A 288,358-nucleotide genomic window follows, 5' to 3' on the forward strand; every position below is an offset into this window, starting at 1 on the left:
ATGCAGGGGCTCTAGAAGAGGTAAAAAACCAACAAAGCCTCATTAACAAGGCAATGGTCTTTAAAAGACCTGTGAAGTACTCGGGCGGCTGTGTGCGCGCCCGGGAAGCTGTTTCAGCCCGGGCTGCCACACACGAGGGGGGAAAGGGGAGATTTGGTGTATGCACTGCCAGCAACCTGCCAGGCCAGTGCACAACACTTGCATCACCCTCTCTCTGCCTGCCATTGCGCTCCGTGCTTCTGAAAGGTAAGAAAAAACGTGCATTTGCGTTTCAAATGTCCGATCCTGCAGCAGCACACTTCCAAAGCCCATACATGACAGTAACCCGATTAAAGGCCCCATTCTCCCGATTTTTCTAAAAAAATCTCCCACTTTGCTCTTCTGAAATGTTGGCATGTATGCTGTACTTCCGTGAGTTCCACGAAATTCATGTTACTATTGAGCAACATGGCAGACTCATGATTTCAAAACTATAACGTTCATCTTCAACAGGTACGCACTCAATCGGACATAGTATCGCCATTGGCACCCCTCAGTCCCCCCTCCAACAAAATACATTACCCAATAATAACACACACTCAGACTGTTTGATTGGGTACAAAATGCTGCAGGTTTATTACATACACCGTTATGTAATAGGTGGGTTATCTTACGGGCGATCCAAGGGCAGGCAACCAACTGGGCCGCCTGATGAGCCGGGCAGCACTGGGGCGAACCCCGCCTTTGCTGCCGTCCAAGTGATTCTCTTCCAGGATCACGTGACCGTTGGTAACTTCTACTCACGCCCCTTCCCGGGGCGGAGCGTAGCATAGCAAACCCCCGGTTGTTCAGGCCCACAACCGACCGAAGGACTAGCGGGGCACCGACACGGCTTCCGGGACCCTCCCATGAGGCTCCTCGGATTTGGCTCTGGCACCCCCTATGGTGCCGCGCAGAGGTACCCTTGGTACCGGCCTGCTCCCAGATCGCCCTGTAACTCCGCCTGCAACGAAAAAAGGAAATATTAGAAAATTCTCACCCGTACCTGCCAACCACGCCGGGTAAGCGGTAGGGAGGGATGAGGCGTGCGAGGCGCCAAGAGGTCGCCGGCATGGTGGGGGAGGGCAATATAGCCTTCCCCCACGCCCAGAGGAGCCCCGGAAGTAACGCCCGTCGCTTCACTTCCGGGCAGGAGAGAGAGGAAGGGGACACCGGCCGGAGTCCCTGCCCCCCAGGAGAGGGCGGGGAGGGGTGACCGGTGCCCCGGCGACACTAGGGCGCCGACCGCTCTAGTGGCCCCCTGCGGGGGCCGCGGTCAGCGGCATAATATCGCCATTGGCACCCCTCAGTCCCCCCTCCAACAAAATACATTACCCAATAATACCACACACTCAGACTGTTTGATTGGGTAGAAAATGCTGCAGGTTTATTACATACACCGTTATGTAATAGGTGCGTTATCTTACGGGCGATCTAAGGGCAGGCAACCAACTGGGCCGCCTGCCCGCCTGATGAGCCGGGCAGCACTGGGGCGAACCCCGTCTTTGCTGCCGTCCAAGTGATTCTCTTCCAGGATCACGTGACCGTTGGTAACTTCTACTCACGCCCCTTCCCGGGGCGGAGCGTAGCATAGCAAACTCCCGGTTGTTCAGGCCCACAACCGCCCGAAGGACTAGCGGGGCGCCGACACGGCTTCCGGAACCCTCCCATGAGGCTCCTCGGATTTGGCTCTGGCACCCCCTATGGTGCCGCGCAGAGGTACCCTTGGTACCGGCCTGCTTCCAGATCGCCCTGTAACTCCGCCACAGCTCTGGAGGCAGCCACCGTCGCCGCCAGAGCCCCCCACCCAAGCAGCTATAGTTTCACCTGCCACCTCTCCTGTCTGGAGCTTCCTGCAGTCCAGATAAAAGAGAACCGTCCCTGCTGGTTATGGTTATAGGTGGCCCCATCTACATCCCAAGCCCTTGACGCTATCCTGGGTCAGATAGTGTCTGCTGAAACAAGAGGCCTGTCCGGCCTGGGGAGTTGTGCCAAGGGCACTTCACCCCCATGCGTGAAAGTTCCACTGAGAATAATCCACATTTGTAAAGCGCGAACAATCACCCGTAAGGGTCTGTAGGCGCTCGGGCCCGCCGGAAAGATTAAGCAAGCTATTGCCCAGAGTCACTTGGTGCTAAGCAAATCTGCCGCAGGCGCAGGGACGCAGACCTTGATCCCCAGATTCTGGGGCCAGTTGCCCTGGCCACGGCACCACACCTCTTCCCGCTTCACTTGCCTCAGCCCCGAGCCAGCTCTGGGAGGGGTGGCCGCCGACCCCCAGGCTCGCAAGGCCCCGTCTATGTGCTGATCTCCCCTAGCTGCCATTCTCCTAGCACCAGGTGCGCCTGAAACCTGCGTGCCCAACATGGGACAGCAGCCCGCTCGCTAGGTGACCAGTCCCCCACCCGCCTGTCTGCTCTGATTACTCTTGCGAGAGGGATTCTATTTAACCTTTGTCGGTCACTTTGTTTGATACATCCTGCCGCGCAGGAGTGTTTATGACTGAAGGGGGTGGCCCTGGGCAAGGGACCCTCATGCCCTACCATGTATCCCTTATTCCTTATGGGAATTGTGCCCGTTCAGCTCCTTCCGTGGTGACAAAACCCCCCGAGCATACTGGCTTATCTAATCTGTCTGATTCCAGCCGGCGCATTGCCTGCGGCATGGCCTAAGCATTCCGGATTGGCTAAGTCCTACTTTACCCGTACTAGAATGCCCCCAGCTAGGAGGGTGTCCAAGGGGGGGGGGGTACCTCCCGCCCGCCCAGGGCATCCCAAGCGGTGACAAATTTCCTGCTCCGTTGAAGTTCCACCTGGGCGTGCCAAATGTTCTATTGACATAATGTCCCCTTGTGTCTGACCCGCAGATACCCCAGTTGCTGGGACGGCAGCACAATATGTTGGCTGACCGCATCCCGCCAAGCGAGGTAAAAGTGTCTGTATCCCAGGTTCCCAGTTTCCTGCAGCTGCAGTACATGACCAGTGGCTCCGCTGGGGGATGCCACAAACCGCAATGGTCATCTGGACATTGAGGGAAGCCCCATTCTCACCTGGGCCTACCTCTGAATGATAGTGATTTAACACAGCTATAAGGCCAGGGGCCCGCCTATTAAACCTATTTACTTGTTTTTTGCTACTCGGCCCCTTTATGGTTGGAGCTCTGGATTTGCGCAGCGCGCATGCTCCCAGGGCACGGAGTTGCTTGAGAGCTGGTGTCTGTTACCCGCCCGCTGATACTTATCTCTCGCTAACCGTCCTACTGCTGGATGCTTCCCAAGCACTGTAGACTTCGTGGTCCCACCTAGATTGATCCCCTCGCCTGGGGGAAACCCGGTAGTAGTCAGGACCTTCATGGTACCTCCACCCCAGCGTGGACTATCGACATATTTGGGAACCCGGAGCAGGAGATGCCCCTTCAGGTCTCAGGTTCTAACCCATAGAAGGATAACCCTGGGGGCAGGCAAGTCTGTGGGAACCAGCAGGAACCTGCAGTGCAAATACCGGCCCTATCCTGAATGTAGTGAATGCTGAAGGTCAATATGCCCTGTTGCCATGAGGCTCTAACGTAGTGTTTACCAAACTTTTTGAAACACTGCACACTTGTTATATGACAGCTACACCACCCACATGCCGCCCTAGCCAAAGCGCGGGTGGATATGTCTTATGTGAAGCAACCCGAAACTAAACCTGCCTTTGTTTGCAGGGGAATACCCCCCCCCAGTGTACATCTGACCTGTTTCTATATGGTGCCAGCAGATGTTCCTCATAGAGGCCTAACCATTGGTTTGGTGCTAAGCTCAGTGGGCTGCCGGCAGGTGTTTTGCGACTTCTTACCTGGCCTCCAAACGTATATTACAAGACCGCACTACACCTACAATCCCCAGTACCAATGGCTCAACAAGGCTTGTTAGTTGTAGAAGATGACCGGAGCCACAATTCTGGCATCGCTGCGTAGCATTTCGAAAATGCTTCTGTTCTGAAATGGTGGGACTGTCACCTTTCTGTATTGAATAAGCCTTAAGTGTCTCCCTTCGCTGAATAGCAAGCTCGCCCATGGCTTGTGCAGCAGGCACTGCGTCGCCATGCAACCGACGTTATACTGAAAACGTGGCATGTAGGTAGTACCATGTTACTGTTCTCTGTCTGACACCCCACAGAGCGTTGTGTGAACAGCCTACACTGTGCAATGCTGTGCCTCCTAAAATTCCAGGCCGCATTCTAGACAGAAGTTAGTCACGCAGTGCCCACTGCTCCTCACCGCGAGACCCCTCTTCGCATGCAGTGATACTTGGATTCCCGTTTAATCTAGTGTTCGGTCGATTCCGCTTACACTACCAAGTGTGGGAATGGGGGCCCTCTTATGATGACGAGGCAGTAGCCAAATTTGTTGCCCACGCAAGCCGGACACCGCCGTGCGACATCCAAGGAGAACCCGCTATGGTTTAAGGCCCCCTACTGGGAGATGTACAGTCCCTGCCTTCTTTGGAACCCACACAACTAAAGAGGAGGTGTACCTCTCTGGAGGCCACTCTTGTTCACACTGACCTGCTCGGATGCAGGAGTTCTGGGAAACAATGACCAACTGAGTGATCACTTGCGACCCGATCGGGTTGATTGCCCAGACAGAACTGGTATTGAACAATTGAAACCTACATGGTCCATGATTTAACTCGGGCGCCATGAGGCGCTCTTGAACAAGGACCGGTGGACAGCAATTCTTTGGATTAACAATAAACTATTGGTGGGTTGGAGACAGGGGTACCCTCCAAAACACTGAAATAACATCGGTGAGGATAGTTCTATGAAGAAAAGCATTGAATGAATCGCTCCTCAAAGTCAAAGGACAAATACCCTGTCCGGTTGCCACCCAGGCAGACGTACCGCAATGCCAACTGTAGGCAGAGTACACGCACTCACCGACCGAGAGCTATTTACGGCAAATGTACCCCAATTGCGCCAAACTGGGAATTGGCATACGCGTGCGCTTCCTTACGGCAAGGCAGTTCTACTGAACAGCTGACAATTGTGCGACTACATGCCAGGCTCGTGGCAGGCAGCCACTTCCTATCGCACCACACCTTGCTCCTGCCGTGCTGTCCATCATAGTAACACAACCAACCCTGATACTCTTGCAGGCATGATACTTGCGCCTATTCCAAGCCCTCCAAAACTATACGAATGGCTTGTTCAGCTGGCAACAGTGATTTTAATGCAAAATGCATTGGTCCATGCCTGTTGGGTCATCTCTACAATAGACAGACAACACCAACTCGTGGCAGACTGTCCCCAGCGCAAGTTTGCAAGTCGCTCGCGTGCGGCGCACCAGCAACCACTTGGTCAAATCCCCCCGGTAAACTTTGTGCTGTGATTTTTGCCTTAGTGGGCGCTATGTAGTGGCCACTTAGTCTTTTGCCGCTATGTCAATGCCTCCCTGTATTCAAAGCAATTGGGGCACTAAGCTACACCCATCTTTCGGCTTAATCAATGCTTCTATTTGCATTAGATAATAAACCACCATTCTAGCTCGGTTGCGTTGCCCTCCAAGAGCTAGCCACCCCCTGGGTGGTGGAGGTCGTAAGGTGGTGGCAAATCGGGGCCGAGGAGCCCCCTAACAGCGGAGCCCCATGAGACACACACCGGAGGCGAACTATGCTCCAAACATCAGCCGGGCCCACTCCCCCCCCCTTGGGGGGTCAGAAGAAAACCAAATCACTCGGGCCACTGTAGCGTGGCCGGGGCCTGGGAACTACACCCCCGCCCTCACCGCGGAACAGGTAAACCCGGTATGGGCTCAAGTGCGGGAAACCGCAGGGCACCAATGCGCCCCCGCAACTATAACCCCAAGCACACACAGGGCGTCCGAAACACTCGCAGCCTGCGTGGGTGCAGGGGGTGGGTGGCATCCTACGCAGTACCTCCTGCAAACCCGACCCACACAAACTGCCAGGCCCAACAGGAGTCCTGTGCTGGCCGGCTGCACAGCAGTACCAGAGGCGTGAGGAGCAGGGCGCGCACTGCACGGACTCAGGGCAGCTAGCAGTTCCCGACAGAAAACGCTGTCCGAACGCGGCATTTATACTCAGGAAATACATTATTTCCCACTAGCTTGGTCTCTGCCGGTGGTGCCGCCGGGAATGAAGCCGGACTTCACCACCAGCCAAATTAAACTCTTGCGCCAACATCGCCCGGACAAACTTCGGCGGTCAGGCCAAGGAGTTTATCTCCCTGGGAGCCGCCACGGCACACCCCACACATAGCCGTCAGGGAGGGTGAGGGCGGGGGAATCGATGATCAACCCCCAGGCCATGGCCTTGTGGTTGGGCGGGGGTGACTACCACTAACCTCCTTCGCGTCGCAGACCAGGACGATGACCCAACCGCAGAACGGACCCGCGTGACCTCTCATGAGGCGTGCGAGGCGCCAAGAGGTCGCCGACATGGTGGGGGAGGGCAATATAGCCTGCCCCCACGCCCAGAGGAGCCCCGGAAGTGACGCCCGTCGCGTCACTTCCGGGCAGTTGAGAGAGGAAGGGGACACCGGTAGGAGTCCCTGCCCCCGAGGAGGGGGCGGGGAGGGGTGACCGGTGCACCGGCGACACTAGGGCGCCGACCGCTCTAGTGGCCCGCTGCGGGGGCCGCGGTCAGCGGCATTGTACGGGAGATAAGTCATATCCTGGAGCTTTTGCCTACACTGCCCAAAGTGCATGTATACCGGGTGTCAATGCTTGTAAAATACAAAAGCCCCGGCAAAATGTGTGACGCAGTCAACCCAGCATGCCTCCTTGCGTACATTGTCAACTGTCATTTCCTGTAGGTCCAGCTATGCAGCTAGGGACTACGTTACCCAGGCTGCCCTTGTCGCGTTCCATATCTGTTCCATGCCTAACCAGGCGGCAGTGCGCCCTGTCTGTCCTCTGTCGCGTCTCGATTTGCCGGTTTGTTGACGTCATCGGATCGCGTCCCTCCAGCGGTGAGGCGGCGATTTTCCTGTTTCAGACTAAGTGTGTGAGGCAAAGACGAAATCGGAACTGTTCTACCGTTTTCTAACGGCTTAAGGACATCCCATCACCGGCCTTCACAAGGCCAGACAGCGCCGCTTCACCTCAGCACTCACCCCGGACTCGCCATGGAGTACCTGATCGGTATGAAGGGAAAGGACTTCGTTCTCGTGTCCGCTGACACCGTGAGCGCCAGCAGCATTATCAAAATGAAGGAAGGTGCGTACCTCCCCAGACACAGATTCTAACACACATGGTGGACCTCATCTGCTCCATGATCAAAGGACAGAGGGTATCCTCTTACATAGAGCCCATAACAGTATCCGGGCCCCAATATCCTCATTGGGGTGAAGGGAAGTACATGCAGCAAGAGAGAATGTCCAGTTACTGATCTGACGACGGGGATAGGCGGGCGGTCCTGTGGCCCTTGCTTAATTTGTAAAATCATGCTGTGGTACCAAGGAACTTTCAGTGTAAGGCTGTACAGCGGTTCGGTTGAGATAGGCTGATGGGGTAGATCGCCCCGTAAGCTTGGGCTTTAGAGTTCGGACATCAGGTCTGTCATTCAAGATACATAACCTTCAGGCTTAAGCGCCCTGGGATTAAGTAGAATTTACACTTTCATATCTCAAAGGAGAGCTAACCATCACGTGAGCGTTCTTTTAGATGCAAAACTATATATCAAATTTCATAAACTTTTGTCGGATGTTTCCTACATCATATTTATCCCTGATGCGATATGGAATGCACAAACGTTGTCTTCGGACTGGTGAGTGTTCTCACATATACTGATGGGTTTGCTTTACACCCAAGACCTATCCCATAGATGTCCTCAGAATTATATATACTCTCAACAAACAGCAGAGTCCTTCTTTACGCAATTCAGATTTTAGATGACCTCAGAATTATATGTACTCACAACAAACAGCAGAGTCCTGCTTCACGCTATTCAGATTTTAAAGAGCAGGGCATAGCATAGCGCAGGGCTGCCGCTTAAGTGACAATTTACAAGGTCTTTCCTTTGGAAGAATAGCTGGCTCACCGGCTTATGCCTTAGATATGAGAGCTGGCCCCAACGTTATGCTGCTTCTATTGCACGACTGATTAAATCTAATTAAGATCAACTGAGTGTGTTTTCCAGGATCACATAGATAAATCCAGATGCTGGGAAATCTGGAATCCTGCTTCCTTTTCTCTCTCAAATCAAATTAGTTTTGTTGGTTTAGACCTCATCAGAGATCAGCAATATACATTCATAATCAGTCCAAAAAACACATCTTAAAACATAGCAAGCTTGATAGATTCCTTCTGTTAATACAATGATAAAGCACTTTAAAAAACTTAAACAGCTTGTATTACACAAATTCATCAGGAGGTGACTTTACGGAAGCGATCAAGTCAGTCACAGTCAATTCACTTTATTCAATCCTTCTATTATAAGATCATAAAAGTACAAATGTACAAAATTAAAAACATCCGTCCAAATACATTTTTTAAAAAGATCAAATAAGAACATCCATACAGAACGTTCACGATAGCTAAGCGATCGGCTATGAGTAATTACTAAAAACAACATATAATTAATTCTTGGATATTATGTAGTCTCCTATTTTCCCATGATGAAGATAGATAGGGCCCACGCCATGGTGTAACAAACTAAGGGATCAGGCAGTGAGTGTAAAAAATACATTCCTATGCGACATTGTATCAAACTATATTTACGCATGAGAGACATTATGAATCTTTTGCGGTGTGTCACATAAAATTTGCAAAAGGAAAAAAATGTGCAAGTTTGATTGAACGGACACACCGGCACAGGGACAGAACGGGAGGTCATGAATAGATTATTTTTTTTTCCCGATGGATGGGCGAACATAAAAGGGATAAGATTCAGTCGAAACCCAAGTAAGAGAAATCTGTGACGTAAATTTGTCACAATAGGTAAATATGAGGATTTGCCTTCCTGGATAGTCGGCCACTCTAAGTAAGATTTTACTGATACTTTTAAACAGTTGGTTTTTAATCTTTGTTTGCCCTTAGTATGAGAAAACGAGTTATAATCTCCTGTTTTGAAATATTGGAGCAATCACTTGGCAAAATAAATAAGTGCTCTAAACCAAGGGTGGAGAGACTATTTGTAATATATGTTATCCATTGAAACCTGTGGGCATTTTCCAGAGATAGACAGTCTTATATTAAGTCCTGAGTAATTGGAACCTATTTTCTTCTCCAAATAGAATGCCATAATAGTGATTGGAGCCAGGCTAGTTATATCATTAATATATGGAACCTTGATTTCTGCGTGACATATGAAATTTGAGCAACTTATGGGGAGGCCTACTAGTTTTTTTCAGAAAGTATCCTCTATAATCTGGAGAGCTGAGGAGTTGGAATAACCCCAGGTTCCTGCCCCATAAGTTGCTACCGAAACAGATTTGGCGGTGTAGACTGGTTTCACCATATCAATAGGTTTCGCCCCAAGTTTTTTAAAATAAAAGAAAGTAGGGCAATTATGCTTTTTTTTTTTATAGCAATAAACCCCTTGTAATAATCATATTGGACCAAGTTAGTTGTCTATCAAAGGTCACCTCTAGGTAAGAAAAGGCATCAGTTTGGGCTACCTTCTGGCCAGCTATATAAAAACGTTGAACCTTCTTGTCCTTTCGTCTGGTAATTAAAATGAAGGACTTGGCCTCGTTGGTTTTTAAATCCAAATTGCGCATATATTTCACATAAACCTCTAATAGCTGTTGTGGGGCTACGCCTGTGCGGGCAATTAACACTGCATCATCTGCTTAGAGAAGGATTGGGGTGCGTACATTGTTAATCTTGGGAACTTCTGGTGTTGAGTCTGATAAGGGAGCATCCACCCCATTAGTATAGACGGAGAAGAGAAATGGAGCGAATACTCAGCCCTGTCGGATGCCCCTGTTGATTGGAAACGCCCTAGTGCACTCACCCTGCCTCCCGTATCGGACACAGGCCGAGGCCAGAGAATAAAGCTGTCTAATAAAGAGGGTAATTGCCTCATTGATATCCATTTCTTTCATTATCCTCCATAGATGGTGATGTGCCACGCAGTCAAATGCTGGAGATAAGTCCATGAAGGCCAAGTATAACTTGCCGTGCTTGGCTTGGGTGTACTTGGCAATTAACAGACTTAAATTGAGGCACTAATCATGAGTGCCCATCCTTTGTTTAAAACTATATTGGACCGGGATCAAAACATTATTACTGGTAGCCCATTCCTCAAGTCTGTTCGGTGGAACCCGACCCATAAGCTTAGCAGGGCTGTCCAGGAGAAAAAGTGGTCTGTAATTTTTAGGCTCGGATTTATCTCCTTTCTTGTGTATGGGGATTAAGATAGATTTTGTCCATGAGTCAGGTGGACCCACTCTAGTGACTACGTTGAAAACGTTTGTCAACACCGGTCCCCATAAATCCAGCTGCTCAGTAAAAAAAATCTATCAGAGTACCATGCGGGCCTGGGGCACTATTGCTGGAGCACTTTATAAGGGCCTCTCTAATCTCATGATGGTTAAAAGTGAGGGGAGGTTTAATGGGGGGAGAAGTAGCTGCCCGCTGGGTGGTCACTCCCTGGGCTTTAGGGTCAAATATTGAGGAAAAGTATACAACCCAAGATTCCTCATCCATATGACAATCCAGACTCTGGGCTTTAGAAGGTTTGAGAAAAGGAGCGTTGATAACTCTCCAGAAGTCCCTGGCATTATTAGAGATGGTGGCTAGGTGCAATTGTTCCCTTGCTTCTTCCTTTAGGGTGTTAATTCTGGTCTTCCTGGCCTCTTTATACCGGAGACGGGGAAATTTGACTAATTCTACATCTCTAGGCGTAGCTCTAAGAGCCTGATGTAAAAACTGATAGGGACTAGATACATGCTTGGTCAAACCATCTAGGGCCTGGAATTTTGGCAGTAGGATTATTTCTAATTAGGAGGTTTTTAATCTCCGATAGTATCAGTTCAAAGGCCATGCTTACCTGGGTAGGATCAAATTCCGCTTCTACGCAGGTCATAATATCGTTTTGCCTATTTGCAACAAAGGCAGGAACAATGTATGCTTTGTCTATTGTGGCCCATTTAAGGATAATACCATTATTCCTTGCTATCGTGGGTTTGACATGTTTAGAATGCTCTGGATGGATTCCTACCCATTCTAACTTACCAGTATTAGCAGCGTGATCACTAAAGTTAAAGTACTTAATTTCTACATTACAAATAGATTTTTTAGGGAGTCCAAAATTAATAATCAATAGTTGAACGTAACATACCTGAACTTAAGTCTATAGGATTCTGCATCTCTAGATTGTTAATCACAACGAATCTGTTCAGAGTGTCCCCATAGTGGTTATGTGTGAAAGAATAAAGGCTCACCTGACTCATCGATTAAGCCACAAGCTGTTAAGTTTGAGAAATGACAACAATGCACATTAAAATCACCCACCCATAGTATGTTCGGTATCTGTTTTGGAGTGTTAAAAAGTACATTCATTTCCCCTTCCAACTGGTCAACAACCTTCCTCATATCGCTGGTGAAGTTATTGTAAAAATTGATTAGTACCACTGTGCTACCACCTGGGCCTTTTAGATGTAGTAGTTGATAATAAGGGGAAACATTATGATATGACAGGACTACCAACTTAGGGTATTTTTCAGCAGTGTCAGGATCCCTCCCCTGGCACGACCTGATTTAGACAGAAGGGCGGCGGTGTAAAAAGAACGATAACCATCTAAATTAATTGACCCAGTTTCCCACGTTTCTTTAAGACAGATCAAGTCATAAATGGTGACAATTCTTAACCAATCAGGGACGGATAGTTTGGAGCTCAAACCGTCAATATTGCAGGTAATTAATTTAACGTGATCCATCTGATCACAGAATGCAGTCGGTGGCTTGGGGGTTTCTAATCATGATATAATGCGACTTTGAACAGGAGTGGGGATCCTCCTGTTCGTCCTCTGTCAATCACAACCCTTTAAGTTTATTAATACATTGAATCAGTTGTGGGTGGGAAAAGAGATAAAGGGTTATCCCGACAGAAGGGATTGGGGCTCAGGCTGGGAAATCTTGAATCCTGCTTCCTGAGCTGCCTTACCACTCTCAAAGCAAATGATTTTTATTGGTAAGACCTCATCAGAGATCAACAATATACATTCATAACCAGTAAAAAAAAATCTTAAAACATAGCAGGCTTAATATATTCCTACTGTTAATACAATAATAAAACGCTTAAAAAAGTTTAAACAGCTTATTGCACACACATTCATAAGGAGGTGACCTTACTAAAGCGATCAAAAGTCATTTATTCTGATTATATTATATTTAAGACACATAGGTTTTAAAAAAACGATTCCTACCTTCGGCCACGTCTTTACAGGGGCAGACTTTTACGACATGCACAATCCACTCTCCACTTGATCCATTCTCTACCTGATCCATTCTCTCATGGATACTACATAAGCAATTTTCAGTATTTAGGGTTAAAATGTCTTATTTTGGTTTCATTTAGACAGTCTCACTGTCGTAATACTTTTTGATTTTACATTAGACGCCCCCTCCCCCCACACAGTGGCCTGGTAGTTCTTATCTAAAACTGACCTCCCATCATAAACCTGTAGCCTCACCACGATGAGGGATTGAGAGTGAGTTTAGCTCTTATTGGCACGCAACCCCACAACACACCGTTTGCACCAAGGGCACAGGCATCATGAAGGTGAAGGGTGGGAAATGATCCCTAGTCTCCTATACTTCCAAACACACAGCATCATCAAGATCGCGGACAGTGACACTAGCTCTCACTGCCGCAGCCCTCACGATACACACATAAGTCTCCCTCCAACACAGCTTAATCAGAACCAAAATAGAGGAGAGACTTCCAAATCTTCAGCACACTGAAAATAATTGCCCTACATTCAGCACCATCACGATGCATCAAAATTGCTTCTTCGCACATTCATAATCATTGTGCTGTTCCCCCAACTTGTACAACGACCCATGACTGCCACTGAAGTAAGGTAGGAAATCACATTTGCTGAAATAATTTGAAAGTTTGGTTATACCTCGGAATCTGGTCTTTCCTTGCCACCCTGCTCCCTCTCCCTGGTCATTTGAAAGTATGGCCTTCATTCGTTCTTTAAATCAAAGCCCTGTTGAATGCTGAGAGCATGTTATTCATCATCTGCCCACGACAAAACATTGGTCATTTACTTGACCTCCCTAGAATTACCAGCAAGGCTTCCACGGTGCACTCAGTGAGAGGTCAAATGAGGGGCAATTGCAGACATATATGGACAATCCTTCTTACTGTTTTCATTAAGTAGTGCTATTTGAATCTTCCAAAATGGGCTAATCTAGCTGAAAAGCTGCGATAAGAGCAAAACTGCCTCCTATGTTTGTTCAATTTCTGTTGTAACCGTTTTCTGTCTCTTGAGTATGTACAAGTTATCTGAAAGAAAATTAATTGTGATCTGCGTACATATCTGTTACGTTCTGGGAAACGTAGAACCACCTCTGTTAAGGCTGCCATACTCTTTAAAATGTTCTTTGTACACGATTGCACCTTTGTGTAAGAGTCCCAATTATTTCAACAGTCACCTCTGCAGTCTCTAATCTGTTTTATACTGAAGGGTATCTTCATGTTTGTTATCTCAACTGGGCCTTCACATTGGAGTACCGACCTGCCCGGCGCTGCATTCATTTAGTTAACTCTTTAAAAAGTGCATACATTTAAAATGGGTATATTTTCTCAGTTTCTCTACCCTTAAATTTGGTTTCCTCTATGGGGCTTTCTTGCGGCACCTCTTTTTTTTTATACATAGAGCACTTGGAAAATATAATTTCATCTTTCCTCCTGGGTACTATCCACCATAGTTCACTTTCTGATATAATTGTTTGGAAGCGGCACAGTGTCAATAGCTGGCGCTTCAGCTGACACCCCAGTTCGAAGCTTTAGCAATATTATTTGGTGACATAATGGGATAAAATAGTTCAACGAAAATGTATGAAATTTCTACAATGCCCATTTGAATGGTATTCTGAAATCCAACATTTACCAAATTAGATTTTGAGAGAGGCACCCAGTGGCACTTCTTCAGACACAACAATACACTAGACGTGGCAAAACGAATGACTAGAATAGTTTACTCGAATGGCCTTCATCTGTTCCTCATGAGCCAATTGAAAATATTGAGTTTTCTTATTACCGTCTAGATAATGAATCTGAAGGGAACACATTTCTGCCATTGAAGCCTCTTAACTGCTGGTGCTGCAACCCAATTTACACGGTTTAATTCAACGCTATTTCACTTATGAAGGTTGAAAACAGAGCATCATTTTGTCCGAGCATGATTCTGTGTTAAGAACTACCCTAGAAAGCTAGCCTTGATAGTGAATTGAATCAAAATGCTTAAAATATGTCTTTGCAAGAAATTGCAATCTGCATATTGGAACGTATTTTTACAGTACAGATTCAACATTTCTTCTAAATATCAGGATTGATAGGATATTTCATCAGAAGAATCAAGATACCAGGGTTTTATAATAAGGTTGTAGTAGGGTGGTGTTGTTACCTTGTATTATAGAGAATAAAAGATCACCTGTTAAGTTAAAAGAAATGGATAGTGCAAGTCACAGATCCTCCATATCGTTACTTTATATGGTTACTAAACCCTTCGGTGAGTTACAGTATCTGTGTAACATATAGTGAGTGTGCTTTATCCCATCTATCTCTCACTATAGTATAGGTGAGTCTGCATCTGATTCTGAAAACATTCACCATACAAGTCTGCTATTGGAAATGGTCCCGCCGTGCACTATGGATCAATCATCAGTTTTATCTGATTTTAACATTTGTAGGGTGCTCGATCTGTATGATGCCTCAGTGTGCAAACAGCATCAGGACAGAACCAGATTGCTGCGGTTTTAGAAAACTTGTTCAAATAGTTTCGTTTTTAGATTTTAAGGGAATGAGAGCAAGGAATGGTGATATCTATGGTTCGGAAGCAAGTTGTTTGACCGAGTTGTACCCCAATGAACATGGAAGGGACAAGGCTTTGTAGGAGGCTACCTGGGTCACGTTTTTACAGGAGGAGCAACGATTCGTCTGCTAGGTCTGAAGACAGTCCACTCGGCTAGGTGTTTAGGAGCCAATTTGAATAATGAGTAGGCCAGTGAAGAGGCGTAAAAGATTCATATACGGCTGCAGTTTGGGGTATTTCCAATTACTGAAAAACAGAAAGGCGAGGTCTCAAGCAGGCGTCACAGGGTATGACAGACCAATTGGACCTCTAAGCTGGCGTAGTAATGTTGTTTTAACTCTTCTGCTTTGATGAAGAGTACTCCGAGGAAGTTATTAACTCTGCTTGGGGTTTATACTAAGTGCTCACACTTGGCTCTTATCCAGCAAGGATTGCTCAGCAGCTTTAGTTAAATCGAAAGTAAAAGGGTAAGTTGCCTGCCTGTCTTGTTCTGGGCTTGTACGCAGTTTCCCTATAACAATGGTCTGCACTGAAACACCTTCAAATAGTGTTTGGAAAGCCACTTTAAAATCTAATTTACTATCTAATGACGTGTTATTTTATTTGTTGAGCTGCTACCTAGGCTTGTTGCATGACATATTTGTTAAATGTGTACATTTATAGCAGCACGAAATACATTATTCAATCAGTAGATTTGCAGAGCGCTACTTGTCACACATGAGGGTATCCAGGTGCTGGCAGAGTTCAGTTGATGAGCGAGGTATGACCCCTGCATGGTGTGCACTTGTGTTCCTATTCCCTTAGTGTCCTACTGCGTCTATGTGGAATCCTGGTTTTTGATATTGGCCCTAGCCTCACACTATTCTAGTGTGTCCATAGAGGTCTAGGCCTGCTCTTCACATGAGTGACAACCTTGAGTGGCACACCGTGTGCTCTAATTGTGCAGACAGTGAACTGCTGTCCCTGTAAGGGTTGAGCACATAGAGCAGTGTTGGCAGCTTACTATGTTTTGTGAATCTATAGTTGTGACCAGATCTTGTTATCTCTGTCACTGGTGTGAAGACCTGCTGTCCCATATGTGTAAAACCTTCTTCTATGCACTTAGTCAGATTCTAGTGTTAACGTTCCAAGTGTGTGTTTGTGTGTGCAGCCTGTGTGGTACATGCGTAGTGTGCATCAGCGAACCAGTCATGAATGCCTCTTGGATCATTTTAGAGGCCCCTGGTCTGGAGTCTTGCACAAGATGGAGTTGTGGTTCTTTTCCTAACAGTGAATGTGTATTGCTGATATTTCTTGAAGCTGGAGGGAGGAGACCCAGACACTCAAGTGAGGATAGAGCAGTCAAGGCTCTTTGATGAGCCTTTTGCTGATAAAGAAGCTGCCGATTAGTGTTCCTGTAGCACCGCCCTTTAGTAGGTTATGGGGATGAAGAGTGGGACGGCAGACTTTGTTGTGCAAGCTGAAGGGAACCCTTTGGGTGAGACCCAGCTTTCTGTCTTTTTCGGAACACTTCTTCAGTATGGCATATGAGAGCCAGGCACACACAGCTCACATCTTTTTTTGCCTCTGTTGTTGTTACTTCAGGCTAGAGACTACTCCTCTTTGAGGAAGTCTCTCTCCTCTCAAATCCTGAGCCTGGAGAGCAGCCTGGAAAGGACACTTGAAAGGCAAACCACCTCAAATAGGTTCTTAAAGTGGATACACATCGCCTGTCTGATTTTACTGTATGAAAGTGAGATCCACATGTTTTCTATGACCAAGGAAGGCAGTGTTCCACAGAATACTCTAAGGACTGCCTTGCCATCAGAAATCGAGTCTTCCTTTCAGCCAGCTTCCCATTGGTAATGGGGGATTCACCTGAGTCTAGGCTTGCTATTCACCTATCCTGAAGCACCTACAAGACAGCCTGCAGAGAAAGGGAAGGAGTCTGCCAACGGTGTAGGAGTGACTGCCTAGGAGTAACACTAGGTGCAGTGTGTCGCCGGTGTGGTGAGTCTTCAGAAGAGAGGCTGCATATCTCCGGTGTCGGCTGGCCCCAGACTCTCCTCTGCAAACCTAGTCGGAACCATGAAGCTGTGGTGTGACCTGACTTTTGTGGCTGAATTGTGAACATGTGTTGCTGCACATCCTAAGACTTTATTGTGACTTGAACCATGTGGCAGCACCAACCGGAACCCAATCTGTCCAAGTAGATCTGCGCTAAGCACTTGCCGAACCAATTGACCCAGCCATATGCAAATCAGCCTTGAGCCTTCTGCAATAGGACAGCCCAGCCCTAACTGCCTTACCAGGTCCTCTATGAACCTGTACACAAGCAAACCAAGACTAGTTTTGCCCTGATCTGGGCACATCAGTTGGGTGCAGCCTGGTTCCAGAGGCACAGTGAGCCAAGGATCCACTTCTGGGCATATCCGTGGCCACTTGGGGTGTTACATTAACACACACAATGTGATTGGAGAAATGCTTGCAATTTCCATACTACAACACATTCAGGCTCTCAGTAGTAGCAATGGCCAGCAGTCACAGGATTCCCAGAGGTAGACTGGGGAGCTGGAGTTTAAAACTCAACAAAACACACAAGAATATAACAAGTGCTTGTCCATTCCAGGGCATGACTTAAGAAGAAAGAACGTTAATGCCCACCTAATCTATGGTGGCATGTTGGGCAAAAGAACGATATGTTTGAATACTACCCCAAGCGATTGCCAGTGGTTCCGAAAATTACAAGCATTCGTCCCATCTGCTTTTGTGTGCTTGGAGTTGTACCTAGCCCAGTTTGTAGTTCTATAGTAGGACGGACCACAGGACATCTGCAAACATTCTCAATTCCCACTGTTGGTGCCGCGTTGCCTATTCTTGCCCCATGGCCTCCACTATCCCGGGGTCTGACAATCACAGTTGCCAATAATTGCTGAGAAATTGCTTTTTCCATCCATCTCAATTACATGCCAGCGCTTGCAGATCTTTCACTAGAATGGTAATGCGGCTGTCGGTGTTTATCGGTCACTGTTGCTCAAGTATCAAATTGTGGTTTCTAACAGATAGTAGAACGCCGTTTTGATTTCAAGATTTTACAGCTGGCAAAAGAAAGTGTGATTTGTTGCTGTCGTGCAGTTTTGAGATTTGGTTGTAAAACAAACCTGGCAAAATCGCAGAGCATATTTCCATATGAACAACGGTCACGTCTCCAGAATGATTATTTGATTTCTTCATATAGTGTTATTTCTGTCATAGGCCTCTTCACACTCCTTGTTGAAAATATATTATTTGAACGGTTAATGGGTTTAAGCACTCAGTACAGTTTGAAGGATGTTACAATTACTTGTATTAAAGTTTGCAATAGATGGAAAGGCAAACGAATAAACAACATTCAAAACCTTCTAAACTAGTAAGTGTGGTGAAGCATTTCCTAGAGTGGTGCTTTCAAGCTTTCTTATGGCACTCAAGCTTTTACCGTCAGAAGGTGGCATGATGAAACCGTGTTCTCATGAATTTGATTGTTTATTTGTGTGGTTCAAAGTCAAAACCTTGTCTTGAGTCACACTTCATAGTTATTAGAAAAGTGTGTGGCTTTGATCTGATCTGGATTTCTAGATTCTACCTCTTTTCTTCCCTAGGAATACAAGGGATACTTTTATCAAATTTGGACACCTGCACCATTAGGACACTTTAACAGTCTTGTACCGCTAGGCTCAGAATTGCATGTCTTAATTTCCTCCAATATCTGATTTACTGTTGTGTTGGCAAGCCATACAGTCAAAGGTAGCCTGTGGCTGTTCTTCTACATGAGATTCCTGGTTTCTTATTTACAGGTTTGATCAATACATTAAATCTTGCACTTTAAAGTGTGCTTTTCTCATCAATCAATCAAACAGCATTTGTAAAGCGCAGAACTGTCACCCCATGGAATATCTGGGCAATGTGTCTCCGTCGAAGAGCCTGGTCTTGAGTCTTTATCTGAAGTCTGCCAACAAGGGGGCTGTATGGTGCTGGGAGGGGGTTGAAGGGTGGGAGGATGTCCAGTTCTTGGCCGCGATGTAGGAGGAGCGGCCCCTGCTGCGATGGATGCCGAGAGTGTGTGCAATGACGCGTGAAGAAGAGGGCAGGCGTCTAGCAGGTCAGTGGAAGTTCAGTGATAGTTGGGGTAGGCAGGTCATAAGTCGTGGAGAGCTTTGTAGGTGTGCATGAGGATCTTGAATTGGCGTCTTTTCTGGATGGGGAGACAGTGGATGTGTCTCGGGTGGTGGGCGGGGGCATGTGAGTTAGTTTAGGGAGGTCCAGGATGAGTCTGGCTGCAGCGTTCTGTATGGTCTTCAGTCTTGTGAGGAGATGCTGGCATAGAGGGCGTTGCTGTAGTAGTCGAGGTGGCTGGTGATGAGGGCCTGAATGACGGTCTTTCTGGTGTTGGTTGGGGTCCGTCTGAAGATTTTGCAGAGCATGCGAAGTGTGTGGAAGCAGGAGGAGGCGACTGTGTCGTTTCATGGTCAGTTGGCTGTCGAGGATGATGCTGAAGTTGCGTGCATGATCGGGCAGTGTGGGCCTGGGTCTGAGTTCTGCCGGCCACCAGCTGTGGTCCCATGCAAAGGTGTTCTTCCTGAAAATCAGTACCTCAGTTTTGTCAGAGTTGAGATGGATGCAGTTTCTCATCCATTTGGCTACATTGGTCATGGCGTTGTAGAAGTGGATTTTGGCATTGGAGGGGTCCTCGGTGAGCCAGAGGATCAGTTGAGTATTGTCTTCAAGGGGGGGTTAAGTAGATGTTGAACAGGGTTGGCCTGAGGGATGATCCTTGTGGCACACTACATATGCCGTCTTTGGGTGCATAGGTGAAGGGAGGCAGTCATATGCTTTGTGTGCATCCTGTAAGGAAGGAGGCGAACCACTTGAGGTCGTCTTGCTATATGCCTGTGTTGTAGTCTGTTGACATGCATATTGTGGGAGACTGTCGAATGCCGCAGAGAGGTCTAGGAGGATCAGGGCCACAGTTTCTCTACGGTCGAGGAATATTCTGACAACATATGTGCCAGCAATCAGCGCTCTCTCAGTGCTGTGGTTGGCACAGAATCTTGATTGAGAGGTGTACAGTAGGTGTTTTTTTTCCAGGAATAAGGTGAGCTGCTGGTTGATTGATTGCTTTCTCAAACTTTGGCCGAGTAGGGGAGGAGGGAGATTGGCTGCTAATGTTTGAGATTGTTTGGGTCAGCGGAAGCTTTCTTTAGGTGGGGTCTGATGTCTGTGTGTTTTCATCTGTCTGGTGGGGTTACTGTGGAGATGGAGGTGTTGAAGATGCTGGTGAGATGCATGTTGATTGGCTTCGTTGCGGAGTTGTAGAGGTAGTGGGGGCAGGGGTCGCTGGGTGCCCCAGGGTGAATGGAAGACTTGATGGTTGAGGTGGTCGGGGTGATGAGCAGTGACCAGGTGCAGATGGTTTGGTTTGTGTTTGCTGGTTGGTTGAGAGTGGTCAGTCTGATGTTGAAATTATTGTAGATGTTGGTGATCTTGCTGTGGAAGTACTCCGAGAGGGTGGTGCGGAGTTCTTGGGAGGAGTGGATGGTGTTCACTAGGGCTGTCGGGTTGTATAAATATTCTAAGCTAACTGTTCCATATTTTAAGAGAAGACAATTGGGGTGGTGTTTTTGAGGGTGGTGTGGTTCAGTTTTGTATCTGTTTTCCCCTGAACTGGAAGCGTTTTAGGTCATTTCAAATTTCCACGGCTTGTAATAACATGTCTCTTCTCTTCCTCTAATAAGTGTGCTCCTTTTCCAGGAGTACTGTTGTCTCTGATAACTAATGACACGAACTCCGGGATCAGTGCTGCACTCTAAAAGGACCCATAACACATCTGTATGTATTCGCAAACCAGCCATTCTTCTACAGTGTTACCAGTTTCATCTTATCCTCCTGACAACACAATATCAATGCTTCGCTTGGTGCACAATTTGGAACCAAAGACGGATGTATCATAAGATAACTGAAAAGAAGCGTGAATGTGCTGTGCGAAAATATGTTTACCTGTCTGCATGCAGTTGGAAGACAAGCTTTTTTGTGGCAATGAGATGCTTTGCATGGTCCCTACGTTTTCAGAACAACCAAATTATTGTTTTTATTCACAGATCATGACAAAATGTTCAAGATGAGTGAGAAGATCTTGCTCCTTTGTGTCGGGGAAGCCGGCGACACTGTACAGTTTGCAGAGTACATTCAGAAAAATGTCCAGCTCTACAAGATGAGAAACGGTAAGTTTAGATTGTTATGATGGCAGGCAAAAGGTGCGGGGGTTGGGGAGTGTTGGAAAAGAGTTATAATAGTTTCTGTGCTTGTTTTTTGTCTGTTTGACTCAAAACTTATTGTCCAAATGGTTGGCAGACTTTTGTTTGTGATCCTACTTAAGAAGTGTTTTGTGTGACCGACCAGTGTGATCCTCTCATCTTGACATAGGGCACAGAGCGTATTAGTGTGATGGAGGAGGTGTTCTGGGAGAAAAGCACACACATTATATTTGTAATTTGATGCTGGTTATAATTCACTTTGCAGGTCTTGTGTTATGTTTTATGGTTTGTTATGCATTCAGTTTATATCTCAAACTGACCTCAGCTGTTGGATCAACACTCTGTTAAGTGTTCTATGCCTGGGAGGTAGACGGGTGGAGGGGAGGACGAAAGGTGAGTAGAGATCTACCTGGATGGTCTGCATCGCAGGTGTAAGTAGCCCAATTTAGGGAGCTGGAATGGTAGAGGAACTAAAATATACAGTCGGCTACATAACACCAATCTAGCCAAAGAGCCAATGGGGTCCTGTGTGTCTGTATACCAAAAAAAGGGGCACTTATGGAATGCTCTGTAGTACGTGGCCTCATGCACAGGGCAGAGATGCAGTCAAATGAGTAAAATGCCACTAGCCAGGTGGCAACCTTAGTACCCAGTAAGTATCCCTGGATATAATCCCATTAAAAGAGGACAGTGTACATTTGCAAATTGTGTGACTTCATTGAAGTTTCCGAAGGCATTTTGCTAGTTGAGGGTGCAATATAAAAAAAAAATGAATAACCGTCCCAAATGAGAGCAAGCTTACAATTACCAAGTTCTCCATGTGGTTTCTTTCAGGTACAAGAGGTTCTCAGTTCATGCTGAACAGTATAAACCAAGTGGGTGTAAGACCATAGCTCTGATTTCTAACAGTATGGTTATACCGTTGGCATTTAGTAACTAAAGAAAGCACCATAAACCCCAAACTGCAGTGCAGGAAGCTTGCCAAGCATTCTTGCCCCTTGCACACTGTGTATGTCCGTATTTCTTTAACTGTGCACGTGTAAGATTTTAATCTATGGGTGTAAAGTGGACATGTATTCTTACCTCGGCTTGTTGGTGTGCATGTGTATAATTTCTTGAGCATTTCTTGCTCCAATAGGCATGTGTAGTGCTCACCGCTTACATTGACTAAGGCTCCAGATCTTGCAAGGACTCTTCTTTTTCTTCCTGGCCATGTAGCATGTTCACGGTAGGACTGCAATCCCGTGTAACCATAATGGTTAGTAGTGTAGGTGTTGGAGGTAGTGCACTGTCAGGAGGTCATAGTGAGGCTGTGTTGGGGTTGTTAGGTTCTTGTGCGTTGCTGAGCGGATTCCTCTGTGGGTCTCTAAGGTGGTGCGGGTATTGCAAGCATGGCGGTGGTACTGCAGAAGGAATAGTACGGTTCTGCAAGGTGATAGTTCTATTTTATGAAGTGGTAGTGTAAAATGAAGAGGTGGTGTAGAATGGTAATGTGGTGCTAGAATGATTCACTTTGGTGATAATAGTGAGCCTACACTTCAGGTAATGACCCTTAACTTCTATGATAAAGTCTCCAACAGCAGCTCTATTCCTAATCCTCGCTTCTGTTAATAACTGCGGTGGGAGTTGGGTCCTCATTCCATAATAAAATAGGTTCACTTCCATATTCATGCACTTTTTAGTTTTAAGTTACTATATAGTGGATACAGTATAATGTGTCCCCACTAATCCAATACAGTATTTGCTCTAAGGTTATGGTATGCCAAAGCAATACCTTCAACACTCTGCCTTCTGGCTTTTATTCAGCTAGAAAACACTTCTCATGTAAGGGCCCTTTTTGGTAAAACACACAGATGATGCGTGCAAAATAATTGGCCCTGTGTGGCTTCTGCAAAAGGTGAGATTCTGCAGAATAAATCTCTAGGGAAATGGCTTTTCCCCACCGTTGAGAATTGTATTTTTTGGCCAGAGCAAGGGATTTCAGCCTTGACCCTGGCTTGTTATTTTTCATACTTTGCAAAGGTTAGTGGAGGGCTTCTTCCTTTAGTGACACAAAAGGGAAGAGAAGTGGGCATGGCCTGGCAAAAAAAGTTTCATGTTGTCTTTTTTTTTTCTTGGTTAAAAACAAAAGCTGCCAAGAACTGTTTTTTTTGTGTGAAGACTGGTTTTTAGCCACTTGCTCATAGTTTTTAGCCTCTCATTGTCTATGCTCCTCAGTGGCTTAAAAAAATTGTGCCATCCCTGAATGCACTACGGTACACTATTCTCACATGATTAATACTGAATAACAATTTAGCGGTTCTTTCTATGTGTACACTGTTAAAACCAATTTATATTGATTCGAGAAGAGCCTTCAGATGGCAAAACTGGTATGCAAATTATCCATAACGTACCTTATTTTATGTAGTCCTGGTCCAGCCCAGAATATAATAGCACATGTAAGAGGTTAGGGATGCTTGTCGAGAATTTACAGATTCCGCAATGCATGTTTATAAAACCTGTTGGGGTGCACAATATGTAATTACTGGGTAGTAACATAAAAGCAGGTGATCACACCTTAAGCAAATAGTGAGCAGTCGCAGTGTCAGCCAGTGTTGAGTTTTAAATGTTGGTAGGATACGAAGAGGCTCTGCACCTCAGAGAAGTGAAGGTGGATAGTGCAAACCATGGTAATGAGTTCTTTCATGAAGGTCACGAGAGGGGGTGGATTCACATATTTTGGCAAGAAAGTAAAATGCCCCTTTTCTTCTTTCTCTGTACTCGTTTACTACCAACAAATGACAGCATTAAGTGCTGCCATGGAAGATTATATTTTGTACGGCTTTTGGTATGGTTTGTTGGTGTGGAGAACCATGTAGATAACGGAGAGCTACTTGCATTGGTTGCATCGTGGGAGAGAGACACATTGAAATTGCTTTGACAGTTAGGGTGATGTGATTACATGGTATTGACTGAGCAGGCAAAATGGTTATTCATTGTTTACTCATTTTAATACATGAACACATGCGTACATCGCAGAGCCGGCGGGGACAACTGGAAGCAAGGATCATGAGAAGCGTAATAAACATGACATATTGGTCGCAGTCGCTAGGCACTTTAAAGTGATAATAAGTAAAACAAAACATCACAGAACCATAAAAGACATGCCTGCCCCTTATTTCCCTGAAGGACCCCTTCTTCTAAGCTGAACCCGCAGTTTGTCATCAGCCACTTGAGCTCCCTCCATTTCTATGTTGCGAGTGTAGTCAATTCACTTCTGTCGGGGCTCCTGCTTGTCACCAGGAAAGTGATCAAGACTCATAGGTATTTGGGACAAGTGATATTGTGGAATTCAATATATAGCATGGAGAGACACGTCTTCTAAAGAGTCAAAGCTAGCACCCCTACACATCAACCCTAGATTATCTTTTTCATCCCCAACATGTCCCACACCTTGTACAGCTAGAATGCATACGTGGGTGTATTGCCTTTGCCTTATAAACTCAAGGGAGCTTGTTTAGTTGCTCCCAAAAAGAATTTGATTTGACAGTATCTGTGTGATTTTAATGGGTACGACAAATTGATTCCCTGCTCCCAGAATGACGTATGCTCATATGTGGGGAACCTCTCCCTAAACTGGGTACGTACGATCCATCCCCAGGGGGATTTCTGCGTCCCCTAGAATGGGTGGGAGAGGTTAGGGGTAGGATGACTGTCCCTTCTTTATCATGACCGGGTCGCAAAAGGTGAGCATGGCCTGTGTGACCATGGAAGAGTATAGCCCCCATGTGTGGGATCGTCTTAGCAATCGGGGTATCTTTGAGCTATGATCCTCTGCTATTGCTTGGTCCATGAAGCACCATGCCTTTACAGAAACTGCATCCCCCCCATTCTACCATGTAAAGGAGCCATGCTGCGTGATAGTAATTGGCTATATGCGGTACTCCTAGGTCTCTCTCTCAATGAGTGGCCATATATCATGTGTTTGGCCAGTCCATCCTTCTTGAACTCCCCCCCCCCCCCCCCCCCCCACAAAGAAAAAACACCCCATAACGGTTGAAGTGTTGAAGTAGAATGAATAGGGACAAATAAAAAACTTTTTTTTAAAGCTAGGGAGAGCAGTCACTTTAACTGCAGCAGAGTGGTCTAGCCACAATAACACTCCATTATGCCATTTGCAAGTCATCCCACATAGATCACAGCGACTCCAGGTAGTTTGTCTGGGTTGTGTCTTCCAAAGAGGTACTGCTTAGCACTGGAGAGAGAGGTTCAGGAATAGGTTTATCTTGAAGCCAGCCACATCTCCAAATTAGGGTTGTGTCTCAAAGGTGGAGTGGACCGGGTCTGTAAACATTATTAACACATCAACAGTAATGCGTGGTTTTAGATATCTTTGCTGAATGTTACTCCCCCCCTTTATATCTCGGTTAATTCTGATCACTAATGCTAGCTGTATAGAATGACCAGTAGAGGAGACCTGGGCAAACCCTGCATAGTTCCTTTCCAAATTCTAGAGGTATTGGAGGCCTTTCCATTGACCTGCCCCCTGGGCTATTGGGGTTGCGTATATTCTATCTGTCCATGCCCTGTATTCAAGACCAAGGATCTACCATAGGAATGGCCAATGCACTCTGTCGAAGGCCTCGACCGCAAGGAATGGGATCTGCTTACTTAATTGATAAGGTGCAAGGTGCATTTCATGTTGTCCGCCATATTTCTGCTCGGGATAAATGTGTTTTGACCAGGGTCCATGCAGCCTTACGTAAGCGGCAGTAGGCAACTCACCAGGATGCTGTAGAAGATTTTAGCATTTATGTTTAACAAAGAGATGGGGTGGTAGGACAGTCTTTGCCTAGTTTCTGGATGAAAACTATAGAGGCTTCTCATACAGAGGCCGTGATTGCGGAGAATGTGGCAAAAGAGTTGTATAAGCTGGTAAGGATTGGGACTAGTACTGAGCGAAAGGTTTTGTAAAAGAGGCTTGTGAAGTCATTGAGGCATGGTGTTTTTCCCAGGTTTGATTTAGCAATCTCTCTCTCTCTCTCTCTCTCTCTCTCTGTCTCTCTCTCTCTCTGTCTCTGTGTCTCTGTGTCTCTGTGTCTCTGTGTCTCTGTGTCTCTGTGTCTCTGTGTCTCTGTGTCTCTGTGTCTCTGTGTCTCTGTGTCTCTGTCTCTCTGTGTCTCTGTGTCTCTGTGTCTCTGTCTCTCTGTCTCTCTGTCTCTCTGTCTCTCTGTCTCTCTGTCTCTCTGTCTCTCTGTCTCTCTGTCTCTCTGTCTCTCTGTCTCTCTGTCTCTCTGTCTCTCTGTCTCTCTGTCTCTCTGTCTCTCTCTCGTGAAACATCCTTGAGGTAATCCTCCATGCTTACATTCTCGACCCTTGCTCCAGCAAATGTATTGTTGTAAAAGTTGTTCAACTCTGAGCGGATGTCCGAATCCAAAATAAGCAGGTTCTCTGTTTCAGTCTTATTAGAGGCTGTCAAACAGTTCTTGTATAGAGCGACTTGTCACCCCTGAGGGAATATAGGCGATGTGCTGGGGGACTTCAGTCGAAGGGCCAGGTCTTGACTCCCTTCCTGAAGTCTGTCAGTGATGGTGCGGTTGGAGATGGAGGGGGAGAGAGTTCCACGGTTTGGTAGCAAGGTGGGAGAAGGAACGTCTTCTGGTGCAGCAACGACGGATGTGCAGTGTTTGGGCGAGGAGATTTCTGGGTGGTTAATGGAAATTTAAACGGTGGTTCATGTATGCAGGTCCTTGCTTGTGGAGGGCTTTGTAGGCATTGGTTAGGAGCTTGAATTGGTATCTCTTCTGGATGGGGAGCCAGTGGAGGGCTCTCAGGTGCAGGGTAATGTAGGTCCTTTTCGGCAGGTTGAGCATCAGGCTGCTGTGTTCTGCATTGTCTACAGTCTTCTCATGAGTTCGCTTGTGGTGCCAGTATGGAGAGCGTTGTCGAGCCGGCTGATGATGAGGGCCTGCATCACGGTTTTCCTAGTGTTGATGGGTAGCCATTTGAAGATTCTACGGCGCTATCTGCTCCTTTTGGATCTTAGCCCTCCGCTTGGCATCCTAGAGCTTCCCAGATATATTACCTCCACTATAGTATCTTAGTTTCACCTGAGTATTCTGCCCTATCCATGTCCAGTAGCTTTAATTGCTTACACATCTTCCCCAGCTGCTATGGAAGTCTCCTTGCTCCTGTTAGTTTGTGCACTGCTTCTAACTCCCTGACCCTACTCTCTAGTTTGGCCCTCTTTTCTCATCTGTCAATATTGAGCTGGGCAGCTAAGGCGATGAGGTGACCTCAAACATAACCTGTCAAAGCATCCCACAAGGTGTGGGGCGACACCGCCTCTGTGTATTCGTTGGCAAGTTATAGCGTTCCTTATGTTCTTATGGAGGTCTTCCGTAAAGAATCTGGTAATGGCGGTGCGTTCTGTTCCCTCCATGTCCTGGGGGAGTTGCCGCTATTTGCCCCAACAGATGTCCGCTTTTGTTGCTTTGTACCTATTCACTTGCCCTGATCAACATGTCCTTGATACTGAAGTCTTTTTTGGTCTTCATGGTTCAAAGGCCTAAAAAATGGGCCAGGAGGGAAGTATTCTGCACAGCCAGCCGGGATGAAGTACCGTCAGCCCACTTGACCAGTCACAGCTTCTGCCCACCTGTGGGCATGCACTGTAGAAGTAGCCTAAAGGGGTGCACACAGTGCACCTCTGCTGCCCTCCACTGATGAGTTAGGCCCCATTCTATGGCCATTTGCGCCCCGCTGTACAAGCTGCCTCCTCCAGTCTCTTGTTGTCCTCATCAAGTGGGGGAGTCTGGGGTGCCGTCCTGCCCCATGTTCGTTCATGGAGAGTCCCTGCCCATCGTTAAGTAATATATGTGTGGGTACACAGTGCTATGTAATGGAGATGTCGAAAGGAGGGGGCAGCCTGACCTCACCCCTTTACCCAGTCCTGGTACGCTCATTTCGGTGCTCCTCATACCCTTCTCCTAACCAGCCTCTGAGGCATCTCCGATACTCCCTATGGCCCGCTGGGTTACTTGCCACCTCCTCAGATACCTGGGGACCGCATCTGCTCCTGTATCGTTGGGTCTCCTCGAGGGACCCGAGGTTGGTCCCTTTTCAGGCTCTGGGGTGATTTTCTCATTGGCCTCTGCGCCACCACCGCTAGGCACTACTCACCGCTCCTGTCCATGTGGGGTAGGCACTGTACAGAGGCCATTGGTGCCTGGTTCCCAGGAACTACTGCTGCAATCCTGGCCCCAGTGGAGAGAGGATCTAGCATGTCCTACTCTGTGGCCCTATTGTCTCTTCTCAGTTATACTTTTTTTTTTTTCTTTTAAGAATATTTGTTCATCCTCTCTCTTTGGGGAATTCATTATGATTGACTGAATGTTGTGAAAATAAATAAGTTAATCAGTGGGTCGTATAGAACGCGGCTGGTCACCTCTTGGAGGTGGGGGGGGGGATTCTCCAGGTGCTGGTGGGTGATTTGAACCTTGGTCGAGGGTGATGGCGGTCGAAGAGCCAAGTCTTAAGCTGCTTCCTGAAGTCATTTAGAGAGGGGGAGATATGAAGGTGGAGGTGGAAGTTATTCCAGGACTTGGTGGCATAATAGGAGAAGAAGCAACCTCCACATCGGTTGCGGGGAATGTGGGCCAAGGCGAGAGTGGCCCTTGTGGTGTCTGCATCTTCTGTGAGGGATAGGAAAAGATGGGTATCGTCAGCGTAGGCGATGATTTTGAGTCCATGGGTGGGGACGATGTCTGCCAGTGGCGTCATGTAGTTGTTGAAGAGGGTGGGGCTGAGGTAGAATCACTGGGGGACACCACATATGATGTCTTTGAGTGCAAGGGCAAAGGGTGGTAGGTAGACCCTCTAGGTTCGACTGGAGAGGAAAGAGGAGGTCCAGTTGAGTTTCTTGCCCTGGATGCCTATGTGGTGGAGTCTGGTGACTAGGGTGCAGTGGGAGACGGCGTTGAAGGCTGCTGATAGGCCAAGGAGGATGAGGGCCACAGTTCCACCAAGGTCGAGGAGGCATCTGATGACATCAGTTTCTGCAATCAGGGTGGTCTTGGTGCTGTGGTTCAGTCGGAAGCTGGATTGGGAGGGGTTGAGCAGGTTTTTTCCTTAGAGGTAGTCAGTGAGCTGGCGGTTCCTTATTGCAAACCATATTCCTCACAGATATTTGAGAACTTTTTTGTTTTACTTTGTCATTTATCTTTTTCATTGAAATTCTGTCTGTACGGCATACCATGTGCTGCTTGGAATGAAATCGCACGTACAAAATTGTCTCATGAGGAAGGATGTGGGATTTTTATGTGATTAACATGGATGACGGAGCACAGAGTGAATTTGAAGCGTAAGCGATTTTCCCTGAGAAAAATCAAAACAAGCTTTAGCCTTATTTGCTCAAGTACAGGATTGCTTTTCCATTTTATCTAAATACCATTGTAAAAATCGAGATTTGACTCGCACTTTATTAACTCTAGGATATCTATGTTAAGGAACTTGACGTGTGTAGGAGATGTGTACCAGTGGTCACTTCAGGTGGGGTGCGGAGGGAAAGTAGGGCTACAGCAGGGCAGGGTCTTCAACCTGCTTAGTTATTGATAATCCCGCCAGGCGAGTAATGTTTGTGTAGTTGGGGAGTCCTTGACACTAATGCAAGAATATATTTCTTCCTAGTGAATTTTTTGGTTTGTCATCGGACAATTAAAAATGTTCTTTGTTTCAGTTTCTTAAATTGATCGGAATTATGTTGTGTATTAACACTACCTATTTCACTGCATGTGCACCAGTGTTGCATTAGGTTCTGTGTAGTGCAATGTTTTCAGCAGCCTGATTTTAGACGCGTTGTTTGTTCTTTCTCACTAGGTTATGAGCTTTCTCCTGCTGCAGCAGCAAACTTTACACGCAGGAACCTGGCAGATTATCTTCGCAGTCGGGTGAGTACCACTAAAAAGAGGAAGTATTTAGGTTCTGGGTTTTCTTCAAGAATATGTTCGTTTACTATTTTGTATCCCCTTCCATACTGATGCTGTAGTATTTGCTAGTAGGAAAGCTCTTCCAAATTCTTGGCAGGAACATTTTGTTGAAATGGGTCGCTCTCATTTGTCTTGTGTCTTGGTGTGGTACGTGAAATAATGGAGTATCCATGGAGCTCATCAGTGAATTGATGCTTGGATTCTCCGTACCCCTGATCTCTTTTGTTGTCTTTTGGAGTGCTATCACAAGCTGCCCATATCTTGTGTGAGCAGAGCAACCAGTTTTTATGTAACTGCATTTGAATGATTTGTTGGAGAGTACTAACCTGTCTTACTTATATGCACCAGGAGATCTAAATGCTAGGCAGACACCTAGTATGGGGAATATCCCAGTGATGTGATTTATCCAGTTGTGGCCAGTATGCATGAAAAAGAAAGTAATGATGCTTAGCCCCTTTTTGGTATGGGTTACTTTGCCTGTGCAGTTGTTTGTTTTCTGCAACACACACACTATATTTATTAGGGATTGCCTCTAGGTAGTTAAAAGTAGAAAATAGGCATGTGATGATGTAAAACTAAGGGTGGGCGTAGTGGGGCTACGTGAAGCAGCACGTAGTGTGCCCAAATCTACGCACACTACGCGCTTCGCGTAGCCCCACTACGTGCCACCCACCTCCCGCCCGCCATTCTTTTAAACAATATAAGCAATGAAAAATAAATTAAAGTAAGTCGACTTACCCGTAAGCGCGGCGTCTCCGGGGCTCCCTCTTTCTGTTTCTAATTTCTTCTGGCAAATGCGCATGCGCGGACGCCCGCGCATGCGCATTTCTCGCGAGAAATGCGCATGCGCGGGTGTCTGCGCATTTGCCAGAAGAAATTAGAAACAGAAAGAGGGAGCCCCGGAGACGCCGCGCTTACGGGTAAGTCGACTTACTTTAATTTATTTTTCATTGCTTATATTATTAAAAGGAGGGCAGGCGGGAGGTGGGTGGCGGGTGGCAAGCAGCTACGCTTCGCCCTCGGCGTGTGCGTAGCGCTGCCCTGCTTCGCCTACTTCGGAAAGTGCGAAGCAGGCAGCGCTACGTACACTACGTGGGCGAAGCGTAGTGCTACGCCCGGGGTTATGTAAAACACAACCTGGTAGAAAATGCGGATTCCCTGTTCCTCATTGAGACGCCAAACATTATCAAACTCGCAGACCACAATCTGTGTTTTGAAGGAAGGTTTACATGAATAGAATACATGAGTCAAGCAAACCCTTGTGTCTCTGTGAACGACTGGGGAAAAAAGTGGCTTGAAAATGGCAGCCCGAGGTAACATTTTTTTTTTTTACGTCACCGTTTTTCCTAACCCGACAACTGTATCTGTTAATTGAGAATTCAGCCTTCTTGCGTTTGTGATCCATCATTTGGCGATGGACTCTTATTCGAGGACTCGCTGAGGGTTACAGATTGACAAGTTCCCTCTTTGAGTGGTCTATCAGTTCTACAGATCACTGTCTTATTTCTGGTTTGTACAGCAATTTCTCTGTGGTAAAGATTTGGTAGTCCTTGGCTGGTACAATTTGTACTGGTTACAGATTTAGCTTTCCCAGCTATCGGGTAGTCAAGGGATCGCTACTGGGTAGCTTTCTCACGTTTGTGGAATACTTTTTCAGCTACTCATTTCGCTGTCCCAGTGACTGGATAGTAATACAATTTCTATGAGTTACTGATTTAGGAGCCCAGACCTTGGGAATAAAACCAGTCTCTATGAGTTACATATTTTGCTATTCTGTTCACGGTCCTTTGGTAGTACATAGATCTCTAGGAGTTCTATGAGATCTCTGGGTGAAAGGCTCACGCTTGGTGAGATGATTTTCAGCTACGGATTTTGCTGTCCCACATCTTGGATAGTTCCCTCTACAAGTTACAGATTTCACTGTTCAGACCTTGGGTGATAAAATAGTCTCTGGGTTACTCGTGATTAGTGAATGATCACTCTTTGGTTGATGCAATCATTTTCTTCTTCAGATTTTGCTGGCCTGATGCTTGGGTAATGCTGCACTCTCTATTGGCTATCGATTTTGTTTATCAGAAAACGTGGGTGTTTAAGCAGTTTCGATTTGTTACAGATTGATACTGTCTGCTCTTGAGTTAGATAATAATATTTACGGGTGATGAATTTCACGGTCCAATCTGTGAGTAGCACAGCAGTATTTGAGGCAATACAATCTGACTTGGAAAGCAAAATCTATACCTACAATCAGTTAGTTGTAGATTTCCTTTGTGCATCTTTTAGTAGGCTAGTGATCGCTATAGGTAGCACAATGCTCTTAGTGGCTTAAATTTTACGCTCCTACTTTTTGTATAGTTGAGTTGGCTCTCTTTGTGTTATAAGTTTTTTCACTCTCTACTTGGTTTTGGCAGCTGCCTCCTGATCATACTCTCAGATTCTAATATGTTCTTGTTCTTATCACGTAAAAATGCTTCTTTTTGCTCTCAATGATGGGCACTTTGTATGGTACTGGGAATGAAGTTTCATCTCATGTCTGGATGCTTTTTTAGATGCCAAGGCCAGGCCTGTCACCTTGTGCCCGATTAGCACATCCTGACTCCTCCATCATTTGCCTTCAAAGGTTTGCTACTCCGTACTGCAGCTGCGCTGGGGGAGTGAGGCTAAAGTCCAAAACACTCAAAACCCACATCAGATACAGTTACGAAATTCATTCATTTTTTTCTGTTATTTCCAGGGTAAAATTGTGATGGCGACCTTTAGGTACGCACTCCAGACGAAGCAAGGGCATCAGTTGGTCTGCAGGTGTTGGGGGTCCTCTCTCTTGCCACCTTTCATTTACAAAGTACCTTAGAATTTTTATGCAGTTGAATATATTGGTTTGTAAAGTTGGCCGCCACAGGTCTTTGTCACAGGGTTGGGGCGTTTCAGAAATTGACTTGCTATGTATGTCTCGGCGACTGCCTTTCCCCAGTCTTTCTTCCTCCCACCAAAGAGCTCCTTAACCAGCACCAGGCATAGGGATTTCCTCCCCCTTCTGCTCCACATTAGACTAATCCACAATGTGGAAAGTTGAGAGAGCCAGGCCTCTAGTTTTGATGCTCCTTTTTTTTTTTTTGTACCCTCGGAGGTGCTAAAAGGCCGATTACTTCGCTGATTGACAACAGGTGTCCTGCAGCCTCTTTTGTAGCTCCTCGGAGGCCTGGCACCGCTGGGAATCGAGCTGCGGTCCAATTCAGAACAGTTGTTGTGTGCGGCAAAGATGAAAGATGAGGTCAGATGGTGACGAAAGCGGGGTTGCAGAGTTTTACCCTAAGCGTCATGCTCGTCCTTGGATTGTTCTTCTAGTCTGATGTTGCATACCCCTCCTCAAGTTCGATTAAATGCTAGGGTTAATTTATGTGCACTCTCGTACATATTTTTCCAAAAAGTGTCATATTAATAGCACAAAGCCACACATCTCGCTGGATATGCCCTACCAGTTCCAGAGTGGATTTGATCTCTGGCTTTCTCCTCATTGGAACTATCATCGGACTTTTGATGGGAGCGGCCAATGGTACAGTGCGGCAAAGGGAAACTACTTGGAGGGAGATTGGAGAGGAGAAGAAAGCGCCACGCAGGTTATTTGTGGAAATGTTTTCAGGCTTGTGTGTTCCACTGTTCTAGCGGGAAAGGGCGCCTTCTCATGGCTAACACCATGCTGCTTTAGTGTCTGATTGCTGTGTGCCGTATAACTTTTTGGACACCTTCTCCCATGTCTTTATTTCCCCGTTTTTTTTTTACTAAACAGTGGAACTTAAGTACTTGTGTTCCAAGTTGACACTTTACATGTTCAATGCCGCATCAAACTGTTACACAGAGGAAACGGATACTTTCTAATTGTTGTTTCTATACCTTGTTCACAATTTTAGATGAAATGTAGAACATTTGCGTATGGCAGGTCCAAGGGATTCTCAGGACTGAGCGGATACATGGCAGTTGTCCACGTTTTGCAAGTGTTAGTGCTTGCTTGACAGGCTGGCAACGTTCCATCCGACAAACTATTTTCTCCAGCACCTGTCTGGGATGGGTTGAAGTCCTTCAAAATCTGAGAGGTGACGGGTGGGGGAGAGCTGTAGTCCTTGTCGTTTTCTTTTTTTCTGACTATAATTCTCTGTCAAAATCTGGCATCGAAACAACTGTTTATCACGTGGTTTGGAGGCATACTGCAGCTTTAAGATGTGTGAGGTTGTGACCGTGTTGTTCGTTTACTGCTGTAACAGAGGGCTCTGTTAGAAAACTGTGAGAAGGCAGTGTATTTATTGACACGCAGTGCCAATTCCAGGAAGCACTGCAGACATGGCCTGTCGGTGCGCAGCCAAGTGTGGCTCTTCATGGTATGTAGTGTTTTAACTTTTGAGCTATGCCTCTAAGAGCTTTGCTGATTATGCACTAGAGGAGGATGTGTGTCTGTCTGTCTGTCTGTCTGTCGGTCACACCTGGAGTTAACAAGTTAGAATCGAGGTCACATATATAGTTTTGGAAGTCATTTTACGTTAGGGTTTTCCTTCTCTTTGCTTGCTTTCTTTTTTGGTGGCTCTTCGTCCTCATCACTTTCCTTTGCTTCCTCTGATTTGTGCCCTTCTTTTCATCTTTCTCCCTGCTAAACTCTTCCTTAGCTGTCGCATTGTATTTCTTATCTTGAAGATGCAGTGCTGCGTCAGTCCTTTTTACTACATATGGAAGGTGGTGTATTATTAGCAGACTGTGGTAGAGGTCTTTCAGAAGGCCTGGGCTCCATTGAGAAATTTGAGAAATCTGGTTTACCATGTCATAAAAATTGCACCAAAAGTAGAACTTGGAAAATCTCCAAAACGACTTTCTTGAAGATCTTCCATATTTCTTCTTCCTTTTTATGCTAATCGCAGTTTTTTTGTTGTGTTTTTTTTAATGAAGTGCCTTTGAATTGAGAAAGGTGTATCTTTTGAAGAATAACTGTGCACTTGGGTCCTTGACCCTCCAGCCATAATTCTGGCAGTGCCGCACTCTTCTGCTCACGTGGCCTAAGTATAAGATACCGCTTCAGTTCCAGGTTCCCTTCGGTTAAATTCCTTAAGGAACCATATCGTCGTCACTGGCACGTTGCCTGCACCGCGCAGTTGGATTCACTGTGACCCGTATGATATCTACCCTTCTCACAGGCATCCCTCTGAGGCTATAATTGCTTAGTCCTGATGATGATCCCGTTATTGCTACAGGGATCGAAACGTCGTCAACTGTAGCTCCTTGACACTGTATTGTTTATATACCTAATATATGTTGTGCAATGGCGCTCTTCATATGCTTGTGGTTTTACTGTGGATTGTTTTAGGATCACACATGAATATGCCTGCATTTTTAAAATATCATTGATGTCATTTGAGATGTGATCAGTGATGTCACTGACAATGTCGTGTAACGTAATATGTAAGGTAATGAGATTTATTTTTGACGTAAAATAAATATAATTATTTTCCTTATCTGTGATTCAACAACACTGTATTTATTATTTCACTGTGTTCATTATATTATTCATGTATGTAAGGGACCATCGTTCCTGTATAATTAACTGTACCCCAGGTCTCTCAGATTGCTTAGGATCCCTCTTTCTTAAACAATACATTTTCCACAGAAGAACACACCCACTCACACCCCTATACAACTTCTCATACACCCACTCACTTTTTTTTGTTTAAACATTTTTTTATTTTCGTACCAACATCCCAATACAATTCCCACAAGAGCCCCAGCACCCCACCGAAGAGTGTTACATACGACTTTTCAACTGTGTATACATGGGAAAGGTTACCCTTCCCGCTTGGGCTCCCCCTCCCACTCCCTCCCGCAACCCATGTCAGCGCTTTCCCCCAGCTTCAGCCACTTCGGATGCGTCCTCCCACCATCGTGACCCCCCTCCTACTCCCCGCTTATCGCTTCCTCCTGTCGGTCAGGTATGCTCCCTTCCCCTCCACCGTCAGACACCAGCCCCTGAAGTTCAACCACCAATGACTCCCATGCACGGGCCGTCGCTAATGCCTTGTTGTCGTTCCTCCTATGCGCTAATTGCAAACGAAGTGTCCCCTCCGCGCCTGCCCATTTCTCAAACGCCGTCCTCCACCTCAGAAAGCTAGGTCCCACCCTTGACTTCCAATGCATGGTTAGCTCCCTCTTGGCCATAATCAACCCTAAGTCATAGAACTTACTAGTAACCTTCGTACGGCGGGTGTGGGGGAACCAAAGCAACAGGCAGGCCCCCATCTCCGAATTAATGGTGCGCTCTGTCACTTGATTCAAGCAGTCTATGACGTCCTCCCAGTAACTACCCAACTCCGCGCATGACCAAAACATATGACGAAAATCTCATACACCCACTCACACAACCATTCACAGACCAATACGAGTGCTCACACAATCACTTGTCCATAGAGCCACTTACCTCCTCACTCATACAGCCACTCACGCAACCACGCATTTACCTATACAGCCAGTCACTAACCAATGCAGCCTCTTAACACAGCCACTCACTCATCCATTCACACACACCCACACAACCACTTCAATAACCATCCACACCTCCACACAAGCACTCACCCATACATCCATTCATATAGTCACTTACTCTTCAATACAGCCACTCACGCACCACCTAATTTCACCAAACACCCTCTCGCTCACCTATACAGCCACTTACACAGCCAGTCACTCCCTCATACAGCCATTCAGTAACCCACTCACCCATACAGCCACTCACTCACCCACACAGCTATTTACACACCTACTTGTACAAAATACATCCTAACTATAATGTCCCTGCAAACTGTTTTTTCAATGAATATATATGTATCTCACACACACACCTCCTCATCCTCATCATCATCATCATCATCATCATCATCATCATCATCATCCTCATCATCATCATCATCATCATCATCATCATCATCATCATCATCATCATCATCATCATCATCATCATCTACATCATCATCATCATCTACATCATCATCATCTACATCATCATCATCTACATCATCATCATCTACATCATCATCTACATCATCATCATCATCATCATCATCATCATCATCATCATCATCATCAAATCATCATCATCATCATCATCATCAATACATCATCATCATCATCATCGATACATCATCATCATCATCATCGATACATCATCATCATCATCATCTACATCATCATCTACATCATCATCATCTACATCATCATCATCATCTACATCATCATCTACATCATCATCATCATCATCATCATCATCATCATCATCATCATCATCAAATCATCATCATCATCATCATCATCAATACATCATCATCATCGATACATCATCATCATCATCATCAATAAATCATCATCATCATCATCAATAAATCATCATCATCATCATCAATAAATCATCATCATCATCATCAATAAATCATCATCATCATCATCAATAAATCATCATCATCATCAATAAATCATCATCATCATCAATAAATCATCATCATCATCAATAAATCATCATCATCATCAATAAATCATCATCATCATCAATAAATCATCATCATCATCAATAAATCATCATCATCATCAATAAATCATATATAAAACCTCACAATATGTATTATTCCATGTTCAAATTCTTATACTGTATGTATAACAGAGTAATACAGTTCCACTTGGTGAAAATCAATTGGTGTTGAAGGTGGTTCAGTGGTAGTTTTATTGTTGTGGTGTGCTGTTGGGGTGCTTTATCGTGAAGTTTGTTTGGGGAGTTTGATTTTGTGTTCTGTATTGTTGCATGTTCTACTGTGACTTGTTCATGTGCTATTGTTATGTGGTGTGATATTTTGTTGTGCTGCTGAGTTTGTGTTTTGTCGACACCATAACTGAGCCAGAGATTAGTCTATATATTTCTTTGAAAAGACTATAGGCTCTTTTAGATATGAAACTTGGTTAATTCCTAATAAACACATTTTTTGACCAAGTATTCATTTTTAACCTCACATTACACATGAGCACTGCACATTCCTTACGTCCCCAGGTCTGAGGTATAAACCCTGCCATAACCTCACATTACACATGAGCACTGCACATTCCTTGAGTCCCCAGGTCTGAGGTATAAACCCTGGCAGGAGTGTTCTCTTTCAGGAATCGCTGGCCTGTGCACCTAGCAGAGCCCCTGGCGATCCGCGATTGTGGGCTCAGACCGTGATTCCTTACAGTTCCAAATGACGATGCTCCGCCAGTAAGGGTGGGCTGATGGACTCTCACCTCCTGTTAGGTGGTGTTCTCATAGCATTTATTGGTTGACTATTCTGCTCTCCACGGACTTCACACCTTCTGTTGGTTATTTGTATTATCTGAAAGAAACACGTTAGTTAGTTTCCTCACCTTCTCCGCGTCCGTCATCGGCGTCGTGCGCCGGAATGACGTCGTAGGAGTACTTAGACGCCGCCCTCGCGCGCTAACGTCAGTTCTTCTTTTTTCCGTGCCAGACAGCGCTGATCTGGGAAGAGCTTAACCCTTTAGTCATTTTTTGACTAAAACTTTTTGGACTCCTTTGTCTACTCGTCGACTCGAACTGGTGCCGTTAGGATGCCTGGGTTTAAAGCCTGTAACTCCTGTCACCATCGCCGGTGCCTTTACTGTCTTGGGGCCGACCATGATGCGGAGTCGTGTCTTGACTGCCAGGCCTTGACCTCGAAGGCTAGGCAGGAGCGGTCCCGCAAGCTTCTCGAGCGCCGGCACTCTGCTCCGCACCGTTCATGGTCCCGGTCCAGGAGGAGGTCGAAGGACCGGTCGCGGAGCTGCAGCCACCATCACCGCTCGTCGGGTTCCAAGTCTTCGGGTAAGTCGAAGCATGGTAAGAAGTCCAAGAGACAACATCGCTCTTCGGACTCCCCTTGCCGGTCGCTCGACTCGGTCGAGGGTCCGGGTGGGTACCACCCCTGCGGCTCCGCTGGAGCCGCATCCGTCCCCATACCCACCGGTCCCTGGGACTGACGCGACTTCGGCGGAGATCAGTGCCTTCCTCTCTGCCATGAGGGGCCTGGCTCCGCCGTCGACACCTGCCGGCGCGCCTTCGGGCCCCGCGGGCACGACTGGGCGGCCTAGCGAGCCGGCGGTTCCGGCCCCGGCGTCGACTTCGGTCCCGACGCCACAGGTCCCCGTGGGATCCAGGCCTGTATCTCAGTCGGTGCCGGTCGACCTCACGATGCCTCCTCCGCCGGCGCCGACACCGGTTCCACCCCCGGCGCCGTCTCCGGACGACGCCGTTCCCCGGTTCAGCCCCGGCCCGGTGCCGGTACGGCGCCGTCTGGCGCTGCATCCAACGCCGATGGATGACCACTTCATCTTCCGTCCGGCTCCGGTTATTCCCCCTGTTTATCAGGAATCGGATGACGGGGGTGACTGGGAGGGGTCTGAGGACCCTCTGGCTCACCAGAGCCAGTTATCACAGGACTGGGCAGATGAGCTGGGGGGATGCCAGTGGACTTGATACCTCCCCAGACACTGGCTTCATCTCTCCTCCGACCGTGGCTTCGGAGGAAGGTGCTACCTTTTCTGTGGCGTTGCGTAAGGCAGCCGAAGCCCTCGGGCTTGTGCTCCCTACTATGGCCGTGAGGACTAAGCTCCTCACTGAAGTGCTCCAACCGTCAGCAAGCTCCTTGGAGCCTCTGCTGCCGTTTAGCGAAGCACTGATGGACGTTCTTAAGGGCACCTGGTCCAAGCCCTCCACAGTACCTCCTGTGGATCGGAACGTGGCCCGACGCCACCACCCTGCTCCGGGCGACCCCAGTTTTCTGTCACCCCACCCCTGAGAGCCTGGTTATCCAGGCCTCTACTTCCCAGACCTCCTTCCCGTCCGCTCCCCCAGATTGGGAATCCAAGAGACTGGAGCATGTTTGGCAAAAAGCTGTTCTCCTCCCTTAGTTTAGGGCTGCGGTCTATTAACACCGCTTGTCTCTTGGACCGTTACTCCCACTCTCTGTGGGACACGGTGGAGGACGTGCTGCCCCTTGTGTCAGGAGGAGGCCCGGACACGGCTCGTCCGGGCTCTTGCCAACGGGCGGAACGCGGCGCGGTATGCCACCCGATGTGATTTGGACACAACGGACTTGCTTGGCAGGGCAATGTCGTCCATGGTGGCGCTTCGTCGTCACGCCTGTTTGCGGTCCACGTCTTTTTCCGGGGATGTCCAGAGCACCCTCATGGACATGCCCTTTGATGGCGATCGCCTCTTTGGCGCGAAAGCAGACAGTGCGCTGGAGTGCTTTAAGGACTCCAGGGCCATGGCCAAGTCCTTGGGCCTCTCGGCCCGCGCCCGCAAACTTCTGCTTTTCGCCCCTTTTGTGGCCAAGGAAGGGGCGCCCCCTCACGTCCGCCTAGCCACAGGCCGCAGAATCATCCTCCACGCGGACGTGGATTCCGCCGAGGCGGTACAGGGGGACAACATGCCGGTCCATCCACATCCACCCCAGCAGCATCCGCCTCAAAGCCTTCCTAGTCTGTGCTTTCAGGCCCATTCCACGCCAGTGGGAGGCAGAGTTCGCCATCACCTGCTCCACTGGCTTTCCATCACTTCGGACAGGTGGGTGCTGCAAATCGTCTGAAGGGGCTACTCCCTCCCCTTCGAGACGACCCCTCCAGCCATGGCACCGCAGTGCCACCACATGTCGGGGGATCACTTAAATCTTCTACGGGAGGAAGTTACGGCCCTCTTGGCCAAAGGGGCAGTCGAGCGCGTTCCTGGTCCCGAAGTAGGCCGTGGTTGTTATTCCCACTACTTTCTGGTTCCCAAGAAGGGCAAAGGGGGCCTACGCCCTATCTTGGACCTCAGGAGGGTCAACGCCTTACTCCGGAAGGAGAGGTTCAAGATGCTCACCTTAGCTCAGGGTCTGGCTGCTCTAGACCCTGGAGACTGGATGGTAGCGTTGGACTTGCAGGACGCTTATTTTCACATCCCCGTTCTGCCGGCCCACCGGCGTTACCTGCGGTTCATGGTGGGTCAGGAGCATTTTCAGTTTACCGTGCTCCCCTTCGGACTCACCAGTGCCCCTCGGGTGTTCACGAAACTGATGGTGGTGGTCGCAGCTCATCTGCGCAGATCAGGGGTTCCAGTCTTCCCCTATCTCGATGACTGGTTGTTGAAGGCGGGCTCGCCCCAGCAAGTCGTCTCCCACCACCAGACTACGGCCGACCTCCTGCATTTGCTGGGGTTCTCCATCAATGTGCCGAAGTCGCATCTGAATCCGTCCCAGAAGCTCCTCTTCATCGGAGCGGTTCTGGATTCGGCGCAGTTCCGGGCTTATCCTCCGGAGCAGCGGGTCCGGGATATTCAGGCTCTGATTCCCATCTTTCAGCCTGCATCCCGGGTTTCGGTCAGGTTGGTACTGCGGCTTCTGGTTCAGATGGCCTCCTGCATCCAGTTGGTGCATCACGCCAGGTGGCGAATGCGGGCTCTGCAGTGGGACCTGAAGTTTCAGTGGGCCCAGCATCGGGGCAACCTGTCCGACCATTTCTTGATCTCGGAGGGCACTGCAAAGCAGTTGCAGTGGTGGCTCATGGACCGCGATTGGTTCAGCAGCAGATCCCTCTCCCTACCCCAACCGGAGCACGTAGTAGTGATGGATGCGTCCCTCCTGGGATGGGTGGGCCACATGGGGGAGGCGGAGATCAGAGGACTCTGGTCTCCGGCGGAGTCTCGGCTCCATATCAACCTTTTGGAGCTGAGGGCGATCCGACTTGCACTGAAGGCATTCCTTCCCGTTGTCCGGGGAAATGTGGTGCAGGTGTTCACGGACAACACCACCGCCATGTGGTATTGCAACAAACAGGGCGGGGTGGGGTCGTGGACCCTTTGTCAGGAGGCTCTGCGCCTCTGGACATGGCTGGAACATCAGGGCATCACCCTGGTGGTTCAACATCTGGCAGGCTCTCTGAACGCCAGAGCAGACAAACTCAGCCGCTGGTGCATGATGGAGCACGAATGGCGTCTAATCTCGGACGTGGCGCAAGGCCTCTTTCGACAGTGGGGAGAGCCTTGGTTAGATTTATTCGCCACCGAAAAGAACGCGCAATGTCAGCAGTTCTGCGCGTTGGAGTTTCCAAGGCAGCACTCGCTCGGGGACGCCTTTCGTCGCGAGTGGATTTGCGGTCTGTTGTACGCCTTTCCGCCTATACCACTTCTGCCCAGAGTGCTGAAGAAGATCAGGCGCGACCGGGCCCAAGTCATCTTGGTGGCTCCGGATTGGGCACGAAGGTACTGGTATCCCAAGCTACTCAGTCTGTCAATCGATCCCCCGATTCGACTGCCTCTTCAGGAGGACCTTCTGTCGCAGCAGCAGGGGACGGTCCTCCACCCGAACCTGTCCAGTCTCCACCTCCATGCGTGGAGATTGAGCGGCGACAGTTGATGCCATTTGACTTGGCTCCTGAAGTCTGTGATGGGATTCTGGCAGCCAGGCGTCCCTCCACAAAAACGGTATACGCCTGCAGGTGGAACAAATTTGTGGCATGGTGCACAGCAAAGGCTGTGGATCCCCTTTCCGCCCCTCTTTCTGAGGTTCTCCTCTTTCTTCTTTCCATGGCCCAGCAGGGCTCTGCTCTGGGCACCCTAAAAGGTTATCTTTCTGCTATCTCTGCTTTTTTACGGATTCCTGATCAGCCTTCTCTTTTCAAATCCTCTGTTGTTACTCATTTCTTCAAAGGCATGTCCCCTTCGTAATGCCTCGGTGGGATTTGAACCTGGTCTTGACATATCTGATGTGCGCTCCCTTTGAGCACCTTCATAATTGTCCCCTTCGTCTTCTGACTCTTAAGACTGCCTTCCTGGTAGCCATCACCTCGGCTAGACGGGTGAGTGAGCTCCAGGCTCTATCTTCTAAGCCTCCTTTTCTTTCTGTCCATTCGGACAAGGTTGTCCTCCGGACTCGTGCTTCCTTTCTTCCTAAAGTGGTGACTGCCTTTCACATTGGGCAGTCTGTCACGTTGCCCACCTTCTTTCCGCATCCTTCGAAAGAGGAAGAGAGGCTCCACCGACTGGACCCAAAACGGGCTCTGTACTTTTATTTGGACCGCACCAAGCAGTTCCGGGTGGACGACCAACTCTTTGTTGGCTCCGTGGGTGCTAAGAAGGGGACGTGCAGTACACAAGCGAACCATCTTGCGGTGGGTCGTATTACGTATAAAAGCTTGTTACTCATTGGCTAAAAAGCACCCTCCTGTAGGGCTGAGGGCCCATTCCACCCGGGCCACAGCGGCGACTACTGCCCTGGGCCGAGGAGTCCCCTTGCAGGACATCTGTCAGGCAGCAACGTGGGCCTCGCTGCACACGTTTGCCAAGCATTATTGCCTGGACAGCCAAGTCCGGAGAGACGGCTTCTTTGGCCGTTCTGTTCTCCAGGACTTTCTGGTGTGATCTTGGTTCGTAGACCCACCGCCGGGGTTGGCATTGCTGGGGTATCTATTCTAAGGTGAGGAATCTAACTAACGTGTTTCTTTCAGATGAACAAGTTACTTACCTTCGGTAACGATGTATCTGTAAGAAACATTAGTTAGTTAGATTCCTCACCGACTCACCCATCCTCCCCGTTCTGCGAACCGACATCTAGGGTTAAGGTTATCCTTTTTCAGGGCCCTAGATTTTTTGGCACCAGTGTCGGTCTCTTGCATGGCTCTGCGTTCCTGGCGCAGAAAGCTGTGTACAGTAACTGACGTCAGCGCGCGAGGGCGGCGTCTAAGTACTCAGACGACGTCATTCCGGCGCACGACGCCGATGACGGACGCCGAGCCGCAGACGACGCCTAGCGACGCGCATGGGGTATTGCTGACACAAAATCTTTCCGGATCCAGCCTGACGCCTGGGGATATTCTAAGGTGAAGAATCTAACTAACTAATGTCTCTTACAGATACATCGTTACCGAAGGTAAGTAACTTGTTCTTCAGGTGTATTGCTTTTGTTGTGTTTTTATCCAATATTATCATTGTTATGTTGTGTTATTCAGCTGTTTAGTGTTCTTTGTTTATTTTGTGGTGATGTTAATCTGTGTTCAGATTATGCAGCAGAACCCTAAATGCAGTCCTGGGACCGTTTAACACCAAGATTACACATTTAAGCGAGTACTGATATGCTGCGAGCACGTGGCGGGATTTTTCTGACAACCTGTCAAGCTAAGGATAGGGTCAGACGAGTTTAGGGAAGGGAGGGAGGGTTGGATTATGTTACGTTAACTGTTATAACTCGATAATGATACCATTAGGTTACGCATATTTTTGGTATGCCGTAATAATTGGACTATGTGAAAACAATGGTGTAATATACTGCTACCAAGGAAGGACTTGTATGCTTTCATTTTTTGTTTAAATCTTTTATTGAATTTTACAAGTACATGGAAAGAAGCATATTTTTGTACTGTCTATGCATGACGGCACGTATCAGCAATATAAACATATTTTCATTACATGAAGGCAGAGCCCAATAAACATACACAGTGCGAGTGCCGCACCGGATTTCCCACAAGGACTACATACGACTTCTGTCATTCCTGCAATGCATCACAGGTCGGAGACTTTATTTTCAGCAGTCCCCTAAGTAAAGTCTTTCAGCTGCTTCATCGTGGACTTGAGAACAGACGGAATAGAATAAGAACAATTAACAGCTAACAATCAAAACACAGCCTGGTATTGGTGCCCATATCTCCATTCCCCCCGCCCTCCTCAACAGCATATCGCAGTATTGCAGACTGACTGTGGCTTCCCCTCAACAGCCACTACCGCTTTCCTCCCCAATGACAATGACAATCAACTCCCACATGGAACATCGCAGTTTCACACGGTCAAAAACTCCGGCACCCGCCCTGTGGCCCCGTGACTTATGTGCTTTCATAATGTTGCAATAATGTTTGTGTGGTTAATTTGAGCTATTGTGGTGTGCTGTGTTGTACCATGATTATGCTAGTTTAGTGGATATTTTGATTTAATGCCATTACTCTCCTATACCAAAACCAGTGTTTATATTATAAGAGATATATCACATTAAATACTAAGAATGCATGTGGTAAAAGTGGTAAAAATGTGTGCACCGACTTTCGCCAAATGCATTGGTATTATACTTATTGTTCAGTTCACAAAATGCAGAATCGTAGTGGGTCGCAATTCAACCTACTTCGTTAATATTAATGAATTGAGTCACAAATTGTGCCCTACTACTAGTTCCTGCTATCACAGAGATGGTGGCCTGCTGGGGTCAGCAGACCCCCATGTCTGTGATTGCTTTTAGATAACGCATTCAATTGCAACCCATTGATGCATACCTTTTATGGAATCACAAATTGGAAGGGGCGCCCTAAACAAGCGCCTTTTATTTTGCTATTCAGTATATACTTGGAAACCTATTTCGCAAAGACTCCTATTTTGGGAATCCGAGCCTTTGTAACAACAAAATAGCTTTATACTTCAAGCCTATAGTGGCGAATTATTGACTGACATGTGGGCATTAACGGACCAATCTGAAAGCAAGGACATTTTTAAGAGTTTCACATATAAACATAATAATTGTAGGAAATCGGGGTACCGGTTGGGGAGAAGGGATATAGACCCTACTCCAGCAGCAACTGCAATTCTAGTAAGAAAACACCAAATTAACCTGTGCTTAACCCTCTGGCAGCTTGGCACAAAGCAATTAGACTTAACTTAGCAGGCCTGATACAGGGTCCAATATAGGACGGCTGAACAAAGTACCTTAAATCCTAGTTCCGGAGTGTCTCTATATCCCGTGTCAAGGATGCGTGGCGCAACAGCGGTTCCTCAGAGCTGGGAGCAGTAATGGGAGGTCTTGCATCGGAGATGCGTCTTGCAGCAGTGTTTCCAATGAAACGGTCGACGGGGATTGTGATGTGTGGTCCTGCTTCATCGAGGATACCATTGAAGGCCTGCATCAGGGGGGTGTCGCGAAGTGGTGGTCCCGATGCAGAGCTGTAAGGAGATGTCACGCTGCGTCGATTCCGTCTTAGAGACCACAGATGAGCTGGCAGAGCACCCGCACGCCCACTTCTAAGGATCCAGGACTGGGGTGGCACCACTTGAGGGGTGAGACTCACAGCAGGCAGAGTCCAGGTGCTGGGTTCAAGATGAATGGAGCCTTTTCTGTCCATGAGGCGCTGATCAGGAGGCCAGCCAACTAGCCCTTGGAATCACTCTGGTGGTCCTGGGTTCAAGATTTAGGTTGTGTCCTTCTCACTCATGCCGCAGAGTAGCAGTCCTTGCAGAGCAGCACAGTAGTCCTGAGTCTTCCACAGGTCCAGAAGTCTACTGAAGAGCTGGATCTGAAGGTCCAATATTTATATTTGGTACCAGCTTTGACGTAGAAGGTTTGGGAGGTTTAACCCCCAAGAAGTGTTTGTAATTCCCTGCCTCCCGTCCTGGTCCCAACATGTCTTTGGGCACAAAAGACTAGTGTCAACAAAAAGGAGGGGGGACCAGGAGCTTATTTCGGTCCAATGTCCGTGCTCCACAGAGTACCGTTAAATCATTAAGGACATTGTTCCGTGTTGGAGGTGGAAAAAATACACCTGCTCAACTGAGAGATAGAAAGGTTAGGAGTAGAAAGGAAGCGAGAGAAGAGTGAAAAGAAGAGAGGCAGAGGTATATCCCTGGTGTCAAGGATCCAGTCCCGGAAGGGGAGGGCCCAGTCTTGCCTCTTAGTTGCCCTCACACACCCCGAAGGATGTCATGCTTCATCATTGGGCTTTTTTTGCTCCTCGTCGGGCCGGTGCTGCAATGCCCGACGGTCCCCCGAAGGGTCACTTTCGCGGAGATCTTTTAAAGATAAAGGCCGATAGGTGAGTGCGGGTGTGTGGGGAGGATCCAAAAAAGGTTGTAGAGTGCGTGCAGAAGTGTGTGAATAAAAATACCTAGGGGTGTCCAACTGAGGTTATTTAATAGTGCGGGACCCCTGGTAGATTAAAAAACCAGAAGGTTAGTGAGTTACTGTAGGGCTTGTTTAAAAAAAAAGAAAATCATGATTTTACATCTATTGGCTTCCAGTGCGACAGTAGCGTGACTCCTTCTACTGAGTTAGCCTGAGCTGATCATGTTTAATATCATTTAGAAAGTACCACTGTTCAGCACTGCTTTACAGGTCATTTCCATTTAATTGAACAAGCAGGCTGAGCATTTCTAACCATATTATGTGCATGAGTTTGATACATGGGGCCAGTGTCCTTTTTACGTGTGTGAACTGTTTGGCTAAATGTTGAGACCTAATGCATGAGATTGGACTTTTGAAATGTAGTACATGTAAGGTGCATTTACATTGCCTTCTTCTAGTTTTGTATTCGTGTCTGTGCAGACTAATAGTTTATTTGCGGCAAGGGAAGGTGGTATTCTGTGTCAGATTTGCTGGAGATTAGGACGAGATGGTGGGTTTTTAGAGCTACTTTGGCTGCTCGTAGGCAGGAGTAGCCTTGAGACCAGCTTGGAGAGCTTTCCAGACGAAGAAGCTGCTTAAATGTCGTCAACAGATGAAGCAGATCGGGCTGTATGGTTCAGTTGGAGGTCTAGTTTAGCCAAGTGATCAAGTGTGAGAGTTACTGGAGAGTTAGTCATCAAGATATAAAGGGGATTGGTTATGAGTCTCCTCAAAGACCAAGCCTTCTGTGGTCATGATGAAAATGTTAAACATTTAAGCGTTTCATCTGATTAAATAGTAGCCAAGGGTTTCTGGTTAAGAGACTGGGGTTAAGGACATTCGGAATGGTTGGTGTGGTTACAAGGGGAGTCAGGCGAGCTGGAGCCCGGAATTCTAATCTGGCATTGGCAAAGCCAATAGGTCATGCCTGTGTGACCTGGTGGCGCTGCCAGTGTTGTGCAGCACAGTAGTGCAATAACATGTACGATGGCCTAGGGTGAAGAAAGTTCGACTGCCTTTTTTAAATGTTATTTATTTACCGTTCCAAGATGACACACACCACTTAGAGTGATAAATAAAAAAAATGATGATTTAAGCATGTGTAAAAGTGTTTTAGATGCAGAACAGCGTAGACCCTCCCAAAATTGTATATTTTCTTTTTCTCAATTGCTTAAGGACCACATGTGCGAAGGAATGATTTAGAAGCAGATCAGTGTGGATGCAAATGCCAGCTGCCCGGCCCTCCAAAAATTGAAAATCAAAAATAATTGCTTAAGGTTCACAGGTGGTGGGGAGATAGATGGGAGCTGTTGTGGGTGAAGTAAATGGGAGGGGGAACCAGTGAATTGCTGGGAGATCAACAGAGGTGCCCTTAGCAGAAAAACAAACAAACCTAAAAGCACCCAAAAATACAGGCTGGGGGAAGAGGTAGCAACACGGCACACAAAGGGTAGGGAACGTGTTTGAGGTATGGGTAGCAGCACACAGCAAGCAAGAACAAGCATTTGCAATGCAATAGGTCTCGCAGTTACACAAGTTTAAGCTATTGGCATTGTAAATGACCATGCCTTTTATTTAGATTTTAACCTCTTCAGTGCCCCGCCCTGTGCCGGGCGTTGCATTAGCGGGCGGGGTTCATGACGAGATAGTCTCGTCATGGGCACAGCGCAACCGCGCTCCATGACGAGACTATCTCGTCATGGGCACTGAAGGGGTTAAAAACGAAAACAAAAATAAAAGGCATTGTTATTTGCAATGTCAATAGCTCAAACTCGCGTAAATGCGAGACCTATTGCATTGCAAATGCTTGTTAGTTTATCTACAGGTCTAGGGGTGCTGCGGTACCTGCTGGACCCATTGTTCAAATGCCACTGCTGTATACCACAGTGAGATCCCCATGTGAAGTGTGTTCCAAAAGCTAGTCACCTGCAACTCACACCTCTACTTTTGTCACAATGCATAGGAACAGCAGCTGACCTTGTCTGAAGACATAGGGAAAATAAATGGTCCTTTTTGGCTGCTGTGTTCCAGAGCCGAGTTTTGCTGCACTTTGAAGTTCTTCACCCGCTGCACTTGTGTGTAATATCCTTAGTTCAGGTACTGCACTTTGAAAGTCGCCAGTGTTGACTTTGCAAAAGGTGTGCTACTTAGCTGAAATATTGCTGTATCTTGAGACCCTCTGCCCTGCGGAAGCTAGCGCCCCTGTTGAAGAGTAGTCCAGGTTGTGGCACACCCAAAAGCCAGATGCTGAGCATCTCTGGTCCTCACGGCAGGTAGGGAAATGGGCACTTATCTGTTCTCTTGCCCTGAACTGAAAACGTTTTCACCCCTGCTAATGTGCAGGTGAAAACCGCTGCGTCGTGTGAAAACACAACTTCACTCCAACATGGCAAAGGGATGATTTTATTTAAAACCTTGGATATAGAATATGATTTTCTTGCTCTGCCACTTGCTGCACAGAACGGTTTTGCAGTCCAGTTTGGTTGCCATATGCATTTAGCTGAAGAAAGTGCAAATTAATTTCAGCCTGTATTGTAGCTGCTAGGGAATCGTAAGAGCCGTGTAGCAAAGTGGGCTTAACAATGGCAGTAAAGCCAATTGCAGCTGTATTTTTATCTCCTGTCTGTAGCGCTTCTGGACCAGAATTGTAGGGTAGGTTTAGATGCCGCTTGTAAAGTAGCATCCATTTATTAGAAATGTGGCATTTCTTAGTGTCCTAAAATGGCTCTACCAATAATAGTGATTCACTGTAGGTACTTTACTGCCACTGCAAAATTATGTATTTTGTATTTTCGAACATGGATTGAATGGGTGACGAAGTTGCATGAAGTGAGAAAGAGAAGTGTGACTCTTGTACGTTGGTTGGAGATGGGTGCAGTTAGAGGGTTAGGATGTGTGCGCAGTGAAGCCTGGTAGTTAAGGACTTCTGCATCGGACCAGAGAAAATTGTGCTCCCTCTCACTTGAACTCCTGTGTAAGGAAGGAAGACAAGCGTTGGCCGCGCGTGAGTGGCTGGAGACGCAAAATGTGGTGGGGGAGGGGGAGAAGCGGGAGTTGCGCGTGCGTCATCGCGATCGCTCTGAAAGCAAAAGTGATCGCGATGACGCACACGAGTTTTCAAAGTGCTGCTGGCGGCCGGCTGCGCGCGTGCACGATCGCGTGAACGCAAGCGTTAGGCCAGCCAGCAGCACTTTGAAAATCCCACATACAAAATGTCTCTTCGAGCCAGCGCAAGCGCTGGGGCTCAGCGAGACCTAAAAAACATGCACTCTCCTGGAGTGTTAAAAGAAAAAGGATTTCCCTGAATATGAGCAGTGGAAGAATACCAATCAGCCAGTCAAAAAGATGGTAAAGAGGCTATGCTCCGGAGGAGGGACAAACAGAAGAAGAATAAAGCAAGCCATTTATTAAGAAGCAAGCAAATTAGTGAAAGTGAAGTTAACCAAAGGGAAGCAATGGGCAGACTTTAAGTCCTGTGCAAGTTTTCGGTATGGTCCACAATAGGCTTTCGCCTACAGAATTGGTGTAGGCGAAACCTAAAAAGCAAGGAAATGGGCAAACTTGTTTTTGTTTAAGTATAAGAGAACAGGTTCCGATGTGATTCAAGCATTTGGAGACTTCAGAGTTCAGTTGAGGCTTAAGTGATGGAAAGATAAAGAAATATGTGCACATCAGCTGCATGGAGGTGGTTTGAAAGAGGGAGTGAGGACACCAAGAAAAGTAGCTTGGATTGTGGAAAGTGTGGGTCTGATAAGGTCAGGTGGTGCAGCGCGTCTATGAAGGGGCCACCATTGTGGACTCCTCAGGTCCTTGCTTGTATGTTCCTACTAAAAGCGATAGACTAGGAACTGTCAATTACTATGTTATTCTCACACATTTGACGCCCTTACAGGGGCACGCTTCGCACTAATGCGGGAAATATTTCTGTACAGATACTTTGGTCGGTGTGTCATAGGTGCTGGTCAAAAGCAGTGGTCATTTGCAGGAAGAAGTTTGTTAAAGATTAAGAGCTCTCGCTATCGAGAGAGATTATTTTTCACACATTCTGTTTGTACTGTTACCTTTTGTGGCTCTGAGCTTCCGCAGATGATAGTGCCACAACCACAGATGTCCTGGTGCGGGGTATGGCATAGCCCTCGACATTTGGGGCATTGGTGATGCAACATGGTTTTTAGTCACATCTTTTGTGCAGTTTCTACTAGCAGATTCAAGACCCATGAAATGCGGTTCTGGAAGGAGAAGGGGGTTCTAATAGGACCATTAACATGACTGAAAAGGATGAGGGTGGGGGCAAAAAGTGCTCCAAATGACCCGCCGCAGAGGCGACCACATGCACCTTTCGAACGAGTCAATCCGAGCCTGCGTCATGGTCTTTTTAAAAGGGGCCTTTACATTTGGAGGACATGTCAAATAGAAGACTATTTTCCCGCCGACAAACAACTGAAAGCAATAGAGAAACAACTAAGTTGCAGTACAATAAGTTTAGAAACCAGTCTCAAACGCCACGGTGTAATGACAGCCGGAGGAGGGTGTTTGGCAAAGCAGGGCCTTTGGATCCCAAACGACAGGGACTACTGGAGACAGTTATATAAGTACCCCACCACCACCCGCGGTGTGGTAGATTATGCACCTGTGGCCCAAAGTTCGGCTGGAGTCCGGCTACCTTGGTCGAACAAAGCATGGCAGTGAATTAAATCTGGACTGTAAAGGTGGGGTGGAACAAGCAAACCTCAAGAATGGCTAAAGAGACTATTTTAAGAATGCGATTGCTTCTTTCCATCATTGATTGAAACTGTGTGTGTGTATATGTATGTGTGTGTGTGTATATATATATATATATATTACCTACTGGCGGTCGCCAGTAGGTAGTTATAGTTAGGACCCCTTTTCCATAGGAAAACCTCAACATTCTATTTTGAATAACTTTGGCGCCGGTCGATGAATCCTCGCGAATTTCTCAAAATAGGTGGGGCGCTACGCTCCGCTCCTACCCTGAAAGTCTCGGGGGGGATCCGTCAAGCGGGGGCTGAGATAAAAGGGGGGTCCCAAAACGCGTTTTCCCCATGCATTTTTCCATAGGACCTTTAGAACGAGCTACAGCCCGAACGGCTGAACAGAATTACTCGAAATTTGGCAGAGAGGTAGTCCCTAGGTCAAGGAAGTGCCTTTTGTAGGTTTGGTGTAAATCTGTTCAGTAGATTCTGAGAAAATAGCCTTTAAATCAATATATATATCTGAGCCCGCTTACGGTACGCTTACCGTACGCTTACCGTAAGCGTACGGTGGCGTGCGCGAGCGCGATTCTGATTGGCTCTTAGATCTTAGTAAACATTCGAATCGGCCGAAACCAGGAAGCGGCGGCCGCCATTTTGTGTATTTCACTCAGAAAAAAAAGAGTGAAAACAAGAAAAGGGGGCAATGAGGAGAGTTACAGACCCCCTTACATTTGTGAGGGGGTCAAAGAAGGACTGTAAAGTACAAAGAAAACATTTATTGATTTTAAAAAAAATCACGGGGTACGCGTACGGTAAGCGTACGGTAGAAAAAAAAAAAAAAAAAAATGAAAATCAGATTTAAGTGTTTAGATATTAGGGGGCTCTAAAAAGAGCCGTTGTGTTTATGAAATGATTTTTTAGTGGTACCTACAAGTAAGTACCGATGCAGAGTCTAAGGTTCAAGAGGAAGACTCTGTTCCCTTCATCATTGAAGTGCACACCATCTCCTCTATAAATGTCTTGCATGTCATAACGCAAGTTGTTGTGGTAAATGGCACCCATACCATAGTCACGGAGGAAAGCAGAAACAGATTTGTTGACGTGCTTTCTTGCTTTGTCATCGCACCGCGTGCCCACCGTGCGTGCACGGCACTAACTGCGTAAAGTGGGCGCGCGGTGCGCGAAGCGCACCGCGTGCTCACTGTGCGCGCACGGTGCGCGAAGCGCACCGTGCGCGCACGGAACGAACTGCGTTAAGTGGGCGCGCACGCCACGAATGGCGTAAAGTAACTTAGCATTTAAAAAACCGTACAAATTCACTGAAAAAACCATAGGTTTCACACACGTTATAGTTAGGAATTAGCATTTAAAAAACCTTGCAAATTCACTGAAAAAACCATAGGTTTCACACATGTTATAGTTAGCGGAAATTTTAATGATAAAAAACCAATGAAATTCCCCCGTTATAGTTAGTGCAGGCAACTATAACTCACGCGACCGCAATCTTCTGCTGATGACATATGTGTCTTTATGAAAAAAAAATATTTGTAATATATGTATAGCTAAAAATGTATGGAAGAAGACATGGGCAAATAAGTGTCTAAATACAGTATTAGCATCAGCAGAGGATTGCGGTCGCGTGAGTTATAGTTGCCTGCACTAACTATAACGGGGGAATTTCATTGGTTTTTTATCAGTAAAATTTCCGCTAACTATAACATGTGTGAAACCTATGGTTTTTTCAGTGAATATATATATATATATATAGCTGATTTGGGATTGGAAAATTGAAGCATTGTCTCTTTTGTGCATGGGTTACGATTCAAGTATTTCTTAAAGGTTACCGTGGATAATCTTGTTCCCTAGCTTCGAATTCTTGAAGTATGTTCTGTACTGGTATCCATCTTTTACTCTGTGTGTGCAGTCCGCAAGTAATGTACAGCCAAATGCTCTCAAAGCTACTCTTCTGTAATTTGGCTCACAGCGCGTACTTCTGGGCCCTGGCACGAGTGCCAGTCTCATTGTCTTTCCCCAAATACAAAACTGTGAAGCAGTTGCTGCCAGACTTGTTGGTGGGGCTGACAGAGCTTCCACTTGCCAAATGTTGAGTCTTTTGCGACCAGAATTGCTAAGACGTGTTGGGAAAAGGCACGTGTATGCTTCTTTCATCTCTGTAATGGCATAGTGAGTAGGGTTTTTGCTGTGCCAGCAAGCCACAATACACGAATTACTTGGTTAAAATAATGGCAGTGCCCAGACCGGATTTTCGGTTTAACCACTATGTATGTTAACGGGTTTTGTTTAGATTAATTTGTATGTCGATATCATATAAAAATATGCTGACATTAGGACACGGATCGGCTATTCCTGCCCTTATGTTGGGCCCCAGTCTTGAAACGTTGCTCATATTCTTTGTAATTAAAATAATTTGAGTTGAAAATCAGACCGTTTTTAAAATTGTATTTATTTATACTCCTAACTCGCCCCACACCTTCAGCATTGTATCTAGCTTATTCAAAAGATCCAAGAGAAATCCCTTCGTTCCTGACACCGTGTGCAACACTGACCCTGCTGGAGTGAATGTAGGCCATTGTTGCAAAATTTCTTCTTGGCTGACACTGTCACATCTAAGTTACCAGCACCTATGGATTGACGTTATCCTGGACGAACCATTAAGTTGAAAAAGTGATGTATTTAATTTAAAAGACAAACGCACGTGTACAACTCTTGCCTTTTATATTAATGTACCTTAATCTTGTTTTAATGCATTTCAACCCAAATCGAGCGTGCAGATAATTGGAGAGAAAGTTTTTTTTTTTTTTCACTTTTTTCTCCATGTACTATATTTTGACGTCACATTTTGTTTTTACGCTGTTCGATGTTTTTTTACTGCACATCTTAAGCTTAGTAGCAAATGTTGCACCACATCTCTCTGTCCCAGATGCAGAAAAGTCAATTGAATTATGCCACAAGATGCTGCTGCAGCTGCACTTTAAAGAAAAGCTTGCTGCACCACTCTACCCTCCCAAATGAAGAAAGAATGTAGTAAAAAAAAATATATATATATATCTCCAAATTTGCCCCTCAGTTTAAGACGCACTCAAACCACAGTGTTCGCATTCCAGCATTTATTGGTACGGGCAAAGTCCATATGCCGATATCTTTGATGTCAGCTGCTCTGATGCGTTTCGAAATTCTTTCTTCCTCAGAGGCGTGGCGAGAATTGTATGCAGTTCCGGCTTATCCCTGCATTTTAAAACCAATAGCACGCTCCCAGATGGGCTGTCTCAATAGAACTGTGCCGTGCATGCTGGGAATAGTAGTGCCACATTCAGTCCGTAATGGCTGCATACTGTAATTACTGCTGAAAAATAACGAGCCCTGTATGGCCGCAGCATAGAGACTTCTTCCTCATCCATCACTGTGGTTCCACATGCAGGCTCGACGATAATCTCACCGTGTGGCCCCCTTGATATAGGGTTGCTTCTTCTTCAAAGGCTGGACTGTTATGCTTGACACTCACTTTGATTTTTCCATACGATACCACGCCCTCTGATGGGCCAAGAATTATGGTCCTTGTGGTTTGTCATGCGTGATCATTGGGTGCCGCGAGGCGCAGGATCTACCTTGCCTGTATGCGGGACGAGTGGCTTTGGATTTTAAATGTGCCGCTGAAACCTGGTCCATTGAAGGACTTTAATCTTAGCCACGTAGTAAATGCAAACAGTGCACCCATTCAGGGTTCTATGAGCATGACAAACCACAAGGACCATAATTCTTAGCCCATCCGAGGACGTTGTATCGTATGGAGAAATCAAAGGGAGTGTCGAGCATAACAGTCCAGCATTTGAAAAAGAAGCAATGAGACTTCGAAGCGCGTCGGCTAATCGACTGGCACTGCAAAGAGGAACTGTTGTGGGGGGGGGGGGGGGGTGTGTGTGTGTGTGTTGTGTGTGTGTGTATAAAATTTACTTGGCTGCCTATGTCAAGTTTAGATTTGTTACAACAGCTGCACGTTTTCATCATCTATTTATATTAATGTGTGATGAGGGCAAGTTATCAATCCGTCAAAAGGTGGAATGCACAAAGCACCCTGGAAATTTGATGGGGAGCATCCTTTCATTCTCCTCCGACGGGCTACAAGACTGCCCCTAAGACCAGGGATGGTGCCGAACTCTGACAGACTTTGGAACTCTGCTCAGAATTTATAGTCTGGCCTTTTAGCTCCTACTCAGGTGACATGTTGGGAGAAGGAAAGTTGCTTCAGGTGGGGTGTTTGGGGTGTGACACTACCCAAATATATTCTTGGCTTAGTAGTTGGTTCTGGAGCCTGAGTCGGGTGTTCTATCTCTGTGTTGGTTTTTCTCTTTGTCGGCCAAGCATAAAACACAAAACAGTGAAGTTTTATGTAAAAGAGTGAGAAAGACTGTGATACCCATCTGGTGAATGCATTCCAAAATGTGAAACCAGATCAGCCATGAATGGTTATAAAAACTATCCCTTTTAATAAATGTCTGTCTGTGCAGTGATTATATTCTGATGTACTAAGGTGAAAGGATTCCACTAGTTAAAGAAATGCTCTTTTTAAAAAAAAATTCAAGCGATTGTATCAAATGTTTACATTATTTTTGATTCACAATATACATCCCAAACCTTTTCATGGCTCTGCTCATGCACGGACTCTTAGGCCCAAGTTAGCCCATTGCTCGGCACGTCCTGTTAATTTGCCTGCACGCTTTCCTCTAGTTGTGACTCTGGCTTAGTCTGTGGGGCTATCAGTAACTTAGTAAAATGATTTGTAAAACATAAGGATTAGAACCATAGAACCCTTCCCACATGCACCAATTTTACAACTATTCCACCAATGCATCTTGTAGCAAGAACTAAGAAGAGTGCTAGCAGTGAAAATACATTTAAAATGAGTGATCACAGTGCAGGGACTCCAAGCTGCTGTGCTGTATGTGACCGTAGTCATGAGTTCTTAGGGACATCTACCAGGTCTAGGTGGGACTGGCAAAGGCGTAGCTTCAACAGAGTGTGTATATGATGTGACACCGCTCAAATGCATTCTTGTTTTTTGTATTGGGTCTGGGAGTCCAGAGTAGGATCTGTTTTGTTTGTGTCAGTGTTTCTCATTTCACTGAGAAGTTTTAATTTGTTCATTTTTAGATCGGGATTAAAAAATATATATAATATACCAGTATACCAAAAAAAATAGTAAATCTGCACTCATAGAAGTACTCCTTGATTGGATTCAAATGTACTTCTTTTGGGGAATTTACAAACATTGGCAGTAGTAGGCTTAGAAAGCTGTGTCGGTCTCCACTTTCTAGGCATACTACTGACAATAAAACCAAACTGTGATGGGATGAATGCTTGCAAATAGTTTAACCATTGGCCCTGCTCAGGGCATTAATCAATCAAACCTTTTATAGGGTGCAGCAAATCACGATGAGGGTCTCACTGCGCTGGAGCTGTTTGCTGCTTCATGGAGGTTTGATCATTCATACATCCAGGTCTTTACTTCTCTTCTGAATTTCTGGAGCGGTGGTGCGGTCCTGAAGTGCAGGGGGAGGTTGTTCCACGCATTGGCTGCTAGGTGCGAGGAGCGTCCTTCGCTGTTGGCTCGTCGGATCTGTGGGGTGTCTGCGGAGGAGATGGAAGCTGATTGAAGGTGTCCGGTTGGTGGAGGGTCAGCAGTTTGTTGATGTATGCTGGTCCTTCATTGTGCAGAGTCTTGTAGGCGTGGGTCAGCATCTTAAACTGGCATCTCTTCTGAATCTGGAACCAGTGTAGTTTCTGGAAATGTGTGATGTGTCCTTCTGGGGTGGTAGAGTAAGACTCTTGCTGCTGAGTTCTGTATCATCTGGCGTCTCTTCAGGACACATGCAGTGATACCTACGTAGAGTGTGTTTCTGTAGTTCAGTCTGCTGGTGATGAGAGCCTGCATGACTGTCCTTCTGGTGTCTGCCGGGAGCTACCTGAAGATCTTGTGGAGCATCCAAAGGGTGTGGAAGCAGGCGAATGAGACTGTGTTGACTTGCTTCTCCATGGATAGCTTGCTATCTAGGATGATCATGAGGTTTCGGGTGTGGTCTGTTGATGCAGGGGGGGTGCCAAGCTCCGCAGGCCACCATGCGTTGGTCCATGACTAGGTGTTCCCAAAGATGAAGACATTTTTCCTTCATCTAGTACGCGACATTCATCATGCATCTGTGGAAGTTTTCTTTTGTGGTGGAGGGATCTTCGGACAGTGAGAGGATGAGTTGTGTGTCCACATAGGAGATGATATTGAGTCCAAGTGATCTGACGGTGGCAGCCAGAGAGGTCATGTAGGTGTTGAAGGCGGTTGGGCTGAGGGACAATCCATGGGGGACTCTGCAGATGATCTTCTTGGGCTCTGAGGTGAAAGGTGGGAGGCAGATCCGTTAGGTTCGATCCAATTGAGGGCCTTTCCTTTAATCCCGATGTGGTGGAGTCTTGATGAGGATGTGGTGGGAGACTGAGTCAAATGCGGTTGACGGGTCTAGGACGATGAGGGCTGCTGTTTACCAGCTGTCCAAGACGGCTCTGTGGCTGCAAAGAGGGCTGTCTCGGTCCTGTGGTTAGTTTGAAATCGGGATTGGAAGGGATCCAGGAGTTTGTGGTGTTGTAGGTGTTGGGTGAGTAGCTGGTTGAAAGCTTTCTCAAGAACTTTTGCTGGATAGGGGAGCAGAGAGATGGACCAATAGTTCTACATTTCGACTGAGTAAACAGATGCTTTTTTTAGCTGGGGCCTCACTTCTGCGTGTTTCCGGTCCTCAGGGAAGAAGGGTGCGGTGATGGAGGTGTTCAGAACCTTCCTGAGCTCTACGCCAATGGACATCATTTCAATCATTTTTTCCCCCACTGTGCCCACCTAATGCAAATCAGTACTGACCCTGCTTCTCATGAAAACAGTCCAACCCAAACCTTGGTCATCTCACCTTTCTGCCCTGCAGACCACTGCTTTTTTTTTTTACTATGGGCGGGGTGGGGTTGGAAATAGGTTTGCAGCCCCTGAATGTCATGGGGTAAACTACGCCCCGTTTGGGAGACTGCCCAGGAGCTGCATTGCAGGGTGCCAGTCTGCCAAACTTTCACCCCACCTCTGTGACAGGATGTAAAGGAGGTGGCATGCTGTGAGACTCTACCTGGAAAACCCATCACAGGGTGCTGGTCTGCTCCGAGGTGATAGGCTGCGAGACTTGGAGCAAAAGATACATTGTAGGCTTTCAGTTTCTGCCTATTAATAAAGTAGGAGACCTCATCGAAGATTCATTGTGCACCCAGGTGACAATCCACAAGACTCCTCACAGAAGACACCGCGGCTGCGTTTAGCTCGCACCTGAGACTCCTCAGAAGCTGCCGCAGGCTTCCAGGGGACAGATACGAGTCCTCGTCCTGAACACGTTGCTGGCTTTCCGCTCCCACCCAAGTGACAAGCTGTGAGGCTGGCCAGAATATACATCGCAGGGTGCGTTCTGCACCTTGCTGATGGGTTGGTGCTCGTTTGATTTGGGAATGAGAGTTCAGGGAGGGGCGTTGTCCTGCGAACACCTGGGAACTTCCAGAATGGCGCGGCGCTCTGAAGGTGGGCATAGTGTGTCTGTGGCGGACGAAGGTATAGTCTGAAGGATACCAGTAGGTTGGCAACTGCTTCTTCAGCGCCCCATTCTGATGGAAGCAATGAATGCTTTCCCACTGAAGCCATCTCCATTTTGTGTAAAATAGCCTCAAGTTGATACTTTGGCAGGCACTTTTGCCTCCGGTGAAATAATGTACCGCATAATTATAGTATAGCTGTGCAGTTCGCGCGCAACCGGTGCCTGAGCTGCGCCGCATACCTCGTGCCATGTTTACCTTTGAAGGGACTCGTGCTGTGTTTAGAACTGTTTCGTAGCGCATGCTGCCAACTAACCAAATTGCCTCTTGGCACATCACCGATAACCTAACCAGTCAGTCCCATAAGCCGAAGGTTCTCAATGTCCGGGCTCCTTTGCTGTCCTTCTCGCCAAACGTATGAACTCCAGGGCGCGCGCGCACTTCTTTGGTAGGTGGTCTGCTCGCCAGGCCATTTTGCCGACTTAGTGGCCTTTGCGTAAAATTGTTTTGGTGGTAGGGGGGCATAGCTACTCGCCCTCGTCGCCACCACCCGTTTGTGGTAACCACGTGGGTAGCTTGCCTATTAGTAGGTCATGCCATGGCGTGAGCAGATGGCAGAGGTGAGGGTGAGACTGCAAGTGTCCTGCCTACTTAGGCACAGCCATTAAAATTAAAAATACGGTCGCTAACGAGGGTAATTTAATCTGCTTCTCGGCACACAACGCTAGCAGGATGTGATATTGTTTCGCGTTGCCCGCTTTCCCGACGTGCCATCTCTCCCCTGGGCCCCGCTGTGCCCTGCGTTCCGCCCCCTAGCTCACCTGCTCCAGATGGGCGGCACAGTGGGGGACGCACTGGCAGAGGCAGATGTGTTTGTTTGCCGGAGACAATGTTGTGCGGCTGCAGATGGCACTGCCTGGCAGCGGGCTTTGCTCCCTGACACCCCTGTCACACTCCGAGTAGCGCTGGCAGGGAGGGGGCACCTCCCCATCTTCTTTAGACATTCCGCTCTTCTGGTCTTATTATTTTTTTTTTAAGTGCAATGGAAACTAGAATCCTGGCTGATTGGAACGGGGCTCATGTAATCCACCTACTCTGAGGTTGTGCGGTCAGGATGGTTTCCAGCCACCCCATGCCGTGTTTTGGCATTTTGCGTTAACTGTTTTCAAGTTCAGTGGTGACCCTCACAGCACTATGTACCCCTCTATCCACGAGTAGAGGTTGGGTGCTGCAAACTCCTGCCACGTTATTTAATAAGGGAATGAAATGTTTTGAAATGTCACGCCCCTGAGTTATCTGTTTGCCTACTGCAGGAGAGGTTACGTTCCAGTTATGTATTTATATATCGCTCAATAAGAACATTTATCCTGTTTTCTAAGTTCGACAGGTAAAGAAACCGAGGCACAGGGAGGTGACTTACTTTCTCAGGATCACAGACTTTTGGTGAGGTGGGGCAGCTGGTATTAGAACTTTGGGTTCCTGTTTCCGAGTTGGAATCATGACCTTATGACCAGGTCTCTTCACTGGCTACTGCAATAATAAGCAGCGCAAACTGCACAAGATCAAACCAGTAGACGAGAGAAGATGCCTCTAGAGTCCTTCTAACGTTGACAATCCTGAAACTTTTAAAATTGCACAGCAGTAAGCTGCTGATTGTTAGATTAAAATTGGAATTATATGTATGTATACAGTATTTCCTATAGCTCTACGCTAGCCTAAAAGCAGCCGAGCGCTGTACATGGTCAAAGGCAAGCTTAACATCGGTGAGTGATAGGAGACGAAGCTGAGTTGTGAACGGTTAATGCATTGTGATGTACTGTTCTTTAAAGAGGTGAGTCCTCAGCTCTTTCTGCAAATGAAGCAGCTTTGGGGCAGTCCTGAAGGGTGCAGGGATGTTCTTCCAGACATTAGGTGCATAGATGGAAAGGCCTGCTGCCTTATTTTCTTTTATACATTTCTTGGTCTGCAGGCTAATAGTGTCCTGATTGTGGGCTTGTCTGCAAGATAAGTGGGGCAGTGGTTGCGATGGCTCTCTAAATGATGCAGCTGGTTTTAAGATGCTGCACACTAGCAAGGGAAGCCAATGGAGTTCTATCAGGATGGGGGTGATGTGAACCTATATCTCCAGGCCCTGACTGATAGGTAAGATGCTCCTTTGAGCTGTCAGTGTGGAGTTTGGGAGTCCATGGAATAGGGAATTACCGCTATCCAGATGCTGGAGTACAAGGGCTTGAACGCAGTTCTGAAGTCATGTTCTGGATTTTCTTCAGAAGAGAGAGTGGGACTTTTCCATTTGTGGAGGAGAATCTTGAAAACACTCCAGTTGCTAACTTTTCCCATAATACCTGCATTTGCATACATTAGGTAGAGCATTTGTATAGCATGCAACTGACAGCGTGACAAAATAGTAGTGAAAGTTTCTAGTGTTACAGGCAGATCTGTATGTCTGGTTCTAGTGTCCTACTTGGGACTAATTGGGTGGTGAGCACGAGGTCCTTGAACGTGGTCTGGTTGCGTCATGGCCATGTTGATATATACTTCAGCTGTGATTATTCCTCATATGGTGGATGTGCAATCAGCTAATTTTTAGGTCTCGCCTGAGACCATGCATACACTGTCACTTGTGTGGTCTTTTGTTACTTAAAACACGTCGGTTTTACTTTCTTCTTCCTTTTTATCTCATAGATAAAGCAAGGACCACTGATTATTGCTTTAATAGTGTCCTTCCGCTGGTATTGCTGACCCCGCCTCCCTCACTCTGTTGTTGCCCCCTTCCGCACTAGAGAAACAAGCATTGGCAAAGCCAATAGGTCTCGCCTCTATGAGAACTATTGTTTTAGTCTATTTTAGTTGTACAGCACTGTGGTTGTATAGTATGTTTCAAAATGTATTATAAAGTGCTGTCTAAAAGCCATTATTTCGTTATATATTCAGGAGTGAGTTGTGTAAGTTAAGAGGTAAAATTTGAAGAGTGCAGTAGAGTAGCGTAGAGTGGAGAGGACTAGAGTAGTGCAGTGGCGTAGAGTGCAGTTGCATAGAGTAGACTGGTGCAGAGTAGTGCAAAGCATAGTGGCATAGAGCAGAGTGGCATAGAGTGCATATCGTAGAGTGGTGTAAAGTGGAGTAGAGTGCAGTTGTATAGAGTGTAGTGTTGCAGAGTACAGTGTCGAGCGCAGCAGCGTAGATTGTAGTGGTGCAAAGTGCAGTTGCATAGAGTACAGTGGTGCAGAGTGGATTATAGTGGTATAAATTGCGTTGGCGTTTAGTATAGTGGTGTGCAGTGGTGTAGAGTGTGGCAGACTAGTGTAGAGTTGTGTAAAGTGTAATGATATAAAGTACCGTGGCATAGAGTGAAGTGGTGTAGAGTAGAGTAGCCTTGCGTTGCGCCGGATAGAGAGTCGTAGAGTCCAGTGGCACAGAGCAGTGGCATAGGGGGCAGTGGCAGGGTGTGCAGTGTTACAGAATATAGTAAAGTGGTGAAGACTGCGGTGGTATATAGTGCATGGCCTAGAGGAATGCAATCAAAGGTCTATTTTAGACCCTAAGTCTAAGTAATATTTGTTGTTTTTAAGATGAATTGCTGTGTTGATACAAGTATGTAATAGTGATAACTGTTATGTAAAGGGCAGAAATATCTAGACACTGGCATGGTGTAGAATTGTGTGTGGTTGCATTATGTGACTTGGAGTGAAATTATGTGGAATAGTGTGGAATTGTGTAGGATGGATTGGAATTATGCGCTGTGGATTGCAATTGTGTGGCATGGAGTGCAGTTTTGTGTAGGTGAACTGAGACGTGATTATGTGGCATGTTGTGGAATTAGTTGTCATGGAATTAGGTGGCATGGAATGGAATCGTGATGTGAAGTGTAATTATGTAGCGTGGAATTATGTGGTGCTTTGTGGATTTGTGTGGTGTGGCATGGAATTGTTTTGCGCTGAATAGATTGAAATTATGTGGTGCAGAGTGGAACTATGTGACATGGAATTACGTGCTGTGCAGCAAAATGATGTGGCATGATGTAGAATTATTTGGCGTGGAGTTGCATGGCATTGAGTGACAAAGTGGAATTGCCAGGCACACAATTGCGTGGCCTGGGACTGTGTGGCGTGGCCTGGGACTGTGTGGCGTGGCCTGGGACTGTGTGGCGTGGCCTGGGACTTGGCGTGCCTGGGACTGTGTGGCGTGGCGCAGGACTGTGTGGCGTGCAATTGTGACGTGCAGTGAAATTATATGGTGTGGAGTGGAATAGTGGCATATAACAGAATTATGTTGCATGTAACTGTGGCACTGTGTGGAATTGTGTTGCGTTGAATTGTTGCATTGATTGGAGTAGAATTATGTGGCGTTGTTTCAAGTGGAATTGAGTGGAGTGAAATTTATGTTGCATGGATTGTAGTTTAATTATGTGGCGGAGTTGAATTATATGGAGTGGAATTACGTGAAAAGGTGAAATTATGTGGCGTAGAGTGGAATTCGGTTCAGTGTACTGGAAGTGTGTGGCGTGGCATGCAATTGTGAGATGTGGAATTGTGTAGCGAGAAATTCTGTTGGATTGAGTAAAGTGGAACTATGTGGTATGTAGAAGAATTATGTGGTGTGGAATGAAATTGTGGAGTGTGGCGCCGAGTTAAACCTTGGTGGCACGGAGTGGAATCGTGTGGCGCGAAGTGCAATTATGTGGTGCAGAGTGGAATTATGTGGGGTAAATAAGTATTTTTTCCCTTCACACCTCTTTCCGCTGCAGTCTCCCTCCCTGTGTTATTTCCTTACACTCTTTTCTCATCTTCTAAAGTCTATCTCCATCTGCATGACTCTCACTTCACCGTCTTCCCTTTCTTTTCACTTTTCCTTCTGCATACTTTTATTTTGTAACCTCCACTTTCCCATCCTTACCCACACAGAAACGCTGCATTTCTTTTCCTTCGGTGCAAATGTTTTGACAGCAGTATTTGTGTACCAACATTACGCACTTTCACCTAAAATGGTAATTACGATTGACAAATATACAGCTATTGCATTGTGTTTTCAGCAGAGAGGCCAAGAATTGGATGAGTTTAACACCTTTATGACTCACTGACAGGCAGCGCAGGAAACACACACCTGAACTCACCTAGACATGATGACTGTGTTGACAGAATGTGCTATGAAGATTCATAGGCAGGGCCACCAGAATTATGTTGCAGTAATCTCTAAATTATGTGGCAAAAGAAAGCAAATGATGTGGCATAATGCAGCACTTTTTGAAGCAATAATTTTTCACTATTTTGTATTTTTACTCAAACTCTATATGATCCTAGGTCAAACCCTAAATACAGCTATTAGCAACTGAAAAATGACGTGCATCTGTGCGACAAAGGGTCTGCCGCTGAGCTGGAACGCGTGTTATAGCGTTTTTAGCAAATTTTGCTCTCTTTGAGCTAGAAGGAATTTATTTTGGTTAAAATCTGCAAAATATGCAGGAGATGATAAAGTATGTGACAGATGCAGCAAATCAAGAATAATAGGAAAAAAACGCAAATTCGAGGCTGTATACTGCCACATTTAACAAACCTGTAACAGGACCACAAATAACGAAACAAACACAGAGACCCTCGTTTCCAGGGTTGCGCACCGTTCTGCAGTTCAAAACATTTTAGCTAGCTAACCATGGAAAGAACAGAGATCACTGTCTCACTCGTCCGTTTCCTTTGCATTCTGGGACGCGTAGTTATGTATTTATAAAAGTCCAAGCATAATTATTAGCACCGGAACAAAGACTGGATTTGTCTTTCTACATGGTGGCCGAGAGATGCCTACGGAGCTCTGTGTGGTTTTTTTTTTCATTCCACATGAATAGGAATCAAAAGGGAAACCTTTATCACATCTTTTCCAAATTGATGTGTGGATTGTGGAAATATCTGTTAGAAGGAACAGAACTCCCTCCCTCCCTACTAAAGAAGGCAGCAAATGAAACCGAAATTAATGCCAATTATTCAGAAAATCTGAGAAGCACTTTGAGTCAGCTTTGTCAATGTGCAGAGCTTCATAAAGGGCATGAAAAACATATATCCTGTTTCTTTTCACCTCTCCACCGGACCATTCTTCTCTCAGTTTTGATTTCCAGGAACTCAAAGGTGGTGCTGTGGGCAAGTTTGTCCTGAGAGTCCCATATGTCTTGGAACCTATGGTTATGGAAGTGATGTCAGTGGTTAGCAACCATCGCTTGGAGAGAAGACGAGAAACGCTGAGCGTGGGTAGTGTTGAGAATCATCACAGTCAATGTGTCCACAAAACACAAAGTCAAGCATTAATCACACAATGCTTTATGTTGTGCTATGACACTGTCCCTCAACCCCTCCTACTCCTGGAGCCTGTCAGACATGGCAGCCAACATGTACCCGTCTGAGGTATGTGGGGGATGATGAATGGGAGCAGGAAGCAGCCGCCGCACCGAAAACAGCAGTGATAGGAGCAGAAGTAGGGCAGGGCGACAACAGAGGGGGTGGCATGGTGAAAATCATGTCGTCTTAAGTGCAGTTGTTTTCCCCACCCCTAAAAATCAACGAACTCAAATCCTGAGGCAAGGCAAAGTAAGAAAACAATCCTGCCACAGTAACCTAAATGCCCCTTGGAGAGAGGAGACCTGCACGAGGGCCAGTCGCCATGGAGCATGTACCAAACCATTAAAGGAGGGACTAATGTAACCCGTAAGCCATACAAAAGAACTGGATTTAGAAAGGCACTGAAAGGAACCAATGAAAAACTAGGGGCGTGCGAGGGGCTGGATCAATGCCCGCAGAGCAGAACATGTGCGCTGCTAGGCTCGACCTAAAAAAAGCGCTATGACTCGGCCAGTGCTGGCCACGTCATAGATCTTTTTATTACTAAGCATTTTCCTTGGAAACCAGTTGATTGACCATGCATTGTGAACTGGGTCTTGGACCTGAGGAAAACCTTCATCGAAGGTAACAGTCTAAAATGAGCAGCTGGTCCATTATGGTGCTTGTATATCAAGGTCCACTTCCCCAGAATAGCTAAGGGAGCGGCAGAATTGCAGGAGCCCCCTCACGCACATGTTTATTGTGGGATCTGCAGCTCACTGCCTCATCCTCACATTCTTCAATACAACTTTTAGACTGACGTTTATGGACCGGGATGTCTCTGGTATACAATGGTGAACATGCACATTTATGAGGCGCATGTTGACACTGACAGTACATGAGGAAACCAGCATTTTTCTCCACTCCCCACACTGGCTTCAACAAACGCAGTGACCGTGTTTGTAGTGGGGCAGGTAACTGTTCACGCGCTGCTCAAGCAGTCTTTGGACTTTTGACTGAGGCCTCTGACAGGAGTGCTGTATTGTGCCATCTTGGGCTGTCTGAAGTTGTGGCAGATAGTGCTCTTACCCAATGGATGAACGGGTGGGAGACGCCCCACACCTTTATCCTTTCTAATTTTTTCATTAATGGCACGCCCAAACTATGGACTCGTGCTTCTTAGCACTCAGTAATGTACCAAAGGAGTAGACTGGCTTTTCTAAAGAAGCACCTGAGCATTTAGGGTATCATTACGATGTTGGCGGACGACACTATAGCGGACTGGAACCGCCCGACCATAGGTCGACTGTTCTTAGCACAAAATTTGGCTGCGACTGCCCATCCATTTTACAATGGCAGCTTGTGCAGCGGGCGGAAAAGGCCTGCAGTTCAAGCTGCTTTTGTAAAATGTATGTTTTTAAACATCCCTCATGTGCCTGCCACACGGTGCAGGGATGTTTAGCGGAGGCCGCAGAGAGACGGGGTCCCTACATCAATAAGCATTGGCAAATGGCAAATAGACTCTGTTGGCTTTGTTAAAATGTTCCAGCGCTAGCCGTGTCATAGCTTTTAAAAAAAATGTTTTTGTTTTTTACTTTTAATCATGCTGCCCACCTGGCAACCGCACTGCTGTACAACGTGGCGAAAAAAGGTTAGGCCACATTAAGCCTTGTTGTACAGCAGCACGGCTGGTTGAAAGTGAAAAAACAAAAACGACTTATTCGCTTTGCCAATGCTTTTTAGAAGTGATGGTGCAACCCAGGGAAATAAACCCACTTTAGAGAATGTGGATCTGAGGGGCCCAGCATAAGCAGCAGTGGTAGATTTTCCACCCACTGGAGTTGGTGTTGCTAGGGAACGAAAGTAAAATTAGTTAATTATACCTGGAGAGACTAGTTTTACTAAATGGGATAAGAATGAGTAGCAGGGGTAGAGGACCAAGTAAAGTGTATGGTAGGAAGACGTGGGCACAGGTTTTGGTTCTAACCTTAAGGAGGGAGGACACTATATATAGCCACGCTTGAACTGAAAGCTGTAAGGAACGTTGATCAGGTATGTGACTGACCTAGGGTCGTTGTCAACAAGCAAACGCTGCTGTGACCAGAAGGGGAGGAAGGAAGTTGAACATAGGAACAGGAGAAAACAGCAGGGTCTAACACTATAATTAAGATAGAATCCCCTGAGCTAGGGCACCACACACAAAAAAACAGGCATTGGCAAAGCCAATAGGTCTAATTTGTAGGACCTATTGGCAAAGCCATTGCCTTTTGGCAATGCTGTACAGCATCGACAAAAAGCATTTCATGCCAATGCTGTGCCACATGGCCAAAAAGGAAGGGGTGAAGGCAAAATGACGCATCTGCCACTGAGTGTCATTTTGTAGGTGGGGCATCTGTCCCCAGATGTACACGCCTCTGAAATGACATGATTGACATTTTTTTTAAATGTATTTACCAATCCGAGATCGTTAGGTAAATAAATAAAAAAATACAAAAATGAAAAATAAGTGCTACGTTTTTTTAGGTTTTTGTTTTTAAAGTGAAGGGGTCAGCAGTAATGTGCTGCTGCCTGGCCCTCTAAAGATATATTCATGTAAATTATGTGTTTGAAACTAATTTACCTCTTCCTGGAGTGAATAGCCAGCTCTTAAGGATAGTACAGGAAAGGATTGATTGATTTTCCTTATCTGTAAAACGCCACTCCCCCATCGGGTTCTCTTGGCGCCGATCTTATCTCTATCTAATCGAACAATCAAGTGCAGAATTTGTCTGAACACTAATCACTATGGAAAGCCATGAGCTAGTAGACCGCGTGGAGATTTATGGAGGTGTTTATCCAATCAGTGCAAGAAGATTTAAGGTAATAAAAATATTGAGACGTATAGAGCTGTTACAGCACAGAACCACAACTGAATCCATAGAACAGATAGATCCAACCGATATGGCAGTTATGTTTTTTAAAGCGGGCACGATGGCGGGGAAGGGGATTCTGAGGTAAATGCTGTGAGCAATAATATGTAAAATAAAGGCCCTTTAAGCATGAAGATAGTGATTGGCGTTCTTACTAAACCTTAGGCGCAGTGTATTGAACAGTGAGTGATAGACGTGTAGCTGAAAGTTGATCCGTAGCGTATTTCTCTACCTTGAAGTAATAAACAACAAGCAGTGCAGTATATACTCATAAGGAACTGCAATACAGGAATCTCTTGCATTCTATTGGTAAAACGAAGTAAAAAAACAAAATACCGAAAAAAGTGCAAATGTAACAATCGTGGAGATGCACTCAAAATAATGCATTTTGCATGCTGTGTGTGATAATAGGTGTTTCATTAACCCCTTCTGTGCCCATGACGAGCTGGACTCGTCATGGGCCGCGGTTGCGCTGGACTCGTCATGGGCCGCGGTTGCGCCGTGCCCATGACGAGTCCAGCTCGTCATGAACCCCGCCCGCTAATGCAACGGCCGGCACAGGGCGGGGAAAGGGCGTGGCACACAAGGGGTTAATTCAGTATTTTCCTTCTATCCTGTCAATGTGTTTCATCCTTGAGTCAAGTGTTAGGCCTTATCAGGGCGAATTCAAATGGACCCCACAATGAATTATAAGGATGTCCCTTTGCAATAATGCCCACTTTCATCACACTTAGTAGTGCCGATAGTGTTGCCTTATACAATGTAGCATTTTATCAATAGTCTCACTATGTCTGAAGGTGTTCTGATAGGTGTAAAGTCCCCATTAATATTACTGGAACAGACATTACAGATGAAGTTATGGGCGGCTAGGTCCCTTTTCAAATTATAAACATTCATTGACCGCGTGCATGGCATCTAACTTATTTTCCAGAGCAGCCTCATTGGACTGCAATGTTGACCACTGGTCAACAATGCAGTCCATGCATTGCTGTAGAAGGCGTTTCATTGGAGATGATAGTCAGTCGCATGATTGTGAGACGCAAATACTCCTCTAGCTTGATGCATGCAGTGAATGAGGCAGTCTCACAATAATAGCCAGAGGGGGCAGACCCAAACAAGCTAATGACTGATCCAGTGCCCACTTTGTATATTGTAAACAGTTGGTCTGCAGACACTTTAAGCTATCAAGCCAGAACTAAAAAGTCATATGGCAGCAAAAGCAAATGAAGTTAATGGCCGAACAATCTTTGCTTACAATTCAACAAGGTCCAATAAAGGTAAACAATAGGCAGTAACACAACGCTGCTAATACGTCATCAGAAGCTGAGCAGACAATAGTAAAGGATTATTAGAGTCACCTTCACCCCTTTGCTGCAAGCACCCACCCACGCTAAGCCTTTTTTTTTTTTTGGTATACCTTTTTGTCCACATAAGGTAGCCACGCCAAATTTGCATCCTTTTTCCCCCAGCACCCTGGGTATTCTAAAGGTGCCCAGGGTTTGTGGATTCCCCTGGAGGGGACCGAGAAATTAGCCAAAATACAGCTACATTTTCGTTTTGTTGGGAGAAAATGGAGGAAAAAAGGCTGCAGAAGAACGCATCTGTTTTTTTCCCCTGCAGATGGTATTAACAAAGGGTTTGCTGTGCTAAAATCACCATTGTCCCAGGTTTCACGAATAAACAGACTTTTGTCAGAAAACTAAATTTTTCAACGTTTTGACATTTTACTAGGACATAGTCCATTTTTCCTATAATTTGTGCTTTCAGCCTTCCAGTTAGTGGCAGAAATGGGCGTGAAACCAATGGTGGATCCCGGTAATATATACATTTATGAAAAGTAGACAAAATTCTGAATTCAGCAAGGGATAATTTGTGTATATCCGTCAAGGTTTTCCTTTACAAAGTAACAGTGAAATAGAAAAAAAAAATATTGAGTTACAAAAAATAGCAATTTGTGCCTACCTTTTCACTTGTAACTTCTATCTATGGCAATTTTTTAAAGCAATATACAGTTAAGTCCGCTGGACCCTTCTGGTTACAGGGATATATCGGGCTTGTAGGTTCATCAAGAACACAAGGTACCCAGAGCCAATAACTGAGCTGCACCTTGCAGTGGTTTTTCATTATGTACCGGGTATACAGCAATTCATTTGGTAAAATATAAAGAGTTAAAATTAGGTATCCAGGATACCAAAGTATTTCCTAAATAGGAACAAGATATGTAGCTTAGAAGCAGTTGTTTTGCACATCTCTATTTGCAGTTCTCAGAATTTGTGTCTACCCATACTAGCATGTGAATTAAAAGGCATTTTTCATAATGACTTATTTTTTACAAAGTGTCTAACATTTGGAAGGCCCAAGTGCAGAGAAAGGGGATTGATAATAACACTTGTTCTACTATTCTGTGTTCACCTAAGTCTCCTGATAACAATGGTACCTCACTTGTGTGGGTAGGCCTAGTTCCCGCGACAGGTAACGGCCCGTAATGCAACGTGGACACATCACATTCGTGAGGTAGCATTTTTATCGGGAGACCTGCAGGAACACTGGTTGGTCGAAATTTGTGCTGGTCCAGTGGTCCCACAACTTCCTCAAACAGAAATGTGAGGAAAACGTGATTTATTTTTTGTTGCTAAATTTGAGGGTTGCAGGGGATTCTGGGTAAAAAAGACATTGGGGATCCACGCAAGCCACACCACACTGGACTCCCCGGTTGTCTATTTTTCCGTAATGTCTGGGTTTGGTCGATTTCCCTAGATGGCCGCCGAGCCTGGGACCAAAAACAAAGGTGACTTCCAACCCCCATCAATTTCATACGCCCACATAACTGACATAGCAATCACACCAACTGGCGTTTCACTAGCAGGATGTGTAGTGACCAGTAGCAAGTCATTACTTGCACACCGCCAGCCAAATGCCAGCTCGTACACACCACCAGCTAAGCACCAGCTCTCACACATCGCCAGCTAAGCACCAGCTCTCACACACTGCCACCCAAGCGCCAGTCCATGCGCATCGCCACCCAAGCGCCAGTCCATGCGTATTGCCGCCCAAGCGCCAGTCCATGCGCATCACCACCCAAGCGCCAGTCCATGCGCATCACCACCCAAGCGCTAGTCCATGCGCATCGCCACCCAAGCGCCAGTCCACGCGCATTTGCCACCCAAGCGCCAGTCCACACACACCGCCACCAAGCGCCAGTCCACGCACACCGCCACCCAGGCGCCAGTCCACGCAGACCACCAGCCAAGCGCCAATCCACACACACCACCAGCCAAGCCCCCTGTTCTCACACACACTGCTAGCCAAGCCCCCTGTCCACACACACACACACACTGCCAGCCAAGCCCCCTGTCCCCACACCCCCCCCCGCCAGCCAAGTACCTGTCTACACACCCGGGGAGGGGGCAGAAACTGACCGCTCCTCGACATATAACTAAATAAAATCCCTGGTGACTAGTGGCTTTCTGCTTCTCTTGGGGGCAGTAGGGCCAAAAATTAATGTCGATCTGCCCCCAGGGGTGTGGCAGAAAACAGCCACAACATTGCTCCAATAAAAAGCCACCAAGCGCCAGTCCACGCACACCGCCACCCAGGCGCCAGTCCACGCAGACCACCAGCCAAGCGCCAATCCACACACACCACCAGCCAAGCCCCCTGTTCTCACACACACTGCTAGCCAAGCCCCCTGTCCACACACACACACACACTGCCAGCCAAGCCCCCTGTCCCCACACCCCCCCCCGCCAGCCAAGTACCTGTCTACACACCCGGGGAGGGGGCAGAAACTGACCGCTCCTCGACATATAACTAAATAAAATCCCTGGTGACTAGTGGCTTTCTGCTTCTCTTGGGGGCAGTAGGGCCAAAAATTAATGTCGATCTGCCCCCAGGGGTGTGGCAGAAAACAGCCACAACATTGCTCCAATAAAAAGAGGAGCAACCCTTGCCAAAGGGTCTGCTCCCCGAGATATATGTAAAAATTCCTGGTGTGCAGTGGCTTTCTGCCTTCCTCTGGGAAATGGACCTAAAAATATGGCTTATCGATCTGCCCCCCCCCAATCCCCAGGCTGTGGTTCAGGAAACAGCCAAATATTGCCCCAATAAAGGGCCGCTCCCCAACTTATAAGTCTAACACTCTCTGGTGTCTAGAGGCTTTCTGCCCCCATGAGGGCAGATTGACCTAAAAATATGGCTGATCTGCCCCCGGGTGGAGGCAAAAAAACAGCCAGAACAGTGCCCCAATAAAGTGGGATGACCCTTAACCAAGGGGCTGCTATCCAACATAAAAAATAAACTTCACTGGTGTCTAGTGGGCTTCTGCCCCCCTTCCCTCTCTAAACGGCAATCTGCCTGCGGGGGGTATAACAAAAAGTTTTCCCCCAAAGGAAGCGGCCTCTGCCCTATGAGTTGCTCCCCTTAATGAGCTTTGTAAAAAAAAAATTATAATAATACCCTAGCTTCTTGTGGGTTTTGAAAGTATGGTATTTACTCTTAAACACCTTACACTGAGTTTATGGGAGGGCGAGCTTATTTATTTATTTATAAAGTTTTATATAGCGCGAACAAGATCCTGAGGGATATCAGAGCGCTTTACAATATGATGGAAGGAAGGACAAAAAACAATAACCATATCAAGTAGGAGGGAAAAAAAACAGGAATGGTTGCATATTACAGTACAGTTGCACCCAGGTGGGTGATGCAATAAACAGGTGTGTGCAGGCAGCAAGGGGGTGTATTGTTTGCATCTCGAGTTCCTCTGAGATAAATGCTTGTGTCTTTAGGTGCAAGGCTTTCCTCTCTACTTTTACAGTACATCTAATTAAATAATGTGCTTTGTTTGATTGCTATGTTCTTAATAGATGTGAAGATGAAACTCTTAGGAGTTGAACTTTTCCAAGTTGTAATAGAAAATATTGTTGTCACATAGAAACTTATATCAAGTATGGTGTCCGGCACTATGGCTCACATCTGTGGTAAGAAGCACAAATCTCTGGATCACTTGTGGAGTATTTTTGTAAAGTGTGGAGACAAGAAGTTTAGTATGATTCGAAGGTCTGCAGGCTAGATGTGGAATACACAAATCCCAGTACTAGAGGCCTCACTTGTAGTGTGGTGGCCACATCTAAGGGGGATGTGCACTAAGTGGATGACAGGAGATGCTGTGGTATATGCAGTAAATAAAATGCTCTGTTTTGGAATCCACACCTGCCTCATGGTGTGCAGCCCGTTGAGTAACCAAACAGCGCCTAATTTAATCTTTATAGCCAACAATTATCTTTAAAGATAACCCCGTTTAAACTCTGTGATTTTAACTTTTTCCATGGCCAGGTTTCATAGAGGTTTACAGGGGCAGCGCATGTTTTTCTTTGTCCTAGTTTAGGCCTCAATCCATTTACATGAAAGCTCAGGGATTTAAATAGGTTACCTAGAGGTGAGTTGTGAAATGCTAGACTTGACATCCTTCAAAGTAATACGACAACAAAATACTGCAAGGGGGGCGAGGGGGGAATGAGCGTTCCTGAAAATAGAATTCTTATTGAATCGAGTCAGAGGTTCTTTAAAATATATATATATATATAACTTTCAAGGAAAGGTGAACAAATGCAAGGTCCAGCTGTCCAGGAGAAGCAGACGAGACACGTATTAAAGAGCTAAGACTGACCAGGGCAAAAATTACCGGGTTAGGGAAGTATTGTAGATTCTGTTCAGTTTGGGTGGACGTACGTGTTACAATGCCCTTGGACGGCCCTTCTGTACCATCACATCTTCTCCCGCGTCAGCGGGTCCTCACCTGAACCTCCCGCTGATGGCGTGTGTGGCTGACACCAAGGTAAGCTTCGGGGTTGACTCTGCATGGCGGACTCCTTCGCAGTCCCAAGGCGAGTAACTGGTCTTGAATCTTAGCGCCAGCCTGGAGCATGGAAAGGGCTGCAAGTAGATAGTACGCGGATCGCCGCTTCTCATGCTCCCCCCGGTGGCATAGTGCCATTTCCCCCTCCATAGTGCTGATACAGTTACGAGTCTTGCAGGTGTAAGCCCCCGCTCTGCAGGGTCTCCTACGTGAGACCTCGCTGCTTTCTCACTCCCGCTGAGCAAGTATGTGTAATTCCTGCTGTGAGCCGAGCGCTTGGCGGCTGAGCCCTGCTTTGCATCAGGATAGCGGTTCACAGTAACACCGTCAATCTGTGCCTCGTCTTCGAAATCCAATATCGAGAACAACATTTCACTCAAATTAAAATTCAAATGTGCCTTAATTGCAGGCCCTGACATCTAGGGAGAGCATAAAGGCTGGAAAAGCCAAACTATGTAACTTTTCTTCTCTTCTGTATTGCAACGATGCACCATAGCCTGTTATGCAAATATGTGGCTTTTTTTTTAGCGTTTTTGTTCCTTCAGAATGTCTCGCTCCCATTATTTTCTGACTCTTTCCAGGGAAATGCTGATGCTGCTCTTCGACAGTTTAAAATGGTTGCCATTGAAGCCTATTTATTACCGGTTTTCCTTCAACTGGGCTCTTTCAAAATGTCCTTGTTATAGTGTTTCATAGTGCCTGTCAGGACTCAGTCCGGGACAGGACGGGCATGTGTCGGGTACTCTGGCAAGAACTGGAGGCAGGTAAGAAAAAGTAAGCAGAATATTGGGTACAAAGCTGCCCAAGATCACACACCGAGTCAGAGGAGAAAGACAATCCAAAGGGGAAGCTCGTACAAGGGAATCAGTGTTAAGGCTCAGAAAGGAAAGGCACTCAAGAGGCAATGTGACATTCAGATTAACTACACCCAGGACGGAAGGAGTGCTTACTTAACAGGAAAGAAGGGAAAACAAAGGGCACACTTGGCAGAAAGCAAGCAACAAACATCAGGAAACTAGAAGCGAGACGGCAGAAATAAGATGACCGCAAACTAGGAACTGGAACAAAGGTAACAGGAAGAAAGACAGGAACTGGGAAAAGGTAATACAGAAGGAGAGGATCAAGGGAGCACTAGAGTAGTACTTGATCAGGAATCCAGGAAATAAGGTAGCTCTAGTTCAAAAACAAGGAATTAGCTAAGCTCAGGAATCAAGGTTGCACTAGAAGGCAGTGCAAGTTCAGGAAAAAGAAATAACAGCTCAGAAATCAAGCAGCCAAGAGAGCACTGCAAGCAGTGCTAATCTGGAATAAAGAATAACTATACCTCAGGAAAATAAGAATAGCTATAGCTCAGGGACAAGGGTCGGTCTCACAAGAACACAGATACAATTGTGGGGGGCTGGGGCTTAAAAGAGCTCATGATAATCACAAGCATCAGGTGTGAGCAGGCTAGCTGAATTCTTCCACCCATCCTTGTCCTGCAGGGGTGGAGATCGAGTAAGCAGGGGATTATAGGTAATGGAGTTTCAAGCATGAACAGACTGGCTTCCACAAAACCCGGCATGGGTTGGGAATGGATGGCAATTTCCAAATAGTGTCCAAATGGCTGTAAGCCAGGATATGCTGCAGGAGAGTGTCTGGAAGCTTATTAGAGCACTGGAAGTCCCACAATTAGGCCACTGGTGGATGGCACAAGAGCACAGGGAGCAAGTCTTGACAGTGCCAGCATACTACTATACAGCTGCCTTTGGTATGTTTTGAGAAATCATAGACCTAAAGCTAAACTCTGGGAAGACGGAGGTATTGCTTTTCGGGAATGAAAGCTCCTTCTGGAGCGCGTCGTGGTGGCCCCAGGAGTTGGGGGATCTACCGAAGCCAGTTCTGAAGGCTAAAAATCTTGGAGTCATTTTCGATACCAAGCTATGTTTCAGTGCTCAGATCAGTGCAGTAACCTCAGGGGGTTACTACCTCCTACGGATTCTGAAAAAAGTACTTCAGTTTATTCCAACTGAACTACAGAAGACCATAATGCTGGCCCTAGTTGGGTCTAAGCTAGATTACTGTAACACACTATCTAGTCATTACAAAATATTCAATAAAAAAACTGCAGTCTCTCCAAAATGCGGTTGCAAGAACACTTTTGAACATTCCCAACTTCAAACCTGTGTCGCATTTACTACATGGCCTGCCCTGGCTCCCTGTCGAGAGGAGAATCTTGTTCAAAGCCTTGTGCCTAATGCATAAGGCACTTCATGGAACCAACCCTGTTTACTTTCAAGAGCTATTTACATGGTATATGCCTAGTAGAATGTTGAGATCCAGCACAGAACATAAGTTGCAGATTCCGAGAACTAAGCGATGAAAATGGGGCAGGAGGACTCTGACATTTCAGGGGGGTAAGTTTTGGAATTCCCTCCCTCTGGCCCTCTGCTCCCAACACAGCCTGCAGCTGTTCAGAAAACAGCTGAAGACCTGGCTGTTTCCGTCAACTTAGCTCCAGTATCTGGCGATTCATCTGCCTGGTTGCTGTTTCCTCTTTTCGTCTTGTTCCGTTCAGCGCTATGACACCGTTGGGTATTGCGTGCTTTACAAACCCAATTCATTCATTCATTCAGTAAAAAAAGGAATTCAGAAAAGCTCATGGAAAAAGGGGATAACGAAAGTAGTGAGGTAAGAGTGGGCATCACTGGGTGCTCTTATGGACTCCAGACCTAAAGAGGGCAAAAAAGACCACCAAGTTCCGCTAACTTACTTATATGCTATGTCCCAAAATAGCTCCCACTGAAATATTCCTCTCTTAGGCCCAAAGACCTTATCTGTTCTTAGTCAGCCAGATTCCCATGCAAGCACTTTTCATCAATGGGTCCACCTCGCACATTAAGAACCCATGTAAAGACAATCTGGACATTGCCACCCGCTAAGATGGGCCTACAGCACTTTGAGATCCTACTTCTTTCAACTTTTAAGTACTTTTAACCCATAGCGATTTTATAGCATGGCTTTTATATCTTATATTTGTATTTAGGAAATATCATGCATGTTGCTTCAAGTAATTATTTTAAGTCATTGAATATGAATACATGCATTCATTCATGTACCACAACATTGACAGACCCAGTTTGCTCTTGCTGTCATACCCTTTGAGAGCCATAAACTTTTCCAAAGTGAGTTACTTTGCTTCTTGCCACTGTTTACATTTGCTGTGCCTTCACTTTAAAAAAAAAATGTTTCTAGTTTATTAAACTTTGAACAAAACCTTTAACAAAAGAAACAATAAAGCTACACAGAAAAGTGTAATAATGTGTATATCAAAAACACCAATTGTAGCCTGGAATAACCATGTCAGTTGAATGGCTATGATTGTTGATGACAGACAAACCTATTATTATATATCTGTATCTAATGTTAGCTAGTCCTTGTTACGTCCATTGCCCAGGAGTGGTGTTGGGCATGGTTGCTCTTTGTTGCCATCCGGCATTCATTCGTAAGGTGTGCTGCTTACCTTTGCTTCCTTAGAGGTGATAAAAAAAAAACATGAAAAAGAAACACCCACACATACCAATTGTCTTGGACCATGTAGCTACGGAGTGTTTCAACTGCATGTGACTGCAGCTAGTTCTGCCGCTTGATGGCTAAATTATGCATTGCCTTACAGAGACCTGTTGGAATAAATTCTGAAGAGCTGTTTGCCACTGTGCTCCACCCAGGTGGTTTAAGCATGGTGTGCAGGGTGTGGAGGGGATGCAATGCATGCAGTGCTCACAAGTGACTGCTGTGGCATATAGCTTTGAAAAGTGTTTGCGCTGTGGAGGTGACCACCATGTATGTCACCATATCACCTATTGACAGTCATTGGGTATAGAAGCCTAGCAGAATAAAATTGCTGTGGTAGAGGAACCCTGCTTCTCACACACAAGGCTTTAATCAGGTCCAAAAATACCAGATGCGTGTCTATCCAAAGATCTGTGCTATGCAAGATTAGTAGGCAAAAACGTACAGTACTAAACACAGTACTGCAGAAGCAGTTCTGAGCCATCAAAGCCTCCAAATGCAGACCGTGCCAGTGAAAGCGTTGCTTAGTGTTGTATGAATGCACAAAAAAGTGAGTGTGTTTAAAATGTCGAGAATAAGCTGGCAATCTGACACTTCTTTGAGGGCCGTGGAGGTTGCTTCCAGATTTGAGGCAGCTCAAGACCGAAATTACTGCCCAATTTTGAAAGGTTCTTGAAACGGACAGCCGCCAAAAACATAATCCCAAACCAATTTAGTGCTGAGTAGCCCACACAGAATTTACTCCATTGGATGTCGGAGCTTTTCCTACAATTGTTTTACCCAAGTCGTCACTGTGTTTGTTGTCCATTACCGCTGCAATAAAATGTACACGTCTGCCTACAAGTAGGCGAGATAGTTTTCGTTTCTGAGGAGAAATAAGAGGAGCATGCCAGTTAATGTCCACACCAGTTTTTTTCACGCAGGCCTCCAAAGAAAAATGCAAAATGTTGCCGATTATTTTTTGCTGCCCACCTCTGAAACATATGAATTGGCAAATTTTGGAACAAAACTTCAAACCGTAGCCAAGCATCAGACCGTTGGGCCATCCAGTCTCTTTTCCAAACAGTGTCTTAAACTATTTACATCATTTTTATTCATATTTGTAATAAAATGTGAGAACCAGTTTTTTTATATTGCGCCTCATAACACATTTCTGATTTGTCTGGGTGCTGTAAATAACGGGTAGTTTTTTTTATTAGGTTTCATGCTTGTGAAATCTCTTGAGTTTAAAAACAAAAATCTTGAAAGGGGCTTAGAACCCACCCATTACTTACCTTTACTTACCATTGGATGATTCCCACTTCACTTTACGTACCATTGACTGGCTCCCATGTTGCTCCCACATTACTCTTCTTGCCATTGCCTAGCTGCCAAGGGGCTCCTACGTCTCTCTTGTTTTCTGGCTGTTAAGTGCCTCCTCCTGGCCTTTGTTAAGCTGTGGAGCTTGGACCAAGTACTGCTTCTGGTTGCCACTGTCCTTGCACTGGCTGGATGCTTCTGGATGTACTTTTTTTGTTTTATTATTACTTTTGTAGCACTCCTTGAGAATGCAAATAGTCAAGTAGTGGTGGGAAGCGGACTGACCTTGGATTGGTTGCAGTGTGTCTTGTCATCTGCTTAGCCAGAGAAGATTTTCACTCTGTGGCGTTGCATGTTCCTTTCAGAAAAAAAGCGGGAAAACTCAGATTATTGTTAATGGGATAGATATAACAGTCTAGCCAACTGATTTGTGTGTCCTATTCCTCCAAACTGGGCCTCACCATTCCAACTATGACCGCTACCCCTCAATGGAGCGTGAAAACTATGGGAGATCACTTATTATTAAATGGTAGCTACTTTAACATGCAATAGAGCGAGACCTATTGAAAGATGGCTTTGGTACTTGCGAGCTAGATAGTGGGTGAAAGCGGCAGACAGTCCCCTGGGAGTCATCTTGGATTGGTAGGTTTTGTACAGGCCTGCAAGACCGCCTCCCCCCCGCAAAAAAATAAAATACAGCACCGGGATTGTTTACTTGCACGACTAATTACACAAGTATTCCCAAAGCTTGACTTTACAAAGCGTCGTAGAATAATTTGCAATCGATATAATGTTGCGAAAGCTTGAAATGGATGCATAAATATATATATATATATATATATAAAACTATGACAATACTTTGCCACTTAACCACCCTTTTAACATGCTTTTAAACTGCTCCCTTCATGCTCCAGTCACAGCCGATGTTTTACGCAGCTCACACACTGTTAAGTTCCTTCCTGCTTATTATGACCACCCTTTAATACACTGTGCGGTATGTGCGGGTTTTCTTCTATTTCCATGGACGACAGACTTTTTTCTATAGTCACATTTTTAAGGTTATCAAGTCTCCCAGCTTGTCTGCTAAATTAGCTTGCTAGTGGAGTTGTAATGGCACCGTGAGCACGAGTGTCGCAGTCGTGAAGAAGACCATAGAGACACGGTACGGGCACTTCGCAACGAACATGAATGACTTTCGCGGGTACAAGGGAAGGGGCAGCAGGGTCGGAGACCCGAAAGAATCAACACAACAGTAGCTCTCCGAACTTGAACAAGTAATAGTGACTTCCATTGTCAAGGATGCGAAAGCTTCTTTGCTTTTTCCACTTCTTATTATGGCTGATTTTTATTTAATGACTGCAGACCATCACCATGTTTCTCCAGTATTGGGGTGTCTTTCATAGATTCACATGCTTGAATATTCCCCGTCGTCGGAGTGGGAGTCTCACGGTAAATAATATAGCAATATATACAGTAATTATATATACGTAATCATATAAAACAGAGATATAAATAGGTGATAAGCATCAAGAATGTCCCTATATGAAATCTCCATAGAAATACATGGAGAGAGAAAAAAGACATTCGCAGTCTATCTGTCATTATGTTGGTCCAAACTACGGCCAATCAGGCGCCAGTTCCTCTCTAGAACCTTCTCCTCAGAGCTCCTCACCTCAGATTTTCTACCGCACGTCGTGTGAAAGGGAGTCTCCCTGAGTTCTGCTCAGTTTTCTCTTCAGCATGTCTTCAAGTAAGAAGTCTCTGTTTAGAGCTTGTTCCTCTTGTGGAAAGCTGCGCTTATGTTCAGAAGATCCACACAGTAAGTGTATTTACTGTCTTTACCCTGACCACGAAGTGGGTAAATGTAAATTCTGTAGAACTTTTTCTACAAAGACTCTTAAAGACAGGGAAGGTCGTCTCTTGTTGTGGCTCCAGAGACTGAAAGATAAGGATGACGTGGTTTCTGAAGTAGGAAGCCTTACTTCTGACCGTTCCCTCACAACCTCAAAACGCAGTAGTGTTCAAGATCTATCTTCTCCTTTCATTAAGAAGAAGAGAATGTCTCTTTCTATGACATCTGCCATGTCTTCATCCATCACTACTGCGTTATCGCCCACGAGACCTAGTTCTCAGGCTGTTGAGGCATCGACTTCCCTGATCTCTGGCAAGAACTTGGCTTCATCGTCGACGAGACCTCCGACGACGAAATCCGCCGTTTCCTGCTCGTCAACGGTGACTCTGACGACGACGGCGTCAGCATCGAAGTCGTCGACGGCAGTCCCGTCGACGTTATCATCGTCGACGATGAGTATCAGTACAATTAAAACTGTCATCAGTGTTGCCTATTGCATCGTCGTCGACGAAGAAGGAAAAGATCTCGTCGACGCTAACATCACCGTTGTCGAAAACTGCAAAATCTGCCTCGTCGACGCTTACGTCGTCGATTGATTCGTCGACGAGTGCTCCGTCGACTAAGAAAAAGAAGACCTCGTCGTCGTCTCCATCGACGACAGTCCCGTCGACGACAGTCCCGTCGACGTTGGTTCCGTCGACTATTCCGTCTGCGAAGATGTCGACAGTGGCTCCTGTAATTCCGATCCCGTCGACGGCAGTCTCGTTGATGAAGATAAAGATTAAAAAGGTCTCAAAATCGTCTTTGACACCAGCAACGACAATTTCTGCGCAGAGGTCAGTAGATACACAAAGTTCTTCCGCGCCTTCAACGACTACTTCGTCCTTTGCCTCTGTACCTTTGTTGCCATTGCCACCAAGTAACCAACAGGATATGGTAAATGAGGTCATACCCTTGGATGATTCTCAACTTCCTTCACCTTTGTTCGCAACTGATTCCGATCATGAATCAGGAGAAGGTCTACCTGAATCTTTCGGTACAGCACACAGTCCATCGGATTTGATAATAAAATGCCAGGAGGAAAGTGATGATGAGGATGAACAGTTTTATCAGGAAGAAATTCCTATGGAAGAACAGACTGCGACGTTATCCTTGTCGCTTATTACAAATCTTCAACTCCTGTTGGATGATTATAATCGGCGTTTTCCTCTATCACCACAAGAGTCTATAGTTCCTGCTGTTCCAGTGGTTCCAACACCTGTGCCGGCTCCAGTGCCAGTTATAACGCCTTCAGTTCCGCTGATACAATCATCAGCTCGGACATTGACTCAATATGACAATGAAGACGAAGTTGCTCAAGACGAGGAAGATGGTGAGATCCTGGATGATGATGGCGATGGTGATGATGATGATGATTTGGCGGAGTGGGATGACTACCATGCCCAAACACCATCTCCCTCTCCAATGGTACCAGGAGACTCACCACCAGTTGACATTGCAAGTTTTCACCAGTTGATGGATAGAGCGGCCCAACGGTTCAAATTAACTACGGAACATAAAGAAGAGGATTGTTTTCTGTATGATTTTAAAAATCAACCTTTCAAGCAGAGGCATACAATCCCTATTATTGAGTTTATTTGGGATGAAGGTAAAATGATAATGAAAACACCAAATAGCCTTCCGGCACAGTTACCTAGGTTGGAGAAGAAGTATAAGCCGCCAGTAGGAGCTCCAGCGTGCCTCACTGGTCAGTCAAAACCAGATTCGGTAATCACACAAGCAGCGCAACGTCGGGCTAGAAACCCTGTATCTACAATCACTGCACCACCTGATCGTGATGGACGTCGCTTGGATGCCATAGGGCAAACATTTTCATCAATGGCTTCCACCACTGTAAGAGCGGCCAATGCCTTAGCCATTTTAGGTCGTTACGACCGGCAACTATGGGCAAATATATCGGCTTTAGTTGAAATGCTACCTGAGGCATCTAAGACTGAAGCTGTGAAGCTACTTCAAGAGGGACAGAGAACATCTGAAGAAATAAATGACTGTGCAGTTGACATCGCTTGTACAGGTTTCCGTCAACTCGCTGGAGCAGCGGTATTGCGCAGGCAAGGTTGGTTGCGCTCGACATCTTTTCGCCAGGAGGTGCAGGCGAAAATATTGGATATGGCATACGACGGAGAATCTTTATTCGGAGATCATGTGGATGAAGCTCTCCAATCGATCAAAAAAGATACAGAAACTGCTCGCTCTCTAGGTACGCTGCAATTTAGGAAACAGCCTTTTCGGGGTACACGCGGCCGCGGCACCTCCTCTAATTTTCGGAGAGAAAGCAATCAATATCGACCATACAACCAGGGTTCCAATCGTTATACCTACAATCAACAGCAATCCTCTCAGCAGCAGTCTTCCAAGACTTTCAGAGGGAAATCCTCGTACAGAGGTTCCACTCCTAAAAGACAATGACTTACATCAGTCCCAGAAAATTGGAGGTCGAATCTCACTGTGCTGTTCTCAATGGTCCTCCATAACAAAGGACCGTTGGGTTCTGGACATTGTAGAAAAAGGTCACACGTTGGGAGTTCATCGAATTTCCCCCACCCACGCCACCTACCGGACCACCGCCGGCTCACATCAAAGAACTTTTTCATCAAGTTCAACTTTTAATACGCAAAGGAGCCATAGAGGTAGTACCATGATCTCAAAGAGGGAGAGGATTTTATTCCCAATTCTTCCTGATCACCAAGAAGAACGGGGAATGGAGGCCAATACTAGATTTAAGGGCCCTCAACACATATTTAAAGAAACAATCCTTTCGCATGTTAACGCTTGTAGAGATCTTGCGACTACTCTCAAAGGGAGATTTCATGGCAACAATCGACCTCCAAGACGCATATTTTCATATCCCCATACTACATCGACATTGGAAATTTCTACGCTTTCGAGTCGGTCAAAAGGATTTCCAGTTCAAGGTATTACCTTTCGGACTCCGATCAGCCCCTCGAGTGTTTACGAAAGTGCTCGCTCCTGTGGTAGCTTTCTTACGTCTCCAGGGTGTTCAAATCTTCCCATACCTGGACGACTGTCTCCTAAAATCGCAGACGGAAACTCAACTTCTACGGGACACACGTCTTTGTCAAGAGGTGTTTCGCTCCTTGGGACTATCCATAAATTCCATAAAGCCCCAACTACTCCCATCTCATCGCAAGGAATTTCAAGGAGCAACATTGGATACAGTGTCAACAAAGGCGTTTCTCTCCCAAGACCGTCTACAAAGGATTCTTCGATTGGTGTCCCTTATACAATCAAAAAGGTCAGTTTCTGTAAGACTATTAAAGTCATTTATAGGGATGCGTCATCGTGTATTGCTTTGATCCCTCATTGCAGATTAAAGACATGCCCCATCCAAGAAGAACTAGACATCCAATGGCGTCAAGTTACTGGCTCGTTCAACGACGTTGTAAACGTCACAGACCGTATGAATTCGGCACTCAAATGGTGGACACAGCCATCAAATCTAACAAAAGGAATTTCATTTCTGTCGGTAGTACCAGACATGACAATAACAACAGGCGCCTCTCTAGAAGGATGGGGTGCTCATCTGGAGGATTTGTCAATAAAGGGGAAGTGGACGATATGTCAAAAAACCTGGCAGGTTGGAGCTCTTGGCTATATTTCTAGCTCTCAAGTCGTTCCTTCCTTTAATCCAAGGAGAAACAGTCCTAATACAGACGGACAATACAACCTGCATGCACTACATCAACAAGCAGGGCGGAACAAAATCTCCGAAACTGTCTCGACTAGCTCAGTCGATCTGGGACTGGTTCCTCGACCATCGCATCACGATTGCAGCAGTTCATCTACCGGGGGTATCCAATATTCTGGCGGATTCCCTGAGCAGATCCTCCTCATCAACCCACGAATGGGAGCTACATCAACCAACTCTAGAGATGATATTTCGACGATGGGGTCGTCCACAGCTGGATCTCTTTGCCACACCAGAGAACCGGAAATGCCGAGATTATGCAAGCTGGCATCCCCATCAAGGGTCACAGGGCAATGCCCTTTTGATGAACTGGTACAATCTGTTTGCCTACGCTTTTCCCCCAATCCCTCTCGTACCTCGTGTCCTGTGGAAGATGCGGAGGCAGCCCTGCCATCTACTTCTCATAGCCCCACGATGGCCTCGACAGGCATGGTTCTCGGAATTACTCCTACTTTCCCAATGCGAACCCATCCTTCTACATCCTCGTGCAGATCTACTTACAATGAGCAAGGGGCAAGTTTGTCATCCGAATCCCTCATCACTGAGCTTATCAGCTTGGAACCTGAGCACTGTAAATTTGCCCATCTAGATATACCACAGGACTGTAGAGACATCTTGGCTCAGGCGAGGGCTCCTTCTACGGTGAAAACGTACAAATTAAAGTGGAGGAGATTCTGCCATTGGTGTGCATCTACTGGGGTTCATCCAATTCACTCTACACCAGAACAACTGCTACTGTTCTTCTTACAATTGGCTAAATCCGGACTTTCTCTTGCAACCTTGAGAGTTTTTCTGGCGGCAATTTCTCGTTTCCGTCAGGATGGTTCAACTTCTCTTTGCTCTTCGAGGATAATGCATCAATTCTTCAAAGGGTTGTTTCGTAAATTCCCACCTGTTAGATGCCCTCCTTCATTGTGGCACCTTAACATCGTGTTGGCACAATTAATGAGACCACCGTTCGAGCCAATACACAAGGTCGATTTGAAGTATCTGACATGGAAGGTGGCTCTGCTTCTAGCACTAACGTCTTCACGTCGCGTCAGTGACATCCACGCTTTTACAATAAATCTTCCTTTCCTACAGTTCAAACCAGATTCTGTAGTACTGCGTACTAATCCAACATTCTTGCCTAAAGTGCCTTCAGACTTCCATATTAACGAACCAGTGATCTTAAAGACTGTCTTTGCTAAACCTCAAACTCTTGCGGCGCAACAATTACATTCCCTGGATGTGAAACGATGTTTAAAGTTCTACATCAGCAGAACAGCTTCTTTTCGAAGATTGGATCAGCTCTTCATAGCTTATGGGCGTTTTCACAAGGGACGTCCAGTTACAAAACCAACAATTGCACGTTGGGTGTCAGCAGCCATCGTCTTCTGCCATCAAAAGGCGAACAAGCCTTTGCAGTCACCAGTGAGGGCTCACTCCACTAGAGCAATGTCATCCTCAACCGCCTTATTTGCTGGAGTGCCTTTACATCAAATCTGCAGAGCAGCTACATGGTCGAGCAGACATACTTTTACAAGACACTACTGTTTGGCGGCTTTAAACGAAGAGGATGTTGCAGTTGGGCAGGCAGTGCTTCGCAATCTTTTTAAATAAGGTGAGCCTCTTCCTTCCCTCCTCCATATTGTTTCCATTTACCTTTGAATAGTGGCTCATTTGCACTTATATAGATATTGAATGATATCAATATATAAGCATGTTGATTGTCATTACGATATCAGTTTAATATGATTATGGAAACAATGCTAATTGTTACTGCTATCTATTCTATATTCAAGCATGTGAATCTATGAAAGACACCCCAATACTGGAGAAGAACAATTGTTACTTACCTGTAAACAGGTGGTTCTCCAGTATTGGTGTCTTTCATAGATTCACATGCAACCCTCCCTCCTCAGGCTCTCTTCTGCTCATAAACTCTAAAGTCACTCTAGTGCTACGAAAATCTGAGGTGAGGAGCTCTGAGGAGAAGGTTCTAGAGAGGAGCTGGCGCCTGATTGGCCGTAGTTTGGACCAACATAATGACAGAGATAGACTGCGAATGTCTTTTTTCTCTCTCCATGTATTTCTCTGGAGATTTCATATAGGAACATTCTTGATGCTTATCACCTATTTATATCTGTTTTATATGATTACGTATATATTATTACTGTAAATATTGCTATATTATTTACCGTGGGACTCCCACTCCGACGACGGGGAATATTCAAGCATGTGAATCTATGAAAGACACCAATACTGGAGAACCACCTGTTCACAGGTAAGTAACAATTGTTCTTACCTCATTTTCTTGTCGCTAACCACTGTAACTTCTCAAACCCGGTTATCTTTGAACTCCCTGCAAATCCGAAGATCCAAGATTGAAGTTAAAAAACACATCAATCGTGATAGAATATGCCAGATAACTATGTATTTAATATAACACCTCAGAGCGTGTATTAACCATAAATAACGAGAGAGATTGTCACTCATAAGACGTGGTACCCATGTAGTTACTTAACCTAGGGTGCATAACATTGAGCTGGCCCGGTTAATATTTTAGCCTGAAACCTATGCATTTGCTGACCTCACTGTGCTATATCAGTTGGAGTTGAAACCTTGATGTGCAACCTATGCACCCATCTCTAACAGGTTCATTAACGCATTGAGCTGATTTATTGGGCTAGGAATCTATGACCTACAATTTACTTGACACTGCTATAGTGCTCTGCTGTCCAATTTTAGCCTTGTACCTCGGAAACGTGTTTGTTGTCAGGTAAGGCCTCCATACATAGCTTGAAGTGTGAAATGGGGAAAAATTTGGTGTCTTGCTTGATTTTTTTGAGCAGTGACGCAAAATGTGTAATTTTAGGATGGGCTAAAGTGTGCGTTCGCCTATTTGATATTGAAAAGTGCACGAAGTTAATGTAGGTCATTCCTCTGTACTGTTATCCCAGTATATCCGTGCACCAGCTTTGGCGTCAAATTATTGGATCATTTGCTATCAGTGCAAAGTAAAAAAAAAAATCGATATGACACAGTCAATACTGGCCACAGCAACAACTTTTTCTTTTCCTTTTTTACTTTAAGCCATGTTGCTCAGCAGTTCAACTGCTGTGCAACATGTATAAAGCTTTGCCAAGACCAATAGATTTTGAATAGGCCAAACCTATTGACCTTGCCAATGCTTGTTTTAACAGCACCCAAGCTCTTTTGCGCTGATCTGTGTGTTTTGAGGCAGTATTCCCGGATTGCCGGGAATATCAGTAGTGTAGATGAGGATGTATTTTGAGGTTTTTAATCTGTCCTGAATGTTGAAAATGGATCTACTTGAAGTATAGTAGTATTTAAACAGTTGGCGTATCCTTTTTGGTATATGATGTAAAATTGCGTGGTCCAATCGCGGAAGCTCATGGGTTTTAGAGCCCATATCGACTGCCTTGATGGTGGCCATTATCCACTCACAGCTGCCAATGGCTCAGTGTCTTGTTTTTGATATCTTCAATGAATCCGTTCCTAGTTTTTAGCCAACAGCTCCCTGCATTCTGTAGTAATGATGTGAACTCTGCACATCTGAATCCAGAGCGTTTAAAGTGCATAGGTTATCATTGCGGGTCTGGTGGCTTAGTGGACTAATGCGTCCACTGTATGGGCCTGTGTTTTTGACCTCATGGTCACAGGTTCACATCCCGGCGGGTGCAATGAGCCTGTCATCCTTCTGAGGTTGATAAAATAAGTACCATTGAGTTGGGTAACAATAAACATCTGTTATTCAGCGCCAAGATGCCCTTCATGGTGAATGTGCACTTTACAAATACACATGTTATGTTATATGACTCTATTCCACGAGGGACATAATTTCCTAGTTCCAGGTTGCATTTCTTAATTGCAATTTTTTGAACATTTTAAAGTCGTTCTTTCCCTTTTAATAATGTATGCATCTTAACCAGCAGTAGGTACATTATATATCCTTTCACTGCAGATATGAGAATAAACTATGAGCAATTGCAACAGCTGTATAACAATACCAAGCATGCCTTTACCACACGTTGCCTTTGCAGAGCATGCCTTTACCAAGCATGTACCTTTACCACTCATGTCTTTACAACGCAAGCTTAGTATATGGTAAACATATATATATATTTTTTGTGTGTTGTTTTTTTTTTCACTGAAAAAAACAAAGGTTACAGGGACGTTATAGCTAGGTTGACGTTTTACCCATACAAAACAATAGAAATTCAGCAGTTCTACATATGTTAAGAAATTATAACTTGTTGCCTAAAGTTACTTAACAGCACGAGTAACGTATTGAAAACGTCAGCCTAACTAAAACGTCACTATAACCTTTGTATTTTTTCCAGTGAAATTCTATGCATTTTTTTACCTTAAAGTAATATTTCATTACTGCACTTTTAATACAACCCCCGCTGTGCACTGCTTTCGGCCGTCCTCAGTGGGGGTTGGCCTTTGGCCGTGCGGAGCAATTTTTGCAGCGTGAATCTTTCTGGATTCACTATGCTGTGCATTATTCCGCGATCTTGTGGTTGGGTCCGGATTCGTAGTCTTTTCTTTGTTTTTTTTTTTTTTTTTTTGTAGCCCAGGTGGGCGGCGACGACCACCATTTGGTGCACCTTCCATGACGTCGTCGTGCTTCCTGCGGAAGTCCCACCTTTGGGGCGCCATCTTCAGATTCTTTTTTCCGCCGTTGGGTCTGGATCGTCATCGAGAAGCTCCAGAGTTACAACCGAAGAAAGAAAAAAGAAAAGCGAGTTTCGTCGACAAATACATCGGAGTTTCACAGGAAAGGAGGTTATTTCATCAGCAGCGCGAAGAAAGGAGGTTCAGCGCCCTTTTTTCTTCGACGACCTGGGAGAATGCGCACTCAGAGGCCCTGAGCGCAATGGACAAGACGCCATTCAAGTTCTGCCCAAACTGCCACCACAAATTCGCGCAGAAGGACCAGCATCCGGTCTGCAACCTCTGCCTACCGGTCGAACACCAGAGTAAGGACTGCAACGCCTGCTCAGCCTTCGCGCCGAAGACGCTCAGAGTGAGAGATCGGCAGAGAAGAGCCAACGCCAGCATGGATGGCAAGGATAAGGCCCCGTCGCTCTACGCTCTGGGCCTCTCCTCGGACGACGAGGACAACGTCGCCGGGACAGCCGAAAACTTCACGGTCGTAGAGACCGACAAGAAAAAAGAAGACGAGGTAAGAGAATCGTCGAGCGAAAAACAGAAAGTACCTCGAAAACACGAGGGTGACTCGAAAAAATCTGAGTCTAAGTCCACGAAGGGAGCCCCGGCGCCGAAAATTTCGACGACCAAAGGGGGAACCATGGACAAGAGGCCGAGCGGATCCTTAGAGAAGGACTCCCTGGTGCCGAAAGACGCCGAAAGGCAAGGATCGTCGAAGACAACCCAGGGAGCGGCCCGATCGACGCTGAAAGAACGGTCGACGTCGACGCAAGTTTCGACGAAAAGATCCGCGGTCGACGCCGAAAGCATCTCCGAGATGGAGAAAAAGAAAAGGCGGCTCGAGGCCGAAATGGAGAACATCCTTCAAAGGAAGAAGGAGTTTGACGCTAAGATGAAGGAATTCAAGATTCCAACGATTTCATCGGCGGACGTCGTCGAGGTCGAGGAAGAATTCGACACCGAGGGACTGATGAGGGATCTCGAAGAGGAAGACGATACCTATTATGAAGAGGAAGCCGAGGAAGAAGACCAACAGTCGGTCTACGGCTCGGCACCATCGACCAGCCAGGAGATTGAATGGCAGGATCTCGACACCGAGAACCCGGAGGAGTCCGTGGACACGTACCCTTCGAGGCCTTCGCCACCCGACGACATCGGGGTGTACAATATGGTGGTCAGGAGCGCAGCGACAGCCTTCGGCGTCAAACTCGACGAAGAGAAGCCGAAAGCCGATTTTCTCGTCGAGACCCTGCTCCCCATCCAGACAAGGAGCCAGTTCCTCCCCATGCTTCAAAGCGTGATGAATCAGGGGAGAGAAGCCTTCAAGGAACCAGCGACCTGCCGGTCTATCACTCCGAGGACTGAGAAAAAGTATAAGCACTCTTCCCTCGACCCCCCCTTACATCAAGGGTAGCGTGACCGCAGACTCCATCATAGCGTCCACGGCCAGGAGAAGGGCCAACGTACCAGCAACCTCGGGCCCACCACCTGATAAAGAGAGCAGGAGGATAGACCTCACAGGAAGAAAGGTCGAGAGGAACGCCGCTATGCACTGGCGCATGGCGAATTCCAATGCTCTCCTCAATAGACACCAGTACCAGCACTGGGACGAGATGGGAGAGTTAGCAAAGCATCTCCCCGAAGAATACCGCCAGAGAGCCTCACACCTAGTTGATGAAGGCAAAAACATCGCCAACTCCTGCATAAAGACGGCGTTGGACGGGGCAGAGACCTCAGCAAGACTCATGGCCATAGGGGTCACTGAGAGAAGGCATGCATGGTTAAGAATCTCGGGATTCAAACCGGAGGTGCAGAACAACATCCTTAGCACCCCCTTCAACGGAGAGACACTGTTCGGAGCAACAGTTGACGAGAAGCTCACCCAGCTAAAAAGAGATAACGAAACTGCGAGGTCCATGAGGGCCCTACAGCACAGAGGAATGAGGCGAGGCAACCCCTCAAGGAGACCCTACGGTAGGGGAGGAAACCAGCAGGGCCCGTCGCACCAGACGTTCCAGCAGGGTCAGCAGGGTGAAGGTCACGGACAGGGTCAGCAGAAGCAAAACTGGCAGTACCAGCCCCGGGGCCAGTCCTTTCGCGGGAGAGCGAACGGACGTGGCCAGAGAAGGAGAGGGGGGGAGCAGCCCTCATCAAAGTGACTCTGCACGCAGGAGGACGCCTACCCTCGACATGCCCCCAAGGGTGAGGCGCGAAACAGTAACATTGAGGGGGAGAGAAGGATCAGAAGCCTACGAGCATACAACACCAGTAGGCGGAAGGCTGAGACTCTACCTTCACGAGTGGCAGCGTATAACCACAGACAAGTGGATACTGAACATCATGCAGTACGGGTACTGCGTAGATTTGGAAAGGAAACCGCCAAACAGGAAGCCAAGGGGAAGGCAAAGATCGGAACAAGAACTGACCCTACTCAGAGAAGAAACACGGAAGCTTCTACAAAAGGAAGCCATAGAGCCAGTGCCGTTCAGAGAACGCAACAAGGGGGTCTACTCAAACTACTTCGTGGTCCCGAAGGTAGACGGGAGCCTCAGACCCATCCTAGACCTGCGATACCTAAACAAGTTCGTCAGAACGCAAAGGTTCAAGATGACTTCGCTGCAGGAGGTGCTGCCCCAAATAAGACACGGAGACTTCATGGTCACAGTGGACCTCAAAGATGCCTACCTGCACATCCCAGTAAACAGAAGACACAAGGGACTTCTAAGGTTCAACATCGACCAGGAACACTACCAGTTCACAACCCTGGCATTCGGATTAAAATCAGCACCAAGGGTTTTTACAAAATGCCTGTCGGCGGTCGCGGCCCACCTACGAAAATAGGGGATACACGTCTACCCCTACTTAGACGACTGGCTGGTCAAGGCAAACTCGCGCGAAAAGTGTGCAGCGCATGCAAAACGCGTAACAGACACTCTCACGAACCTGGGGTTCTCAATCCACTGGGGGAAGTCGTCGATGGAACCGGAGCAGGTGAAGATTTTCCTGGGGGCAAAAATCAACTCCCTGTGCGGCACCGTGGTGCCCAGCGACAGGAGGACAGATGCCCTACTGAAGGAGACGCGGCTCTACCAGAAGGGGCGAGCTCTGACAGTGAGGGCGGTGAGCAAATTGATGGGGATGATGGCGTCGTGTATCCAGCTAGTGCCGAATGTACGCTTGCACATGAGACCATTCCAGGAATGGCTACAACAGCAATGGTCACAAGCAAACGGAAGTTGGGAGGATCTAGTGGTTGTTACGCACGCAGTGCAGGAGGAGATAACTTGGTGGAACAGAGACAACATGACAGCAGGGAGAAGCCTGACACCACCAAACCCAACAATGACCATTACCACGGACGCATCGCAAAAGGGATGGGGGGCACACATGGACAACCTCAGAGTGAGGGGTCTGTGGGCTCCAGCAGATGCGGTTCGCCATATCAATTACCTCGAGTTGAAGACAATCCTACTAGCCCTGAAGGCATTCCAGAGGCACCTGTACAACCAGAGGGTGTTGGTTCAAACGGACAACACCACGGCAATGTTCTACATCAACAAGCAGGGGGGGACACAGTCGTTCCCTCTCTCCTCTCTGGCTCAGGAGATTTGGAGATGGGCCATACCTCTCAGGATAGATCTACTGGCAATTCACCTACCGGGGAAGGACAATGTGGAGGCATACTGGCTAAGCAGGCAGACCTCTGCATCTCACGAGTGGGAGCTCAATGGCCAGGAAACGAAGAAGCTTTTCCGGAGATGGGGAACTCCCACAATAGACCTATTTGCAACACGCCAAAATGCAAAATGCCAAAGCTTCGCGTCCAGGGAACCAGATCAGCAATCCCAGGGGAATGCCCTATGGATAAGCTGGTCGAGGACATTTGCCTACGCCTTTCCACCGATACCCCTGTTGCACACAGTGCTCAGCAAGTGCAGGACCAGCAACATGACTCTAATCCTAGTGGCCCCGCAGTGGGCGAGGCAGACATGGTTCTCACAAATTCAAGAAATGGCACAAGGCAATCCGTACAGGTTCGAGAGGAGAAAAGACCTGCTCTCAATGCAAAACGGGGAGGTCCTGCACCCAGAGCCAGAGACCCTCAACCTGGCAGCATGGCTCCTGAAGACCTAGAGTTCGCGCACCTAAGGTTGCCTACAGCGCAAAATGGAAAAGATTCACGGTGTGGTGCAGGAAAAAAGGCCTGCAAAACAGAATGACAAGAGACTCAACTGTGCTGAGGTACCTCACACACCTTCTAAAGAGTAACCTCTGCTCGAGCTCCCTAAGGGTACACCTAGCAGCGATCGTTGCCTACACCAGAGGTGAGAAGGGTACGAGTTTCTTCACCTCGCAGGTAGTGAAGAGATTCATGGAGGGAGCCAAAAGAATGGCCCCCCCGAAAAGGTTGCCGCCGCCGGCATGGAATTTAAACGTGGTTCTGACGGAGCTCATGAAGGCGCCGTTTGAACCCATTCACAAGGCCACTCTGCAAATGTTGACGATGAAAACTGCCTTTCTAGTGGCCATAACCTCACTACGCAGGGTGAGCGAGCTTCAGGCACTAACGCTACAGGAACCCTACATTCAAATTCACAAAGACAGGGTAGTCCTGAGGACGGACCCACACTTCATGCCCAAGGTAGTGTCGGCGTTCCACATGAATCAGAGTATCCAGATACCAAGTTTCTTCCAAAACCCGACTACAAACGCAGAAAGGGCACTGCACACCCTCGATGCCAGGAGAGCGGTGATGCACTACATTGAAAGAACCAAGGAACTCAGGAAGTCGAAGCAGCTGTTTGTGTCCTTTGCTACTAGCTTCATGGGTAGACCAGTGACCAAGGGCACCATCGCTAGGTGGATTGCCCTCACTATTCAATTCTGTCACAAACAGGCTGGACAGGAGCTAGCGGAGGGGCCCCAGGCTCACTCCACAAGGAAGAAGCGGGCCACCGTTGCCTTCCTGGCAAACACGCCCATCCAAGACATTTGTCTGGCTGCAACTTGGGCATCTGTGCACACGTTCACAAAACACTACTGCGTGGACATTCAGATGAATAAGGAAGCACAGGTCGGACAGAAGGTGCTACAACACATTTTCAACGACCAACGATCATCTTCCACCCAGCCACCACAAAATTAGGAAAACCGCTACAAAGTCTATGCACAGCATAGTGAATCCAGAAAGATTCACGCTGCAAAACGAAAAGTTTCTTACCTGTCGGTGTAGTTTTGCAGCTTGAAGATCTTTCTGGATTCACTAGCGAACCCACCCACCTCCGCCAGGAAGATGAGGCTGGAGGAAGAGGGGGTAAAATGGAAAAGATCAAACAAATGGAAACGTTCAGAAAATGGACAAAAGGATTAAGCAATCGTCTAGGGTAAAAAAAAAAAAAAGAGGGAAAAAAGAACCCGAAGATGGCGCCCCAAAGGTGGGACTTCCGCAGGAAGCACGACGACGTCACGGAAGGTGCACCAAATGGTGGTCGTCGCCGCCCACCTGGGCTACAAAAAAAAAAAAAAAAAACCAAAGAAAAGACTACGAATCCGGACCCAACCACAAGATCGCGGAATAATGCACAGCATAGTGAATCCAGAAAGATCTTCAAGCTGCAAAACTACACCGACAGGTAAGAAACTTTTCGTTTTGGTGTATGAGTGTTTTTTTCCCCCATTGTACTTGTTGGATTCTCGAATCTTATGCAGTTTTACAGAGGTGGGCCGCGCTGAACTCCGTGGCGGACTGCAGATCTGGTGAAAATAAATGTGGGGTCCCTCAGGGGCCCCTCCATCTCTCCTATGTAGTCAGGACACCTGTATCCTGACCCCTTATGTCACTTTTCCATTGTTTTTTCTTCCCCCTGCTGCAAGAAAGAAAATGGCAGCTGCAACTTTCCTCTTGGGTTGCAGTCAGCCAAACACGACCTTGCTTTTCCCCCAGCTCTGTGGATCTTTCTTGAGTGCATCCACAAAGGACCTGCGACCCTAGAAATCTTTATTTCGTTTCCTAAATAACTATGAACAGATGTACACCAAATTATAACGAGCATTGGCATAGCCAATAGGTCTCGCTTTTGGGACCTTATAAGTATTTAGTTATGCAACTGTTGCATGGCTAAACACTTATAAGGTCCCAAAGGCGAGACCTATTGGCTATGTCAATGCTGGTTTTATTTTAAAGGGCATCATCTAGGATTCCAAAGCTATCATTTTCATGTGCCACGATGGCAGTGTTGCTTCTTACAGGGTTGATAGTGTTTGGGTGTGTCAAGTGCAAATGGATCACCAAACTAATAAAATGGCTGAATGTTTGAAAGATGGCTCAGTGAGTTAAACACTAACTGCTTATATCTGATGTTGCTCGACTTAAAAGCATGGCAAGGCCAGGTCAGATTTTCTTCCAATGTTGTAAATTCCGTTCTATTTTATTTAATAACAGTACCACATTGGCAAATACGTCAGCAATCACCTATAAAAGGAGAGAACTATTGGTTTTGCTAATGTCCGTTTACTAGCATGTACTCATTCCATGCTTTGCTTTTTTGTATACATCTGTGCCTCTTATGAAGGCCTCAAAGGCGTTCTAATTGTGTTCTTCATGTAGCGCCCTTGGTCCAGAGAACATTAAAATCCACATGGCTTCTGTCTTAACACATCTTCTTCAGGCCTCGTTATGAATCTTCATAAAAACCTGAACGAGGTAGAGCCTCTACTTGTGACCTATAAAGTTATTGCGGGATATGCTGGTTTTTTTAATGTAATATTTTTTTTTTTAATCCTGAACTCCCATTATTAGCACTCTCTAACAAGCTGACGAAAGGGCACTATCCTCTACTGGTCATGATCAGCATATATGTGGGCCATATTTTTATGAGTGGCCTGAGCTTATTTCCGATTCCAATCCGAACCTGCTCGCCAGATGGGACAGTCAGTCCATTTTGTGTGGTGGCTCTTAGATGTCTCATCAGTCTGGTGGTTACAGAAACTTCGCAAGGATGGAGCTTATCATTTTATACAGTGCATGAAAATGCTTATTCCTCCTAGGGGCCGTCTGGATAACCCATATAAAAAAAGCATATTAACTGAGTTGAGTTCAGATAAACAATGAGAAACATGTGTAGAGTATAGACGAATTTTGCGAAAGAGACAAGAGCACACATATAAAATCATCAGCACCAGAAACATGGCTACAACATCAACAGCAGGGGGGACAGTACGGAGACGTATACACACAACAAAAGACAAAAGTACACCAGTGAAAAGCACAAGAACCCTGAATGCAAGAGACAGGCACACAGACACATGCACATTAGACACAGGTGAGCACTTTATCACAACAGAAATACAGACTCATGCACATACATATATACATGAACACATCACAGAGACGGCACATACACAAACACATAAACCCAGCGCTTTGGCCAGGTGCATCTAAAGAAAAGAACACAACCACATGCGTACCAGAGATCAGTAGATAGGTTCATGCACTAGACACTGGCCCACAGACCTCGAGAGGCAGACACACTGTAACACCATACTAGTCCTTTACACAACAGCCAATCTAGACCAGTAGGCCTCGTTAATGCTTGCGTTATTATTGCAGAGTTTGTTGAAATCATCATCTTACTGTTCAGTAAGGTGTAAACAACCATGAGAAGAATGCGCATTTGTAAGGGAATTTGATATTAAAACAAAAAGGGTACATACAGAAATATAACAACTGGACTAAAACACAGGCTTGTGTGCATTGTATCCTAATACTTGGTCAATAAAAACGCCTAAAATACAAAATCCACTTCAGAGCCTGTCAATATCTCAGCAATATCAGATAGTTTTCAGACTGTGGATGTTGAAATACCATGTCTTTTGAATGGAACCTGTATCATTAATATTAATTTCACCTTCTTAAATTTGGTAAAGAACAAAATTAAATGAAGTAGCCATCACAAATAACGTGTTTTAGAGTATGCTACAAAATATGCCATAATATGAGGTTTTGAATGTGATGGGAAGGGGGGTGCTGTGAGGAGGACTGACTTTTATATGATCTCGTCTTGTTTAGGAATCCTTGAACCCTTCCGAGTGGTTCTGGAATTGCTCGAAGACCGTAGACATGGTGGCCTTGTGTTACTGTGTTAGTGGGGAGTCCATGGATTTTGTTTGATGTTTTTTGCATCAGAGACCGACAACATTAAGTGCTAGCAGGGGGGTGGGGTGGGAGTAATGGGTTCTCTCACCATCAACACTCGAACATTCTTGAACAGTGAATATTCACAGTGAATCACTGAATTATCGCTTTTAGACCTACAGAAGGCAGCAATTCTGAAGTACTGTTAACATAATCGAAGAGCAGGCAGTCAATTTAAAGACCACTGTTGCTTTAGTGAACTGCTGTTCCTAATATCTTTCCAGAAGCAAAAAAGAAAATACAATGCACGGCTTATGCTCTTCTATTTAAATATTAAGGCAACGTGTTTTTGGAATAAAAGATGCGTTAGAGGGGTTCTCTGTTCTAAGACTTCCTCAATGACGTCAGTACCATGGATCTGGAATACAGATATGCAAATGGTTTTTCTGCGAGTCTTGAGTGCAATGTTAATCTTTTTTTTGTTGACTAGAATATTTCAAGAAAGCGATGAACAAATAGGGCATCTGAACATATTTACATGTTATTAATAATATGGGAGTATTTCCAAAACCCGGGAAAAAAATGAAAACAGGCAGATTGTTATCAAAAGGCATGTTGTGAATTGCTTTGATGGAGGGAGAGAAACGTTCTGGAGTTGTGGCCTCCCAGGTTTGCCTACATCAAAGTTGTACATGTTCATGCGGACAGAAGGCAGATAAAACAAGCAAAGGGGAGCACTTCAAAAACATACCGGAGTCATTGGTGCGGATGACCAACAGTGGGCTGGAGATACGAGATAGGATAGGGAAGGGACGCCCGGCGGGAAACTGGCACGAGCTGTGTTGCTGAAATAAACGAGGGCCCGCCGCGAAAGTGAAAGCAAATTTGTGACGCGGCGGAGTGGCGCGGGGGCGGGGGAGTGTATTACAGGCGGGGGAGCGGACCCTTTGAAGTTTGATGCCGAGGGCGCCAGTGGGCTGAAACGCTTCCCAAAAGCGGATTTGGCGGCATGATGCACGTGATTGTGCGCGTGCTCGTCATGCAATCCGCTTTTGGGAGCCCCTTACTATAGTCTCACATAGCGATTGCTATCGCAATAGCTAGGCGAGACCTAAAAATGGCTCTTTCAGGACCAGAACTAGCTCTCTGCCAGACTTGGTGTAATTCTGTTTAGCAGTTTGGGCTGTAGTCGTGTCTAAAATCACTGAGATATTGCATTGGGAAAACGCCTTTTGGGACCCCCCCTTTTTTCTCGGCCCTAGCGTGACAAATCGTCACTAAACTAGACAACAACTTGAGTGAATGGCAAACTGGTTTTGAAAATTTCGTGAAGATTCGTAGAATGGCCCCAAAGTTATTAGCAGAACAAAAAATGCTTTCCAATGGAAACTAGGTCCTAACTAGAACTACCTACTGGTGAATGCATACACGGCCGGTACATGTAAGAGGGAGTTCAGGGGAGGGAGTCGACGGGCTCGGGAAAATGAAATAAATAAATAAAACCACTTGCCTTGCGCTCGCCGCATCGCTGAGTCGGCCATGCGGCCAGCGCAAGGTAAGTGGTTTTATTTATTTCATTTTCCCTATCTCATCTGTCAACTTTCCCGCCTCCGCTCAGCCACACCCCTCTTACCCGCACTGTGTGTCTGTGTCAACTTGCCATTGACGCATGAAGAGGGCACCCAGCCTTTCGAGTCGGGACTTGCAAAGCGGAGTGTCGCCGCTTATATATTCCAAAAAACACCACGCACCATTCAAAGAACGTCACACAAGCCCTCCATCCATTCACAATGCAAACATTTGTTTGTGAAGAGTCTGCCTCCGTAACGCTTTTTCAACCCCTCCTGGGTCTTAGTCATATGGTAATACAGAACAGGTGAGTTACTTTGCTTTTAATGGTCACACTCCTAAACAATGAGGATAGACTTATAGGTAAGATCGCTTTAACATAGCATTCCAGAGGCCCCATTATGATGAAAATTAGTGAAAGTACAACCATTCAAGAATCATCGTTTCAATAAAATGATGTTCATTATTTTTAGTCCTATTAAAAATCGAAATAAATATTTTCACTGATAATTAGTTTCTTAATAGTTCAGTTCTCATTAGGATGACAGTGTCCGTAATGCAATGCCTCGATGCTCGTTTCTACATTTTTACTGTTTTACTAAAAGTCTCAAGCCTCGAAGGAATCATTTCCATATAGGGCAGAGAATCCTACCCATTATCAATAATTCAAAGAGACTTACAGTCAAGGGGTGTGGAATTTAATAAAATATCTACTTGTCCATGGGGCAGGCGCCTTCATAAATCTTGTCCTGTAACAAAATCCACTTGTCCCTTTGGTGTCATGTAGTCCGGCGCCAAATTATGGCAGCAATATCATTATATAAGAGCTCTGATATAGCCTCTCTGATTATGCCAGGGCTCATACCATAGTAGTGTTTGGATACTTGCAACCCCCTTATGTTGCCATGTTTCTGCAGATCTACATACTGGGGGTTGATGGTAGTGGTAAGCAATAGTTCCAGGGTTAGAATGCCCTTTTGAGTTTGCATTTTTTATGTGTTTTCAACAACTCTTCTCTAATCTTTTCTTATACTGAGAAAGGTTGGAAATTTACCCCTGACTATGGCAGACATAAAACTTCTTCCATGGTTGGGAAAAAAAGTGGTTGGAGGGAAAGTCAACTTGCAAACACTCAGATTTTCGCCTGAGCACCTCTACACATGCACATTTGCTCATGCTAAAATGCAGTTCCCAAATATTTTCCAGGAGTACTATTTCTTGTCCTACTTCTGTAAATTCTTGGGAATTCACGAAAGCCGTATAGCTGCACTTAATGTAAGGACATATACCATGGGTGCACTATAGAGACTTTCTTTATTAATTGGGCCCATAATTTGGTCTGGCGTTGACCATGACCTTTTGCGTTTATTAAAATTCTGTCTCTTTCTGTATCAGCTGGCTGCACTGCGAGTGACCGCATTCTGCTCTTACCCAAGGAGCATATTGGCACACAAAGTAGTTTTGTTCAGTGTCAGTAACTCCTGTGGCAGTGTGTGTTTTTTGAGACCAAAAACATTTTTTTTTCTTTTGCCAATGTTTTTTTATAATGGTGAGGGCCCGGCAGCTCCCACACAAATAAATTTTTACAAAAACCATGCCAAAACAATTCACGCATTGTCAAAACTAAAAAGCTGACAAACCATTTCAGACCTGTTGGCTTTCCCAATGCTTGTTTATTATTGTTTTCCATAGTCTTATTGAAACTGATTACACTGATTTTCCATTATGAATATTTTTGGGAAATACAAGCATGCATCAACACATGTTACTAAATGATGCTGCAAAGAAATGGTACCTGAAATTTAACATTAGTTTAGCTACATGTTTTTTTCTTGCTTTCATATTTTTACGACCATTTTATTTTGAAAGTAAAGAATCATCAATCTTGCTTTCAAGCTTCTGCAAATATTTGCATCAAATCAGAGTGCATTCTGGGAACATGCACTCTGAAAGTCTCATATTGCTAAACTTTGAAAACGCATGTACACATGTTTATACTGGAACCACTGTCAGTAGTGCAGTCAGAGCTTACAACATTTACTTGGAGCACTCACCCTAATAATAAAGGCTTTCAACGAATGACCAAAAAATACAAGTTTGAACAGCATTAACATATGGACAAAAATATTACCTTAACTGCAGACAGTACCCTTCCCTGATCCATAATGTGGTACTGTAAACTGGCAGCCAAAGGGTTTGTGCTGCAGGGTGTTGGGCCTACTTGTCCCAATGACAAAATACACATGAAAACTTGTTGCCCTTGATCCCAAACAACATGTCCTGGGCGTCAGGCTATAGGAATTCCACATCCCTACAGTCACTGTTCTGTTGTAAACGTTGTTTCAGACCACCATCGCCGAAACAAACGTTTACAACAGAACAGTGACTGCAAGACTCTTGGAAATAAAACATTAGAAAGGTAGAAACGAGCACAGAGGCATTGCATTATGGACACTGTGGTCCTCTTGAGAGCTGAACCATGAAGAAACTGATTAGTGAAAACATTTATTTCGATTTTGAATATGACTAAAAATAATGAACATCATCATTTTATTGAAATTATGATTCTTGAATGGTTGTCATTTAACTTATTTTGATCATAATAGAGCTTCTGGAATGCTGCTATGTTAAAGCAATCTTAACTATAAGTCTATCCTCACTGTTTAAGAGCGTGACTTTTAAAAGTAAAGTAACTCACCTGTTCTGTATTACCATATGACTAAGACCCAGGAGGGGTTGAAACGCGTTATGGAGGTAGACTCTTTGCAAATAAATATTTGCACTGTGAAAGGATGGAGGGCCTGTGTCACGTTCTTTGAATGGAGCGTGGTGTTTTTTGGAATATATATATATATATATATCTCTCTCCAGACAACATCCTCCGTTTACTGGGGGCCACCGACTCTGCAGGGTGGGCTCAAAGGTTGCAGGAGCGGAGAAGCCTGCATGTTCAATGCTTCAAAAGTAAAGCCCCACTCCGACTTCTGTGCAAACACAAAACTTTATTCGTCTGAAGCAGCATATATATAACTCAAGTCCTGACCGGTTTCGGCGTCACCACGCCTTGCTCACAGGTGAGTTCAATAATTACCATGTGGTCACGAGGCCATAAGATCAACTACAGCCCCCAGCATGCATCCTCGTTGCTTTGTAATCACGAGGCATTGCTTAGTATTCATTTTTTGCCCAAATAGCGTTTTATGAACAATGTCCCAACAACGTACCAGATTGTAATGTGCACGCATTCCTTCTCACAGCAAGTGCACTTTTATGCTGCCTCTGTCCATGATAAGGGTTAGCACTGCGGAGCTTCCAAGAGGAGAAAACTCCCCTATTCCCTTTCTCTCTGATGCGCTACCAATACTTCTGGCAATCCTTCGTTTGGTGCGCGAGAGCGTGTCATGCCCCCTCCATAAAATCCAGACAACATCCTCCGTTTACTGGGGGCCACCGACTCTGCAGGGTGGGCTCAAAGGTTGCAGGAGCGGAGAAGCCTGCATGTTCAATGCTTCAAAAGTAAAGCCCCACTCCGACTTCTGTGCAAACACAAAACTTTATTCGTCTGAAGCAGCATATATATAACTCAAGTCCTGACCGGTTTCGGCGTCACCACGCCTTGCTCACAGGTGAGTTCAATTTTTACCATGTGGTCACGAGGCCATAGGATCAACTACAGCCCCCAGCATGCATCATCGTTGCTTTGTAATCACGAGGCATTGCTTAGTATTCATTTTTTGCCCAAATAGCGTTTTATGAACAATGTCCCAACAACGTACCAGATTGTAATGTGCACGCATTCCTTCTCACAGCAAGTGCACTTTTATGCTGCCTCTGTCCATGATAAGGGTTAGCACTGCGGAGCTTCCAAGAGGAGAAAACTCCCCTATTCCCTTTCTCTCTGATGCGCTACCAATACTTCTGGCAATCCTTCGTTTGGTGCGCGAGAGCGTGTCATGCCCCCTCCATAAAATCCAGACAACATCCTCTGTTTACTGGGGGCCACCGACTCTGCAGGGTGGGCTCAAAGGTTGCAGGAGCGGAGAAGCCTGCATGTTCAATGCTTCAAAAGTAAAGCCCCACTCCGACTTCTGTGCAAACACAAAACTTTATTCGTCTGAAGCAGCATATATATAACTCAAGTCCTGACCGGTTTCGGCGTCACCACGCCTTGCTCACAGGTGAGTTCAATATTTACCATGTGGTCACGAGGCCATAGGATCAACTACAGCCCCCAGCATGCATCATCGTTGCTTTGTAATCACGAGGCATTGCTTAGTATTCATTTTTTGCCCAAATAGCGTTTTATGAACAATGTCCCAACAACGTACCAGATTGTAATGTGCACGCATTCCTTCTCACAGCAAGTGCACTTTTATGCTGCCTCTGTCCATGATAAGGGTTAGCACTGCGGAGCTTCCAAGAGGAGAAAACTCCCCTATTCCCTTTCTCTCTGATGCGCTACCAATACTTTTGGCAATCCTTCGTTTGGTGCGCGAGAGCGTGTCATGCCCCCTCCATAAAATCCAGACAACATCCTCCGTTTACTGGGGGCCACCGACTCTGCAGGGTGGGCTCAAAGGTTGCAGGAGCGGAGAAGCCTGCATGTTCAATGCTTCAAAAGTGATTACCCTATACCTCTTCCCACCCTAAACATGCCCTAACCACCCTATACCACTACCTACAACCCTAAAAAACAAAAAAAAAAACACCCTTATCGCCTTGTACCCCTACCTACCCCTGAACCCAAAAAAATACTCTTACCACCCTATACTCCTACCCAAACCCTTAAAACACACAACGCTATAATCTTACCCACTCTAAACTCTAGTGTGTGTGTGTGTGTGTCTGTCTGTCTCCCCTCTCAGCCTTCGTGCAAAAATGCCCTCCAATTCACCACACGTCTTGAGGGCGAGCAGAAGAACGGCACAGACAAATCCTTCACAACGAGGTAATTTATTTATTTTTTCAGAATTGAATCGGCCTCCATTTGTCACGGGGCCATAACCAGCAAAGTGCAGGGGTGCATACAAACAAAGCTGACTATACATATATATATATATATATATATATCTACTGGCGGTCGCCAGTAGATAGTTATAGTTAGGACCGTGGGACCGTGTTTCCATAGGAAATCCGCTATATATATATATATATGTATATATGTATATGTATATATATGTATATGTATATATATCTTAAATACACTTAGCTGGCGTTATAAAACCGTGCGTGGTGAAGGCATTGGTTTGGAAAGGCATTGCCTGGTAAATGATGCACTGTGAAGGTATTGCGTGGTAATGCCATTGTTGTAAAAGGCTGCTCCCCAGTTGCAATATCAATACCATTTGCAGATTACCTTGAATAAACCTTGGTATATCGTCCATTCGGGTCTATGCTATTTATAGCATGCTCAAATTATTCAGGTTATGTACAACTAAATTTTGTATCTCGGGGGGGGGGGGGGGGGGGGGGGGGAGAGAAGGTTTCATCTGTCACTCCATACTAGGTTTGTCAAATAAATCAAACCTGATTACTAGAGGTTGGCGAGCCACTGAAAGCGCGAGTCAGGTTTGAGCCTGAAGCCAGGCTCTGCTGGAGGTCCTGTTAGGACCTCGAGACTAGAACGAGCCAGGCGTTCATTTAGCTTCTGCCTCCTCCCTTTATCCAGGATATCGCCTTACGGCCAGAGCCACTGACTTTGGAACTGGTGAACCATAGTTCTAGTTTTGAGTTTCGGCGTCTGCTCAACGTCCTGTGATTGTGGTCAAATCACTTAATCTCCCAGCGCCTATAAATAATGAATGTAACCTTGAGTAATGTAACTGGTGCTCATGTAAAGTGCTCCAAGTTCGTGCGAAAAAAAAAAAACTATAGAAAAATGCACCGAGGTAAAAACAACCTTAACATACGGATAGACAAATACATACCCATTTACTGGCTGATTTGCACCAAGTGAAACCAGAAAACCTCCATAAATTGCCGCTTCCCAGATTAATTTATATCACTTTAGGCAAATATTGTATTTCTCCAAAACTTTTTTCTTTATTATTGCAAAAGAAAGCACTTTCAAATATGTGAGTTCAAAATACCAGTTATACAAAAACGTATTGTGTTTGATTTTATAGATTATAATGTTGCTATATAATAATTTGGGCCACGTACAGAGAGTTTAAATGAGCACTTACTTGCCTCTTAGTTCACTAATGGTTCATGGGGGGGGAAAAAACTAACCTTTTTAAAAGGTAGTTACTACTCGGTGCCTTGCATAATGTGACCTTTTAATGTCAAAGCTTCCAAATGACAAACGTGTATTGGGTTCGGCTCGGGACCGCGACTGGACCCTTTGCTCGGCTGTCCGCGTTAATTGGTTGGCTCTCGCTTTGCTACATATTACTGGCTCGATGGTGTCGAGTCCAGTGGAGCACCCCACTTGTTCCATTTTGAATTCGTTTCTCTTATTTTAACAATTTTTCTATAAGGAAGTTGTAGTCCTGGTTCACGTCAACTTGGTTTGTTAAAGAAAAAAGCCCTATTGGCTGGACTAGTTTATCATTACAAGGGGGAAAGTTAGCAGGTGGTCACTCCAGTCGTGTATTCGTACCTGACAGTGATTACTATTAGCATCGAAAGTACCTTCGAAGCTTGGGCGGCATACGTTACGTTGCCGAAGAGTGAAAGTTCCTGCGGTGCACTTAAACTGTCCGTGCCCCTCCCCTGCGCCGAAAGTGCTGCGCTGTTGTCGCGAGGAGTAGCGGGGGCTGGCCCGGGTCCAGAGCGCCACCGTCGCTTCCTCCTTCGCGGTCCACGCTTGGCAGGATGCTTCCTCGCGCTCCCGCCCTCGACCCTCCCCTCGCTGTGACTGCGGCTTCCGCCAGATGTCACGCCGCTGCCTGGCGCCGCCCAGTTCTTGTTTCCATGTATGTTATCACAACAGTTCCCCTCAGCTGTGAATTCTGTGGAATTTCACGCGCTGCCTAATCACCTCTGCGCGCTCTTTCCTTTTAATTAAATAGTTTTGGCAGTGGAAAGGCGCGAGTCGGAATTTGGAATATATATTCTGTAAAAGTTGCCGAAAGTTTGGCGATACTTAGTTGCTCGGGTCTTCGTGTGCCACACAGAAATACAACTTCTCTTCAAATAACCTCTCCTGGATTGAAGTGACGTCACCATTCCCGCTGTAGCCAACTTTAACATGGTATAGTGCAACGCACCCACTACTAGTTTGTGAAGAGTCTTCGCTTCCCCGAGACTTAGGTGGCCTAGACCAACCCTGCCTTAAGTGCAGCGCAGTGGGCACCTCCACAACATGCCCTCGTTTCCATTAAGGCGTTCCGTGTGATTTCACAGAGTCGGGGAGTAGCGAACTTTTCCGTTTGCCTCACTTAACTTGTGGCTGCGTGTACTTGCACTTTTACACCGGTAACCTCTCGGAAACTGACACACTTTTAAGGCTCTGGTCGTTCGTAGCAAAGCGGCTAAATACAGACAGATCGAAGTGCCAGAAATAAAATGGCCATATATTGGCTGTCAGTGCCCCTGCAGGCATGTGGTGCATCTCTTTGTTGTTTCCATTTTAAGACTGTGTGCCATTGAGTGAGCAGGACCACGCCTCTCTACCAAAATAAGTTGAAGAGCATTCGAAGATCTTCTTTCCCACGACTCGCCCATGCCTCTTTCGCTGGTCCTGAAATGTGAAGAGTGGTCCCTATGACCTTAGTAGGGCCTTCTAACTCCACTTCGCCACTACTGCTTATCTACCTAATTAGTTGAACATGTCGAGAATTCAGAACACACAAAAGCGGAGTAAGTGTTGTCCTCCCTCTGCTTTCTTTACTTTAGCGAAACTGACAAGTGGTGAGTAATGTTGACCGTTTTATATAGCACTTTAATTAAGAGATGCTCTTTTATCCAACGCAATTGTACTCCTTGTTTTGAATTTAGAAAGTTCTGAGTTCACCCACCCGTATGCAGACTTGCCAGCTGCTGATTTTGAGCTGTCTTGCGGCTGGTAAATTACTTCTCCAATGATACCAGTAGGACTGACAGTCATTTTGTGGTCATACAGTGTTACATATGTCAGGGTTGGATTGGGATTAAAAATCAGGCCGGGCACGCTAAAAAAAAAGTGGCACACATTTGTATATTGCTTTTACACAAAACACTGCTTCGGCGAAATTTTGTAACAAGCATTGGCATAGCCAATAGGTCTCGCCTTTGGGACCTTATAAGTGTTTAGCCATGCAACACTTGATGTTGTTGCACCAAGGATATTGTGCTGGATAACTAAACACTTATAAGGTCCCAAAAGAGAGACCTATTGGCTATGCCAATGCGTGTTGATGGTTTTCTGCCGAGTTTTTAACCATCTGTAAACTGAATTGTTAATTACTTTATTCATCTGATACAACGAGTTTGTGAAGAGAAATGATGTCGCAAACGGGAGAGAGCGAAGTGAGAGACGATGAGGTAGCGCAGAAGTATTTATTAACTAGAAAGTGGAATCGTTGAGAGCCAGCTGAGGAGAGCAATTGCCTTAACCGTCACAGACCGAAGTGTTATATATCAGATGTCCGCGCGCAGTGCCAACATTCGACCCGCGCGCGCACAATGTCAACATTCCGTCCGCGCGCACAGCCTCAACATTCGTTCTGTGCGCGAGTGCCAGCTGACATTGCAGCAGAAAGGCAATGAAAGAGGTAAAGCTGGAGAGTGTACATGCCCTCGGCTCGTGGAGACCTGTTGGGGTGCCTGGGTAAAGAGATACATTATCAAACGTCAGACTCTCTCATTAGTCATCAACATCTGCCAATCAGCAGTAAGAGGTGCTCTGCCTCCGCTGCAGGGAATGCAATCTACCCCGGCCTTAGGGGCTGACAAATATAGATTCAATTATAATACAAAGTCTAAAAAAATTACACACAGTGAAAGCAGCTGGAGGGCCGCGCTCGCTCCCCCTCGTACACAACCTGCCCAGGTTTACCGAGGCCCAGTCTGCGTGTCTAGACCGAGGTACAGTAAGGATGACTTGGAGAGCTGTGCACAGACCCGTCTCTGTGCCAGCAGAAGGATGGGGCACACAGACAACCCAGCATAAAAAACACACACACACACACACCCACACCCACACCCACACACCCCACACCCCCACACCCCACACACACACACACACACCCCACACACACACACACACCCCCCACACACACACACACACACACACACCCCACACACACACACACACCCCACACACACACACACACACCCCACACACACACACACACCCCACACACACACACACACAACACACACACACAACACACACACACACCCCTTGGAACACGGCAGATGTGCCTCCATGCACTGCAAAGGGAGGAGGCCAACACACAACTGCAGGTGAGACCCGAGCTTTGTGGCCACACATGCCAGAGGCCTGAACCCCCATACAATGGCCGTGGTGATTTTAAGTGAGGGGAGCACCCCACGCCACAGCACCAGCCAGAGGAGAACAAAAGCTGCAATTGCTGCCAACATAAGTGAAGATGTAGACAAAGGCAACGAGATGTGGCACCGATACACACTGTCAGCTAAAATATGAGGGTTATAGACACTTGAGAGGAATTTTGAGGCTTAGATGCACTGGTAGAAGCGAACAGAAGCGAACAGACAAATCTGTACTACCATATATGTAAAGATGTAATGTAAATACGGTGCTCATTTACAGCGCTTCAATACCTTCGGGTCGAGTTCGCGCTATATAAAATATGCAAAAGAAAAAAAAACAAGTCACGAAAGCGAGCGCACACGAACCATGTTCCGAAAAGGGGGGAGGGAGATACGAGCAGAGGGGGAGGTAGATGCGAGCAGAGCATATGGTGATCACTTTCGTGGCCGCTTTGATGTTCTCAGTGGCCGCGCGGCTCACTGAGAACATCAAAGTGGCCGCGAAAGGGATCACGCAGGCGGACAAATGGTGCGCGCGCCCAGCGGTGCACATGCACTGTAGCTAGAGGCCTGCAAAAGCCACTAGTTTGCACTTCTAAATCCCGCTTACTAAAACTCTCGCCAGAGCAGCGCTAAAGCGCTGGATCAGGCGAGACCTAAAAATGGGGGAGGAGAGGAATGCACGGATTAGTTTACACTGGTGAAACACACCCGAAAAAAAGTGAAGCCACTTTTGCTCAGGCCCCCTGCCCCCGCTCAATATGCATAAATTAATGGGCCGGCCCAGCAAGAGAAAGGGAGTGACACCTCTGCCGTTGATATAAAGGAGGTAATGGACTCCCATCTACCGCCAGAAAGGCCACTCAGGCACCCACTGGGCCGTTGGCCGCATCAAACAATGCAGAAACCGCCCAAATGGGCCCCCCAGGCTGCTCAAAAAAACAGCCCACAGCTGGAATTCGAATACCGGCCCCTCGGGCATTGCCCGAGTGCACGCGTTACCAATCCGAGCTGCATATGCTCTCGGCGTAGGTAATCCTAATCAAAATCAGGGTCTGTTGTGTAACCAGACTAATAGCCCTAGCTCAGACCCTGCATGTTTGCCTCCTTGTTGCTGCTCCAGCAATCCAGCAGTGAAACATGCGTGGTTCTGTGCCCAGTGTACCTAATGTGTCCTAGATTTGATTTGGAGCTCTTGTCAAGCAGATGTGGGAGCCCGTGCTCTCCATGCCACTGGAATCAAGCTATCCTGGCTGATGAGGGGTGAAACCCCGAAACCGGTCCTAGGATGCTTGTTTCCGATCCAGGGGAGGACTGGACTTGGCAGTTCGGTCTGGACTGTTCCCATGAGGCACAGGGTCAAGGCTGATTTGCATATGGACAGGTCTAAACTGGGGTGGCATGGTGAGCAAAAGAATGATGGGTTTAACCCAGATCTCTTGACTGGGAGTGAATGTTTTGATTTGTTCTGCATTCCGTCCATCAATTGTGTGTCTTTTGCGATCTTGTAAAAGCAGCAGAAAAAGTCTGAATGCAAACACTGTACCAGAGGCGTCTCCGCATTCTCAGGGATCTCTATGGTTTGCCACAGTATGTCTTTACCAGTTTACAAATTTGTATTACTAGTAGGTCCCAATTGCTCTTACTTTGTTCTCCCTCCTCTGATATTTACCTTCTGTTCTCACCCACCTGCCCTCTTCTTTGCTTGCCCACCTCACCCTTTGCTCACCATTTTTGGCTACCCCTCCTTGGCTTAGATGCCCTCTCCTTTTCTCAGCCACCTTCTTCAGTGCTGGACCACTCCACCTGTGCTTGTCTGTCTTTTCCTTCTTTGCTCAGCCGCCCTTCCTCTTTTGCCCTTCTGCCCTCTCCTTTGCTTGCCCTCCTCCTCTCACCTTTGTTCGACCACTCACCCCCTCTTATGCTCACTCACCCCCTCTTATGCTCACTCACCCCCTCTTATGCTCACTCACCCCCTCTTATGCTCACTCACCCCCTCTTATGCTCACTCACCCCCTCTTATGCTAGCTCACCCCCTCTTATGCTCACTCACCCCCTCTTATGCTCACTCACCCCCTCTTATGCTCACTCACCGTCTCTTATGCTCACTCACCGTCTCTTATGCTCACTCACCGTCTCTTATGCTCACTCACCGTCTCTTATGCTCACTCACCGTCTCTTATGCTCACTCACCGTCTCTTATGCTCACTCACCGTCTCTTATGCTTACTCACCGTCTCTCCTTTGGTTTTCTACCGAATCGCCTGTTACTCTCGTGCCCACCCGCCACCCCTTTGACTGCCTGCCTCCCCCAAGACCCCTTTAGTTCCTCCTGAGGTCTCCTGCCCACCTCTCTTCTTTTGATTTCCTGCACGTTTGTTACTCTTGAAAACATAAGTCTACGAGGTCCACTATCAGTAACATCGTCTGGAGGCCTGGGTGTAATCAAAAGATGATGGTTTGAATCCAAGTGGGGTTCAGTCTGCCTTTTTATCTTTGTGATATTGATTAAAATACTGTCACAGAATAGCAGTAATGCTTGTCAATAAAACCTACTAGAGTTCATGTTCAATTATGTGCTACAAAAAAGGCCAATAATGTTTTCTTCTAAATCAGTGGAACAAAAAACATCACAGCGGTGAAGGCAAACTGGTAGGAACTGGAGCTAGATTTCACTGAAATTTGACCCTTGGTGCGTGCACTAATATTTTGATGTCCTGGTAGTTCTTCAGTGCAATGTTAAGTCCATCCCTGGGCCACACGTTCTCAGCGCTGTGTATTCTAGTTTCTTCCACTCATTCTGATCTAACCCCTCAATTCTGTTCCACATCTCCTCTTCCTCTTTAGCCTTCTCATGCCCTTGTCACTTTCCTATACTTAAGTCTTCTCTCTCAATAGCAACTTTGCTTGCTGCCTCAGCTCACCTTTAGGAGGATGGGATCAGGTGCGAGGAGTGCGCCGGCATCACATTTCCACAGACTGGGCCACGCTCCTTCAGCGTTGCTGACAACACATGAAAGAAGCTCAATCACTCCTGACGTCCCCAACCCCAATGGGGGCGCCAGATCGGGAACCTTCTACCGAAGTCCCCAAGGGTTCCCAACATCGCAGAGTTCCCCCCCCCCCCCACAACACACATGCCCACACTCTCCCCGTCAGCCCCCACAGGGACAGATTCGCCCCACATCATGCTCGAGTCCGAATGCCCTACAGCATAGCCACAAGCAACGAGCACCTTCCTGCCCTACTACATCCCCACTCCCAACCGCCTATCCCCGGTTCGACTCCAAGGTTGTAAGTGGTTAACGGTACCTGCTGTTCCACAAATTTGACACATTACAGGAAGGATAAACCCCTTCCTGGGGTAAAGCTCCATTGCAGCACTCTTAGATCCCATCTTACTTTCAGCTTATACTCATGCTAGCCTGTAACTATGCCACAAACTCTGACATGTTATTTAGAAATACAAATGTAATCTTGATGTATAACAATGTATATTGATTCTGTAATGTGGAAAACCCAATAAAATGGTTAAAAAAAAAAAAAGTCTTGGCACACCTTCAGTGTTTCCCTTTTTCCAACTCTTCCTCATGTTCCCTCTCCCCCTTCATTACTGCACCTTTTTCACGCCCCCTCCTTTCATTACCCCACCTTTTGTCTTGTCCCGCTGTCATCTTGAACTTAGTTTTCTGTAGTTACTTCATCTCCCTCAATCAGCGAACCTCTGCCTCCCAATACTTTTTTCACTTGTTCCATGCACCTAATGCGCATGGCCTCTAATTATCATATCCTTCCCTGCACTCACCCCTCTATACTTTATGCAAACACCATTATTGAATCCTTTGTTGTCTGTTTTGCCTTCTATGTGTTTTTTTTTTTTGTGAGAGGCTTACTTAAGTCCTCTTGTTGTTCTGATGTGCCCTCACTGATACCTCTTCTCGCGGACACTTCTTTGGCTGAGTTGCACTGTGTAAAGATGGGGAATAAATAAATACTAGATCTCCCACTACATTTTTAGTTATGTGATTTTTTTTTAACATTATAACATTTTTCATAGATACACTTAAGTATTTTGGAAATCGAGGCACAAATAGGTAATGATTTACCAAAAAATGCAAGTTTTTATTGGCCAAGTGGAAAATCCAGTATTAGAATTTCTGTCTCTAGGCTTTGAAGCTCACTGTATTGTGTCATAAATGTAGACTTAAAAAAAATCTCATGTAGTTACTAATATCTGGAGAACTCATGCCATCAGAAATTCTTAGCTGGTTATATATCCGCAACCATGCGCAATGGTAGACATTGCAAGCATAGCAAACACAAAGAGATGATGGACTGAGCACTGTAACTTTTCAGGCACTCACCCCCAGTCACAGATCTGGGTTGAATCCATCATCGTTCTTTAGCTCACTTCGCCACCCCAGGTCAGACCCAGTCATATGCAAATCAGTCTAGACCCTGTTCTTCATGGGAATAGTCCAGCCCGAACTACCTAGCCTGGTCTTCCCTGGACCGGAAACAAGCATCCTAGTACCGTTTCGGGGGATACACCCCCCAACAGCCAGGCTAGCTTGAATCCAGTGGCAAAGTGAGCAAGGGACCCAAGTCTGGGCATACCCTGCCAACTTAGGGCGAACAAAGGAAACACAAGTAGATGATGAATGTAGTGCTGAAACCTTTCAGATACTCATCCCTAGTCATAGATCTTGGTTGAATCAATCATCGTTGGGCATTTACTAAATATTAGAGTCCAAATATTACGTTTCTAGTTGTTTCCTAGTCGAAGACAGCATTATTTTAATACTGCCTGCAACAACCAGCTTTGTGTGAGAAAGTGGGTGGTTGGTCGAGAGGGGTGTGAGCCCTTCTCAAGCAACAACCACAATCCTTGTAAGGTTGAATCACAAAAGTCCCTAAATTAACCTGTGCTTAACCCATGGTAGATTGACACAAGAGCAGTCAGGCTTTACTTGGAGGCAGTGTACGAATTAATTATGCAGCATCCAAACAGTATAAAGTGAAAACACAAAGCAAGAAAAATCCCAACAAATTTACAAAAATAGAGTAACATTTAATAATAAATTATTTGACACCAAAATGACAATAATCCAATCAGTAGAATTGGAGATATGCAATGAAAAAAATAATAAGGTAAGTATAGCACTTAGAAGCACAAAGCGCCACACACAATTATCTGGTCGTGCAAGACCGATTAAAAAAAAAAGCAAGTTTAGGATGAGCTCGGGCCGGATACAGTAGGCAGTAACTATAGCGCGAAGTCTGGTTCACCGGAGCTTAGCAACGGTGGTCTGCGTGGGCAGCAAGATCTAGGCACAAAAGGGCCCGTTTGCTGTCGCAAAGAACCCAAAACTTCAAAATGTCTCCCTTTCTTCAAGGAGGAATTTAACTGACGCCTAATCAAGGGTTCAGGACATGTGGAACACTGTGGGGTTTCAGGTACTCACTCCAGGTGAGGCCAGCAGACTCATACAGGTCCAGTTGCAGGGCACTGCAGGGAGCAAAAAATATACAATTGATGGATGGAATGCAGAGTAAATCAAATCGAACATTCACCCCCAGTCAATTGATCTGGGTTAAATCTATCGCTCTTTTGCTTACTACGCCAACTAAGTTTGGACCCAGCCATATGCTAATCAGTCTTGACCCTGTTCCTCATGGGAACAGTCCAGCCTGAACTGCCAAGCCGGGTCCTCCCTTGACCGGAAACAATTATCCTGGGACCAGTGTCAGGGTATTACCCCATATCAGCCGGACTAGCTTGAGTCCATTGGCACAGTGAGCCCGGGGCATACCGGCGCACTTGGGGCAAGAAAGCAAAAAACACACAATTGATGGACAGGAGTCCTTTGGAGTTTATGCCCCTGCAGCTCAGACAGGAGATTGGTCAGCTGACCCTTGGAATTACTTCAGCCTGAGCTGAAGGGTGCAGGTCAAGTCTTCCTTCTCAGCAAGCAGGGCAGGCCTCAAGCTGCAAGGTGCCCTTCTGTGGTATCCACAAGTCCAGGAGTGTACTGAAGAGTTGGGTCAAAGGGTCAAGTATTTATACCTGGTGCCAACTTTGAAGTCGGAGAAGCTTCTGGAGATTCCCCCTACGGAAGTGTATGCAATTTCCTGGTCCCAATCTTTCTGGGGGCACAATAGGTTAGTGTGAAGTTTTGTGTGTGTGTCGGTTGAGCCATTGCATTTTGAAGTGCAGGTGTGGTATGTGACAGCTCCACCCCCCTGCCAAATCAGAGATGGCCCATCCTTCCAACATCCAGACCCTCTATTGTGATGCTGTCTGAGCGTAATGCAGAAAGGCCTACTGCCAATGACACCTAGTCATGTGACCCAGGAACAGGCTGCAGGCAACAAATAATTTGGACAAGAAAATGCCAACTTTCTAAAAGTGCTATTTTCAGAATTGTAACTTAAAACCCAACTTTACAGCCAGAGTTTTAAATTACAATTTCTCAGGAACCAAACATGACTTTGCTATCTGCTTCCAATCAAATGTACCCAATTTTATCTTATGGGAGAGGTAGTGCTTGCAAAAGTGAAAGATGAATTTAGGATTTGTTCGCTACCAGGACGTGTAAAACTGAAATGTACACATCCAACTTTTTAAATACAACGCACCCTGTCCTGTGGGCTGTTTAGAGCCTACACTAGAGGTGACTTATATGTGTTCAAAATGAAGGTTTAGACTTGTCAAAAGGTTTATTATTTCAGATATAAATGACAGTTTAAAATCTGCATGCCTGGTACGTGTTTGAAAGGCTACTTAAGTGGGTGGTGCAATCAGTACTGCAGGCCCACTGGTAACATTTAATTTACAGGCCATTTGTATCTGAAGTACCGTTTACTAGGGACTTAGAAGTAATTGAAATATGGCAATTTAGTGTAAGCCTATTTTACCATACGGGATGGAGAGAGCACAAGCCCTTTAGCACTGGTTAGGGGTCCTAGGTTCAACAAAAATGTATTCAGCAAACCCGGAAGGTTGACAGCAAAAAGTTTAGGGGAAGACCGCCCTAGGGCTGACAGGTATAAACCTTGCTATAGTGAAAATAGTTTTTAGGTGCTATTCACTGTAAGAACATGTTTAACACTAACTTTCTACATCTACTGCTGTTAAATACCATGCACCTTGTCTTATGGCCTATAAAGCCTACTTAGGGTTGACTTATTATTTAAAAGGATTTATTTTGACAGGCCGAATTGCCGTTTTTGAAGTGTTCCAGACAGGCTACATCGATAGGCCGAAGCCATATTTTACACTGCTCTTTAATGGATGGCACAATGTGTTTTGCTGTTCTGGTGGCATTTAATTTACAGGCCTGGGTATACTTTGTACAATATACTAGGGAATTAAAGGCAAGTTAGCTATGCCATGTAGGGTTATGCCAAGTCAAATCAACCATCTTTAAAGAGGGATCACCAGCACTTTACTGTACATTAGAACTAGTAAAGTGCACAGAGTTCTACAGCTAGTAAACACCAATAATGCAAAAATCTGGGGGTACTTCACACAAAAATAGTCATTTCGTACATGTGCTTATCAAGAACTTGCAGTGACTTTAGTCATCCCATTTCTTGCTATTAGTTGGATTTATTATTGCTCTAATTTGCTTCTTATTCCTTAGCTTGAATTAGATTGCTTTACTCTTGTATTTTTACTTCCCCTGAAACATAGACCCTTTACTCTCCTTTTGATTGACTGAACTGTATCCTTCCACTGCTCACTTTTAGGGAACATCTTTCTTTTTGTTGAAGCATCTTCATGAAAGAGCATGTGTTTTCCTGCTCTCCCTCCTGTTCTTCTCCCCCTGCACACTGTGTTGTGCTCTTCCTTGTGTGTGTGTGTGTCTGTCTCTCTGTCTCTCTCGTTTTGAGTGTTTGCTAGATCGGTGGGAACAGGACAGTTTTTTTCGGTGCATTCTTTCCCCGCATCTTCTGGGACAGGAGGACGACGATGCATCAACGGACACTGAATGGGCAAACTCTTTGATACATCAGGCCGTTCCTTTCTTATTTCCGTCTTAAGTATAAATGAACGTCACTACAAAGAACTCTGTACTCAATGTATATTTCATTTGCTGACATGACAAACATAGGCTAGTGGTTAGCAAAGTGGAGCGAGCCGGATTCTGAAAGCTATAAAAGTGAAGCGTTGTCAGAACGATGGTACAGTATGTACTGTACAGTCTCTCCAAGATTTGGAGACGAGCAGGTGGGGTTGCCTCTCTCGTCGCTGCTCTTGAACTTGGCTCCTGGGGAACATCGTGCCAGGAGAAATTCAGACATGACTAATTGCACAGACGTATTGATTTAATTAATCTCTCCGACACCATTTATTTATGCCTAAGCATCTCACACATGCCAATGTTAGCAATTCAGAGTCGCACACTGGCTTGGGAGTGAGTTTATGCCCGGTGTTGCACAGCTCCGCCAGCGGTGAATGTTCACGCCTGCCTGTGGCACCCGTTGCCGTCACCGTAGGCTTGGAATGCAGTTGATACTACTATTGATCTTAGTTGTTAATCCATAAACCTGTCCTACTGTATCCATTGGATTCCCAAATCACACGTGCTTTTTTTGACGTTCAATAAGGTTTTGTCCCATGCGCTTGGTTCTCTACAGATGCCTCAACATGCAACTCTTTGCTGATGCGCGGAGCTAGACTCTGAACTACTACGCACTTGAAAGTACCAGTATAGGCAGGTGTTAAGTTAAGGGGCTAACTAAACAAAGGCTAGTAAAGAGAATCTCGAGGAAAAATGTAAATTATGGGAATATAATCGATAATCCAAGTCTCTTCTTTTTTTTTTTTTTTTTGTCTCCCGCAAGATCAGCCTTTGTCCCTGCCCTCCTTACCGACCTACTTTGTCTGTGTTTTGCACGCTCTTTTTTTTGTCACTTTCTCCTTTCTGGTTTCTTATTATTTCACTGTTTTTCTGCATTCTGTTCTCTCTCCCTCCATTTCTACTGCCTTGGCATACTGCCTGTCTCCAGCTGACCTTGTTGACACACAATCGTATCGTCCATTTTGTTTTTCTGCTGACTGACCCACCAACTTCTTAAAGCTCTGTCCTTGTCTGTTTGTGGGTACTTTCTCCCTGTGAGACTCCTACTCTGCTCCTCTCTAGTGGTGTGCTTCTATACAGAAATTAATTTGAAGTGTCAGTTAGTCTAGCTCTTAAATTGATGTAATGTAGATCTCCATATTTTGTGGGAGTAAAATATGATTTTAGAAAAGACAGGCTAATATCGTGAGCATAGCTTTAATTCTTCAAGCTCTAAACAGCAGAAGGCTGCACTAGATCGCTTGGGTGTCACCAGAACCAGAAGTTCAATGAATAGGCTTTTCCTACTCCTCCACCCTTCATACAGGACAAGATAAAGATTGACACTTAGTGGGGAAGACAAATAGTGTGGAAATTGAGAGAGCTTGCCATTGCTTCAACACTGCATGCTATCTTGGATTGAAAAAGTATCTCTTGAAGGTCGACGTTCCTGGACTCATCTATAGACTTACAAATTATCGTTAGATACTCACCAGTAAGGCACTAGACAAAGCAGCATTGCCAAGTTCCATGTTTTTCAGGAAAGACTAGAGTTAACTTGTCAATCTCTAAACAAAATAAAACCTGAATAGCATACCACAGAAAACCTATCCAAAAATTCAAGTGCATGAATGTGTTCATGCACTTGAGATGGCAGAACAAGGGGTTCCTAGCTGAGAGACTGCCTACTAGTTAGTGGTTTTCCAACAGAACAGACCTGTCCATATTAATAAATCCATTACTCCGTACCTTCTGAAAACTGGTTAGGTGGGAAATTAAAAATCTGTATTGGGTAGATTGAAACAGGCTCCAAATGCCTCTCCAGTCTCCAGCAATGCCATTCTCCATATCACTAGGTATGCTTCAAAAGGATCTGTGGCACAGAGCACCCTGATGAGTTCATAATCCCTTAGCGTAGCCTAGGATCCCCAGGGATCCTCAAACCCTCCCTGGATTATTGTCCCTGACCCTGAATTACTGTGCCTGGCACATAGCTAAACCTGTATCCTGACATATCGCAATAGGTCCAGAAACTTAAGGAGAAGAACAGGAAGTTTGCAAGACATCTCTTGAACCAGACAGAGCCTGTCGGTCAGAAAAGGCTGTAAACCCATTCAGTACACCCTCAAAAGTAGTTGAGAAATCTGAACAAATGAGAGGGAAGGCAGAAGTAGTTGAATCCTTAATCTTGATAGAAAACATCAGTCTGGTGATTCTAGGTAAGCCTTGTGCTAAGTTGGTAGGCAAATCCACCACCTACTGCAGTTTGACCTGTTGCAGCTGAATTGAGGGAACACATCTATGTCCAGGATTACTTTGCTGCAGTAACGCTTGTGCAGTTGATGTCAATTTGCCACTGTGTTGGACAAGCCTGTTATGTGTTTTGAACAGGCTGATATCTGTAGTTTCAGGCATTAGTGCAAAAAAAGCGCTAGTGTAGGTGCCCAGTACCTTTAACCTGGCTCTCACATTGTCCATTCGCAGAAGAAGCCAGCACAGATTTGTCCACCTTCCTTGGATGTGATCACCATTTGCTTTAGGTTGACTTTTGTGAGAATGTCTCAAAGTGTTTCTATAGTTAAGTTTGTTTATGTTCCATTTATAACACAAGCAAGAAGAACTCTAATCTAGCTGGTTGGCATATCAAGCAAGTTTCCACATGCCTAAAATACTTCAACAATCTCGAGGATAAGCCTCAGGTGGCTCTTGATATCTGAAAGTTTATCTTAACCCTTCAGAAACATATGCAGCTCTTCTCTTAAGATCCCTACCATACTTCCTGAGAAAGAAGACTAAACTTGCCAGAAACTTAGGACTTTGTGCTATCTAAGGTTTGGGTACCCCACTAAGCATAGTCCTCATATCCCTCAACTTTCATTTAGAGACCAATGTAGATTTGCGAGCAAGCAAAGGAGGCCTCCAAGCAACTGTTATGTATGACCATTCATGTCATACAGTTGCAGTCCTCGCTCTTCTGGTAAGGAATCAATCGTCAGTAAACTTGGTTCCAAATGTTTCGCACTATAGATTAACCATGCTTGCCTTGCTTCACTCCATTTCATCTGAGGAACCTAAATCATAATCGACGTTACTATCAGGTGACTTGTTGCCCTTTAGTTTGAGGATTTCCAGTCTTTCAGCAGGGTATCTTTTGTCTTTCCTACAGCTCTTCTACCCAGACCTATAAGTCTATTTTCAGTTCACTTGAATCTTCTTCTTATAGAGACTTCTAACTGCAGATTCCTCACCTTGTGAATTGCCCCAGGTGCTAGACTGTATCCAGAAACTTTCATAGCAATTTCCTTGTATGTCGACAGGTGGCATCATGTGGCTTAGTTATGCCCCAGACATGAAGCACGCGGAGCAGATTCCAACATTAGCCCCGCTTTCAGCACTTCTTCTAATGTACTGCGAGGCCAGAACATCTAAATCAACTTAAGGCAGCCATGGACATGTTTGGTGTTGTACCGTTTTGTTTTGTTTTGGGGGGGAGCGCATCTGAACCCCATGGGTTTGAGGGGGCCTCCAGTCGGGTTATGGTCAGCAGACCGGTCCTGGGCCCAGAATCTGCCCCTTGACATCAGCTTTGACTCCACCCACTATGCCAACCTCTTCACCACGCCTGATGCATCCCTCGGCAGCACGACCGAAGCCACCAGCTTGGGTATCTACACCAATACCAAAGTCACTTATGCCCCCCAAAATGATACTGTGGATACCGATTATGACGAAGACAATCAGTAAGAGGGTGATGGCAACATATTGACTTTGATTATCTTCAGGATTCCAATGACCGGGACACTTCACCAGAGTGTCTTCATCTAATCCTCTGGCCACTGAGGAGTCTGTAACCTTTGCAATAGTAATTCGGAGAGCATCTGAGTTGTTAGATCTTACTTTGCCCACTCAAGAGGTTAAGACCAAGGTGCTGACAGAGGTCCACAACCTAGCAAATCCAGGAAAGAACCTCTTCATCTTTTAATGAGGCCTTGACAAATATTCTAGTGGGCACCTGAACCAAGCTAGGATCTTGCCTACCAGTCAATAAACAAATGGAGAGACTGGACAGGCCTGCTCCTGGGGATCCAAGCACAGGGCTCGAAAAATGTACTCGACCGCTCGCAAATGCGAGTGATTTTTGTGAAGGGCAAGCCAGTTTTCAGGCCTACTTGACCGGCCTGGTGAGTGCTATCTGCCACTGCAGTAGCAGGTGAAAGGCTCTAGGGGGCAGCACGCACCACCTAGCATAGTGGTGGTGGTGCGGTGAAGGCTCTAGGGGGCAGCAGGGTACGACGCCAATCAAGTGGTGGTGCGGTGTGCGGTGAAGGCTCTAGGCAGCAGCAGGGTGCACACACCACCTAACATAGTGGTGGTGGTGTGGTGCGCTGCCTATCGTTTTGTGGGTCCCAGGGCCGTCAATCGTGTAGCGCGCGAAAAGCGCCACCAATGACGGCCCAAGACATCATTTTGGCCTGCCCCCGCGCTATGCTGCTTGAAGTGCAGCAGTGACGCAGCACGCCACCACGCGCTCTCTTCAGTGGAGTCGGGAGTGCAGGGCGATTTGGCTTGCCGTCTAGGAGAGGTGAGTCGCAGTTTTTTCCATTAATGTATGATTATGGTGATGTTGGGGGATATAACGCAGATAGCATAGGAATTGAATGTTCATGAAATTAGATAGAGGTCTGAAACCAGCATCTTAGAGTCTACCCTAAAACAAATACCAGCTATGTGAAGGGCACAGTGGAAACTGATTTTTCTAAAGTTTGGATACCTACAAAGCCCAAAGGCTTCTACATGTGTAGAATATGCATTATGTAAGGATCATCATTGTCTATGGTAAAGACGATGGATACATTGCTGTTGCTCAAATATTACTAAAAGTTAAGCAAGTTAAACAATCACATGCTGCACATGCTTAGATGTAACTGTATAATTATTGATCTATTATTAGTGTCCCAGGCTTCAAAGGTTTATTTTCCGCACAAATCCTTTGTGCCCTTTCCAAACCGCCTTGTAAAAGCATTCTATCTCGGGACACAAACCGAAGAGATACTGTAAATGTGGGAGCATAAATACATTTTAAATCCCTTAATACATTGCTGGATCTGAAAGAAACACGTTAGTTAGATTCCTCACCTTAGAATATCCCCAGGCGTCAGACTGGATCCGGAAGATTTTTCGTCAGCAATACCCCTTGCGCGTCGCTAGGCGTCGTCTGCGGCTCCGCGTCCGTCGTCGGCGTCGTGCGCCGGGATGACGTCGTCGGAGTACTTAGACGCCGCCCTCGCGCGCTGACGTCAGTTCTTTTTTCCGCGCCAGTAAGCGCAGATCCGGGAGAGCTACCCCTTTTAGTCTTTTTTGACTAACTCTTTTTGATCATTTTTGATCCTTGTCTGTCGACATCTGGTGCCGGTAGGATGCCTGGGTTCAAGGCTTGCGAAGATTGTCATCGACTGATGTCGGTGACCGATCACCACCGCCGGTGCCTCTACTGCTTAGGCCCCGACCACGACGCGGAGTCGTGCAACGACTGTCAGGCCCTGACTTCGAAGGCTAGGCGGGAGCGGTCCCGCAAGCTTCTCGAGCTTCGCCACTCGGCTCCGCGTCGTGCGCGATCCCGGTCCAGGAGGAGGTCCAAGGATCGCTCGCGGAGCCCTAGCCGACGCCACCATCGATCGTCGGGCTCCAAGTCGTCGGGTAAGTCCAAACACTCTAAGAAGTCCAAGCGGCGACATCGCTCTTCGGACTCCCCTCGCCGGTCGCGCGACTCGGCCGAGGGTCCAAGTGGTTCCACCCCCGCGGCTCCGGCGGAGCCGCAGGTGCCGCGTCCGCCCCCATACCTTCCGGTCCCTGGGGCTGACGCGGCGCCGGCGGAGATCAGTGCCTTCCTCTCGCCCATGAGGAGCCTGGCCCCGCCGTCGACGCCCGCTGGCGCGCCTTCGGGCTCCGCGGACTCGACTGGGCGACCTCGCGTGCCGGCGGCTCCGGCCCCGGCGCCGTCGACGACTCCGGTCTCGACGCCGCAGGTCCCCGCGGGGCCCTTGCCTGGGCCCCAGTCGACGCCGGTTGACCTAGTCACTCCTCCACCGGCGCCGACGCCTGAACCACCGACGCCGTCACCGGCGCCGCCGACGCCGACGCCTGTGACGCCGACGCCCCAGTTTAGCCCTCATCCGGACCCGATGCCGGCACGGCGTCCGCCGACGCCGCATCCGACGCCGCTTGAGTCCTACCATCTCTACAGTCCGGTTCCGATCATTCCTCCTGTTTATCAGGAATCGGAAGAAGGGGGCGACTGGGAGGGGTTCGAGGACCCTCTGGCTGTTCAGTCACAGCTTTCTCAGGACTGGGCAGATGAACTGGGGGAGGCCAGTGGACTGGACACCTCGCCAGACGCTGGATTCACTTCTCCTCCGACCGTGGCTTCGGAGGAGGGTGCAGCATTTTCTGTGGTGCTGCGCAAGGCGGCTGAGGCCCTTGGGCTCGAGTTGCCTGCCGTGGCTGTGAGGACCAACATCCTCACTGAGGTGCTTCAAACCTCAGCAAGCTCCACTGAGCCTCTGCTGCCGTTTAACGAGGCCCTCACTGACGTTCTGCAGGGCACCTGGTCCAAGCCCTCCACAGTTCCTCCTGTGGATAGGAACGTTGCCAGGCGCCACCGCCCTGCTCCGGGCGACCCCAGTTTCCTGTCCCAACACCCCACCCCCGAGAGTCTGGTTATCCAGGCCTCTACTTCCCAATCCTCCTTCCCGACCGCTCCGCCGGACCGGGATTCCAAGAGACTCGAGCAGTTTGGCAAGAAACTGTTCTCGTCCCTTAGTTTGGGCCTGCGGTCCTTAAATACCGCCTGTCTCTTGGACCGTTATTCCCATTCTCTGTGGGATACGGTGGAGGACGTGCTGCCCCTGTGTCCGGAGGAGGTCCGGACGCGTCTTACCCAGGCTTTGGCCGATGGGAGGGATGCAGCACGGCACGCCATTAGATGTGGGCTTGACACCACGGACTCGCTAGGTCGGGCGATTTCCACCACGGTGGCGCTCCGCCGCCACGCCTGGATGCGGTCCACGTCATTTTCCGGGGATGTCCAGAACACCCTCATGGACATGCCCTTTGATGGCACTCGCCTGTTTGGTGAGAAGGCGGACAGTGCGCTGAACCGCTTTAAGGACTCCCGGGCTACGGCCAAGTCCTTGGGCCTCTCGGCTCCGCGGGCGCACACCTCCGCTTTTCGCCCCTTTCGTGGCCAAGGAAGGGGCGCCTCCTCACGTCCGCAAAGCCACCAGCCGCAGAACCAACCTGCACGCGGTCGCGGACGTGGCTTCCGCCGTGGCGGAAATGGAGGACGACGTGGTCAGCCCACATCCACCCCGGCAGCATCCGCCTCAAAGCCTTCCTAGTCCGAGCTTTCAGGCCCATACCACGCCAGTGGGCGGCAGAGTTCGCCATCACCTGCTCCACTGGCGGTCCATCACATCGGACAGGTGGGTGCTGCAGATCGTCCGCAGGGGCTACTCCCTCCCCTTCGAGACGACCCCTCCAGCCATGCCACCGCAGCACCACCGTATCTCGGGGGATCATTTGGATCTTCTCCGCGAGGAAGTTTCGGCTCTCTTGGCCAAGGGGGCCGTCGAGCGCGTTCCGAGTCCAGAAGTAGGTCGTGGTTGTTATTCCCACGACTTTCTGGTTCCCAAGAAGGGCAAGGGGGGCCTGCGCCCTATCTTGGACCTCCGGAACGTCAATGCCTTCCTCCGAAAGGAAAGGTTCAAGATGCTAACGTTGGCTCAGGTTTTAGCTGCCCTAGACCCTGGAGACTGGATGGTAGCGTTGGACTTGCAGGACGCATATTTCCATATCCCCGTCCTGCCGGCCCACCGGCGTTACCTGCGGTTCACGGTGGGCCAAGAGCACTTTCAGTTTACCGTGCTCCCCTTCGGCCTCACCAGTGCCCCTCGGGTGTTCACGAAAGTGATGGCGGTGGTCGCAGCTCATCTGCGCAGATCAGGGGTCCCAGTCTTCCCCTATCTCGACGACTGGTTGTTGAAGGCGGGCTCGCCCCGGGCAGTCGTCTCCCACCTCCAGACTACGGCGGATCTCCTGCATTTGCTGGGGTTTTCCATCAACGTGCCGAAGTCACACTTGAGTCCCTCTCAGAAGCTCCTCTTCATCGGAGCGGTTCTGGATTCGGCGCAGTTCCGGGTCCATCCACCGGAACAGCGGGTCCGGGATATACAGGCCCTGATTCCCATCTTTCGGCCTCTATCCCGGGTTTCGGTCAGGCTAGTGTTGCGGCTTCTGGGGCTGATGGCCTCCTGCATCCTACTAGTGCATCACGCCAGGCGGCGCATGCGGGCTCTGCAGTGGGACCTGAAGTTTCAGTGGGCCCAGCATCACGGCAACCTGTCCGACCATGTCTTGATCTCGGAGGGTACTGCACAGCAGTTGCAGTGGTGGCTCACGGACCGCGAGTGGGTCAAGGGCAAGAGCCTCTCCCTTCCCCAACCGGAGCACGTAGTAGTGACGGATGCGTCCCTCCTGGGATGGGGTGGCCATATGGGAGAGGCGGAGATCAGAGGCCTCTGGTCTCCGGCGGAGTCTCGTCTCCACATCAACCTGTTGGAGTTGAGAGCGATCCGGCTTGCACTGAAAGCCTTCCTTCCCTCTGTCAGGGGAAGTGTCGTGCAGGTGTTCACGGACAACACCACCGCCATGTGGTACTGCAACAAACAGGGCGGGGTGGGGTCGTGGACCCTTTGTCAGGAGGCTCTGCGCCTCTGGACATGGCTGGAACACCAGGGCGTCACCCTGGTGGTTCAACATCTGGCGGGCTCTCTGAACGCCAGAGCAGACGAACTCAGCCGCCGGTGCATGATGGATCACGAATGGCGTCTGAACTCCGAAGTGGCGCAAGGCCTCTTTCAGCAGTGGGGAGAGCCTTGGTTAGATCTATTCGCCACCGAAGAGAACGCGCAATGTCAGCAGTTCTGCGCGTTGGAATTTCCAAGGCGGCACTCGCTCGGCGACTCTTTTCGTCACGAGTGGAGTTGCGGTCTGTTGTACGCCTTTCCGCCTATACCACTTCTGCCCAGAGTGCTGAAGAAGATCAGGCGCGACCGGGCCCAAGTCATCTTGGTGGCTCCGGATTGGGCACGAAGATACTGGTATCCCGAGCTACTCAGTCTGTTGACCGATCCCCCGATACGTCTGCCCCTTCGGGAGGATCTTCTGTCGCAGCAGCAGGGGACGGTCCTCCACCCGAACCTGTCCAGCCTCCACCTCCATGCGTGGAGATTGAGCGGCGGCAGTTGATGCCATTTGACTTGCCTCCTGAAGTCTGTGATATCATTCTGGCAGCCAGGCGTCCCTCCACAAAGACGGTATACGCCTGCCGGTGGAACAAATTTGTGGCATGGTGCACAGCAAAGGCTGTGGATCCCCTTTCCGCCCCTCTTTCTGAGGTTCTCCTCTTCCTTCTTTCTCTGGCCCGGCAGGGCTCTGCCCTGGGCACTCTGAAAGGTTATCTTGCTGCCATCTCCGCCTTCTTGCGGCTTCCTGATCAGCCTTCTCTTTTCAAGTCCCCTGTGGTCACACGTTTTTTCAAAGGCATTACACACACGTTCCCTCCTGTCCCTTTTGTAATGCCTCAGTGGGACTTGAATCTGGTATTGACATTCCTGATGTGCGCTCCCTTCGAGCCTCTTCACAATTGCCCTCTTCGTCTTCTAACTCTAAAGACTGCTTTTCTGGTAGCCATCACCTCGGCTAGACGGGTGAGTGAGCTCCAGGCTTTATCTTCAAAGCCTCCTTTTCTGTCTGTTCATCCGGACAAGGTTGTCCTTCGGCCTCGTCCCTCCTTTCTTCCTAAAGTGGTGACTCCATTTCACCTTGGGCAGTCTGTCACCTTGCCCACCTTCTTTCCGCCTCCGCATCCTTCCAAAGAGGAAGAGAGGCTCCACCGTCTGGACCCAAAACGTGCGCTCTCCTTTTATCTGGACCGCACGAAACAGTTCCGGGTGGACGACCAGCTTTTTGTTGGGTACGTGGGCGCTAAGAAGGGGAAAGCTGTGCACAAAAGAACCATCTCTCGGTGGGTCGTTTTGTGTATAAAAATCTGCTATTCCTTGGCTAAAAAGGACCCTCCTGTTGGGCTGCGCGCCCATTCTACTCGGGCCACGGCGGCTACTACTGCCTTGGGACGGGGAGTCCCTTTGCAGGACATCTGTCAGGCGGCGACGTGGGCTTCGCTACACACGTTTGCCAGGCATTATTGCCTTGACAGCCAAGTCCGGAGGGATGGCTTCTTTGGCCGTTCTGTCCTCCAGGACTTTCTGGTGTGATCTTGGTTCGCAGACCCACCACCGGGGATGGTATTGCTTGGGTATCTATTCTAAGGTGAGGAATCTAACTAACGTGTTTCTTTCAGATGAACAAGTTACTAACCTTCGGTAACGATGTATCTGTAAGAAACATTAGTTAGTTAGATTCCTCACCGACCCTCCCATCCTCCCCGTTCTGCGAACTGACATCTAGGGTTAAGGCTATCCTTTTCAGGCCCCTAGATTTTATTTTTGGCACCAGTGTCGGTCTTTGCATGGCTCTGCGTTCCTGGCGCGGAAGGCTATGTACAAGAACTGACGTCAGCGCGCGAGGGCGGCGTCTAAGTACTCCGACGACGTCATCCCGGCGCACGACGCCGACGACGGACGCGGAGCCGCAGACGACGCCTAGCGACGCGCAAGGGGTATTGCTGACGAAAAATCTTCCGGATCCAGTCTGACGCCTGGGGATATTCTAAGGTGAGGAATCTAACTAACTAATGTTTCTTACAGATACATCGTTACCGAAGGTTAGTAACTTGTTCTTTAGTGCCATTCAGACACATTTCTAAAATACAGCGTCGTTGTGTGGTGTCTTTAAGCTGTAAAACAAATAATTCAAAAACCTTGTTTTTAAAGTAGATTTCGATGGCTAAAGCCTACATATGCTTAATTGCATCTGGGTTTGAATAACAATATTTTAGTGCTTATCTTTTACACTTTGTAGAATTTTAAAAAATAGTTTTATTTCCAAAGATAGCTGGGCTAAAAACCTGGTATTCGTACATCGCAGCTATAAAGTTATTCACCATTACTTGTTACCATGCTCAATTTGAGTGTTTGTCTTTCATTTAAGCCCACTCGACAACTGCAAGTAAATATTGTCACTTAATGGCTGGAGTAAGGTCCAGCACAATTCTTCTCACCATTTTGCATTATTTCTTTATGGTTCTCTGCTCTGCATTTTTAACTACATAGGGTACTATGGAAGTACAGACACCACAATTTATCTTTCTCTTTCGCGCTGCTGAAGTACTTTTAATGAGGGGCCTAGAATTCCTCCCTTACTCAAAGTAAACTCTTTAGCGTTACAGTCATTCTTTAAACACCAGATCTCAATGAATGCGCGCAACATCCTGTGATTCTGGGCAAATCATTTCATCTCCATCATGTGCCTATCAAAAATGAATGCATCCTCATGTAACGCAACTGGTGCTCGTGTAAAGCGCTCTGATACCTTCGGGTCAAGTTCGCGCTATATAATACTCCGAAAAAAATGTAGGCAGACAATGGTAGGAAGAGGGGCTGTAATCTGCCCTTCCTTCTAAACAAGCATTTGCAATGCAGTAGTTCTCGAATAACTGAAAGTTTGAGCTATTGGCGTTGCAAAAAATAATGCTACGGCGCGCCAATAGCTCATACTCAGTAATGCGAGATCTATTGAATTGCAAATCTTGTATCTCTTGTTAATGACGCTGCCTCATTTTTCCAAATCGATAGCCATTAGCTGGATTTGAATGTTGTCATTTATGTAGCTTAGACCCAGCTCACTAAGGCAAATGAAATGTGGGGTGGAAAGAGGGGCAGATAAACGCTTTAAAAAAAAAACAACAACTTTCCTGTGTTTGAATTACTGAAAAGTCCCTGATGCCCCAATCTACCGCCTCGTATGTAGCAACCAGTACACATTGCATGGAATAGATTTGAAGCATGGGAGCAAATGCTTGGTCCCAGGGGGGCAGGGGCCTAATTGCTGGAGGCGTACAATTCATATGCGATCAATTTGTGGGTCGAGTGTATTGCTGTTAGGTAGAGTACAAAAGTCTACTCACTCGACCTGCAGGTCAAGTTAGATTTTTTAGATTTGTCGAGCCCTCAAGCATATACACCATCTTACTCCAGAGAGTTTGGTGGTTCAGAACATCTACAAGCTACTTGGATCCCAGCTCATTCCCATTCACTCAACCTGACAGGTAGTCCATACGGACTGCATTTTCTCCTCCATCCGCCTCGCCCTACCATCTGTCAATACAACATGCCTCCTGAGCAGCTATTTAAATGCTTTATGGGACAGGATGGCTGACATCTTGCCAGCTGTATCAGTGGATCTAGGTCCAACCTTACAGAGGCTTATTTTGGACTGACGGGATGCAGTAAAATAGTCAGATCCGGTGTGGACACTACCGACTGAATAGGCGGGGCAGTTGGCACCAGCGTGGTGCTTAGGTGCAATGCCTGGATTCGCTCGCCTAGCTTCTCTTTTGGTGTGCAATAGTCCCTCATGGATATGCGCTTCAACGACTACACTGTTCGGATCAAAGGCAGACTCAGCCCATAAAAGATTTAAAGAGAGTGCGGCCACTGCCTGTCCTCTCGACATGGCTACATTGGTTTCCCGAATAGCAGTGCCCCTTTCTTGAGGCTTCTGTAGGGCTACCAAACAGAGACTGAGACAATATGAACGTCTGCAACAACAGGCCTCCCATCCCTGTCGAGACTGGGGATTAAAGTGATAGAATCCAGGTCCCCAGGGGCAATGAACTACCCAAACCCCAGCCCCCACATTCCTGAAGCTGCAGCACACCACTATAGTTTGTTCTTTGCAGTGAAATCAGTTGGTAGATGCATCTTCTTTCACCTCCCTGGTGGAGGAGCATCAAAGGGTACTCCAGATAATCCAAAACTGATATTTGATTCCCTTTGTATCTTACCCCACAGGTAAGCCACCCATACTACATCTTCCAGAGAACCACTTGTCCGTACTCAGTGGAGAACTTCAAGCTCTTTTTGACGATGGAGCACTACAGAGCGTACCTGCATTGGTATATGGGACTGGTTGCTATTCCAGTTACATACTGGCACAGATAGAGGACGAAGGCCTCCACCCCATCCTCGACCTTTGCCCTCTGAACGTTTTTCTCCAAAAGAACAAGTTCATAATGCTCACCCTGGCTGAAGTTCTGTTGGCCCCTGGACCCAGGGAACTGGATGGCAACGCTGGAGTTGCAGCATGCATATTTTTCCATCTCTGTCCTGCAGTCGTTACCTGTGGTTTCAGATAGGCCAAGAGCACTTTCAGTTCACAGTACAACCGTTTGGCCTTACCAGTGCACCGCAGAAATTCACAAGGGTGATGGCGGTGGTCACAGCACATCTGCCAAGGTTGAGAATACCAGTCTTCCCTTTCTCGACGACTGACTGATGAAAGTGGATTCGCCTCAAACAGTTTTAAACCACCTCCAAATGGCGACCAACCTGTTGACATAATTGGGGTTTGCCCTCAGCATGCCAAAGTCACACCAGCTCCCATTTCATTGGATACATTGTGGATATGATGCTCTTCTGAGCCATCCCTCCATCTCAGCGAGTCCAGGGCATTCGGGCTATGATCCTGATGTTTCAATCTTCAATTTGAGTCTGTGAGAGTGGCTTCTGCCTCCTGCATCTGGCTTGTGGATTACACCAGGTGGCACATGCAGTCTCTGTATTGGGGTCTACTCCCAGTGGGCTTAGCACCAAGGGTACCTATCTGAGTCCATCAAGGTGTCTAAGCAGCTCTGAGAAGATCTGCAGTGTTGGCTACTCAATTGTGACTTTACCTGTAGCAGACCCCTCTCCCTACCCCATCCACTACTAACAATCATCATAGATGCTTCGTTGGTGGGTTGCGAAGGTCATGTGGGCGAGTTTGAGTTCAGAGGACTCTAATCTCCGAGGAAGCTTGCCTTCACATCAGCCTGTTGGAGTTGCGAGCAAACTGAATGGCACTGAAAACGTTCCTCCCGGCGATGAAAGAGGAATGGGTGCAGGTTGTAACAGATAACAGCTTGCTGTGTGGTAATGCAGAAAACTGGGCAGAGGAGCCGTGGGTCCTCTACCAGAAGACTCTGTACCTCTGCAAGTGGTTGAGCGCTTAGGGCATCTCCCTCATTGCCCAGCATCTATCAGGATCTTTAAACACCGGAGCATATGAACACTGCCAACATTGCAGATCACGAATGTCGGTTTCACTCATACGTGGCACAGTGCATCTTCCACAAATGGGGAGGACCCTAGATCGATCTATTGGCCACCTTGGAGAACACTGTTGAAACGTTTGTCCAGTTCAGTTCCCAAGGCAGATTTCCTCCCTCAGAGATGCCTTCTGCCAGTATTGGAGGCCAGGACTCCTGTATACCTTTCTGCCCTTCCCTCTCCTGTCCAGAGTACTCAAGAAGATCAAGAGAGACCAAGTCCAAGTCATCCTAGTGGCTCCGGACTGGGGGAGGAAAGTGTAGTACCCAAACTTCTGGCCATATGTTGGCCTTTTAGGAGGACTTCCTTTCGCAGCAGGAATCTTCCACCGGAGTCTGCACAGTCTACACCTTCCTGCGTGGAAATTGAACAGTGGCACTAATGGCTTTCGATCTTTCTCTGAAATAGTTGGTGTCATCTGGCAGCTAGGCTTCCATCAACCAAATTGATATATGTAGGATGCTTGAAGAAGTTTGTTGTCTGGTGGTCCTCTCGACACATCCAACCCCTGAATGCAGAGTTATTGGATGTTCTCTTATTTTGTCTGTCTTTAGCCCTGCAAAGCCTTGCTGTGGCAACAATTAAAGGTTACCTTTCAGCCCTTTCGGGCTTCTTACATTTACATGAAAAGGCCATCCCTCTTCTCGCACCTGTTCTGATGTGTTTTTGAAGGGGCTGGTCCATATGTTCAGCCCCACTTTGTCATGCCGCAATGCGGCCTTAATTTGGTACTCACCTACTTGATGTGCACACCCTACTAACCCATGCACAGTCCCTCTGATTGTCTTCTTACCATCAAGACAGCATTCCTTGTCGCCATAACATCAGTCAGGCAAAAGAGTGAATTCCAGGGACCCTCTCCCTATAAGTCATTCTTCCTGGACAAATTAGTCCTCCGGACAAAAGCAGCATTCCTGCCCAAGACAGCAACACCATTCCACATAAGGCAATCCATTTCCTTGCCGGCTCTCTATGCAGCACCTCACCCATCCAGAGAGGAAGGGGAGCTTCATTGCCTTGACCCTAAACAGGCATTTGGCTTCTATGTGGAGTGAATCAGAGACGACATGACAAACAATTTTTCGTCTGTTTCTCTGAGACTAAAAGTCACATGCTGTACAAAAGAGAACAAAACTCAAGATCGATTGACTGTGCATCAAGATCTGCGATGGGTAAGCCAAAAAGCAGTCCCCAGAAGGCTTGCATGCTCATTCCATCAAACTGAAGGCTATTACCACAACACTGCCCCAGTCATGAACATTTGCTAGGCTGCTGCAGAAGCGTCCCTCCGTAGGTTCACAAAGCATTGCTGCCTGGATAGCCAATTCTGGCGGGATTGGCACTGCGTCCAATCTTTTCTGAAGGATTTCCTGGCCTGAGCCATTCCATACACTCCCCACTGTGGTTGCACTGCTTGTGCGTCTATTAACAAGGGAAGGAATCTATGTTTATACATCTATATCAGAAGAACAGGTTACTTACCTTTGCCAACGATTTTTTGGCAGAAACTCTTATCTAATCGCACATTCTTCGCCAACCCACCCTCGTCTCTGTTTTGTGGAATGGGCTCATATAGTCCTTTAACAAGAATCCAAACTAAAGTCTACAAACGGCCATAAACTGGTTTCAGAGGCTCCATGCCCGTAGACGTGGACAGAGATCAGACAAGCATTTACAATGCAATGGTCTCGGCATTGTTAAAGTTAGAGCTATTGGCATTGCTCATGACATTATTTTTGTTTATGTTTTTGTTTTTAAAACATTTAAAGAAATGGCATTGTTATTTACAATGTCAATATCTTAATCACTCTCAAATGCGAGACCTATTGCATTTGCACCCACACACAGAGCCACCCACCCACACACACAGCCACCCACACACACAGAGGCATCCCCCTCCCTCCCCACCCCCCACTACGTCGGCATTTATTTACATTGCATAAGGCCCCTGTGCTCCAAAACAAACGGATGCCTCTGAATGTACAGAGGTTCTTGAGCTAAGGGCTGGGAGCGGAAACCCTCGGACATGTGTTGAACATACCAGTTGTTAACCCGTTCCAGACTGGGGCGTCTCAAGTTCTGCCATCGGGTATTAAAATGCCTTTGAGGGATGGGTACGCACTCACCACGAATGACCTTTCATTTAGGAATTACCCCGTGTACGTGCCCCTCAACGTTGGCCTACAGTAGTTCCGGATTTTCCAGTATCCTTAGAACTGCAGGCACGCAGGCGGGGGGGGGCATCACTAGAAGCAAGGCACAGGACTACCCTGCATGGCATTGGAACGCGGCTCCACCCATCCTGCAGTGCATGGCACGCAGGCGGTTAGGGGGGCATCACTATAAGCAAGGCACAGGACTACCCTGCACGGCATTGGAACGCGGCTCTGCCCATCCTGTAGTGCATGGCACACAGGCGGTGGGGGGCATAACTAGAAGCAAGGCACAGGACTACCCTGCATGGCATTGGAACGCGGCTCCGCCCATCCTGCAGTGCATGGCACGCAGCCCAGCCGAGGGAGGGACGGGCTGCTGGGTGCGTGTGCGGGCAGGAAGGATGTCTGTGTTTGTCTGTGGCCAGGCGGGGTGCGGGGGAGGCGGGCAGCATGATGGAGTATCCAATGCAGATGTGGAGGGGAGAAGGGCCGTCTGTCGCCTGTTTATGGGCTGGACTGCTCTTGGCACACACCCCCGCCTTTGCTGTGGTGGAAGCCGGCGTGTGTGCGGGGCGCAGAGGCTCGGTTGCAGAAAGTGCAGCTAGCCTGCGGTAGCTGCAACGAACCGTTGCGGTGTGCTTGCGGGGGCACGGTGTGGAGCAGGCTGCTCCTGTAGATGGTGGACGCGCAGGCTCTGATGCACACAGGCTGCAGCGGTGTAGAGCATGCTGCTCCTGTAGTTGGGGGGCGTTCAGTCTTTGGTGCACGCAGGCTGCTCCTGTAGATGGTGGACGCGCAGGCTCTGATGCACACCGGCTGCAGCGGTGTGGAGCATGCTGCTCCTGTAGTTGTGGGGCGATCAGTTTTGGTGCACGCAGGCTGCTCCTGTAGATGGTGGGCGTGCACTCACTGCTGCATGGCGTACACGCAGGACGATTGTTCCTGCGAGGTGCGCTGGGCTCCCGTGTGGTGAATGAAAGGCATTCTGCAATGTGTGTATCTGGGCGGACCAGGGCATCGAGGCACCCAGCTGCAGGGTGGGCAGGGGCGGTGTGGTATAGATTGGCAGCTGGCGGGGAAGGATTGCTAGCAAGCATTTGAGGGACACGTCTAAAACTGTAAGAACTTGAAAAGATGAGCTGCAAACAAGACACACTATAGGCCCCTCCAAAGGCTTCCACTGTCCTCAGATACTGATGCAGGACACAATACGGTGTGTTTGGTTGCTGCGGCATGGCGGGGCTCGGTACTGTGATCACGGGCCGTGCTGTGTGAAAGGAGACACCAGCACTGCTGTTATGCAGGGGCAGGCGGTGGTAATGTGTCAACGAAGAGGTCGTGCTGTTGAAGGGACACAGGCTAGGCTGGGGAGAGGTTGTGCTGTCGTGGGCAGTTGGAGGGTCAGATTGGAGAGAGTCTAAAAGAAGTGTGCTGTCTACAGGGTGGGCGGTGGTCGCTGGTAGGATCCGATGCGGTGTGATGGCCAGGCGGCAGTTTTGTTGTGTGGTACAATCTGGGTATTATGCTTGGTTGCTTTGAAGGGCTATGCTGATGTGTTGGGCAGTGCGAGGACTCGCGAAGAGGCTGTGTGCTTGTGTAGTGTCAGACTGTTGCTGTGTTAAGAAGTCGTGTGGTTGTGTAGGGGCAGGCTGCTGCGTGAAGAGGCTGTGTAGTTGTGTAGGGGCATTCTGCTGCGTGAAGAGGCCGTGTACTTGTGTAGGGGAGCGGTCTGGATCTCACCTGGGCAGCGACAGCCATGAACACTGCCGCCTTTCTCCGAGGTCAAGCAGAAATGCCTCGGAGAAACGCAGCGGCATTTTCAGATTCGGGGCGTGTTTTTCTTTCTCTCCTCTTGCCATTGGCTGGAATGTTTTTTACATTCCAGAGGAGAGAAAGAAAGTAAAAAACACGCCCCCGAATCCGAAAAGACTGGGCTTAAACAGACAGACGCCCCTCCCCTCCAATGGCTGACCTCCATTTAGGAAGCCAGCCAATGGAGAAGAGGGGCGAGTTCAAGCCCCGTACTAAAAAACATTAAATCTCGCGAGCGAGACCTAAAAAACCGAACATCAGCTTGCAGAGGTGGTGTACATATAGTGGCCCTGATGTAATGTCCAAGGCGGGATGGATCAGACGCAGAGCTCCTGTGGGCACGCGTGAGAATTGCTATGAAAGTTACTCCTGGGAAAATTCACAAGGTGAGAAATCTGCGGGTAGATAGTCTCTGCTAGAAAAGGCATTACCGCAGGGTAAGTAGCTTGTTTATTTTAGGGAGATGAGAGGGAAGCATCCCTGAAATCAGGTTTCAGTTGGTTGGGGCATTGTTGTAGATGTTTCGCGTGTGTTTAGAAGAGCACTTCCTGGGCGCCTTTCCTACATAGTCGTCGGGAAGGGAAGTGATGGGAAGGGGGAGGATGCTTGTATGTTTAGAACAGTCAGATTCGGGAGAGGGTGAGCAGCCTCTAATTGTATTGATTTTCATACCTCTGCACAAGGAGGAATTTATCTCCTCTAAGACTGATGGCTCGGTAAGGGAATTCGCCACCCAAGGTGAATTGCATAGTCTTGAAGTGAGAAAAGGAAAAACAATACAAGCCTCCATTTAACCTTCACCCATGTCTAACCAAGAAATCAAACCCTCTTAGTAGTGGAAAGATTTAAGGTTCAGTAGTCGAAGCAATGGAGGAAAGACCAGTAGAAGGCTAGGTGTGTTATACCTGGACACGAGATTTGGAAATGGCCAGACACGAGTGGTGTTTGGGGAAGTCTATACCAGTTGCTGATTTTGCCTGCCTTTTTAGCCTGTTGTACTTCAGAGATATGAGATGACACATGTACCTCTGGAAGTTGTGTGGCTTCCTAGCAACCCACAATGCCCTCCTGTGTCAAGTGATACTCTGCGCCCTGCTGTTGTAAAGCAACTAGGGACACGTCAGCCTCCCCAACTGTGCTAACACAGCACCTATGACACGCAGAAGGAAAGCCATGTTATGACAGCAGAGAAGGGACATATACTTTCCCAAAGTTCAGAACTTTTTGTTCTGCATTACTTGGGACTCTGCAGTCTACTTCTCTAGATGTCAGTGAAAAATAGGAGGGGGCACCACAAAAGTTCTGCAAAGCCACAAGGAGGGCGGAAGGAATCACCAATGCCCCACACAACAAATTTGGACAAGAAACGTAGAACGTGCTGAAGCACAGGAAAAACTCTTTACAACGAGGTTTTTACCTCGTTGTGCCTTTACCACACATTTTTTAACATGCATATTTTTACCGCCAATATACATTTACAGTGCATGCCAGTACCACGCATTTAAGGTAAGGTGGGGGATAGGGGTACTTCCCCCCCACAAATACATTGTTTTTAAATCTAAAGACCATGCGTGGTATTGGCATGCGTTGTAAATGCATTTTCACGGTAAAAACATGCGTTCTAAAAATGCGTGGCAAAGGCATTCGATGTATTTACTTACCTGCGTTGTACGGTCGTACAATTTGCTTAGTACCACAGAAAAGAGAGAAACATGACACCAGTAAAACACAACATACCTGCTGGAGAACAGCAAAGGAGAGAACAAGAGGATCCGTGGAGTGGTTGTTTGTTGAATCAAGCTTCTATTTTATTGACACACATAAGCCCTTTTGTAATTTACTGTTTTAGAGTTAGATAATGTAAACCTATACATTTCTTCCTCCGTTGTTTTGTTTGTTTTACATTTTTTGCAGCTCGTGAACTGTTTTCTCTTTTATTTCCAGACCCCTTACCATGTAAATCTGCTGCTGGCAGGGTACGATGAGCATGATGGCCCTTCACTCTATTACATGGATTACTTGGCCGCCCTGGCGCAAGCACCGTTTGCGGCCCACGGTTACGGTGCCTTCCTCACCCTCAGCATTCTGGACCGATACTACAAACCAGGTAAATGTCACTAGACTTGCATTATAAACTCACTGAAATGCCCATTGAGCACTTCTGATAGAGCTGTAATTGAACTGCGATTCGCTAATCGCAGCACTTGGTACTGCAAACGTTTGCTGGTGTTGTCATTTTAAAGAGTTGTGTGGGTCTGGTTAAAGTGCTTGTTGCATTCAATCTAGGTATAATTCTCATCATGTTCACTTGGTTATGGTAAAATTAAACCAGCTTTGTTAACTTGATCAGTTTCAGTTCGCCATAGTTAACCTGTTATTGGCAGCAGTGAGCGTGACCTGACAGCATGTCATAATTCATGGGATTGTCGCTGTAAAGTGTTGTTGGATGTGTTGATGACAGCATTCATGGTGGAAGAGCATTATTTGTTTGGAAGTGGTATTTAAATTGGCAAACAATGAATCTGCTGCTGGCTTTGGAGCGTCGTATCCTGGTTCACTTGGGGCACTGTTGATGGGAGAGCAGGGTGTCAAACCATGTGTTGATGGGAATCGAGGCATAGGTCACAATTAAGTCCAGGTGAAATTCCTGTTGCAACAGCGTAATTTTGATAATCGTGTTACACTTGTTATGCAAAATTCATGAAATTATGCTATTAATGCACATTGCGTAATTTGGCTGCTTGCGGAAACAAATGTGTGCATATGCATGGGAACAGCGCAAATGACCAGGACGCAAGCAGCTACTATTTGCTGTACTTGGCTTTTTTGTGTGGCCTTTTCTAGCCCAAAACTAATTTTGCATAAGCATATAGCTCCAAATGCTGGTTTTTGGATTTCACATAATTTGGTGTAATTTATTTGCAATTTTGTGTTCTTGGCGACAGTAAATTGCACTAATTTTGCCCACCCTTAGTCACAACCATGGCTGTGACCAGGTGACTTGAGCTTACGCTATGGTCCCTAGATCATGTCTCTACCAGATAAGACATTACCGAAGGTAAGTAACTTGTTCCTCAATACCGCACTTGTCTCCTCTGTGCCTGATTCATTTTATGTTTACTGTAGAGGGCAGGGTGAAATAGGTTGTTGATACCAAGTTGAACTGCAGGGTGGCGGAGGCCCTCCCAAAGTCAAGCCAGAAGGTTATTGATGTTCGCTAGATGGAAAAATAAGATCAGAATGAAGAGTGATTGGCACATGCCTCCCAAGATGGGCACACACTAGTAGCGCAGCAATTTTTATCTTTACATTCCATGAAGTAAAGTAATTAAGGAACTCTGCCTGTGTTGCAAGACCACTGTGCGAGGGGATGTTGGACAGGTTGTCTGCTGGACAGCCACTTCTACAGATTACTTTTCTACAACAAATTTGTATTGCCATGGACTAAAATTTGCATTTACTTTGTTTAGAAAAGCTTTGTTTCCTTTAAAAGTCGTTGTATTGGGGCCATGGACTGGATAATCAATCATGTAGCCCCATGACGGGTAGCTACCATGTGTGGCCTCAGGAGTGCATGTTTATTGATATGTCAGTACAATTTCTCTTCACGCCACATCAGACCACTGTGCCATTTCTCCAGTATTGGATCTTTCATAGATTCACATGCTTGAATCATTCTCCGTCATCAAAATGGGAGTCCCACACTACCATAATAAAGCTGTTTTTATCACTATAATAGGCTACAACAGTAAAGCACAATCACTTCTATGAACATCTATGTCCTTTTTAAAAAAGGACCAAACTACAAACCCCAACCAATCAGGGACAGCACCCTCTAGAACACTCCAAGAGAGGCTGTTTCCTCCAGATTTTCATTGCACGTTGTGTGTGAAGGGAGCCTACCTGAACTTTAAGTTTTCTACTTCTATATCTTGGAAAGATACTTCTACTTCTCTTACAATGTCTGAAACAGCGAAGAAAGCCTTTTTCATACCTGGTAAGACTTGCAAAATGAAAAAGGGTACATGGTGATGACCTTGATAAGGACTGTCTCTATCCCCAACATAAGTTGAAGAAGTATAACATTTGTCACACTTTTCCTTCCAAAACCTTGAAAGACCAAGAGGGGTGGCTTCTTCTGTGGCTTCAAATGTCAACAACTTGGAAATCATCTTCTGAAGAGAACAGTGATACCTAAACAATGTCTCACAAAATATCCAGATCCCAGCACCAAGGGACCTCTGAAGAAAGCAAAAAAGCTCTTAAGATGTATCACCTCAGAGAATCTCTGAAAAAGAAGAAATACAAACTGTCATCAGAGGCAGCAACACCTGAGCCCAGTACTCCATCTGCAGGGGTTGGGGATCGCCCACATAAATCCTTTTCTGAACCGTCAATATCGAGACACAAAACTTGACTCAAACCTCGTCGACAACACATTCACCGTCGACAGCTATATCGTTGACGACGACTGTTACTACCATCTCATTGAGCCCTTCCACTGCAAAACGGTGACAACTTAACCCACTGACGCCCCGATCTCGTCAACGAAAACTTCATCATCGACAAAGACTCTGTTGACAATACCATCGACGTCAACACAATCGTTGATGACACCAATGCTTACGAGCCTGATGATGACCCCGTGGACGGGAGGTGGGTGGAGAACGCTAAAAGCCGCAAGTCAATTTTTGGCATTGCCTAGGACCATTCCCTCGGCGACACCTTTGTAGATAACACCATCAATGACTATAAAAATTACAAGGACCATAGAAACTTACATGGGACCTGAGATTACCTCCCCCAGCAAGGTTTCTTCTCTCCCCCAAGTCATCTGTTGGATCTGGAGGATTCAGATGACGGTCCTTTTAGGCCAGCTCATAGCCCATTGGAGCTCCTGGTAAAATGCCAGGATAAGAAAAACAATATTACGAACATTATTCTTCTCAGCCAAAGCAAAGGCATTAGGAGTAGCATTATAAGTATTATGCTAAATCACAGCTGAGACCGGGACCTTCAAGTGCCCTATACCACATTTTCAAGATTTACAGACAATGTTGTCGGACTATCGCAAGAGGTTTCCGGAACCTCCAAATGAACAACCAGTGGTTCTACCTCAACCTACTTCACCTACCACCGCAAGGCCCCTTCCTAGACCGATTACACCCAGGATGACACCCGCTTCTAACATAGGAGCATTGCCAAGGAATAGCCCATTGTCAACAGATGACGATCTAGAGGAAGGCGAAATTCCCAACCCTCAACCTCCCCATGATGAATAGGACGATTATCTAGCTTCTCACACACAAGAAGGGGGGAGAGGAACAGAACAACCACTGCTCAATCACAAAATTGTGCCATGCTTCATCATCGGGCTTGCTTACAATACACCCCTGCGCAGACCAACACCTGCGGTGGAGCAAAAGGGGGGGGGAAGAACATAATACAAACATATAAAAATAATAATAAAATGGGTAATGGATCCTGGTATCACCAAAAGAAAAAGTGCAGTGAAGATTAAAACTAGTTAAGTGGTATCTTTTGTTAATATTTTTATTCCTAGATCCACTGACTAGTATTAAAAATGTGAAGGATAGTGGTGACAGGGAGGTATTAGGAGTTCCTTCACCCCTCCTTACTGCCAAGTTGTCGACATGTTTCAGCTGTTGGGGTAAGTCATACCTGGGTACCAGTTGTAAACTGCAACAAGTATCACACCTTCCAACTAACCAGCACTCTTTTTATCGAGTATGTATAATTTATACCTCCACTGAGGCCTAGTACCACCTCTGTATAACAGAAGCAAAAGCATGGCAATATCATGCTTCATCTTCAGGTGTCCCTAGTTGGACCTATCACACTTGTTCGTCCATACAATATGCTCAAAAGAAACCGTACTCTGCTGGGGCAAAAACCCCAGAGTGTGACTACAGGGGGTCTCCTCTTACTCACCACTTTAGGCATGGCTAATGGTAAACTCAGTGAGTTGAGTCTTTCTTTTCCTTAGATGGAGACAGGAAGCATGAGGGACTTTTGCCTCAGCAAAGTACGGTTCCTTTTGAGCATATTGTATGGACAAGCAAGCATGATGGGTCCGACTAGGGACACCTGAAGAGGAAGCATGATATTGCCATGCTTTTGTTTCTGTTCTACAGAGGTGGTACTAGGCCTCCGTGGAGGTATAAATTATTCACACACGATAAAAAGAGTGTTGGTTGGTTGGAAGGTGTGATACTTGTAGTTCACAACTGGTACCCCGGTATGACTGACCCCACTTTTTTTTCATCTCGTCTCTACCCACAGATTAACAGGAGTGTGTTACTCTCTCCGTGAACAACTGGTTCCGGGGACTCCCAATTTGGGGCATTGAGGGATTTTAGAAACTGGGATCTGAAAGGTCTTCATGAATACTGTGGTGACCTGTAACTGTAGGCACATTCCCAACAGCTGAAACATGTCGACAACTTGGCAGTAAGCAGGGGTGAAGGAACTCCTAATACTTTCCTGTCACCACCTTCTCCAGTATTGGGGTGTCTTTCATAGATTCACATGCTTGAATATTCCCCGTCGTCGGAGTGGGAGTCCCACGGTAAATAAAAATAGCAATATATATAGTCATAATATACATAAATAATCCCATAAATAGAGTTATGCAGGTGTAAAAACACCAAGAATGTACCTATATGAAATCTCCATAGGGATACATGGAGAGAGAAAAAAGACATTTGTAGTCTATCTCTGTCATTATCTTGGTCCAAACTACAGCCAATCAGGCGTCGGCACCTCTCCAGAACCTTCTCCTCAGAGTTCCTGACCTCAGATTTTCTACCGCACGTCGTGTGACAGGGAGTCTCCCTGAGCTCTGCTCAGTTTTTTGTCTGTCAGAATGTCTTCAAGTAAGAAATCTTTGTTTAGACCTTGTTCTTCGTGTGGAAAACTGCGTTTATTTTCTGAGGACCCACACAGTAAGTGTATTTACTGTTTGTACCCAGATCATGAGGTGGCAAAATGTAAATTTTGTAGAACCTTTTCTACAAAGACTTTGAAGGACAGGGAAGGCCGTCTCTTATTGTGGCTACAGAGACTGAAAGATAAGGAGGATCAAGTTTCTGATATTGAAAGCCTTATTTCTGGCCGTTCCCAGACAGCCTCAAAGCACAGTAGTGTGCAGGAGTTGCCATCTCCCTTCCTGAAGAAAGAGAAACTGTTTTTGGCTCTGACATCTGCCACATCTGCTGACTCACCTACTGTTTTGTCACCTTCGAGACCTAGTTCTCAGGCTGTTGAGGCGTCTACTTCCCAGTTTTCTGGAAAAACACCGGCCGCCTCGTCGACGATGCTTCCGACGACGAAATTTGCAGTGTCCGGCTCGTCGACGGTGACTCTGACGACGACATCAGCAGCGTGTTCGTCGACGATTGTCCCGTCGACGTTATCCTCGTCGACGGTAACCATCAGTACCACAAGGTCGGTGACTTCTATATTACCCATTACATCGTCGTCGACGAAGAAGGTAAAGGTTTCGTCGACGAAGACTTCGTCGTCGACGAAGAGTGTGAGATCGACTTCGTCGTCGATCTCGTCGACGGTAGCCGTCGACGAAGAGGAAGAAGATTCCGACGGCGGCTCCGTCGACGACAGCTCCGTCGACGACAGCTCCGTCGACGACAGCTCCGTCGACGATGAGTTTGTCGGCACAAATTTCGTCGACGATTGTTCCGTCGACCACCGTTCCATCGACGGTAGCTCCGTCGACGAGGCCCTCTCCGAAAACGTCCTCGGTGACTACCATGCAGCCGTCAACGGCAGTTTCGTCAATAAGGATAAAAGTGAACAGACTATCATCTGCTCAAAGGTCATTGAGGGAGCAGCTGCCTCCCGCGACTTCAGCGCCGGTTTCATCTTTCGCTGGGGTTCCCTTGATGCCATTGCCACCTAGTACTGGCCTAGATAGGCAAGACGAGATTATTCCTGTAGAGGAGTCGCAGCTTCCATCACCATTATTTGCGACAGATTCTGAACAGGAGTCCGAGGAAGGTTTACCTGAATCTTTTGGTACGGCGCAAAGCCCATCCGACTTAATAATTAAATGCCAGGATGACAGTAGTGATGCTGAAGATCCAGTTTACATGCAGCAGGTCCCTGCGAAACATTCAACGGCGACTCTGCCATTGTCACTCATAGCTAATCTCCAACGCATGTTGGACGATTATAACCAACGTTTTCCTCTGTCTCCGCAACATCCTGGGGTTCCGTCAACTCCTGTGGTTTCGACAAATATAACTCCGGTGCCGATTGGAAATCCTTCACCCCTGCTACCGTCAGCACCACCAAGACAGCCTTCAACGAGGTTTTTACCTCACCATGAGTTTGTGGAGGAGGTCCCTCAAGAAAGAGAAGAGGGTGAAATCCCAGATGATGATGGTGATGTTGAAAACGATGATGATGATGATATGGCGGAGTGGGACGATTACCAGGCACAAACACCATCCCCCTCTCCGGTAGTATCTGGTGACTCACCTCCAGTGGACATAGCGACTTTTCACCAACTAATGGAAAGGGCGGCACAACGTTTTAAACTGACAACGGAGCGCAGAGAGGAAGATTGTTTCCTTTATGATTTCAAGAGTCAACCTTTTAAACAGACGCATACTATTCCCATTGTGGATTTCATTTGGGAAGAAGGCAAGAAGTTGATGAAAACACCGAATACCTTGCCAGCACAGGTGCCTCGATTAGAAAAGAAGTATAAGGCACCACTAGGAACCCCAGCATGCCTCACGGGTCAGTCAAGACCTGAGTCCGTCATTACGCAGGCAGCGCAACGTAGGGCGAAAAAGCCTGCGTCTACTGTCACCGCACCACCGGATCGTGACGGACGTCGAATGGATGCCATAGGGCGTAAGTTTTCTTCAATGGCCTCTACTGTGGTTAGAGCGGCTAATGCCATGGCTATCTTGGGTCGTTATGACCGACAAGTGTGGGCTGATATTTCAACTTTGGTTCAAGAACTGCCGGAGCCATCTAAAGGCGAAGCAATGAAGTTGCTCCAAGAGGGAGAAGCTACGTCGGCGGAAATGATTGATTGTGCAGTGGACATCGCATGCACGGGTTTCCGTCAGCGTGCTGGAGCGGCTGTTCTGCGCAGGCAGAGGTGGTTACGATCGACATCCTTTCGCCAGGAGGTGCAGTCCATGATTCTAAATATGGCTTATGACGGAGAGGCGTTATTTGGAAATCACGTCGATGAAGCGCTCCAGTCCATAAAGAAAGATACTGAGACTGCTAAATCTCTCGGAAATTTACATTTTCAAAGACAAAATTTTCGTGGTGCACGCGGACGCGGCACCTCCTCAAATTTTCGAAGGGGGAATAATCAATACAGACCCAATAATCAAGGATCCAACCGCTATTCATATAGCCAGCACCAACAATCATCACGACCGCAGGCCTCCAAGTCGTATAGAGGGAAATCCTCATACAGAGGAAACGCGTCAAAAAGACAATGACTCTTACCAGACATACAAAGTTGGAGGTCGAATCTCTCTGTTCTTTTCTCAATGGTCCTCCATTACAAAGGACCGTTGGGTTTTGGACATTGTGAAAAAGGGGCACGCTTTAGAGTTCACCAAATTCCCTCCGTCCACACCACCCACCGGACCACCACCAGCTCACATCAAGGAACTTTTACATCAAGTTCGACTTCTAAGGCAAAAAGGAGCTATAGAGTTGGTACCAGTATCTCAAAGGGGAAAAGGATTTTATTCCCGGTTCTTTCTTATCACAAATAAGTGGGGTGGCGGCCATTATTTCTAAGCGCCTTAAATCCATATCTTCATACTCCCTTCTTCTACCTGAGGTGGAGAACCTAATTATTAACGTGCAGACGGATGTTGATCCCCTCACTCTTCTTTTACTATATCTGCCCCCATATCCCATGCCATCTTTTTCCGCCACTCTTAGTGAACAACTATCCTCCCTTCTTATATCGCATTCCCATCTCGCCATTTTCGGCGACCTGAATTACTGGTTCGGCGACAGCCACGCCGGCTCTCATGCCACTGAGCTTTTTGAGACGCTTAAAAGCCTGAACCTTGTCCAACACGTCTCCCAACCTACTCATATCAAGGGACACGTCTTGGACCAGATCTGGACCTGCAACCTGGAGCTGTCCCCACCAGACATACGTCCGTGTGCCTGGTCCGACCATCATTTGGTAGACACTATCATCACGGTTGCTGCTCAGACCCCCGCTCCCTTGATGGCCGGCGGCCATGCCCGTAAATGGAGCTCATATGACTCCCAGGGATTTCTAACTGCCCTGGCTGACTCCTCCCCGGTGATTTCTGACTTCACCGACATGGACGGGCTGGAACAAAAAGTGGCCACCTGGCTCGAGTCGGCCAGCGATTTGTTTGCCCCTCTGGTCAAATTTCCCTGTACCAAACACAGGAACTCTCACAGGTGGTTCTCCGACGACCTCAAAGCCCGGAAACTTAAAACACGCCAGCTGGAACGCATCTGGAGACACGATTATTCTGACCTAGCCAAACAATCTTATCTGACCGCTCGCAAAGAATTTAAAATAGCTATTCGTTTAGCTAAAACCGAACACTTCGCCAGTAGGATATCTCAGGCAGCTAATAAATCGAAGGAGGTGTTCAGAGTTATGAACGAGTTAACCACAGATGATAGGACCCTACCAGCCCAGACTCCCACGCAGGAGGCCTGTGACACCTTGAACTCGTATTTTCTAGAAAAAATTTCCACTATCAAAAAATCCATTTCCTCACTCCACCAACTGCCACTACTGGATAACTCCCTCAATAATCCCCTGTCCTTCACTTCTTTCCCGGTTCTAGACTCCTCTTCTTTGGCGGAACTAGCCACTCGCGTAAAATCTGGCTCCCCAAATGACTGCTGCCCGCCGTCCGTTCTGCGGAACATATGTCTTAATCTACCTGACAGTATTCTACATCTACTTAATAGCTCCCTCAGCAGCGGCATTTGCCCCACTTCCCTCAAGGAAGCTATCCTTGTAACCTTACTAAAAAAACCTGGCGCCGACATGACGGAGCCATCGAACTACCGCCCCATCTCTCTTCTCCCCTATTTTTCTAAACTCATGGAGGCCCATGTCACTCGCTGCCTGTCCGGGTTTATTGAATCCTCCGGCTATCTTGTACCTACCCAGGCCGGCTTCAGACCTGCCCATTCTACAGAAGCTGTTATTCTGGCAGTCCTTGACACACTCAGAGGCAACGCGGACGCGGGAAACCCCCAAGCCCTCGTCTTACTGGACTTATCGGCCGCGTTCGACACGGTGGACCATGACATGCTTCTCCACCGTGTCGGACAGGCGGGCATCCAGGGCGTTGCTCTCGAGTGGGTCAGGTCTTTCCTCACAGGGAGAACACAGGCGGTCCGCCTTGGTCCTTACACTGTAAAAAAATCTCTCACATCCTGTGGTGTCCCCCAAGGCTCTTCCCTCTCCCCTCTCCCCGCTCCTCTTTAATCTTTACCTCCGGCCACTCATTCAATCGCTTCTGAAATGGGACATCGTCACCTATAACTATGCTGACGATCTCCAAATCATTTTCCCCCTTAATTCACCTAATGCCATCACAACTTTTCATGGAGCCATGACCCATATCCAACTCTGGATGAACCAGAACCAATTAAAGTTGAACCCCGGTAAAACTGAGCTCCTACTTCCCGGACTCAGTGCCACCTACTGGGGTCCACAGTTCTGGCCTCCGGAGTTTGGCTCCCCCCCCCCCCCCCCGTCCCAGCAAAATCAGTAAAAAGTCTGGGTGTCATTATCGACACCAAGCTTTCTCTTGTTGCTCAGGTGGGAGCGGTGGTTTCCTCCTGTATGTTCCAACTTCGGAGGATCCGCAAAATCCGCCACCTTCTCCCCCCGGCAGCACTCACCCAAACTATCATTTCGCTAGTACTCTCCCGTTTGGATTTTTCCAATGCCATTTACCACGGTTTGCCACAATACCTGACTCAACGCCTTCAAATCGTTCAGAACCAGGCTGCCCGCCTGATCCATGGAACACCCAGATGGCAATCAGCTAAACCTTTGCTTACGAACCTGCATTGGCTCCCGGTTGAGCGAAGGGCTGCCTTTAAGGTGGCTTGTCTCACCTTTAAGGCACTTCATTGCCCTTCCCCTGCTTTCCTAAAATCTACCATCCGCCCTTACTGCCCCACACGTAATCTTGGATCCGCCCACCGCGACTTGCTGATCACCCCCAGGAGCAAAACTAAGAGATTCGGCGGACGCCGGTTCTCTCACCTAGCCCCCGGGCTCTGGAACCTCCTCCCTTCCTCTATTAAATCTTGCTCCTCTTTTCTCAAATTTAGGAAAATGCTAAAAACGTACTTCTTTCCCACCCCCACGTAGACTCTGTTCCTCTACCTCCCCCTCACTTTGTTCTGTCTACCAGCGCCAGGAAGCTTCGGTGTCAGTGCGCTTTATAAGCAACACTTAACATAACATAACATAACAAAGAAGAACGGAGAATGGAGGCCCATCCTCGATCTGAGGGCACTCAACAAATATCTAAAGAACCAATCCTTTCGTATGATGACGCTAGTAGAGATCTTGCGTTTACTCTCGCAGGAAGATTTCATGGCAACGATAGATCTCCAGGATGCCTATTTTCATATCCCTATATTACAACGTCATCGGAAGTTCCTGCGTTTTCGAGTGGGTCAACACGATTTCCAATTCAAAGTGTTACCGTTTGGTCTGCGCTCGGCCCCTCGAGTGTTTACAAAGGTACTAGCTCCAGTGATAGCGTTCCTGCGACTCCAGGGAGTGCAAATATTTCCATACCTAGACGATTGTCTACTAAAATCACAGTCAAGCACTCACCTGCGACAACACACGCTTCTATGCCAGGAGGTGTTTCGCTCATTAGGTCTCTCCATAAATGCAGCGAAATCCCAACTTCATCCTTCACAACAAAGGGACTTTCTGGGAGCCACTCTGGAAACGGTATCAGCAAAAGCGTTTCTCTCCCAGGAGCGTCTACAAAAGATACTACGGCTGGTGACTTTGATCAGGTCAAAAAAGTCAGTTTCTGTAAGACTGTTAAAATCATTTCTGGGGATGGCATCATCGTCCATTGCCTTGATGCCTCATTGCAGGCTAAGGACACGTCCTATCCAGGAAGCACTGGATGTTCAATGGCGTCAAGTTTCGGGATCTTTCAACGACATGGTATGTGTCACAGATCAAATGAGGTCGGCACTCGAATGGTGGACAATACCAGCCAACTTAGCAGAAGGCACTTCATTTCTGTCGGTGACGCCGGACAGGACAATCACGACAGACGCCTCATTAGAGGGATGGGGCGCGCATTTGGAAGATCTCTCTGTAAAAGGAAGGTGGTCAACACATCAAAGAACTTGGCACATCAACAGGTTGGAGCTTATGGCGATTTTTCTGGCTCTAAAATCATTTCTACCCTTAATCCAAGGAGAATCAGTGCTAATACAGACAGACAACACAACCTGTATGCACTATGTAAACAAACAGGGCGGAACGAAATCCCCGAGTCTGTCCAGGTTAGCTCAATCAATTTGGGACTTGTCTCTCAGTCATCGCATCATGATTACAGCAGTTCATCTACCAGGAATATCCAATGTCCTAGCGGATTCCCTGAGCAGGTCCTCCTCATCGACCCACGAATGGGAATTACACCAACCAACTCTAGAGAGGATATTCCAACAATGGGGTCGTCCACGGCTGGATCTCTTTGCTACGCCGGAGAACCGAAAATGCCGAGATTATGCAAGCTGGCATCCCCACAAAGGGTCACAGGGAAATGCCCTTTTGATGAACTGGTGCAATCTATTTGCGTACGCTTTTCCTCCAATTCCCCTCATACCTCGGGTCCTTTGGAAGATGAAGAGACAACCTTGCCACCTGATTCTAATAGCCCCACGCTGGCCCCGACAGGCATGGTTCTCAGAATTGCTCCTGCTGTCCCAATGCCAACCAATCCTCCTGCAGTCTCGGACAGATCTGCTCACGATGAGCGAAGGGAGAATTTGTCATCCGAATCCCTCCTCACTGAGCTTATCGGCCTGGAACCTGAACACCATGAGTTCGCCCATCTAGACATCCCGCAGGATTGTAGAGACATTTTGGCCCAAGCAAGAGCACCCTCTACAGTCAGGACGTACAAGTTGAAATGGAAGAGATTCTGCCACTGGTGTGCTTCTAACGGAATCCACCCAATACATTCCACGGCACACCAATTACTACCTTTCTTCTTGCACTTAGCTAGTTCCGGACTGTCCCATGCATCCTTACGGGTTTTCCTAGCAGCGATTTCCCGTTTCCGACAGGATGGATCAAATTCCCTTTGTTCCTCAAGAATAATCCGCCAATTTTTTAAAGGCTTATTTCGAAAATTTCCGCCAATTCGGCGCCCTCCTCCGTTGTGGCATCTTAACATTGTGTTAGCGCAATTGATGAGACCACCGTTCGAGCCCATTCACAAGGCCGACTTAAAATATCTAACTTGGAAAGTGGCCCTACTTCTGGCACTAACGTCTTCACGTCGTGTCAGTGACATCCATGCTTTTACCATCAAACCTCCTTTCCTGCAGTTCAAACCGGTTGCTGTAGTGTTGCGTACCAATCCATCATTCCTACCCAAGGTGCCTTCTGATTTTCATATTAACGAGCCAGTGATATTAAAGACTTTCCTTGCTAATCCTCAGACACCTGCGGAGCAAAGGTTGCATTCTTTGGATGTGAAACGATGTTTAAAGTTATACATCAGCAGGACAGCTTCGTTTCGAAAATCCGATCAGCTTTTTATAGCGTATGGATGCTGTCATAAAGGACGTCGGGTTACTAAACCGACGATTGCACGCTGGATTTCGACGGCTATTGTCTTCTGCCATCAAAAGGCAAACAAACCACTGCAGTCTTCAGTGAGAGCACACTCCACTAGGGCAGTATCATCATCTACCGCCTTATTTGCTGGAGTACCTTTGCAACACATCTGCAGAGCAGCTACGTGGTCGACCAGACACACGTTTACTAAGCACTACTGCTTGGCGGCTTTAAGCGAGGAGGATGCTACAGTGGGACAGGCAGTGCTGCGCAATCTTTTTAAATAAGGTGAGCCTCTTCCTCCCGCCTCCATATTGTTTCCATTTACTGTTCAATACTATTCATTGCATTTATATACATGCTGTATGTCAACAGATATATGTATCTATATATATATATGTGATGTTTTTATAAGAAGGTTATGATCATCACGATCTCACGTTGATGTCATTATGGAAACAATAATATGGTTACTGCTTTCTATTCATATTCAAGCATGTGAATCTATGAAAGACACCCCAATACTGGAGAAGAACAATTGTTACTTACCTGTAAACAGGTGGTTCTCCAGTATTGGTGTCTTTCATAGATTCACATGCGACCCTCCCTCCTCCCTTCAGAGGCTTTTTCCTCCTCATAAACTATGCATACACTTTGGTGCTACGAAAATCTGAGGTCAGGAACTCTGAGGAGAAGGTTCTGGAGAGGTGCTGACGCCTGATTGGCTGTAGTTTGGACCAAGATAATGACAGAGATAGACTACAAATGTCTTTTTTCTCTCTCCATGTATCCCTATGGAGATTTCATATAGGTACATTCTTGGTGTTTTTACACCTGCATAGCTCTATTTATGGGATTATTTATGTATATTATGACTATATATATTGCTATTTTTATTTACCGTGGGACTCCCACTCCGACGACGGGGAATATTCAAGCATGTGAATCTATGAAAGACACCAATACTGGAGAACCACCTGTTTACAGGTAAGTAACAATTGTTCATCCTTCACGTTTTTGACCCTAGTGAGTGGATCTAGGAATAAAATATTTACAAAAGATACCACTGAACTACTTTTAATCTTCACTGCACTTTTTCTTTCGGTGAGCCAAGGATCCATTATCCATATTATTATTATTTTTATATGTTTGTATTGTCTTCCCCTCCTTTTTGCTCCACCCCAGGCGTTTGTCTGCGCAGGGGTGTATTGTAAGCAAGCCCGATGATGAAGCATGTCACCGTTTTGTGAGTGAGGGCAGTATTTTTTCACGAAGTACGTGCCACCTCTCTCGAAGAGATACATACATACTACTCCTCATTGTGTGTGTTACGATTATCTAGCTCTCACTCCACCACCTCTACCACCACATCCAGCGGACTCTCCTCCAGAGGACATTGGAGGCTTTCATAACTTAATAGACCATGCTGCAACAAGATTTCACCGACTGTTCTCAGTAAACCAGTCCAACTGATTTGTATATGATTTTAAGGAGCAGTCAAAGTCGGTCAGAGCCGTCCCCATCATAGGTTATATATGGGTGGAAGGCATCAAGATAATGAGGAGTGTGGCAACGGTGGCAGCAGTACTGCCTCGTATCGATTAAAAAAAATACAAGGCTCCAGAGGATTCTCCCTCCTGCCTCACAGGACATCCCAAACCGGACTCAATTATATCATAGGTGGCACAACGCCACTCTAAGAACACCTCCACTCTTATATCCGTGCCACCAGATAAAGAGAGCAGGCAGTTAGACAATATAGGTAAGAGGTTCTCCGACATGTCTGCTATCACAGTTTGTGCAGCCAAATCACTAGCAATCCTCGGCCGCTATGATAGGCAGATGTGGTCAGACATTGGGGACCTCATTGACCTAGTGCCTGAAGATTGAAAATCCGAGGCATGGAAAATCCTACAATAGGGAGGGTGAGCACACATCAGCAAAGATCATAGACTGCGCAATGGACATAGCATCCACTGGTTTCCGCAGGTGCAGCAGCCTTAAGGGGACAGGGCTGGCTAAAAGTGACCACATTGAGACCAGAAGTCCATGCAAAAATTCTCGATATGGCATACGATGGAGAGTCACTATTTGGGAAGCACATAGATGATGATGTATTGGCCATCAAAACGGACATAGACACAGCCAGGTCACTTGGTATACTGCCTTTTGGTAAGATTCCCTTTGGAGGGAATTGTGGAAGAGGTTTCAACCTACAGAGGAGGATACCAATGCTCCCAACAGTATCGGCCTTTTCTTCCCCAGTACAGAGTTCCTGATCAACAGCAGCCATACCGTCCGCCACCCGCGGACGCATATACAAAACAAGGACCACGACAGAGGAACACCCCTCAGAGTCAAGATACAGGTCATAAACAGTGACCTAAATTGGGGACCGGCTTCTTCCAATTCCTCCCATCCCGTGGGTGAAAACATTACAAATTATCTCCACCATTGGCATCAGATCACCTCACAGATGGGTATTGAACCTTGTCACCTGTCTCCATACCCTGGAGTTCATCCAAAGACCACCCAACACAATCCGCCATGGGGAGCGCACTCCCCTTGTCTTCCCATACTCAAGAAAGAAGCCCTTCTCATGCTCGCCAAGGGAGCAATCAAAAAAGTTCCTTTCACCCAGAAGGATGTGGGTTTTTACACCTGTTTTTTCTTAATCAAAAAGAAATCTGTGGAATTGAGACCCAAGGTAGACCTCAGGAAGTATTCTGTATGGTCATCCTCTCCGATATCCTGCATCTCCTAAGCCAAGGAGATTATATGACATCTCTGGACTTACATGATGCATACTTTCTCTATTGCCATAAATCCCAAACACAGCAAATATCTTTGTTTTACCGAAGCCGATACCTATTACCAGTTCAAAGTCCTCCCATTCGGCCTCATGTCACCTGCCCGTATTTTTACTAAATGCCTTGCTCCAGTAACAGCCACACTCTGAAAGCAAGGTCATAAGGTATTTCCCTATTTGGAAGACTGGCTGCTCAAAGCTCCATCACCATCACTAGTATCCAAAGCCACAAAAGCTTGGCTCACTGTCTTTTGCAAGCTGTCTTTCTCTGTCTAGCATCAAAAGTCAACAACTACTCCGAAACAGAGGATACGGTTTCTGGGCTCGAACATCAATGCATCCACAACAAAGCTTTTTCTCTCGGAGGACAGAACACAAAGGCTAGCACATCTGGCAGGCAAACTTTCCAGAAGAAAGTGCATTTCAGTATGATGTACAAGTCGCTGATGGGAATGATGTCCTCTGCAATAAATCTGGTCCCTCTTGCATGCCTGAAAATGAGTCGTTATAAGAGGAACTTTAAAAACTGTTGATCCAGACAGAAAGATCCTTCGACCTCATCAACATCACCCCACCAGTAGTGGAGGCACTAACGTGGTAGTCCCAGATCTCTAGTCTCTCCAGTGGCCTGATGTTTTTGCCACAAATTCCTGACTTCACCATAACTAAAGATGCCTCCATGGAAAGCTGGGGCGGTCATCACCAAGACCTACAAATCCAAGGGAAGTGGGCGGTGCTTCAGAAAACACTGCATATTAACTATCTAGAGCTAAAAGCAATCTTTCTTACCTTGCAAGCATTCCTGCCAAGGATAGCAGGGTCCTCCGTGCTGGTACGTACTGACAATACAATCAGCATGCATTATGTCAACAAGCAAGAGGGCACAAGATCCCTAGTACTTTCCCAGGAAGCCCAAGTGCTCTGGAGCTGGATCACAATTTGCAACATTTCTCTGAGAGCCGAGCACGTATCCAGCACAAGCAACACCTTGGCAGACACACTCAGCAGAGCCAAGGACAGATGTCTGAGTGGGAATTGAATCAGTCGAAACTGAACAAAATAATCTCATTATCGGGGTGGCCAGCACTAGAGCTCTTCACAACCAACGAGAACACCAAATGCCAATTCTACGCCACTCGATACCCGCTCCCAGGGTCGTGGGGGAATTAATTTTTGATCAGATGGTCCGGAATCTATGCATACGCTTTTTCCCTTTCCCACTAATACGAAGGCCCTCAGCAAAATGAGTGGAATGCTGTTGCCTCATCTGATTGCTCCCAAGTTCTGCACCTGGACCCAGCCTCTCTCCACTTATGTGCATGGCTCCTGCATTCAATGAATTCAGTTATTTAAATATCCCTCAGGAATGTACGGAGATTCTAGCAAAAGCGGAAGCCACCATCAAGACCTACAAATTGAAATGGAAACGGTTCGGTCTATGGTGTCAAGTCGGCCTGCATCCTTTATAGGCATCACCTGAACAGATTCTGCCTTACCTCCTTTCTCTTGCTCGATCAGGTTTGGTGTATGCCTCCATGGTGCATCTTACTGAGATATCAAGATATAGACTCTCTTCCCAATCTGCTCTACACAAATGATCAAACAATTCATGAAGGGGTTGTTCTGAGCTTTCCATTCAGTACAGGCTCCTCCACAGAATGACATCTCCATGTAGTCCTCTCTCAGCGTATGAAACCTTAGTTTGAACCAATTCACTGAGCAGATCTCATGTTTCTCACATGGAAGGTAGCTTTACTGTTGCCATTCACTTCAGCTAGAAGAGTAAGCGAAATACAGGCTTTCACAACAGAAGATTCCTTCTTTTGTTTCATTGAGGACTATGTTCTCCTTAGAACAAATCAAAAATAAATTCCCAAAGTTCTGTCTCAATTCCATCTCAACAATCCTATTATACTAAGAACTTTTACTAAATCCGACATCCCCAGCAGAGAGATTTCTCCATACACTTGACACTAATAGTTGCCTAAAATGTGATTTGCATCGTATTAAGCATCTTTGGAAAACTGACCAACTGTTAGTAACCTATGGGCAAACTTGACAGGGTACTTTGGTTACAAAGGCCACCATTGCAAGGTGGATCTCTGCCACCATCGTTTTGCCACTCTAAAGTAAACCACTCACGGCAAAGGCGCGCTCGACGAGGGCGCAGTGTCCACTATGGCTTCCCTGTTTCCAGGCTGGAGAAAATATGCCATGCTGTGACATGTAAAAGTACCCATACTTTCATGCAGCATTACTTAGTAGAAACGGCACAGCGGAGTGATGCCGCTGTTTGACAGGCAGTGTCGAGACATCTGTTCCAATAAGGTGAGTCTCTGTTCCTATATGTACTTAGTTATGGTTATTTACAGATACATCGCTCTTTCTATGTATTTATAGATTTCATTGATATAGATATGTATACTTATATTTATTTATACTTACATTTATCCTCTTACAATGCAGTATACAACATGTTTACTTATCATATATTGACTATTGATATATTTATGTTCGAGGCATGTGGGCTGCTGAATTCATATCTGTGCATAGATCGCCGCCTAGTGTTGGGTCCGGATGTTTGCACGTTGTTGTCCTGGAAGAGTCTTCGAAGTATCCTTGGATAGGTGACTCCTCCCCTGGACTACAGTGCGCATGGGCATCCTCTCCATCCTCAGATTGTTTTTTTCCGCCATTGGGTTCGGATGTGCTATCTTAGCTCAAGTTAGGAAAATCTTTGGTCGAGGCCAAAAGGCCTTTAGTTCGCGTCGGTACTGTTTATCGATCGGGTTTCGATAGCATTTTGTTAGTTTACTAACTTTCAGCACCGACTTCTTTCGCATTTCCCTGTCCATCGACTACTTCGACGATGGAATCCAGGACGCCATTCAAAAGGTGTCCGGTATGCAATGCGAAGTACCCACACATCGACGTCCATCCGGTGTGCAACAAATGCCTTTCGCCGGACCACGACGAATCGACATGCATGGCCTGTGCCCGGTTCCGTTCCAAGAAGACTCTAAGGAACCGAAGAGCGGCGAGACTCGAGGCGCGGCACGCGGCACCGGCCCCAACAGACATCTTCGACGAGGCCGACGTCGAAGAATTAGAAGTCATACCCTCCAGTCCCGTTTCCGAACACGACCCCGGATCGGACGAGGGCGACGAGTCACTCTTCCACAGAGGTGAAGACGACACCGAGGTAGGAGACGACGAGGAGGCCTTAGGGGCCGAAGAGAGTAGCTCCAATGATGAACAAGGCCTACCTGTTCAAACCGAAGAAACACCAGCGCCTCAGCCTTTGGCTCCGGTCGAGGGATCGCCTTCGGGCCTTACCCGAGACCCATCCCGTAGTTCTTCGGGCCCGGCCTCGGACGTTCAGCGGCAGCCATTGCTGCATAAGCCAGCTGGTTTCCCTACCACAAAACCGAAACCGAAAGCTGCTCCGGTTCATACGAAACCGAAACTGAAAGTGGCGCTGGTCGGATCGAGGCCTTCCACGCCAGCGCAACGCGTCGGCACCGACCGCACCAAGAGGGACTTCGGTGCCGAACTGGAATCGGGCGACATCGGAGTCGACAAACGGAAAAAGGCCATCGGCACCGAGAAACCTACTCGGCCACCGACGCCAACGACAACGGGGGCAATACCGCCTGCTTCGCCTCGCGTCGCTCCCTCGACGACGCCGATGCCTCACGTATCGAGGACGTCGACGGTGATCTCCACACCTCGACTCGAGGACCCGCCGGCACCGAAAAAATCCACGCCCGGCTCTACGAACCTGCCCGGTGCCAAAGCCTCAAAGACGCCCCAAGTGCGGCCTGCTGCGACGCAAAGCAACAAAACCACGGCGGCCCTCAAAGACCCGTCGGGTTCCGGCCCGATCGGAGCTCCAGCAACCTCTACGGGGCCAGCCAACATTACCTTCGGCTTGCCTCCGTCAACAATCCCGAAGATGTTCCAACTCAGGACACGGGTTACCCAGACTCCGGTTCCACCGGACGAGACGTCTCCGTCACGTGTCATCGACGCCGACACTGGCAGGATGATTCTCCACGACCGAAGAATAACTTCGGAACCGCCATTGGGCCCTTTCAGGATCCCACTAAAAAGGAAGCTGCCTGTGGAATCTGAACCTCTCCTTTATGAACCGTTCCATTCCTCCTACCAGGATCCACACCGGTTCTCCCCCACACGCTCCGACACGGATGCATTGGAGGACTACATGGATGACCAAGCACCCTACCATGTAGACACAGACCCTGATGACCAGCAGGACCCTGATCAAACTTGGGGCGACCCTGCAGACCCCAGTGCACCTCTCGATACACAGGACCAACAACTCTATGGGGCAAAAACATCTCCCACGGAGGATACTGCGGCGTTCAACGCTCCTATTGAACGTGCTGCAAATAACCATGGGGTACAGCTTCACTCCGATACCATCGAGGATGATTTTCTAATGGACACTTTTGCATCCTCAGAAAGACATGTAAAAACTCTGCCAATGCTGAAGGGGGTCCTCAAACCAGCTAAGGACATTTTCAAGGAACCCACCAGGGCACGAGTGATAAACCCCAGGATTGATAAAAAATACAGATCAGCACCTGGGGATCCTACTTACATCAAAGGACAATTACCACTCGACTCCATCGTCGTAGCGAATGCTCGCAAGAGGGCACACTCGCAAACGACAGGTGACGCTCCTCCCCCGGACAAAGAGTCCAAGGTGCTAGAGACCTCCGGCAAGCGAGTTGCCGCCCAGGCTGCCAACATATGGCGCATAGCCAACACTCAAGCGCTCCTCGCTCGCTACGATAGAGCGCACTATGACACATTGGAGCAACTACTCCAACATCTCCCTGACCAGTTCAAAGAAGGTGCAGAAATTCTTATCAGAGAGGGACAGCTACTCACAAATGCTTCCATCAAATGTGCACTAGATGCTGCAGACACGGCTGCCAGGGCCATAAACACAAGCGTCATGCTGCGACGACATGCCTGGCTACGAATCTCAGGATTCAAGCCTGAGGTACAAAACAACATACTGAACCAGCCCGTCAACCCCGACTATTTATTCGGCCCAGAGGTTGACACCACCCTCGAAAAGATAAAAAAGGACACGGACACTGCAAAGTCCATGGGCGCCCTCCAAACTCAGTCCTTTCGGAGCGGCTCCTTTCGTCGCCCCGGAAACAAGGGGGCAGGTAGAGGACAGGGGTCACAACAAACGTATAACAAAGGCAATACACAGACCACCTACGATAAAAACACCCGGGGTGGATATCGTGGCTCCAGTACAAAGGGCAGAGGACGTGGCTACGGCAACACCAGGTCCTCCCCCAAGAACAAGCAGTGACGCCCTCTCCCTTCCTCCCGACCACATAACACCTGTCGGGGGAAGACTACAAAGGTTCCTGTCCACGTGGAACTCCATCACCACGGACAGGTGGGTCAAAGATATTGTGAAATACGGTTACTGTCTGGAGTTAACCTCCACTCCACCCACAATACCACCAAGAAACCGTCCTATGTCCTCAGAGCACTTAACGCTCTTACAGCAAGAGGTGCAAAGTATGCTTCTAAAAGGCGCTATAGAGGTCGTCCCCATCCACGAGCAGGGTACGGGGGTTTACTCCCTCTACTTTTTAATTCCAAAGAAGGACGGGTCGCTCAGGCCTATATTAGACCTGAGACCCCTGAACCAGTACATTCTTTCAGAACACTTTCACATGCTCACCCTGCAGCAAGTCCTTCCGCTTCTCAAGCAGGGAGACTTCCTAGCCTCACTGGACCTCAAGGATGCGTACTTTCACATACCCATCCACCCCTCACACAAAAAATACCTCAGGTTCACTGTTCAGGGGCAGCACTATCAGTTCAAAGTCCTTCCCTTCGGCGTGACAACAGCGCCCAGGGTTTTCACGAAGTGCCTAGCTACGGTGGCAGCACATTTACGGAGGCAGCATATACACGTCTACCCCTACCTAGACGACTGGCTCGTTCAAGCGAAGTCAGCCCAGCAATGTGCAAGCCACATGTCCCGCACCATTCGCCTTCTTCACAGTCTGGGATTCTCACTAAATTACCCAAAGTCCCATCTCCAGCCCGCACACGTACAACAGTACCTAGGTGCGACTATAGACACTCTGGCGGCCACAGCTCAGCCAAATTTAGTGAGGATCAACAGCATACAACTGCTGATCTCAAAGTTCAAACCCAATCACTCGCTTCCAGCGCGAGTGTTTATGCAGTTGATAGGCATGATGGCCTCCTGCATCTTCATAGTCCCGCACGCGAGGTTACATATGCGCCCACTTCAGGAGTGCCTAGCACGTCAGTGGAATCAGGCTCAAGGACAGTTGAAAGACCTAGTGTTGGTGAGCGGTCGGGCATACAACTCTCTGCATTGGTGGAATCCACAAAACCTTTGCAAGGGCCGACCGTTCCAAGAGCCTGTTCCGCAAATAGTACTGACAGCGGACGCGTCTCTCCAGGGATGGGGAGCTCATGTACTCCACTACACAGTGCAGGGACTATGGACGACACAACAGAAGAAGATGCACATCAACCTTCTGGAACTGATGGCAATCTTCCTGGCCATGAAGGCATTCAAAGTACATCTGTGCAACAAAGTCGTGTTGATCCGGACGGACAACATGACTGCCATGTACTACATACAGAAGCAGGGAGGAACACACTCTCCACAGTTGTCTCATCTGGCTCAGAGCATGTGGAAGTGGGCCATTCAGAGGAACATCTTCCTCATGGCGGAACACCTCCCTGGCAAGGACAACCAGATGGCGGATCTGCTCAGCAGACACAGCCACCAGATGCACGAGTGGGAGTTACACCCATCAGTACTCCAACCGTACTTCCAGCAGTGGGGTCATCCAGAGATAGACCTATTCGCGACAAGCGAAAACGCAAAATGCCAAAGCTTCGCCGCCAGATTCCCACATCCGCAGTCGCAGGGCAATGCGATATGGATGAACTGGTCCGGCAGATTTGCGTACGCTTTTCCCCCAGCGCCGCTGACACCGCTGGTGGCTCGCAAACTACGACAACACTCCCTGACACTCGTCCTAGTTGCTCCCACGTGGGCACGCCAGCCGTGGTACACCACCTTCCTCGAACTTTCCGTGGTGCCGCATCAAAGGCTGCGGATCAAACCCGCGCATTTGACGCAGAACCATGGAGAGGTTCAGCACCCAGATCCGCAACAGCTGAACCTGGCGATCTGGCTCCTGAAGTCCTAGAGTTTGGCTATCTCAACCTGCCACCTGACTGTATGGACATCATCAAGGAGGCCAGGAGACCCACTACCAGGGCTTGCTATGCAGCCAAATGGAAAAGGTTCGTCATTTATTGCGGTAATAATGACATCAACCCGCTGGACGCATCCATCCACAACATCATCTGTTACCTCTTACACCTATACCGATGCAATCTGGCGTACACCTCTATACGTGTCCATTTGACCGCAATATCAGCCTATCTGCAAACCAGGCAGCACCTCTCTCTATTCAGAGTGCCTGCCATCAAAGCATTCTTGGAAGGGCTCAAACGAGTCATTCCACCTAGTCACCCACCGGCTCCAATGTGGAACCTCAACTTGGTCCTCACACGCCTGATGGGTCCACCCTTTGAACCTCTACACTCCTGCGAGATTCAATTCCTTACCTGGAAAGTGGCCTTCCTAGTAGCGATCACTTCCCTAAGAAGAGTTAGTGAACTCCAGGCACTAACCGTTCAAGAGCCATTTATTCAGGTTCACGCCAACAGGGTCGTACTACGTACCAACCCCAAATTCATGCCCAAGGTAATATCGCAGTTCCACATGAATAAGACTATTGAACTGCCCGTTTTCTTCCAAAACCCACAAACTGTTGCAGAAAGGGCACTACATACACTAGATGTACGGAGGGCCCTCATGTACTACATCGACAGGACTAAACCATTCAGGAAGACAAAACAACTGTTCGTTGCCTTTGCCCCACACCACAAAGGTAACGCCATCTCCAAAGCAGGGATAGCCAGATGGATAGTTAAGTGTATTCAAATCTGTTATCAAAAGGCAAAACGCACATTAACTATTCCACCACGAGCCCACTCAACACGTAAGTTGGGGGCTTCCATGGCCTTCCTAGGAAATATTCCCCTGCATGATATATGCAGAGCAGCCACATGGTCCACTACACACACATTTACAAAACACTATTGTGTAGATGTGCAGTCAAAACAGCAGGCAGCTGTAGGACAGGCTGTTCTCAAGACACTTTTTCAGACCGCTGCAGCTGGCACGGGTAGCCGCCGCTAATAGAGGGCACTGCTATGTATTCTATGCACAGATATGAATTCAGCAGCCCACATGCCTCGAACTGAATATGCTACTTACCAGTATGCATCTGTTCTTGGCATGTAGGGCTGCTGACATTCATATCGCCCTCCCTCCTCCCCGGCGCCTGTCGCAGCTGCAGCTCTCAGAATTACTGCAAGCATGGTCATCACTTTCTGTATCTACTCCATCACTGCCACAATGGCGAAAAACAATCTGAGGATGGAGAGGATGCCCATGCGCACTGTAGTCCAGGGGAGGAGTCACCTATCCAAGGATACTTCGAAGACTCTTCCAGGACAACAACGTGCAAACATCCGGACCCAACACTAGGCGGCGATCTATGCACAGATATGAATGTCAGCAGCCCTACATGCCAAGAACAGATGCATACTGGTAAGTAGCATATTCAATATTAAACTGTTACCCACCATCCACAGTGGGTATTTCTCTTAAAAATGTTTAATTAAAAAAAAGCTTGCTATTCTGATTTAAGGATGTCAGTCTGACAGGTCCAATACTGGAGAGGAAAATGAATTACTTACCTGTGACTGCAGCTCTCCAGTGTTGGTTTCTTTCATAGATTCACATGCGACCCACCTGCCTACCCTGAGAGGCTCCCCATATAGCTCAAGATTATTTATTCCCACTGCTGCTTGAAAATCTGAGGGAAACAGCCTCTCTTGGGAGTGTTCTAGGGGGTGCTATCATCTGATTGGTTAAGGTTTGAAGTTTGATCCTTCTTTTCAATTAAAGGACCTAGAAAGATACCAATACTGGAGAACGGCAGTTACAGGTAAGTAACTCACTTTCTTCAAGGCTAGCGGCCAGGTCTTTTACTTATATATGGAGATTGTGGCTTCATGTTAGGTCACTGCTAAACAAAGGGCTTCCGTTGGGATTGTTGTTTAACAAATCCAACGCTGTGGACATGCCCATCTGTCTGGTGGCAATCGGCCTCGTGCTGGATCCAAAAATGTAAATTCAAGGTAAAATATTTGGTCATTTTTTTTAGCACTTTCCCCATTACTCTTCATACTGGTCGAGACTAATGCTTATTTACTCCCCATTTCCAGCATTTTAGACTTGAACTTTGTTTTGGTCTTATAAAATTATGGGCCTACCTGATTTGTTTATTTTGTGTATGGGCATCTCGTAGCTTAAGTGTTGTAATTGGCGTAGACTGTCAGCAGCCGCAGTGTTATTTTAGTGACCTGTACCTGGCAACACCTAAGCCTGAACATAAGCCGTACAACACATACAGACGTTCTATTTCCACAGTGTGGATGCTCCTGTTCACAGGTTAAAGTAAAGTTCCTCAGAGAAATCCTAAAAAGGTTAAAACGCCATAAACATTACTGTCCAAAGGTAGGAAATATGTAATATTTGTCTTAACCCAGTATTATCTTTTGAAAAGGTATTCTACTAAGACCGCTATTTTTAGGCACAGGCCTTCTGCTAACCCATCAGGCTCCATATGCACTTGTCTCCAAGGTGCCCTGGTGTAGAGAGAGTTGCTTACTCGTTAATCCTTGTTGAGAGGCTCGTAAACGCTTGTTAGCCCTCTTTGCTGCTACTGCACCCGCCTTAGCATCTCACCCGGTCAGGAAGCTTGGGCGAGTCCGCGAGCACTCTGCAGCTGAGCGAGCATCCATCCATTTGCAGTATCACCTAAGACCTCAGCGCACAGATTATTCGCGCAAAACTTTAGCTGTTTTTCCTACCAACCCCGGACACAGCGGCCCATATTCCATACTTGCTGTTGGGGCCATGGCAACCTTGCTACGTCGCTGCGAATGACACCTGTCTTAAAAGTGAATGGTTTGGTACTACAGGCCCATCTCACAGGCACACACATTTTCTATGAATATCATAGACTAAATGAAGCAGGTTGAGCCCGCAAAACGATTAGCATGACTCCCTCTGTTTGTTTCGTCAATGGTGTATCCATTGAGAGCAGCGGTGTCTCGTCACCCACCCCTCCCCTGCGCCACGCCAAATGCGCTCAATATGCTGTCACAGTACGCAGTCGCTATTCAGGGGGTTTCTTTTATTTCAACGTGTGAGAACGGAGCAGCACCTCGCGCGTGCCTTCCCATTATTAAAGCGAGCGCCCCGCGGGGAACCCGTGTGAATCAAATCTCCCCGTGCCACCCCTCCATATGGATCCTCGTTCCGTCGCGCGCGCCCCGCCTTCTACCACCTTCCCATTCACCGGCTGCAGGCGCCCCCGGGGCAGATGGAGTCGATTGGGAGTCCTTAATAAAGTCCGGGCTGGAGCTGGCTGGACCGCGGCGCGAGGGCCCGTCCGCGGCCAGAGGGGCGGCGAACATTCCGTCATGCCTTCGCCCACTGTGTCCAATCGATTCTCGACGGCTCGTTATAAGCGGGAGGGCCGCGCTCCCAGACGTCTTGGGTGCATATGGAACGCATTTTCTGCAAGCTGTAAATCGAGGACTGGGAAGGGGTGGTGGAGGTGGTTCTCGGCTGAGTCGTTTCAATTAAGCAAAAATTGTTGTCTGTGTTGAAGGTGTCATTATATCTCATTTTTCACTTCTTGTTTTGCAGATCTCACGCGAGAGGAAGCGGTTGAGCTGCTGAGAAAGTGTGTTGAGGAGGTGGGTCTTCGAGAACCTTCACTTTTACTGATGTTGTTAACAGAATACATGCCAGCATTTTGAGGGGTAAAGAGGAAAGAAAAAAAAACCCGGCATTAATGTATTTCTCTCATTGAATTCTATTGAAAAGAGGCAATTTCAGACGGGAGACCGACAAAATAAGGCAATTTGGAGTCCAAAATCCTGAGTCTCCCGCCTGAATCGGGTCTCTTTAAATGCATGAAAAGGCAAATTGACTATATTGGATTTCTTCTACTTGTTTAACCATATTCTGCTTCAGGGAAGTTAAGCTTAGTGCGTCTGTCACCCTGAGGAGGTAATAAGGACTACCGACAGACATTCTTCCAGGAATGTATGCTCTCTCTGGAGGGCACTGTTGGACCAATAATGCAGGCATGAAAGGAAACTGGTGGTGCCTTTGGAAAAGTAGTAACTGTAGGGGCGTAGCTTCAGGGGGAGGAAGTTGTTTGGGGTGTGGCAACACCCACCCTCCCCTATCCCGCCGAAATAAATAAATTCATGGCTTGGTAGTTTGGTCTGGGGGACCGAGTTGGACCTGCTATATCTGTCGATTTTTTCCATCTTTATTTCACAAAGAGGTTTTAACTTGTTCTTTTTTTGAGATAGGATCTTAAATATATTTAAACCCAAATTTAGAGAGAGTTTGTGTCTGGGTTGCGTCACTTTTTTGGTGCATAATCCTTTTCAATATTTACAAAGCGCACAAATGTTAATTTTGTGGCTTTGCAAGAAAAGGACCACAGCGCAGTACATTGTGCTGCCTTGTGTTATTTTGCTTCAGGTAGGAGCTCCATGGACATCCCCGTGCATCCACCCATGAATTTGTATGCAAACTTTACTGTATTTGCATAGGCCCAGATTTTGAAAGATTTTGTGTCTGGGTTGCATCACTTTTTGACGCAACCCCAATGCAAAATCCTTTTTGGTATTTACAGAACCACACAAATGTGAATTTGGAAGAAAACGTAACACAGCACAATGCTGTGCCTTGTTTTACTTTGCATCTGGAACAAGAGTTACCCTTCTCACAAGGAACCAGGGTATTAATATTGTAACAAAGAACAACGGCTCCTGTGGCCTATGTATGTTGATACTTGATAGGTAGGAAGCCCAATGGCAAATATTTGTGTGGACGGTGAATGTCAGAAAGAGAATCAGTCATAAACTAGATGTGGTTATCAAACAGACAATTTACTGAGTGATGATATTTTTCTCCAAAAAACGTGCACATATAAGTGCGCTGTGACCCAAGTGAAATAGAACCTTACAAAACGAAGGGGGTGTTGGTGAGTGGTAAAAAGGTTTATATGTAAAACAAACACCCAGAATACAATATGTTTAGATAAACCGTACTCTATTACAATGCTAAAAGGTTCGTTTGTAGAGTGTGTCAACAACGTTTCGACCCCACAGGTTATGAGGGGGTCTAATCATGACCTTATAGTATGGAACACCTGGAATAAAGTAATAAAGGAGAATGGCATGAACTGCCAAAACAGGAAAAAAAAGGAAATTGTAGATGGCTCAGTTAGCTCCCGTTCGAAAAATACCTGAATAGGGCCACTGGACTGCCAATCTGATCAGTGCAAACACCAGGGAATTAATGTGGCTCAAGACTGGGGTGGGAGAGAGAAGGAAAAAGGATACTCACAGTGGGGGCCCAGGCACGGTTGGTAAGAAAGAGAGAAGCAACAATTGATTATAGGTATTGCATTGGTCGAAGCTCCTAGATATATATGGTTATCAAAGGTAGTCACCCACGGTGAGGTGAGAGTGACAGTCCTGCTTGCTAGTGAGGTATGGTCCCTCAATCGTGGTACGGGGTTGGTTATTTACCATTCAGGGAAAAGGAGCGCAGTGCCACCTTAGTCGTGAGGTACAAAAAGTCAACACGGGCAGCGGTCACCTGGATCAGACCTATGCGGGGAGCAATACACAGAGTGACTTTCTCTACCACAATTGTGGTGGGTAGGCTGTACGGTTGGGGGGGGGGGGGGGGGGAGGAAAAACAAACCACAAATATCTTTCACGGGTAAGGTGGTCGTTTGCTGCTTAAAAGGAATTGGACAAAACCACAGCATCTGCACTGGTGTGTACTAGTATACAGTGATAAGAGCTCTAAAAGTGTACAGTGCATGGGGGGGGGGGGGGGGGTGCAGATCTCTAGATGTGCCCGTAGTCTATGTGGGCCCGCTGGCTATAAATATTTGTCATGATTTAAGGGTTAATCTGTTAGTGATCCACTTGTGGGTGCTGTATTGCTGATTATTATGCCGTAGGTCAAGAACGTCTTGCATAGGTGGTAAGGCAATTATTCAAGGTGCAATAGAGGTGCGCGAACAGAAAAGCGTAAACCTCTATGTGTGCCTTTTAGCATGAATACACACCCCGGGGCATTTATTCCCACCCATGGTTACAACTGCGTTAAATTCGTCTCTCTCCATGTGAAGAAGTGACTGGCGTGTGGATGCCGACCTCTCTGTATGCCTTCTTGTAATAGAATACAGAACGGGTCACCCGTAGTAAATCCCCGCGATATATGAAGCTCCCCCTGCGTGGAGAAATGAGTGACTTGTAGCGGCCACATTTTAAATCTACACTGAACTGAAGCACCTTACCCGTGTGAGCCGAGTTGCCATGTTTCGGACACGGCAACTCTGCTCACGTGGTGGGAGCCTCTTATATCGCAGGGATTTACTACGGGGTGAAAAGTATGACTTGTTCTGTATTCTATTACAAAAAGGCATACACGGAGGTCGGCATCCACACGGCAGTCACCTCTTCACATGGAGGGAGCCGAATTTAAGGCGGTTGTAACCACGGGTGGAAATTTTTGCCCCGGGGTGTTTATTCATGCTAAAAGGCACACCTAGACTAGAGGTTTGCGCTTTTCTGATCCTGCAACTCTATTGCACCTTAAATAATTGCCTTACCACCTATGCAAGACGTTCTTGCCCTACAGCATTATAATCCGCAGTACAGCGTCCACAAGTGGATCACAAGGAGATTAACCCTTAAGTAATGACAACAATACATAGCCAGTGGACCCAGATAGACTACGGGCAAATCCAGAGATCTGCACATTTCCCCTTCCCTTATGCACTTTACACTTTTAGAGCCCTTATCACTGTATACTAGTACACTCCAGTCTCATGACATCGTGCAGAGGCAGTGGTTTTGTCTAACTCCTATTAAGCAGCAAACAACCTCCTAACCCATGAGAGATGTTTGTGGTTTGTTCCCAGCCCCCACCATACAGCCTACCCACCACAATTGCGGTAGAGAAGGTCACTCTGTATTGCTCCCCGTATAGATCTGATCCAGGTGACTGCTGCCAGTGTTGACTTTTCATACCTCACCACTAAGGTGGCACTGCCCTCTTTTTCCTGAATAGGAAATAACCAACCCCATACCACGATTGGAGGGACTATAACTCACTAGCAACTAGGACTGTCACTCTCACCTCACCGTGGGTGGGTACCTTTGATAACCGTATATTTCCAGGGGCTTCGACCAATGCAATACCTATAATCAATTGTTGCTTATCTCTTTCTTGCCAACAGTACCCGGCCGGGCCCCACTGAGAGTATCCTTTTTCCTTCTCTCTCCCACCCCATTCTTGAGCCACATTAATTCCCTGGTGTTTCCACTGATCACATTGGCAGTCCAGTGGCCCTACTTTTTCAAACAGGCGCCAACTGAGCCATCTACAATTTCCTCTTTTTTCTGTTTTGGCAGTTCATATCATTCTCATTTATCACTTTATTCCAGGTGTTCCATACTATAAGGTCATGATGAGACCCCCTCATTACCTCTGGGGTCGAAATGTCATCAACACACTCTACAAAGGAACCACCCTCACAGTGTTTTAGCATTGTACTAGAGGAGTGACTGTTTATCTAAACATATTGTACTGTGGTCGTATGTTTTACATAGAAAACTTTTTACCACTCACCAACACCCCTCCCTTTTGTAAGACTGTATTTCACTTTGGACACCGCACACTTTTATGTGTACGTTTTTTGTGAAAAATATCATCACTCAGCAAAATTGTCTGTTTGATAACCACATCTAGTGTATGCCGCTGATTCTCCTTCTGACATTCACCGTCCACACAAATATTTGCCATTGGGCTTCCTACCTATCAAATATCCAAAAACATAGGCCACAGGAACCATTATTCTTTGTTACAATTGTTTTACTTTTCGTCAAGTATATGTTCCATGAGTAGTGCATGAGCCCTCCTGTGCACTAACCCATGGATTTTGACTCAAATCAAGATTTACATTGTGACATAGGTTTGCACCAGAATGGTGTGCCTACTTGTGGCAGGCGAAATATCGTTATTTCTTCTCATTTCCTATTTGCATGTGTGCTGCATTTTGCAGGATGCGTGCAAAGAGGAAAACGCCTCCATGTATAGTTTTTGTGCTGGAAGGTACTCCTTTCTGCACAACAATCCTGACCGTAATGTAGACTTCCATCACCATGGTGTTAGGATGCCTGCATTGGTGCAAGGCAGCTTAAGTGCACCAGTCCAAAGGAGAACAGAACTGCGCCATTTCTTTGAAGAGATGGCTCAGTTATGCTCTCTTCAGGTGAAGCAATGCAGTGCAGCAACCTTGCTAGTTGTGCTGCGCATCTTTGTAAATATGTCCCTTAGTGATCGTTTTACCAGAAAATAGTACATCCGCACCCATAGAAGTGTACTCCTTGAATATATTCAAATGTGCTACTCTTTAGAATCCGCAAACATAGGCAGTCGTGAGCTTTGAACGTCACACCAGTCTTAGGTTTCCAGACAAACTACTGGCAATCAAACACCCAAACTGTGGTGGGACGAATGCTTGCAAATAGTCTTAACCACTGGCAGTCCCACTGGTGTAGCATTCCAAACCATTGTTTTTTGTCCACTGTGTCACTCTAGACTGTCTAATATAGTATTTAGCAGACAGAGCAAAGGCAGTCAGGGTGACTGAGGATTTCACTGCTTTGACTCTGCCCACCGAATTTAGTGAGGTCTGCTACCCGGTGGACATTTCTAAACATTGGCAGAAACTTCAGTTATAACGGTTCCTATCAATGTAGGAAAAGTTTAACGGATGGGTTTGTCAAACATGACTGCTAGCCGTCAAACTTTTCCAAACTTACTGATTTTTCCAAAATAAACTCCTAAATCAGGAGATTGTTTTTGAAAAATGAAAAAAACACATGACGCCTGCACGTCTTTTATTTCCCCCATGGTGTGGGGGTCATTTATTTTTAATACTGTCCCTCACCACCAAGATAAACCTGGTGGTCACAGTCAGTAAAATAAAAAGCTGTCTGATTGCCCACTCTAAATAGGGCTGACGGTCGGATGTCTTACTTCTGATGGCACCTACTCCGTCAGACCTCAGACCACCAAAGGAAGTTTTGCATTTATAAAGTACATTTTACACCGTCTGTGTAAAACTTGTGATCCACCCGACTCTAAATTGGGTGGGCCGACAGACCTTGAGTTTGGCAGCTGGGGTGCTCCGTCGCCATTGAAACAAAGTAGCTATTTGCCAAACTCTAAATGAGTCCATGAGGCCCATCTAATGCAAATCCATACCGACCCTACTCCTCATGAGAACAATCCATCCAGAAACTTGGTTATCTCAAACATTCATCCTGTTACCCACTGCTTTTTTTATTTGGGAAATTTGAGGGTTCATACCACCCGAACTCACTGACTAAGCTATGCCCCAGAGAAACTGTAGGTGTGCTGTACCAAAGTCTACTCTGTTAACCTGCCCTGAGAAGCCAGTGGCCCCGCTCAGCTTGCATGCATGGACCAGTGCTCGCTGCAAAGTCTTTAAGGATGTGATTGCAGCTAAAGCACTTGGTTTGGGGCAAGTTCTGAGTTTGCCTGGCCATCACCTCCTCGTCTGTGCTCAGGAACAACCTGTTGTGTGCTTTCAAGTGGTGTACCAGTTGAAAAAGCACTGTGCAGCGCAGTAGAAAATGGGAGCTATGCGAAGCATACATCCCAAAAGTCAGTGAGGCTGATCTGTAAGGGAACTGGGGCTTTCTTTGACAAAATGTCTAGCTTTGCCTTGGCCCTTCCAGCTTTTTTGGGAGCACCAGCCTTGTGTTGCAGGTAATCCGTTTCCCTCCAGGTCATTCCACTTCAGCCTGAATGGGAACTTCAGTCCCTAGGTTGCAGCCACCGGCTGTAAGGGGTTCAGGTAACTGAAGTCTATCTGGCACTCTGCCCGCCACTGCCTCAAAACTCACCCTTATTGTTTGAATGCTAATAAATATGCAGTGCTGTGGGCCATTGCCATGTTTCCTATAGCTGCTTAAGGAATCATTTTAAAACCCAAAGGCGCTCAGCAGACGTGGAATTCACTGTAAATGCGAGTGACACTTGCCTTTGCACCCTTTAGCTAGACATTAGAAAAAGGATCGCAATCAGTTAATTGGGAACTGTGCGCCTGATTTTATTTGGAAACAAGGTAACATTTTGTGTTTTTCTGCAGTGTAGCCATTTCTTGGTGCATATATTTCACTTATTGTAAATTAAGCTCCCTTTAGCAGTGTAGCACTCTCCAACCTCAGGCAATTGCTTTTGTGTGATCAACTGCAGTATGCTTGGGGCGAGAGCGTCATCTATGCACAGTCCTCTTGTATGTGTTTTAGTAAAGCTGCAGTTCCAAATGTAGCGTCTGCTACAGGGTTTCTGACCAGTTGTTACTATAGAGGACACCTAGTAAAGAGCACTTGCTATGCCGCTTCCTGTTCACAAAGCATTTCCAGACTCACATTTTGTTACTATTGAGACTCTGATCTAGCTGTTGGTTATACATATAGTATACAACAAGTGCCTGAAATTAGTTTCGTTTCTAGTCTGTGAGATATCTGGTATTTAGCATGTGGTGTGGGACATGGTGCATCAGTATTTTCCAGTGTCTGTTGCTATTTATTCGAGCAGTAAGTCTATATGCTTACAAGGTGTGTAAGTGCAGTGGATAACCGCAGCTGTGAAACAGACCATGAATGCCTCCAGTTCACGAGCTAACTTCATTGCACATCAGTGGCCCAAATGGGCCTCCTTTGGGAGGCTTAAATAAAATTGCCATTTTGTTTGGATGTTTGGCCTCATGCCAAATTTCATGGAGACTCACCTTAGGCTTCGTGTGAGAGGAATCCCAACAAGAGTGCATCGGTCTCTGACACTCCCTGATTCTCTCTCTCTCTCTCTCTCTCTCTCTCTCTCTCTCTCTCTCTCTCTCTCTCTCCCTCTCCCCCTCTCCCATTCTTTCTTTCACCCTACTCTTTACTTGTGACTTGGATGGGGGGAGGACTACCAAGAATCTGTCTGTTTTTTTTAATTTTTATTGTTAATACCTTGGATTTCATTCACATAATCAGCTTCACAGATTATATGGCATTTTCGGGGCACACCATGGCAATATCATGCGTTGAGTTTTCTTGCTCATACGTACATTTAAATGACTCCTGTATCTTTTGAGGTGTTTATTCTCTGATACAGAGAGGTCGAAAGAAGCATTTTCCTCTGTATAATGGTTAAATGCAAAGTCTTACTTGGGCTGGAGCCTGTGCGAATCTAGAGTTCTGTTTAATAAAAACTTAAAATGCAAACCCATTTATACAACACAATTTGGGATTTGCTGTTTAGAAGTTGGTATGGAAAGATTGTAGCTCTATAGACAACTTTACAAAATAAGAAGCATTGATCAGGCCCACAAGAGTGTTCTATGAGTGCATCCGAGTGCATATAGGCCTCAGATAAGCCTGTACCAGAGGTATTTCAACCAGTTGAAATACTGTAGGGGAGTTCAGAGTGCTCAGTAGGGCACTTAAAAATCTATTAAGGCTTCTGTCCCCACCACTGGATATCAGTGTTAAATTGGCTGTTAAACTTTCTTCTTGAGCACCCACCTAACTCACTTGTTCAAATCCTGGAAAGACGCATTCTTTTTAATTTGGGAAAGCAAGTACCATTTAGATGGGTAATAAGATACTAAGTAGTAGTAAACAAGTCAGATTATGTACATACTGTATTGATAGTCATCGTAAGATTTTTAAAATCTTTTTATTTCTCAGAAAGTTTATCCAAAGCACTTCACAAAATGTTAAAACACCTTCACTAGCATAGAAACTATAATTTCAGTAGATGTAGTATTTCTGAAAAAGTTCAGCTGATGTTTTTACGTTTGAGTGAGAGCAAAGGTTAGCAAGTATTTGAAGCGTAAGTATTTTACAATATAGGAGCTAGATGTAGAATTTAAATGCGAGTGAGCAGTAAACCTTGTTAACATACCTGTACTGGTATGCAGAGTAGTATCTGAACATTAACGCCCTAGTCTATGTTCTGTGAGGATGGGGTCTCTCTTTCATCTCAGGTCCAGTAAAATGTTCTGCATCATGGATCTTCATTGATAGGCACAAACATTGGAGTAATTCAGTCCAGCATGTGCCGTGCACAGAGGCACCCTCCTAAGTCTATCAACGGTAGAGGTGTACAAAATTTGCGTAATTGGTGTTTGCGTAATTATGCAAAGATTCAGGAAAATTATGCAAAATGCAAATGTCATTCAGTGGTATATTTTAACACAAAGTTCAATCGTGCATCAATTTTTTCCCAAGGATGTATTGGTGGTAACAAAAAATGAACGCAAGAAAACAGTAGTGGCACGAGCAACAGCCGATCATGCTCTGGACAGAGCGTCCACCTCCAAATGGGGGGTGCTGGGCGGTTAGGACCCCAACCCCGGGGGCTGGGACTCTCGTGATCCGGCCGTGGGCAGACAAAACCGGTTTTGGCTAAAGGCCTGCCGGCCTCCGCGCCTATCGATTGGCGGGAGGCCATAAGTGCGCAATTGCTGGGTGCCGCCGTCGGGATGGCCAGGGTAGGGGTATAAAGCCCCTGTGCCCCTCGGCCTTTTTCTTCACCTGGTCGTCCGGATGACTCAGCGACCCAGCGAAGCATTTAATCCCTCCCATCCGACCCTAATTTTAGGCTCACTGTGGGTCAGCGAGGTCTAGAATACATAAGTCACCCCCACCAGTTAGCAGCAGGGGGGGAGGGTCCTTCGGAAGTGGTTCCCTCACCCCCCCCCCCTTCTGGACAGTACCAAGGGGTAAGGTTAGGCAGTCCTGGGCCAACCAGAGGATGTACACCAGTTTGAGGGCTGGGGCGCACAGTTAGATCTTGGTCGGCATGGAGTGCCCTGCCCCTGTCCACCTTTTCCGCAGATCCTGGGGAGCTTGGTGTTCGGGGGGTGGTGCCCATTGTGAGGACAAGGGTACAGGGGCATTGGACCGCCCATTGCAGACGCAGGTGGTTGCACCTTGTGTGGTCCAAAGGTGTCCATGATTGTGAGGTGCCCCTTTGGGTGAATAGTCTGGATATTGTTCTACAATTTTCACATGAAGTTATGCTGTTAACAGTTTTTGTATCCTCTTGATTTGACGCTTCATTTATGATTGATTGACAGATAAGTATTGTGATTTCATGCACCTTCTTGTTTTGAATTCAATAGATTTGCTCAAACTTTGCTATGTTAATGTTGAATAAAACAATCCACAAACTAAGCATCTTGTGTCCTGTGGCCTTTAACATTATCGTGCACTTGTGGTAAAAGTTTGCTACGACTGGCACGTAGTTACATGTATGTGCAATTGCGCATAACAAGCGTAACGTGAAATTCCTGAAATCGCACAGTTGTAACTTTAATTTCGGCTGGGCCTAATCAAAGGCAACGTTTTCTGAATTTTTAGGACTGTTTAAAAATACCCTTCGGTAAACTACATTGCAGCACCCATCACCTAAATTGTTGCCTTGCACGTCTAGGAACTAAGGAAAAAAGCATTTGCAATGCAATAGTTTTCGCATTTATGAAAATTTGAGCTATTGGCATTGTAAATGACAATGCCTTTTATTTATGTGTTTTTTAAAAAACAGATAAAGGGCATTGTCCTTTACAATGCCAATAGCTTGAACTCTCACAAATGCGAGACCTATTGTTTTGCAAATGTGTTAGGAGAGAGGTGTCCTGCCTTTTCCTGCCGGCAAGAGCAGGCAGGACAAAGCTCTTTGAGAAAATAGTGCTCAGAGGCTGTAATTAAAGCTTACAGAGCAACAACACGTAACAGGGGATGTCCTCATGGGAGGTTACAAAATGGGAAAAGGCTTTCCTTAGGAGGGACTACTAAGCCTATTGACTAATGAAAAGCCACAGTTTACAATGGACAGTGACTCAAGCCAATGAAAAAACTGGGCAGAGCTTCACGTCCATACCTTAATACAGCATGACTTGCAGAGCAGCGCATGCACTGCCCAGGCTCAACCTAAAAAGTATTACGTGCTATAGCAGCAGGATAGTTAAAGCATTTAATCTCTTTAAGGATGCCATATCCCTTATGCCTAGCATTGGCAGTTGCCTCACAGTCATTAGGTCTCGCCTGACCCAGCGCATGCGCTGGTCTGGCGAGACTTATTGAGAGGGCTCCAAAAAGTGCTACCAGGCCAGCCTAGAGCAACAGTGCATGTGCGCGCGCGCACTTTACCGCAATTACTTTCACTTTCACGGCCGCTTTGATGTTTGATCGCGATCACTTTCACGGCCGCTTGGCATAGCCAATAGGTCTCGCTTTTGGGACCTTATAAGTATTTAGTTATGCAACTGTTGCATGGTTAACACTTCTAAGGTCCCAAAGGCGCGAGACCTATTGGCTATGCCAATGCTTGTGTTTGGCTTGTGCGGGTGGTATCCTGTAAGAGTCTGGATGGTTTTTCACCTATTTTCTGAGGTTTTTCTCTCCGGGCTCTTTGTTTTTGGCCTTCTCTTGCTATCTTTGATCTCGAAGCAGCCTTTATAGGTAGGTGTTTTTATAATTTCCTAGTTTTTTCTTGTACTCGTTCCTTGACTATTTTTGAAATGTCCCTCCTGTGGGGGGGAAAAAGTGTGCTACTGACTCTCACCAAGTAAAAGTGTGTGTGTGTTCGTGTTCTACCTTCTTACTATGTTAGTTTCCACTCAGCGCAGGGTCACCTTTCACCATTGCATAGATTATGTTGAGATTTAAGGCATTGAGCCATGCACCAGAATACACATCCAAGATGAGGCTAAAGGTGGCCTCATCATGATCAGTCTCCGGAGCTAATAAGGCCTCCTAGTTTACAGGTGCCTTTGCAACCTATTTTGCTTTCTCTTCAGCCTCCTTCTCCAGCACCAAGCTTGTTCTGGTGTCTGGACGAATATCTATGCCTCTATAAGGAAGAGACCATCTACACCAAGTCATTCTCCAGCTCCAATAATTCCTCTGAGGGTGCCTGCTTTCCCATTTAGGATTTGGGTATGTATCAACCTTCACCAAAGAGAAGTACTAGAGATCTGCAGGATCTCCCCTGAGATCTAACCTTTTGGATGATGGAACTATATACTCTTCTTATACACCCACATGCTTGACAGTATCTCCTTCAAATATTTCCCCAGAGTATGACATTACCACTTGTGAGCATGTCTTGGTCTGGAGTGCCAAGAAACTTAATGTTAATCTGGAAGCTCCTAAGATATCCTTTTTGTCATTATGGAAACTCTTCAACCTAGAGCAGTTTCTGGTCCTCTCTTTGCTATATGTAGCAGTGGAAAAATGTCTAACGCCAGCGACTGTGAAAGTAACCACACCCTGCTTACTAAACAAATACAAGCCTCCATAACAAGATTTGCGTTGTTAAGGTCAAATCTCAAACTTGACTCTTGTTATTGTGTTTGAGTACAAAGAAGGCAGAAACAACCACGCCCTCCTATCGGGAGGAATGGATGTGGGTTGAAAGTTGTGTAACACTGTGGCCACTATGCTGAAAACCCCTGCCACAATTAATGCGATTAGGCCCATACATCGGGTAGTTATGGGAATAGTCTCCAGAAGCTTTTAGATGACCTGCCATGAAAATGCAGATATAACTTTAATGAAGTGGTTCAAGTAGACCACTTTCTTTCCATCCAAGTCATCAGTGTCAATTGACATTCCTCCTGATTACATTTTTTGTCACTGAAACCGGACACCCAACTCCAAGACCTCAGTCTACCATTCTCAGAATCATCTTTCTTTGGCTAACTTGCTGAAGAGGAGGCAAAGATAATGAGAAACAACATTGAGACATTCAAAATGGTCAGCCTGGAGAAAAAGAAGAGGTTCTGTAAATCTCGGTACAGACAAAGATTGCCTGTTCTTTTCTCATCATTGGGCTCAATCCTCTCATTGATATCGTGAGTGTTGATGTTGCAGTTAATAAGAACTGAGGTGCTCCTACCAATGGATTTAGACATGGTTCTAGAAATAAGCCATCACAGTCCCAGTATGCCTTTTCTTCTGGATGGCCCGTCAAATAGCAGATGACCATTACTTTGACTCTTTACATCAAAGTAGGGAAGGAAGAGCAAGATAGTTTACAGAGGTCCTACACCTTAGCTCCTCCCGGGAGACAGTTCAATTGTTATAAGAGTAAGGGTAGTTCCTCCTAAGCCAGGTGGGTACACACAGTTATACTAGATGGTTACAATATGTGTCGCTAGAAGATCTGAAAATCAGATCTTAGTGCCCTCACACACCTGTTAGGGTGTCATGCTTCATCATTGGGCACTCCTCGTCTGGCCAGCGCTGCAATGCTTGACGGGCCTGGGGGCTTCTTTATCGGAGATATTTTGATCTGAGGATGCCCAATAGATGAATGCAAGTGAGAGAGTGAAAGGGTTGTGCGGGTGCATGGTGACTAAAATAGGTACTGGTAGCCTAGGACAAAGAAAATTAAATGAGGAAGGGTACCAGGGCTAAGTAAAAGCAGTGGTGCTATTGTGTGGTCTTGAGGTACCAGGATAGCTACTAGTCTAAGGTGATAACTAGTTTGGTCTGGTCGGTCAACCTGTTTCGTGCCATGAGAGCCCCATGATAAGGCAGCACTTCGTCAGGACCTAGAAAAAAAGTTTTGTTCTTACCCCTGTCTGGGGCTGAGGGTTAGAGAATGGCCTTATGGTGTTTACCGGTTTCCCCGAGGTGGGTGTCGGTCAATGATTCCACCTCAATAGAAGCAGAGTAGGGCTCCTTAGGCGAAATTGAGGGTCCCGACCAATGTGAGGGACACTTTGTGGATATTCTTGGCACTGCCCTGACACCTACCCTCCTCCATTCGGCCTGGAGGTGAGTAGGTGTCCCGGTACTGTCTGGACATGAACAAAACTTTTTTCTCTGTCCTGACGAAGTGCTGCCCGACCGTGGGGCTCTCATGACACGAAACATGTTGACCGACCACCACACCGACTAGTAGCTGTCCTGGTACCTCAAGACAACACAATAACACCACTGTTTTTACTTAGCCCTAGTACCCTTCCTCATTAAAATATATTTGTCCTAGACTACCAGTACCTATTTTAGTCACCACGCACCCACACAACCCTTTGACTCTCCATCTGCTCCAATTCGTAAAAAGAGTTGTACAACATAGTTTTTACGGCAAAACATTGCAGGTGACAAGTGGGTGCTGCCTATTTTACAAGATGGCTACTAGCTTAGCTTCATGGCACACCGTCCTTCTATTCCACCAAAGTCATTTCCAAAATACCACCTACTTCAGTTTCACAAGGAGGGAATCTGTTTGTGAGGCATAGGGATTATTTTTGTTGCATATTTTTAAGAAGGAAAACCATTTAATCAAGATTCTTCCTAGTTACAAAATGGTTCATGAAGGAATACAGATCCGTTCTAGATCTGATTAGTCAACAAGTGGATCAGGAAGGAACAATTCCATATGTTAGTATACCAACAGATCTTTCCACGCCTTGCAAAATAGGATTGGATGAGTGCTGTAAACATCGAGGACCCCTAGTTTCACATTCCTATTGTGAAGAACAAATTCATATGATTTCTATTAGAGCATTCACACTACAAATGTTATGCATATGTGTAGAGTACGCCATGTGAACACTTGAGCTTACCACAAGCATATATGGGTATATTAAAGAAAGCAAAAGACACTCAAAGATTTCAGATTGAAAACATTTTGCCTAAGGTGTTAATAGCATGACTATAAACCATCTCCTGCCAAGAGGAATTATTTCTACTACATCTATTGCATGTAGCTAAATTAAAGCTGCAATTTGCTTTAATCAGGGTTCACCTTGCAGTAGTAATAAAGTACGAAAAGGTCATGATATTTTAAATATTTTAGAGTGCTTGAAAAACGTTTTCCTCCAATAAGAGCATCTCCATTTCCAAGGGAGCTTAACATTGAACTCTCAAAATTGATTTGGCCCATGTTTAAGCGTATTCACAAAGCTTCATTACAGCATCTATAGTGGAAGTCTGCCATCCTAGATTCTGTAACCTCTGCACATAGACTGAGTGAGCTTCAGGGCCATTCTGTTGTCTGCAACCTTTATAATCTTTCATTCCTATATGGTAGGAATTAGACCTCATGCATATTTTTTGCCTAAGATAGTTTCGGAATTCCATATGAATCAGCCCATTACTATGCCGTTTTTTCTTCAATAATCCTGTTTTCACAGAACGTTCTCTGCATTATTTAGATGTCAGAAAAGCATTGTGTTTTTCATCTAAACAAAAATGTTCAAATCAATTTATTGACTATAATGGCTTGAAATGTACTTTTTTAGCTACTTTGAAACAATGTCTTTTTCGTTGTAGTAAAACTTGTACATCCGTCTGTCAGACTATGATACAAGAGTTGACTCTAGTGTAGGTAAAGCTACCCTCCGAAACCTTTGCTGTTAGCGTCCTTTGTCAGCGGTCTCTCATCATTCTGTGGTGGGCCTTGATGTTAGAATAAAGTTAGTCAGGTCCTGAAGAAATGGTAATTTACATGTTGTACTGGTTCTGCATTGTAGAAATCTTCACTAAAGTCATAAATAACTCTTCCCCCATCCCGGGCTTTTACCTCTGCTCTATGGGATCAAAGACATATCCTATTCAACTCGGCATATCCTCCAAAAAAATGGACTCTGTAATGCAACTGCCAATGCTATAAATCATCGGGTCCAGATGCCCATGGACTCTTGATGTGGCAGGATACTTAGATTAGCTCTCATGACGATATTGCCTAGCAGGCTTCATTTTTCAGACATGCTATTCAGCAATTTCAAGTTATGGTTGCCACAATGTTGGTTTGGGAAAAACAGTATAAATAGTCCTAAATATATGTAAAACCTTGAGAGTTTACAGAATGCTTCTCCGCATTGCACGTGCTGGACTCTTCACCTTTCTTGGATAAGAATTGCTCCGGGGTCCCTACACACAGCGGGGTATTATTCTAACACTTATCACTTCAGTGAAGATTCCTACAATACAGATCCAGGCCTACAGGTAACCATTACTTCTTAACTTGATATTATTAGTAGAGAATACTGGGTAAATATAGCTTCTTTGAAAAGCCTGTTCTGTATCAAGATGTGTGCTCTACGTTTCCAGTCCTGTATGAAGATGGCTGCTTTAGATACTCCTTACTGTCTATAGGTGGCTGCTTTACACAATGTGGTATTATTATAGCATGATCTTAGCCAATAAACAGCAGAGCTCTGTACAGAGTCAAAAGCATAGATACAAGTGATCGGAGAGTGGCTGTGTTCTGAGAGTAGAGGTGAACTGTTACTAATTTTTGATGTAGTGTTTTTCACATAGGTGTGTCTAGCTCAATTCTGAGTTGGAACAGAGCTGTGGCAGTCCTGATTGATAGAGTTGTTGTCCCACGACCTTGATGGACACCTTTAATTTTTCTTTTATTGCCCTTCATCTCCAGTCTGATATTGTCCTGGTTGCGCGGGTTTGCCGAGAACTACTGGAAGTGGTGAGTTGTCTGGCAGATGTGCGGGGATGCTGTTTATGGTGGCTTGGTAGACGATTGAGCTGGTTTTGAAGGCGATATGGCCGGGATGACTAATCAGTTGAATTCCATGAGGATGGAGGTGATGTCGGCATATTTTTTTAGGGCTTCTAGGCATTCTGGGACTTGAATGTGCGTAACATGGGTCAGTGAAAGGTCTGGGTAGCTGTAGAGCAAGGAATTGCCACCATTCAGCCCCAGCATTTTGAGTACTCTAATCAGATAGTTATTTTTGCCTACTTTGTTGTCCACAGATGGTCTCCTGTATCTCTCTAGTACTATGTAAAGGTTCATGCCTCTACATCCTGAGTACAACATGCTTTTTAGAGGTTCCTCTTGTGGGTTTTCTGTACTCTTGGAGTCAAATGGGCACTATAAACAGTTTCTTAACTGGTCCTTTTTTCCACGTGTACCCTATCAAAATGACCATATCTGCAAACTGAGTACTGCCTAGAAATAGTGCGTCTGCATCCTGAGTACTTGAAAAGACGTGCCTCTGCAGCTTAGAGCTGTGTAACGATGACCACCTCTTTTAGATTTGTTGGGCATAAGAACACTACTTTTCTAGACAAAAGGAAAACTATGTGAATCTGGAATTGATGACCCCTTAACGTGGCCCAGGTCCTGCCAATTTTAAACGTGGGTGAAATTTATAAATCTGACAACCTAACCACGTGAATCTCTTTCATGGTAAAAAAATATATATATAGCCAGGCATTTTGGTGAAAAGCACAACAGTAACCTTGAGAACCTTAGCTACTTTGTCATCGATACGATACCTCCACTGAGGCGTGGTGGTGACAGGGAAGCAATGCTTAGGAGATTGGAGACTAGATACATCATCGAGCTAGACTCGAAGGTACCCAACGGGTTAAATTCGAGTGAGGACTTTCATACCTGGCTGTAACAGCTCTTATTTGCTGTCTTTCGCTGACGTACTCTGTGTTACCCATTTTCAATATGGTTTTCTGCAGCCTTTCAACATGTATTCAACCTCGTTTTCCCTCCTGAGTATATAGATTATCATGACAGCTTTATCCATCTAGCTGCTATGTATTTTACAAATTTGTTGTTGTTGTTTTTTTCTTTTATGTCTCCTCCTCTACACTAATTAGCACTTTTACACGGAACAATTTTGTATATATATATCTTTTAGATTGATCAGACCATCACCTTGTGCATTCTCTCATATGCATTGGTTTTCAAAATTGTTTTTCTTATGACTTGATGGATTTGAGGCAAGATTATGATTGAGTATAACCGGATTGATCCAGTTATTACTAGTTTTTGCCTTTGTTGTGCAGGCATTGGTTAACCAGGGAGTTCTTTGGCGAAACCGATATAAGCTATAAATTTTAGATCGATTTATTAGATCGAATTGAGCTGCACAAAATGTCTCATTAGTCTTGAAATTTAAATTTCTTTGGCCAGCACACGTGTTTTAAAAGTATTTGAAAGTATTTGACTTTTATTCGTGGCTTTAGAATTAATTGAAATATGAATCACAAGATGAATTAATGCATACAACTGTTTGCGCATTTGCACAAATGCATTTTACATAGTATGTTTTCTATGTCTATTGTGATGATGTCATGATTAACCTTTGCACTTGCACTTTAAAAACTCTGGCTTCACGAGACAGCGTCATGTGATCAAGGCCTCTGGAAGGCCGAAACGCGTCATGGCAGCTATTGGGTTTTTGATTTAATAAAAACCACTAAGCACTTACTCTGGGTCCGTGTTCGTCTTTCGCACTGGAATGCTGTGCGGTTGGTGAGGTGATTCCTTGTGGCATATATATATATCTGGATTGTTTCTCCGTGATTTCAGTACACGTTTATGTGATGTTCTTTTCGGGGGAAAAACAAACCCATTTCGTTTTTATTTATTTAACTTTTTTGTTTTCTGTAGGTTTTTTTAGGCTTCTTGATTTATCCAATTGTTAGTTTTTAAAAACTATTTTCAATACTGTTCCATATTTGAGAAGAATTGCGGGAAATGTGTTTTTTACCCTTGTTTCTCAATTTGTGGAAAAATTAGTGCAACATTTTTTCCTTAAGTAGGTAATTTATTTAAATCAAGATTCACCAGCCTGTAGTCATCAGGCTGTGTTTTCTCTACTTTGGGGTTTCCTCACTGCAGTGAAATTTGGTGTTCTAAAAATGGAAACTGAAATCTCTGCTCGTTCTATGGACATTCAGCCCCGTGTTCTTAAAACTTTAGGTGGGTATTTTATTGCTGCAGCACTCTTGTAAAAGATTGTAAAAGTATTATTTCATTTCTGAGCTACCTGCATCACTATTGATCTTTGTTTGTGTCACGTTTCAATTTTTGTACATTTAAACACATTTGCACTTTTTAAATGCATATATTCACAGTAACTTTTTATTGAAAAAAATATTTTGTGTTGGAATGAACTCGAAGTCGGGTCCTCGAAGATTTTGGAGTCTTGAAATTTAAGTCAATTCCCAACAGTTAGTCATTTAACCTATTACCATAATTTGTATTTGTACCTCAAGAGGTGTATTCAGTTCATTTTTCACATGGAGCTAGTTGAACAACATTCGATTTCTATTACTCTTCATTCCGATGCATGAACTTTAAAGTACAGTACATTGAACTTGCTGTGAACACACAAAAAATTCTAAAAGATTGGTGTGTACCCCTGTAGCTATATCACAGAGTACCTTGGGTTCATTTAATACCCAAAGAAATAGCCAACATGTACAAAATGAAAATGGGGGAGGTGGGCTTCTTTAGAGGCACCTACCCCACGCTCAGAGTGATTGCTGCCAGTCTTGCTCTAAAGCATGCATGGCGAAAAACCATGCTCCATGCAAAATTTGTATAAGTACACAACAGGGGTTCCAAGTTTGGGAATGTAGAAACATTAATTGTCAAAATTATCAGTCAATGAACAAAAGCAAATTAGCAAATCTTGATCGAGAAATGAACAAGACAGGGTGCCCACTAATTAGGTTTTAAGTAAGCATATTACATTCACATAACCCAACAGTAAAATAGACACAGGATTAAAATTGTGATGATTTAGTGCTCAAGTGACCACTTGGTGAGTACAGCTTAAATAGTATATAGAGTGTATAGAAAGGAAAACGACAGTGGAATATAACATAGAATGTTGTAACATGTAGTAATTTAATTTCAAATGGTATCTATCCATTCCAATTGTCGAAAGTGTTGGCGGCGCTTCAACCCAAACGAATGAGTGGATCATCATCAGGAGAAGTAAAATTAAATGAGCAAGGGCATAATTTCTGTAAAAAAAACGAAAGAGTGGGCACCGGAATTAGTAAATGAAAGAAAAAGATTTCAAAAGGAAACCTAGGTAATCTTTACTTCGATCACGTAAAGGGGACAATTGAATCTGTAAAAAAGGACGACATGTAATGCAGTCAGGCCAAAAATTAAATTAATACAAAATAAGTGAAGTACCAACAACTTGTGGCAAATTCTTTAGTGTTCCATCACCGTTAGATAAATAAGAATGTACACTTAATGAAACACTGGAGTAAGGCCTGTATATGTTGGGCATGAAGAAAACGAATTCTGGTAATAATCTCCTGTAAAATATCATCGAAAATATTTAGGGCATGTGGCGGATGTAGCAGCCAAGAGCCCCATAAAACCGAAAAGATACCTGTTGGCTGTATGCATCAGCTGTTCAGGAGCGTCCGTGTCAGTCGGGAGACTGCTAAAGACTGAGAAAAGCAAAACACATGAGAGAAGCTTCCAAAAACATGGCCATCTACTGAGGTGTCAGAAACAATGTGAAAAAAATACTTAACCCCAAAAAGAATGGTTTGTATTGGAAAATAAAACCTTAAAAATACAGAGGTACATTTATTCAAAATTATGAATACACAAAAATCTGGAAATTAAAAAAATCATTAACATAGAAAGATATTGTACAAAAAGATGTAACAAAAAAGTGGGGGGTGGGGATCAAACCAAAAGGGACGCCCTAGAGAAATAAAAAAAATTAAATGCAAAATAATAATTGTGGAATAAGATCTTGTGAACAAATCAAGGTAACCCACCAACAAGGGGCAGGAGGTAGGTGAAAAAAAATCGAGTTGTATTCACTGTGTGGGCACTTTATCACCACAATTTTATACTGTGTCTATTTTGTTGTTGAGTAATGGCAATATAATATGCTTCCTTAAAACCTAATTAGTGGGGATCCTGTTTTGTTCAATTTCTCCATCCGCATTTGTTATTTTGTTTTTGTTCATTGACTGATATCTTGACAATTATTGTTTCTGCATTCCATCACTTGAAACCCCTGTTGTGTATCTAGATAGTACTGCCCCTGTTTCCAGGTGCAGTTTGGGCTGCTCCTGTTGTGTGTGATTGAGTATAAAATTTTAACGTGAGTTAGAATTCTTCCACCTCTTTGTTAATTGTCAAATGGTCTCAGGGATGGTGGTAATAAAATTGAATGGAAGATGTTACTTCTGGTATGTAGAAGGGGTAAATCTAAAAATTGAAACATAATTTAATCCGGTTCCCACATAACTTTCCCCTGAGGTTTTCAGATCATTAGCTGCTTGTTGCAACACGTTGTAGGCTTATCAAGAACATACAGGGGATTGGAGCCCACCCATTCCGTTCAATTGATTTACTTTCCTGTCACTCATTTGACTGCTTCATATTTGTGTCCCAGCTTGTCAGACTTGTTTGCCCTCCCATAAAGCATTGTCGTCATAGATTGGCTGGCTTCTGTGCTTGTACTGCTTGTTTTTGGGTTAAGCACTCCATGGGAGTTTGTGTGTTTTTGGGCTGTCTCCCTCCAGTACTTCTTTTGCCCTGGACTTTGTTGTGGCTGTCACGCAGGTGCATTTCCACATCACCTTCCATGTTGCATTCACCCTCGTGTACTTCCCCCATCCCATAGTTGCTTTTTCACCCATGTGCTTCTCCACAGTCCACTGCACATTGTGCTCTTTTGCCTGTTTCCTATCCTCGATTGCTCCACCTTGCTGTGTCGTATGATTGTCCCACCGAGCTCTCTGTATTGCTTCCCCCACCTGTGCCCCTATGTTGCTTCTGACCCTCACCCACGCTCCTCCGTGTTCCTTCTGTTCCCTCCCCCATTGCTTCCCCAGCCGCATTTTTAAATAAAAAGGTTTTGTGCTTTTTTTTTTCTTTTTACTTACTGGTCCAGCTCTGATCAATAACCACAACGAAAGTGACAGTGCCAACATTTTTCAAAATTATTTAGCCTTGCTGCACAGCACGTAAAAAGTGAACGTTTGAATGTTGTTTTCCTAAGCACGTAATATGAGGCTGACACTGATGAATGCAAACTAAAGTGATATTTTTAGGTATCTCCTACAGAGAGCTGTAACTGTCTGTTATTGAAAGACCTATTGTGGACAATACCAGTACTTAGGGTGGACTTTGGGTTAACCCATTTTGTAGCACAGATTGGTTTTCTTGTCCGTCTCATTCCCTTGCTTCATATTCAATGACTTTACTTTTTCTACTTGTATTTGTCCATCCCATGGAGCCTGGTTTATTTACTATCCTTTTGATTGCTAATTTATATGGTTAAATGAATGTTCATCTTTGTAAATGATTTGTATGCATGTCATTTTAATCACAGTTTGGAGAACTTAAGCCCTATTCAAGACTTTCCCCTGTTATATGAGTTGTAAATGTCAGATACCCATTTTTGCAGGTGAACTAAGCCGCTTCTGACTGTATGACACCATATTGTATAAAGAATGTATTTCCTCACTGTCCATTTACCTTTATTTTACAAGGTAAAGTAATAGCTGCACAATAAAGTATTTGCTGTCCATTAAAAGGAAGATTAAAAAGCTGATGAAAGGACTTTTGAAATGTATAGGATTTGTAAATTAATGTATAGACTGTTTTCCCCCACATCAAGTGCACCAGTAGTACTATGTAGAAATTTTATTGTACTCTTGAATGTTTTTTTTTCTCCAAGTATAGCTTTAGCACTATTGCTGGAAGGTTTACTTCAATGATTTGTTAAATTGTGTTGATTTTCCATGTTTTAAAAAATTGTTCTAGTTTTCTGATTTCACTTTTGCTTCATATTTCAGCTTCAGAAGCGTTTCATCCTAAACTTGCCATCATTCAACGTTCGAATCATTGATAAAGACGGAATCCATGACTTGGAGAAGATCTCCCTCCAGAAGGCCTAACCCTGCCCCTTCAATCCTATTGTTTGCTCTTCTCATTTTCTACTGTTTTGAAGTTAGGCGTGTACAGAATCTTAAATTCAAATAAAACTTCGAATTTCCACTGGTTGTGCAGCTGATAGTCTCTCATTACATCTACTCCATTTTACAGCAGAGCATGTTCTCACACTCATTATTTTAGGTCAAGGTCTACCAGGCAGCACAGCTTTCTGGTTTGCAAAGACTTGTTGTGGACATTCTGAAAGCTGGCCTAGAAATGCTTTCCGCCTATTGCTAACCATTGGCTTTGTGGTTTGTAACTTTTGCTTGCTTTTTATTTGCTTGCTTTTTGTTTCCTGGCTTTGTTTCAGGCTATCCAGTATATGTCTGTCCCTTCTGTGGAGCACACCCTGTTTACTGTAATCTTCCACGAGTGCTTGCGTTCTGTAAACAGGCCTTTAAATGTTATTCTTATCCTTGCCCATTGAAAGACAGCGGTACAATTTCAGGCTCTATTTTCTGAAAGAGCTTTGTGTTTACTTTTCTTTCTATGGCTTCAAAGTGAGAGGATTTATCTGACAGGCTGGGAGTGTGAAAGAAAAGGCGTTTTTCTAGCATACAACTAATTTTAAATATCTGCAGTTGAACTGTGCAAATATTTCCGAATTAGAAAAGCACAAATGAAGTACATTTTTTTTTTCAATTCTGAAGTGTTGTGGAAACAAATTTTAATACTATCAAAACAAATCAATACACTAGGTGATGCCATTTCTATTATCGTTTGTGACGTGTATAGTTTATCAGTAAAACTGTAGGTCTGTGCAAATGTAATGGCCATTTTAATTGAATGTGTGTTGCCTGTACTGGCAGTGCACTACCACACCACACCATGCCTACTCCACTCTACGACACTTCACGCTACTCTACTTCACTCTAGGCCACTCTGTGACACTCCCCACGTCACGACACTTCCCACGTCACGACACTCTATTCCCCTCTACTCTGACTCTACACCACTCCCCTATGATCCCCCTCACTCTGACCTACCACTCTACGCCCCTCCACTCTACAACACTTTACTTCACTCCACCCTATGCTGTACCACTCCGCTCTATGGCTCTCCACTCAACGACATGGCACTCTACTCCACTTTATCCCACTCTACGCCACCTTGAGTCGCTCTACGCCACTTGACTCTGCGTCTCTAGGCCCCTCCACTCTGCGTCTCTAAGACCCTCTGCCTTCGCTCTACACCTTCACTCTACACCTCCACCTTCACTCTACACCTCCACACTACTCTACAAGAAACAACTCTATACCACTCAACGCCACTCCACTGCACAACACTTTATGCAACACTACGCCACCCCATGTCACTCGCCTCCTGCACTAACTTTAACCATGTTGAACAGCAGCCACACTGGAGTACAACATAGCTAAAACACATTGGCAAAGCCAATAACTCCTGCATAGGAGAGACCTGTTGGCTTTGCTAATGCTTGTTGGGGATGGATGTGACTTTGTCCTTTGTGACCTTTGTGCAATGTGTGTTCTAAGGGGCATTCCATTTGGAGAGACTTTGGATTGCTAGAATTAAGTATCTCTTATAGCGAGTGACTTTGTGTGGGCCCCGATACCAGCGTCTGTCCAGGTATTGGAAGAGCAAATCTGCAAGACCTTTTCCTAAAATGTAGGTTCTCTTTCGGCCACTGTACTATTTTGATGACTGATGCAAGAGGTGAGACTTAAACGTAATTTGTCTCTTTAGTCGTCCTTTAATAGTGTTCATATATTTATTGTTAAATTGGTAAAGCCGAGATCTGTTCAGAATGTAAAGGTGTGATTAAAGACAGGACGTATTAAAAAGGATAAAAAACCCTAACAGAGTAAACTTCGTTGGATCCTTTATATGGAGAGGTGGATTCAATGTAAATTGTAGAGAAGGGGAAGGAAGAGTAGGGTGGCATGAGGGAAAGTGGCCGATGGGACAAAGGGTAGTTTGAGTACTTTCTAGGTCTCGCCTGACCCAGCTCATGCGCTGGTCTGGCGAGACATTTAGTAGGTGGGTTTTGAAAGTGCTACCCACAATTTTGTGCTGGCTACAAGCTTGAGTGCACGATGGCGTGCACGCGCACAGCTGTTCCCCGCATTCCCCCCTCCCTTCTCGCCCAGCCATCTGCCTTTCCTGCGCCAGCCTTCAGCACCATCTCCGTCCCTCCCCCCGCTGCTGCGTGCGCATCCCTAGCGTGCTTTAGGGCATCATCGCGATCACTTTCGCTTTCAGAGTGATCGCGATGACTTTCGCTTTTACTGCCGCGTGGCATTACTTTTACTGCCGCACGGCCAATGCTTGTTATTTAAATCTTTTTATGGGTGGGATTTGTCCCCTCGTTTCAGCACTTCCGGTTCGCATGACAGCCAATGCCAACGCTGAACATAAACCGGGAGTCGCATATGACCGGGGCGGACTTGTAGTCTGTAGGGTAACCCAGGATTGGTTTATTGTCAGGACCTCGGCAAATTTGGGTTGGCTGAACGGAATGCAGAAGTGCTCATTGGCTGGGGAGTCCGCACGTGCCTGTGCTCAGCTCTAAACGCTGTCCAGTCCAAGCCTCCTCTGCTGTTCCTTAATGGCGCTTCCTGGGGAGATCCTGACCGCGTGTAGCTTAGGCACCAGTGTGTATCATCATAAAATAGCGTCTTGTCGTCTTCTAAACACAAAGGGTAGTATACAGGCCATAAGTTTGTATTTTATGCAGACAGCTTAGTGAGCTACTGCTTTTGCTGTAGAGAGCCTTGTGTAACCTGCAATTGTAATTTAGCTCATTACAGTCTCCTTAATTATTAATGTTTACTATTGGGCCCTGTATGTCTTATTCGTGCATCCGCGCCGTGGACACTCATGCACTCAAGAGCAGTAGAGCCTCCCGTACCTCAGCCGGCCCATTAGCATCCAGATGGTCCACCCCGATCTTCCAGTCCAACAGTCAATCGACGCCCTGTCCCTTATTTCCCTTAACGCTTCTCTCCAGAAGCGCATTATTTTGGGACATTGCCAGAATATGTGTAAGAAATCTAGCCTTTCCCACACCATCTCCAGCGTTCCTCTGATCTTAAACTGTCAATCCTTTTCAATTTGACTGGTGTATAATACCACCTCTACATGATTTTAAAGTTTACATCCATACGTGGAACCAATGAGTAGGAGAAAAATCTCCAGTTAGGCTTCATTTTCGATTCCTTCATCGTGATTTCTTGCCCATTTCTTCCTAGGTGTTTCTATAAGAGCATTAATTGATAGTCCCATACAATAACCTATACATTTATTAGAGCAAACCCTTAGCGCCCATGAGGCGCCTTACTCCTCGAACTGTCAGTGCCCCGTCGCTCCTAATTAAGTTTGTAATATTTTCATCAACAGCACTGGATTTTACTGTCTAGTAGCAGGGAGCCTTTTCGGAGTAGTATATTTCTCCGGTTGAAGGTATTTATTTAGAGCGCTCTGGTTTATCTTTAAACACACTACCACACACACAACCACACACAATCAGCACATACACACACAACCACACACACACACACACAACTACACACACACACACACAACTACACACACACAACTACACACACAACTACACACAACACCACACACACACACACCACCACCCGCACAACCACACCCGCACAACCACACACACAAAGGGAGGAGACAACTGCAGCAGGACCTTCGGCTCGATCAGGACAGCAGAACCACCGGAAAAGGAACCCTTTGGCACGATCTGGGCAGCAAGAAGTTGTCACTGGAGACATTGTGATCCTATGAACAGTAGTGTCATCAATGATCTAATCCAAACTGTAAACTGTGACAAATAACATCCCTATATATTGCAGTACCACAAAAACAGCAACAAGCATTGGCATAGCCAATAAGTCTCGCCTTTGGGACCTTATAAGTGTTTTGCCATGCAACAGTTGTTGTTGCACCAAGGATATTGTGCTGCATAACTAAATACTTATAAGGTCCCAAAAGCGAGACCTATTGGCTATGCCAATGCTTGTTGATATTAGAAGGACTGGTCTGGAGAGTTGCACAAGTGAGTCTTCAGAAAGCACTGGAACGTAATGAGATGTGTTGAGAGGGACTTCCAGAGTTTGTTTTTCCTTGGCTGAACATTCTTGGGGGAGACCTTTGATTTTCAGAGAAGTGAATTGTCCATCCCGATGGTTACAGAGCTTAGTAACTGACTCGTTTCATCAGAAAGGATAGAAAGGATTTTGGTGTTATCTTGCATATTTGCTAAAGAAGAATTGCATTAACTGCCTTCTAATTTTACAGTATCTTGCATATGTCATTATCATAGGATAGTCTATAGGAGACCATGAAGATGGCAGTAATGGGTCATCTATTTCTTTTTACGAGTGCATCCCACAGTGGCTTTTTAGCCAACTGTCATTCATTCCCGAATTTATCTTCTCGAGGAGAAGTACTGATTCTTGAGCTTCAAGCCCATTTGGGTCCTCTGAGTGTGTTGATCTTTTTCGGCCGAACTTTATCTATGGCAGGAAAAGGATCTTTCCAGATGTAATTTACTTGTGACCTCGATCAGACTCAGGGTGGGAGTCTGGTGCTTTGGCGCCTCTTATAACTGCTGTCTGTGCTTGAGGCCATCATTCGTGAAGGCCTTTTGGGGTGAGATGCTTGCAGTGAAAAGTCTGAGCGTGGCCAAAATGACTTTTAATTGTGCTGCAGAAGGCGAAATTATTAAAGTTTCTTTCTGGGAGGCAGCCATCTTGCTTGGATAGCGCCCCGCGGTACCTTCTTGTAACAGTAGATACATACTTTTATTGCATAACTGCAGCCTCCTAGCTTAGTGAGCCGTTAATTCCTCTGATCTCCTTTTTTTCACCAGGAAAGATTTAAAGGGCAAATGAAAAATACTGACTAACTTTAGAATAAAAGCTGTAAACGTTTCTGAACAAGTGCCCTTGGCAAGCGTCACTCTGCTCTATTAGTTGATAGTTTAATATAGTCCCAAAATACTTCACTTATTCCCTCTTAACAAGAATAATTCTTCCGTGTATACACGGATGTTGGTTAACACTTTTACAACGTACAAAGGGTTGCTGAACTCCTCCAGAATGCTCTAACATTTCTTTTCAGTCTTCCTTGTGTATTATGGGTTAAAAAAATGAAACCACCTAGAAAGCTTCATTCTGTTAATTTAATATTCAAGTAATTCTAAAATGGGAACCATTGCTAATTTCCAGATGTTTTTATGTGTAGACAAAAACACATGCAGCATATTGCATCGAGGACTGCGTGGGAGCTCAGCAAACGAGCATTGGCAAAGCCAGTAGGCCTCCATCGTGACCTATTGGCTTTGTTATTTTTTGTAGACATGTTGCACAGCAGTTCGAGCTACCGAGCAACATGGCTTTAAATCAAGGAAAAACAACCGTTCTGACACGGTCAGCGTTGAAAGCGTTACATTGCTTTTTTAAGACCTGTTGCACAACAGCAACTCCCCTGTACAATACGTTTAAAGAAAAAAAAAAAGAAAGCAGTGGATGGGGGAAGCCAGAAAAGGGAGGCATGAAGGAGGAGGGTGGGAGGAGCAACAACTGGAGAGAGGAGAAGCCATACTAGGGAGGAAGGAAGGAGTACCATGGAGAAGGGATGAGTGGGAGGGAAAAGAAGAAATAGTACCTCGATCACATCACGAGGAGCCGACAGGCATTAACTTGGATCAATCTGGGCTTAGTCCATGGTCCACAGAAAGGAGCGGAAGTGATTCTTGGCCTGCGCTGGCCAATTTGGAGACCGCAAAGAAGAGTAACACTGAAGTAAACAAATGTAAAGCAGTGAGCAGACCCTTTAATGTAAACCATAATGTCTCGCATGCGAGAGCGCATGGCTTCTCGCAGGTGCAACCTGAAAAAAAGACCTTTTCGTTATTTTGCTGTAATAATGGGTGCAGAAACACCTTGCTACACATACCGTTTGCCCATGGTGCCAGAGGTATATTTGCACGTGATAAATAATTTTTCCGGTAAACAGTGCAGCATAACGTGTGCAGATGTTTTATCTGATTTTTGGGCCCACTGTTACCCCACCATACTGTGCTTTTTGCTCTCAGTAACGTACAGGTATGAGTGCAGGCAATTGCACATCCACAAATTATGAGTGGCATTGCAAATGAAAAGCCATGATAAAAAATGGTTTGCACCCAATGACTCATTGGGTGCTTGACTCTAAACAAAACAGTTCATGTTTTCGATTGAACATGGCAAGATTACTATCCATTGTGTTTGGTTGGCATTGCACACAATGGTAAGCAGTTCCACTGAGTGGCAGTGCATATTGTGATATGGATGGTCTTTCAGAAACTAAACCACTCATGCGGCATTCCGAGGGGTACTAAAAAATGCGAACACGGCATAGCTGTGGCAAGTGATGGGCAGAAATGCGTCAGAGCCGAGACAGGCCAGATTCATTTCAACCTTTTTGGCAGGGGCGTGCCATCTGCAGGTGGCTGTTTCACCGTCTGCACTTTGTGGTCGCTGTGGTCAAGTCAAATTCATGTAAATGAGCGTTGTATTTCAAGTGAAGTCTCAGTAAGTTCCTTGTATAAATACACAGTGTATACAGACTGCCACATAATGTACATAGCATCCGTACAGACACCGATAGCATCTAAACGGGTCCATATGGCGCACATTATCAGCTGCATCAGATTCCACTTCCTTTCTCAGCCTTCAAAATATTTTTCATTCCAGTGCATGTGATGGGCAGGATGGAGGCCCAGTGCTTATGCTCACCCTTCGTCTAGAACGTGTCGGGTGTTTTAGCCTAACCTCAGATAACTTGTCCACCGCTTTCATTGGAAAGTGGTCTGGTTGCCCCTTCGGCTACTCTTTCTTTTTGTATGGTACTTTGCGCTGCACGACCATCCTTTAAGTAAGCGGGATCGGAACATAAAGACAAATATGCATTTGAAAGTCGTAAGAAGTAGGAAGAAAAACACTGTCACAAATTTCCGATACACTACCGTGTAAGCGAGATACTTGGATATCTACACTTCCATTTGTTTCCTTAAGTGTTCAAGAATCCCAGCCTTTCAAAACTAGCGTGCCTTTGTGCAAGGCTTGCATATCTTCTGTTCGCTTGGTGGGTGAATTTTCTGGTTAGTAGTCTTTTGTATTGTTATTTTTTTCCTTCTTGCATCTCAGTTACTGTGTAGCATGTACGATGGTATCTGTTTCACGTGCACGGCCACAGAATGCCGAGGGAGCTTTCCCTGTCATTTAGTTTATTGACATTTTCACTGCTGGTGATATGCATTATTTTCTAAGCAGAGATCTACCTTGAAATGTTTGTGCTTTTAATTCTTTTTTGTACAAGGTGTGGCCCTGGTGTCCAGGTTGGTTTCTGCAGAGTTCATCAAGTTGTTTGTATATTTAAAAATGAATTGAACTTTGTGCTGTTAACATAAACGGTGGTTACTCGTTTCCAGCCACGTCTGATCTCCCATCAGTGCTATCTCAGAAGTGCATCTAGATTTATCAGACCCCAATAATATGCCTTGGTATCAATTTATCTGTTTAGTTAATCGCTCGATCCTGAGTTGTCTTTAACTGGAATCTCTGTAGGTCCAGCTCAGCCTTTCAAGTGCAACACCATTGTGTTACAGTTAGTCTTACAAAATAGCACAAGTGGGGGGAAATAAGCTATCCCAGTGCATTGTTAGCTGCAGGGGTAGTGACCATGAATATTCTAATGCGTGACTGAAGCCTAAACTAGAAGGCTTCCAAAGAAAACCAATTTATATCAACCAACCCCAGATGGCATAAAAGTGTACAGCTTATACATCTATGACATAAGCTGCAAACTGATGGTTACAGGTATCTAACTTTTTCTTTATCTGTATGATGGAGCCTCATTCAGCCCCAACGTATGTGTCATCATTTTGCTTTGACTGCACCAGAACATGTAACCTTAGATCTAAAATGGACATGTGTGCTTGCATGGCTTCATGCATGCCCAGTTCCTGTCTGTCTGTCTTTCCTTCCATTTCCTAATACCGTTCTCTTTGGCATACAAGACATGTAATCTTGATGGAAGGCATAATATTGCGATATTGGCAAAGCAGAACACACAGACTACAGAACTAACTCCTATATCTCTGCACCACTTCCTCACAATGTTTCAACTTGTATCCGATAGGCACTAAAAGGGGCTTAATTCCAGAAGAGAGAGATGAATGTTCTAGAGTGTATTGGCCTCAGGAATGCAACAGAAAATTCTGAAAGTTAAACTTGACCGAAACTGGGCCTGGTATAGGGCTAAAACAAGTAATGACTTAGCTGTGTGATTGATGAATGGGCCACTGTCTATGTAGAACCCGAGAAGCTCTTTGCATTTTTGAAGTGAAAGGTTCTCTCCACTCTTCAAGGCGATAGACAAAAACACCAGGCAACAAATATCATACTTGATTGAGAAAGGCAACCAAACCTGAGGTAAGGTGTCATTGTCCCACACCTTTAGTTCTTGAGGCCTGGAGTTCACCAAACCCTGCAAGCTGTTCTGCTAGCCACCAGGCAAGAAGCTGACCGGTTCACCACCCTCAAGTTTTCTGAGGCTGTCCATTCAAAAAGCTTATGAACGTTCAGGATGAGGCCTCCTTACCAGGGGGAGCTCATGAACAGCTCTGTTAAAATTGTGTATTTGGGACTAATTATACAGGGTGTATCTGATGGGGTGCTTCTGTAAACACTTGTGGTTCAACAGTTTTTCCAAGGTAAGAAAGACCAATAAAGGACAGGGTAAGACTGTAGGTTCGACATCTTGTTCAGTGCACAGCAGCAAAACTGGAGACATGCTTGTGTACTGTTTTTTTCATTGGTTTTACCCTGGTCCCTAAGTTATTGCGAGGCTCTCCAAGATAGTATCATGCGATTGGAGGGTAAAAGGTTGATCATATTTTGACCCTCAATTGCGCCAAAAAGATTGCTGCTCTATATCATGTTTTTTGCTATGCCACTTCCATTTTGACTGTAGTGCTGTTTGTGCATTTGCTGTGAACTGGTGAAGCTGGTGATATCTGATAGAGACTTCTGGCCTCATATTACTAATCTTAGAATTATCTCCAGACGCCTGTCTGGATCCAGAAACTTTTTATAAGCAGTACACTTCACCCCTCTCCCCAGGGGGCCGGTAGTTGGCATTGTTAGGCTCCTCGTAGCGTCTGTGCCAGAATTGACATGCTCAGTGCCTCTATAGGCGCCACTCCAGTGCGCTGATGCCAGTTCTTTTCTTTCTACGCCAGTCAGTGCAGATCCAGGATGAGCTACCTCATAGTCAATTTTTGACTAACTTTTTTCGACGTTTTGTTGAGGTCTTTGAGATTTCTACTCCTGATGTGGTAGGATGCAATCAAAGAAAGCCGGTTTCAAGCCCTGCAGTGCCTGTCACTGCTTGATGTCTGTGACAGACCCGTACCATGTTTGCCTTTGGTGCCTAGAGTGCGACCACAATCTTAAGGCCTGCTCTGATTGTAGTGGCATTAACCTGAAGGCCTTGAGGGAGCGATCCATCAAGCTCCTGGCTGCTCGATGTGTGATGCCGTGACAAACCAGATCCCGGTCAAGAACAAGGTCCTGGAAGCGGTCACGCAGTCAGAGATCCTCATCTCACTCGAAGTAGTCAGTCCATTCAGGTAAGTCCCACTTCCTCCACAAGAAGTCATCCAAGCGTTCTTTGACTTCACCTCATACTGATGAAACAAGATATTTGACACTAGCAGCCTGGCTGTGAGGTTGAGCCAGCGCTTGGGCCATCTCCGCCTCTCCCTGAGATTCCGGAAGCCAGAGCGACCCCCGCCCAACTACAAGAATTCCATGAGGACATGCACCTCCTATTTAGGTGGCCCGTTCCCTCTGGCGCGCCTTCGGGCCCGTGGGTTTGGGAGGAGCCCCTACTGGATCCATGCCGGAGGTTCTGGTGCCAGTCGGGCCCCAGGGATAATCCCGATGGATCTGGATCCATGCCGATTGTGCCATCTTGACTCCCCTGCGCCAATCCCATTAACATCCCTGACTTCCAACATGGAGCGGGAGGGGCGTTGCCTGACTCCAACATTGATTGGAGCCATATCAAAAGAAAATACCGAAGCACACACTGAAGTCCAAAAGCATGAAATCCATTCAAGGAAAATAAAATGCCAAGTTGAAATTGTATTGATTGTGAATTATTCTTTCCACAGTTATTCACATTCCTTGATCTGAACGGAATATCCAGTACAGACAGGCAACCAGCAAGTGTTACGTCATAAAGACTTTTTCAAGGCTGATAAGATATTGGCAGACCTCAGTAATAGTAATCCGCACGTAGGCAGAAGGCGCTTCACTGAAAAAGACCTGTGTGCGATCAACTTGCGCGATACAGGCGACAAAAAGTCAGGTTATGGGGCCTTAATAAGCCTCCGAAGTGTCCATATAATATGTGGCCAAAAGTATGGGGTGAAAGTAAATGGAACAGCACAGGACCGTGATAAGCCTGAGATGGTAGCGGGGCCATCTTGGTGTGTTGCTGGAACAGAGTAGATCCATGCCTTCCAGGCTGGAGCCTGAGTCCTATTCATACGGGCTAGGACTATGGGAGGAGTCGCTGGAGCCTGAATAATACCAGCCATATGATACTAACATGGACTGCTGTGAGGATTTGGCAGATGCTAGTGGACTGGATACCTCTCCAGACACTGGCATACTTTCTCTCCCTACCATGGCTATAGAGGAGGGAGCTTCATTCACAATGGTGGTGAGGAGGGCAGCCAAGGTCCTGGACATTAGCTTGCCCTCAGGCAGTCAAGACTGAAGTCTTGATGGGAGTGCTTCAGCCCGGCGTGTCCCCTTCATTACCGCTTCTTCCGTTTAACAAAGCACGAATTGATGTCCTGCTTGGTACCTGGCACAAGCCCAACACAGGGGCTCCTTTCAACTGGACGATTACCCACTGCTCTGCTCCAGGGGACCCCAAATTCCTCACAGAAAACTAGCCCGGATAGCTTGGTGGTCCAAGCCTCCACTTACCACGTAAATCCTGGCACATTTCCAACCTCAGCACTGGATCGGGAATCCAAGTGGCTGGAAAACTTGGTAAAGAAAACGTTTTTTCCCACCAGCCTGATATTGCGGTCCGTGAGCATAGCATGCCTTTTGGGCCGCAGTTCCCACGCCCTGATGGATACGGTTGCACAGTTACTGCCAACGGTTCTTGTAAGACACCTTGGCCGTGCTCTCCCAGGCTGTTGCTGACGGAAGGGGTGCAGCGAAGTTCACCATTATATGTGGACAAATGGCTCACTAGGCAGAGTGGTTTCGTCGATAGAGACCTTATGGCGCCATTCCTAGATGAAGACTACTGGCTTCTCTGGGGATGTCCAAACATAATTTATGGACATGCGCTTTGATGGAGCTCAGGCGGATTCCGCGTTGGATCGCTTTAAGGTCAGCAGGGCTATGGCCAGGTCCATGGGCCTTTCCGTGGCCTCTCGTCACCCCAATCAGCCTTTCACTCCTTTCGTGGCCACAGAAGGGGTTTCCAGACACATTTATTCCCACCCAGCCACGATGGCGCGCAAGCTCCCCAGACTCTGCATGGTCTAGTATGTGGTACTCGGACCCGGTGGGTCGGCCAGCCAGAGGCCTGGCCCAGTTCACCATTCCTCCCTGCAGCCACCGTTACCAAGCCCTTACAGTCTGCCCTCCTACTCCCATGGGCATCCAGTGGTGGGGGCAGAATCTGCCATCACCTGCCCCACTGCTAACATCGGACGGATGGGCTTTTCAGATCATCTGAAGGGGCTACACCCTCCCCTTCGAGACTACTCCTCCCCATGCTACCTTCCTACAACAGACTGACAGAGGACCACCTATCTTTCCTCCACAAGGAAGTGACAACTGTCTTTGCCAAGGAAGCCATATAGAGAGTGCCGATGCCAAAAGTAAGGTGTCTTTGCTATTCCCGCTACATTCTGGTGCCCAAGAAGGACGGAGGCCATCGGCCTGTCTTCGGCTTGCCCTTTCTCAATTTCTTTCTCAAGATGGAGAAGTTCAAAATACTCACTTGGGTCCTTTCTGCCCTGAACCCGGGAGACTTGATGGTAGCGTTGGACTTGCACACGCATATTTTCACATACCTCTCTTGCGCGTCGACAGACGTTACCTGTAGTTCATGGTAGATCACAAGCATTTTATTTCCATCGTTCTCCCCTTTGGCATTACCAGTGGCCCTTGGGTGATCATCAAGGTGATGGTGGTGGTTGTAGCTCATCTGTGAAGAACAGGATTGCCAGTCTTCCCTTATCTTGACGACTGACTGTTTAAGGCGAGCTTGCCCCCAGACCATTGTATCCCACCTCAAGACTACGGCGGACCTTCTGCATACTCTGGGGTTCACGATCAATGTGCCAAAGTTACACACTATTTCCTGTCAGAAGTTCCATTCTTGGATTCCTTGCGACCTCATTCAGCAGCCCTTCCGCAACATCCTCCAACCAACAATGACCATTCGGGCCATGCATAGCACACAGTCCGGGAAAGGAAGTCCACTTTGGTCTGAAGGCAACCAGCCCGATGACAGGTCTGTAAGGAAAATGGTTGTAAAGCTATAGACCATTGACAGATTCAGGCATTAGTGTGCTTGTTCTGAGCCAGCCAGACTAAAGGGGCATGATCCGGATGAAGTACGAAAGAACGTTCCAGCAGGTATTATTGGAGCGACTCAACCATCCACTTGTCCACCAGGCATTCCTTCTTGAATGTCGCTTAGTTTAGTTCCCTGGATAGCAGCCTGCTGCTGATATAAACCATGGGGCGGCAAAGGCCCTCCTGATCAGCCGGGGACAGGACCGCCCTAAGACCATGACCAGAGGCGTCAATCTGTACAACGAATGGTTTCGTAAAAATGGGGCACAAAATAACTGGGTCCTGACAGTCCCCTTCAGGGCCTCAAAACTATCCTGGTTTGAGAGCGAGCACTCCGTAGTTCTAGAGGGAAGTGAGTCTTTTAGAAAAATCCATAAGTGGATGGGCTAGCTCTGAAAACTGGGGTATTAATCTTCTATAATATCCATTGAGACCCAGTAAGACCTGACCTCCTGCTTAGTGGTGGATCTAGGTAAGTGCTTAACAGCTCCTACTTTGAGTTGAGGTCCAATCGTGCCAGCCTGGATCTGGTAACCTAAATAGCAGATTTAGTCGGTGGCTAGGATGGATTTCTAAGCGTTGACCACAAAACCAGCCTCCTTCAGAGCTAAGAAGACAACGTCCAGGTGAACAAGATGTGTATTCCAATCTGGACTAAAAATCATTGTCTTCCAAGTAGGCTACTGTGTGCTCTTGGTGGGGGTCAGAGGACATTATTTATCAGTCTCTGGAAGGTTGCATGTAGCCCAAAACGTAGGAATTTTAACTGATATATGCTGGGCGGAATTGCGAAAGCTGCCTTTTCTTTGGCTGTATCCGTACGGATAATTTACCAGTACCCCTTTATGAGGTCCAGAGTGGATAGGTATTTAGCCTTCCCCAGTTCTGCCAATTAGTCTACATTGGGCATGGGATAGGTGTCGAATTTGTAAATCTTGTTGAATCCCAGAAATGCAGAATCTGATAGACCCATTTGGTATGAGCTCTGGAATGATCAGGGAGCACCATGCGCTACAGGATAGTTCTATTATATCATCCTGCAACATAGAGATCACCTCTTCTGTACGGCCTCAAGTTTTCGATAAGGGTGTAACTGCACTACCTGTTCCCCTTCCACTACTGTGCCATGGTTAACCAAGGCTGTTCTTCCGGACTTTCCCGAGAAGAGCCCCTCATACCTCCCCATGACTCTCAGTAGCTCTTTTTGTTGTTTCGGGGTAGCTATGGACCCGGTCTTCATTTTAGGAGACTTTATGGACCTCTCCCTAAATGGAATTGGAATGTCCAGGGGCTGAGAGTCTGTAATCAATAACGCATTTGCCTTGAGTGGTTTGGGTCCTCCCACTTTTTAGGGAGATTGATGTGGAATATAAGTTCAACCCGTCTTCGGTTGGTACCTTTATCCTATAAGTGACTGGTGTTACCTGACCAAGTGCTACCTGAATAGTGTAAAGTCCCTACCCTCTGGAAAATAATTAATTGTCGGAGGAAGCCTACAGAATAAGTACCTTGTCTCCTTTTTTTCACGTTCTCTGGTCTTTGTTGTCCTGTCATAACACCCCTTCTGTCTCTTCTGTGCCTCCTCTAGATTAACCCATACCTTTCCCCACAGCTCAGCTACATCGTTTTTTATCTGAGCTGCATACTGCAGGATGGATTTACCCTTGTCTTCCTCTTCTCCCCACTGCTCATTGGCCATATCTAGCAAAGTGTGGGGCTTTCTACCAAAAAAGAGTTCAAATGGCGGAGTACCCTTTCGAGGACTGTGTATGGCATCTGATGGTAAACACAAAAATTGAAGTTTTTTTATCCCAGTCGCAGCCTGTATCGCACACTAATAACTTTAGCATGGACTTGATGGTACGGTTGTACTGTTCCACAGACTGTCAGTCTGGGGGTGGTAAACCGAGGTGCAAATCTATTTGATGCCCAGGACTTTGCATATTTGAGCCATTAGTTGTGACATAAAGGGTGTACCCTGGTCAGTTAATATTTCAGCAGGGTACCCCACCCTCGAAAAGAACTCCACCTTGGCCGTACGACCACTGTATGTAGTGGTCATACTGGTGAGTGGTAAAGCTTCCGAGTATCTCGTGATGTAGTCAACTAACACCAGTATGTACTGATAACCTTTGGAGGATGCTACTAGAGGACCCACCATTCCCCTCCCTACTCGTTTGCAGGGGAGATCAATGACCGGGAGCAGTCGAAGGGGGACCGTCTGCTCTTTAGGAGGGTTTACAAGTTGACAACGGGGGCAGGATGCACAAGACCATCGTATGTTGGAATAAACACCAGGCCAATAGAATCTCGTCAGAAGATACTCTCTCATTTTTCTCTTCCTAAATGGCCGCCCACCGTGTGCAAGTGTTAAGACCTGATCCGGGAATGCTAGTAGTACTAACTATTGTGTTTTCCTACCGTTCCCTATATTTACTCTCATTTGCTGTGAATGACCGGGTGGTGACACCCTGAGTCAATCAAAGCTTTGACTTATTGCCCATTTATCAGGGCATCTTGTTTAAAGGAATCCTGTCCATTTCCTGTATACAACACTTGTCCTCTCATATATCCAACCCCATTGGCGCAGCAGCTGAGCCTTTCTGGGGACAGTTTCTCATTATGTGTCCCCGTTCCAAACAATGAAAACATTGAGTACCCACGCCTCTCTCTTGCGATGGAGGTTTTCGAGGACCTATCCTTTTATACAGGGTACAGGGATGTTGGTCTACCTAAAGCTTGCCAGGGAAGATTTGCAGTGGACTGACTCGTGGACACACCAGATCTAAAATCTGGGTTTCAGTGGTAGGCGCATGCTAATTAGATAGCCCCTTCCACCGCAATGTTAGGGTGTTGTTCCAACTAGGTCTGTGTGGAAAAGGGTAGGGAATGTATGTATTGTTCAAGATATAGCTTTTGAACAACTTCGTTAAGGGTTGAGGTGTCTGGCCTTAGCCAGTGAATGCCCATATTTCATGTTCTGTAGGACAGAGCTTGTGGGTTGTCCGCGATTCCCCATTTCACCTTCCTAAACCTGGTACAGTATTGTTCACTGTTATATCCTAACCGCTCTAAAATATATTTCTTAATTTCTTCGTATGGTGCAGTCCATGCGGGATTAGCGGTTCGATAGTCGGTTTGCAGTTCCCCTGATAATGGGAGCTATGTATTGGCCCCACCTCTAGTGGCAACTCGCTCAAAGTTCGTAAAGAAAAAGTCCAGGTCCTCTCCTGCCTGGTACTTTTGTAGGATAGAACTGGGCACAATCGGATGTTCTTTTGGGCTCACTAATGCTTTGGTCAGTTTCAAGAAAGAGGTGTCATGTCTCTGCAGTTTTTCTTTAAGGCAGCATTTAGGTTCTCTGTCTTTTTGGGCAGCTTCACCCCGACGTTCTACCAATAAATGTGGGTGACGTTGAACATCCGCAAGTTGCTGTATCATTAGTTCAACAGTGACTGTGTCATTTTGGCAGCCTGTGGGATTATAAAAGCCCAAAATCCCACTTCTGACAACACTTGTAACAGGCTGGCCAAACACACATACAACAAATGTGAAGGTGATAAAATATTTATTATAGCCAGTCTGATAAGGCGTGGCAATTATAATGGATACAAAAAAGAGGGCTGTCCAGTTAATTGTTATAGGGGCCGCAGCTTCTCTGAATTGCATTACTCCTTGTTTCTCTTCTTGGGTTTTGTCCTCTTGGTGTCACTCCCCCTCTTGGTTGTTGTAGGCCCTCGGGAAACAAAAAGAGACCTTTAGCAAATCGGCCTATTGGGTCTTACCACACAACCAAGCACCAGTGAAAACAGTCTGTGTAACCGGTGATGATCACCATTTGACGTTCCAGAGCCCAGTGAAACAACCACTGCAATGTATGGGCCCTCACCTGGCCCTTTAATAAACCCCAAGCAGACCTGCTATTGTGATTCCCTTCACCATTTGACATGCAAATAAAAGGTCACTTGCCTTTGTTATGGCTCATTTCCTGAGCAATAGCATTGTTGACCTCAGAGTCATCTCCCTCAGAGCTGCTGGGTGAAAGCAGGAGGGCAGGTGGCATCGTCCCCTCGATCTCTCACAGCCTCCTGACCAGGCCTTCGTGTCCTCTTCCTCAGGGCCACCGGGTGAAAGGAGTGCATGTGGTGTTGTCCCTCTCTCTCTTCTCTCAGCCCCCCGACCCGATCTGCTCCCCGCAATTTGATGTCTGCAGTCTTCAGTCACTTGATTCTCTGCGTTGTTCGTCTTTGCTTGTCTCGCCTAACACTTCCTCAATGTCTGTGTCCGATTCTTCTCCTACCTTGAGAGACACTGCACTGAAGTTTGCGGTCCCATTTAAGTGCCCCAGATGCACGGCTGCTAGAGGGCACGCAGGTGAGAACAAGCGGGTGACTAGACATGCACCACTTTCTCATTATGGAATGTAGGAGTGGCGATCTTGGATTCCCTGCAACCTCGTTCAGCAGCCCTTCCACAATGGTATACCGTAACATGTTTTTATTTGAATAAACATGGAATCCTGCATAAAATACAGATTAAGCAGTATATATAGGGACTCCCGTAATAGTTGAGTTGGGGTGGAACTCCAGCGGGGGGGGCAATGATTAAATGTGTCTCAATAAGTTGAGGGTGAGGCAACCTCTCTAAAATCTGTTGGATCCCTTCGATTGCAATTTAATAGTAGATCAGTACACAGATTTAATGTTTTGGTTTAGTACTCTTGCTGAAGCACCTGCAGTGTTTTGTCAATCCAATTGGTCACACACTGCCACTCCTGAGCGAGCGATGCAATTGGCTTTGCCATTGCCTGATTGGCAATGTTAGAATTATAGAAAACAGTTGTGAGAAGCTGGTCTGGTGTATGATGTCCATTAATGTAAGTGGGCACCCTGCACCACCAAGGGGGGCCCTCTCACTGCACGAAGTAGCCGAGCGCTGCCGAGAAGTCCCCTGTGAGATCCTTCTCCTATTACGTACTAGCACAGTAACACCACCACACAGGACTCAAGGAGGTTGTCTGGTGACAAGCAATTCTTTATCAGTAATAAAAAGGTTACGAGGTCAATATTTACACGAAGGGATCGAGGGATCCACCAAAAGTCTCAGTGTCTCTTTGGAAGGGTAGGGGTAGCGGGACAGTCTTTGGTAGGAGTGCGGTACGAGGGTACCTGGGGCCCAGTTCTTATCCTCAAGCTGGAGGACCTCCGGATCTTGGATGGGTCGAGCCGCGACGGCGTCAGCAGGGCTCTGGCGTACAGTTCGTGGAGAGCCGCGATTCAATCAGCAGGGCTCTCAAGATGGTTTCTGCTCAGCTCGAGCCGCGACGTCGTCAGCAGGGCTCCGAGGAAGGTTTCAGCGAGGTTGGACCGCTACAGCGTCAGCAGGGCTCCGATGTTCCAGGTGGCTCAGAAAGGGTGCACAAGAGGGAGCCGCGACGCAGTCAGCAGGGCTCGTGATGGTTCCGACAAGAGTTCTTCTCCGTAGGGTCAGCCGCGATTCAATCAGCAGGGCTCTCGACTCCGGGATACAACTGCCGAGCTGTGGTGGGGTCGCCCCAGATATAGGTCTGGAGCCCTTTGATGTCCGGACCTATGCGCCCGAGGGGGCAGAGTGGCCGGGTGGAGGTGGCCAGACGCCCAGCAGGAGAGGCGCCAGGCCCATGGGAGTTGCAGGGCGATCACACCTCGAGAGGGGAGGACAGTTGGGGGTCCCATCGATACTGTCCTCCGCCGGGGGCGATGAATGGTTCCTGCGGCACCCCCTGGCTAGTTCGTGGTGCCTCGATGTCGGGGCTTCGCTGGGGTCGAGGCCGGGTTGAGCGGGGTCGCGCCGGCTGGTGCACGGCGTGACGTGGAGGCCAACAAGATGGCGGAGCCACGAGGAGTATGCGACCACGTGCAGCTCCGGGTGAAGGGCCTTGGTGCAGTTCAGACGGGTGGCCCGTGACGGCCGGGGCGGGGAACGGGCACAATCCAGGGGGTTAAGGACCACGCCACGAGGCCGGGTCCAACAGGCGTCCCCCCCAGCTGAAGGCATGGAGAGTCACCCATCTCCTTGGGGATTTTCCTCGTCAAGGCGGAAGAAGCGGGACAGGCCGTCGGCGTTGGCGTGGTCATTGCCGGGCCGGTGTTCGACGTCCAAGTCCATCCCTTGTAGCGAGATGGACCATCGCAGCAGCTTGGGGTTCTCGCCCCGCATTCGCATTAACCATTGCAAGGGCCGGTGGTCGGTCTGGACCCGGAAGTGGGCGCCAAAGAGGTAGGGCCGGAGCTTCTTGAGGGCCCACACCACAGCGAAGGCCTCGCGCTCAATAGTGCTCCAGCGTTGCTCTCGGGGCAGTAGTCGTCGGCTGATGAAGGCCACTGGTCGGTCGAGCCCCTTTTCGTCGGCTTGGGATAGGACGGTCCCGATCCCATACTCTGAGGCGTCCGTCTGTACTACGAACTCCTTCCGGTAGTCCGGGGCCTGCAGCACCGGAGCAGTACACATGGCTGTTTTTAGGGTGTCGAAGGCTGTTTGGCAGCGGGGTGTCCAGTGTACCTTCTTGGGCTGCTTTTTGGACGTTAACTCTGTGAGGGGGCCAACAATGCTCCCATAGTCCCGGATAAACCGCCGGTAGTATCCGGTGAGGCCCAGGAAGGCCCGGACAGCGGTCTGGGTAGTGGGGGGTTCCCAGGTCTTGATGGCCTCTATCTTCGCTTGGAGGGGGGCCACCTGCCCGCTCCCCACTTGATGGCCCAGGTAGGTCACGGATCCGTGGCCGATTTGGCATTTGCTGGCCTTGATTGTGAGCCCGGCCTGCTGGAGGGCGGCCAGGACGGCCTTCAGGTGACGGAGGTGCTCGGCCCAGTGGTTGCTGTACACGGCAATGTCATCTAAGTAGGCCGCGCTGAAGGCCTCAAGCCCGGCCAAAACCTTGTTCACCAGTCTCTGGAAGGTGGCCGGGGCGTTCTTCATTCCGAAGGGCATCACCCGAAAGTGGTAATGCCCATCCGGAGTCGAAAAGGCGGATCTTTCTTGTGCGCCTGGGGTGAGCTGGATTTGCCAGTACCCGGCGGTGAGGTCCAGCGTGCTCAAGTAGCGAGCGGCCCCTAGGCGGTCGATGAGTTCGTCGGCCCGGGGTATCGGGTGTGCGTCTGTCTTGGTTACTGCATTCAGGGCTCGGTAGTCCACGCAGAATCGCAACTCCGGGGGGTGACCGGGAGCTGCGGCCTTGGGCACCAGGACGACAGGGCTGGCCCACGGGCTGTCGGAAGGCTCGATGACCCCCAGGGCCAGCATTTTCGCTACTTCGGCCTGGATGCAGGCCCGCACTCGGTCAGGCACCCGGTAGGCTCTGTGTCGTATGGGGGGGCTCTCCCCGGTGTCGACGTCGTGGACGCACCAGTGGGTCACCCCCGGGGTGAGAGAGAAGAGGGCTGCGTAGTCCCGCAGTAATTGCTGGCAGTCGTTGCGCTGTTCCGGGGTCAGGGACGAGGCGAGTTGGACCCCTTCGATCGATCCATCGTGAATGTCGGATTGCAAGAGGTCGGGCAAGGGCTCGGAGTCGTCCTCGCCCCCCTCGTCGGTCGCCAGCAGTAGGCTCCGTTCGGTCCGGGCGAAGTGGGGTTTTAGCCTGTTAGCATGTAGGACCCGGAGGGGGTTCCGGGGGGACTCCAGATCGACCAGGTATGTGACGGGACTCTTCTTCTCCACCACCTTGAAGGGCCCGGTCCACTTGTCCTGGAGGGCGCCGGGTTCGACCGGGGCCATGACCCATACTTTCTGACCTGGCTCGAATTCTACAGTCGAGGTGTTGCGATCGTACCACCGCTTCATGTCCTCCTGGCTGGCCTCGAGGTTGGCTTCGGCCATGGCTCGGAACTTGCGGGTCTGGTTTCGGAGGGTCAGGAGGTATCGGTAGACGTCAGGAGGGGCGCCTCGGGGTTTCATCTCCCAGCCCTCCTTGACCAGGCTGAGCGGTCCGCGGACCGGGTGTCCATACAATAGTTCAAACGGGCTGAACCCCAGGGACTTCTGCGGGACCTCCCGATAGGCAAACAGGAGGCAGGGCAGCAGGACATCCCATTTCCGCCTGAGGGGTTCTTCCAGGCCCTGGATCATCCCTTTTAATGTTCGGTTGAACCGCTCAACCAGTCCGTTCCCCTGAGGGTGATAGGGGGTCGTGAACTTGTAGGTGACCCCGCACTGTTGCCACAGGGACCGCATGTACCTGGAGATAAAGTTCGTGCCGCGGTCGCTCACCACTTCGCTGGGGAATCCCACTCGGGAGAAGATCCCCATCAAGGCCCGGCCTACCACAGGGGCCGTTATAGTTCTTAGCGGGACCGCCTCCGGGTACCTGGTGGCGTGGTCCACGAGGACCAGGATGAAGCGGTGGCCCAGGGCGGTTTGGGGGTCCAGGGGTCCCACAATATCGATTCCGACCCGTTCGAACGGGGTGCTGACAGCGGGAAAGGGCTGGAGGGGGGCCTTGACCCGACCCCCCGTCTTTCCGCTGGCTTGGCAGGTCTGGCAGGACCGGCAGTGGTTGTCCACATCTCTCCGCATCCGGGGCCAGTAGAAGTGGGTCACCAGACGACTGTACGTTTTGTCTTGCCCCAAGTGTCCGGCGAGGGGCACATCATGGGCCAGGTTGAGAAGGAACTCCCGGAAGCGGAGGGGGACCACCAACACGCGGCTGGCCCCGAGTTCTGCTACTTTCTGTTCACTGTACAACAGGCCCTCGGCCCAGTAGATCCAGTGGGTGCCGGTCTGGTCACCGTTGGCTTGCGCGGTCGCCTGTTGTCGGACCCCTTCGAGAGAGGGACAGGACTGTTGCTCTTGCTGGAACTGCTCTCGGGTGGGGCCCCCTTCGTGTTGCCATTGCGTCAGCTCTGGTAGGACGCTCGGAGAAGCCACCTCTTCGGGGGAGGATTCGCTGGGCCCAGGGTCGGTGTCCGCCTCCTCCTCGCTGCTGGTGGGAGGGGGTGTGAGCCCCTCGGGTTGGGTGGTCCCGGAGGTCGAGGATGAGCGGGGGGCCTGGGCGGTCATGGACCGGGTGATGGCGCAGGCCCAATCAGCCAGTCCCAACATTCGGAGGTGCTCTCGTCGCTCTACTTGAGCCCAGGGGGAACTTTCCAAGTCGTTCCCCAGGAGACAGTCGACCGGGGCGTCGTCGCGCACTGTCACCTTCAGCAGGCCCGTCACCCCTCCCCACTCGAAGGGGACCAGGGCCATCTGGCATAGGCTTTCACTGTTGTCGGCCGTCCGTACGGGGCACAGCACATTCGGTAGAATCTGTTCAGGGGTCACCAGGTGGCAGCGGACAGCGGTGATGCTGGCGCCCGTGTCGCGAAGGGCTTCGGCCCGTTGCCCGTTGACCGTGACCTGCTGCCGGTACTTCTGGGTGTTGGTTGGGATGGGGGCGCAGGGTACCATCTCTCGGCTACCCAGGCAGACCAGGGACATGGCTGCCGGCTCCCACTCAGTGCTCTCTCGGTCGAGGGCCTCCTCTTCCTCTTCTCCTCCCCCCAAGGCGGCGGCTGTCAGCTGCCGGGGCGGGGGCCCGCCGGCCCCGTTTCTTCGGTTCAGAGGGCAGGCCGGATCGCTGGCAAAGTGTCCGGTTTGTTGGCAGCCATAGCAGGTCATTGGTGGCCGTGGTCCGGGTCGGGCCGGGCCCCCCCTTCGGGCTAGGCTCGGGGAGAGATGTGGCTGCGGTGGCCCTCGAGGGGGGCTCCTGGGGGCCCCGGCGGGAGGGTCTCGGTTCCTGTTCGGCCCTCCCCCCCCACCGCGCTGGCGTGGGGGTCCGTTGGGGTTCCTCTGGTACTCCCCCATTGAGCTCCGGGGGACCCGGGAGTTGACCCATCGATCGGCCTCGACGGCAAGTTTTCGCGGGTCGGTCATTTTGCTGTCGAGGAGGTGCTGTCTCAGTTCCACGAAGCAGTTGTTGGAAAGATGTTCCCACACGATGAGGTCGACCAGCTGCCCGTAGGTGGTTACTTTGCTTCCTTTGATCCACCCTTCCAGGGCCCGACTGAAAAAGTCCACATATTCCACCCATGTGGTGCCCGGGATTTTCTTGCAGTCTCGGAACCGCTGGCGGTACATTTCCGCTGTTAGCCCGTAGCGGGTGAGCAGGGCCTCCTTCATGTGATCGTAGGAGGTCATCACCTCCTCCGGTAGCTGGAGCAGCGTGTCCCGTCCTTCACTCAGGAATCGCCCCCACAGGCCTGCGCCCCAGTCTTTTCGGGGCACCCGATGGGAGGCCATGGCCACCTCGTAGGCCTTAAACCATTGTTGGATGTCGTCATTCTTGTAATACTCCTTGACGACCTCTTTCGGGATATGTACCTTGGCCTCGGAAGGCGGTAGAGTGTCTCTAGTACTGGGGGTGTCGGTCCCTCCGTTCTTGGCCTTGATCTCGAGTTCCTTGAGACTGCGCTCGTGCTCAAGAGTTAGTTTCTTTTCCTCCAACTCCCGGTGTCGTCTCTTCTCTTCTATCTCTTCTTGAAGGCGTAGCTGCTCGAGGGCCAGTTTCTTTTCTGCCAGCTGGAGTTCGCCGTCCAGCCGCAGTCGGGCGAGCTCTAGCTCGTGGCTCCGGACCTTTTCCCGCTCTCGTATTTCTTCTTCGGAGAGGCCGGTTTGCCCTTCTTCCTGGGAGGGGCCTGCCCCGGCCTCCAACCATGCCCTCAGAGCTTTCTGCATCTCTTCTTTGGTACCTAGGCTGGTGGTTGCAATGCCTTTGTCTTTGCAGAACTGTTTTAGTTCTTTGTGCGTATATTCTTCCAGCCGTTCGGGCTGGAACTCCATTGTCGCGTTGTTTTCCTGGCTGCTCATGATGCTATTCGTTTAGATGAGTAGCTAGTGGGTACTGGCTGGTACGTACTGCGTTCGGCTCGGATCCCGTCGCTGGCCACCAAATGTTGGAGGGCGGACCCCGAGGAGTCGGTGAGACCACCAAGGGGGGCCCTCTCACTGCACGAAGTAGCCGAGCGCTGCCGAGAAGTCCCCTGTGAGATCCTTCTCCTATTACGTACTAGCACAGTAACACCACCACACAGGACTCAAGGAGGTTGTCTGGTGACAAGCAATTCTTTATCAGTAATAAAAAGGTTACGAGGTCAATATTTACACGAAGGGATCGAGGGATCCACCAAAAGTCTCAGTGTCTCTTTGGAAGGGTAGGGGTAGCGGGACAGTCTTTGGTAGGAGTGCGGTACGAGGGTACCTGGGGCCCAGTTCTTATCCTCAAGCTGGAGGACCTCCGGATCTTGGATGGGTCGAGCCGCGACGGCGTCAGCAGGGCTCTGGCGTACAGTTCGTGGAGAGCCGCGATTCAATCAGCAGGGCTCTCAAGATGGTTTCTGCTCAGCTCGAGCCGCGATGTCGTCAGCAGGGCTCCGAGGAAGGTTTCAGCGAGGTTGGACCGCGACAGCGTCAGCAGGGCTCCGATGTTCCAGGTGGCTCAGAAAGGGTGCACAAGAGGGAGCCGCGACGCAGTCAGCAGGGCTCGTGATGGTTCCGACAAGAGTTCTTCTCCGTAGGGTCAGCCGCGATTCAATCAGCAGGGCTCTCGACTCCGGGATACAACTGCCGAGCTGTGGTGGGGTCGCCCCAGATATAGGTCTGGAGCCCTTTGATGTCCGGACCTATGCGCCCGAGGGGGCGGAGTGGCCGGGTGGAGGTGGCCAGACGCCCAGCAGGAGAGGCGCCAGGCCCATGGGAGTTGCAGGGCGATCACACCTCGAGAGGGGAGGACAGTTGGGGGTCCCATCGATACTGTCCTCCGCCGGGGGCGATGAATGGTTCCTGCGGCACCCCCTGGCTAGTTCGTGGTGCCTCGATGTCGGGGCTTCGCTGGGGTCGAGGCCGGGTTGAGCGGGGTCGCGCCGGCTGGTGCACGGCGTGACGTGGAGGCCAACAAGATGGCGGAGCCACGAGGAGTATGCGACCACGTGCAGCTCCGGGTGAAGGGCCTTGGTGCAGTTCAGACGGGTGGCCCGTGACGGCCGGGGCGGGGAACGGGCACAATCCAGGGGGTTAAGGACCACGCCACGAGGCCGGGTCCAACATATAGGGACTCCCGTAATAGTTGAGTTGGGGTGGAACTCCAGCGGGGGGGGCAATGATTAAATGTGTCTCAATAAGTTGAGGGTGAGGCAACCTCTCTAAAATCTGTTGGATCCCTTCGATTGCAATTTAATAGTAGATCAGTACACAGATTTAATGTTTTGGTTTAGTACTCTTGCTGAAGCACCTGCAGTGTTTTGTCAATCCAATTGGTCACACACTGCCACTCCTGAGCGAGCGATGCAATTGGCTTTGCCATTGCCTGATTGGCAATGTTAGAATTATAGAAAACAGTTGTGAGAAGCTGGTCTGGTGTATGATGTCCATTAATGTAAGTGGGCACCCTGCACCAGTCCAGACAACTTTTATGGCGATTTAAGAGGTCTTAGACAACCTTAAAAAGCCCTCTAAGTGGTAGCTGTGAGAGCAGCCTTCAGGCTTGGTCCAGAAGGAGTGTAAAGCAGTTTGTTTTACCAGAATGCAATCTTATAGTATAGATCAAGTGAAAAGAACCACACAAGGTATTTATAAAAATATGTATTTCTCTCTTAACACGTTTAGATATCTCCTACCGGGAGACAAACACAATGCACACAATACTTTGCAAAGAAATGCAGTAAATCGCACAGAATACACAGTGGACCCCAGGGGGGGAGGGCAACCATATACCAAGAAAGTGGTATAAGATCCACGACTCAGGTCAAGACAATGTCTAAAGGACATAGAAGTGCTGGGGACCCAAAGAACCACCCAAGGTGAGTAGATCGAGACCTCACAGAGAGCGTGTGCCGTGTGGGAACACGTCCGCGTGCTCAGTACAAATCCGCGTGTAAGTCGCAGTTGAAATTTTAAAGATTATGGACCCTTCCGAGTGAACCCTGTGAAAGACAGAAGGTTGAAGAGCCACCCCACTCGTGGATACCCTAGTACCCGCGTTACCTACACCAGGGAAGCCGGGTGGATAGGTGTGAAGTGGTGTTGGAAACCGCCGTCAAACCCAATAGAGGTACCTGCAAGCAGAGGAGACTGAGTCTGTCACTCAGGAGTGACCCGGTGATCTGGAAGACGAATGCCCACCAACGTCGAATTTCAGGAGAGTTGACGAGGTCCTGGACTTTGCAGCTGTGAGGACCAGGCGACGCTGAGTAAGACCAGGAGCCATGCACAAGCTGTCCCACGTCGGATGTCGAGTGGTGTGGGGTTGGTGTACGGCGGGAGCACCGACAAGCTTTGACAAAGGCAACCAACGCAGACGTCGAAGGTGCAGAGTCGGGACCAGCAAGGTACAGGGGACTCACCACAAGCAGGGGAGTCGGGGCAGGCCCCGAGCAATGAGGGGAGCCTACAAGAAACAAAGGTGACCCTCAAATGGACCCACAGGCTGGAGGCACTGGAATCTTGAGAGGACTTCCGGCATCTCACCAAAAGATGCAGGCTATGGTGCAAATGATGTGGCCGAAGACTTTGGTCACTGGAGATGCTTGAGGTGGGGGCTACTTGGAACCGGAAGATCGTCATTGAAAGAAGCCAACAAGCCTTTGCAACTGCAAGTTGACTCGGTGCACAGGGGTTCGGTTATTACAGCCCCCATGAGGGATACAGGCATCAAACTTGGTGAGGGGGCCGAGCAGACGTCGAGAGCTGTGGAGAACCACCACCTGTGTTGCAGAACCTTTCGGCTTCTGGAGGAGCTCAGGATCAGCAGACTGGTCGACTTAGTTGTTGTGCCTGTGAATGCAGAGAAGTGACTCCTTCACTTTAAGGGAGATTCCTTCAGGTGTCTTTGATGCCCACAGGCCTTGGAAGGTTTCTGTATGGTGCACTGGCACAGATGATGCAGCAGACTGGAAGGAAGACTAAGTCAAGCCCAAGCGAAGTCTAGAGTGCCCGGACGGTAGAAGAAGTGGTGTCTGATCTGAATCTTGTCCCATGACGAATCTGGGGACCCACTCACAGGTAAACCCTTAAGTACCCTAAGGAAAGGGTTGGGACGATTCATTGGACCCTCTCAGGGTAGTGGGGAGATTACTCCCATGTCCTTTGTCCTAACGGCTCCCAGAGCTGATTTGAACTGGACTATGCATGGGACACCAAATGTGCCCCTCATGCAGACTGAGTGACGCTGTCAAGCGCAACCACCCTGCCCCAGTACACTAAATCCTGTCTGGGAGGTGGTCTCACCTCCCTGTGATAGGATGCCTATTGTTCTGCCTTCCCCTGCTCAAGCTAGGCTCAGCAGCAGAAGGGCAGATTCGTGTCTCAGGTGGGCAGCAACCATTGTGTGCTGTCTGGGTCTAGAAGGCTGGTACCCGGAAACACGGTGAGCCTAACGGAGGGGTCTTCCAGTGCTTGGGATCATACCTCCCACACTGTTTATAGTGTGGGGGTATGATTCCAACATGTTTGATACCAAACATGATAGGGTTTGTTGCAGCCGATTTTGAGATGGTCATCACGTAATTACGTGGTGCCTCTCTATATAGTATATGGCTGCTTCACTTACAACCCAGGACAATATATCTTTAGTAAGAGGTGTTGGCACCAGCTTACACAGCCTGCAATGGCAGGCATGTAGTTCCATTTTGAATGGTCTCCCATGGGTGGCATAATGCATGCTTCAGCCCATGGGGGCCCTCTGGGGTACCTATGGCCTGGTACCTTAGTACCATATACTAGGGACTGATCAGGGTACCCCAGTATCCAATCTGGACAGTACCTAAGTAATGGACAAACCACTTTAAGGGAGAAAGCAGATAGACTGGGGTCCAGATTAGCAGGATCCCAGTCAGACTAGTCAATAACAGCTTAGCACCATGCAAAAAGTGGGGGTAACCATAAAGCAGATCCTACTTTCGTACACAACCCCCTCCCCCCTCCCCCAACGTAAGGAGATGAGACTAACCTTGCCCAGTTGAGCCTTAATTTCCTAAGTGGATATATCTGGAGAGTCCATCTGTGTTGATATGGTTACTCCCAGGTATATATTCCACTGTATAGTCCATCCCCTCTAGGAAATGGATCTCCTCAAAAGTTTGGGGTTTTCACCCTTTATCTGTTTAAGCCATAAGCGGGGCTTATGGTCTGTCTGAACAATGAAGCAAGTGCCAAACAAGTATGGCCTCAACTTCTTCAGGGCCCAGACCACAGCAAAGGCCTCCTTCTCAATAGCTGACCAGCATTTCTCTCTCGGGGTCAACCTTCTGCTGATAAAAGCTACTGGTTGATCTTGGCCCTCTGCATTCAGTTGTGATAATACAGCCCCTACCCCTAACTCAGATGCATCTGTTTGAACAATGAAGGTTTTTGAATAATCAGGACTCTGCAGAATGGGAGCAGTGCATTGCGTGCGTGAGGCCATCAAATATCTTTTGACAGCTTACTGTCCACTGAACTTTCTAGGGCATTTTCTTTGAATGTCAGATCATTCAGGGGAGTCACTATGGAACCATATCCCTTTACAAATCTTCTGTAATACCTAGTCCGGCTCAAGAAAGCTATGAACTGAGTCTGGGTAGGTGGAGCAACCCATTACATTATGGTCTGGATTTTGCTCTGTAGTGGTTGAACCTGGCCTCTACCTACCAGGTGGCCCAGTACACAGCCTTGCTCTGCCCTATCTGGCACTTAGTGGCCTTGATAGTGAGGACGGCTTTCTGCAGAGTCTCCAAAACATTTCTTAGGTGGACCAGGTGATCCTCCCAGGTGGAGCTAAAGACACCAATATCATCTAGATATGTTGCACTATAGGCTTCCAGACCTGTTAGAACTTTGTTCACCAACCTCTGAAATGTGGCAGGTGCATTCTTCATACCAAAAGGTATTACAATAAATTGATAATGCCCACTAGGGGTTGAGAATGCTGTTTTTGGTTTGGCATCCTCAGCTAGTCTGATTTGCCAGCAACCAGCAGTCCGGTAAGATGTACTCAGAAACTTGGCTGAGGCCAAAGTATCAATGAGATTTGGATGAACATCAGTCCTAGTGACTGCATTGAGACCTCTGTAGTCTACACAAAACCTAATTTCTCTTTTTCCACCCTTGGTGTGAGGTTTAGGTACTAGGACTACTGGGCTAGCCCAAGGGTTATTGGAGGGTGCAAGTACTCCAAACTCTCGCCTGTGTCCACTTCATGGGTACACCAAGTGGTTTGACTGGGTGTCAGAGAAAACCTATGCCTGTATTGATTGAGGACTTTCCCGCAATCAAATCAATCCGCTGTTGATCAGTGAGGCTGCCTGCCAAGGCCACTCTATCAACTGATCCATCATCAAGGTTCTGAGAGGAGATCAGGGAGAGGGTCACTCTTCCTCCTGTCCCTCATCAGTTGCCATGAACAAGCCCATGTCAGCCCTGTCCACAAAAGGTTTTAGCTTGTTCACATGAAGTACCCTATGGAGACTTCTAGGAGTGCCAAGGTCCACCAGGTAGGTGACCTCACCCTTTTGTTCAAGTATAGTGTGGGCTCCACTCCATTTGTCCTGGAGAGCTGCTGGGGCCATGGGCTCCAACATCCACACTTTCTGACCTGGCTGGTAAACAGTCAGGATAGCCTTTTGGTCATGCTAATCTTCTTGAAGTTTTTGGCTGGCCTCCAGGTTATTGCTTGCCTGCTTCATGTACTCAGCCATGCAGGAGCGCAGACCAAGTATATAGTCCACTATGTCCTCTTTTGGAGGTTTGAGAGGTAACTCCCATTACTCCTTCACCAGACACAAGGGACTCCTAACTGGATAGCCAAACAGAAGTTCAAAAGGGCTGTAGCCAACCCCCTTCTGAGGAACCTCTCTGTAGGCAAAGAGAAGGCAGGGTATTAGGACATCCCATTTTCACCTAAGCTTTTCTGGGAGGCCTATGGTCATACCCTATAGGGTCTTGCTGAACCTTTCAACAAGCTCATTGCATTGAGGATGGTAGGGTGTGGTGAATGTGTAATTCACTCCACACTGTTTCCACATTGCAGTTATGTAACTTGACATGAAGTTGGTGCCTCTACCAGTCGAGAACTCCTTAGGGAAGCCCACTCTGGAAACAAAATCCCACGATAGCCCTTGCCACTACATGGGCTGTAGTGGTTCTAAGGGGAATAGCTTCTAGGTACCTAGTGGCATGGTCCACCACCACTAGTATGTAACTATGCCCAAATGCAGTTGTAGGGTTCATTCGACCTACAATGTCAATCCCAACCCTCTCAAAGGGAACCTCAACCACTGGAAGTGGAATTAAGGGGACCTTTGTGATGTCACCTGACTTGCCACTGGCTTGGAAAGTAGCACAGGAGCAGCAAAACTCCTTAGTGTCCTCAGACGTATGGGGCCAGTGAAAGTGAGGGACAAGTATGTCCCAAGTCCAGTTTTGCCCTAAGTGTCCTGCCAGAGGAATATCATGTGCAAGGGTGAGTAGGAACCCTCTAAATCTCTGGGGTATAACCAACCTCTTGGTGGCACCAGGCCTGAGGGCTCTACCGTCTGAGTAAAGAAGTCCTTTATCCCAGTAGATCCTATGGAACCCACTGATATTACCTGTAGCCTCAGCAGCAGCTTGCTGTCTGAGGGGTTCAAGAGAGGGGCAGGTCTGCTTCTCCTAACTCAGATCTGCTCTGGAAGAACCCCCTGCCCCCAAGAACTCAGCCTGATCAGGCCCAAGTTCCCCTGAAGCACTACCTTCACAGAGGCTTAGATCATCTCCCTCAAGAGACTGATCCTCACTCGGAGTCTGTGGGGAGGGCAAAGCCTTACCCTTCCTGCTCCTTCTCTTGAAAGGCACCTGGTCCATTGCTCCAGGATCCCGGGTCTGTTCGGTGGTAAGCTATTTGGCTTGAGCCCTTGTCACTGCAAACACACTTGCAGAGATACCCAGCATTTATGCACAAGTCCTGAACTCTACTTCATCCCAGGCTGAAGTTTCCAAATCATTGCTCAACAAACAGTCTACAGGTATGTCTGAAGATACCACAACCTTCTTAGGTCCAGTTACCCCTCCCCAGCTGAGTCACAACTGCCAAGGAATAGTCAGTCCTGATATTGCCAACATTGATCACTTAGTACACTTGTCCAAGTATGATCCGGTCAGCAGACACAAGATTCTCGGTCACCATAGTGACACTGGCACCTGTGTCCATGTAGGTCATGGCCTCTTTTCCACTAATTAAAGGCTGTTGCCTGTACTTGCCCAAGTTAGTGGGACTTACCAGTAAGGTGGCAAGATTTATGCCACCATCACAGACCTAAACAGCCTGAGCTGGACTTCTGACTAAGTTAGAACCCAAGGTTAACCCCATTAATCGCTTGTTTCCTGTACCACCACTTGTACTTTGTTCTAGGGGGAGGGGGAGCAGTTGCGTTAGGGGCTGTGGTGGTAGGGGTAGTCTCCTTGGCTTTTGGACAATCCGCATCCTTTGTCCAATGAGTCTTTACCTTACAGACTTAGCACCAATGTTTCTTTTTGCCTTTCTTGGATGTGTGTTACTCCCCGACCCCTCTCCTGATGCATGTGTTTGGGGCCCTTGAGAAGACTTTCTTATCTTTGCCCTTTTCCCCACCCTTATCTTGAGTTTTATAAGAATCTTGCTTCTTCTAGTCACCTCCATTACCCTGATTTTTCTGCTTCACCCTAATGCGAAACCATTTGTCTGCCTTCTTTCCTGATTCTTGGAGAGAGGTCAGACCAGAGTCCACCAGGTACTGGTGCAAAAGCAGTTTTTGACAATTATTGAGGATCTGCTCCCTCATAATCAAATTGTACAATCCTTGGTAGTCCTGCACTTTGCACCCATGTAGCCAGCCTTCCAGAAACTTAATGGCACTAGCCACAGAATCTACCCAATCACGGGTCTGGGCTTTCTGGGTGGCTCTAAACTTAAACATGTATTGTTTAGTTGTTAAGCCAAACCCATCAATTAAAGCGCTCTTCAACACTGAGTAATTATTAGCATAGTCTTCTATAACAGTGAGGAGCTTATCTCTACCATTGTTAGCAAATGAGAGCCACAACATAACTGACTACTGCCCTTGAGGGACCATCTGAACTTTACAGGCCCTTTCCAAAACAGTTATCCATTTGTGGATATCATCCCCAACAGGTCAGGGAGGGACTATCTTGCTCAAGTTCCTGTGGTCACAAGAAGTGTCTCTAACTCTAGGGACACTGTTGCTGCTACCATGGACTCTAGTCCCAATTTATTCCAAGTCCTCTGGACTTCTAGTGACTCTGTCAAGGGCCAACTGTTCTTGCCTGAGCCTAAATCTAGCTTTCTCAAGTTCCAGCATTTGGTATTCCCTATCCAAAGAGTTCTCCCTCTTACTAGAAATGGAGGTCCCTACTGACTGCCCTGAGGCATTGGCTTCTGCAGAGGAGAATCTAGACCTCCTTGGTCTACTCTGCACTTTCCCATTAGGAACAAAGGGGGCCTCCTCTTGGTCACCTGCAGTATCCTTGGGGAGGACCGAGATGTCCAGGTGGGAGTCATCAGTCTCTACCTGGTCAGGGTTAGATTCAAGGTCATAAAGAGGTCCCCCTCCTGGCCTATCTTCAGTCCCCTGCCCACCCACTCTTTCCTGTTCATCTGACCCACTGGCTTTCATTAGGTCATCTAACAGTAACTCCTGCAGGAGGCGTTGAGTGTTGGCACTTTCCCCAGCCTTCAGCTTTCTAGAGGTACACAGGATTTCAGTTCATGGAACAAAAGCTCACTGTATCTGAAAGAGACACGTTAGTGATAGGTTCCTTACCTTAGAATATCCCCAGGCGTCAGACTGGATCCGGAAAGTCTTTTTGTAGCAGTACCCCTGCGCGTCGTTAGGTGGCGTCGTGCAGTTCCGCGTCCGTCACTGGCGTCGTATGCGCCGAGATGACGTCACGGAGACTACTTAGGCGCCACCCATGCGTCAGTTCTGTTCTTTCTTTTTCCGCGCCAGCAAGCGCAGATCCGGTTAGAGCACGTAACTTAGTCTCTTTTTGACTACACTTTTGAGACTTTTGTCTCCCTTTTTTTCCTTGGTGCACGTAGGGATGGCTGGATTTAAGTCTTGTGGGGCCTGCCGTCGCAATATGTCGGTGGCGGACCCCCACGATGTTTGCCTCTACTGCCTCGAGACCGACCACGAATCCCGGTCCTGCCGGGACTGTCTGGCCATGGCCCCGAAGGCCTTGAGGGAGCGGCGCCGGAAGCTGTTGGAGGTCCGGCACTCGTCCCAATGCCGTTCCAGGTCCAGGGACCGTTCCCTGGAACGCTCGCGGGGCCGCAGTCGTCGCTCCTCGGGCTCCATGTCTTCGCCCTCTGATTCTAGTAAGCGTTGACATAAAAAGAAGTCGAAGAAGTGTGTTCGCTCTCTGACGTCCCCCTATCAGTCCTCTGATGCAGACAAGCGGGACAGGGGTTCTGCCCCTGCGAGGAGCCCGAGAGTCCCACGGCCTACCCACCTTACCCGGGTCCGTCGGCGACTCCCAAACAGGTACAAGAATTTCTTGCCACCATGGACTGCCTTTTTAGGCCTCAGGCTCCTGCCGGCGCGCCTTCGGGCCCGCGGTCCCGTGTCCAGATCCTGTTGGGCCATCTGTGCTGCCGGTGGATCAAGCTTCAGCGCCGCAGGATCCTGCGCCGTTGGCTCTGGCCCCGGCGCCACCCTCGGCTCCGCCTCCGGCACCGCAGTGGGTGCTCTTTGTCCTGCCCTTACCCCGGTTCCAGGACCATTTCGTTCCTACCTGGGATCCGCATTGGGACGCGGTGCCGGGGCCCCTGTGGATAAGAATGTCGCCAGGCGTCACCTCCCGGTTCCTGGTGACCCCGCGTTTCTGACCACTCCTCCTGCGCCTGAGAGCCTGGTCATCCAAGCCTCGACGTCCCAGAGTGCCTTTCCCACGGCTCTCCCGGAAAAGGACTCTAAGAAGCTGGAACAGTTTGGGAAGCGGTGTTTGCCTTCGGCCAGCTTGGCGCTGCGGTCTGTGAACACCGCCTGTTTATTGGGCTGCTATTCCCATGCGGTGTGGGATACGGTTGCTCATGTGTTGCCTCAGTGTCCTAAGGAGGTCCACGCTGTGCTGTCCCAAGGAGTTGCTGAGAGTAAGGATGCAGCTAAGTTCGCCATTCGGTGTGGTTTGGACACCGCTGACTCACTGGGCAGGGCGATTTCTACGACTGTGGCGCTTTGTCACCACGCCTGTTTGAGATCCACCGGGTTCTCGCCTGATGTCCAGAGCTCGCTCATGGACATGCCCTTTGAGGGCACTCGCCTGTTTGGCGATAAGGCCAACAGTGCACTGGAACGTTTTAAGGATTTGCGGGCCACAGCCAAGTCCTTGGGTCTTTCCACAAAGAGCCCGGCCACTCCTGGTTTTCGTTCCTTTCGTGGCCATGGCAGAGGCGCCCAGGCACATTCCTTCAGCATGCCTGTGGAGAACCAGCCTCAGCGCGGCTTCCGCAGGGGCGGGTCTGGGAATCAGCGTGGGGGTCAGTCCACCTCCGCCCCTGCTGCTTCTACCTCCAAACCTTCCTAGTCCGAGCTTTGTGGAACACCCCACGCCGGTGAGTGGTAGGATCCGCCACCACCTCCCCTACTGGAGCGATATCACATCGGACAAGTGGGTGTAGCAGATCATCCGCAGAGGTTGCTCTCGTCCCTTTCGGTCCTCCCCTCCAGCCATGCCATCTCGGTGCCACCGCATGTTGGGGGATCATTTGGTACTTCTCCAGCAGGAAGTCACAGCCCTCTTGGCCAAGGGGGCCATTGAGTGCGCTCCTGGGCCGGAAGTAGGGAGTGGTTGTTATTCCCACTACTTTCTGGTCCCCAAGAAGGACAAAAGGGGCCTGCGCCTCATCTTGGACCACCGGAACGTCAATCGCTTCCTCCGGAAGAAGTTCAAAATGCTGACTCTGGCTCAGGTCCTGACTGCCCTCGACCCTGGAGACTGGATGGTAGCGTTGGACTTGAAGGACGCATATTTTCGTATCCCCGTCCTACCGGCCCACCTGCAGTTCACGGTAGGCCAGGAGCATTTTCAGTTTGCCGTGCTCCCCTTCAGCCTTACCAGCACCCCTCGGGTGTTCACGAAGGTGATGGCGGTGGTGGCAGCTCCTCTGCGCAGGTCAGGCGTGTCAGTCTACCCTTACCTGGACGACTGTTTGTTGAAGGCGGGCTCGCCCCAGGCAGTCGTCAACCACTTCCAGACTACGGCCGACCTGCATTTGCTGGGGTTCTCCATCAAACTGCCAAAGTCGCACCTGAGTCCCTCTCAGAAGCTCACCCTTCATCGGAGCGGTTCTGGATTCGACACTGTTTCGGGTTTATCCTCCCGAGCAGCGAGTCCGGGATATTCGGGCTATGATTCCGATCTTTCAGCCTCTGTCCTGGGTTTCAGTCAGGATGACCCTCCGGCTCCTGGGCCTGATGGCCTCCTGCATCCTGCTAGTGCAACATGCCAGATGGCATATGCGGGCTCTGCAGTGGGATCTGAAGTTCCAGTGGGCGCAGCATCTGGGCAACCTGTCCGATCATGTCCAGATCTCGGAGGGCACTGCGCGACAATTGCAGTGGTGGCTCACGGATCGCGATTGGGTCACTGGCAGATCCCTCTCCCTTCCCCAACCGGAGCACACAGTGGTGACAGATGCATCCCTCCTGGGATGGGTAGGTCACTTGGGAGAGGCGGAGAACAGAGGACTCTGGTCTCCGGTGGAGTCCCGGCTCCATATCAACCTTTTGGAGCTTCAGGCGATCCGACTTGCACTGAAGGCATTCCTTCCCTCTGTCCGGGGAAGTGTGGTGCAGGTGTTCACGGACAACACCACCGCCATTTGGTATTGCAACAATCAGGGCAGGGTGGGGTCCTGGACCCTATGTCAGGAGTCTCTGCGCCTCTGGACATGGCTGGAACATTAAGGCATTACCTTGGTGGTTCAACACCTGGCAGGTTCTCTGAACGCCAGGGTGGACGAACTCAGCCGCCAGTGTTTGATGGATCTCGAATATCGTCTGAACTCGGACATGGCGCAAGGTCTCTTTCAGCAGTGGGGAGAGCCTTGGTTAGATCTCTTCGCCACCGAGAACACGCAATGTCATCAGTTCTGCGCGTTGGAATTTCCAAGGCGGTACTCGCTAAGCTACGCTTTTTGTCGCGAGTGGTGTTGCAGTCTGTTGTATGCCTTTCCGCCTATACCACTTCTACCCAGAGTTCTGAAGAAGATTCGGCGCGACCGGGCCCAAGTCATCCTTGTGGCTCCGGATTGGGCACGAAGATACTGGTATCCCGAGCTACTCGGCATGGCGATCGATCCCCCCGATCCAACTGCGTCTTCGGGAGGATCTTCTGTCGCAGCAGCAGGGGACGGTCCTCCACCCGAACCTGTCCAGCCTCCACCTTTACGCGTGGAGATTGAGCGGCGACAGTTGACAGCCTTTGATCTTCCTCCCGAAATCTGTGATGTCATTCTGGCAGCCAGGCGTCCCTCCACTAAAACGGTATACGCCTGCAGATGGAACTAATTTGTGGCATGGTGCACAGCCTCCCCTTTCTGCCCCTCTTTCCGAAGTCCTTCTGTTGCTTCTTTCTTTGGCCCAGCAGGGCTCTGCTCTGGGCACTATCAAAGGTTATCTTTCGGCCATATCCACCTTTTTACGGCTTCCAGATCAGCCTTCTCTTTTTAAGTCCCCGGTTGTTAACCGTTTCCTAAAAGGCATTACGCACATGTTTCCTCCTGTGCCGTTCATAATGCCTCAACGGGACTTAAACCTTGTCTTGACATATCTGATGTGCGCTCCCTTCGAGCCCCTTCATACCTGTCCTTTGCATCTTCTCACTCTCAAGACGGCTTTCCTGGTAGCTATCACCTCTGCCAGAAGAGTGAGTGAGCTCCAGGCTCTTTCTTCCAAACCTCCTTTCCTTTCTGTTCATCCAGACAAGGTGGTTTTAAGCACCCGTCCTTCTTTCTTGCCAAAGGTTGTCACGCCCTTCCACATTGGGCAGACCATCACTTTGCCTACCTTCTTTCCGCCTCCTTCCAAAGAGGAAGAGAGGCTCCACCGTCTGGACCCAAAACATGCGCTCTAGTTCTACCTGAAGCGCACACAACAGTTCCAGGTGGATGACCAGCTCTTGGTTGGCTACGTGGGTGCCAAAAGAGGTCAGGCTGTGCACAAATGGACCATCTCTCGGTGGGTCGTTCTCTGCATCAAGGCCTGTTACTCGTTGGCTAAGAAGGAGCCTCCTGTGGGGCTGCGTGCCCATTCTACCAGGGCTATGGCAGCTACTACTGCCTTGGGATGCGACGTCCCCTTGCAGGACATTTGTCAGGCAGCTACGTGGACCTCGCTGCACACGTTTACCAAGCATTACTGCCTTGACAGTCAGGTCCGGAGAGACGGCTTCTTTGGCCGTTCTGTTCTCCGTGACTTTCTGGTGTAATCTATTCGCAGACTCACCACCGGGGTTGGTATTGCTGGGGTATCTATTCTAAGATTAGGAATCTATCACTAACGTGTCTCTTTCGGATGCACAAGTTACTACTTGTGTAACGATATATCTGTAAGAGACATCAGTTAGTGATAGATTCCTTACCGCCCCACCCATCCTCCCTGTTCTGCGAACTGATTTCTAGGGTTAAGGTCATCCGATTCAAGGCCCTAGTTTCATGGCACCAGTGGTCAGTTTTTTGCATGGCTCTACGTTCCTGGCGCGGAAAGTCGTGTACAGAACTGATGTCAGCACGCATGGGTGGTGCCGAAGTAGTCTCCGTGACGTCATCTCAGCGCATACGACGCCAGTGACAAACGCAGAGCCGCATGACGCCACCTACTGATGCGCAGGGGTACTGCTACGAAAAGACTTTCTGTATCCAGTCTGATGGCTGGGGATATTCTAAGGTAAGGAACCTATCACTAACTAATGTCTCTTACAGATATATTGTTACACAAGTAGTAACTTGTGCATCTAGTAGGCAGAGAGCCACTGGCATCTCTTTTAGAAGACATACTAAGTGAGGTGTGATGTTGCTCCTACCTAACCTAGTGGAAGCTAAACTTTCTGAGGTTGGAGAAAGGGTGTGCTAGACCCTTGACTTACCCAACCCTAAGTTAAGTATAACTTACTATTCTAAGCTTGTATTATATGTGCCTAGTATTAGTGATGGTTTTTCAATTAATCAACAAAGATTTATCTGGTAAAACAATGCAGGCTTGAATCCCAACCGCTGCACACCAATGTGAGAAGCTGACCTGGTATATGATGTCCACTAATGTAAGTGCCCACCCTGCACCAGTCCAGACAACCCTTATGGTGATTTAAGAGGTCTTAGACAGCCTTAGAAAGTTCTTTAAGTGGTAGCTGTGGAGAGCAGCCTTCAGGCTTAGTCCAGAAAGAGTGTAAAGCAGATTGTTTTACCAGAATGAAATTTTATAGTCTAGATCGAGTGAAAAAAACCACACGTTATTAATAAAAATATGTATTTATTATATAATACTCTCTAAAACATTTAGATATCTCCTACTAAGAAAGTGGTATAAGAACCACTACTCGGGTCAAGACAACGTGGAGAGGACGTAGAAGTGCTGGGGACCCAAGGAACCACCCAAGGTGAGTAGATGGGGGTGGGGGGGGGCCCACGGAGAGCATGTGCAGTGTGGTAACACGATCCTATGCTCCGTACATATCAGCGTGTAAGTCACGGTTGGAATATTAAAGATTAAGGACCCTTCCCAGTGGACGCTGAGGAAACCCTGTGGATGACAGAGGGTTGGAGAGCCATGCACCAGTGGATACCTTAGTACCCATGTTGCCTACACCAGGGAAGCCAGGTGCATAGGTGTGAAATGGTGTTGGGAACCGCAGTCGAACCCAATGGAGGACTTCAGGAAAGTGCCGCTGCTGAGGGAGAAAGTGTCCACGTGGAATACGAAGGTGGGTTCTAGTTGAGAGGTACCTGCAAGCAGAGAGGGCAGAGTCTATGTCACTCAGGAGTGACCTGGAGATCCGCAAGAGGAATGCCCACCAACGTCCAGAGTTGCAGGAGAGTTGAAGAGGACCTTGACTCTGCAGCTGAGAGGGCCAGGTGACGCTGAGGAAGACCAGGAGCTGTGCATGAGCCGTCCCATGTCGGATTTCGCGTGATGAGGGGTCGGTGTCTGGCGGAAGCACCAACAAACCTTGACAAAGGCAACCAACGAAGAAGTCGAAGAAGGTGCAATGTTGGGACCAGCAAGGTCCAGGGGACACACCACAAGCAGGGGGGTCAGGGCAGGCCCCAGCAATCAGGGGAGCCCAAAAGAAACAAAGGTGACCCTCAAATGGACCCACAGGCCGGAGGCACTGGAGTCGCGAGAGGACCTCAAGCAGCTCACCAAAAGATGCAGGCCACGGTGCAAACGATGCAATGTAGACGAAGACTTTGGTCACTGGAGATGCTTGAGGCTGGGGCTACTTGGAGCCCAAAGATCTTCTTGGAAGGAAGCCAACAAGTCTTGCCAACTTCTTGTTGACACGGTGCACAGGGATTCGGTAATTGCAGCCCCCTCGAGGGATACTGGACTCAAAGTTGGTGAGAGGGCAGGGCAGGCCTCGAGAGCTGTGGAGAACCACCACCTGTGTTGCAGAACGTTTCGGAGTCCGGAGGAGCCCAGGATCAGCAGACCAGTTGACTTAGTTGATGTGCCTGCGAATGCAGGGAAGTGACTTTTTCACTTCAAGGGAGATTCCTCCAGGTGTCTTTGATGCCCACAGGCCTTGGAAGGTTCATTTATGGTGCACAGGCACAGACGATGCAGCAGACTGGAAGGGAGACTGTCGAGCCCCAACGAAGTTTAGCGAAGTCCAGAGTGCTCAGACGGTAGAAGAAGTGATGTCTGAGCTGAATCTTGTCCCACAACGAATCTAGGGACCCACCCATAGGTAAGCCCTTAAGTACCCTAAGGAAAGGGTTGGGACGATTCATGGGACCCTACCATGGGAGGGTCTAGGCAGTGGGGAGTTTACTCCCATGCCCTTTGTCCAGTTTCGTGCCAGAGCGGGAGCCAACGGCTCCTAGAGCTTGTTTGAACTGCACTATGCATGGGGACACCAACTGTGCCCCTCTGCAGACTGAGTGGGGCTAGCCAACACACCCACCCTGCCCCAATACACTAAATCCTGTCTTGGAGGTGGTCACACCTCCCTGTGACAGGATCTCTATTGTTCTGCCTTTCCCTGCTCGAACTTGGCTCAGCAGCAGGAAGGCAGAATCGTGTCTCTAGTTGGCAGCAACCATTTTGTGCTGTCTGGGTCTAGAAGGCTGGTATCGGGAACACTGAGAGCCAGTGCTTGGAATCATACCTCCCATGCCGTTTACGGTGTGGGGATATGATTCCAACATGTTAGATACCAAATATGATAGGATTCGTTGCAGCCGATTTCAAGATGGTCATTGCGTGATTACACAGTGCTTCTCTATAAAGTATGTGGCTGCTTCACTTACAACCCAGGAGAATGGACGCTGTAGGGGTGTCCTGCTCATGCAGGGACACCCTCATACTTAGAACCTGCATTCAGGATTGCAAAGACCTGCTAAAGGGGTTACTTAAAGGTTTTAAGTACAGTGATCCTAGATATAGGAAACCTATATCTTTAGTAAATGGTGCTAGCACCAGCTTATACAGGCCGCAATGGCAGGCCTGTAGTTCCATTTTGAATAGTGCCCATGGGTGGATTAATGCATGCTTCAGCCCATGGGGTGACCTCTGGAGTACCTATGCCCTGGGTACCTTAGTACCATATACTAGAGACTGATAAGGGGACCCCGATATCTAATCTGGGATGTACCTAACTACCGAACCAATTTAAGGGAGAAAGCAGATAGCCTGTGCTCCTGCTTAGCAGGATCCCAGTCAGACTAGTCCATAACAGCATTTGTGTGGCAAGAAGTATAGTGGAATTGTGTAGCTGCATTGTGTGGAGTAGATTTGTGTGGAGTGTGAAGAAGTGGAAATTGTGTGGTATTTTTTGGAGTGGCATTGTGTGTGTCGTAGAGTGGAATGGCAGTGTGGTATAGAAAGTAGCTCGAGTTGCCTCCGAATTGCCCTCTAGCTTTTCAAACCCTCATGCTGTATAAATGCAGATATAATATGTTAGCAATTATCTTGGCCTATGTTGTATGTAAACATCTGATGCCTTTGATATTATGCAGGAGCTTGTAGTATGTATAGTGCTTCTGCAAGAACTGGTTTTGCTTTTGAATAAATGTGTTTTAGACCGGGAGGGGCTAGTGGGCGAGGGAGCAACATATATTTTACCAGTTGCGTATGAAGAAGATGGAGCCAGGTGGCAAGCTTCAAATGTTCAAAGTCTTTTTCAAGCAGTAATAGCAGACGTGCTCAGTAATCATTACTGATAGAGCATGATAGTGAGTTATGTTACGTTAATTTAACTTATTGAGCGTGCGAATACCCGGTGGCGCTGAGACTAAAAGTATGCCCAGGGGATTGAAATCTAGTTCTGGAACAGCCAAGTTTTAAGTTTCTTTCTAAAAGTGGATAGTGAACTTGCTGACCTAATATGCATTGGGAGCGTATTCCATAATTTGGCTGTGCAATAACCAATGCTAAGGCCCCCCAAGCTGGAAGTGCAAATCCTAGGAACCATCATAAGCCTAGCGTCAGTAGAGCACAGTTGTCTACCAGGATGATACCAATGAAAGATACTTTTAAAGAATACGGGTCCCATGTTAATCAAGGCTTCATAAGCTAAACATAGTGTTTTGAACTTGACGCGACTTGCTACAGGAAGCCAGTGGAGTTTCCGAATTTCATTAGAAACTGACTCGTATTCAGGCCGATTCAATAGGAGTCTTGCGGCTGCATTTTGTACCATCGGCAGCTTTTTTAGGTGTTGTTTCTGCATATTTTAATACAGTCCATTGCAGTAGCCTAGTTTTGATAGCACAAGGGCAGTCACAACCGTCCTCCTAGACTGTAGGAATGTACAGAAGAACCTTCTTCAGTTTCTTAATCAAATGAAAGGCAGCTGAAACCATAGCATTAGTTTGCTATACGTACGATTGCTTATTATCAATCAGGACCCCTAGATTTTCAGCCTTTGCTACTGGTTTTGGTAGTTCTCCCATTTCAATAGGCCACCACAAATCGCCCCATTTAGGTTGAAGGTCACCAAAAATCACTATCTCGGTTTTAAGTTTGAGGCAGTGCTTTCTCATCCAACTATTGATTTCCTGCATACAGTTTTGAAACTGAGGTACAGGGGAAACTAGATCTTTATAAGTAGCTACCACAATCTATGTATCTTGTGCATAAGAAGTTAGGCTAAAGCTGAATTGCCGGATCAAATGATCCAGTTCCGATACATAGATGGGCTCACGATACATGATACAGCGACGAGCCCTGTGGTACCCCACAAGCCAGAACATAAGGGGTCGATTTAAAATGATTGAGGATCACTTTTTGTCTTCTTTCTGTCAAAAAAGACGATAGCAAGGAGAGAGTGCCACACCCCTAACACATAGTTTTTCCAGACGCAATAATGGTCAACAGTATCGAATGCTGCCGATAAGTCTAGGAGAATTGGAGCAGCGGCACCACTTTTATCCATCACAGTCCTAATCTCATCGGTAGCCTTAATTAAGGCAGTCTCCGTGCTGTGTTCTGGATGAAAGACAAATTGTGATAAATCAAGTAAATTGTTATCTTGAACAAATTGAGCTAGCTGTTCATTCATAATTTTCTCAACTATCTAAGCTGGAAAAGGCAGCCTGGCGATGGGACAGTAATTTCTTGGATTGGATGCGTCCAAATTTTGTTTATTTTTTATTAACGGAAGGATAGACGCATCCTTCCATAACAAGTAACAATCGCCTTGTGAGAAGAGACAAACAGGACAGACTGTTGTGGGTTAAAACAAAGATATTCCCAAATTGAAAATCGGAGAGTTGTATGATGACTGTCTCAGACATTAGGGTGGGCGTTTGGAGGAGACGAAGTACTTCGGAGAAGGGGTGCTTGGGAGGTAGAATAAGCACCACGGACAAGGGGGGTGGAAGGGGAAGACAAACTAGTACCTCAATCACAGTGAGAGCAGCAGACTGGCACCAATTAAGATGAATCAAACCATCAATTTGGCCTTTAAAAGGCAAGCATAAATCAAGCAAAGCCAATAAGCCTTGCATGAAAAAGGTAAGTGCCAACCTACTGCCATTGTTAATGTTTGTTTGATCTGGCACTTCCACACACTCTATATTTTAATTTTATTTGTATTTACTATTTCAAAATGGCCATCTGCTATATTGGAACTGAACAGTAAAACGGCAGAAATGGCCACTGGTGTGTCATACCAGTGTACTGACACATGGTGGCCATCTTGGAATGGCTTTTCATAATCATAACTGAAAAAAACATTCTAAGATGGCTGCTATGTACACACTATCACGACCCTGAATATGAGTTGTCTGACGTTTTGCAAAATGTGTTCAATGTACATAAAACCAAGGAGATGAACGCATTAGGTTTGAATTATTACTAGCAAGCTGGATCATTCTATAAATTTAGGTGAAGGCCTTTCTTTCATCATAGTGTAAAGTACAGAGAAAATACAATCAGTTTAGATGTTAATTTCACAATAGATTGCACGGGCTCCAAGAAGCAACACTGATTTCAAGTCCTTGACATTTCCAATATCACAGGTGCAGGTTAAGAGGTTTGACAGAACAGGAATATGCGGTTCTCGGTTTAAACTAACTCGTATTACTAATTTCCTCGCAACCCCGCATGGTCTGGGAATTGTCACGCAAATGTGCAGCAGTTGCAGGGCTGCAGCACAACCAATCAATTTGTTCGTTTGATAAGTGCCCTTTCTGTAGATGCTGACACTTGAGGATTGGCTTAGTGCATGCTGTGGCTAAGTAATGTTGCATTCTTGCAGCTAAGGACAGGCATGAGAACCAGCATATTAAAGAGGGTTTTTAGGAAGGGAGAAGGCCATAAGCAGGTAATGTACCTCCGAGGGGGCACTCAGGACGGATGAACAAACTCACGGAGGAGTTGTTTTTTCAGGCCTTGCATTAATAATATCAACATTGAGATCGAATAGGGTCTCTGTTGTGGGATGGAAGGGCATTCAACAGTGCCAAAGTAGGAGCAACTAGGAACTTTTCACAATGGACACCATCTTCCCCAAGCCCCAACTCCTCATTCCCCCCCCCCCCCCAATCTTTTTTTTCCACTTGCAATGTTACTGTGCAGGGCGAAGAGTGGCTGGTGTTTGATGTTTCTGAGGTTCACTGCGCACACTGAGACTATTTTAAAGGCACCTCATATCGCTAGTGTCTGTTTAGGAGGACAAGAAGCAATTAGGTTCCTAAAGTAATTCCTCTGCATCCTCCATTCGTACCAGACCTTAATGTCGCATCCCTAAACTCATTGAAAGCTGAACATCTGTCAAACAGTATATGACACGAGGTACAGGTATGTTTTTAACATGACGTGGGCAGACGCAATATAAGGGCACTCCTGGCCAGGGTCTGCTTCATGTATGCACCATGCCTGCTCGGACGGCTAAAAAGAGAACTGACCTAGGGTGGCGACAGTGCCCAGAAAGGGGTCATGTACACCAACTTAAAAGCAGGGCAACAGGGCCGGACTGGTCCTAGCGGGCACTGGGCGTTTTCCCGGTGGGCCGGAAAGGTTTGGGGTCGGTTTTGGTGTGGCGGGGTTTTTTTTTTTGTTACTGGGGGCCGGTTTTGCAGCAGTGCTGCAATATTGGTCAGACTTGATTGCCAGGGCTAGTTTGCATTCTCAGTCCAGCCTTGAGGGCAACAGAAATATTGCCTGGACAAGTTTGATTTTTTGTCCGGAGAGAAGTAATGAGTGCAGAATATTCTGAATGGGTGTTTCTTGTGGTTTTGCCTCCCATGAAACTCCTTTCCCAGGGTCTTGTGTATTTCGGGAGCAAAATGGCCCTCCTAGTTGATATTCATTAGGCAGGTCGCTATGCGATTGGCTGCAAACAGAGATGGAGGAGAGCAAGGGACAGGAGACCGCCATCTCTGTGTTTGTTTCCAAATGGGAACTTTTTAGGTCTCGCCTGAGACAGCGCTTTAGCGCTGCTCTGGCGAGACTTATAGTAAGCGAGTTTTGGAAGTGCAAACAGTGCTTTTCAGGCCTCCAAATACAGTGCATGTGCGCCGGGCGCGCGCACCATTTGGCAGCCTGAAAAGCACTGCCTGATCACTTCGCGGCCCCTTTGATGTCCTTCAGTGAGCCGCGCGGCCACGGAGGACATCAAAGTGCACACCATTTGCACTGTGCCCGCCCCCACTCCCCCCTCGTCAACTTCAGTGCGCGCTTGTTATGACCTTTATTTCCCTTTGCTTGGAAGCCGCATGCGCCCGCTAAAGTGCTCACCATTTGCCACCCCCTCCCTTATCCCACTTCCCTCACAATGGCGACAGCTTGTTTTTAATTGACTTTCTCTTATTAGGCAGACGACCACTTATCAGCTCTCTGCTCCTCATGACCAGGATGCCGTGCTTAAGGTTTCAGCACAGCACAAGCTTTAATGTAAACAACACGGGCAATACAAACCATGGTGGCCGCAGCTTTATTTTCACAGCCTCGCATAACTCGTTGTTTTATTTTTAATTTACATTAAATAATGTAGGCCGCACGTCCTCTTATTTATTTAAATTTTTTTTATTCACGGTTTTACCATGCCAAGACTCGAACCGGCTTCTCCAGGTCCAAAGTCATATTTTTTTTTATTCACGGTTTTACCATGCCGAGACTCGAACCGGCTTCTCCAGGTCCAAAGTCGGCAGCTCTAAAGGTCATGCCACAACATCTCCACTGCTGCTGGGCATGGGTGTCAGTCTATTTAGCTGCGATTTCCCTAATTTATGTTCTTCCCTGTGAAGTGAGGTGCCAGCAGCAAAGCCTGTTTCTGGGGCTGTCCTCGTTACCATTGTGACGCGCTCTCACACACCCATTTAAACCAAGCTGTAGCTTCCTGATAGGCCCTGGGGGCGGGGCCATCCGCCAAAGAATGTAAATTCTCTGTTTTTTTTGTTTTGTTTGATTAGTCTCTATTTCTGTTCATCTACTTTATTTTGTAAAATAATCTGTATTACTTGGGACAGTTGTGAAATGTGTATGTGCAAAATTATTTGCCTAGTTTTTACTAGGATTGAGGCACAGTTAGGAAAGGTCACCCACTGTCTGCATTCAAGCTGTGGTGTCTGAATTCCACACGTGCTTATCATGTACAATGCATGGTTTCGCCCTTCACTCCTCGTTTTGAGATGGCTCCATCATATGTAATTTTAACGTGCCTTTTGCATTGAGCTACAGGCGACCGAGACCACGTTGTCCCTCTGAGCGGCCTCCTAGTGATAATATGTCTGCCTGGATTGTTACTTAAAATTGCTCTATCCTGTGCAGCTTTCGAAATTGGACCCCCCTCGAGTTTTATTTTAGAGAGTATATCTTTTCCATGGCGGCCGCACAGACCACTCGGGGGACGCTGCTTTAGAAATGGCAAGGAGTTTTTCTGCGTTTCCCTCAGTCACCCTCCCACCATCATCATGCACTCACCCTTAACCCCTTCCTGTCTTTTGTTTCCTTGAGCTCTGCACCAGCACAGGACAAGCGCATTCACTTAAAACTCGCAGAGCCTCGCATCCGGAGTCTCTCTTCTGGGGCCATCCCTCACAATATCCACAAGGTGCGCATAGTTTATCTCCCTCGTCGGGGCTATAAATCTTCTCTGGTCCTCTGGATGCTCATTTGCTTTACTCTCACGTACTCTCTTCTGTTGTCTGTGTGTTACAAATGCTTATTTATGTTTTTTTTCCTGGTTATGCATAAGTTACAGCCTCTCTTTAAAGAACAGTACCCTGTTTAGCTGTCTGAAGAGGTGAACTTAAAGTGTGCAAGTCACGGCACCACAGCAATGGAGTAACCTGTCAGGTTTCCCTCCAAACCGTTCCTCAAACCATGGGACGATCCCAGAGAAGAGCTGTCTCAGTGGGGACAGCCCTGTGCTGGATGCGTAGACTGCGAACACTGCCATTTGGATGGATTGTTAGATAAAGGAATAGAGATTTGAATGACGATTGTAAGGACACTATGTTGCTGTAATAAATGCGTTTGCATTATCAAGATTGCTTTCGTGATCTTTAGACAACTGTGATATTGAAAGCAATCTTGGCATTACTGCAAGCTGATATGTAGTTACTAACCCAGAATATTGGCAGATGCCACACAAGTGTATTGTGCCATGCAGTGGAAGGATATTAAAATTGAGGGGAGGGGAAGAAGGGGGCAAAAGTCGGACCATTATGTTTGGACGTGACTTTAGACTTTCCGCCTACTCACGTTAATGTGATGTGTGTGTCAAATGATCGTGATATTTTCTATTATATTACTTTCCGCATTAAATATATTGAGAATAAACTATTTCACGATTAGTTTCTGCAAAGGGCTTTTTGTGGTTTTCTCAAACTGTCAAGTCTACGTTGAAGAAAAAAACAGAAAGTTTGCAAAGCATTTAAAATTCAGTTGGAAAGTTGTTCCAGTGTGTTACGTCCCCGCCCTCTCCCTGGCTGCCATTGTATGCCTGTTTGAAGTCAGTCATGCATTGTACACAGTGATGTAGGAGGCCAGTGTTTTTATGGTTCAACAGCGTGTGAGCGTGGGCCACCTTTTAACAAAGAAATCTGTGGTTTGATATGATATGGCTCTTCCCGATGCTTGCAGTGAAATGTAAGGTATACTCTGCCAAATGTGCCTGGTAGACAACAGCTTTTAAAATTGCTGAAAGCTGTTAAATCTTCCTTGGCTTTTGTGATTTGAAGAGGTAGGTTTGCACTTTGTTACTGTGTTCAACAAGCATGTGCAATGCAATAGGTCTAGCATTTGCGAGAGTTTAAGCTATTGGCATTGTACATGACAATGCCTTTTATTTATCTGTTTTGAAAAACAACTCGTGAACAAAAGGCATTGTGATTTGCAATGCCAATAACTCAAACTCTCGCAAATGCGAGACCTATTGCATTGCTAATGCTTGTTTTCTAAAGCAGTCAGGGTGCTTCAAAATAAAAGGTGCTGCTTTTAAAATAGAAAGTTTCCCGTTTGGGAACTTCAGAAGGAGCAGGCAGTGACCCCGCGCTGCATGACCTCCTTCCCCCGAGCATGCCAACAGGATTCCTGAATGGGAAGCGGTGATCAGAGGATCCTCATCTCATCTGCGAATAAGTTATCACCCCCTTTGAGAAGTTGGTAACTGGTCAATGGTTTGTGACCGAAATTGAGGTCAGAAACCATTTGTGTATAGGTTACTGAATCGCAATTTAGAAGGAAAAGCTTTCCCAAATCTTAAAATGGGTTTTGTACATAAAATGGGAATTTTCAGTTCGAAACCTAATGATTTTGCAAATGACAGGGTTTGCAATCAAAACATCCTGTAGTACATCAAGCCCATAGATCCCAGAACGGCACCATCTCAATTACAAAACATCCTTTTTCTACACACCTTTCTTTGACACTTGCTCACACCGATAATGTGACAATCTTGCTGCTACACATTTACAGCACATCTCTGGACCTGTTGGCAAACAACAATCTATTTGTGTAAAGCATGCTACCAAAGAACTCTTGCAAACCTGAATGTGTTCATTTGCACGCAATCCTGTGCAAGACAACAGAGCTGCAAGCAGTGTTTAATTTGTAAAATATTAAGTGCCAGGGCTCTGACCAGGAGGCCACTGCAGCTTGCACCACCCATCGCCCCTGTCATCGCTGCCAAAACAACTACTAACCATCTCTCTCCCATCTAAATGCGACAGTTCAGATTATTCCAAGTCCCCAAAGCTAAAGGAATGGCTGGGGAGGCAGGTATTAGCAATTCATTAATGTATATTGTTCTCCTAAACAACTGTTCTTCTGCTCATCTCTAAATGACATGAGCAGCGCCATCTTGTGGCAGACTGCCCTATGTGTGGTGTTGACTTATGAGGTGCCGGTGCCGAGCACCGGAAACCAATTAAGTGCGTTGCTCAGCACCGGCTCAAATTAAGCACTGGCTGCAAGGACATAACAGTGGCATGTGTACATTACATAAAGGACAGTGCACCTCCTTTGCTTTCTTTTATGCAGGGAGATTTTCAATTACTCTTCAGGAATTGTGGAGCAGTTAAGAGTGTATTTTTAATTCAGACCTGGAGACCGCCTAGGGTGCCCCACTAGCCTAATGTAATTAAAAAAAACATAAATATGGAATGCACATATATGTAAAGAGAGGAACTTTAGTCCTTTGCTTTCCATTGTCTGTGAGAGGTGGCATTTAGTCTGATCAGGATACGTACACCTAAAAAGAAGTGCACTTCAGTGACAGGACTGGTAGACCTATACTTTTACTTTAAAAATGCTTTTTCCATCCTTACTTTTTCCTTTTTTGTTCTTATACTCATCTTACTGTAAACTGAAGACATAGTTTAAACTATGTCTTCAGTTTACGGTAAGTCAAAGCCAATACTACCTTTTCTATGCACCATTTATAATCATATTTTAAAGTGATGTTCAATAAAGTAAAAATAAAAAAAAGGATTTCTGACGGACATTTCTACCTGTAGATTGCTTAGCTTCTGAATATCCCCAGGCACTAGATTGGACATTTCAAGCAGCTGCTTCTGCGTGTCGATAGGTGGCGCCATTGAACTCTGCTGCACCCTTACGCTGCCCGCAGAAGTGACGGTGCAGAGCCACACATGGGCAGTGCCCCTGCATGTTGATGGCAGTTCCTTTCTTCCTGACTCCTTCGAAGTGTATTCAGAGGTCTGCTCCCACCTTTGTTGGTTATAACGACCCCTATACAATATTCTTCCAAATTTCGTGAATGTCACACACCAACAGGTCCCCCCTCACATTGCTGACTGACCCTGTTAGGCTCTCTCCCAACTCCTTGTCCGAACTGGCCCAGGCCTCCACCTTGGCTCTGGAAGCCACTCCTGTGCTGCTTGCTCCAGCATCAATACCAGCCACAGTGGAGGGAGGAGATGGCCTTTACTTCCTTCTCATTATACTGATGCTGGACTATTCCTGGATTTGAAAAATGCTTGTGGCCTAGACATATCTCCCGAGACAGAGTTAGTCTTCACTAAGACCCCTCACTGAGAAAAGAGTCTGTTTTGCAAATTGTCCTCGCAGACAGCCTAACCGCATCATTGATGAAGTTGTGTTGTGCTCCGCGAGTCAGTAGCCCACTATATAGGCAACAAAGGCCAGGCCCTGGAGACCCAGCCTTTCTACTCCGCATCCAGCTCCCAAGAAGTTACACGAGTAAGGTAAATCCTAATGTGTTATCTTCTGCGCCGCCAGACAGGGAGTCAAAGCGCACTGATGCATTTAGCAAAAGGTTGTTTTCTTCTGCCACCTTGGCCCTTAGATCCCTGAATACTTCTGTCCCCTGGGCTGAAACGCACATGCCCTGTGAGATATGCCCAGCGAGCTCTTGCTGGCTGTCCATAACAAATTCAGAAGAGCCCTGTTCCAAACAATTCAGGATGAACAAAAAACTGGGAAACACATCTTGCGGACCACTCTGGACATAACATACGTTATGGGTCTTGTTATGGGCACCAGCGCTGTGATCAAGCATCATGCCTGTATGCGTGTCACAGGTTTCTTCTGTGATGAGCAGACATTTCTCATGAACATGCCTTTTGATGGTTCCCTACTTTTGTTTTAAGAGGAAAGACTGAGACTGCTCTAGAGTGCTTTAAAGACAGCTGGGTCATGTCCTGCTCTTGGAGCCTACTGTCTTGGGCCAATCAGTTTCACTAATAGTAAAGGAAATTCAGGGGGCATGCCCTAGACCTAGTTTATTGCAACAAACAATCCTCACAACCCCATACAGCAACCAACTTAGATTTTGTGCTGAACAATAGGACATGGTGATAGTTGATGTTTTGGGCACCGCCAAGCACTTCATCATCTTTCTTGCCTACCACAAGGGCTTTCAATCTGCTTTAATTTCACATTTTAGGGAGATGTTCAATTGGTAGGGAGCAGGATTTGATTCATCCTACACATCTGGAAACCTAGAACCTCAGTTCAGTTGGGGGTGCAAATTGTTCAGAGGGGTTACTGCCTGCTCTTCACATCCTGCCTCTCACATGCCACCCATTTTCACTCAAAGTTTAACAAATATACCACCATCCTTCTGTAGGAACTCCACTCCTTTTTGGCAAATGGAGGTAATGGCGGCAGAGAAAAGTGAGGGTTGTTATTTCCATTGGTTCTTGGTACCTAAGAAAGACTGAGGACTCAGGCTAGTTTAGATCATCAACCCCTGAGCATGTTCCTATGGAAGGACACATTCAAGATGCCCTCTCTGTCCCAGGGTCTTCCTACTCTGAACCTGGGAAAGGGAACTGGAAGGTATCCTTAGATCTCAAGGACTCGTACTTTTATGTGCCCTTCCTGCAGTCCCACAGATGCTATGTTCAATTCATAGTGGGGTCGGAACATTTCTAGTTTGCCTTTTTGCTCTTCGGCGTCCCTTCTGCTCCACTGGTGTTTCTGAAATGTCCAGGTCTTTTGCAGAAAGTGCTTTTGCTCCTGGCCGGAGTGGCCATATAGTGAGTCCTAAAGGTGGAGAAGAACAGGGGATGCCACTCCCATGACTTCCTAATGATCCCAAAAATATGGAGGACTTAGGCCAATTCTGGACCTTCTTTTTTTTTTTTTTGAACACCTGCTTTCGGAAGAAGTAAGAAGGTCAAGATGTTGACTTTGACCAAGGTTCTTTATACAGTGGTCAACATATCAAAACCCTACACAAGAAGGGAATAAATGACACCTGCCTATGATACACACTGAGCGCATTGTGTCTCTGAATCAACAGATGGCAAGAAAATATCGCCAAAGGGGGGGAGGGAGGATTTGACACAAAACCCACACAATATGAAGTAACAATGATATCAAAGATGTGTTATAGAAAAATATTTTATTACAGGTGAAAAAATTAATATATTTTCAATTATTTTTAGATTTTGAATGGACACACACAGTCTTTTTTAGAATGACACCGCATAAACAATAATGTATCACAAAAATGCCCCCCATCCCTAGTGGATCAGTACAAAAACATTAAAACCATAAAAACATCAAATTCCACAACACCACTCTCATTAGATCAATCATACTTCAATCATGCCCATACATCTACCATACTATCAAGACAACCCAGTACAAATGGTGGTTAAGGACAGGAGCCACTATCCAGACTAGTAATGGTGTCAGAAGCAAAAAAATATGAAAAAATGGAAGGTTATGCAAAAGTTTCTAGCAGACATACTATAGTGGATATTTGTACATTTTATGTAGATAACAGAACATTTATATGTACATTTTCTTTAATTGATTGGCATTTTCATCATATGTTTATGGTAAAAGGAGGTAAGTTGAAGATTTTAAAGAGGATCAGGTTCTTTTTGTTCAGTCGATACACCACTACGTAGCTCCTGTCATGAAGTGTGCTGACCCGCGTTTGGTGGAATAAAGGACCCACGTGGATGATGGGCTGGTGGAGGTGTCGATAAAATGAGTATCAAGGCAACATTAAAGAAGAGTGCATCATGGAGCTCTAGAAAGGTCATAATCGACCAATAATACGAGTCCAGGAAGAAAAGCTAGATCACCGATATGTAAAGAGGAGAATTAAGTCCACTCAGAAAAAAGGAAAAAGCAGCTCAAGGAACGATGGATTCCCAGTCAGGAAACGTATGGACGGCCGGGTGAATAGGACCAGGGACGAGAAACACGCCGGATACTGCAGAAACCTACTGCAAGACAGTCCTGTGCTGGCAGAAGAACAGGAGGTGCGAAGAATCTGGCTATACGGTGGGAAATGCCTGTGGAACTCCAAAAAGAATGTCCGAAGAACAGGTCCGCCAAGAGCAGCCAGAAGTGGGCATCTAGGCTCGGAGCCACACGATTTTAAGCCCAACCCCTCCACACATTCTTTATAAAGTGGATCCATGGGACTTATGCTGCCCTTGGACTTACAGGATGTGTACTTTCATTTACCTGTTCTGCATTCCTACATGATGGTTGGAGGGGGGGTTTGAACATTCCTAATTTACTATTATATCTATAGCCTCACTTCTACCCTTCAGGTGTTTATGATGGTAGTAGTTCCTGCCCATCTTCGCAGCTCCATGTGAGTCTTCTGAATGCACGTGCCATTCGATTGGCCCTGAAAACCTTTCTCCCATCCATCAAGGGGACACCTGCGCAGGTCCCAATGGGCAACAAGATGTGGGTCTGCAACATGCAGAGTGACGGGGGTTCTTGGCGCTTACGACAGGAGGGTCTGCTCCTATGGAAATGCCGGACCATCAGGGGATCTTCCCAGTAGCCAGTCATCTGGCAAAGCCATCAGTGCCAGGGCGTACGAGCTCAGCAGACTACAGCTGGCAGACTCTGAATGGTGTCTTCATCCAGAGGTGGCTCAGGACATCTTCACCCAGGGATGCGTGCCCTGGTTGCATCTTTTCACCACCACAGAGAATGCACAGTGTCACGATTACTGCACTCTGGAGTTCCCAGTAGGAGGCTCTTGGCTTCAGTCTATTGCCTGGGGATTTACAGAGGAAGTAATGTGCAGTTAGATACAGTCTGCAGCAGAAAAAATATAACCAAAGGTAAGTGACCTGTTCTGCTCTAATGAGTCCAAGTACAGATGCCTTCTGCGAAGCAAGCGTACTGTTTTCGTAATGTTAGGTGCAGTGATTATTTTTTCGTAATGTAAAATTTCTATTACAAGGATATGGCCACAACGTTTAGCTGGCAAGATTTTATGTTGTAGCATACGCTTACAAAAAGAAAAAACAAAATCACACCAGCTTTCCAAGAGCATATCTATTGGTTTTTCTAATATGTGTTATTAAATGTTATTCTGCTGTCTAGAAGTAGCTAATGCAATGCCTCAAGGCCTAGATTTAGCAGGACTTGTCTGGCGGCCCTAACCCAGCAGACAGCATTACAAATGCACGTCGTCGCATGGAGTGAGATTGGACCAGAAAAAGCAGGTTTTCATAAATATGTTGACAGCTGTATCGTGCATCATGTATTTGGTTGGAAAGCTCGTAAAATTCTAATTACCAACAACAATAAATACATTTATCTACGTGCTGTCATCAAGAGATTGCTTTGAGGACATCCGAGGTTTGTGGATGATTTTTGTGCCAGATGATGGGAAAAAAGAGCTACCAAAAATGCCAGGAATGTGTTAAATCAGTGTCATTTGTAAACGTATTGCATTTTTGGAAGAAATTGCCCGCCTCCTTTTAAGAAAAAAGGATCTATTTTCTGCCGTCAAAGTATTTGAGTTATTTCATCGTCCACCATGAAATGTTTTCTTTCGTCGGGTAATAATAGGGGCCAGATGGCACTGGAGTGGAGCCTCGGGGTCCAGGAGGCGTTAACACGCCATGGTACTCTCCTCTGTTTATGTAAAGACGGGTGTTCTGGGAAAGTTGACCCAGGTGAGTGAGGTGGAGAGGAAAGTCTGTCAAGTGGGCGAAGAGGTAACCATTACCATTCAATTTCCCTGGGATGCAGGGTTTGTTTTCAATTTTCCATCCATGAGGGCTGCATTGATGCTTAATGCAGAACACACCAGCACCACGGCCCCCATTCACACGCCTTCCTTAGTAGGATGGATGCTGCGGCAGCTGGTGTGCTGAACGCATGTCCGGCACACGGCTCGGCACGCCAAAGGCCCCGATTGCCGTTCCGCCAATTTCCTTTTTCCTGCTTCCATAAGAGCCTCTGGCAACAGAGATTTTTGGCTTGATCTTGAGCTGTTTTTTTATGTTTTGTCTTAGTTATTGGCAGCAATTGATAATGCAGCTAACTAGATTCACTAGGTTTATTTCTGAGTTGTTCCGTTTCTTTTCTAGTTGTTTTTAAATTTGTTATTTAGTTTCCGCCTGCCTTCCAAGAGGCTAGATCGTGGCCGCCCTCAGGTTTGAAAAGGCCAAACTCTTGTGGGAGTAAATTCTTAAATACAGATTCCTGTCCTGCTGTACTGATCAGGGGCGTGGCTTCAGGGAGGGAATTTGTGGTGTTACACCCTCCTAATAAATGGATTTTTCAATAAAAAAGTTGGGTCCTGGTGCTTTCAGTCTGGTATGGTGAGACGTCTGTCGGATTTCACCCGGGATGGTTACATACACACAGACAAACACGTGCTCACACTTTCTCCCTCTCTGTTTAGAAAGTTCTAAAAAAATGTTGGTTATTTTACAAAATATTCTGTCTTCTCTCTTAGTACTCCTACCAATCCGCGTTCCTCTCCATTTCCACAGCCCCCTACGCCCTTCTCATGCACCCCTCTTGTCGTATAATCTATTTAAACATTATATACCAGCCTGATTGTCGGAAACTGTTGTTTTTGGAAAATCGGAAGCTCACACCCCTCCAATCTTACTGACCAATCTACGCCCCTGGTACTGACACTTGGGTAGCATTGCTGACGGTTGGGGTCCTAGACGTAAGGTCTTGCTTCCTCTCTCTTTCCAGTGGAAATCAAGAAACAGGATTTATCAGACTGTGCTGGGGGAACCGAAGAAAGCAAATTTGTTTTGGAAATCAGTTTTTACCAGGCATCTGATCTTGGAGCCCCCTGCTAGAATAGACCGACAGGTTGTAAGATATTAATGCATCTACTTCTGGGAGGAGGCGAAGGTAGTCTGTTCTATCAAATGTCAGTATTTGATTAGGGTTAAGATTTCCAAAGGTTAAAGGTGAAAGCATAAATGGGACAGATGCTCTCATCTTTCCCATGGAAACCATTCTGAGATAAACCCTTGATTCCAGAAAACTGGAGCTGCTTGGCAGACAGCATCTTTTTACTGACGGCAACAGTGCAGGACATACCGTGGTGGCAGCTAGACATCTTCCTCTCATGCCAGCGGCCGCTCTCCTCACCCCACCCAAGCTCACCGTAGTGACAGAAGCATATTTCTTTTAGGAAGTGAGGATTTACGCTCGATTTACAAAGCCCTGCTTTAAAAAGTTAGAAATCTACTACAGTGAATTTCATACTTCATTGGGTTACACTTCCGACCTTTTCCAGAACCAAAATCTCCGACACTCCTACATCCCCAAGTGTGTTCCTATTGGTTTATATTTACGACTTCCTCCATATACCCATTAAAAACTCAGATAGAAATGTTAATTTTTACAAATGTTTTTTCCGTTTGCTTTCTATCTACAGATAAACCCGAGAAAGCCTTTTCTTTGTGGAGACGCCCTTAACCTCCCTTTCCCAATTATATTTGGGAGTAGTGCCACCCCAATCCCACTGTAAACACGCAGTTACTCCAACCTTTTTTTAATAGCAACTTTACAAGTGTTTCTGAGAGGGGCATGGCCATGCAAAAATGTTCGTGAATACCCGCAAGCCAAAGGGTATCTGGGTGTTCCAATGACATTTGCATGGATGCCACCAATTCCCCTTCCCTTCACATACAATGTGTATTTAACTGAGCATACATGCTTGGTAGTTATCATCACATATGTGAATCGCTTGTCAGACACCTACATGATTCCCAGGCACCTCGTTACATTTAATTGATGATACACCCAGCGCTTCTGGCGATGCAGGGCACATTAGTCCTCCGAGATTTTTCACAGGGTACCCACCCTCCTGCCTGCATCCTGTTCAGATGTGGCAGCATCTCTGTCTAGGCAAACCCTTTCATCTGCAAACACTCGTCTAAGTTGACGGAAGAATAGTTCTTCATGTCAATGGTTGGGTCAGGCGATATTGGTGATCATTTATGAGATTCAGCCTATAGTCGCGAGACATTCGGAATTGCTTGAAGATGGCAATTTTATTCCCCCTTCCAGAAGCATTTGTAATTTTTCTTTTAAGAATTTGCTGGAGTTTATGCTCCAATTACAGGCGTTGGTGGTGTAGCCAGTATTGGTTAATGATAACATGCATGTGTGTATCATGGTTGAGGTCCTGACCAAGTTTAAAGTAATGAAACGAATCTTTCTCTTTCTCTTTCAAAATCAATACAGTTTCTTCGCCTGCTTTCAAATTGGGAGCCTGTCTCCCAGACCTGGCCTTGAGGATCCATTCCCTATTGGAAATAAGACACCGTTTGTTAAAAATCAGGTTTTGAACATTTTCTGTTAATATCGTCAGAACCTCTTGAATATTTTGCTCCCTGCCTGCTACAGATCAAATCTGGGCTTTTGTTTACATCTGTATTTGCAGGTTTGGCTTCTTATCATTTCTGGAAAGATGTAAGTCTGTGTGAAATCTATCACGTGTAGTACGTTTTTTACCTTGCCATGCTGATCTTTCAGAAAAAAAAGTTTCACTCATCTTTCAAAATGTTGTAGCTTCCCTTGCTTGTTCTTTTTAAGGGTCTCAATTGACGATGCTGGAAATTAGTTTCCAGACATCATAGAACTTCCCCCTGAGGATGGCCACATTGATGTGCCGCACTCCCACTAAAGACGCAGAGGGAGAAAATTATTTGGTGTCAAAGACTATTCAATCAATTAATCAATCAGGGTTGGTGAAGCGCAACTACTCAACCATGAGGGTCTCAAGGCGCCTTGAGTCCCTCCCTCTGTAAAACCTTCAGAAACGAATGACGATGTTGACCGGCACTAACTCAGTTTGATGTTTCAATTTGCGAACAGGGTAAGTATTGTTAGTCATTTAATGTTGGATGAGTTATCTTAGAGGCGCGACAGTGATGGTAATCATTTTTTGGCTAGAGATAGAAAGGAGGGACAAGTGATTATTCTAATCAAGGCATCTTTGGCAGAGAAAGTTAGTTTTGCCCTTCCTATTTTTCAACAAGATTGGACTAAAACATCCTGTAATATATAGATACAGCTGCTTATAAACGTTTAATGCATTAGGGTAAAGTTAATCTGCAGACCATGGACTTGTTTATAAAAAAATCTGTTTTAAAATATAAAACGTTCTTGGTACTTCTAGTAATATAATTTTGTTTTGTCAGTTCTTTTTTGAGCGTCTTGCTAACAAGCAGTCTCACATTCAGTGCAGGGTATTTGCTAATGGCTGAGGTCCAGTAGAAAATGTTTAACTCAGCCTTGGACTGAAAATAGCACAACAACAGCGGCTGAAGTATTCGGTCTTTTACACTGGGCCCAGTTAACATTCTCACTTACCCCAGGATGGAACAGGTGTAACTCAGCCACCTTAGCGGCAAGGGAAAACATTTGTAGGCAGGGCTTTAAGTGGTCCGGGTCCTGCCGGTGCTGAGCACCAGCAGTTCTAAAAAGCAGGTGCCGAAGCAGGTCCCTATCGCGCTCTCCATTTTTTTCCTCATTCTCAGTGTGGATTATTTTTTTAAACTCTGCAGCAGTACCACCCTTCACTGCCTTTGATGTAAGGTCAAATATTTCTTGCTTATTTAGCATATGCAACTAACAACGATTGGCAAAGTCTATAGCCCCGGTTTATTGTAGGTGTGATGTTATTTGTTGTATTATATAGCTGGATGCACTGGCAGAAGCAGCAAAATATCAGTCGTACGGCACACTATGCCAAGCACAGATTTTTAGCTTACGTGTTTTTAAGCCACGTCCTAATTATATGCCCACGCCCTCTAGAGAGACCCCCTAGTTTTTTCATCCCACTTAAAGCCCTGTTTGTTGGCATTTTATGAATCTGCATTTTCCACCATACAATTTGCTCCTTGGCGGATGCAAATCGCTATTGTATGTCCTGCCCTTAGCCACTCCCATTTTGTATATGTAAATTATATCATTTTACAGTTACAACAATTCTTTTTGCTCCTTTTCCACAAACTATTTGCTAAAGCCTACGTTTCACGTATACTGTGTAATTTACTCAAGGAGTAAATTACACAGTTGCACCAGCTAGGTGCATCTTAAATTTCTTTTAATAAACCATGCACATTGGTTTTATGTGCAAGTTAATATTTTTGGAGGCAAGTCTATTTGCAACCAACAACATTTTCAGGTCTGTTGTTAGCCCTTTTTATTTTACTAAAATCAATATATATAATATACCTGCTTGTAGGGGCTACCAGGTAGCCCTCTTCACCTATTCGCTTGTAACATTTTAATTTTATATATCATATTATTTTTTCCTGCGACCACTAGAGCACACAGTATGAAACAGTGGGCCGGCCCACTTCAGCCACTCTGCTATCACAAAGAGCAGATCTACACAAAGTAGTGGCTTTCAGTACCAGGGATTGCTAAGGCAAAGTCTGCTTTGTGAGGCAAGAAAAATGTTTTTGCTTTTATCAAATGTTTATTTTTTATATTGGCAAGAGCCCAGATGCAGCTCAAAACCAAGCATTGTCAAAACCAACAGGTCTCGCCATGTTCACCTATTGGCTTTGTCAATGTTTTTTGCTGATGTGCAGCATCAGCAAAATAAATAAATAAAATGCAAGATAAATCGGCTGCATGTGTGATGATGTATGGCCGTTCATTGAGTAGCACACATGCATGCACTAATGGAATGACATAGGTAGCATATTATTTTTTATTCACTTTCCCAAGATGGTGTATGCTACTTGGATCAGTAAATGAAAGAATTATTTTGTTAGTGTGAAAGCGCCTTCTGGAATGAGAGCAGCTCAGCAACAAATGACAGTTGTCTTACCCGTCCCAAAAAATAAATAAATACATTTAATGAATGTCCCACTAGAGTGGGGGACCAACTGAGTAGCAGATCAGGGGGGAAACAACAGAGTAGATGGTGGGTGTGTTAAATGGTAGCGGCAGTTTCAGTCGATAACCTTTCAAGTATTTGCCCGGCGGTAATCGCCTCTCATACCACTCGATAATTTACCAATGAAAGAGGCAGGCGCCGGAGACTGGAAGGCAGGAAACAAAGTTTTATTCCGTCGGAGCAGAACACATCAGATCAGACAGCAAGGTATCGTCACGAGGTGCTCTAACTGCATCTCTGAGACCTGGTCTCTTATACACCGGTTTATTGCTTTATTACACATAGTACATTCTTGAGATTCCCTTGATGCATGAGAGAACATCCCCTGAAGCCCCGGCTCACATCCGATCCCACACATAGCTACAGTAGAAGTTCCCACCTTACCCGCAGTAGGAGATGGCTATCGCGCAGCAGGGAATTCCGCCAATTCCCGGGGGTGTGTGCGACCGGCCGGGTCTCAGGGGATAGGGGCTTTGATCCACTGTAATCCCTTTGATGTGGGGTGTTTCCCTTACAGTAGGGGCAATAAACTGCATCCGCAGGGCTAGGTGATGGCCTGGGACCAGTTCGGACAATGGGGCGCAGAGGAAGGGGGTTATCAAAGGAGCGGCATGACCATGTATGGGATGTCGGTCGGATGTGGTTCCGTAGCAGGGTCGCGCAGAAGGAGAGGGTTTATGGCCCGGGTATGAGAGAGCGGGGGCGGCCAGCGCGCGGGGGGATGCTTGCAGCGCCAGGGGAAAGCGCTGGCGATCGAGAATGAGCGGGGAGAGAGAGTGGGGTGCCTAAAATGGCGGCCGTGCATTCGCTGTGCGTGGCGCTGGGGAGAGGCAAGATGGCGCAGATAATGTTCAGTTTGCAAGCTACATTTCCACAGTCCTCCCTTTTAACATATCTCGCCAGCTTGCCTAGTTCGGATCTATCCCCATAATACTCCGAACTTCCACCTCATACAGAGCTTTCATTCGCTCTGTTTCAAAGTCCAAAGTCTTAGGGCAGATGCAGTTCATAAAAAGCGAACATAAAGGTGGCAGACACTGAATCCCCAGGCAACATCCACATAGTATCACAATTGGTATGAGGATAAATGAAAACAGCCTCCATCCCCAACTTTTAATAGTGCCCCAAAACCAACTCCCCAGCGACCATTCTTCTTGCTCTTGATGGACCTCTGTGGACAGTCTGTGGAGGTGTTCAATTGCTTTGTAGACTGAGGGTGAGTTATCCGGTACGTAGGTACAACAGCTGGACCCAATGATGCGGCATGCTCCTCCACGATCAGCCAGAACCACATCTAGAACGAGGCGGTTCTGAAGAGCCACCAGGCGGACGGCCTGAAGCTCAGCGGTGTTGTTGGCGAGGGCGCCAGCTGTAATGTTCATCGCCGTCTCGACTGCCTGGGTTAAGTGGCGGATGGCACGGCTGTTTGCCATTGGACCCCAGAGAGGAACAAGGCCTTTCACTGCGTCCATGAACTGTGCTCCGGCGGAGTCGGCTTGCACAATGTCTTTGGCCCGCTTCTGTCGGTGATGGTTTGCTGGAGCCACATATGTCGGAGGAAGGACAAAGGCGATGTAGCAGGTGCCTCCCCAACCTTTCGGAAGCCAGGTGTAGGCCTTAGTACCACAGACGAAGTACATATTCGGGGAGGCAACAAAGGAGGGTGGGTCAACTGAGTCCAATGTTCGGGTGATGAGGCAGGAGCTGTGGCCCACCAGCTGCGCCCCCAGGCCTTCGAGGCACACAAATCCAGTGATGTTGATGACGGACAGGGCCACTGTTAGGGTGGCGGCCGTCCGTTTCCGGAGGTAAGAGAAGGTGGGTCTGGCTGGGTTGTTGAACACTTGCATTTCAACTCGTTCTTTGGCAGGGATGTCCATGTGAAAGGAAGTGTTCGATCTCAGAGGGCAGAAGAGGGCAGAAGTTCTTCCAGTTTTGTTCAGCCAGAACCCATGGTAGAAGTGTGACATGGTTCTGCCGGAAGTGGCATTGTCCTTGTAGCTTTCTTGCAGGAGGATTAGCCAGGCGAGGCAGGAACCATGGACAGAAAAAGGTGAAGGGATGAAAGGGATAGAGTGTCCAGTGGCATGTGGTAGCAATCCACAGATCCAGCAATTAGTGGCGTTGGCAGCAAGATTGTGTTGGTGGAGCAACTGCACAAAAGAGTTATTCCAGAACTCCTTACGCCTTTCTCGGAGTTGGGGTGAAAGTGAGATCAGATGGTGTTCTTTCGTGGTGGTAGGTTGAACGGTGGTCAGCAATATCTTATGAGCGGGTGTGCCCTCCTCCATGATCCAGAAGGTGACCACGAGGAGAAGGCAAAAGAGAAGGGTAATGAAAAGTGCGATAGTCTTTAAGCTGTGCATTCGGTCAGTCTTTGGGTTTTTGTAGTGGATCTTCGGACGTCCGGTTGCTTCCATCATCTTCATGTCGGGCGCTTCCATCACCTTCAAGAGACTCGGTAGCGGGCAGAACCACAGACTTCGCTTAGTTTCTCTCCTGGTGGCCTTTGAGGTGACTAGGCTACCGCTCTGAGATTTCCACTTAGCCTGTGGTCTGCTTAGCCGAAGTTCTCTCCTTTCGTCGCAAGTTATACCCTTCCTTGGATGGCACGGTGGGATCAGGATATCTTACTAACTCGAGTGTCTCTGTATCTGGGCAGCGGCTCAGGGATGGTCGGTCTTTGTCCAGAAGTTCTTCTTGGGCGGTGATGTTGTCCGTGGTTGTCAGGGTCGGTGATACCTTCTTGCACTGGTGTGCATGCAGCCAATTGCATTTCCCCTCCACTCGAAGAGCTGTTCGGGTGGTGATCAGGACTTGCAGGGGGCCCGTCCACCGGGGCTCCAGACTCTTGGTGCGCTGGAAGTTACGCACTAAGACGAAGTCACCGGGTTGGATGTCGTGTCCGGGGCCCCTGGAAACATCGGGAATGGCGTGCAGCACCTGCTGATGGATAACAGACAACGTTTTAGTTAGGTTATACAAATAGTCAGACATGAGGACGTCCGGGACGTCGTGGATGGATGTTGGTTTTGGTGCAGTCCAAAGGTTCATGGGCCGCCCAAAGACGACCTCGTAGGGGGTTAAGTGGTGTTTGGTGGGGTTGGAACGCATTGATAGCAATGCTAGTGGGAGAGCGTCTGGCCATCTTAGTCCTGTGGTGGCGACTATTTTTGCTATCTTAAGCTTCAATGTGGCATTGTGTCGCTCAACCAGGCCTGCAGATTGGGGATGGAAGACCGCATGGAATTTCTGTTTTACACCCAACCCTTTTAAGATGAGTTGGATAACTTCAGCTACGAAGTGGGGGCCGTTGTCGCTCCATAAAATTCGACAAAGGCGGTATCGGGGGAAGAATTCCTTCAGTAGTACTTTTGCAGTAGTCATAGCGGTGTTGTCGTGGGTTGGATATGCTTCCACCCACTTGCTGAAGGCACACACAACGACAAGTACGTACTTCAAACCTTGGCACCTTTCTAACTGGACATAGTCCATTTGCAGGACTTCAAAAGGGTGATTGGGGACCCCGAACCCTCCCCGGGGTACAGCAGTTCCTTTCCCAGGGTTGTGTTGGAGGCATACTAGGCATTGTTGGACCAGACGTTTGGCTGAGTCTGGGATCTTGTCGTTGTGCCAGACTTTGGAGACGAGTTCGATCATGGGGGCAGACCCTATGTGTGCGGGGGAGTGTGCCATGGTCAGCATGGGGATCAAGTATGAGTCTGGTAGCAACCATTTGTTCGAGTCTTTAGTCCGCCAGCAACCATCATCGTCCTTCAATCCCACCCGTGCCCATTCAGTTAACTCGTGTGGTGTACTGGCTAATTGGATGTCCCTAATCGTTTCCCTAGCATCCTTCCATTTCTCAGCTTGTGACCTGGTCACGTACATACGGGTCGTGGACCTATTCTCGGCTGTGGTTCGGGCAGTAATGTCAGCTAGTGCATTTCCCTGTCCTATAATGTCTGTCACTTTCTTGTGTGCTTGGCATTTGATCACAGCCAGCCGTGTGGGGAGGAGGACCGCTTCGGTCAGGGCAGAGACTAGATCTCCATGCAGGATGGGTGTGCCATGAGAAGTCAAGAATCCCCTCTCTTTCCATAAGAGCCCAAAGTGGTGAACTACCCCGAAGGCGTACTGACTGTCTGTGTAGATGTTTGCGGTTGTCCCTGCTGCCAGGATGCAGGCTGGTGTGAGAGCAATTAGTTCCGCCGCCTGTGCGGATCGCTGTGTGATGCGGGCTGTCTCAACAACTGTTCGGGCCGTGGTGACTGCATAGGCAGCTGAGGTGGTGCCATCGGGGAGCTTGATGCATGAGCCATCCACCCACAGTTCTTCGTCAGGGTCCGGGAAGGCAGTATCTCGGAGGTCGACCCTACTCTTGGTCTGTTCGTCGGTGAGGGTCAAACAGTCGTGTATAGGGGACGCATTGGGATCAGTGTCAGGGAGAGGTAGTAGAGTAGCTGGATTCAGAGTGGTGCATCGTTTCAATGTGATGTGGGGTGCAAGCAGAGTCAGTTCGTAACCGGTCAGTCGTGCGCTAGTCAGGTGTTGAGTCTTGGTTTGGTTCAGGAGGGTGTCAACCGCATGGGGTACCAATACTGTGAGGGGGTTTGAGAGTACGATCCCCTCGCTTTGCCGGATAGAGATAGCCGCGGCGGCTACTGCTCGAAGGCATGCGGGCAAAGCTCTGGCTACAGGGTCAAGAGTGGCAGAGAAGTAGGCACAAGGGCGTTGTTTAGGGCCTATGGACTGGGTTAGGACAGACAACGCACATCCCTCCCTTTCGTGGGTGTAGAGGGAGAAAGGTTTAGTGTAGTCTGGGGTTCCTAGGACTGGGGCTGAACAGAGGGCGTCTCGTAATTCTTTGAAGGAGGATTGACATTCGGGTGTCCAGGGGAGGGGGAAGGGGACATCTTTAGCCAGCAGGGAAAGCAGAGGTTTTACGATAAGACTGAAGTTTGGCAACCATTGTCGACAAAAGGAGGTGAGGCCTACTAGGGACCGCACTTGCTTCTGAGTTTTGGGAACAGGGGTTTCTAGGATGGTCTGAATTCGGTCAGGGGTAAGTTTCCTCCCGTCTTTGGATAGTAGGTGGCCTAGATACGTTACTTGGGGCTGGCAGAATTGCAATTTCTTTCTGGAGACCTTGTGACCGTTCTCCGCAAGGAAGCGGAGGAGGTGAATGGTGGCTGTGACGGCAAGTGGAGTGGTGTCGGCCGCCAAAAGAATGTCATCGACGTACTGTATCAACACCACTCCATCGGGTAGTTGGACTGCATCTAGCTGTCTCTTGAGGGCTTGGCTATAAATGCTGGGACTCTCAGTGTAGCCTTGGGATGCCCTACAGAATCTGTATGAACGGGCTTTTAGGGTGAAGCCGAAGAGGTAACGGCTGTCTTGGTGGATGGGGATGGAGAAGAATGCGTTTTTGAGATCAATAACAGTAAAGGTGGTGGCAGTGGATGGAATCAGGGTGAGGATGGTGGTGATGTCTGAGACCACGGGGTACTGGGGTATGACTACTTTGTTAACCTCTCGCAAATCAACAATGAAACGGTAGGCTTTCTCATCTCCCTCGCCTTGCTTCTTTACAATGGGTAGGATAGGGCTGTTGCAAACATTACTGACTACTTCTTCTACCACTCCTGCCTCGACTAGGGACTCGATGATTTCCACCAATGCCTTCTCGCCTTCGGGTGATATCCGATACTGTGGAAGCTTTGGGAGCACTGCGTCCGGTCGGACGGTTATGTGTACTGGGTCAATCACCATGCGCCCTACATCTAGGTCGGTTCTAGCCCATAGATGTGAAGGTAATGTGTCGAGTAGGGACATGTCAGCATCAGTTATAGAGAGCATACGCCGTGTGTGACAGGGTCTGGGCAGATCTGGGTTATCGTGTAGGATGACTCGAACTCCGTCTGGGGAGCATCTGATGGTAGCTCGAAAATGTTTTAGCAAATCAAGTCCCATAATAGCATCGGGGGTGTTGGAGGAGAGCAGAAAGGTCGTGTCAGTGGTGTTATCTTCTAGGTCAAAGGGGATTGGTGCTGATAAGGGGTTAGTGGAGGGCGTTCCATCGAAGCCTATTGAGGTTACATGTGAGCCAGACAAGGGTGCCCTAGGGATCAGTCGTTTGGATAACGCACTACGTGTCGCCCCAGTGTCTACCAGGAATGGAGATTTTGTGCCCAAGACCTTAGCAGTGACGTAAGTACCTTGCTGGTCAACACGGAGTTCGACTGGATCCCTCCCTTGCCCCTGGCGGTCCTATGCGAAGTCATGGGTGCTTTCGTAGTCGGACTGCTGACACTGGTTTTGTCTGGGGCGATCAAAGGTGTTTGGTCTGCCTGGCCTGACGTTGATTGCGTCGTTCGTGTGCCCTCGTCCCTGTCCTCTATTTCTGGGGTCATATGCTGTGTCTCTGGGATCCCTATTTTTGTTCAGTTCCAGAAGGACCGGGCACTGGGATTTCCAGTGTCCGAACCCTCTACAGAACGCACATTGGTTCCCATCTAAGTCTCTCCGTCCGTTGTAGGGTGCAGGTGTATGGTCTCTAGGGGGTAGCTTTCTAGGGGCGGTTGGTTGGTAATTCTCTTTCGGGGGTTCCCTTCCTATGGTCACCCCTTGCAACTGTGCTATCATTACCCTCTCCTTTAGTTCCTTTTTCTTCTTCTCTGACGCCCTATCGTTCTCGTTTTTCTGGTTTTCGTAGTATTGGGCCATCTGGAGAATTGCTGCGGGTTTGGAGGCTGCCCAACTACTCTCGCTGGTCTGTAGCTTCTGGGAAACTTCTTGTGACAGACCCTTCACATAATTCTGGACAAAGAGGTGATGTCCGGTTGCAGTGGTCATGTCCTGGCCACTATAATCGGAAAACACCGTCTCGAATCGGGAGAAGTATTCAGACACATCCTCCTGGGGTTTCTGGCGGCAAGCCGTCACTATTGACCAATCTACCTTTCTTTCCGGGATTAGAGTCTTCAACTTAAGTACAATCTTGTCTGGGAGCTCTAATATGGCTTTCGGGGGTTTCTGTCCCGGTTCTCGCTGTTTATCTATGGTATCGAGTTGTACCCAGGTATATCCGAACGGCTCAGCGTGGTCAACTTTCCGGATTTGCTTCCACACATCAGCCGGCAGACATAGCCCAAAGAACAAGTCGATATCTGCTAAAGTCATTATCGTAGAACCTAAGGCTGTACCCAGTTCAGTGTAGAAGGCAGTCGGGTTCTTTCTCAAGTCGGGTAGAGTTTTTCTAAAGGTCAAAATATCTTGCCGGTCCCACGGCTGGTAGACCCAGTTATATACAACCCTTCCCTTCGCATCTTGGTGGTTGATGTCGTCATGTGTTCCCTGACCTCGTGGGGGGACCCAGTAGGGGGCAGCTTCTTTGATGGGCATCATGGCATCAGCCCTTCCTTCCTGGGGCTTAGTCGCTATGGGGGTTTCTGCTTTGGTGGTCTGTCTATGTTCTTTAAGGTGTCGGTAGACCTCGAGTGTACGAGTGAAGAGGTTCGTCACGTCGCCCTCTCTTTCTTCTCCGATGTCTACCTTCCTATATAGGGCCGCTAAGCCTTCGGGACCTTTATCGTGGTATCTATCCTCATATGCATTCAGGGCGTGATAACAGAGCCGTACGACAAAGTGTCGTCTGCGGCTGTCGGCATACGAGTTATACACGTCTGTTATATACTCCTCACTTTCTTTTCGCTCCACCAGTGTCCCTACTATCTTATCAATTCCGGCTCGTTCATCCTTCGTTAATCGATTCATTCTGGTGGAATCTTTCTTTCCCATCTCATGGTCATCTAGCGTTATTGCCGACGTTGTGTTCAGCACAGGAGGCTCGGCCGGCGCGGAGGCCGTGAGGACCGAGGCCCCTGTACTGCTTTCGCTCGTGTTCGGGGGTTGTGGGTGTTGTACTACTGACTGGGAGGGTGCATATGGAGGGGGCATGTAAATGATCGGGGGACCTAACAGTAATTCGTCATTCGTTCGCTGCTTGGAGGACAACTCAGGGTAGAGCAAAGAAGGGGTCCTAACAGCGTACTGGCCTGATGTTTCGGGCTCCTGTCTTAGTTTAGTTTCCCTTCTCTCCTTTATTTCTTCTTCTAACTTTCTAGCGGCAAGGTGGGCTGCCTTTCGTAATTCCTTTTCTGCTTTTACTTCTTCCCTCTTTTTCCGTTGCGTTGCTTCTTTGCGCCACATGCCGATACTGTCAAGCATAATAGGCGTCGTCTTATTGCTACGCAGAGCTATTTCTAGCACTTCTATCTTATGGTCGTCGAAGGATCCCATCAGTGGCCACTGACTCTCGGGGTCCTTCTTTGTATATTTATGCCATAGCTTGGTATAAGCTACGGCGACTAGTCCATATTTAGTGAACATGTCCTTATTAGGGGTGCCCTCCAGTGGAGCCGGATGGTTCACCTCTAATAAGCGGTCCGGGCAGAACCAACTACCAATCAGTGGGGAGAAGATAGGCATGACGGGTTTCAACGGGGACAAAAGTCAGCACTACCTATCTTTTCACTGCTTGCAAAGACTAGACAGAATATCTCTATTCCTCGTTATTTGTAAGCAGAGAATACCTCCAAAGAACCAATATCGAACAACTAGTGTTCGGACAATCAATCAATCAATCAATGGGGAGATAAAGATAGGCATGACGGGTTTCAACGGGGACAAAAGTCAGCATTACCTACCCTTCACTATTTGCAAAGACTAGACAGAATATTTCTATTCTACGTTATTTGCAAACAGAGAATATCTCAAAGAGCACTATTCTTCAAAACAATCAATGTTCGGACAATCAATCAGTGGGGAGATAAAGATAGGCACGACGGGTTTCAACGGGGACAAAAGTCTGCGTTACCTACCCTTCACTATCTGCAAAGGGGGAGAGAGAGAGTATTTCTACTCCTCCCCGTTTGTAGACAGCGAATATCTCAAAGAGAACAATCAATGAGCACAATCAATGAGCAATACTAGTATTCCAAAGCTTCAGACAATCAATCAATTATTTCGCAATTTGTCGTGTATCACGACCTTACCCGGACCGCGTGGACAGTTTCTCGTCTTCCGCCTCCAGCGCCCGATCGTCCTCTACTCTCCGTATTTGCCGCGGCACTCCTGATGGTTCCCAGTCAGGACTGTAGATCACTCGAGAGAGGTCTGCTCGGAACCAGTGAAGTTCGGATGATCGGCTGCCAGACGAGGGTCTATTGGGCAGGAGCTCTCCCGATCGTTGCAGTCGTTCACTCTGTCGTCGGGACCTCTCCCACTGGATCCACGTGTCGCTGATGGGCCCCACGTTTGGGACGCCAATTGTTAAATGGTAGCGGCAGTTTCAGTCGATAACCTTTCAAGTATTTGCCCGGCGGTAATCGCCTCTCATACCACTCGATAATTTACCAATGAAAGAGGCAGGCGCCGGAGACTGGAAGGCAGGAAACAAAGTTTTATTCCGTCGGAGCAGAACACATCAGATCAGACAGCAAGGTATCGTCACGAGGTGCTCTAACTGCATCTCTGAGACCTGGTCTCTTATACACCGGTTTATTGCTTTATTACACATAGTACATTCTTGAGATTCCCTTGATGCATGAGAGAACATCCCCTGAAGCCCCGGCTCAGATCCGATCCCACACATAGCTACAGTAGAAGTTCCCACCTTACCCGCAGTAGGAGATGGCTATCGCGCAGCAGGGAATTCCGCCAATTCCCGGGGGTGTGTGCGACCGGCCGGGTCTCAGGGGGTAGGGGCTTTGATCCACTGTAATCCCTTTGATGTGGGGTGTTTCCCTTACAGTAGGGGCAATAAACTGCATCCGCAGGGCTAGGTGATGGCCTGGGACCAGTTCGGACAATGGGGCGCAGAGGAAGGGGGTTATCAAAGGAGCGGCATGACCATGTATGGGATGTCGGTCGGATGTGGTTCCGTAGCAGGGTCGCGCAGAAGGAGAGGGTTTATGGCCCGGGTATGAGAGAGCGGGGGCGGCCGGCGCGCGGGGGGATGCTTGCAGCGCCAGGGGAAAGCGCTGGCGATCGAGAATGAGCGGGGAGAGAGAGTGGGGTGCCTAAAATGGCGGCCGTGCATTCGCTGTGCGTGGCGCTGGGGAGAGGCAAGATGGCGCAGATAATGTTCAGTTTGCAAGCTAAATTTCCACAGGTGGCGAGGCGGAAACTGAGGTGCATTGAAGTGCAGTTTGGACAATCAGCAAATAACAGATGCTGGGCCCTCCAAAAATAAAAATAAAAATGTTTGCTGTAGCACAAGGGAATGGGCACAACATAGGGGCAGGGGAAGCAATGAAGAAGGATGATGGAATTTGAAGTGGGTGAAGCAGCACATAAGCGAGAGCAACAAACGGACGTGCATCTCATGGAGTACTTAATGGAAAAGAAAAAAGTAGTTCCTAAAATGTGAGCAGTGGAAGGATACAAGTCATCCAATCAAAAGAATGCTAAAAGGAGTATGCGCCAGGAGAGGAACAAACACAAGAAGAGGAAGGAAAGTCATTGAATATGAGGCAAATAAATGAAAGACTTAAAGCCAACCAATGGTAAGCAGTGGGCAGACCCTAACACCACTGTATGTTTTTGGTGTGATCCACAATAGGTCTTTGCCTACAGACAGCTAAAAGGTGTCTGGTAGATGAGCCCTAATAAAGTTTACAAAATCCAAAACAAGCATTAACAAACCCAAAAGGCAGTCAGCCAACATCCAACCAATTGGCTTTTCCAATTCTTGTTTGGAAAAATTCAGACAAAGGCCAATTTACAATCTTTGTTTCTTTACTTTAAGGAAGTAGATTGTCACTGCTGCTGATTTCCTTAGGTGTTCAGAACCCCACTTGAAGCTACGGTACACTTAATCTGTTCCAAAATGTTTGCACCTTCCTAGCCCTAGGTTGCAACAAAAAGTCTTTATTTATTTAGCGTTTTATATAGCGCGAACAAGACCCGTACAGGTGAGGGAGCGCTTTACAAGAATAGCACTGTAAGGTATGATACAAAAATAGTAGGCAATGTACAAAAACATAGTATAAGACAAGAGGACAATATTGACATAAGTAAATGGTTAGAGAAAAGGAATAGTTAGGAACAAACTCGACAATCATGACTGGCATGGGCAAAGTCCGAAGGGTGTCAGTAGAGCATGTAGATGGCTGGGAAAAGCAGAAAAACAGCGTGGATCATGGGGAATGGGCGTAGGCGTTATAAGAGACAACGACAAACAGGCATTGAAGAGTCGCTCATAAGGAGAGAGAGGTACGTCCTCAGTGTGAAAGGAGTTTGTTGGATTGTAGAATTTTTACTTCTTCCCTGAAGGTGGATGTGGATGGGTTGCATCTTAATTCAGAAAGAAGAGAGTTCTAGATTTTGGGATCAATTCCAGAGAAGGTTTTCTTCTTGTTGAATTTTTTTGGTTTGAGTAGTAAGGAGCTTGTACTTTTGGAGGATCTGTTTCCACCCAAGAGGGTAGGTTTTTGGGTCAGGTAAGAGGGTTATTGTGACGCAGCCTTTTATGGGTCATACAAGCAACTTTTAGATGGATCCTAGCTTCATAGGGTAGCCATTTCTGAGATAGTAGGTCAGGGGTGATATGATCACTTTTTTTTGATCCGGTGACAATCCTAGCTGCCGCATTCAAAGTAGCCTTCAGCGGTATAAGAGTGCTTTTCGAAAGGCCAACTAGGGTAGTGTTAATTTAGATAGCACAAGAGCTTGAACCGCTGTTTTGAGGTCTGCCAAGAGGAGGAAAGGTTTGTTTCCTTAATACATGCCGTTGATGGTTAGGTCCTCTGGGGACGGCACTGATGTGCTTTTGCATTGAGCGGACATTGTCCAAGATTATATCTAGGGATTTAGCCGAGTCAATGATGTGTGGGGTACAATTCAAGGCAGTGAGCTGTGGGAGACATTCTTTGATTTTCGGGGCGATAGTAGGCAGTGATATCAATAAGAATTCTGTTTTGAGGGCATTGAGTTTGCGGTGGTTCCAGGTCAGCCAAAGTTGCGTTTTTGTCAAGATGCTATTGAGGATATTGATGTCATCAGGAGAGGCAATTTTCATGTAGAGTTTAGTGTCATCCGCATACATGTGGTAGGAGATGTGGGCGAGTTTGAAGATTTCGGTTGGGGTTCCATGTATAGGTTAACTAATGTCTGGGAGAGAGTAGAACCTTGGAATACGCCAAGCTAGACTGGCGACAGATTGGAAAAAGCGTGGTTGAGAAGGATGCACTGAGATTTATTGCGCAAGAAAGAGGAGAATCATTTTAGGATTTAGATCTATTTTATTGGTTTTATATACAACAGGCGATACATAAGTACCCACCTACATCCAGTGGCGATCTTAATATAAGGGTGTGTAAGCATGCACCGCGGAAAGTTAGAGAAGGTTGGTTAGTGTGGAGAAGGAGGCGATAGGGCGGTTTAGGGAAGGGAGGAGGTGGCATTCAGGATTTTGCCAAATGTCAAGGGCTACAGGTTTGTGCTCAGGCGCTCTAGCGCTCTTTAGGTACAGCTGCTGAGGTTATGCCCAATATTTATAAGTATTAGGGGGCACAACAGCTCACAAAATTCCTCAGACAGGTATTTAAGGCAGGGTTGCCACATCTTATCAAACCGGGTGAGGTGACGCGTAGCCACTGCTGTCAGCTTTTCCATCCCTAATATATCAATAGTTTGAGTAGCCAGTCCAAATGTGTAGGTATGGCGTCTGTACTCCATTTAGCAAGAATAATCTGTTTAGCCGCTCCCAATGCTAGGGTGATCGCTCTGCCTCTATTGGACCGTAGCGGGTAGGTGAGGGGTTTAGGGAGACCCAGAAGAACATAGCTTGGAAACATGGGAATATCTGGTGCAAACATAACATTTACTGCATCAAAGACCCCTGCCCTAAAAGATGCCAGTTTGAGGCACTGCCATAAGTGATGAGTAAGAGTACCTTGGGTCCACAGTGACACCAGCAATTTCCACCACCCATAGGATCCCAGGTGGCGATCCTGGCTGGGGTGAGGTACCAATAGTGGGCGATCTTCAGGAGCATTTCTTTACTAGTTGTGTTAAGAGCAGAGGTTTGTGCGTGGTGTAGAATGTCATTCCACTCTGTCTGGGAAAGGGCGACCAGATACTCCCTCCCATCTGGCCCGTGCAGGTGATTTTGGCAGATTCTGAGGTGTAACTAAAAGGGCATAGAGATCGGGCAGGAATTTCTTGTCAGTGAGAAGCCACTTTTTAAATGGTGTAAGTACCCTACTAGTGTGCGGTCAAATTGAGGGTTGAGTCACCCAATGTGTGGCTGTCAGATGCTGCCATCGTGCCATGTCAGGAAGGCCATAATATGACTGCAATGTAGGGAAGTCCACAAGCTCCTCGGCATCAAACAAGTCCCCCACTCATTTACAGTTGGCTTCCTGCCAGGCCCCAGACACTGAGCCCGTAGCGGCTGGTGGGAAGTCCAGATTACCTATCGGTGGTGTCTGTGGAGAGATTGGTGTAGAAAGACCATGCTGCAATTGTACCTTGTCCCAAACCCCAACCGTGGACCTCACTACTTGTGAGACATAAACACCCGCTGGCCTGTGAAGCGTTGGTAGCCAGGGTACCTTCCAAATATGGATGGCTGCAATTGCCTGGTCTATGAAACACCAGTGTTTCTCCGTAAGGGTGTGAGACCATTCCACCATGTAGTGTTGTTGCGCCGCCTGATAGTAGCAGCACAAATTCGGAATTCCCAGCCCACCTGCTGACAGTGGAAGAAAAGCACGGGCTCTAGTCCTCCGAGCTTGCTTACTTTCACAGATGAAGTCCCAGATAAGGGATTGTAATTTGTCCAGCATCCGTGGAGGGGGTTGGAGGGTCAGAGTCTGCATGACATAGAGTTGTTTAGGGAGTAGCGTCATTTTAACAGCGGCTATTGCCCGAGCCAGGAGCGGACGTGAGATTTCCATTTAGTGAGGTCGACCCCCACGGTCGCTAACAGGCTCCCATAGTTGTAGGTAGCAGTAGGCAGGAGAACCATTTTAGAACGGTATCGGAGCGACCCATCATGTGTTCTAAAATGTTTACAAAGGTATCATGATTGACCGTGTCAAATGCCGCTGATAGGTCAAGTAGGATTAGTAGGCAGGATTAATTCTGATCAAGTAATCGTTCAGCATCGTCAACAATGTGGTCCAGGGCAGTTTCAGTGCTGTGGCCAGGTTGGAAGCTGGATTGACGATGGTCAAGGAGATGAAATTGCTTGAAGTGATTGTGAAGCTGTAAGTGGACACATTTTTCTAAAAGTTAGGGTAAAGTTGGGATGATGGGGTTAGGAAGGTAGTTGTTGGGGTTGGACTGGTGGAGTTGGGTTTTTTAGGATAGGAGTAACCTGGCCACTTTTGCGGCAGTCTAGTATGGAACCTTGGACGAGTGAGACATTGATTATCATTGTCCATAATGGGAGTAAGAGGTGAATGGACTCGTTGAAGAGTTTGGAGGGAAGGAGATCGTTGAACTGGTTGGAGTATTTCAGAGAGGTCAGTAGATTTAAGATGTCATTTTCCTCGAAGGTATTAAAGCTAGACCAGGTGGCATTACTTTTGGGTGTGAGGGGAGGACTTCTTGGGCTTTCTTTGTGATCAAGAGGGGTGAGATGTAGGGGGATCACATGGCAAAATGTTCATAGAGTTCTGGATATCGGTGATGATTAACGTGTTTTTCTCAGCAAAGATGGAGGAGAAGGTTTCACAACTGGGTAGTGTTTTATTGTCTGAGGATGGGAGATCGATTTTGGGTTTCATCTGGTTTTTAATAATTTTGAACAGTTTTTTAGGTCAATTAATTGCCGTGCAAAGTTGTTTTTGGAAGAATGCTGCTTTGGATTTCCTGAAGTGACTGTTGTAGGCACTCTGTCTTTGTCATAAAAGTTTGAGGCTAGCCAGAGAAGGGGAATATCTCCATGCTCTTTCTGAAATCTGAGGTGTCGGCTTTCCTCGTTAAGGTTACAATTGAACCAGGGGTTGGTTCTTTTAGTCCGGATTCTCTTTTGTTGATTGTGGGCAAGGGTGTCCATGATTTTTTACATGGAATTGATGTAGTGCTCAGTGAGTTCAGGAGCGTCAAGCATTGAGAGCGGCAGAAGCAGGATGCTGTTACTAAAAGCCTTCATAGTAAGTGGGTTAATGTTATGGGTGTCTCGGACCAAATGTTTGGCTTTCACAGGTTGGCCCTTAGTGATAATTACCCTTTCTGAAATGAGGAAGGTGATGCAGTGGTGGTCAGTCCAGTCTCAAGGTAGGATGGATTCAATCTGTATGGTGTTCTCATTAGCGATGATTAGATCTAATGTGGCTCCTTTGTGATGGGTCAGTCTGTTGCAGGCTTGGATAAGGTTGAACACCTGCAGGAAGGATTTTAAACTGTTCACGAGAGGGTCGCTGGAGTTGTTCCAATGAATGCTGAAGTCGCCAAGAAAAATCGGGTTGCTATGATCAACATCATTAGAGGAGATAATCTCCATGATCTGTTTGATGAACTTGTGGTTATCTCCGGGAGGGTGGTAAAACGTGTGAAGAGCACAAGTTGAGTTGGTAGTGGTGGAAATGTTGATACTGAGATATTGGCAGGAGGACAGTGACAGAGCTTATGATTGTTTCATAGAAAGGGTGGACCTGCATATACAGGCTAGGCCACCTCCTGCCCGGCCATAACGGTCTAGTCTGATGCTATCATAACTGGGGGGTACTAGTATCTCAAGACTTGGGGAAGAGGATTCAATAAGGCAGTTTTCCGTGACTGTAAGGATGTCAAAGTTAAGTATAAGATAATCAATACCTGCCACATGTTTCACAGCAGAATGACAGTTCAATAACAAGCATCTAAGGGAAGTTTTGGAGGAATTTGCGGATGCATTTGAGATGGGAACTTGTTTGAGGTTTACTTTATAAACCTAGTGCTGGGGTGGGATGTCCTTGGAGGGTGAGTGGTAATAGTCCCAATTTGTGAAGTAGGAATAGTGTGGATGGCCGGAGCATGGTTATAAGTGTCTAGGAGGGAGAGTATATTGTTAGTAGATAACTGTCTGACTAGCCTATTGGGTGGGAAGGAGTGATATGATTCGGTGTAGATCTCCAGCAAGGACGAGTAAACCCAGTGTAGGCAGAGATAGAAGCAGAGTGGCATTTGGGAGTTAGAATTTGGTTAGTCAGGAAGTGAGTCATATGTGAGGTCCACTTGTGTTCAAGGTTGGAGGTATATGACTTAGTTTAAGTATGTCAGCCCTAATCCACTACAGATCGGATATCAGAGAGTTGAGCAGGAAGTCAGTGTAGCAACTCCTCAGAGGCTTCTAGCTGGGGAATCACTGTAGTGAAGAGAACTAGACGAGTCAGGGCAGTTGGGGAAGTCAGTATCGGTAGGATCCGCAGTGTGCGCCTTGATAATGGTTGATTCAGAGGGGGCAGTGGATGTAGTGAACCTGTTGATGGGAGTGTCGGTCTATAGAAGAATGGGAAGTAGAGATGTCAGATTGTTGTTGTTGTGGGGAAGTGCCAGAATTATCGCTAGAGGAGGGTGTGTGATGGACTGCAGCGGTGCCCGTCGATAATTGAGTGTCCATCAGGGGAGTAAGGTGGGAAGAAGGGTGAGAGACATGAGGTTGTCAGGTGGAGGGGAGTCAGAGAGGAACTGCAAGGGGGCAGGTGGGTAGTTGCTGTGTCTAATTTGTTCTTGAGGTAGGAGAAGAGATCGGCAAAGAGTTCCAGACTGCGAACTGATGATTGGATGAGCACGGTGCTGTTGTTATACATGGAGATTGTGGCAACTGTATTGTACAGCATGGAGGGCTCTATAATAAATTATCTTTATTGCTCCCCAAAATCTATTGCACACCCACAAATTTCAGTTGGAATTTTTTTGCCTTGTGTCTATTGAGTGTACTAGAAAATTACAAATGGCTCATCCCATCCGCATTCAAATTTTGAGACATCAGCTTGTTAGAAAATCTGTCCCTGTAGGCCCGAGTCTAGAGTTAGAAAATTCCTGAGCAGAGCTCTTCAAACACCCCCTCCACACTGCTACAGCATTTTTTCCCTTTCTTAAGAAAAGGTCTTTGTGATCATAACCCGCCTTAGAACACTTTAGCTCAGATTTAGCAGATTTCATTTTTTCCCCGTTGAAACCGCTACATCCTGCTGACCGGGCCTTCGCCGCGATCACGATTAACGTAGCCAGCCATCTTGAAAATGTAAAGTGACATTTTAAGGGGTTTCGTTCCGTGCTAATGTGCCATTGGGTCGTTATCCAATAACTCAGTCTTGTAGTCTAACTCAACGCAGCTGTGGGCTGAATAAGACCCCAGAATGGAGGAACAGGGAATCTGCGGGACTGATGGGAAAGGATTGAATAACACCCTAAGTGAAAGAAAGGGATATGACTTATTTTTATGGTTTTTTTTCACTGGCTATTTTTATTTAACGTTAACATTCTCAGTAAATCAATATTATATTTTAGCTTGAATATTCACAGACTAAATATTAAGCTTTGTGTTTACTCATTGCACCCTACATCTTTTATGACTTATTCCTTATGGAAAAATCCATCAGATCCATTAAATTCCAATAAAAACCACAATACTCGCCCTTAAATGAAGAAATGTATTTCAGTTTTACCCTCCACTGCCATTGTTGTAGTAGTGTTCATGTACAACTCGTCTGGCTTTTGTGCATTTGAAGCATTTTTATTTCATTTTGATGTTTTTGATCTACATTTCAGTGGCGTAGTTAAACCTTTGGCCCCTGCATTTCCCACATGTAAGTGCGGGGAGTGGGGGGGTGCTGGTGCTTCCCGCACGTACAAAATGTTCTTGTGTTTTACCCTCTGTTTAAACAATATATGCCATCACACCTTTTTTGCTTTCTTTTCTCTAAGAGGCACCTTTCCTAATTTTTTTCTTTACAAAAACTATGGGGTATATTCACAAGAACGTGTGCTAAACATCACCAAAAAATGTTAACACAACTTTACACAGCGCAGCCTATCGCAGGAAAATAACCCTGTGCCAACGTGGATTCACAGCAAGGCGGTACCATGCGATATTCTGCTGGAACCGTAGCCAATGTCCGCGATACAACCACCTCGATGGAGATAAAAACACAAACCACAACACCAAAAAACCTGCGATGGGCCAAAGCGCGAAAAGAAAACAGTGAAAACCAGCGCGAGGGCAGCAATACACACGCGTAATGCGGGAAAAAGCACAAGAACAGCATACAGAAAATGCCAAAGAAAAAAAACAACAGCGGAGTACCACGGATGCACCCTGACCGACTGCAGAGGACAACATGTACACGACAACATTCAAGCACCGTGGAAGAACAGAACCGATAGGCACACCGCATGAAAGAGACCAGTGGCAGACAAATCAGAGCCGCAGGAGCGACTCGCCCACCGTGCAGCATACACACATAAGCAGAAGTGCACCTCGACATTGACAACATCCCGGTACAAACAGCAACCCCTCCACAACAGAACACAGGAAAACTACAGGTTACGCAAATGCGCACACCACGGCAAATCACATCTGAAACCACAGGAATATGTAACATGACAATGTACAAGTACAACATGTAACCTGCAAATATGTTTTAATCACACATGCAGCGCTATTGGACATCCTCAATTGTCCCATGATTGCCATGGACGGCCACAATGTGACGTGCTCATGAGAAGTGTCAATGATGGAGTTCCTACGGGCCATTCCTGCCGCAGCTGCAGTGGGATCGTCACCATCATCGTCCGGTACCTCTGGAACTGGGATCCATGGTGCATTGGTGCGAACACAGACGTTGTGCAACACACAACATGCAACGATCATCTTGCACACAATGTCCGGGCTGTACAGGAGCTTTCCACCTGTGCCGTCCAGGCACCTGAAACATGACTTCAACACGCCAAATGTACGTTCAACGATGTGGGCCATATTGTACTGCCTCTGGGCGGGTCTGTCCGGGTCTCGGAGGGGTGTCATCATCCAAGGGCACAGTGCCTATCCTTGATCACCTGTGACAGTGCAGGGAGAAAAGAGTTAATACTTGGTTCGGCAGGATGTGATGGCAGGCCCACCAATACAGTGACGCCTGTGCTGGCTGTGTGTGGGGTGAGTGTAAGCCAGCTCTCAGGGAGTAGCTGGTGCTGGCAACAACTCCAACAGTCATCAGGCACTCAGAAATGCAATGTCAGTACAACAAGGGGGAATGACTCGAGTCGCAAGGGGCTAGTGGCCCCAGATGCACAGGAGCTGCCACGGGCCCACCGCCACGGGACGCTGACCTGCAGGAGACTGGGGTAGGGTCATGAGGGCATAGCAGGGACTCGTATGTGTCATATGTGCATTCCATGGAGTGTCACAGGGGAGAATGGGGGGCCTACCCCCAGGGCATGATGCAGAGGGCACATGCCAGCTGTGTCCGGCAACATGGCGCATACGAATGCCACAGACCCAGGCCCGACACCAAGTCCGTACTTGCCCGTTGCTGATGAAAACCCCCATGCCACAGGCTCAGACACCAACGATGTTCTGCCAGTGGATGACGGACACTCATGGTGCACAGTGTTAGTGGCATCACACGTCGCAGGCCTGCTTAATGGAATTATGCCACACTGATCAAAGGGAGTCTGGTGCTGTGGCCGCTGCCACGAACTTGGGGTCACTGCCATTCAGGACTCAGGACACTGTTCCACATGTGGGACCTACTGGGCCGAAGAGGACGCCGGTGGAGCATGTCAATAAGTGAGGAGTGATGTGGGGGGGCCAGCGATGGACTGCGGAGGTTGCTGAGCTTGCGTGACTGGGGCCTGGAGCTTGCGCCAGCACGTGTTGGGCCCTGTTCGACACACGACGGTGTCCGCAGCTGAGCAGTGCGGCCGTGGTGCGCTGGGGCGGGCAGGCCTGGTCTGTGCATCAGCGTCCTGGGGTGCAGCAGGCGCACAGGGTCACAGGCCCCGCTGCTCACGGCATCGGCCTCGTTGCAGGCCGCGTGGCGCCACACTGTCAGTGACGTTGGCCTTCCCGGGAATGGACCATGCCCTGTGCAACAGGCTTTGTCACCACACCCCTGCGCAGCCCTGGCGTACTCAGGGCCAACCCACTACGCTCACGCACACGGGGGGACGCAGCGTGCGACACTTCTGCTATCTGTTTCACAGCCTGGAGGTGACATTGTTGCTTCCACTGCTCACTACTCTCTAGTCACCAGCAGTTGTGGTCTGCATGGACATGTCTGTGGTTTGCATAGCCATGTCTGTCCTGCACATCCACGTCTCACTTCTCGTTGTGTACATTCCCGTTCACGGGTCATATGCATCCTCGCACATGGCTGCATTCCGCATCTCCACACTTTCAGCTGTTGTGTGGCTGTGGTGCCATGTAATGTCTGTATTGTGTGCAGGGGTAGCCCATGATGACCATGGAGTGGTGTTGTCGTGTCTGGTAGGTGGTCGTGTGGTTTGACATGGTGTATGTGGTTTGGTCACGTGTGCATTCCCACAGTTGTGCATTGTGTGTTGGTGGCTTTGGTGTGTGTGATGTGTTGATTTGGCACTTACCAACGAGCAGTCCCGTTCCATATGTGCAATCCTGGAAGCGCTGGTTGATGATGGACTGTCGTAAGATGAACGAATCATGCACACTGCCTGGGTAGTTGGCGACGACATTCGCGAAGTGTCCCCGGTGGTCCACTATTGCCTGCACATTGATGGAATGCTGATGCTTTCTGTTGCGGTAGTGGTGTGTAGTATCCTCAGGGGGCACAAGTGGGACATGTGTGCAGTCGATTGCCGCCAACACGGCCGGGAATCCGGCTATGGTGTAGAAGCCTTGCTTTGTTTCCAGCTGTTCCTGTGCAGTGTTGGGGAAGTGAAGGTACTGGGGTATGAAGCTGAGGAGGGCATCCAGGACAGGTGTGATTAACTTTGATAGGGCTGGCTGTGAGACCCCTCTGACTCTAGCAGTTGTTGGTTGGAAGGTACCAGAGGCCAACAGGTGCGGCACAGCCAGCAGCTTTGTCTGTGGAGGGATGTTGGTTCTCTGCTGTGTTGGGACCGTCAGCCTGTGGGCGATGTGGGTCAGGATGCGGAGGATGGTTGCCCTTTTGCGCCTGTCGTGGGCAACAACTTCCGCAGTCGTTAGGTCTGTGAGAGTGGTGCGTTTTCGGTAGGTCCGCTATCTTACTCTGCGCTGCCTCTGTGGTGGTCCGGGCGCAGGTGGGTCCGGGTCCAGAGGTGGTGGAGGTCCTGGGGGTGGTGGCGGTGGGTGTTGTAGGCCATGTTGGGGCTCCGAGCTGCATGATGAGTAGCTCCATGGCGTCGTTTGTTCTTTGGGTGTGGCTGTGTGCGGGGCTCCGTTGCCTACTGCAGGGAGTCGTCCGTCTTTACGGCTTGAAGCATGTGTTAAATACCTGAGGCTGACGCGGCTTATCGCTGTGAAAGTGTTTTTTTCGTGTGTTTTTACACTGGAACGCCTACTCTGCATCTCATTAGTGTTAGTTGGTGGTATCCACTGTGGTGTTAAATTTTGGGGCAGTTATCGCGTGAATACTGGCAAAGTCTGCAGTTTGCACTGGATTGTGAATGGGTTGTTAATTCTATCTCCACTTTTGGTGCATTAATGTGGGGATAAATCGGAGATGGGTCCCTGTGAATATGGCCCTGTGTGTGTTTTTTGGATAAGGCTTGTACTCTATTCTCAGAGTTCTGTTGATCCAATCGCTTCTATTTAACATCAGCACGACTAAAGTTACTGCAGTATGCTCATGGTGTCCGTTGTGACATAAACAAAGAGAAATGGCAATGCTGTAGGAAGGGTGTTGGATGTGGGGTCATTTCTCCAGGTTGGTTTCTTTCTTGTATTCTTAAATATAGACACAGCTCTTCCCTGCCTGACCCCATCAGCATAACATTTCAGACAGAGGGCAAGATGCTTGGGAGCCAGGTTGACCAAACTATTGGTGGGGCCCAGACCACGTCATTTGAGCAATCGCATTGAGGTGCGATGAGCATGGGAGACTCCCAGCTCCAGCAGCGCTCTGTGCTGGTAAGTGCGGTGGGGCATGGAGGGAGCGGGGCTGGGCGGGACAGGGGGAAGTCGACAGACGACGGAATAGGGAGAAATAAATAAATCCTATTTCGTCATCTGTCAACAGCCCCCCCGCCCGGGCTCCACCGCGGTCCGTGCAGGTAACAGCGGTGGGGCCGGGTAAGGGGGGATTTCGAGGGACAATGCAGAGGGAAAATTAAAGAAATAATAAATTTTCCCTCTGCATCGTCCCTCGAACTTCCACCTTACCTAGCCCCACCACTGTTACCTACACAGACCGCGGCTGCCCACCGTGCTTACCTGCACGGACCGCTGCTGCCCAACTCATGCGTTCAATGGTCCTAGAATCAAACAAGAGAGACTGCAAGCCTCCGACTCCAGAGCTGTGCATAAATCACTCATTTACAAACTATGGGGCATATTATCAAGGATGGCGTTAAAAATTATCGCCGGTTTAGCGGCAGAAAACTGCCGCTAAAGCGGCGATAATGGGCTTTATAATATGCCCTTGAGAATTCCAAAAGGAGTCCATGTTCTGGTGTCAACATGGGTTTCTATCGAAATTCTCCAGGGCATATTATCAAGCTCATTATCGCCGCTTTAGCAGCAGTTTTCTGCCGCTAAACCGGCGATAATTTTTAACGCCGTCCTTGATAATATGCCCCCATTTGTAGGGCGAACGAGACACCCAGCTGCCTCTCCATTGAAGGCACGGATGGAGTCCTAAAAATAGATGAGGGGCTCATTAGAACAATCAGTGATGTCACTTCGTCAAATAGAGTTCATTGACAACTTATGCCCTGTTCTGCAGTCGTAGACAGCAAAGCAGTGAATGTTTGAGGCACTGCATTGACCTAAATGTAACAAATAATGCGTGCATCCTAAGACATTCATTTATACTTGCCGGGCAAGAAAAATGAAGGGCTGTAAATGCTGCTTTGTCGAGCCCTGCACTGCTGTTAGCATCGGCGGTGGTACATCGTGTCAAATGTGCCTATTTGTGATACGTCATAGAAAGGAGTACAGTTTACGTGCAGGGATATCTGAGGCTTATGATCCTGCTCTGTTATTGTTAATGGAAACACTACACAAAAATAACCATACACTGGATACCCTCACAAGTGGAAGTCTGAAAAAAGCATTTAAAATGTATTCTACTGAATGAAAATCACCTGCATTTTTTTGCACTTTTTATGGGTAAATTGAATATCTGAATAACTCAAAATGGCATCATTGTATGACAAAGGGGATGGCGTAATAACTATCTGGCACATGCATCAACAAAGACTTTTGCGATTCCTTAATTGCGATTTTTAAGGAATCGCAATTAAGGAATTGCAAAAGCCTATGCATGTAGGAATTGCTATAAAAATAGCGATTCCTACAAATTCCTTAATTGCGACTCGCAAATTGCGAGTCGCTAATAAGGAATGTCGTCCCATTCATTCCTATGGGCCTCCAGGCCCATAGGAATGAATTGGAGATTGCATGAGCAATTTGCGAGTACCAGTAGGTACTCGCAAATTGCTCATGCAATTGCAAGGGTGCAAGGGTGTCAAAATGACACCCTATTGCACCCCTGAAATTGATCTGTGCACATATGTTGCACACACACATGCTCTAAGGGCATGTGTGTGCTCAACATGAAACTTTGAAAAGTGCACAAAAGTGCATTTTTCAAAGTTTTTGCAAATTACCATGAAGTTCAACTTCATGGTAATTTGCTCCCCCTATTAGCGAAATCGCTAATTTTTTCACTTTCATGCATTGCATTTAAGGAATCTCAATTTGGGATTCCTTAAATGCAATCGCAATTTAAGGAATCGCAATTTAGAGATTCCTTAAATTGCGATTTTTGCATTTGGGATGATGCATCCCAAATGCAAAAATACCGGTCGCAAAGGGGCAGATTCTGAGAATCTGCCCATTTGCGACCGGTTTTTACATTGATGCATGTGCCTGTATGTCTATACACCTACAAAGGGGTATTTTCAGCAAATAAAACAAACGTGGGGGCATATCAATAAGCAACGGCGATAAATATTGCAAAGTCTCAATTTAAGCAGACGTAAGCTTACGGTGATAACTGCGGTTAGTGTGGGTTTTAATATCGCCATAGGTGTCAGGGCACAGGCTTGTTAATACAGCGATGTGCGGTTAGCGACTTTTTCCATGTTGTATTCTAAAGGAACGCCTACTTTGCATCTCATTAGAGATGCGATGCAGGGCGTTAGCAAAAGCAGTGCTAGGAAAAGGAAACACGCGCTAGCTTGTCCTTGCTAATACTGCGATGCCATTATCGCTGCTTTTTGGATGAAAACGGCCGCAAAAGCGGCGGTAATGGGCTTGATAATATGCCCCGCGATGCCTTCAAAATGAGAATGCTTTACTGCTATGGTGTGTGAGGAACGAATTTCAACCTGGAGGCTGCAACTGCTCTCTCCTAGCAGGCTCCACACAGGCAAATCGCTCCCACATTTTTTTTATTTTAAAATCAGGTTCCAGGCATCAATGTAGCCTGTGCAAGATAACCAAGGCCATTGAGCCACGCCTGTGCTGTTAGTATATATTATTGGTGGACCCTGGGCCCCAAGAGCCCCTGTAACTACGAGCCTATGGCAAGGCAATCTAAGGTCTATTTACAAGGACAGTTGCTATACGTTGTTTTTAGTGTTACAGGTTTGTAACTTTACCTCAGGGATCATGTCTGTGACCTCCATGTCTGCATGTATAGCCCATGAATCTAGAATGACAGTCACACTGCTGAATGTGCCCTATAGTGCAGCCTTTTCTATTGGCTCTCAAGCCTGCCCATCACAGGTTTCTTTTGCACTACTCCTGCCCTAACGTCTCAGCCTTTCTCTCCCATTTCAAATGCCTTAAGCTAGAGTGGGTCAAGAGGCTATTGAACTCATGCAAAAACAACAGTTGATGGACAGAATGCAGAACAATGTCATACATTCACCCCAGTACAGAGACCTGGGCCTAAATCCATCGTTTTGTTGCTCACCATGCCATTCCAAATTGAACCCAGCCATATGCAAATCAGTCCTGACCCTGTGCCTCATGGGAACAGTCCAGCCCGAACTGCCAAGCCAGGTCCTCCCTGGACTGGCACCAAGAATCCTAGGACCGGTTTGGGGGTTTCACCCCTCTTCAGCCAGGATAGTTTGATTCCAGTGGCATGGAGAGCACGGGACCCACGTCTGGGCATACCCGTACCACTCGGGGTGACAAATGCAAAAACAACAGTTGATGGACAGAATGCAGAACAATGTCATACATTCACCCCAGTACAGAGACCTGGGCCTAAATCCATCGTTTTTCTTGCTCACCATGCCATTCCAGTTTGAACCCAGCCATATGCAAATCAGTCTTGACCCTGTGCCTCATGGGAACAGTCCAGCCCGAACTGCCAAGCCAGGTCCTCCCTGGATTGGAAACAAGCATCCTAGGACCTGTTTTGGGGTTTCGCCCCTCTTCAGCCAGGATAGCTTGATTCCAGTGGCATGGAGAGCACGGGACCCACGTCTGGGCATACCCGTACCACTCGGGGTAACAAATGCAAAAACAACAGTTGATGGACAGAATGCAGACCAATGTCATACATTCACCCCAGTACAGAGATCTGGGCCTAAATCCATCGTTTTTTTGCTCAACATGCCATTCCAGTTTGAACCCAGCCATATGCAAATCAGTCTTGACCCTGTGCCTCATGGGAACAGTCTAGCCCGAACTGCCAAGCCAGGTCCTCCCTGGACTGGAAACAAGCATCCTAAGAGTTCCCTCTTCAGGCAGGATAGCTTGATTCCAGTGGCATGGAGAGCATGGGACCCACGTCTGGGCATACCCGTACCACTCGGGGTGACAAATGCAAAAACAACAGTTGATGGACAGAATGCAGAACACTGTCATACATTCACCCCCAGTACAGAAATCTGGGCCTAACTCCATCGTTTTTTTGCTCACCGTGCCATTCTAGTTTGAACCCAGTCATATGCAAATCAGTCTTGACCCTGTGCCTCATGGGAACAGTCCAGCCCAAACTGCCAAGCCAGGTCCTCCCTGGCCTGGAAACAAGCATCCTAGGACCGGTTTCGGGGTTTCACCCCTCTTCAGCCAGGATAGCTTGATTCCAGTGGCATGGAGAGCACGGGACCCACATCTGGGCATACCCGTACCACTCGGGGTGACAAATGCAAAAACAACAGTTGATGGACAGAATGCAGAACAATGTCATACATTCACCCCAGTACAGAGACCTAGCCCACACAGTCAAGTACCTCACAAACCAAGTAATCACTCGAGAGCAAAGAGCAGAAGATGCCGAAGGACGTAATAGAAGAAATAATATTAGCATGGTTTGTTTGCCAGAGGGAGCAGAAGGTGATGATATGCTGACCTTCCTAGAGATCTGGCTCCGCACTGTGGTGGCCCTGGGAGACCTCTCCTCTTTTTACACCCTCAAGTGAGCCCATAGGGTCCCTGCTCACCCACTAGCACCGGGAAGACCACCGTGCCCGATGGTGGCAAGGCTTTTACACTTCAAGGACAGAGACACTCTTCTGCAGAAAGAAAGAATGTGAGCAACAACAGCAACATATCTATATTCCCGGATTACACACCTTACATACAGCGACGAAGAGCATCGTTCACCGAGGTGAAGACGGCATTAAGGGACGAGGGACTTCAGTACTCCCTAATATTCCCGGCTAGGCTGCGCATTACACTGGAAGGGAAAATCCATTTCTGTGAAGATCCTGATGTGGCGTGGGAGTGGCTTGAAATCTACAGATTGGGGGACCTGTCCTCAAAGACCTGCTGTGCTATGGACAGTCACGGCATTCCAGCTGGGAAGCGGACTCGGAGGAGACTCAGGAACAGGCCATCTAAGAAACCAAGCCTCTCCCAGACAGAGAAAGAAGAGCTCTTTTGACAGGGTCTCAAGGCGCTGGGGGGTGGGGGGGCTGCTACTGGTCGTAGAGCCAGGTCTTGAGGAGTCTTCTCAAGGCTAGCAGGTCCTGGGTCTGTCATAGGTTGGTAGGGAGAGTGTTCCAGGTCTTGGCGGCGAGGTAGGAGAAGGATCTGCCGCCGGTGGTGGTTTTTCGAGTGCGAGGTACTGTGGCGAGGGCGAGGTTGGCAGAGCGGAGGCTGCGGGTGGGGGTGTGGAAGTTGAGTCGGTGGTTGAGGTAAGCTGGTCCGGTGTTGTGGAGGGCCTTGTGTGCGTGGATGAGGAGTTTGAAGGTGATCCTCTTGTTGACGGGGAGCCAGTGCAGACCTCTCAGGTGGGGTGTGATGTGGTTGCGTCGTGGGATGTCGAGGATCAGTCGTGCTGCTGCGTTCTGGATATGTTGCAGCTGCTTCAGGAGCTTGGTTGTTGTTCCTGCGTAGAGGGCGTTCCCGTAGTCCAGTCTGCTGGTGATGAGGGCATGGGTAACGGTCTTTCTGGTGTCGGGGGGAATCCATTTGAAGATTCTGCGGAGCATTCGGAGGGTGTTGAAGCAGGATGCGGAAACTGCGTTGACTTGCTTGGTCATGGAGAGGGCGGAGTCTAGGATGATCCCCAGGTTGCGTGCGTGGTTAGTGGGTGCTGGGGCTGTTCCTAGCGATGTTGGCCACCAGGAGTCGTCCCAGGCTGAGGGGGTGGAGCCGAGGATGAGGACCTCCGTCTTGTCTGAGTTCAGCTTCAATCTGCTCTGCTTCATCCATTCGGCGACGGCCTTCAGTACTCTGTGGAGGTTGGCTTTGGTGGTGTGGGGGTCTCCGGTGAGGGATATGATCAGCTGGGTGTCGTCGGCGTAGGAGATGATGTTGAGGCTATGTTGTTGTGCGACGTGGGCGAGTGGTGCCATGTAGATGTTGAACAGCGTCAGGCTGAGGGAGGATCCCTGTGGTACGCCGCAGATGATCTCGGTGGTCTTGGAGCGAAAAGGTGGGAGGTGGACGCTCTGGGTTCTGCCGTTGAGGAAGGATGCGGTCCAGGCCAGGGCCTTCTCTTGGATTCCGGAGTCATGGAGGCGCGCCGCTAGAGTGCGGTGGCAGACCGTGTCGAAGGCTGCTGATAGGTCTAGAAGGATGAGGGCGGCTGTTTCTCCTTTGTCCGTCAGGATCCTGATGTCGTCGGTGGCGGCGATGAGGGCGGTCTCGGTGCTGTGGTTGCTGCGGAAGCCTGATTGAGAAGGGTCCAGGATGTTGTTGTCTTCGAGGTAGCGGGTCAGCTGTCTATTGACAATCTTCTACGTGACTTTCGCCGGGAAGGGGAGCAGGGAGATGGGCTGGAAGTTTTTGAGGTCCTTGGGGTCCGCCTTGGGTTTCTTCAGTAGGGCGTTGATCTCGGCATGCTTCCAGCTCTCCGGGAAGGTTGCTGTCTCAAAGGAGGAGTTGATTGTTTTCCGGAGATGGGGTGCGATGGTTGTGCTGGCTTTGTTGAAGATGTGGTGGGGGCATGGGTCAGATGGGGATCCGGAGTGTATGGAGTTCATGGTCTTGATGGTGTCTTCGTCGCTGACCTTGGTTCAGGCGGTCAGGCGGCTGGTGTATGTGGGGGTGCGGGTCGCAGGGCTGGTTGTCTCGGTGGTGAATGTGGGGGTGTCGGAGTTGAAGCTGTCGTGGATGTCGGTGATCTTGCGGTGAACGAAGGTGGCCAGTGAGTCGCACAGGTCCTGTGATGGTGGGATGTCATTGGTGTTGGATCTGGGGTTGGAGAGTTCTGTCACGATGCTGAAGAGCTCTTTGGAGTTGTGTGCATTGTTGTCTAGGTGGTCCTTGAAGGCGGTCCTCTTGGTGGTCCTGATGAGTTGGTGGTGTTTGCGGGTGGCGTTCTTGTGGGCCGTGTAGCTGTCTGGTGTACGGTCGCAGAGCCATTTCTTCTCCAGCTTCCGACAAGTGTGCTTGGAGGTCCGGAGGTGTTCGGTGAACCACGCGGCTTTCTTGTTGGTGTGATTGGTTGCGGAGGTCTTGAGTGGGGCGAGGGTGTCGGCGCAGTTGTTGATCCACTGGTTCAGGTTGGTTGCTGCGGTGTCGGGGTCGGTGGGGTCGGCGGGTGGTCTCAGGGCGAGGGTGGTGGTCAGTTGGTCCTTGGTGACTTTGCCCCAGCAGCGGCGTGGCAGCTGTAGGGTACGGTGGTGTGTGGTGGGTTTCCTGAAGGTGAAGTGGACGCATCTGTGGTCGGTCCAGTGGGGTTCGGTGGTGTGGTTGAAGGAGACGTGGGGGGGACTTGCGGAGAAGATGGGGTCCAATGTGTGTCCGGCGGCGTGGGTGGGTGTTGTCACGAGCTGTTTGAGTCCGAGGTTGGCGAGGTTGGCGATCAGGGCGGTGGAGTTGGCGTCGTTGTTGTTCTTGAGGTGGAAGTTCAGGTCCCCGAGGAGGATGTAGTCTGTGGAGGCGATGCCGTGGGTGCTGATGAGGTCGGCGATGGTGTCGCTGAAAGGAGGTCGGGGTCCGGGTGGTCTATAGACGAGAATTCCTCTGAGGGTGGTGTTTGGGTCGGTGTGGATCTGGAAGTGCATGTGCTCGGCGGTGGTGAGGGTGTATTCGGTGTTGGTCGAGACTCTGAGAGTGTCTTTGTGGACGATGGCGATTCCTCCTCCCACTCCGTTGGTGCGGTCTCTGCAGGAGATCTTGTAGCCCTCTGGGATGGCTATGGCGATGTCTGGTGCCGAGGTGGCGTTCAGCCAGGTCTCCGTCAGGAAGGCGACGTCGGGGGTGGTTGAGTCTAGGAGGTCCCAGAGTTCGATGGCGTGCTTGCGGGTGGATCGGGTGTTGAGGAGGATGCATCAGAGGTGGTTGGGTTCTCTGGTTGGAGGTTTCGCGGGCCGGATGCTGGTGAGGCTGCAGTTCCGGCAGGTGAAGGGCCCTTGGGTGAGCTTCGGGGTGGCCTGGTAGCAGGAGTGGTTGCGTCCGGTGTTGAGTGCTTGGAGGGTGCTGGAATCGTAGTGCAGACTGGTCTTGTGGTGGTTGCGGGGTCCAGGGGGTCTGGTGTTGGACGCGGTCCAGGCGCGGACGGGCGCAGACGGGCTCGCCTTTGGCGCGCGTCCGCTGCGCTTCCGTGCGGCTTCCTCCATAAGAGGCCAGGGAGGGAGGAGCAGCTGGGAGGCGGGAGCGGGGCGGCCAATGGGCGAGGGAAGGGACACAGAAGGCAAAAGGGGGCGGGGCTGCAGGGGAGCAGCGGCGGGAAGCGTATAGCAGGGGGAGCACAGGGGGCAAGGGCGCAAGGAGACGCCAACAGACTCAGGAGAAATAAACAGAAATGCCACGAAAATGAGAAAATACAACAGTACCAGGGGCACACCAGCGGCGAGTCTCCAGTCAGCAGGTGAGAGTCACGGGCGTACGGGGGGAGCCATGCGGCATGTGGGGTGACCCGAGGTCAGGTCACAACCACTGTCGCGCGGCTTCCTCCATAAGAGGCCAAGTAGGAGGGAGGAGCAGCTGGGAGCGGGGCGGCCAATGGGCGAGGGAAGGGACACAGAAGGCAAAAGGGGGTGGGGCCGCAGGAGAGCAGCGGCGGGAAGCGTATAGCGGGGGGAGCACAGGGGGCAAGGGGCGCAAGGAGATGCCAACAGAATCAGGAGAAATAAAACAGAAATGCCACGAAAATTCGAAAATACAACAGTACCAGGGGCACACCAGCGGCGAGTCTCCAGGCAGCAGGTGAGAGTCACGGGCGTACGAGGGGAGCCACGCGGCGTGTGGGGTGACACAATTCATACTCTCTCTTTCAGACAAGACCCCCAACACAAGAAAGAAACTCACCACCTGCATGACTGAAGTCGCTAATTGGATGAAAGTAAACTGTCTCAAACTCAATATCGACAAGACAGAGGTAGTGATCTTCGGCAAGAACACCGCACCATGGGACTCCACCTGGTGCCAGCCTAACTCACACCCACACTTTGCACCCATACCAGGAATCTCAGAATTTTCATCAACAACGAACTGGACATGACCGCATAAGTCAATACCATCACTGCAACCTTCTTGCAAACCCTGAAGATGCTGAGGAAGATCTTCAAAATGCTCCCAAGTAACACTAGAAAAACTGTCACTTACACCCTAGTCACCAACAAGTTGGACTACAGAAACACCCTCTAAGCTGGGATCAACAAGCAACTCCATAGTAGACGTCAAACCATCCAGAACTCGGCAGCCAGGCTCATCCTCAACCTCCCGCACAGAACTTATATCACACCACACTTCAGGGAGTTTCACTGACTCCCGATACACAAACCTGCTCTTTTCAAATTCCTCTCACACACATTTAAGGCACTAGTCAACATAGGACCCACATTCCTGAACAGTCATATCTCCTCCTTCCACCAACCACTGAGGCACCTCCACTCTGCATGACTGCTGCTCGCACACATCCCACACATATACAGACCCAGATCAGCAGGACAGACTTTCTCTAACATCGCTCCTAAGACACAGAATGGCCTCCCACTCCATATCAGAGTCTCGGCCTCTATTTGTGAATTCCACAAGAAGCATTAGACCTGTCTTTTCAATTAATCAACCTACCATAGGCAAAGCTAGGCGCACACTACTCCTTAGCGCCAGAATGCCCTCGCCAGTGATAGTGCGCTTTACAAAATGGCATACCATAAAAAAAAATCTGAAATTTGTTGGGAAACAGAAGGGACATTTCATGGACTGTAGTCTTGTTATTTACTGGGGATAATAGCCATATGGGCAGGAGGATTTAATGGTGAAGTTGGTTAGGTTAGGTGTGCAGATGAGTTTGTGATGGAAGGCAATGCGAACCATGTGCAGAAAAGGGTGGGGGGGACCTGCTGAATAATTGTAAATGGCAGACTATGCAGAATTAGATTCCTTGATTCTTTGGTGGAGCAGCTGAGGCCTAAACAAATGCCTCTTCTAAAGAATTCACAGTGACAGCTGGTAGAGTTGGGTGCATGTCCCCATGCTAACAGGCACCGGACTCGGCATCAGTGCCTAGTTCGTTTCTGCAACAGTGGTGGCCGGTACAGGTAAGAGCGGTGGGGAGGGGTGGTGGGGTGTAAGTCGCCAGAAGACGGAATAGGTAATATTAAATTTAAAAAAACCCACTTACTTTGTGCTCACTGCATTGCCGAGTCGGCAAGCGCAAAATAAGTGGTTTTATTCCCTTTTTATTCAATATTACCTATCCCGTCACCTGTCAACTTGCACCCGCCCCACCGCTCTCACCTGTGGGAGCCACCACTGCTCTGCAGGTTCTCTTCTTAGGAGGAAGCCTAGTAATTAAACCACCTCCACCAGAGGTGTCTTTCTACCTACATCAGAGAGAAGATGCTCTGAAATTAGGCTTGGGCAGTCCAGGCTGTACATTCTTGACCCCCTTGATTCCTAGGTGGCCGCACTTTCTGCTTTCTGACGAGAACTACTGCTTTCATTATAACTATATTATTTTAGGATAAGCAAACACTTTGACTTTTTTCCTCTGAACCAACAGCATGCTGTAGTGCCTGGAAGAATAGCAGCCCTACCGCTTGGGCTAGTTAACACGCTCAACAGTTCTCCTGGGCTGGTCTAGGTGTGACTTTGCAGGTGGAGCGACCCACACAAGGTCATTTGCATTTGGTTGGTCCCATTCAGATCCGTCACTTCAGATTTATCCTTTTGCAGATCTGGAATTAGTCTGTGGACATTTTACTTTAAAATTTTAATTTTGTTGGAGATTAAAAGGGTTACTTTGTTCAGCCAGCCAAGTTCAATGTACTTTCGGCTGCAGGCAACATATGAATATTAAATACCTTGTCTGGGATCTTCTTGTCAGAGTAGTTACACCCAGGAAACCACATCAAGGTGAAAATTACCCAATGTGCTATGGCTATTCCCACAGGGTTTAGAGCAGACTTTTGGCTCCGACCCTGAAATCGAAAAGCTCTAAAGTACCTGAAATTATGAAGATGAGTAATGTAAAAAGAAAAAAAGCATCTGCATATGATGTATATTACAAGTAGGTCTCTGGCTTTATGACATCTATTTTTTACATGTCCATCTGTATTTATCCATATTTGGGGGTTTTTCCTCACGCTAGTGTCAATCCATATTTATTTTTCCAGCTCTAAAAAGATGAAGGGGGAGATTTACTAAGATTTTGTGCCATGTTTGCGTGACAAAAGTGATGCAAATCGGGGCAAAATCTTTTTTTTCCTATATACTTTCCAGCGCTAAACTTGTTTCTCAGGGCCGGACTGGGAACCCAAATCAGCCCTGGCAAGTTTTGTTACACCAGCCCCCATACGGTGCATAGCACACAAGCACAGCAAGCGTAATGACTGCCACAGGTGTTTGCATGGGGGAATTCTCCCCTCAAAAACATTTTGCAAAAAGAAAAACCAAAATGGTGCACAACACATTTTCCATTACATATTTAGCTGTATCAACTTTCAAAGCATAGTAAATCATAAATGATGACCTGACATAAGCACCCAGGCCAGAAAGCATGGAAATCTTACACTCATAAGTACTCACACGAGGAAACATGGAAATGTCACACAAAGGCACCCAGGCCAGAAATCATGGAAATGTCACACAAAGGCACCCAGGCCAGAAAGCATAGAAATGTTACACAAAGGCACCGAGCCAGGACAGAAAGCATGGAACCGTCACACAAAGGCACCCAGGCCAGAAAGCATAGAAACGTCACACAAAGGCACCCAGGCCAGAAACCATAGAAACGTCACACAAAGGCACCCGGGCCAGCCGACCAGAAAGCATGAAAATGTCAAAGTAAGGTACCCAAGCCAGTGGGGCTGGAACAATTTTCAGAGTGTTGGTGCTGCCCTCAATGTTACATCACTGAATGAAGTCATAAGATTGAGAAAAATGCAAACATCACACACACTAAGGACAAACATAGCAAATGAGCCTTGCCCATTCTGGCGGAGGTGGTGAGAGTGTGGTATGTTGCAGTGGAGCATTTAGAAGCCCACTGCTTGTTGAGTGGTGTTGGTGAACTCAACTGTATGAACCAAATCTTTCCACAATCCTAAACTCACCAACCCCAATTGCCTCAACTTCCTGCTCTATCCAGTGCTGTGGTAGAATACCTGCATATCGGCTGATGCTTTGGACAGTTGAGTAGCTTTGATGGGAAGAGGAGGTTTCTGAGGTGGGAGTATCAGGCAAGTGACACTTCTCGGGCTCCCTCTGTGCGAGCCTTCAGGGAGAATCCCTCTTCATTACTACCTCCCTGACCCTGGATTCTGCAACGCACTCCCTTACAGGCTTGTTTATCCCAGTAAAAACAATAGTAAAATCACCTTCAAACTTAAAACATTGAATATAGTGGTAAATATAATTAGCACGCACTTCAAAGTATGTTCCACAGTAGCCCTTATGACCCTGACTGCTAATTAAATAAACAAAATCAGAAAGGCCATGACAGGGCCGGCTTCAGCGCTGATGCGAAAGTCTTTTTAGGCGCCGCACCAACAACCTCTCTCTCCGTAAATAACCTTTACTACCACCTTCCAACAGTGCCCCTCATCCCTCCATGGCCCCCCCTATTAACATCCTCCTCGGATTCCCTCACTGCCACCCTCCACCAGTGTCCCTCATCTCTCTGTAGCCCATCCCCCTCATGACCTCCTCCTCGGATTCCCTCACTGCCACCCTCCACCAGTGTCCCTCATCTCTCTGTAGCCCATCCCCCTCATGACCTCCTCCTCAGACTCCCTCACTGCCACCCTCCAGCAGTGCCCCTCATCGCTCCCTCCTCCACCCCATGACCTCTTCCTCGGATTCCCAAACTGCCGCCCTCCAACAGTGTCCCTCATCGCTCCATAGCCCCTCCCCCTATTGACCTCTTACTCAGATTCCCTCACTGCCACCCTCCAACAGTGCCCCTCATCTTTATGTAGCCCCTCTCTCATATGCATTTCATTTGTTGTATAGCGCTACTCATATCAGTGTAGTGTGTGTCAGTACTTTACACCACTCACACATTATACAGGAGACAATGAATCATACAAGTATGTAAATCAGTCTACAGGGAATGTCACATAAGCCAATGAGGATTACAAGGTGTATGAATCACGTGTCATCCATACCTGTGGGACGGAAATTTTACGAGGGTTTGGGCTGGTAAAACACAACCTTAGGATTTAAAGAGTATTCAATGGGGGTCAGCTTTACTGATAAAAATGTATATCTGCCCAAACATACTCATTTTGAAAACATTAGAATAATGAAAGACTGGGGAAGTTCTAACTATATCACAAAAAAAGAAAGCGAAGTTCTAACTATACCATTCATGTTTGTATGCAGGTCTTTGGTGACAGTTCATTGGTCACTGTCCTATGTTAGGATTATAACTTCTGAACTGCAAGTAACCCAAGGATCTCTGTGACAAAGGCAGTAACCCACTGAGCTATCCACATACAGTTCATCTGCATTTAAAAACTACTAACAGACAAATGATTGCTCTCCAGCAGGATCATTTATCACCAGCGTTATCTGGGCATTTTGTATTGTCTTATTGTTGTCCTGCATCGGCCATGATAATGCTAAAAACTGTCTAAATGAAGCGCACACGAAGTACATGTCCTGCTGGGCCTGCGCAGCTTTTAAAAAGAAAAACAACTAGTAACACATTCTCTTTGCTACTCTCCATTAGTCAAACTTTGTGTCACAGCCTGATGTGATACGCAGCTGCATGGGTTAGGAAAGGTGAATAGGAATAAACCAACTTCTTTTCTCCTGCGCTACATAGAAAAAGAAATATCCATGCTGCAGAACATTGTCGCCTTTGCCATGTGGAGATGAAGGGGTGAAACAATAAACAAAGGCTCGTTAACATGTAAATGGTCTTTCTATTTACTTGGATCAATAAAAGGCTGCAGCCTGATTTTCCTCTTTTCCAGCATTTGCTAGACATGAGTGCGTATGTGAATAGCCCAGTGGTTTTTTTGTGTGTGTTTTTACTTGTCCTTTGCAGTTTTATATAGCGCTAACTGGAACCGAAGGTATCGGAACCCAGCTGGCCTCATCTCCTGTTAATCACCTTGCAGCACCGAGGTATGCGACGGGAGAGGTGCGATTGCCTGGCATAGAGCCTAGATTCCTATGAATCAGAAACATAAAAGGGAGAACCCACTGCAGTTAGATGGTGGAAGGATACCTGGTATCTTGAGTGATGAACTAGGTAGGTAAGAGAGTACAGCAAGAGACGCAAGGTATTACTTTGTATTTTTAGGAGAGCATTAACCACCCCACTGTTATAAAACCTGTGCCTTCCATGGCCCTGGCTGCAGGCGCGTTTACTTTTGACCGTACTCGCGCGCAGCAGGTGCACCGCGGTTGTGGGATTCAGATAAAGCGATTTATCCACCTATCACTGTGGCACACTGGAGAGGGCAGGTGAGGTCTGCAGCGAACGCGACAGCAGCAGCGTTATTCATTTTCATGTATAGCGCTTTTGGTATAGTTATCTAAGCGCTTGACGAGGGGCGCAATAGTTCTCACCCAATGAGGTTGATACTCGTTTTAACGATCTCTGAAGGATGAGAGGCAGAGTGAACCTTAGCCGTGATCAAACTCTCAAACTCAGGGATTAGGATGGTGCTGTGAAGCGCACATGGGATCGCTTCAAGAGAACAGCTGCGGAGATAAGTTCATGGTGAACAATAGACTAAAACTAGCCAGTGAGCACGAAAATCTGGCTATTACACAAAGTAAAAATTTCTGAATACCTAAACGCCCAAAACAATTTCAATCGGCACAGTGCATCATATTGGCACACATAGTGGATTTGTGGCATAATTCCGGATGCTGACAAGGTCTATTGTTTTAAGCTGTCTGTTGTCTAACGCCAATTTGGACAATATAAATACTTAACAGTGGGCTTTGGGCCAGCCCACCTCTTGCATTCGTTCGTTTTCTCAGCAATCTTATTTGATTGCTTCTTATGCAAAGGCCTTCCTTCCTCTTCATGTATTTATCCCTCTCCTGGAGCATAACGTATTTTGATTGACGGACAAGTGTCCTTAATGTAAGCAGCCACTGCAGCCAGTAATAATGGGTGAAAGAGACAGGCTTCGTAAGATTAGATGAGGGTTAGGTTACTAAACTGAGGCGCCGTTTTAGTGCACGAGGTCTGCCATGGAGAATAAATAAGAGGCCACTGGAGTCCATGTGGTCAGTGGCATGGAAGGAGTGATAGTCTGCCAGTTTCAGAGGCCAGAACTCGAGGAGTCCGTTTCAGCTGCAGTGAAGTGTGACTGTGAACACATATATGGCGCCAGGCCCAGAGGCCGCGACATTCCGCCCGCACCTCCTGAGTAATTGTCTCACCCCTACCCCTCGTGTGTGGGCTTGGCCTTTGTGAGTGCTTCCGTCGCACAGTCACGGACAACCATGCGCACACCTGTGCAAATTAAAAGCACTTTTTATTCCGTGTGTGTGTTTATTTTCTGGGCTCGATCCCGGTATGGGAGCTTTCCCACGCAGACACTGCCACGACGGCACCTTTGCCAGGTGGAGCACGGGGCAGGCGTGGTGGCTGAGAGGCGAGCAAGGATCCCCTCCTCCAAACCTGACTGGACTTCGACTCACTCTCACCTGATGCAGCCGCTGTTGCCAGACCCTGGCTAACTGGCTCACGTCGTCCGGCCGGGTTTTAATTGTTGTGAAGTTTTTGTGAACGGCGGGCCACGGCGAAGAAGTCGAACCGCCAACACCAACACGAAGACTAGGTGCGCGGCAGCGCTATGCTGGGGCGTGGCACTGAATGGGTGGCGTGCGCAATGAAGCATAATTTGAGAACATCTGCGCAGTACGCACGCTGCCGCGTACAGCCCCCGCCCCGCGCCCCCGAAGCCCGAGATTCAAGCGAGAACCAAAAAGCCCTGCCCAACAGTGTCCCGCGGGCGCGGCTCCGCAATGCGCATCAACAATCGAGCCGCAAGTGTGTCATACAGTCTGCACTCTGCACACTGTACAGTCCGTAGTCCGATGGGAAGTTAAACACTTTACTTTTACACTGCAAGTGTCCCGTAGTAGCATTAGCGAAGCAAGTAAGTTACTTTACTTGTATATAAATAATTAAGTGCACCTGAGTGTGTAGACCCAGCCCTGATAATTAGGTGCCGGTGCTTAGCACCGGAAAGCATCGGCACAAATTAAGCACTGAAACTATGCAATGTGTCTGTGCATCGTATTTTGTACAGGAAGGGTGCCCTTCCTGTACAAAAACTATGCTAGACTAATGCACACTACCTAGCGCTATGGCGCTAAGGTGTGTGCTTGGCGCACAGCTGCTGTAATCAGCACCAGCGCAAGGGAAGGAGGAGGAGAGAGCCGTATCTCTGAAGATATGGCTCTCTCCTGCTACCTCCCTGTCGCGCAGCGCAGCGCAGCCTCACGGGAGGCTGCGCTGCGTGAATTTTTGGTAAATCTCCCCCGAAGTTGCTATGGGTATATTTCAATATTTTTTAGCAAAAAAATGTGCGCTCGCACGTGGATTCGTGTCTGGTGTTTGAACTATAAGCAGTCCTGCATAACGGTGGAATAAATGGCATTGTAAAACGAACACTTATGCACTTTCACTGTCTTTTGAGGAAATGTCCTCCATTTTTTGGTTTTGGCCCCTATTGGTGCCAATATGTACAGATATTAGTCTGGCAATCATGACCGATTGAATAGAAACTCACTAAAAAAAGCCCTGCTGCAGAAAATATTTTTCATTTTTAAAAATAAACAGACAGGAAAAAAACCTGTTTTTCTGCATTTATAAAAATCGGTAAAAAGTAAAAAATTGGGAATATTGTCTGAGTACCAATTCAAACAAACAAAGTGGACGGACCCATTAGCAATAGCGACTCACTCGTATCTTAATGTAATGAGTGCCAGAAAACCCTGAGGTTTACTAATAGACCCCTCACCCGCCAACCTAGTTGGTGGCATGCTTCATCTTTGGGGTCCCAACTAGGTAGCCGAATGCCACCCAGTTGTGCTACAACGCCTGATTACAGCGGAACTGGTTTTGTGTATTGGTGAAGAAAGTGGTGCAAGTAAAAATTATCTCTGGGGATCCTTACTGAATAAAACTTTATTCTCAGCGGCCCAGGATAAGGTTAAAAAAGAGAAAAGGACAACTTTGGAAAAATGATCCGGGTTGTCACAGTAATTGGTCCACATGTTTCAGCCTCGTGAAAAAGGTAGGAGGCTTTCCTCAGGACCAGGTAAGTGAAGTGAGGGAGTGGCAAAAATCAGCCACGTGTATTGTGATTATCAACACACGCTAAAGTGTGTTGTAGGATGAGTGGTGTCTGTGTACTTACTGACCCACTGGAAAAAACCTGTAGAGAGTAAAGACAAAGAGACAAAACACAAGTAACATAAGATGCAGTCTTAATAGCAGTATTAATGTGCCACTGTATTTTGCGGTGTCTAAGGTGGATAGGCACAGATGTGAGTCGATCAATTTTATCAAGTTGATGGTTGACGGTAAATGCATGCTGTACAGGTACACTGTGCTCATTTGGCATGCATTATTCTGCTAGTTGTGGCGTCCTTGTAGCATGCCGGAACACCACAACAACAACAAAAGTAAAGGACTGGTGAGGCCCTGTGAGGTGCTGTGTGTGCATTTAGCTATACTGTTAAATACTAAGTGCTAGGTGTTGACACGGACACATCGTTATGTAGATGTGCCGCTGAGGCCATAGGAAAATGTCACATCAGTTCGGTGGCATTAATTAAGTACATAACTAATTATCTGCAAAAATTGCTACGTGTTACTTGTAGCTTTTAGCAGACGCGGAAGGGGCGCCCATCTGTAGTCACACACTGAGGGGGAAAATGAAGGGAAAAAATATTAGCAGTAGCGGGAAGAAATACTGACTCGAAGGAGTCAAAAAAGGGGCGAGAGATCGAGGCTCGCTGGCTACGGAGCTGCATTTGGGCGTGCCCTGGCACTGGCTGTAAAGAAAAGTCTTACTTTGTCAAGATGAAGCATCCACTGGCAGCACCTATTGCGGTCTCCTCGCGGTCCTGGATGTTACTGAGTATCCCCGTGTGGTGAGAATAAGTATAGAGAGGGTCCTGTAACTGGAGAGGAGCAGGCCGTGCTGACATCATTCAGTCGCCTCCACCTCTGATCTGTGCAGCTTCTCTACCCCTGTGGGCTACAGGCCTGCCTTGTTGCTTTGTTTGTAGTACAGATGCTTTTCTTTGCCAATTGAGGGGGATATTCTCAAGAACGTGTGATAATCATCGCAAAATTAGCTTAACGCAACTTTGCACATCGCAGTCTATCGTGGGAAAATAACACCGTGGTAACGTGGTATTCTCAAGCCGGCGGTACCATGCGATAGGCTCACAATAACGCATCAAATGTTTGCAATAAAGTCAACGCGACGCCGCAAAAATGCAAAGACTGAACGCAAAAAAAGCTGCGAAGAAGGTTAATCGCGATACAAAAATCTGCGAAAACCAGTGACAGGCCTGCAATTCCCACACGTCATGCGGGAAAATGCACTATAAAAGCTATCAAAAAAAAGAGAGAAAAAAGAAACTGCGTAGCATCATGGATGCACCCGGACCGAGTGCAGAGGCCAACATGAACCCCACAAGCCCCACAGACCACCAGCAAGGAACCTCATGGTCGGGGAATGCCAAGGAGAAGAGGAGGAGGCAGACGGGGTGCAGTCCGCAGGGAAACCAGATCAGTGTCACAGAGGTGCTAGGTCTCCTCCCCCAGGATGGGCAGGGGAAGCTTCAAAGGCATGCCGCCTTTGTGAGCTTCTCCAGGCCACTTGCTGTACTCAGCTACTGGCCCTCACCAGTTCTAGCCCCCACTCTGGCAGGAAGACTGGCGGGAAACCCCTCAGGTGGGGGAGGCAAGGTGAAGCACATCTCCGTCTCTCGCCATCTTGAAGATGGGGAGCCCTGCCCAATTATGACTAGGCTACTGCCCTCCTCCCACAGGAGAGTGGCAGGATAGGGGGTGTACCCACCCCAGGGAAGGGACCCATTGGTCCTTGCAATTTACCTACCTGTAATGCCCCTAAATTTAGTATTTAGGGGCACCCTGAACCTTCCTTCCTCAGATCCAGATTCCGAAACAAGCAAGAAGAACAAGAAGAAAGAAGACCTGCCGTGCAGCTGCTAACAAGAGGAAGACACCAACTGACTTGGCCCCAGCCCTACAGGCCTGCCGACCCTCGGACCTGCTCCTGCTAAACCCCAGAGTCTCCAGTGGTCAGCAACCTCAAAAACCCCGGAGAACCTGACTGCCTTGTGTCTCTAACAGACTGGGACTCCCACAAGCAGTGGTTCTGCTCAAAGCAAGTAACATGCCCCTGGTGCCAGCCAGGAACCGCGACTCCTGCACACACTGCACCCGCCAAGCCTGGCCTGTGCCGGAGTGGACAAAGACCACGAGGACGTCCCCCCGGCGACTGTGACCCCGAATCCAGCACCCAAGGACCCACCTTGATGCTCCTGACGACGCCTGCAGCCTCAGAACCAGGGACCGCGACCAGCTGAGGGTAAGATTTCCCAACGCAACAGACACCCCTGCACCCGGCGCCCTGCGGCCCCCTGTGCCCAGCTCCTGGGTGCCTACCTAACCTACAGCTTCCCAACTTACCTCTCGAAGTGGTGGTCGCACCTGAAGAATCTTCGTCCCCGAGCTTGCAGCCTTTGTTCGTCATAGAGCTTCTCCATTGAAATCCATTGAGCGACCAACAGCTCAAAAGCACCCTGCATCCAGCCGTCCGAGTGCCCCTGGGAGTGCAAGCTCTGTCCTATTTTTCTTCCCCACTTGCCCTGAGCAAGTAACCAGGAGCCCAGCTCCCACAGCTGCGTGGCCTGCCTGCTAGCAGCCACCAACCAAAGGCCCCCTGCCCGCCATAGGCTAAGTTTGGGCCTAACTCTCTCTGCACCCGGTTGCCCCTGTGCCGCTGAGGGTGTAACAACTGTACCTACCTGACCCTGGGAGACCCCTGAGTCTAGGCCCAGAACATTAACTCTGCCAGTCGAGTACTTACCCTAAAGCCGATAACTCACTTTTCCTCCATAGGGTAACATTGACTGGTTTTACTTGGAAATTCTTTTGTGTCTAGTTTTGAAACTTTAAAATATTCACCTAAAATCAGCAAAATAATGAAAATGAAATTACTCACCTGTTATCCGGAGAGATCCCAGTGCTGCATCTTGCTGCCCAGCACTGACCCTGAAAAGTAATTATAACTGTACTTACTGCTAACTTGATTTTCCTCCATAGGATAACATTGCCTGGTTTTCACCAGAAATTCTTTGAAGTGTCGATTTTTGAAACAAACAAATATTCCTTAAAAATCGCCTGTATAACAAAAACTATTTCTTTCAACTGTTTACAGGAGATGCAGCAGTGCTGAATCCAGGATCCAGCCCAGAGTAAGAAAAAGTAACGATAACCCTACTTACCTGCTAAGTGAATTTCCTCTCATAGGATAACATAGGTGATTCTATGTGAAAAAGTTTCTAAGTGTCAACTTTTGAAATACAATAATATTCCTTAAAAATTATACCTGTAACCAAAACGTATTTACTTACCTGTTCCCAGGAGGACTGAATCTAGGATTCAGTCCTGTGGTTAGAAAAGTAATCCAAAAAGTAATTAATTGCATTTACTAAGAACTTCCCACTGAGCTCAATGTTATAATTGTGTTTGAATTGTGTTGATTATTGCAACAACTGTATCTATTGAATTCAAAAGTCTATTGCCTATTGAAAGTATTTAACTAAAGCATCTCGTTCTGAGAAAGTATATTTTGATACCTATTGTTGGTTCTAAAATAAAACAACCATATATTTTTAAATATAAACCATTGGCCTAGAGATCAGTTCTC

The 288,358-nt window shown here is 47.3% G+C and overlaps 1 protein-coding gene across 1 annotated transcript; it reads left to right on the top strand.

Annotated features, from left to right (window-relative positions):
* The first annotated feature begins 6,522 nt into the window (after window positions 1-6,522).
* PSMB2 (proteasome 20S subunit beta 2) lies at window positions 6,523-186,062 on the top strand. The gene is made up of 6 exons (XM_085647983.1): window positions 6,523-7,233; window positions 21,122-21,244; window positions 30,134-30,204; window positions 137,175-137,337; window positions 163,809-163,858; window positions 185,861-186,062. The coding sequence occupies exons 1-6, from the start codon at window positions 7,143-7,145 to the stop codon at window positions 185,960-185,962; spliced, it is 600 nt and encodes a 199-aa protein (XP_085504109.1). The 5' UTR covers window positions 6,523-7,142; the 3' UTR covers window positions 185,963-186,062.
* Window positions 186,063-288,358: the final 102,296 nt, after the last annotated feature.

The sequence above is a fragment of the Triturus cristatus genome, chromosome 3_2 (genome assembly GCF_964204655.1).
Source record: "Triturus cristatus chromosome 3_2, aTriCri1.1, whole genome shotgun sequence".
Taxonomy (NCBI): domain Eukaryota; kingdom Metazoa; phylum Chordata; class Amphibia; order Caudata; family Salamandridae; genus Triturus; species Triturus cristatus.

What these genes read in the sequence shown, in the direction of transcription:
- PSMB2 (XM_085647983.1), top strand. Translation starts at nt 7,143, where the DNA reads ATGGAGTACCTGATCGGTATGAAGGGAAAGGACTTCGTTCTCGTGTCC. An exon ending in CATTATCAAAATGAAGGAAG is followed by an intron (nt 7,234 to 21,121) that starts GTGCGTACCTCC and finishes TTTTATTCACAG; the next exon opens with ATCATGACAAAATGTTCAAG. An exon ending in GCTCTACAAGATGAGAAACG is followed by an intron (nt 21,245 to 30,133) that starts GTAAGTTTAGAT and finishes CTTTCTCACTAG; the next exon opens with GTTATGAGCTTTCTCCTGCT.